This window comes from Lepidochelys olivacea, assembly GCF_965140295.1.
Source record: "Lepidochelys olivacea isolate rLepOli2 genome assembly, chromosome: 9".
NCBI lineage: Eukaryota > Metazoa > Chordata > Testudines > Cheloniidae > Lepidochelys > Lepidochelys olivacea.
The window spans coordinates 72,970,457-73,258,814 of NC_140419.1; the positions used below are offsets into that span (position 1 = coordinate 72,970,457).

The following is a 288,358-nucleotide window of genomic DNA, read 5'->3' on the forward strand; positions in this document are numbered from 1 at the left end:
GAAGAGTTTTCTTAAGCAGTACCTCTAGGAGTGATGACACCTGTGCCTTGTTGCCCCCCTGATCCAAACTGAAGGTATAAAAGGACAGGTCCATTCTGCCTACTCTTCAGTTCCTGCTTACCATCCCTGGTCAGCGATGGTCACTGACCAGGGATGGTCATATACTGTCAATTGTTCCTCTGTGAATGTGCAGTTAATGTTTTGCCTTGTTAGTGGTACTCGTTAGGGGGTTCTCAAACCCTCTTTTCTTTCTTTTCCTTCTTTTTTTCTTTCTTTACCTATTTCCTCCCACTGTTTATAAATTGGGTAACTCAAGGCTCTGCCTGGTATGCAGGGAGCCTGTGCCTACATCCCCTGGCTTCAAACCTTGCTCTAGAGAGGCTTGTGAGGAATGGTCTCACTCCCTGAAGTTCTTGAGTGAGGATCATGACAGGGACAGGTGTCTGATTTGCCAAGGCTTCAAGACAAGAAACAAGAAGGTGAGAGAAGAACCACTCAGATACATTGTTATAGAGGCCTCCCTTCACCTTGGCATTGTCTTGTTACCACCTCAGCCAATTACAGGGAGTTCCTCTCTGCCCAGAAGTGTTCCCCTGGCCTAACCAGAACAAAGAGCTCGGAGGAGATCCCCTTCACCGAGGCATTCTTCAAAGAGACATAATTGCTTAAAGCCCTCTCAGCCTCTAAAGCCAAAGAAAGGGACAGCTTCCATGTTGTCGAAATCTTTGGTGTGGGAATCCTCAGCTGCAGAGGCTAGCTATTTCAGTATCAAAGGAAGAGCATGCCCTTTAGCTTGGCGCTCTCCAGTACTGCTCCCTACTGGCTCAATCAAGCTATTGACTTTCTGATTCCTAAGTTGGTACCATCAAGGCTGGCTGTTTCCTCGGAGCCAGCACTGGAGCTGTTCCCATTGATCACAACAGGGCGACCATCCCAGAGGCCTATGCAGCAGCAAAAGATCTCCTGAGCCTCTCAGTACCCCCAGTGCTGATTAATCAGATCAACATTTTCTTCTCGGGGCTGTTGCATATGATGCATATGTTGCCTTCCATGTCAATGTCCATTATGACACCAGTCGCTTCAGGTCCAGTATCAAATTCATCTATCATGATGTCAGCTCCAATACCAACAGAAACTGCTCTGCCTCAGCATGCAGTACTGATAGCCAGGAAGTCCCTTATGTTGCCACTGGTACTGCAGTCCAGTCATAGATCTTGGTCCTGATCTCTGATGATGCCACCCAGTATCATACCTCCCTGGCCTGTGGCGTACTCATACTCCACCTCAGAGTCTGAAATGGGTTTCTCAGCCTCCAACTACAGGGAATCCAGGGCATCTTCTAGAGATGGTGACTGCTCTTGTAGGAGCCATCAAGACAAGAGCAGATAGAGAGATTGGAGGGTCTGGTCTAGACATAGCTGGCCTCAAGTACTATACCAGCTCCATCACTGGCCCTCCATTGCACTGCAGAAACCAACCCCCAAGAAGGGAAGTCTTGCCATCTGATACCAATAGACGGTTGGAAGTTGGTACCAGGCACCTGCTACACTACAGAAATATATCCCCTTGGAGCAAAGTGTCCCGGTGTAATAGTGATAGGCTGCTTTACCCTTCTTGTGCAGCACCCAGGATTGGGCCTGCCTATTGTTGGTTTCAGACAGGCCTTCTATGTCTGGAGTTTTCAACCAGCCCCAGGAGGGTTCTAACCTGCCTCCTGTGGGAGCAGGTTGTCACATTTCCTAAATGTGTGGCAGTCCATCACCGCCAACAAGTGGGTGCTAAGCACAGTGGAATCAGGATATATCCTCCTATTCTCGTATTCCCCTCCTTACTCCCCACCTTCCCACTCCCTTTTCAGGGACCCATCTCACAAATCAGTTCTGAGGGCAGGCATGTTCTTTAGGAGTCATAGAATGAGGGCCTTCTCAGTGTCTGGACAAGGGGTTCTAGTCCCTATACTTCCTAATACACAAAGCAAAAGGAGTCTTAGGCCCATTCTGGACCTTCAGAACCTAACAAATACATCAAGAAGTTATAATTCTCCATGATCTTCACTACAACTATTATCCCTTCATTAGATCCTGGAGACAGGTGTGCTGCCTTGACTTGAAGGATGTATATTTCCAAGTGCTATTCACCCTGGCCACAGAAAATGTTTAAGGTTCATAGTAGGAGGAGATGACTTACAGTTTACAGTTCCATGCTTTAGCCTATCATCTATACTGAAGGGTTTCAACAAATGCATGGCAGTGATGGAAGTATACCTCTATGGATCTGATGTCCAGGTATACCCCTACCTGGACAACTGGCTGCTGTGGGACTGCTCTTGTCAGTGAGAGGAGGAAAGTATCCATCAAATACTCCTCCTGTTTTGATGCATAGGCCTGGAAGTGAACAATGACAAATCAATGCTAGTACCCCTCCAGAGAACAGAATTTATCAAAGCAGTCCTTGATTTAACTGGAGTCAGGATGAGACATACTCACACCTAGTATAATTGGCATATGCATCACATCTTGAAGAACAACAGTTATAAAAATTGAGTAACCATTCTTTTCAGAATACAAGCCATACACTGCAACAGAAAGACCCTGACCCCAGCCTAAAGAATGCTCTGGAGTGGTGTGGATATTCCTGTAGGGTTTCTTATTTTTGTGTATATCTGTTTCTAATGCAATTAAGACAACAGTAATGGTTTTAGAATCCTGTGAAAAGTCTGTCTCTGTTATGCTCTTCTCATGTCCTTCGAGGAGCTAAACTATGGGCCCAGAACATCCACATGGCTGGAGGTCTCAGAAAGTGTGATTAAACTATAGAGGGAAACTGAGAGGTTGCCACTGGTTCCCAGCAGTGTGCAGTAGACCACGTGATTCCAAATCTGAGGATGGGGGTACTAAATAAATGATCTATACCCCAAGAGTGTGCTTAGAGTCCCCAGAATATGGCTCTGTTCAGGCTCCAGAATCCCTGGGTGTTTAGTCAAGGTCACATTAAAAGTACTGGCAGTCCTTGGTTAAGATGAGCACTCATCCATCCCATTCTGGACTGTCTAATCTGAGCTGTGATCTGTGCCATGTATTTTGTTTATCCACATTGTAACTATAGACTTTTCTTTTCTCTTGTCAGCCATAGTGTATACTTACAGCAAATTTTACCTGGTAGTGCTGTTAGGCGTAGTCTTCCAAGCTATTTTTCTTTGCATGGTAGCAGACGTTCAGTCTTGTGAAGACATGCTGTGCAATGGGTGTCAGTTTTGTTTTGTAAGGGGAGCCACAGGAGAGTTTACTCTCTTGAGTTAGTTTCTGATCAGATTCACAGAACTCCATGGCCACCTAGCATTCTGAGACTCTTGAAAGAAGGGAGTGCATGCTGTTTGTGACCACCTTTGTTCCAGGACTGGTGTATGGGTGTAAACTTAGTGTACACTTACAATATACTCAGTCATTCCTGGTTTGGGGAATATCATGAGTAACAATATGAAAGGTACTGGCGACCCTAATTTTATTTTATTTTTATATGTTTATTTTGCATTGTTACTGTTTTTAATAGGTTTTATTTAATGTTTACTAACCCTTGTATCAGAAAAAAAAACTATCATAAACTCTGAATTTCAACCTTAATATCTGTACTGTGACATTTTCCGATTACTTTCAAAGAAGCAACAGAGAACACATGAATATATGTCTTTCAACAATCTAACTACCAGTTTAGTAGAGATATTCTTTACATATTAAGAGGTTAATAGACTAATTTATGGTGGAATGTTAAGATGGACAAGGACCATGGTATCTCACTGTATCCTCTTAATCAGGTCACTGAGCTACAACAGCAGCTCTGTCATTTCTGCTTAGTAGCAATTCTGCTATATTTAACCCATATTTCTTCAATCTTTTCACAAAGCTTCAGCATTTCTATTAGTATTTCCTTTATGCCTGATCATAAGCCATCTGCAATAGTAATTCAATATATTTGAAGTGATCATAGCAGATTAAAAAGTACAGTAGTTGAATGTTGCTTAAGCATGCACTGCATGTATTCTAGTTTGTGAATTACAAACTACAGATTATTTTCTGCTAACTCAAGCACATTTCCAGACAGAGGTAAAGAGTGCCATGCTGGTATTAAAAAGTTAATAGTGGACACTTTCTGAACAGTCTTTCTTACCTAAAATGCCATCTGGAGGTGTGGAGCACACCTCAGGGCATAAATGGAATATTCATCACACAAATATTGTACACTATATTTTATTTGTGTTTATAGCTTCATATCATCATTCAAAATCTCAAGTCAAATCTCAAAGCATTTTACTAGTATGGTAAAAGTGAACTGATGTTCCTGGCCTTTTAGCATGGAACATCACCTCCATTTTACAGCAGTGTGCCACACACTTGCTTCTAATTAATTAGACCTAAATTTTGATATTTGTGTTCTAAAATGAAGGGTATAGGAATTCTGACGTGAGAAGATGGGTTACAAAAATTTAAGTTGGGATTTTCAAAGGAGCCAATGGAAGTTAAGCACTGAGGGCAAGATCCAAAAAGGTATTTAGGCACCTAGTTGCCTCTTTGCATCCACTGTTTAGGCACCACTGACTATCTCAAACTCACCATTCGCCTGCTGCCTAATCTTGTAGGCACCTAGGTTTCTGCCCATAGCTATGTGCAAATCTGCCTAAGCACGGTCACTGTCCCACTGTCCCACAGCTAAAAGTTGCTCTGAGCAGGCACTTGAAACTAGGTCTCATGAAAGTTTTTAGAGGGCTGGGCCCGCAAGCCCATTCCTCAAATCTACACTCTGGGGAAAACTGACTATTGGTTACAGCCAGAATACCATGATACAAGCCTTTCAGCACATCTGGTTCAAGCCAGAAACAGAAATTGGAAGATTGGGGGAAAAAGGATCAGAATTTTTCAGAACCTTATAGTTTAATTGGACTTAATTCTATACATGAAAAGGGACAGAGATAGTCTTTTTTGTTTCTCCAAATCAGTCTATACAACCCCAGCTTTAAGTGTACTGTAATAATAAGAGTTATGTAAAGATTTTTAGCAGGACTATGCAGAGATTGTAACACCATATCAGTTTTCTACCACTGCTCCAGGAAACTGCAAATATAAATGCCTTCATGTTAATAAATTGTAAGCTCTTTAGGCTGTGGACTGTCTTTTTTTTCTGAGTTTGTACAGTGCTGTTACAGGGTGACTTGCCGTTAAAGCGAAGATAGCCAGCCCCACTTGAACCACATTTAATTCACCTTCCAGCCTCTTGACATCACTGCATAACTGATCCCTTTCTTGCAGGCCTGCTGCCAGGCTGCTCCAACACAGCCAACTCCTTCTAACATTTATTGGTTACTGCGACCAGGCTGTATACTGATCCCCTTTATCTCAGTACTTGTGCCTACAGTTTTAACACACTCTCATTAGATATTGCAGTGTTTTGGTCACTCTTTCTTGCAGCCAGTTCCCTCTATTGTTTGGTGTCCTTTGCCCAAGCCTGCAACCGTTCTACTTTCCCTATGAACTCTTATGCTTTCTGGCTTTAAACTTCCAGGTTAACGACTCAAGAGAACTTGAGACAAGTTCTAGAACAAAGGAATATGGATAATACTTTCAGTTGCTTCGAAAGGCTTTCTTATTCAAAATTTGACCCATCTGTAAGATCAAATTCAAAAAACCCAAGCCATTAATTAGTATTTTAAAAATGTTGATAGCTCTTTAAACTATTGTACAGTATAGTATAGTATTCTACAAAACTATTGTAGAAAAGTAAGAGTAAAGCAGATGTTGTGAAGAGCCACATAGTTATTTATTATCCCCCAAATTCCTGTTTATCCATCAATATTAGGGTTGTATCTTTAAGAGATACAGTTGCAGCTTTCAAGAAATCCCATTACTGCCTGTCTGCACTTTTAAGTTGATATTTGACTTTGCGGGATACCTTGTTACCTGAATCTGTTGACAAGTAATTGGAAATTGGAGTTAGCAAGGCTGTGTGAATGAATGGTAGTGAATAAAATATGACTGAACTGAAACAGTTTCAGAAATTTGTAAAGGTCTGTTAATTTTTTTAAACTTGTTTATAGTTTTGCATATGTCTTTACTTCCTGATTCATCTAGGACAGGAAGCAGGAATATAAAATACTCTCTCCTTCTTGCATTATGGCTATTTTTCACAGTATTTCTAACTGTCTAAAAACAAGAAGCACTGGAAATCTCAGAGAAGGACTTTTCTCATGAGATTTCCACCCCAGTTACTAGACGAAAGAGTTTTTGTATAAGCTCTTCGGATACTTATGTTAACTGAATCACTCCTCTAAGCTTTTGCTAATTAACTGTCACTAGATAACATGTTGACAACTTCTAATAAAATTGTTTTGAAGACTAAAAGGTACATTATTTTTACAATATAATTGTCTTCTGTTTCCAGAAACTGCAATTTTGCAGGATTAAAAGGAAGGATCAGGCAGATGCAACTCACAAGGAAAGTACATGTTCCCTTTAACTGCAGGAGCAAACTAATAAGGGAACTACATAATTTGCAACCAGGCATAAATAATGATAAATTGGATATGTTTTTGAAAACTGAACCCGTTAATTAAATTTGGTTTTAAATAGGGGTAATTATTTCTTCTTCCTTCCCTATGCAGCTTTCCAGTAAACTAGCTGGAACTGTGCAGCTTGTTATAGTACCAGTGATTGAGCCACCAAAAATGTTAGAATTTTTAAGAAACAGGTACTGTAATTTATTTTCCAAGGGTAAAATCTGTTCATGTTCTCTCCGCTTGTGTACACTGACAATCGTCTCACCTAAGAAGTCTGCAGCAGATAAATCACTACTTCAGCAATTTAAATATGATGGATATGAAAGTGAAGATGAAAAAAATTGGCTCTGTCAAAAGTAGTGAAGAAATACTTGTTTGAATATTTTCTATAAAATGTAATCACTTAGTTGCTCTCATTTGTAAGATTTGTTACCCTCTTGATCTATTTGTCTCTCATTCAGCTCTACTTGATCTATTTTAGCTTTGTACACTTTGTACGTTCAGCATTTGAAAATCTGAATTCAGAAACCAAAGATGGTCATAACGTTTGACTCCAGCAGCTTAATTGCAGGGAGAATCAGGGACATCATAGATCAAGAAGTGCACCTTTGTCTACTGTTTGTAAAATATGCATGCAAATCAAGATGACTGTGCAATGAAAGCCAAACAATAAGTTCTAAAAAAAAAAAAGTCTCTAAAATAAATATATTTATTCATGTAGCAAAAAAATCATTTATGCATATAGCAAAAACCTGTGCTTTGTGCTTTACAGTCAGGTATGAAGATATGTTTGCTGCTCATAAAAGGTTTCCAATTCAAGCCTCATGTCTTAATCCTGACATTAAACTTGAGCAGAGCTCTGCAATCGAGATAACTATACTGATTCTCAAAGGGTTAGTTCTTCCCCTCCAGCCCACCCCCACCAATCCCCAGTGGTGCCACAAAGCTACTTACAGCTGCCCAGTCTGTGGGGGGAATCTTATGTAATCATAAACTGTATCATAAAACATATGCACAAGGGGACTGAGACCTTATTTTTGGACCTTTCTAACTCTATGGTTCTTTTTTTCATAAACATAATGTTTGTTTAACATAGTTGTCTTTTCTTTTAAAAAATAGGAAATTAAATTTAAAAACACACTGATAAAACAGAAATTCCATCATATGGATCCATGAAGATTTGATGCTTGGGTCATCGCAAAGTTTGGACCTTTAAATCCATAGTGTAGACTTTTACTGTTTGAACTGAGTAACTGGTAACAGTAAGCTGTTATTCTCTATGTGAACCAACCACTAGAGCGGGGGACGAGACACACACTTTGCTCTGGATTTCCCAGCTATCTGCTGACAGCAGAGGAATGTAGAGGTTCAGGGTTCCTGGCTTCAATTCCATGTCCTGGGGGGGTAGTGTTCTCTAGTGGTTATAGACTCTCCTGCCTCTGTGTCTCCAATTTGTCTCTGTCTCCTTTTGCTCCTATCCACCCCACCCTAGCTCCTGCCTTGTCCCTCTCTCTTCATTTTCCCCGTTCCCAAACGCTTGGCTCCTGTTCCCATTCCTCTTATCTTCTATATACCCCCATTCCAGTTCCTGCCCCTCTCCCCTTCTGGTCCCGTCGACCCCCACATTCCCTGGCTCTCTCAGGCTTCTCCTCACCCTCTGTCTTTTTGCTGCTATCCCCCATCTCCACTCATCATCTCTTTGCATTCTACTCAGGCCACCTTCTGCAGCTTAGCTGCCTGAGGTCCAACGGCAGGAATATTGAAAGCATTGGAGAGACAGTATCTCTGCTCTCTGTTCACATGTGCCATGCCATAGCAGCCTCTGGCAGCATAATGAAACAATTTCAGAGAAAGTTCTTCTCAGCTCCTGCAGCCCTGGGCTGGAGCATGCCTAGTACAGACAGTCTCTTCAGAGAACTTAGCTGCAAGTTCTAACAGGTCTTTACTGAACATGTGCAAACTGCAGTTTTTTTCTGAGGCTTGTAACTTAGCCAAAATTTGTTGAATTTTCATGATGAAGGCAACAGGCATGTCCCTGACACCGTGGTGCCACCCCTTGCCAAATTTCAAGTCCCCTCTCCAAAATATGGAGGTACATATATTTCTCTTCTCTTTACTCTTGGAAATGAATTTATTTATTTATTCCAAGATGGACAGTGTAGTAGTGTTCAAGTATATAATAATTATTTGAGCTTTCTAATCCAAGCTCTGCGTATGACTTGCTGTTTATCACTGAACAAGTTACTTTGAATTTTCTGTAACAATTGCTGTGTTGATTTCTTTTTTTTTTTACATTGCTTTAAAAATGTGTGAATCTCCATATAAGTGAAAAATATGATGACTATTTTATTAACAGTGCTTGAGTTTAGTGGTAGGTAATTAGGGCCATAAGAAAAAGAAGCAAATGGAACAGGAATTGTATTCTGCATGTTCTGAGATGTGGTATGTTTAGCTATAACTGCACCAGAGATGCTGTTCTACTCTTTGTCATTATTAAAATCTAAGTATCTTTTTTTTCTTACTACCATTTTAGCTAGGAACCTCGAGCCAAACTTTCAAAAGTCATTGGAAATGTAACACCCAGCAGCTCACATTAGAATTATGTCCTTTTCTGAGTGGGGGGGGGGGGAACTAATATAATAAGCCCTATAGAAATGACTATACATAAAATAAATTGGTAACATTCTGCGAATGCAAAAGGCCCTGGAACTAAAATATGATTATAGGTTTGCAATAACTTGTGGAAAGATATTTTCTTTTCTTCCTGCCCCACAGCTGTATGGCATATCTATTTCATTCTAACTTTGGCAAAGCTCTAAAATATGTATGTATACTACAGCTTTATAAATAATGGAGTAGTGAATCCATTTTGAATAACTTAGTACTCACCTGAGCCTTCTCCCCCCTCCACAAAATGATTTTTAGGTTTGGGAGTAGTTTGGTTAAGTTTTACTACCACTTCCTCCTCCTGCTATTTTAATGGTTGGATCAAGCAGATCCGTTACTGCTAATACTGCTTTGTGGCTTTCTCTGTTGTGATATCTCAGGCTATGTGTACACTACAGAGCCTATGCTGGCATAGCCATAGTGTGGGCACAGCATAGACCAGCAGAAGCAGTTTTCCAGCTGATCTAGGAACACCATCTCCCCAGAAGCCCTCTCCTTTCAGCATAGCTGCATCTACATTGGCATAGCTATGTTGGTCAGGGATGTTGGGGTATTTTTTTTAATAATACCCCTATAATATAATAGTTATGCCAGTATACATTTTAAGTGCAGACTAATTCTGATGGGAGCATCCACCCACCCAGGACTGGAAGGAGTGGAGGTGGCCAGGTAGGCCCATTAACTCCACAGGATGCACCTGGAAAGAGAACCAGAGAGCAGGGAATTAATTGCAAGCAGGTTCAGCTGGGCAGGAACAGGCTGGGCCTTTAAAGCCAAGAAGCTAGCAATAGATAGGGGTTGCTGCTGGGATATGGCAGACACTCCCTGGGAAGAGGGTGGAGGGTTTGGATCTGGTACACCCAGAGCAAGGAGGGGAACCAGAAGTTGAAGGAAGAAGTCCAGGGAAGGAGCAGTGAGGGCTTAGAGAGGAAAACCCAGAACTGCTGGGTACAGGGTCTTGGATTGGAACCTGCAGTATTGGGCAGGCCTGGGTTCCCCTACCAGCCACTGAAGAACTGGCACCTGAGGCAGCGAATAGAAAGACTGCCTGGGTCACTGTGGGAGTGGCGGAGAATTGAAGGACTGTACCCCAGAAGCGGGGAACACCGAGGGCTAGTCTTCACTACCAGAGAGATCGATTCTTCTGCAATCGATGCAGCGGGTGTCGATTTAGCGGGTCCAGCTCCCTGAGAAAAGTTAGGGAAGTCAACCGGAGAGCGTCTCCAGGTGAGACAATGCAGTAAAGACACTAAGTTGACCTAAGCTATGTTGATTTCAGATACGTTTTTCCTGTAGCTGGAGTAGCATAACTTAGGTTGACTTACTCGGTAGTGAAGACAAGCCCTCAGTGACCTAGCTGGAGGGCTGAGTCATGAAGAGGATGCTACAATTCCTGGGATGAGCAAGAAGATGCAGATTAGAGTGAGAGATTGGATGATAGTGTACAACCATGGAAAGGGGCATCGACCTTGAGTAGCTAATTCCCAGAGTGACCAGGAGAAGGTGCCAGACAAGTGGTGAGTGGAGCACCCTGTGACACTAAGCCTCAGAGTGCAATTGAGCAGCATTAAATTTTGTGCTAACTGAATTTTCATGGTACTCTGGGGACTTAATAAAGAGGAAATCCTGGTGAGACCAAATTTCACATTTGGCCTCAGCATTGCTAAGCACCACTACCTGCTGCTTGGGAGGCACACGTGGGTCTGGTTATGGGTGTCTTCAGAACCCCCCATCCCAAAGGGTCCTGACAGATGCTGGAAAAGACACTTCAGCCTGATCTAAAAGGTATCCATTAACCATATTGTTGAGAAAGCAAGCGTAGAGATTTGTCCCTGAAGATTCTTCATCTATTTAGGAGATTATGTTGGGTTTGGACATGGTGGAAGATAGGAAAAATAGGGAGGCTTCAGGTGGGTTGAATAAGCAAATTGAATCTTTGAGAGAAATCTGTTATTCATATTATAAGAGCAGAAAAGAGTTTTAAGAAGATTATAACTGGAATTGTTTAGTATTGCTCTTGAATTAGAAGATGTAGAGCAGGGTTTTTAATATAAACTTCCTCACAACAAAAGGGAAGTGAGTGACTCTTCCTGTTCCCAAGCCATGTTTTAAGCACTTTTCCAAAAGAAATGTTTGTACAGTTTCTGGAAATAGGTAATTAGCATTTTTTTAAATAAAGAAATCTTTCCTGTCCATTTGTAACAAAAATATTTTCAAGAAGCATTGTTTAATTCATTTTGGAACATGAATTTTCTCCGTCAGTTATTGATTGATATTTTCAAGAACAACAATGAGCACCTCTGTATACGGGTAGGGGTTGCTATTAGCAGTTGAAATACTTATGAAAAGATTCAAATTGCAACCGCACATGAATTTAAAACATATGACAGGACTAGAAGGTCTAAATCATGATGTACAGTTTATTTTGCAAACTTAATAAAAAAATCTGCTGTTTTCCATGCATATGTAAGCACAGTGACACATTTCTTCTGATATTTAGGGATGTAAAATGAGAATCTGGCAGCCAGTCTGGAAAAATAAGAAAGATTTCCAGAAAGCTGCAGGTTAATCAATTTAAAACTGCTGTCATATCATTACATGTTTTATATTGCCTTTCTCAATGTTGCTGATTATCAAAATATTTTAGAATAAACAGGAGCTTTTCCCTTTTTAAGGAACCTGTCTTTCTTTTCACGTCTTATTCGTCAAGTGATGCCAAAACTCAGGGTCTGTATTATCATTATTGACCCTGTGGTGCTGAATTTTGATATCAGAAACAATGGTCATGGTCTCAGTGAGTCAGGTAGGCAGAAGGAAGAGACTGGGAATGGAGGGGATAGTTTGATTTATAAACAAATATCTTGTTAAGAAACATAAGGAAAAAAGATAACCACATCACGTGTTAATACAGTGTAGTGGAGGCGAAGTAAATATGTCGTCTTAGGTTTCATGACTTTGCCTAAATGACAGTGGTTAAAGGTATAGTTAAATGGTGGAAAGGTATAGTTAAGTAATGATTGCTTATGATACCAATTGTAGTTCTGATTCAGTATCCTATTTTAAACTTCATTTTTCAGCTTTACATTTTTCTGCCCACATTTGTTTAAACCATGATAATAGGCTAATGCAAGTAATCTTTCCTGATTTCAGGTGTACAAATGTCACAGCTACAAAAATAAGGTTATCTAGATTTATTGTGGGTAATGCCAGACATCACTTGATTAAACCTGTTCACTTTCATCTTCTTAATACCTAATGTGATTTTCTTGATATTTCAAAGTGCTCCATTCCAGAAAAATATATACAAAGCCTTTTGTTATGAATGACGTTTCATTGCTTATTGATATAGAAGATCAAGTGTCATAATACAGCATTCAAAAAGTGGAAGGGGAAAAAAGACTTTACTAAGTTGCTACCAGAGGATTTGCTAAAAAGCAACAATAAATGTTAGATATGCCATTAAACAGTCACTGCAATTAAATTCACATATAGGAAGGAGACATGCCATTACTCACCTAAATTATACAGTAGACGTAACCTTGTTAAGTCTCCCCAACCTTTACCACCAAAACTATCACCCACAAATTACCTGTATAACTGCATATTGTAATAATGTTTCAAAAGATCCCTGGGAAAATAACTTTACTGGCACTAAATATATGCTGGTTCCAATTACATAGATGGAGCTGCAATATTCTAATATGCCCAGGGCTGATGCAGCAGGATGGAAGTCGCTTAGCAACACAATAGTTGCATGCAAGGAACTACTGCATTAAGTCCCTTGTAGCATCCATATTTCTGGTCCACATAACAATGTTAAATCAGTTACTTAAACTGACAAGTACTTTAAGTCCACAAAACAGTGTTCATCGTTTGGATTTCACACTCATGGGCCTATTGCCACTTCAGAAAGGGTGGTTAAATTCCAGTAGCTGTTCATAGTGACAAAGATTTTGGTCTCCAGAGCCAAGATTTTCCAAAATGACCTATGATTTTGGGTATCTAATCTGAGACATCTTGGAGACTGGTTTGCTACTGAGAGAAGAAGTTCAGCACTTTCTAATAATCATTAAGTTGTTTTGAGTTGGGTACCTAAAATTACTGGTCATGCTTGAAAATCCTTCTTCTCCATGCTTTTTTTCCCCTTAAAATTTCACACTTTTGCTACAACATTGCAAACTCCAACAGTGGTAGTGATCATGGAAGTGTGAGTGTAGACAGGCAGCCAGATTCAGAATCCACTGACTTAATTCACAGGTAAGCCAGGGAGCTGCAATACATTCCTATCTGTTGGAATAGTGACCATTATGTGTGTAGGGGGGAGTGTACATGGGATTCATGTAGGTGATCTCCCTTTCCTCATACTGGCCTAATCTAAGCCAAATGAGAGACCCCCTTGGACACATTCCTTTAGCCTCATACACACATGAGATTTAAGCAAAGAAGACTTGCACAGACCAGCTGCAAGTAGGTGAATCTGGCCCAATATGCAAGTATCCTACTCCTTGTGGTTAAGGAGATTTGCACTATCCTGATAAATAAGTGATCCGTTAAGCTTGATGCTTTGCTACTGTGTATAAAGGAGAGGATAAATGGGTGCATTTTGGCTTCATTATATTTAACAATCTACTGTCTTCTTAAAACTATTTCACTACATACAAGACTTAAATTTCTTCTTATCTCTTTGTTGTTCCTTTTTTTTGCACTGCTAGTTGAGATTTTCAGCCTGAACTTACTGACCCATTCCTGAGAGATTCAATGCCATGATTAGGAGTTGCTGTAGGGGCTCAACAGGTAGTGATCGACAGCTCAATGTCTAGTTGGTAGACAGTATCAAGCAGAGTGCCCCAGGGGTCGGTCCTGGGGCTGGTTTTGTTCAACATCTTCATTAATGATCTGGAGGATAGTATAGATTTCACCCTCAGCAAGTTTGCAGATGACACTAAGCTGTGGGGAGAGGTAGATATGCTGGAGGGTAGGGATAGGGTCCAGAGTGAACTAGACAAATTGGAGGATTGGGCCAAAAGAAATCTGGTGAGGTTCAACAAGGACAAGTGCAGATTCCTGCACTTGGGACGGAAGAATCCTATGCACCACTACAGGCTGGGGACCGATTGGCTAAGAGGCAGTTCTGAAGAAAAGAAGATGGAGATTACAGTGGATGGGAAACTGGATAAGAGTCAACAGTATGTCCTTCTTGCCAAGAAGGCTAATGGCATATTGGGCTGCATTAGTTTGAGCATTGCCAGCAGATCAAGGGAAGGGATTATTCCCCTCTATTCAGCACTGGTGAGGCCACATCTGGAGTATTGTGTCCAGTTTTGCTCCCACCCACCCACCATGTGGGCAAATTCGAGGGAGTCCAGTGGAGGGCAACAGAAATGATTAGGTGGCTGGGGCACATGACTTCTGAGGAGAGGCTGAGGGAACTGGGCTTATTTAGTCTGCTGAAAATAAGAGTGAGGGTGGATTTGATAGCAGCCTTCAACTACCTGAAGAGGAGTTCCAAAGATTTTGGAGCTAGGCTGTTCTCAGTGGTGGCAGATGACAGAACAAGAAGCAGTGGTCTCAAGTTGCAGTAGGGGAGGTTTAGTTTGGATATTAGGAATAACTATTTCACTAGGAGGGTGGTGAAGCACTAAAATGGGTTACCTAGGGAAGTGGTAGAATCTCCATCCTTAGGGGTTTTTAAGGCCCGGCTTGACAAAGCCCTGGCTGGGGTGATTTAGTTGGGGTGGGTCCTGCTTTGAGCAGGGGATTGGACTAGATGACCTCCTGAGGTCTCTTCCAGCCCTAATCTTCTATGATTCTATACTCCTCACGTCTCAGAATCAGACTTTTTATTTTATGACTTCACAAAAATCTTCCTTTTACTTAGGTGTAGTTCTTAATAATTAAGTAAAAGCTCTGCCCTATACTTTGTAGGGACATTAGTCTGAATTTAATTACTGTTACAGTTACCAATGTTTTTCCTCTACAATATTTTAATTGTATACTGTCAGATATTATCATTAAATTATTTTTTCCTGGCTATGAAATTGCTGGGGTTTATGTGGAAAGAAAATAATTTCTACAAGATATTTATGATCACCAAAGAGAAAAGCAGGCTGGAACATACAATATGTTTCAAGCTGGAACCAATGTTGTTAGCATGCTGCTTTATAAGAATAATCATTTTATTTTGGAAGCACCCTCTACAATATGTCAGAGTGCTGCACAACATATTGAAATGTAGTTAAATACAGTGAAAACTTTATTAAACTCATGCTCAAATAAAAGCCAGTGGGTTCCAATGCAAAATTGAGGGGGAATTAATTTGATATGGAGTCAATAATACAATAATAAAACCAGATTTCTAACAGGAAAGTGTTAAGTTGAGGAGAACAAATTTGTGATGGAAGAAGTTCTACATCCTACTGCCTACTATAAAAAAGGCATGTTCATGGGGCAATTTAGAATGTGATTTTGGGATAAAGGATATGTCTGCTCAGCTACTGATCAATAGGAGGCTTGAATATATATATCTGGCTTACAATATTTAGGGTTTTAAAATAAACTGGATCAAACTAGGCAATTTGCCACTTTACAGACAGTCAGTGTAAAGAACATAGATTAGGGCCAATGACTAAATATGCTGCTGTATTCTGAACAATCTGCAGGTAAAAGTGATGCCCTGGGCCACGTGGCAGTATGCAGGCACGTGGTCAGGCATGCCAGACTGAGACTCAGGACTCTGCAGGCGTGGCTTGCTCGGGTGCAACCCCCAGGCAGGGACCCCCTGGACTTGGTAGTGACAGCCCCAAGGGACGTGCTGGACTCCCTGCTGTGGTGGCAGTCCCATCCTGTGGTTTGTGAAGGCTTCCCCTTGGCTGCCCCACAACCGGACCTGACGCTGGTGACGGACACGTCAGAACACGGATGGGGGCTCACCTGGGGGACCTCATGATGCAGAGGTTGTGGTCCAGAACAGAGCAGTCACTCCATATCAATGTGAAGGAGCTCAGGGCGGTTCGTCTCGCCTGCCAGACCTTTCACACCACTCTGAGTGGTCACAGCATGACAGTTCTGACAGACCACACTACTGTCGTGTTTTATATAAACAAGCAGCTTGTTCCTTGCCACTCTGTCACGAGGCTCTCCACCTCTGGGACCTTTGCATAGCTCATGCAATTCACCTCGAGGTGTCCTATCTCCCAGGGGTACGAAACGAGCTGGCGGACTCCCTCAGCAAATCTCAATAATCAGACCTTGTAATCAGTCGTATGTAAGTTTTGCAGGTCATCATGTGATAAATTTGGGTGCAGCCTCACTAACCCATGACACGCAAAAATGTTTTGTACCATGCAGCTTTTTAAGGCAAATTCGATTGTGACATTAAGATCTTTACCTCAACTCCTTGTAAACAAGTCCATTCAATAAGATATTCTTATTTTCTTCATGTTCTATCTTCACAATGGCAACTAACACCATGCTGCAAGATCTGTTTTCCCATGGTGAGGATATGAAAGCTAAGACACATTAGTTAGCACTATTATCTAAATAACCCTCAGGAGAAAATTGCAATATTTATAGGACAAGATATATGGCATCTTGATAATACTCCATCATGTGTTTACAAACTACCTTGCCAAGAGGCCTCAGATGTTTTGCACGTAGTGGAAGATGGACAGATCCTTGAGATGCCACATACCAAACCCCCAGGTTGTGGTAGACAGATATCAATCAGTGATGGACTCTTACAATGTTTTCTACTTATAACATGAACCACCGGACAGCAGTTCAGTCATATTTCTTTGTCATCAAAACAGCACCCATGTTCTTTCGTATCAAGCATAACAGCTAACCAAAATGTCCTATTGACCTTCATTTAAAATCAGCAGAGCATTCTCAACTGCTAAGCAAAACCAGAACCCTACTAGTGTCTGACTGCACTTATAATCAAATAGCCACCACATTCTATATCACCTTCCCTAAATAGGGGCAAGACACTGAACAACTGGAGGACAATTCCAGAAACAGCAGCAATTTCCTTTGTCAGTGAAGCAACAACACCCTCATCAAGAGATGTCTTCTCAAAAAAACAAAACTTCTGTCCATTTGAGGATGGTTGGCATTCTCTTTTCTTGACATAGTTATTAATGTATGTTATAATGTGGCTATGATACTGTTACTTACTATAAGCAATCAAGGGGCAGAGTCTCAAGGAACTCAGAGAACCATAAAAATCATTGTCAGAAATCTAAGTTTAATTCAACTAGAGTACCACAGGTTTCAGAGTAGCAGCCGTGCTAGTCTGTATTCGCAAAAAAAAAAAGGAGTACTTGTGGCACCTTAGAGACTAAAATTTATTTAAGCATAAGCTTTCGTGAGCTATACCGGAAACCTACTGACTGCTATTCCTACCTACATGCCTCCAGCTTTCATCGAGACCACACCACATGATTCATTGACTACAGCCAAGCTCTATGATACAACCGCATTTGCTCCAACCCCTCAGACAGAGACAAACACCCACAAGATCTCTGTCAAGCATTCTTACAACTACAATACCCACCTGCTGAAGTGAAGAAACAGATTGACAGAGCCAGAAGAGTATCCAGAAGTCACCTACTACAGGACAGGCCCAACAAAGAAAATAACAGAACGCCACTAGCCATCACCTTCACCCCCAACTAAAACCTCTACAACCTATCCTGAAGGACGACCCATCACTCTCACAGATCTTGGGAGACAGGCCAGTCCTTGCTTACAGACAGCCCCCCAACCTGAAGCAAATACTCACCAGCAACCACACACCACACAACAGAACCACTAACCCAGGAACCTATCCTTGCAACAAAGCCCATTGCCAACTGTGTCCACATATCTATTCAGGGGACACCACCATAGGGCCTAATCACATCAGCCACACTATCAGAGGCTCATTCACCTGCACATCTACCAATGTGATATATGCCATCATGTGCCAGCAATGCCCCTCTGCCATGTACTTTGGTCAAACTGGACAGTCTCTATGTAAAAGAATAAATGGACACAAATCAGACATCAAGAATTATAACATTCAACCAGTCAGAGAACACTTCAGTCTCTTTGGTCACTCGATTACAGACCTAAAAGTGGCAATTCTTCAACAAAAAAACTTCAGAAACAGACTCCAACAAGAGACTGCTGAATTGGAATTAATTTGCAAACTGGATACTATTAACTTAGGCTTGAACAGAGACTGGGAGTGGATGGGTCATTACATAAGTAAAACTATTTCCCCATGTTTATTTCCCCCCCCCCCCCCACACACACACACACACTGTTCCTCAGAAGTTCTTGTCAACTGCTGGAAATGGCCCACCTCAATTTTCACTACAAAAGGTTTCTCCCCCCGCCCCCCAACCTCTCCCCCCACCCCCCCCCCCCCCACCCCCCGCTCTGCTGCTGGTAATAGCTCATCTTAAGTGATCGCTCTCATTACAGTGTGTATGGTAACACCAATTGTTTCATACTCTCTATGTATAAAAAATCTCTTCACTGTATTTTCCACTGAATGCATCCGATGAAGTGAGCTGTAGCTCACGAAAGCTTATGCTCAAATAAATTTGTTAGTCTCTAAGGTGCCACAAGTACTCCTTTTCTTTTTAGAATACCAGTGTATCAGAGCCAATGACGCTTTCAAGTCAGAAGCCAGAAAGACCAGTCTAGACCTAATCTGTGTTTATGGTTGAATAACATAACTTTATCACACTCAATGAACTTTGTGCTGAACAAAATGGTATCAGTGGCTCTGTCTCTACTTTGGCCAAAAAAGGGGACGTTGGTTTTCAATCAAGTTTCCTTAACTCAATTGAACCCATCCCTTAGGTTAACACCCACACAAACATGATTTAACACCTTAACGAACACAAACTGTCTTAATGTTGTAGCTTGGGTGGGATCCTAAGGTATCTTAAATCTCTCGAGAGGGGGAAAAACCCATATGCGCACACCATCTCTTTTACCAATAGGCAGACAGGGCTACTGAATACCAGACTTGAATCATTTTTGTCAAAATGAGCTGGATGGCATTGTTCAAGCAATCTCACTTTTATTTTCACTAGAACTACTTTATATTTTATAGCATATATTTCCTGCAAGATGCATGAAGTGCTTGAGAAACTAACATTATCTTTCTTTTTCTGAATGTAGGAAGTATCTCTTTATCCCTGTTAACCTGACAAGAATGGAAATGTGAAATCACCCAGTACTAAATGTGAATAAAGGTGAGTTTCCCTCTCAGATGAATTCATTGTTGATAAATCAGTTTTTGCTTTGGCAAGTATGTACTTAATGTGTTCTAAGAATTTCAAGTAATCCAGAACAAATTCACTGCCATCTCCCTTCAGTGATCTGTAATTATCTTTTCATAAAGCTCTCTTGTATGCACTGTTTTAAATAATTTAAGCCACCTCTTTCTATTACAAAAACCAGTGTGCAAATCACTAGTTTATAAACACAAGAATGCATCAAAGAATTAGTTTCTCATATATTGCAATAAGTTTGAATGCTAATTATCCTGCTGGGATCTGAATGTATTTTTCTTTCAATGCTGGAAATATAAAAAGTTATGGCTCTAATTCTGAAAACAAATATAGTGACCAGATAACTTCAACAGGAGATGAATGTCTGAGACGTAATTGTTGCAAATGGAATTTTTTAAAAGTGTGTTTCTGTCCAATTTTTGTTGAGTGATGACATTTTCCTTTTTGGTGGTTGTGATTTCAATCTACAAAAGCAGTTTTCAGGGAAGCAGATTGGAACATTTGCAAACATACCCACATTGGTTTCTTGTTAAATGTGTCAGCAGTTGAATTGCATTGCCCCTGCTTGAGATTGTTAGAGGAGCTGGGATACTTCTTCTTATTTCATTGCTATTCTGAATCAAAGGGGAAAACAATTCCCCCAAGGCTGAGATTTTGAGAACTTGGCATTGTTAGCCATGGGGAAATTCAAATCAACATACTCTGTTTACAGTTTTATTTTTAACCTAACATACACTGTGTCAGAATAAAATACATGGTATCAACTGTATCTTTACTGTTATTGGAACTGGTAAGTAATAAGATGGTCTGCTTAACTTTTAATTACGCTAACAAATCACATGCAGTTAGTATATGATAAATTATGCGTTGTTAGTACTGACAGTATATATTCTATAATAGATTTTGATTCATGAGAATGATAATCGATTGAGACATGCATTCTTATCTCCAAACTCTCCAGTATTGAGAGATGTGATTGTTTTTCAACAATTTCATTCAGTGTTCATTTGACTTGCTTTTTAACGTGTCTGCTAATTTAATTTTAAATATGACACTCCCTAAAGAATAAATAGGATGAGCCTGCTGAAAAGACAATTGTTATTTTCCATCCTAAGAAAAGCCATAACTCATTAATGTCTACCACAACAAAAATGTATTTTTAGAAAGACAGAAAAAATCATTCCTCATGCATGAGTTCTACATATTTCTAAGCATCTTCATTACACCTGCAGTGCAATTTAACCTAGCAGCTGGTACATTGAGTAGGCATTTCAGAAAATTATACAACAAAATTAAAAGCCATAATCCTTTACATTGCCCTAGGTAAATGCATTAGGTAAATGTATATCCTTTTATATCTTTCAGAAAATGTTTAGTTTTTTTTCTTTGATCCTTGGCTATGTGCTTTAACGTTCAACAATTTTTATCTATCAATAGCACTGATAATTTAAAGGTAACAAGGTGTGCTTCTTTTGCTGGTATATGATGATTCAATGATTTGGAAGAAAAATATAAAATCATTGCTGATAAAGTATGCAGATGGCAATTTGATGGAGCTGCATATAATGACAGGTCATTTCTATAGGGCAATCTGGATTTCATGGTAAAATGTGGCCATTTGAACAACATACCTTTTAATACAACCAAATGCAGGCTCATACATCTAGGAACAAAGAATGTAGGTCAGACTTCAAGGATGATGATTGTATTTTGCAAAGTGTAATAGGTGATTCTGTGAGGATTTAGGGTTCATGGTGGATAAGCAACCAAACATGAGCTTCTGGTGTAGCTAAAAGGGTTAATGTAATTCTTGGGTGGATAAGTAAGGGAATATTGATTAAGAGTAAGGGGGTAGCATTACTCTGTTCAGAGTAGAGGCAATGCTCTGTATAGAGCATTACTGAGACCATTTCTGGAATACTGTGTGCCATTCTGGTGCAAACACTTCAAAAGGATGTTGACCAATTGAAAAGGATTAAGAAAAATCCTGCAAGAATTTATATGAGGCCTAGAATAAAAATCTTACAATGAAAGATTTAGGAAGCTCCATCTGCTCATTTTATCCAGGAGAAGATTAAGAAGTGACTTGATAACAGTCCATAAGTACCTGCATAGGTAGAAGTTTTCTGATAGGAGGGAGCTCTTCAGTCTAGCATGAAGAAGCACAATATGATCCAATGGCTGGAAGCTGAACCAACACCTGGAATACTACAGGCTAGATATATGTATATGTTTAGCCATGAGAGTAATTAACCATTGGAACAACTTGCCTGGGAAGGTGCTGGATTCTCAGTCTCTTAAAATCCTTAATACAAGATTGAAGATTTAGGAAAAAAATGGCAAAGTCCTGTGGCACCTTATAGACTAACAGACGTATTGAAGCATAAGCTTTCGTGGGTGAATACCCACTTCATTGGATCAAAAAATGTAGGAAAAATGTTATTCTGTTAGAGAAGTTATGGTCCTGATGCAGGAATCACTGGATGAAATTCTTTTCCCTGTGTTTATACAGGAGATCAGAAAAGATAATTATAACGGTCCCTTCTGGCCTTAAAATCTATTGGTATCTTGGCTCTTGGAGGACAATGAAACCTGTATAGTGTACAAAGTTCCCCAAGAAAACATTCTGCTTTTATATGTTTTCTTCTCACCAGGACTGAGAGTCTCAGAAAGCTGCAGTCAAACCTTGATTTCAGCCTGCAAGAAAGCATCCTCCCAGTATAAATTGAATTGATAAATGAAATGCATAATTTTTCCCTTTTTTCAATTCTTTTATAAAATTACAGTTCTGACATTGCTATTGTCCATAGATAAATTGATACAGACATTAAAAATGAAACTGATGCTCAGTATCTTGGAGGAGAGCTAAGCATCTTGCAGAATCAAGCTCCAGTAAATATCCAGTTTGATGCTATGACACATAGATGCAATAATCTAAAATTGGCATGACTCCACTACCTATCTCATGCTCCAAATCATAAGACACTTTTTCAGTATAACCCATGAGAAGGGACTAAGGTCACGTCGACACTTCTGGCTAAATCAGCACTGTTGTGTTCGATGCAGTGCTATCAATTTAGTGGGTCTGGTGAAGACAAGCTAAGTCGATGGGAGAGCGCTCTCCCATTGAAGTCTGTACTCCACCTCCCGGAGAGGGGGAAGGTAAGTCAGCAGGAGAGTGACATAACACAACACAGCATGGTATATACACCACTGTAAGTTGACCTAAGCTACGTCGACTTACATAACAGAAGTAAAAAGAAAAGGAGTACTTGTGGCAGCTTCGAGACTAACAAATTTATTTGAGCATAAGCTTTCGTGAGCTACAGCTCACCTCACGAAAGCTTATGCTCAAATAAATTTGTTAGTCTCGAAGGTGCCACAAGTCCTCCTGTTCTTTTTGCGGATACAGACTAACACAGCTGCTACTCTGATAACTGAAGTAGCCTAACTTAGATCGATTTACAGCGTTACTGTAGACCAGCCCTAATTGTCTAAAGAATGTTGTGAGAAGGAGCTTTTTACCGCCAAATCAAACTGGGTTGGATTTTGACAGTTGACAGCGTGAGAGTGTCATTACTTGTGCATGGTAGTTCAGTGGACTAAATTAAATGAGTTAATTTCATTATAATTCCTACTGGAAACACCGCTATATAATTTAGCACTCTACTTTGCTTTAGCAGATTAAAAATCATAGAATCCTAGAATATCAGGGTTGGAAGGGACCCCAGGAGGTCATCTAGTCCAACCCCCTGCTCAAAGCAGAACCAATCCCCAACTAAATCATCCCAGCCAGGGCTTTGTCAAGCCTGATCTTAAAAACCTCTAAGGAAGGAAAATCCACCACTTCCCTAGGTAACCCATTCCAGTGCTTCACCACTCTCTGAGTGAAAAAGTTTTTCCTAATATTTAACCTAAACCTCCCTTACTGCAACTTGAGACATTACTCCTTGTTCTGTCATCTGGTACCACTGAAAAAGTCTAGATCCATCCTCTTTGGAACTCCCTTTCAGGTAGTTGAAAGCAGCTATCAAATTCCCCCTCATTCTTCTTTTCTGCAGACTAAATAATCCCAGTTCCCTCAGCCTCTCCTCATAAGTCATGTGCTCCAGCCTCATTTTTGTTGCCCTGCGCTGGACTCTTTCCAATTTTTCCACATCCATCTTGTAGTGTGGGGCCCAAAACTGGACACAGTACTCCAGATGAGGCCTCACCAGTGCCGAATAGAGGGGAATGATCACGTCCCTCAGTCTACTGGGAATGCTCCTACTTATACAGCCCAAAATGCCATTGGCCTTCTTGGCAACAGGGGCACACTGTTGACTCATATCCAGCTTCTCGTCCACTGTAACCCCTAGGTCCTTTTCTGCAGAACTGCTGCCTAGCCAAACGGTCCCTATTCTGTAGTGGTGCATGGGATTCTTCCGTCCTAAGTGCAAGACTCTGCACTTGTCCTTGTTGAACCTCCTCAGATTTCTTTTGGCCCAACCCTCTAATTTGTCTAGGTCCCTCTGTACCCTATCCCTACCCTCCAGCGTATCTACCACTCCTCCCAGTTTAGTGTCATCTGCAAACTTGCTGAGGGTGCAATCCACGCCATCCTCCAGATCATTAATGAAGATATTGAACAAAACTGGCCCCAGGACTGACCCTACACTACAAAGTGCCTGATCCTGTCGGACAGTGGTTTTCAACCTTTTTTCATTTGTGGACCCCTAAACATTTTCAAAGGGAGGTATGGACCCCTTTGGAAATCTTAGACATAATCTGCAGATGCAATGGGGTCTGCGGACCACAGGTTGAAAACCTCTGTTCTATGGTAATGAAAACTTTTTGAGAATCCCTTAGAAATAGTCTGCGGACTCACAGGGAAGTGCGGACCACAGATTGAAAACTACTGCTGTAGGGAGTTGAGTACCCTCAACTCTCAGTGACAGCACTGCAGATTGAGGCTACTCAATAGTTTGCAGGGAGAATTCAGTCCCTTTCAGGTTGGAGTCCAAATACAGTAACCAAGTTGTAAAAGCAACGATGTATTAGCACTGGCTCTGTGAAAAGCAGCTCTGGTTTTCCTTTGGCTGTGGATAATACATCACTTCTTATTGGTATGGAATGAGGAATTTAAAAGATAATTACTACATTGAGTACCAGGCAGGATTGCTTTTAGATGTAGTAGGTTAAAATTATTCCTTATTTGTAAGCAAGATAACCCCAATTAGATTGGTTAAGAATGTCTGCAGATGGCATTTCACATGCACAACCCTCAAATTCAGTTTTGTACTTCTATGTCAGAGTAATAATTTTTAAGTGACAGGGCAAGCATATGTTCTTATACCAGGGCTTCAGTGTGTTTGGACTGTAGCAGTTGGAAGCAGTGCCTTGGAAAAGAGGCAATGAGAGAAACAGTATGGCTGGAGATTTTGGGCACAAGCTGTATATTGTTGGAGAGAGAATATTTTGTATTTGTATTGTGACATGTTAGATTCCCCCATCCAGGATGCCACCTGATGTGCTGGGGTCCCATTGGTTCCACCCATTCCATCAGCCTGGGTTTCCTCACCCTGTCTTAGTTGTGCCAGGCCCTCAAGCCTTCTCTAGCATGCACACAGGTAAGGCCACACTGAGCTGCAGACACAGACTGAAATCAGCACTGTGTGGGAAGTATCAGTTCAGAAATTTACTAAGCACTCACATGCACACCCCCTTTGGGGAGTAAACCCAATATAATATTGTCTTGTGTTATGTAGAAAAATCTGCACAGCGTAAGCTCATAAAAATCACCCTCTCCCTCAATGTGGAGAGAGATATGCACAGCTTCTTGCCCCCCCTCACCCCCCCACCCCCAAGATATGAATTCCACATGCTGGGTTATGTTATGAACAAGAAATAAGTTTATTAACTACAAAAGGTAAATTTAAGTCATTATAAGGAATAACAAACAGAACAAAGCAGATTACTGAGCAAATAAAACTAACTAGACTTAATACACTCAATAAACAGGTTACAGAATGTAATTTCTCACTCTCAATGTTGTTTTAGGCAAGTTGCAGAGTTTCCGTAGCTTAGAGTTCCAGTTATTTCTCTTTATAGACTGGACCCCTGTCTTAGTCTGGACTCAACCCTGCCTTTCCCTCTAGTTGTTTTTAGCAGTCTTCCTTCCTGGCAGCAATGGAGAGAGAGATAAGATTAACCCCCTTCCCAGCCTTAAAAAAGGATTTACCTAAGGTGGGAATCCTTTGTTTGATCCCCGTCCCCGTACGTGGAAAAGTACCAGAAAGTTAAGATATTGTCCAGTACCAGGTGACATGGTCACCTGACCCTGCTGTGTTAATACAGCATCCCAATAAACTTCTCAGGAAGGAGTGAAATTAGCATTTTCAAAATTCTATTGTTCTCCTTAATGGCTCATCCAGGCTCTTTGCCTACTGTCTGGTGGGCGCTTCCCAGGTGAAAACATAGTTGTAATTGTTACATAGTTAATATTGCTAACTCCAGATACAGAAAAGATACATGCATACAAATTGGATAAACACATTCAGCAAATCATAACCTTTCCAATGATATCTCACATGACCCATCTTGCATAAAACATATCTTAATTATGCCATATTCATATCATAACAATATTTATATGAAGAACATGGAGAGTAACATCACAAGTATGTTTTAAGTTTTCTTCTTTTTTCATTTTACCATCACTGCTCAAAGCAACAGGAACAATGTGCATAATGGCAATAAAAACAAAATAGGAAACAATGCCTCACCAGTTTCTCTATCAACATGAATTAACCACTCCCTGATCTAAACCCTCTTTGACACCTCAGAAGCAGAACAATACATTTTAAAGGTGACCTGAAATAAGGTTTTCCTTCCAAGACATGAGTCCAGATATATTTTCCCCTGAAAGTATCAGTGAAAGCACAAATACCTAAACAATGCAGAAAGCTTATGCACTGCCTTAGTGTTAGCAATGTCACCAACAAAAGTGGTACATGGACAGTCAAATATTGCTCAACTACATCAGTGTAAACATCTACTTCATTGGCATTACTCCAGAACATGCCAGTGTAGCAGAGCAGAATTTGGTCCAGAGCCTTGAACTCAAGGCTTACCAAGTAAAGAAAAATTGCTCATCATTTGCTGTTTGGACAAAGCGAAGGACAATTTCTACCTGTGGTTTTTCAGTGTCCTGTGGCTCTCTGGTGAGGAAATTCAGAAAAGTCATTACTTTTTAAATAAAATTGAATTTTAACTTTTGATCAGATACATTAATCTTATGTTGTACAAAAGATAGTGCTGTCCATTTTCCATAATGCGACCATGATCTTTGAAAATACTTTTTTTTAAGTTGCAGAAGTTCCCAATTGAAACATAAAATTTGAGAGAAGAATATGACCAGAATTAATAGCTGCATTTTTATGCAGCTTCCATTTCTATGTATAATTGCACGCTAATAGTGTGGCTGGTAAGAAATCTTCAGTTCTTCTTCGAGTGCTGTTCCTGTGGGTGCTCCACTCCAGGTCATGGTGTGTCCCGGAGCCATTGATCGGAGATCTTCGGTAGCAGTGCCTAGTCAGGATGCTCGCGCTCAGCTGCTGTCTCGCGGTCTCGTTAGAGTCTGCCTGAGCATGCGCATCTCACGCCCCTCTCAATTCCTTCTCAACCGTCCTCTGCTGAAGACTGGGCACGGGGAAGAGCTGATCCTCTTCCCTGGTCTCTGAAGGAAACAATTACAAAGAATATAGAAATAGTTAGTTAGTAACATCCCAGTTGTTTCCCTTCCGTTAGAATAGTTACTTAGTTTAAAAAACAACAACCCATATTTTCCTCAAGCTTATCTCCCGCGGAGACACTCTCCCCTTACACTCCAAGTTCAATTATGCCAGGGGCTTCAAGATTTAAGAAATGTGCTTCCTGTCAGAACTCCATGCCAAGGTCCAATGGACACTCACGTTGTGTGAAGTGCCTTGGCCAGACACGTGTCCCTGCTAAGTGTGTCCATTGCACGAGCCTCAAAACCAGGGCTCGTTGTGAGAGGGACCTGAGGCTGAAAATGCTTCTCATGCAGAAATCTCTGCAGCCGCCTCTGGAGACGGGTACTGTCAAACCCTCTCCCTCATGCTCCCTGGCCAGGTCAGAACCAGTTGGGAGCATGGCTTCACCCTCTCAGGTAGAGAGGCAAGAAGTCCAACTGTCTCCAAGAAGAGACTTTCACAAGGGTAAATGGTCTCCTGCGAGATCCTTATCCTCAGTGCTGTCAGCGCTGAAGGCAGGCACCTCTGACTGTCCTGGTATCTCAGCCATGGCTCTTGCGGAGCACAGAGGCAGGGACCCGACTTCCCACGCAGGGAAAATGTCCTAGGCACCAGTCCCTTCAGCACCAAAAATAGACCCAGTGCCGACAGCGCGCTCTACCCTGGTGCCAACAAGAACGTCAGCGGACCTCCCGCAGGGCGCATAGCAGCAGCGGACCTCCCTGCAGGGCGCATACAAGAGACCTGTGGCTCTGGGAAAAGCGAAGAAAAAGTCTGTGCATGCCTCTGAACACAGATCGCGTGCAGCGGAGTCAGACACTAGGGAACAGCAACAACAGTTCCTCAGTCAGGACGACCTTTCAGTGGCACCTGAGCCTAACTCTCTACTCCTGGACACACAGTGCTCACTCTTTGACCAGCCGCTCTCCCCACCTGACCTGGCCACCTTTACTGACAGTGAGCCTGATATGCAGCAACAGCAGGAGTTCTCCCCACCTACCTCTCCTCCTCCACCAGAACCTTTTGCACCTCAGGTCACGGCTGACAACCACCAGCCTTGGTTTCCCTACTATGCCCCCCGTGGGCAACACCTAACTTCTCTTATCCCATGCCTTGGCTTCAGTGGTACCCTTGGCCAGCTCCTACTGCCACTCACCCTCATGTTTCTTCCACCAGACCTCCTTCTGTGCCTCCAGCTCTATCTACTTCTAGAGCACCTGAACCCCCCTCTGAAGAGGTGGGCTATGGACCATACCCTGATTCGCCGACTCCTAACTCTCCATCAGCTCCAGATGGGAGCCCTCATGCCTCCACCTCCACAGAGTGTGGACAATTTCAAACAATTCCAGGAACTTTTCAAGAGGATGGCACTCAGCCAAGACATCCCTTTAGAGGAGGTCCAGGAGATTGGTCATATTATTACACAATACAGACTCCTCAAAATCCTCCAACCCTCTGGGCCCTCAAATATTGCGCTTCCCATAAATGAAGCACTCCTAGAACCAGCTGACAGTCTCTGGCAGACCCCAGCCTCTATCTTAGCAACTTGCAAAAAGGCTGAACGCAAATATTATGTTCCTGCTAAGGATGTAGACTTCTTATTCTCTCATCCACAACCAAATTCTCTGGTAGTGGATGCAGTGACTCACAGGACCAAACAGCCACACTACCAGCGCACCCAGCAAGACAAGGACCTCAAATGTCTTGACACCTTGGGCTGCAAGGTTTATACCTCCTCCACTCTGCAATTCAGAATTGTAAACTATTCCACCCTACTTGAAGCTATGACTTTGTTAACTACAATAAACTCTTTGATTTTACCTCCCATATTCCAGAGGACAGGAGAGCAGATTTTAAGTCAGTCCTTGTCAAGGGCCAATTTGTTTCCAGAATGGCCCTACAAGCATCTCTGGACATGTTGGATACAGCTGCCTGCACTACTGCAATTGCTGTGGTTATGCATAGATCTTCCTGGCTGTCTGCATCAGGTATCCCCAAAGACTTACAGACCAAAGTGGAGGACCTCCCCTTTTGATAAAGACAAACTTTTTTCCAAGAAAACTGATGAAGTCCTTCACACCATGAAAGACTCTAGAGTGACCCTGCGCACCCTGGGCATTTACCCATCCCTTCCCAGGAGACAACGGTGTCAACCTTACCAGAGGCCACACACACAACAGTATCACCGACCTCAGAACAGACCATACGTTATGCCCAGGAATCATCCTAGACCTCCTAAGCGCAGACAAAACCAAATGCAAACAGCTATCTCCCAATTTTGAAGTGTTAGTCAAGAGTCTGCACGACCACTCCTTGACTCCACCGCCTACTTGCCCATTTGGCCACTGCCTCCAGGTTTTCCACCATGCCTAGCAGCAGATTACACAGGACTATTGGGTCCTAGAAATAGTTCAATCCAGTTACTCTATCCCTTTTATATCCTACACTCCCATCCTTCCTCCTTCCCCATCCCTCTTCAAGGACCCCTCTCATGAGCACCTACTTCACATAGAAGTGGATCATCTTCTATGGACAGGTACAGTGGAACCCGTTCTGACACAACATCAAGGAAAAGGATTCTATTCCCACTACTTTCTGACCCAGAAAAAGACCGGGGGATGGAGGCCTATACTAGACCTACACCGACTGAACAAATTGGTAAAAGTACAGAAATTCAAAATGGTCACCCTGGGCACAATAATACCTGCATGGGAACAAGGGGCCTGGTTCACAGCCCTTGACCTACAGGTCGCCTATTTTCATATATCCATTCATCCAGCCCACAGACGCTTCATACGGTTCACAATCGGACATGACCATTTCCAATACAGGGTACTCACTGTTGGACTCTCCACAGCACCGAGAGTATTCTCCAAGACCCTAGCCATAGTCATGGCCCACCTCCTCAGACACGGGATCATACTTTTCCCCTACCTAGACAATTGCCTCATCAAGGGCAACTCATACAACGAGACGCTACAAGCTACCCATTTCGCTATCTCCCTCTTCCACAGCTTGGGCCTGCAAATAAAATCCAAAAATCTACCTTGACGCTTACACAGCAGATAGAATTAATTGGAGCTCACCTGGACTCAATTCAAACCTCACTACCACACAACAGATTCCTCGCTATCATACACCTCATACGCACGCTCTGTTCGTCCCAAGATACAGGCAAGAATTTGCCTACAGCTCCTTGGCCACATGGCAGCCACCACCTTCATGGTTAAGTATGCCAGGCTGCACATGAGATGTCTTCAGGGTTGGCTCAACTCCAACTACAAACCCAGCATGCGGCTGACTCCTCTAGCAAATGTACTAGCTTCTCTGCAACGGTGGACAAGACCAGAGAACCTTTGCATTGGCATTCCCTTTCAACAACAACCCCCACGCTCATGCTCACCATGGACTCTTCCCTGATCAGTTGGGGAGCGCTTCTGGGGGGACACATGGCACAAGGCCGCTGGTCCATTCCAGAGACGCACCTACACATAAACCTCCTAGAGCTCAGAGCAGTGAGACAAGCCTGCCTTCACTTTCTTCCCCTCATAAAGAGCAAATCTATCTGGGTCCTAATGGAAAATATAGCATGTGTGTTTTACATCAACAGACAGGAGAGAGCACAATTGCACTCCCTATGCATGGAGGCCATCCGATTATGGAATTGGTGCATACAACACCACATACAAATTATTGCATTGTACCTACCCAGCTGTCACAATACTATCACCGATACACTCAGCAGACACTTCTCCAAAGAACATGAGTGGGAATTCCACCCCACGATACTACAACAGCTCTTCTCCCAGTGGAGCACCCCGTCAATAGATCTCTTTGCCACAACACAGAACCGCAAATGTCACCTATTTTGCTCCAGAGTGGGATTCGGGACGGTATCCCTAGGAGATGCATTCCTCATCCCATGGAACAACTCTCTCATGTATGCCTTTCCACGGATCCCTCTGATACACAGGGTCCTGCGCAAGATCAGAGACGACAAGGCCCATGTCATACTCATTGCCCAGCCTGGCCTAGACAGACGTGGTATTCTTACCTGCTCCACATGTCTTCCCATCCTCCACGGACTCTCCCCAACAGACCAGATCTGCTTTCTCAGGACAACGGACAAACTCTTCAGCCTCAGCTCCAGAAACTCCACCTGACAGTGTGGTTCCTTCATGGTTCCAGATCCACGAATTAGCCTGTTCTGAGCAAGTCCAATACGTCCTCCTGCATAGTAGAAAAGACTCCACTCATAAAACTTATGTGCAGAAGTGGAAGCGCTTTTCCCTGTGGTGCTCAAACAAACACTTATCACCCCATATCATGACCCTCCCTAACATCCTAGACTTCCTCCTGAAACTAAAACAGGACAGACTCGCTCAGCTCCATCAGGGTACACCCAGTGGCCCTTGCCACCTTCCATGATTCGTTAGGCGGCTATTCACTCTTTGCCCACCCCACCATAAAACGCTTCCTCATGGGCCTACAAAATTTCTACCCCAAGATTTATCCATCGGCAGCTGCATGGAATCTCAATGGTCTTATGAAACCTCCATTCAAGCCTTCAGCTACCTCACCTCTTCTTCATATGTCCATGAAGGTAGCTTTCTTGGTTGCTATAACAGCAGCAAGGAGGGTAGGGGAAATAAGCGCCCTGATGGCCTACCCTCCCTACACAACCTTCTCTAAAGACAAAGTTACCCTGCGACCACACCCTAAATTTCTCCCTAAGGTGGTGTCCACCTTCCACCTTAACCAACGAATATACTTACCTACATTCTATCCCAAACCTCATGAGACTCCACATGAGGTGCCTCTGCACACCCTCGACGTCAGATGAGCAATTGCCTTCTACTTAGACAGGACTAAACCATTTCGTAAGTCCTCATGATTATTTGTCTCCACTACAGAGAGATCAAAGGGTGCAGCCATTTCTAAACAACGACTTTCCAAGTGGATCTCTGACTGCATCAGATCCTATTACCACATTCAGAATGCTCAACCGCCCGAAGGCATCAGAACTCATTCTACTCGAGCCATGTCAACATCTGTTGCCTTCTTCCATAATGTACCCTTTCCTGATATCTATAAGGCCACCACGTGGTCATCCAAACACACATTTACTAAACACTATGCTATCACACAGGATACCACGGCAGACATCATAGTAGGCCATACAGTACTGTCTACAGTACACACTGCTGCAACTGCAAAGTCCCACCAGCCTTAGGGGTACTGCTTCACATTCACCTGGTGTGGAGCACCCACAGGGACAGCACTCGAAGAAGAAGAGAAAGTTACTCACCTTGCAGTAACTGAGGTTCTTAGAGATGTGTGTCCCTCGGGGTGCTCCACTCCTCACCCTCCTCCCCTCTGCTTTGGAGTACTATTCTGACTTCTCCACGGTAGAGAAGGAACTGGGAGGGGGGTGCAGAACACGCACGCTCAGGCAGACTCTAACGAGACCCACAGGGACACACATCTCGAAGAACCTCAGTTACTGTAAGGTAAGTAACTTTCTCTTCATGCAACACAAAACAGTGTTCATATCCAGTGTCTTTAAAAAGATAGAATCAGCCACAATTCAGCATGTCTGACAGTTTGTTTTCTAAACATGCTTTTTGCACTTCATCTAGAATATTTCTCTTATCTAACTTTAGAGGGAAGTGACTAAATCAGAGGTAAGGATAAGCTTAGCAAAACAAAAGAAAAAAAGTAAAAATTGGAAGCACAATAGCAGCATCAGCATCCTGTAGTTTAGAGGTAACTGAATTGTGAAATTAAAGTTTGTTCAAACAGTTTTCTTCTGCTCTTATAAACAGAGTTATTTCTGTATTAAATATTTGCACTTTTAACTTCTTTCATCTAACAATCTCAAAGCACTCTAACATATTCTGTCTTGTACCATCACTTTGAGGAAGTTAGTTACGTTTTTTTATACTCTCTTTACATATGGCTAAAATACCTCACTTAAGGTCAAAGTGGCTGTGCGAATGTTGGGAAGTGAAGTTAGACCTGACTCCCAGTTCCCTCCTCCAACCACTAGGCAACTGACTCTCCAGTTCTTTGGCAGGGCGGCAGCAGCAGCTATAACCAGCATATCCGGTCTGAAAGGACGAAACAGGAGGTGTCATTTAATAACTCTTTTTTTTAGGCAAGAATGCCACTGGCATACATTTGAGTGTGCTTCAGTTAGATGTTTTTGGTCCCCCAAAGTTATCATCATGGATTGACAAGAATATGACAGTTAGTATCTTGGTCTATAATAGAATGAGGAAAAACAATGTTTAAAAGCACTAAATACTAAAACAAAGTGCACAAGCAATGAAAAATCCTAGCTGAGTCTTCTCTGTCTCAGCCAAATAACCTCTTGTTCTACAAGTGGAGAGTATCAAAAGCATCATGAATCCTGGCAAGTGAGAAGGTGTGGAAGAGAATGCTGATTCCATGCTGTGCTTCCCTCTTTCTTCTGACCCCAGAGAAATAGCTTTATGAATGTTCTATGGGATCTTGTTCCCTGCTGCTTAGGGAAAAATCTTATTAGATAGAACATCAATATAACACTAATCCCCTCTAAATATTCTGAAGACACCTTCTATAAAAATCTAAACTAAATTATAAAATGTATTGCTAATTATAATCCTGCTACAAAACCTACAGATTAGTTTAAAATTTCTGCAGAAATTCTGCAGAAACTGTTTTCTACAAAATATTAGAGGATTTAGAAAAATTATAGAATTTAGAAAAATGTTTTCATAAGACGTATACTATGCTAATTTAAACAAGCTGCTGATCTGGCTCACGATTTTGTCTGTTTATTCAAATTTTGAATGTATAAGATATATATATATTATTGGATTATGTAATTAAAGAATTCAGTGGATATGGTCAAGCTAATGGCTCCTGTGGAGTGATACCAAATTTACCATCCAGCTGATAAAATACACTTGTTCACTACATATCTAAATAAGCCACAAGTATGTAAGTGGAACAGCCCACCCTCACTCACAATATTTGGAAAAAGTTCTAAAATATCATAGTAAATCTAAGGCTAGGACCTATGAATCTTCATTAGAGAGCTACTGCATAGTCCAATAAGACATCTTGTCTCCAAGCTCATTTACTGAATCTTTGAGTCTAAATTACTGCATCTGAAAAGTATGGTTAATATGGTTTTATACTTAATATCAACTATGTGTCTCAAAGCATTTTACAAATGTGAATAAGTATTATTAAAGACATTTTAAAGTCAACCTAATTTAAACCTATTTCACAGACTTTAGGACCAGAAGTTGGCCTGCTAAACCCAGGGTTGTGAGTTCAATCCTTGAGGGGGCCATTTAGGGATCTGGGGGGAAAAATTGGGGATTGGTCCTGCCTTGAGCAGGGGGTTGGACTAGATGATCTCCTGAGGTCCCTTCTGACTCTGATATTCTGTGATCATCTAGTGTGACCACCTGCGTAACACAGGCCATAGAATTTTACTCCCTGTATATAGCCCAGTATCTTGTTGCTGAGTCAGGACCTATGTTTTAGAAAGACATCTAATCTTGATCGGAAAGACTCCAGATGACTGAAATTTTATAACATCCCTTGGTAATCTGTTGCAATGGTTAATTACCATCACGGTTAAAAATCTGTACTTGTCTCCGGTTTAAACTTTGCTGACTTAAACTTTCAGCCATTAGATTCTAGATTAAAGAACCCACAAGTATCATATCTCTTTCCACTATAGGCTAACAATCTAAGATCAAATCACACCTTAGCCATCTCTTTGTTAAACTAAATAGATTGAGCTCCTTTAGTTCACTCATTGTAAAATCATGTTTTCAGCTCATGAATGATTCTTGTAACTCTTCTCTAAACCTTTCCCAATTTTTCAATATCTTTGTAAGATTGTGGACACCAGAACTGAATGTGGCTCTGTAGAAGAGGTACTAATGGAGAAAAGATGACTCTACCACATAAGATATGAGGTTGCACTCTAGTTTTCCACAAAGTTTCTGTGGAACCGTTGTAAAGTCTCTTCATTTTCTATTTCTCATTTGCCCTGTCTGTAAAATTGTCCAGTGCTCATTGCTCCAAGTCCAAGAGGTCACTTAGGTGATAATTTGAGGTGCAGTAATTTTACTAGATCCTAGAGTTTACTTTTACTTTTGCGCTGGGTTAGGATCAGTGTTAATGATGAAAGTGTTCTTCATTCCCATGTTCTTTTATGGGGAAAAATTATGCTCCTTAACTTACTAAAATGTTTTATTTTAACCAGTGTAGCACTTAGATAAATGCATAAAACTCAACAAAGCAACTTTTCTGACATTTGAAAAAGCTTTGACTGCTCTAGTTTTTTAATTTTTCACATACCTTGCATTTTCCTTGTTTGGGGGTACTGCCAGAAAAGCAGTACCTCCTACTAGACCAGACAAGTACTGGAAGTACTAGAAATATCCCAATTAGAGTTGTATAAACAGTTTGCATAGAACCCATCCAAGATGAGGGTATTCATGAGCATCAGTCCACATTCAGGATTACTCACAAATATAGTCTGATACTATTCAGATGGCCCTAACACCATTTGCCAGTGTTTCAACCCATTCCCCTCTCCCCCAAACACATGTTCTGATTTTATGTCTATGGGGGAGGATATGGTGGCTGCTCTCTCTATTTTGGCACCTATCTCTTGAGAGGGGATGCCAGGATGACCCTTTCAACAGGGTTTTCAAAATGCACCAATGCCATTCCGAAACTGAAAGATGAATTATCCTGGTCATGGGAGGCTCCTTCCCCCACTGCAATGCATGATAATTTGAACTCTCATACTCCCACTGCACCTGCTCTAATGAATTATGGAGCAGATGCTCTGTGATCCCTCCCATTATACCTGGGGATGCGTTAAGTCTCCCCATGAGTTTATTACAGCAGCTTTGGGAGTAGAAATGTTTTCCCAATTGTGGTGCCCTTCGAGTGCACTAAATTAATGGAGAAGAGTGAATAAATACAGTAGGTGGTTGAACTCTCTGAGTAAATGTTGCTCTTTTAAAGAATGAACAATATGTGATACATTACATTGTCTTGAGATATTAGAATTGTGTTTCCTGTTACTTTGCTCTGTAAGTGATATGACTTTCTCAAATGAAACTAACATTAGCAAGCTACTGCAGCATCAGAATGATGACAAAAATTATACAAAAGGCTGGTAATTTCATCAGATAAAATTACAGTAAAATAAGAGTCAGAGAAAGACGGGTATTTTTTGTTATTATATGTCACTAACTTACACTTCAGATAGTTGCATTTTCTTTACAGTGATTTTTCTTCTTGGCAATATTCAATGTAATGTCATTTCTCTACTTTTGAGACATTTGCTAAGACACGAAACTGAGGTTGGTCAAAAATTTTCTGACAAAACTGTTTTTCAGTGGGAATTTTTTTTTTTTGACTAAGCAATTTTCTTTCGAAGAAAATATCTGTTTGCCACAGAAAATGTTGACTTGCAGTCAAAAAAAATAAAGTTTTCATTTATTGGATGAAAATCAGAAAACTTTGTGTGGGAAAGGGGGGGAAAAAGCACTTTCTGACAAGTTGTATATGAAATAGTTGTAGCAAGTAGAGCAAGTCAGGAATTTTTCATTGGAATTATTTTCACATGCAAAATGCAGTTTCCATCTGAAAATTTTGATTTTGCTGAAGCTTCAGATGAGTCTGACCCAGATTGGTATTTTTCGGGTTGTTGAACTGAACCAAAACTTTTCATTTTGAGACAGTCCAACATTAAACGGTACATTACCTTCTGTGAGTTATAGTTTGGGCCCCCATTTTCGCCTATGGGCTGGGCTCTTTGATTGGATTTAGTCTCCCATGACACAATGCAGTCTTCCCTCTGATGGAGCAGTTGTCCCATGACTTCAGGTACATCATGGAAGACCTAGTTGGGCCAGGAATCCTGGTCAATATGAAAGAATGGGTTCATCAGGCAACTTGATCTACAACTCCCATGTGGCTATGTGCCACAGTATGATATTGTAGTTTAATGATGAAATGACTTAACACAAAACATTTCAAGTTAGTTCAACAAACTGAAATGAAACATTTTAAATATCTCTAAACGTTTTGTTTTTGGTTGGAAATGCCAAAGCAAAATGTTTTGGCATTTGAGTTTAAATGTTTTGATTCCACAGAAAATTTAGATATTTCAAATTTTTTGTTCTGGTTCAGGGCAAAAACAAATGTTGAAATAGCAGAATTTTGCATGGAACAGAAGTTTCAATTTTTGCTCAGTCCTAGAAGCAGCACTGCTGGGGTCCAGTCCTGCAAAGTGCTCTACACTTTTAACACCCATTATGTTCTTTGTGAGTTTATGGCACTCAGTGCCTCACAGGCGGAGCTCAACCTTTTGCAAAATTGTTACATTTATTCATTACCTTCCAGTCCTCCAGAATAGAAATTATTTTTAATGAGAGCTCACATATTTTTTGTTCAATAGTACACATGACTTCTGATATTTTATTGTGTTTTCTGAGTAGCATCCGTATCCCACAGACTGTACTTTCTTTACTTTTAACTTCAGAGCCTGTTTCAGTGGCCTCATAATTTTAGTCATTTTATTGAACTCTCTTTACTACCTTACATCCCCTTTGGATGTTGATCCTGTTGAAGTGAGTAGGCTTCTTGTCAGAGATGGTCAACATATCTAGCGTGATCAGACACTAAATGTTTTGCAATCATTCCATTGTCACTTCCAAAGACATCTTGTTATCTCAACATCTTGGATGACTTTTAAGGGTGAACAAACAAATGTAAACCATGAGTGGGTAGAAACAAGTGTCTGAGAGGTATGGTGATATTTTCATTATATTTTCACATTGATAAATTTCTGTCTATGTTTTATATGTACAGTAAGTTAATTTTATCTAGTTTCAGTGTTATTTCATGAAGAATATCTTTGATTAATGACCACGACAGTGAAAAGTCTCTCTTAAATCTTACTCAGGCTCATGTGAAGAGAGGTGAGGAATTCACATTAGTAGCAGGTGAGAGGTAAAAACCTACAGTAGGATCCATCTAGACAAACGGTTGAAGAAAAAGAGGTTACTTACCTTACAGTAACTGGAGTTCTTCAGGATGCCTTTATCCACATGGATTCCAATGATCTACCCTTTTTTCCCACTGGTGCAAAATCCTTTACCTGGATATCTGTATTAGCAAAGGAATTGATTGGCAGGTAGGTCTGTTCCACCCTTTGTGCCCTTGAAGGAGGGTGTGCAATGGTGTTCAGGGTGCATGCTCAGCCTCACTGGACACTGCTGACTAAATGATTCCAGGTTTATGTGAATAGGGTGCATAGTGGAGTCTGTGTGGAGAAAAGCATCTTGAAGAGCTCCAGTTACTGTGAGGTAAATAACCTTCCTATTGTATGTTTCTCAGTAAGATTGTAAGAAATACATTCTTCTGCACAGCACCACATGCACTGTTGTCATCCAACAACTAATTAATCCATACGTTTGTAATAAGTTTTTGACTGAAGTATGAACTGTCCAACCTTTTGGCAGCAAATAATTTGAGCAGAGGGATTCAAACATCCATGGATGGTTTGAATTTCCATGTGCAACATATCTGGAATTTTTCATTTATTCACTAGTGATAAAGAGTGCGTGAGGGACCGGGCATGCCTCTCGACACAGCTAGGCTTGGCACTCATCAGTATAGATTTCCATTAAATGACATCTCAGGGCCTTGACAGAATAAGGACTTATGCCTAAGGTCAATCTTTCATTCTCTGATAGTTCTCATGTTAATATTTCAGAGAGTAGCTTTTGTCCACTGTCACTTAAAACACAATGAACAACGTTTCTAATCTCCAAAGAGTATGCCCCTGAGGTGGTTGCATTTCAGTGACGGGTGAAATGAAATGATCCCTGGATTTGTACAGTTTTTCAATCAATAATGCACTTTTGAGACTTTTGAAAGGTGCTATATAAATCAATAATTAATAATAATGAAATATGTGGAAAAGCAGATAGCTCAAAGCTCCAGGGATAGCGGTAGCTGAGGTTCTGATATTGGTCATAACATACTTGCCTAAGAGTGAGAGTTTTGTATGGTTTGATGCCATGACCTGAGCCAGCCATTGATGAATTTCTTAAACTGGAATGTTTCTTCTTAATCGCCTGACTCAATGTCCCCTATGTATATTGAGTAGTACAGGGACACACAGACATGCACACCAGGGCAGGCAGGACAGAAAAAGCCAGGGACTTATGCCATCTGATTTCACTGCTAGAAGTAACCTAGGAATCTCTGTTAGACTCTACACTCATGCAGGCATGCAGCTTTAAACCAGGAGTAAAAGAAAGAAGTATGAGGCTGTGATGGTTGTTCTTTTTTATAGTGTGGCAGTAGATTAACCACAGCTTTTCCTATCAAGATCCCATCAGTGTTCCCATCCGATTACCCAAAGCATTATGGATTCTTATTCCTATACACTATCCTACAGGGAAAATAGTAACTTTTCAAAAAACGGTTGCAAACATCAAGCATTATAGTAAAAGTATGTGTGTGAAAGAATGTTTTAAACCACCAGCACAATACCCAAACTATGTAAAAGCACACTATGGACAAGCCTCAGTAATATTACATGTAAAAGCACAGCCTAAACCAGCTTTTGTATTGCTAAAACTCCATGTCAAATCACATTATTAACCAGCCCTCATTCAGTCAAACGCCATATCAATTTATTGCTGGGGGAAACTCCAAAAATTTCAGAGTTTAGAGGCTTACCTAAACGGAATCTGTGGGAGATCTATCACTTCAGACAGTCTGTCTCCATGGAGTCCCCTTTCAGCTCTACATTACTAGCACTGTCCCCTTCTGTGTGAGGACTAGTGTCCTTACACTACTGTTGGTGTATGGGCAGCTCTCCCGTCCATTGTCTTCAGGGGCTGCTAAGCAGTGTCATTGCCCTCCATCCACTCAGCATCTTGGGCAGTCACTGAAGAAAGTCACTGCCTTCCTTTGCCCACACTGCAACAGGGGGCAGTGCATTCTCAAGAATTCAGCTATCCATTACCTTCCACTCATCGAGGCATCACCAACAGAGACGTCTACTATCTACACTACTCTGAAAAGAAGTATCTCTATAGCTGAACAGCTTGAAATTAAGCAGGAAGTCTTGGTCATTGACCAAGCAATATGTGCTTTAACAACAACAAATCTGATGGAAAAACAAAGATGTGATGCTTCACAATGACAAGAAACACTTTGCAAGACTTATTGTATTCAGTCAAAGTAGGAAAATTGATCTCTGGGAAATCTTGTTGTATTCTTTGGGAGCAGTTTCCTGCCCTTTTGCTCGTACTCTGTCAAAAACCAACAAATCAGCTCTGCTTGATCTGTTTCAATCCAGAGGTGAAGACTGCTGTATTGACCATGTTCCAGCAAATGGTGCAATAATTTTTGTTGGAATGTCTGTCATCCAAGCACTACATGATGTTCCTTCAACATCTAGTGAGCTTGCAGACACCATTTTACTGTACATGATCAAGATAGCAGGAAAGTACAAGTGTACTCATTTGGATTTTGTCATAGATCGGTATTCTAATATGAGCATCAAAAATGTGAAATAGTCACACTGAGCATCTGGTTGCTCCCAAACTATACATAGCCACAGAAAGGACTAGACAACCCCCAGTTAGTAGAAGACGTTTTTTTTTTCTGATGACAACAATAAGAAAGCACTTCAGATATTCTTGTACACAGTGTGAAGAGATGCATATTTCCAAGGCTTGTCACTGCCTGGCTGTGCAGCAGGGTTCAGTGACAGCCACAGCTGTTCATGAAGTAAATGGTGACCATGAAAAATGTGACACATGTATGTTTCTTCACATGAAACATGCTGCCAAGGACTACCAGAATGTGATCATTAGGAGCCCAGATACCGATGATGTAGTCATAAACATCAGTCTTAAGTCACAACTGCTAGTTAATTTGCATTTCATCACTTGTGCTGGAAATCAAAGCCGCATTATTGATTTGGAGAAAGTCCCTTCAACTCTAGATCCAAAGGTCCTTTACCCGCCTTATGGGACTCCACACATTCACGTGTGCGTTCTATGGGGAGGGAAAGAGACATTTGCTGTGGCCTCTGAGCATGAAGATGCTCGATGCTCTCACAGACCTTGGAAAAGATTTCACACTTCAAGACTCAACATTCCTTGTGCTTGAGAAATTTGTGTTTATCTGTATGGCCAACCTTCACCGCAGGATGTCAAGGATGCCCGATATAAGATGTTCTGCCTAGCATCATTTTCACTGCCTGAACAGAGCCTGCCGCTAACATGTGATGCTCTATACCAACGCAGTAAGCAGGCAAATTATCAGGCTGCTATTATGAGGCACTCTCTCTTATCAAGTGGATGGATGCACCTTCGCCTGTTGGCCATGGATAGCATTTAGAAAACAAGGAACTTGCCATCAGCTGGATTCCAGGAAGTGTAGTACCAGACAGTATGTTGCAGGCAGTGCATTGGGAAATGTGTTCCTCTCTTGCTGCTCAGCTTTCTTGCACAGACTTGTGTAAGTATCAGAAGTGCAAGAATAGTGACGAGCTACTGAACCTGTCATTCACACTGACGACGTCTCAGACTGGGAAATAAAAATGTATTTTATTTGCGGAAGAAGTATCACAGTGCCAATAGCAGTATACGTAATTTGTAACGAACAGTGGATTTGAACAAGGAAATAAAATTTTGATTTATATCAGTAATTATGTCAATTCATAACAATCCAAATAAGCTGTTATTTATAAATATTTGAGAAATAAATGTCATATACAAGGGGATTCCAGTTAAAAGGTTTGTGTTTTACTTTTTTAGTGCTGTTGCTGAGGAAACTATGCTCAAATTGTCAAGGAAAATAATATTTACATAGAAAAATGTTTCAGATTTATTCAATTTTTCATGTCACGTAGTTAGACTGTTGTACAAACGTTTCTCTTGAGGGTAAATGGTAACAGAATCCAGTCTTACAGTGAAAGACTAGTATTGCCAATAAAAACAAATTATTGGGATGAGGTAATACCTTGACCTATACTTACTACCAAAAGATAAACACTTAGGAAGGAACAATCAGTTGCACATATATAAACTGGGAAACGTCTGCCTAGGAAGGAGTACTACAGAAAGGGATCTGGGGATCATAGTGGATTACAAGCTAAATATGAGCCAACAGTGTAACACTGTTGCCAAAAAAAGCAAACGTTATTCTGGGATGTATTAGCAGGAATGTTGTAAGCAAGACACAAGAAATAATTCTTCTGCTTTCTCCACGCTGATTAGGCCTCAGTTGGAGTATTGTCCAACTGAGGCACCACATTTGTGGTCCAGTTCTAGGCACCACATTTCAGGAAAGATGTGGAAAAATTGCAAAAAGTCCAGAGAAGAGCAACAAAACTGATTAAAGGTCTAGAAAACATGACCTACGCAGGAAGATTGAAAAAATTGGTTTTGTTTAGTCTGGAGAAAAGACTGAGAGGTGACATAACAGTTTCCAAGTACAGTAAATGCTATGTTATCCAGTCCTGTACCAACCTGAAAGGTCTATTAACTGGCATTTCTAATATTCATAGAAAGTCCAGTTTATAATCGGGTTGGCGCGGGGCTGGTAGGATCCCTACCTGGCTCTGCATGGCTGCCTGGAAGTGGCAACATGTCCCTGCTGCTCCTAGGAGGAGGAACAGCCACAAGGGGTTTGGAGTGTGAGAGGTCGTGTGGGACCCAGGCTCTAGGAGGGAGTTTAGTGGCAGCATGGCAGGCGGCTCTGTGTGCTGCCTCCACCCACAGGCACCGCCCCCACAGCTCCCATTGGCCATGGTGGCATGGGGGGTGGCAGCATGCAGAGCTCTCTGCCGCACCTCCATCTAGAAGCAGCAGGGACTGGCCGCCACTTACGGGGAGCCGCCCAAGGTGAGCACCTCCCCGGATCCAGCACCCCAAAACCCCTCCCAAACAACCCCCTGACCCAAGCCCCCTTCTGTACCCAAACCTCTCCCCCCCCAGATCCAGCACCCTGAGCCCCCTCCCACAGCCAAACTCCCTCCTTCTTAGTTAACGGGAATTTTTCACTTACCGGCACCCCACATTGCCCCAACATGCCGGATAAAAAAGTTTTTAATGTATATAAAAGGTTTTTACAAGGAGGAGGGAGAAAAATTGTTCTCCTTAACCTCTTTGGATAGGACAAGAAGCAATGGGCTTAAATTGCAGCAAGGGCAGTTTAGGTTGGATATTAGGAAAAACTTCCTAACTGTCAGAGTAGTTAAGCACTGGAACAAATTGGCTAGGGAGGTTGTGGAATCTCCATCATTAGAGATTTTTAAGAGCAGGTTAGACCAACACAAATTTCATGGACGGTCTAGATAATACGTAGTCCTGCCCTGAGTGCAACGGACTGGACTAGAGGATCGCTCAAGGTCCCTTCCAGTCCTATGATTCTAATTTGTTGCATATTATCTGTTAGACTTATGATTGTAGAAAATATTAATGCATAAAACACCCCAAGAGGGCAAGAACTTTTAGTTCTTTAGCACATTTTATTGTCCATAAATACTTTAAAAAAATAAAGAATTTTCAACAAAATTGACTATTGCAATATTTTTCTTGTGTATGACTTTTGACTTCATCATTCTACTCACTTGCCTTTAATATACCTCCATATGAATTTCAATCATTTTCAGCCAACTTGGGCCTTTAGGGGGGAAATAATAATGATGTTATGGGAAAAAATCCTTTATCAGTATGGTGTCAAAATTGGTAATTTCGTATGTGCTGTGACAGAACTGCAGGGTTTCTTGCAGAGAACTTTTATCATAAGGTGTCTCAAGTTAGTGGCTATCCACATCTGAAGAGAGTAAGTATGCCCCTGTTGCTGACATGAAACTCATTTTCTGAATACAACAGGTCTCACTGTACAGCCTACTGGAGATGGAACACTTTGGGATACTGGACGGGGTGGGCTAGTGCTCTGAGGTGGCACTAAGCATTCTCTCTTTCTCAACTGCTTGTCTGGCTGGTTTTTGCTCACAGGTTCAGGGTCAAACTGATCACAATATGTAAGGTCAGGAAGGAATTTTCCTCTAGGTCAGATATTTTGGGGTTTCACCTTCCTCTTCAGTGTGTGGTTGTGGAACACTTGTCAAAATTATCTGGGCATATTTTACCTAATCGTTATCCTGCCATGGGAGGGGCTTCAGGCGCTAGTGCACCTCCTATTCTCTCCCTGTTGCACATAATAGTCTAGTCTGACATGGGCCATAAGGCTTTGATCTAATTTTGGTTGTTGAGTTCAGTGTGCGGGTGGTGGGTGTTTTGGTGGCTGTGGTCAGGAAGTCAGATTAGATGATCTAGTGGTCCCTTCTGGTCTTACTGTCTATGATGATTTGGGAGCTTCAGTAACTCAGCTGGCAGTTATGAGTCTATTTCAGGATTGGTTGGTGAGGTTCTTTGGCCTGCAATGTGCAGGAGGTGAGATTAGCTCCGGTGGGAGCTCAAGGGCTGGATTAAAAGGTCCGACGGGACAGATGCAGCCCACAAGCCATAATTTGCCCATCCCTGGACTAGATGATCATGATGGTTGCTTCTGGCCTGACAGTCTGAAGTCTATGAGTAAGAGATGTCAGAGAAGATCAGGAATGTAAGGGAGAGGGAATACTAGTGATAGAAGAGCAGTCCAGTTTATAGTTGAAGTTTCCAATTAGATACCCACATTTTGAGATGCTTTAGGTATGCAGAAACTTTAGCTACTCAGGTTTTCACATTTAGATGCATGTCCAAAATCTTTGGAATTTTATCTATCTTTGCTTTCTGCCTGGTATTTACTTTGAACTGCTTGTATTGTCTGAGTATATAAGATATAGATTTAATTTCTCTACTCCACAGGCTTCTAATGAAACTTTGTCATAGCTTTTCACACATGTCCTTGATTTGTGTCCTCCTGTATGTCTGGTATGCCAGGGCAGACTCCCCTGCACTTCTCGGCTATTGATTCACATGTAATATGTAGAGCAAGCTATGTTTTAAACTTACAAAATTGTCACCAGGTCACTCTGGCTCTGCAATGCTTGTAACCTCAACAAAAGACCAATTAATCGGCATTAGGCTGCTGATAATTTCTTTGAAGCAATTGTGTTCAATATTACTCTTTGACAAAAGTCATTAAGTCAGTTCTGTGATCAGCCAACAGCAATGAGAATGAGACCCATGATAGAAACATATAGCCAGAATTAGAGTTCCTTCTTTCTCTTACATGAACTGAAGAGGCTAGATAAATTAGAAGACCTGGATTATTATGTTCCTTGTATCTGACTAATTCCACTTCACCTCTCGCATGGGTAGAGAAGGGTAGGAGAGTCTCTCCAAATTGGGGATGCGGGTCAGCCTGTGTGGAGGTGGAACAAAAAAGGACTTTGGACAGAGCTATGTCAAACCCTAAATATCTAGTCAAGTTTTCATTAGTGAAGAATTTTGGATGACAAAATAAATCTACAGTTAGAGCTTGTTGAAAAGTTCTGTGCCAACAATGCTCCCAATCCTGGTGTTAAACTGAGAAGGTGGCTTGAGGCAAGTGGGCATGGCTACATCACAATTATGTTCTGACTGTTATCAGCTACCAAATAGCCTTGAGGCTACTCTAGTTTACACTAGGTGGGGCAAACCCAGATTATAAAGAGGTGCCAAGGTGCAAACCTTTGCCCCTCCCAACACCATCATTTCTGTGTCAAAATGGAATAGATTATCAGGTTCAGGATATTTGGATTTTAGTAAAGTTGTTGGTATTGTTTCACAAAATATTATTCTCAGAATTAAAATGAATTTGGATATGGGTGTGGTCACTTAAACTGAGAACTGATGAACCTTCTGAAAAAATGCAAGATACTGAGTAGGGAGAAGAAGTATCTAGTGACACCAAAGAATCTGTTCTCGTTTAATGGCTTCATTAATTATCTTTTAAAAGGTAGTAAACAGCCCAGAAATTAAATTTACAGTTGATACCAAATTGCAAACACCATATGGATTGGGAAATAATACAAAGAGTTCTAGAAAGTTTAGAAGCATGGACAGATACAAGCATCTGAAGAAAAATAATCACCAAAAACCCAGATTCACAGCAAAAGGGAGAAATCTGGAATGCTGAAAGATATCTAGGGATCTAGCCAGCAAATTAAACATAAGAATGTAGCTTGAAAAGAGTTTTTTTTTAAAAAATCCAGTTTTGGGCTGCATACCCTGGAGACATCAAATCAGAGTAGAGAGGCAATAAGCCCTGGGTGAAATCTTGATCCCACTGAAGTCAATAGCAAAATTGTCACTGACTTTGATGGGGCCAAGATTTCATCCCCAGTGTATAACTGCATGGGAATATTGCATTAATTTCTAGTTATTACATTACCAGAAAGATCTTGACACATCATTAGGGAATTCAGAGAGGAATAACAAAATGATTTGGGTTGTAAGTATTGATTTACAAGGAAATATTCAAATAAGATGGATATCTATTGCTGGGGCAAGGGATGCCTAAAGGGGATAATTAAGAGACTTAAGTTTAAGTGTAAATAGCAAGGAGGCATGGGAATTTAGGATAGCAAAGGTATAACTAGAACGAAGTCTTATAAAAACTGAGTTCAGTGGATCCGGACAGATGTGCATATATTTTAGCCATGGTACTGCAAACACTTATTTGTGTTTTTAATTTTACTTATGTATGTAATCAGTCCCATTAAGGTCTATGAAAAGTGTACGCAAGAGCAGGGGCCTCTTGATGACTGGATGAACTAAGGTACCCATCCTGAAACATCATGCATATAGTTGGATCACCGCATTGGTTTCAGTGAGACTCCTCAGTGGTGCAGCATTCCACTGCGGGCTACCAGTTACAGAATTGGGGCCTTACAATTGCTGTAATCTTCATCCTGCCTTCTGCCAAATTGCTTATTAAACAGGCTCATGGGTCATGTCTAAAATTAGACCCTGATCAGAAATGAGGCTGTGCCTGAATGCATGAGGACTTCAACTAGTAGGTGTAATGGGAGGCCATAGTGTTTCGCCACTACGTGGCACTGTGTGTAACATAGCTTATTTGAGCATACAACAAATATGCGTGGCTACGCATTAAAGGATCTCATGGAAGACACGTCTCTAGTGTCTGTCTCTATGACTGAAGCTCTGTAGTCCATTCATATCTGGCCCAGGGGCCTGACCTGCTAGTAGCTACCGTGTGCAAGGTGTACATGACAATAGGAGCAGCTGCAGAAGCAGACATAGCAGAGACCACTGCACTGGAGGCAAGAGGTTAAACTGGGCCCAGCCAGGGCTATCCCTCCCGCTAACATGCCTCAGATCTAGAACTGTGCAGAGGGCACCTGCCATACTCTGGGGGCACTAGGACCCAGGTGGAGCTTTCCCTCCTACCCTATGGCCTTGGGGAAAAGCTGCAAGCTGGAACCTAGCCAGCCATAGGGTTCAGCCTGGTGGCTGCAGATACAGCCAAAACAGGTACTTTCAGACGTTCAGAGAACTTCCAACATTTTTGACTGGACTTAATCTGCCCTGTGCCAATTGGCTGTTTGTTCCAACTGTCTCCCTCCCCATCCCTCTGTCTCATTGCCTCAGCTTTACTACACACCTGCCCTAGGGTTGCCAACTTTCTATTTGCAGAAAACTGAACACCCTAGCCCCACTCCCTGCCCTGCCCCTTCTCTAAGGGCCCCCCCACTCACTCCACCCCCCCCATCACTTCCTCTCCCCCCTCTCTCTCACTCATTTTAACCAGGCTGGGGCAGGAGGTTGGGTTGCAAGAGGGGGTAAGGGGTCCGGCTGGTGGTGCGGACTCTGGGAGGGGGCAGGATATGAGGGATTTGGGGTGCAGGAGGGGGCTGGGGGTTGGGGCTGAGGGATTTGGAGTGTGGGAGAGGGTTCCAGGCTGGGGCAGGAGGTTGAGCCATGGGAGGGAGTGTGGGCTCTGGGCTGGTGTTGTGGGCACCGGAGTGAGGCCAGAAATGAGGGGTTCAGAGTGCAGTAGTGGGCTCTGGACTGGAGCAGGGGTTTGGGGCATGGGAGGGAGGAGGGCTCCAGCTGGGCGTGTGGGCTTTGGGGTGGGGCCAGGGTCGAGGGGTTCAGAGTGCAGGAGGCAGCTCAGGGCTGAGGCAGGGGTTTGGGGTAGGGGAGGTGCAGGGTATGGGCTCCAGGAGGGGGCTCAGTGCTGGGGCAAGGGGTTGGAGGAGGGGTGAGTAGTACAGGCTGTGGGTGGCGCTTACCTCAGGTGGCTCCCAGGACGCGACAACATGTGCCTCCAACTCTTAGGCGGAGGCACGACCAGGCAACCAGTTCCCAGCCAATGGGAGCTATGGAGACGACGCTCAGGTTTGGGGCAGGACATGGAGCCCCTGCGGCCGCCCCTATGCGTAGGAGCCAGAGGGACGTGCTGGTCGCGTCCTGGGAGCCGCGCAGGCACCCTGCCTGCCCATTGCAGGTGGCCAACCAGACTTTTAATGGCACAGTGAGCGGTGCTGACTGGAGCCGCCAGGGTCTCTTTTCAACCAGGCGTTCTGGTTGAAAACCGGACACCTGGCAACCCTAACCTGCCCCTTTTACCTTCTTCCCTGCCATGCACCCCTCTTTGTCCCCTTATCTTTCCATTTAATTTATCCCCTTCTAACAACCCCCTGCCACCCAAAAAATCAGAGCACTAACATGATGTTTGCCACCATCACATTGTTGACTCTACTTGTGTGTTATATCCCTTCCCCACCTTGTGTCTGTCTTGTCTAGTTAGACTGTAAGCTCCTCAGGGCAGCAACTATCTGCTACTGTGTGTTTCTACAGTGCATAACACAATGAGGGCCCAACTTTTGGTTGATCTTTAGACACTACCCTAATAAACATGATTAATAATATTGATGGGATCTAGTCTTTAAGCCCTGACTTCATTGTGGACAGGTGTATTGCTGTACCACTGACTTCAGGGGTGCTTTGCATGGATATAACCTTTAGAATGGCAGGTTCAGGGCCTCACAAAGCAAGGCCTTCTAGGTTTGAACTTATAGTTGTTTTTGAAACCCTTAGCACACTATTGGGAGTCTGAGTAATATGCATATGTATATTGAGAATTCAGTAATTCTAGGAATATGATTACATCCAGTAGTCCAGTGTTATTGCTGAAACTGACATACAAGTACTGTAGGAATAGATGATGTGTATAAGTGCCCATTAGTAATAGGGCGGAAATACCTTGCCAAGGAATTGGCAGAGAGAGAGTTAGTTTTCTTTCATTTTGAGTAAGGAAAATGCCACAGCTGCCTGCCATAACTGCAGTGATTGTCAGTGTACCAAAGCTGGACCAGCTGTGATAGATTAAGTCATTTCCCTAGTACACTAGCCCTAGTGCTTGAGGGAGCTGAGGCTGGTTGGCATTGAGAAGTAGAACCTCCTTGAAGTAAGTACACTACATTAGTTGCAAATGGTTTATTTCAGGGGGTGGCTATATGCACAGGGAGCTGCCCTTTGTTGATTAAATTCATTTGGAAACCAGGCTGAATTAAGCCTTCAGTTCTCAGTTTAAATCACTGACTGTAGAAAATATTTGACCATGCACTAAAATGCCTGGCTAAATCAGTCAACTGGACTTGTTGGTATTTGTCCCCTAGCTGACTATGCCTTTCTTGATTTATTGCACCCCATTCTTTTTGGGTACCTTGAACTTCTATAAGTAGGTGGGTATCCTCAACATCTCTAAGTAAGAGACTCGATTGACTTTAAAGAAGAAGTTCTTAAAATCTGCTTTCTTTGTGGTGGTGGGATTCATGGTGAGGAAAAGACCATCATTAAAATATTTTCTCCCCTATTATAAATGCAATAGGCAAATAACCTTTGAAGTTTAAAAAAACAAGTGTTTGCTTTGACCACTTTTAGCTGCTGTAGGTCATATGATATACCTTCAATCATTCATTTTAATTAAATGTTCTGTCCCAGGATTTTATTGTGTGTTTATGGAAAAGATATGGGGAAGCCAGTGCCTAATAAAAACTGCTGGACTTCACTTATCTTATAAGCCTTTTCTCACTGATTCCTCTGGGTATTTTTCCCCTCTGTAAAATTGCATTCTGTATGCTGGAGCACAGCTCATTGTTTTTTCTGTCTGACTCAATTTCATTAGGTTGGATTGTAGACCTTTTGCCCACATAATAAATAAGTGTGTGAATGTGGCAGAAAAGATTTTCCCATATTAATACAGTGTACACTTGGTATGGAAATTACCCTAGAAAATAAAGTTTTTGTTAAGAATGCAAAAAGTCTTACAAAGTTATGAATGAGATTCAATGTGATTCAAGAAAATCATGTTTGTGATTCAAATGATTCAAGAACCTTTTGAATCAATCTCTGTTGTGGAACTTGGTTGCCACAATGCAGAAATAATAAAAGGGTGAATTACACTTACGATACTTATACCAATATAACGGTTCTTTTCTTTTTACATTAGTCTCGCAAAATTGTGCTTGCTTGTTTACTGAGGGCAAGTAATTTTTTTGATTAGTAAGTGAATATTCTTAATTTTTCTAAACATTTGATGGAAGGGTGAGCAAATCTATTTTTTGCTCAGCTACTAAGAATAGTTTTCATAACTTTTTTTGCAAGTCTTCTGTACAGTGGCATAAAATAAATTAGTAGTACTATTTTAAAGAAGGACACAGCTTCTTCCTTGCTTTCTAAATCCCAATCTGTGCTAAGCAGCGTCAGACTAAGGCATGACAAAGAAAACTTTATAAAAAAATTATCTCGTGATAAGAACAGGAGTACTTGTGGCACCTTAAAGATTAACAAATTTATTTGAGCATAAGTTTTCGTGAAATACAGCCCACTTCATCGGATGCATAGAATGGAACATATAGTAAGAAGATAAATATATACATACAGAGATGGTGGAAGTTGCCATACAAACTGTGAGAGGCTAATTAATTAAGATGAGCTTATATATTTATCTTCTTACTATATGTTCCATTCTATGCATCCGATGAAGTGGGCTGTAGCCCACGAAAGCTTATGCTCAAATAAATTTGTTAGACTCTAAGGTGCCACAAGTACTCCTGGTCTTTTTGTGGATACAGACTAACACGGCTGCTACTCTAAACCTATCTGGTGATAGTTATCTTTATCAGATTGCATTTGTCTTGCATTTTAATTCTTTGACATGCTTAAATAGCGTTAAATTCATCACAATCTACAATCAATCATTCATCTTCTATATTAAAAATGATGGTTCGGCAACTACCTTAGTGTTTATTTGGCAACACTTTGCACTTCAATTCTGTTGATGTAAATTTGATTGATATATATATATATATATATATATATATATATATATATATATATCTGTGCAAATGGAGATAGCTCAGGGGTTGACAATGAGAAATTGAGCCTTTGGCTTACCAGTCAAATGTCTAAATTAATCTTATTTTGGAATTAGCTAACAGTTGTTGTTGTGACAAACTGCCACCAGTTAATGACCTTTTTCTCTTGGGCTTTAGACTTTCTTGGGGCTTACCCCTTACCTTTGCTAATAAAAGCCAATGTCCACAAGAAATCCTGATTCTTAAACTGGAACTTTAATTGTAAGGAATCAAAATATCGTGAACGTGATGGATTAATAATCACTTTTCAGAGGGTTAGTTCAAGTTGAATTTACACTCCATCAGACTCTGAGCTGTGACACCATTAAAATTGCCACTGTACCATTTTGACTTTAACCAATCCAGTAGCCTAGGATTTATTAGCATGCTTACTATTCTTGCCACTCTCACATCTGTAAAATTAAACTCCTTGCCCATCTCATTGGGCTGTTGTAAGTATTAAATGGTTAATATTTGAACAGCTCTTTGAAGATGAATAGTGCTTTAAGTGCTGTTTCATTCCTGCTTTATTTGAGCCACCATGTAATCTCCCCACCTCATCTAATTAGTTTTGATTTGATAACAAATCTTTCTTCTATTTCTGTCTGTATGCTCCTGCCTGAGCATAGAATGCCCTGCTGTTACTGATTTTAACTCTCCTAAATCTCTTGTGTGGGCTACATGTAAGTAGTACTTACTAATAAAACACAAAGAACTTTAAGGGCACCATAAAGAGAGGCATATTCTGTAAATGAATTATCTTGTGATATTACTGTAACGTCTGTCCTTCCTTACTCCATGCATCCACCCTGTCTCCTCATTGTTTTTTACATTCATTCAAGGTGCTGAATCTAAAACGAGATTGTAAGCTGTGGGTCTGACTGATCACCTGTTTTTAGGATCAGGAAGGATTTGTTTCCTTGTTTAGGCCAAATTGGCAGGGGTCCAGAGGTTTTTAGACTTGCAGTATTGTGGAGCCACAGTTTAGGTTAAAAGGAAGAAGAATAGGAATTTTAGTGTTGGGAAGTAGCATAGGAATGTCGAATTCATGGCAATTTGTGTCCAGCGTCCATTGCAGATAGAGGCCATAAAAGGCCAGGACCCAGAGGTAAACAAGACCTGGAGTTTCACTGATGGCCTTTTGCCAGTAAGGAGAAGGTGAGATCTGCAGTCTTCACAGACTGAAGTCCCCCTTGGTACCCTCTACTCTTACTTGTGGGAGGGAGGTTGAGAAGATTCAGCAGTGGGTTGAAGAGGGTCTGTAGTGGTTGTATGGTGGGAACCCTGTAGCCCCACCCTGGACCCTGTTAAATGCCTAGCATGTGACAGTCATACATATGATGCAAAGTCAATCATTTAGAAACAAAGAATGTAGATCACAGTTACAGGCTGGGATACTGTGTTTTGGACAGCAGTAACACAGTAAAGGGCTTCACATGAAATCCTAGTGAGGTCAGGTGGCTGAACTCTCTGGTGAAGTCTCTGATTTTATAAGCAGGCAACTATCAAGTAGAAATAAGATAATCACATGACCTCTATAGATGGCATTACTGGGACAATTACTAGATGTAGACAAATTGGAAAAAAATCAGAAAAGAGCTACAAAAATGACTTGCGGGTCCACCTTGAAGTGAGAAACTAAAACAGCTCAATGTATTTTGCTTATCCAAGAGAAGGTTAAGAGGTGACCTGATTACCTCTTTTGTAAAGCTCTTGTGCTTAGATATTTTCCAATAAAATTGCTGTCTGAGAGCTAGATATTATTATCCTGGGCAGCCAATACATTTATTTTAAGTATGCCAATGCAGGGTATTGATTTCACTAAATCTATTTTAAAAAATACTTTAGTTAAATAGGGGCCAGATTTGTTTATAGACAGCCACTATCTTTAGGATCCTTTTGTCACTACAAAAGATGAGCACCCACTGTTATCTTCTCTGCCTCTCACTGGTTGGATACCAACTCTTTTTGTGTTGCAAATGACTCATCCATTCTCTTAGAATTCTTCGTTTCTCTAGAAAGTAATGATTGTTTTCCTGGCATACTGATATGTAGTTTATTTTGAACAAAAAAAATCTATAAATGAGCAATTTTTTAAATGTACTATGATAAAACTCCCATTATGATGTGCATTAGCGGGCTACTGGTGGACTTCTCATATTCATGAAGGAAGGCACAATAGTTGTAATAGTACACTACTGGTGATCTTCTCATGTAGTTGAGGCACACAACTCGGAAATGAATAAAGTATCTAAAGATGTAAAATTGAGCTGACTTACAGTTAAAGGTGAGACATTTCCTTTTGTGTTCCTGTTGGAGTAGTTTTACAACTTACTATACAAGTATGAGACTCCAGTTCATCCTTTGGAGGCCCAATCCTCAGCTGCTGTAAAATCAGAACTATAATAATCTACTGAGGTTTTGGTCCTTAATGTTCATGCTGATGACACTGAAAGTGTCCAGTGATCTGCATTAGACTTGAATATTATTGGTAATAATTGGACACTGTACAGGTATGTTAAACTTGAGCCCTGCAGAATAATAATTACCATGAATTTTTGTTTTGTTAAGCATTTTAAATTGTTGGAAGAGAGAATCCTTAAAACTTATGACAGTCCATCAGAAAATATTAACTAAATAAAAAATATAACAGTGACTCGACATGTACAGTAAGATTCATTTTTGCCCACTGCTAAATGTTTGAGACCAAATGATAAACATAATCATGCTTAAAAAGAATGTGATGCCTTTTTCCCTTTCTATGTAGCATTTTAGAAAATCAATACAAATATTGACACTTAAAAGTTAGTTTTATTTTTGGTAAGATTTCTATATAAATAGAAACTTGATGACTCCAAAAATACTGTCCCAAGGACTTTCTGAGACTTGGGCAGGGGGATTGTTTGGAACCATTCCCAGACTTGGATTTTATGTCTACTCAGCTGAATTTTTAGTGCAATGTAGGATGTGATCACTCCTGGAAGCATACATACAAAACTGCTCATGCTGTGGAGTGATTCCTGGAAGACACACATTCTGGTATATCACATTCCCCAACACACGTGTATGGCAGTTGAACATATCCATTAAGGAAGGTGCACTAAGCAGGATAGTTGTAGGCTATCCTAGTGTACTGCCTGTGGTTGAGTAGTTCAGTTTTGGCCTCTCACTAATCAAAAACTGACTATTTTTCATTGCTTACTGCTACTGAGAATATGGCTGTAGAAGTACAGAATCAACAATAATCATCATTGCCCCTGTTAAGCCAGTTGCATCAAGAAATCTTCAGTCAGTCTGCCCTGAAGTTTTTCAAATAACCATTATTCATCTGTACTTACAAACTTTGGCATGTCTGTAACCTCAACATATAGCAATCCAATATGCAAACAGCCAGATGTTTTTAAACTGGGAGGGGGCTAATTAGGAAAATCTTGTTAGCATCATATTTCTCCTCTAAGGTATATTAACTACTTCCAATACTCTGATATATTTATTACAATACCAAGGAAGTCTCTTATGTGGCCTAACTAAATGAATTTCATGTCATTGAAGTGTGTTTCCTGATATAGATCGATCATGTGGTGTTTTAAAACAAAAGTTAGTAAACAAGAAAGTTTGGCATCACTAGATGTAAACTCATTTGGAAGTATGGAGTTTTCTGTGTGTTGTATTGTAGAGGCCACAATTGCAGTGTGAATGCTGACTCTCTGCTGTGCCAGGGGATTTTAGCATCACATGAAGGCGTACCTTGTGGATGCAGCAGTGGATTACTTGACCCCAACCCGGTGTGTGAGTATACAGTGGACTGTTATTGCACGATTGTCGTAGTAGCAGTGACCATGGCTATGGTTAGGATGTGCACATCCTTTCTGTCTTGCCTCCATTACCCACTTAAATTTAGATACAATATAACTCAGAACGATGACATTAGCAAAATCCCTGGTCTTTCCATTGATTGTTAGGAATGTAATGCCTTTACTAATTTGTAGGCCTCACTGAAATCCACTCCAAGAAGCAGGAACAGATAGAAAGATGCTTGAGCCACATCAAACCTGGTAACATAGTGGGTTTAGCAGGTGAGAGGCCTGAAGCCCAGCCACAGAGATGATATGGGTGTGGACAGTTGGGGCATTTAAGAAGGGCTTGGCCTGGCAGGAACTAGGGAGGAAGGGCAAGGATTAACTACTTTTATTGTGGAGAGATGAGCCACATAAAAAGATTTTGCCTTTTAAAGAGCTGGGCTTGCTGCAAGGGGAAAAGCAAGGGCCCGAAGGATAGGCCGGATGAAAAGGGGATTCTGGGCACAAATCCCTATGAGTTTGGGATAGGTGCTTGTCAAGGTTCCTCCCCCACTCTGAACTCTAGGATACAGATGTGGGGACCTGCATGAAAAGCCTCCTAAGCCTATCTTTACAAGCTTAGGTCAAAACTTCCCCAAGGTACAAAATATTCCACCCGTCGTCCTTGGACTGGCCGCTACCACCACCAAACTAATACTGGTTACTGGGGAAGAGCTGTTTGGACGCGTCTTTCCCCCCAAAATACTTCCCAAAACCTTGCACCCCACTTCCTGGACAAGGTTTGGTAAAAAGCCTCACCAATTTGCCTAGGTGACTACAGACCCAGACCCTTGGATCTTAAGAACAATGAACAATCCTCCCAAGACTTGCACCCCCCCTTTCCTGGGAAATGTTGGATAAAAAGCCTCACCAATTTGCATAGGTGACCACAGACCCAAACCCTTGGATCTGAGAACAATGAAAAAGCATTCAGTTTTCTTACAAGAAGACTTTTAATAAAAATAGAAGTAAATAGAAATAAAGAAATCCCCCCTGTAAAATCAGGATGGTAGATATCTTACAGGGTAATTAGATTCAAAAACATAGAGAACCCCTCTAGGCAAAACCTTAAGTTACAAAAAAGATACACAGACAGAAATAGTTATTCTATTCAGCACAGTTCTTTTCTCAGCCATTTAAAGAAATCATAATCTAACACGTACCTAGCTAGATTACTTACTAAAAGTTCTAAGACTCCATTCCTGGTCTATCCCCGGCAAAGACAGAATATAGACAGACCCACAGACCCTTTGTTTCTCTCCCTCCTCCCAGCTTTTGAAAGTATCTTGTCTCCTCATTGGTCATTTTGGTCAGGTGCCAGCGAGGTTACCTTTAGCTTCTTAACCCTTTACAGGTGAGAGGAGCTTTCCCCTGGCCAGGAGGGATTTCAAAGGGGTTTACCCTTCCCTTTATATTTATGACAGTGCTCCACAGCTGACAGGGGAACCAGGCAAGGGTGACTCTGGGCAGCAGGACAGTAGGGCTATTAAAAGTCCCCAAGAGACATTCAGCTCATGGCCAAAGCAAGGGAAGAAGTGTTATGTTTTGCCTGCCGGATGGAAGGGCCTTTAAAGAGAGATTGCTCTCTCAGGGAAAGGAGGGGCACCAAGGAAAAAGAAGGATATTCCAAGTTGAGGCAAGAATGAGATAGTCAAAAGAGAGACTGGGTGGGTTTCTCAGCCCTCATGCAGGAGAGACTAAGATGGCAGCCTAGGACTGGGAGGGTCCAGGACCAACGAGGTAAGGAGGCAGAGAGGCTGGAATAACAAAGGTGTCCAGAAAGATCCCCAAGTATGGAAGGATAGCTTAGGGACCCAGACAGAATCCCAGGAACAGCGGATACTGTTGGGACCTAGACAGATTTTTCAAGGTCAGCCAGTTATGGTGGGAATCCAGGCTGGATCTCTCAGTGAATAGGTTAGCATAGGGGCTCAGACAGAGGCACCCCAAAGGAACAGGGTAGAGTAGGCCAGTTCTACGAGTTCCCTCCAAAGTTTTGACGAGCTAACCAAATGGCTGGAGTGAACGGAAAGTGAAATGGAGAATCCTAAGTGCCGGAGGGAGCAGTTTGCTAAGGAGGAGAAAAAGCACCTGCTACACTTGGTATATGACCTCAAGATGGAAGTGGAGGCTTGGCAAAATGAAGCTTTGTGTAAATATGCTGTTTGTTCAAAGCTGGAGACACATCAGTGTCAACAAAGTTTTCATCTGGAAGGTTAGAGAAGGGTAGAGAGACCCAATGACACTCTCACTTAGGGCACTGACTTAGGAGGCCCAGGTTCATCTCCCTGCTCTGCCTGATTCAGAGCAAAGTTTTTCATCCCAGCCCACTCTTGGTCTCCCACATTGCAGGCCAGTACCACCACATTCATGCCTTCAGGTTTTGATGCAAGAATGAATATTATGACACAGCTTTGGTTTCACAAAAATGTTCAAAACGTTCTGGTTTCATTCCAATATGAAACAAAACTGACTTTAAATAGTTGCCAATCATGATTGGAATGGTAGTCCTCTGTTTAGCTCCAATGTCAACCTCCCTTTGGTCTTGTCTCTGTGCATCCTGTACTAAGAGGAAATGCCTGCACTGGTATCTCCTACAACAAACCCTTACTCTCTCTCTTTCTTGGTCAGGAGGAAGTTCCCTCTATATCAGTGGTTCCCAAACTTGTTCTGCCGCTTGTGCAGGGAAAGCCCCTGGCAGGCCGCGCCAGTTTGTTTACCTGCCGCGTCCGCAGGTTTAGCTGATCGCAGCTCCCAGTGGCCGCAGTTCGCTGCTCCAGGCCAATGGGAGCTGCTGGAAGCGACAGCCAGTATGTCCCTCGGCCCACACTGCTTCCAGCAGCTCCCATTGGCCTGGAGCAGAGAACCGCGGCCAGTGGGAGCCACGATTGGCCGAACCTGCAGACACGACAGGTAAACAAACAGGCGCGGCCCGCCAGAGGCTTTCCCTGCACAAGCGGCAGAACAAGTTTGGGAACCACTGCTGTATATAAAAATGACTACTGCTAAATGCCTTGTCAGGATACTGAATGCCCTACGCAGAAGTGAGACTGGTGGGGAGAGAGAACATAACACAGAGGAGGCCAGCCAGTAGAAGCATCTTTCAAAAATGTGAGGGGTGTGGGGGGAGACAAGGAATGTCAGATAGATCTCCTCAATTCCTTTGTGTTGACTATTTCCCATATCTGTGTTCAAAGACAATATTCACAAAAAGGCTTGGGCTTTAGATCTCAAGATTTGCAATACTTTTATTAAATTTTAAACTGATTTGGGGAAGAGGCAATTGATTTGTAAAGAGACTTTTTTAAAGAGATGAACCCTCAACTGAAGCAGCCCAGGGATTCCCAATGTGATGTCAGAATCCCTTTGTGATCTAGAACAACTAAATCCTTCAAATCCAGTGAGAGGAAGCATGCCCTGATTCCATGAACACTGTTAGAGGCATCTGGCCTGATGTGTGCATCGTAATCCCTGTAGAAACTGCCGAACATAGTTAAATCCATTGGCCCTGTTTGCTGTAGAGGAAGGATGGCTTAAAAATGAGCAATGGCTAGGAAAGCCCTTATAGAGTCCCAACTTTGGTTTGGGACAAGAATAGTTTCTGAGAAGAGTGTTTCCTTCTCAACTCCGTCACCAGTTCAGCTGGGTAGATTTTTAAGGGAACCACTGTAAACTCTGTTTGTGTGTGCAAAGAAGTTCTTTCCCTACCCTCTGCTAACAGAATTAGCTGTCAGTCCCACATAGCTCACACATAGTTGCATATGTAGATAGTTTTGAATGACTTGCAGGGAGAAGTTCATTTTTATGTTCACATTAAATAAGCGAATGCTCCCTTATGTTTGGGAATGAGATAGTTTGAGTTGGAGGGAGATTAATAACTGTGTAATCCATGGTGACCTAAATGTGCAAATTTAAAGTAATAAGAGGCTTGTATAAAAGTGTATCTAGAACTCATGTTCAGGCTTGTATTAATGGATTTGGTATGTATTATCGTTTGCCATGTCACTGTTACCCTTATGATGACAGAATTGTTAAAATCTAATGATGAATTAGAAATTATATACTTATTTTTGCTATTTGGATAGAAAATAGTTAGTGAGAAATCAGTCAACTACAAAGGAAACTCAGTGGGTATCTGCACACTCAGACAACTTCAGACAACTGAAGGGATTCTGCTGGGAGCTGCTCCAGCCAGTCTTGTATTTTTAATCCATTTTATGATTGCTTGCTTCTTGCAGAGAATTCTGATTTCCAGTAACACAGAAAGAAAAGGAGTACTTGTGGCACCTTAGAGACTAACAAATGTATTTGTGAACCACTATGTTTCACAAAACAACTGACTTTTAAAAAAGCAAGGCTTGCTGTGGCAAATACCAACAGCATCGGATTACTGTTTGCCATGTTAATAACTGAATTTGGAGCACCACCCTGTATCACTTTGTTGATAGTATCAACATAATGTTTGATAAAAGGGTGCATTTTATGATTTCTACAATAAAATATAGGAGACACTTTGACAGTATTGACTATTGCTGCATTGTGGTAAAAGGAAACCAAAAGTTAAGAGTCAAGGGCACTCTTATTTGGAACTTGCATCATTCAGTAAATTTGAAGAAACATTTTCTGTTTCTCCCTTGTTCGTATTTTTCTTAAAGGAGGGTTATGTTACTCTAAAAAGTTGGAAGTGAATTTCTCTCCCTGTTGGACTACTTTGTCTGTTGTTCCTTACCAATTCTATTATTATGAAGCCACTCTAGGTCAGATTGCTTGGTCTCTGGCTGACTTGCTTTCACAATACATTACCATCTAGACTCACTTTTTATCATGAGTTCGAGTTTGTCTTTTTATGTTACAGTAAATGTCTTCAGTTGACAAACTCTCTTGTCCTCCTCCATGCCTTAAGGGTTATGGGATGTTTCTAGAAATAACTAGTTGGTTAAAATGCTTTATGTCTGTGGTGTTATTGGAACAGTAAACCTTTCTGCATTCAGTAGTTTCCCATTAGAGGATCAATGCTATAATTAGCCTTCTCTGAAGTCCAACAGCTTTTTATCACTAAGAGCAGAACTGTGCTTTCGTGTATGTATAATATTTGGAGAAAAGAAAATATCTCACTTATAATTCTAATTATTAGCTGTTTCATTACAATAAAGCTATATGTCACACCTATCTACTCCACAAAATTGTGAATATATACAAACATTGGTTGAAAAATTAATTGATGGTTCGTGTCATAAGGGCTAGAACCTACATCCCCTCAACAAGGGAGGAATATATTATCTATAGGTGTGGAAATGGTGATATATAACCACTGTGGCCAACAAGTCATGCACTTAACATAGGTACCTAAAAGCATGCATCTTTTGTAATGAAAACATTTCTGAGAATAAGAATTCTAGGTAAAAAAACATTCTGTACTTCCTGAAATAAACAGCTAGTTTTGTTTGACAATTATAATGTTTTAATAGTTATAACTTTTAAATGCAAATGTAATATCCTTTCTGTACTGTGAACATCCTTTCAAATTATTGAATAGTATGGAATTTAAAACCTTGAAGTTTCTCTACATGTGATGCCAAACAGCATGAGACAAAAATTTGAAAATATATACTTCAGATTACCTTAGTGATTTATTTTCCCTATTATGGCTCTGATGTGGAGCATAGACCAGCCTTTAGATACAATGGTAATAGGTGTTGAGAATATATTACTCAGCCGGTAGGAAGGTATAGAACCTGGAGTAAAAATACTTCCTCCATTTAATTCACTTCATTTTCTATAGCTCCAGATCCATTGTTTTGACTGACACAAAAGGTGCTATAGCATCCTCCATCTGTCAGTCTTTCTTCAGCTTACTTGTTCTTTGTCATTGTTACTGATATAATCCTCTAACTTTCTGTAAGCAAATAAATTTCTGAAAGCCTGAAAGAAGAGTATAGCACCATTCAGTTTATCATAGTGTTTCATTTAGAATAGCTGCAATTAAACCTAAGAAATATGTATAAAGGTCTAGGATTATTCTTGCTGGCCTTTTACCCTCATTTTCTGTAAAACTAAAGTGGTTATACTTGCTTTCCAGGGTCTGTAGATTAATTCATGTTTGTACAGTCCTTTAGAGGCATAAAGAACTTTACAGTATAAGTACTAAATATTGTTTATACTAAATTAATCTGTCCCACCATTTAAACTTTCCTTTATACCCCCAGCTCTCTCATCTAATATCTATTTCTTCTTGGTATTTTTGATTGGAGTAATTTTAAAATTTAGTCCGAACAAAGCTCTTGAGATGTAGTGCCAGAACACTATGAACATGCAGTTACAGAAGTTAGACTAGATGACCTAATTGGTCATCATAATGATCTGTTTTTAATTGATATGATTCTTGAGTCTGAGAATGATATCATGACACTTTAAAATTCTATCTGTCCTATAAAGGATTTTTTTATCCTGAAGGATGAATTCCATTGAAACCTCCGAAGAAAAGGCCCATTTTTTTTCTATAGGACAAGGAGAATCTAAAGGCTTCAAGTCTGTGTGTGTATCTTTACTTCAGCATTCATTAATTCCCTCCTAGCTCAATAATCATTGCTATCTCCTTCCTCCGACATTTAAAATTACTCCATTCCAACAGCTTTCCTCTTATTTTCACTATGAACGTGGCCTCTTGCTTGGAATAAAATAGTTTTTGTTTAGTGTTCACCCACTAAATTCAGACTCTGTGGAATAAATTTTTTGGCACCTTTCCACATTCTTCTTTCAAAGTCTCCAAGTTTTGACCATTTTCCTCAGTTGATTTTTTTTTCTCTTCACTTGAATACTACTCTTAGCTATCCCAATTTTCCTGACAGTGCTATCCAAATCTCTAGCAGCTGTAATAATAATTTTGGGGTTTTTTTGCTAAATAAAATATATTTGACTAATGTAAAAACTGAAGAATTTTGATGTTATAATTGTTTTCTTAAACTGGTTATAATATGGCTTCATAGAGTAAAATAAAAATGTGAAATATTTTAATAAGGTAAAAGCAAAAGTCTAAACTAATTAGAGGGTCCCACACAGGTGTAGTGGGACCACATGGTTCTCTTTTCAGAATTGGGGCATAAATATTTTCTTTTTTGTCTTGTGTAGGAAATTGGCTGCTTCTGTTGCAGAGTTACTTTCACCAAGTATTAAACATCAGGTCAATTTTATCTAGTGAAGCTTTTTACATGTTTTCAGAGTATGCATAACAGGTTGTAAAATGTTAGCCACATAAAGGTGTTCTTCCTTTAATTAATGTAAGCCTCATATTTGAGGGGAATTTTGAATTATTTTAATAAAAAATGATACATTCTCTTTCACATGCCAGAACATGTGCATTAAGTTCACAACTCTATTAATTACCAAGTTGTTTAGTTTTGTTGAAGGTACAAAATATTGTGTTGCTCAATTTCTTCCTCATGCTGAACAATTTCATCTACGTTGTTTGTGTTGCCAAACACTGCTTATTTTAGGCCACTGTCAAAATATATGTATGATAGTACCCTGAAAAGCATGGCATTCCCAGGACACTCCTGAAATGTCTGTACTTACATTATGAAGTTTTACTAGAACAAGGTATAAGGCCCCAAACATGCAAAGACTTTGGCATGTACCCAACTTGGTGCACCGTGAGTAGTTCCATTAAGTTAAGCACACATGTGAGTCTTTTCAGGACTGAGAGCTAAATCGTGAACAAGATAAGGCCCATCCTTCAGTCATATCCAAATGGCTGGACTCTTGAGGCTGTGTGGAGCCTCTTTGAATTCAGCAAGGTGCAGGCGTCTGCCTGAAGAGATCTAATTGCAAGACCATGGCCTAAGCATGCTTACATGGGGAAAATTGTTGTATTTTTAGTTAACGAAAGCACAGTATTTGAGTTTTCTGCACAGGGGAATTATTGACCTACTCAATGGTCTCATGATATTACAGACTTTGTTCCATGTCAGTGTGTTTTGTAGAACATTATAAGCAGTAATTAACCACTTAGCACGTGTCATCATAGTCTGTATTTCTAAAGGAAGATGGGTCTGTGCCAGAAAAGCTGACAACATTTTGAAAAGACTGTTTTATCTGAGCTTGTACTCAGTTGTTAAAAATATTGTAAGTTAATCTTCCATAAGAATATCGAATAAAGAAATATCTTTGAATTCTCAGAAGTTATTTTAAGATGAATATTTGTGGCAATGGAGTTGAGCAATAAGAGAGATCTGTGAGAGAACCAAAAAGAAAAGGAGTATTTGTGGCACCTTAGAGACTAACAAATTTATTTGAGCATAAGCTTTGGTGAGCTAAAGCTCACTTCATCGGATGCATCCAATGAAGTGAGCTGTACCTCACGAAAGCTTATGCTCAAATAAATTGGTTAGTCTCTAAGGTGCGACAAGTACTCCTTTTCTTTTTGTGAATACAGACTAACACAGCTGCTACTCTGAAGCCTATGAGAGAACCGTTATTCCAGAGATTTTCTGATGACATTCCACATTTCAATTAGGTAGAGGGTCATATGGTGCTGTTGCGTAACTGCTTTGACTAGTAGAGATAGATTCGACACACACACTTTTTATTATTTTATGTAACTCCAACTGGATAATAGATGAAAATACAAGCCTGTCCATTCTGAAGGTATAAAAATGTCAGCAAATAGTGGAATTAGAGAGCTAAACTTCACAGTGCAATAACAAAGCTTACAAGCCCTGCTCCTGAATGTACTTATGCATGTGCTTAACTTTAAGCACATAAGTAGTCCTGTTGATATCAGTGGGACAATATACATGCTTAAAGTTCAGCATGTGGCTAAGCGGCTGCAGAATTAACTCTTAGATTGCTTAAAGTCAACCTTCCCATTTTGTATGGTAAAGTTACTCCTTTTTTTCCCTCAAATGAAAGTCACATTTTATTGCTAAGGCATTTATGAATATACATAGGGCCATTTGAAACAGATGGTATATTGGTGGTATATTTATTTTGAGATGAGTTTCCCTATCATATAAAAATGAAGAAAGATAGACCCGTTTTGTTTTAGATCCCTTCTCATTTTCTGCAAAAGGTCCTGACCCACTGAATTAAATGAAAATATGCCCATTAACCTCAGTGGTTATTGTGTCAGACCCTCAATGATTTATACTTTAAGTATTGCATAAATTGATTAATTTGCCATTACCTACCTTCTTAACAATGCCTTAAGAAATTCCTGACAAATTAAAATGGTTCATTATTTCACAGAATCCAGTCTATCATCGAATACTTCCCTCCTAAAATGTTATCAAAATACACTTTTAAAAATGTTCATGCTGTTGTGATTGTGTTGAATTTTGAATCTTATAAAAACATGGTCCATAGGGCGAACTGAAGTAAAACCTAAGAAGCCTGACTTAACAGTGTAGAATCTACAGTGGTGTATTTTATGTAAAGGGAAATAGAAAGTATGTTCTTCATTGTTGGGATGTTTCTCCCTAAATGAATCTTTTAGGATAAATTCAGTCCTGTATGGTTTATGAGTTGTGAGGTTTTTTATTTGCATGTGTGAGGGGCAGATCTGGCAAGGGCAGGAAGAGTCAGCTGATAATAATTTATTTTCTTTCCCATATTTTGAGAGGTGGGGGTGAAATTCTGCAAGAAAATATTTAAAATGCAGAAGTTACAGATCATCCATATCTAGTATGTATATAGTTGTTCAGATTTGTTTATCTATTTGTAACTAGGCTATTCTGCAAATAATTAATCTTAAAAGTTATTCTAGTGACTTAAACATTTTTAGCTATTGCAAAGCAAGCATTTTTGATTTCCTCGTTCATTTAATCTGAAAAATTCCATTTCTGCTTCCATATAACCTAAGGTCTTGTGATTGATTGATATAGTTGTAGCATCTACATAGTGCTTTACAGTTTATTAGCATTATACAAACTTGGTCTCTGATCCTGCAATCTGATCTATCTGAATAAACCTTTATGCATATGCAGAGTACCACTAAAGTCAAACAGAGCTTTTATTTTTTATAAACACACCTTGTAACTTTTTCTTTCTCTTGCTGTTGCAAAATTACACTTCCTGAGTCTGAAATGTTGAATTAACACTAACTTTTTGCTTAAAAATATTGATTTAGAAATTTCCCTTCTTATTTAATGTATCCACTGATAAATGTTATTTATTAAAAACTCTTGGAAGTTCTCTAATCTTCTCACTCCAAGTATCAGTAGAGTCCTATCCTCATCAGTATGTTTTCACTTTCTTACTGAATGGCCAACACCCAGTCAATCAGAACTACAGTTAGGAATCCTTGGCTATTCTTGTTCTGGTATCTGTTTCATTTAACTGTATTGGAAAACAAATTGTATTCTATTGTCTGTAGGAGCTAAAAGATACCATTTTGCACTTTCTGATTCTCTGTTAGAAGCTGTTGATAGTTCTCAGTAACTATCATTTGTTTTCTGTCCTTCACTGTTTGATTTCTTTACAAAAACAACTTATCTTGCATCTCTCCAGCTCATATTCTATCAAACTGGAAATTAAGCTTTCATTTTCTGGTATTCATAGAAGTTAGAGATGGAAAAGACCAGTGGGCCATCTAGTCCAGCTCGCAGTCAATGTTGGCTTGTTCACCTACATTATATTCTCAATTGTTTTCTCGAACAAAATTTTAAATAATTGAACAGCTTCCAATTTCCTGATGGAAGTCTTCCATATGCATCCCACTATTTGAAAATACAGTCTTGCAGATGCATCCCAATATTAGAAAATATTTCCTGAAATTCAGCTTAAATTTTCTTGAGCATAACTTCCTCCTAGTATTCCTGTGAAAGTTCTACTACTTCCATAGAGTTGATCAAATGCCTTCCTCTCTTTATTAAGACTTTTTAGCTCAAGGCAAAAATCAACTGTTGTGCTTTCTGTTTCTCTGTCCTTGACAGCTGATTTTCCACACTGCAATTGCAATGTCTCTACTACAGTAGGTCACCTATCATGCAGAACATAATGTATCTGTGGGTAGCACACACATTTCCTACCTTCAGTTTAGCTAAAGCAATGAAATTTGAACACAAATCAAACAGGTTAAGGCCAAATTCTATTTTTATTTATTTATTTATTTGGCTATACTTTATGGCTATAGAATCCATTGCTAACTTATTTATAAAATCTGTTCTTTCTGACACAAACATCTGAATTATTATTATTTTTTTTTGAGTAATTGTAAGTAACATACAAACTCTTTTTTAGTTTTTCCTTAGTCAGGAAATGATGCTGTCCACCAGTACAGTCATTATCCCTGGTCTATTCTTGTTCACTCTTGTTAGAAAGCTGTTGGTTTCAGCAGATATTTCCCAAGCCATAAATCTTTCCAGATTTCTATTATTTCATAATGACTTTTTATGGGATGCCTGTTTGCAGATATAGTACAGTGATTTACAGTTTCAGGTGAAGTTTTTGCTAGCAAGGTTATATAATGACAACCTAGTAAGTCTCAGTCATGCATTCTTGATTAGTTTAAGGTACAGTGCTCATTACTTATACAGTTCTAAGAAATTGTTTTATGTTGCTATGTACAAAAATGAGTTAACAAAGGCTTAGTTCAGTAAGCATAGTGTGTTGCTACATTTTTGCACATCATAAGAACACAGTAAATAGCGCAGTTTTTATTGATTCTCAGCAACATTATAACTGAACACTTTTTTTTTCTAATTACTGCTTCTCATTTGTAATGAGTATTGTATAGCTATAAAATCAAGGAAACTGAATGGACGCAAGACATCTGTCTAGCTACAGATGAGATTTGGTATGTTTTGTTCCTGTTTTAATAAAAAGGAGAAAGTCAGATGGATAGCCTAGCATTTCAGCATTGGCTCCTGCTGCCTATGGAAAGACCAATGGTAAATTTGAGGACAAATCTCCCATTCTCTGTACCAGCGGGGCTTAAAGAAATATTTAGACAACACCTTTATATCACTTCTGGCTGATCAAAATATGGCAACCTTGGACTAAGAGATAATGACAATAATAAAATATTTAAGAGTTCTCCAACATCTTCCATCTAAGGATCTTGGAGGTCTTTACAAACATGATTAAGCTTTATAGCACTCCTGTGATAAAAGTAAGGTGATAACGTCCCTGTTTTACAACTGTGGCAATACTGATACAAGGTTTATACATTTTTCTGACAGATACATAGGGTTCTTCATTAGTAGAACACAAATCTCGTGACTCCCAGTATTATGTTTCAACCACTGAGGCAATGCTGTATGTATGTGTACATGTAGGCTACACTGTATAACCATGATGTGAGGTCTGTACAAGGGTCTATTACCGTTTCTAATGAATTGTGTATGTTCATCTACTTCTGATGACTCCTAATCATTATTTAGTCAGCTGGCTACACAATACAGTGAAGTGAGTGCTGGAGAGGATGAGGGAGGGAAGAAAGAGATGGAGTTTCCAAACACTGTGGCCCTATCCTACCTTATCCTTTAGAGTATGGAACATATTAGGGAAGAGACCATCTGCTCAAGAAACTCCCTGAAAAAGCACAAGAACAAATCCGCACCGACACACCCCTAGAACCCTGACCAGGGGTATTCTATCTGCTACCCAAGATCCATAAACCTGGAAATCCTGGATGCCCAATCATCTCAAGCATTGGCACCCTGACAGCAAGATTATTTGGCTATGTGGACTCCTTCCTCAGGCCCTACGCTACCAGCACTCCCAGCTATCTTCGAGACACCACTGACTTCCTGAGGAAACTACAATCCCTTGGTGATCTTCCTGAAAACACCATCCTAGCCACTACGGATGTAGAAGCCCTCTACACCAACATTCCACACAAAGATGGACTACAAGCCATCAGGAACAGTACCCCCGATAATGTCACGGCTAACCTGGTGGCTGAACTTTGTGATTTTGTCCTCACCCATAACTATTTCACATTTGGGGACAATGTATACCTTCAAATCAGTGGCACTGCTATGGGTACCTGCATGGCCCCACAGTATGCCAACATTTTTATGGCTGACTTAGAACAACGCTTCTTCAGCTCTCGTCCCCTAATGCCTCTACTCTACTTGCGCTACATTGATGACATCTTCATCATCTGGACCCATGGAAAAGAAGCCCTTGAGGAATTCCACCATGATTTCAACAATTTCCATCCCAACATCAGCCTCAGCCTGGACCAGTCCACACGAGAGATCCATTTCCTGGACACTACAGTGTTAATAAGCAATGGTCACATAAACACCACCCTATACCGGAAAGCTACTGGACAGTCTCTACGTAAAAGAATAAATGAACACAAATCAGATGTGAAGAATTCTAACATTCAAAAACCAGTCAGAGAACACTTCAGTCTCTTTGGTCACTCAATTATAGACCTAAAAGTGGCAATTCTTCAACAAAAAAACTTCAAAAACAGACTCCAACGAGGACTGCTGAATTGGAATTAATTTGCAAACTGGACACCGTTAACTTAGGCTTGAACAAAGTCTGGGAGTGGATGTGTCATTACACAAAGTAAAACTATTTCCCTGTGTTTATTTCCCCCTTCCCCCCGCCCCGTACTGTTCCTCAGACATCCTTGTCAACTGCTGGAAATGGCCCACCTTGATTATCGCTACAAAAGGGGTTTTTTTCTCTCCTGCTGGTAAAAGCTCACCTTACCTGATCACTCTTGTTACAGTGTGTATGGTAATAGCTATTGTTTCATGTTCTCTGTGTATATAAAATCTCCCCACTGTATTTTCCACTGCATGCATCGGATGAAGTGAGCTGTAGCTCACGAAAGCTTATGCTCAAATAAATTTGTTAGTCTCTAAGGTGCCACAAGTACTCCTTTTCTTTTTGCAGATACAGACTAACACGGCTGCTACTCTGAAACATGTCTTTTTGTGATTCTACATTGATGACTGAGCCTCACTGGGTTAAGCAATTTTTGAATGATGATAAACAATAATGGTAAATTGTCATACTTTTTAACTATTACTTACAACATCTCTTCTAGTTTAGAAATAAACATCAGCAACATAAAACTATACCTACGCTGACAGTCCACATTTTAAAAAAATAGGCAATCTAGTGCCATGCTACAGGTTTCTTAGGTAACCAACATTCAACTACAGAAGGAGAATGCATAAAATAGAAGGAAATATTTGAAGGAAAGCTGCAGCATTTCTGCATGATCAGTACTGTTCAGTGACAGTAGGTCCAGAGGAGGATTTCAGGATGTGGTTTTTCTTGTTTAATACGCTGTAATCGGATGACTACATGAAGTATTAAGCTAGTCAAATTTGGCTCTTAGCAATATATATTCTTCTAGAATTATCTCTATGAAGGCAGTTTTTCATTTATTGTTATATCCATACATTAGAGAGGTGCATTGACCTAGAGTGAAATGTTAGGTCATTTTCAGAATACCCCTAAAAAAGGACATGCACATTAGGTCATTTTTGGATCAAATGGAAAATTTTCATATTTTGTCATGCTTTGACTGGTGGTAGATGCTAATAGGTAACTTTATTTCCTAAGAGCACTATAGGTAGCTGGCCTAAAGTCATATCTGATTGAGAGAGAAAAAAAATATCTAGTTATCCGTTCATCACATAACTAGGAAATATTCTGAATGGGGGGATAAGTAATTTTGGATTTATTCAAGACAATTTAGACAAATTGTTTTGAGTGGGCACCTGTAGTGAGGCGGTGTGGTACCCCACCACCTCGCCAAGGGAAGAACCCCCCCCCAGACACCAAAGTGGGCGGAGCCAGTGGATCCTGCACCCACCCCCCAGAGGTCAAGGCGCAGGACAGGAAGTAGAAAAGCCCAGTCCCGGAGCTCACGCCCGTGGCCTGGCTCCAGTTTGGGAGACCCCAGCAAGCCACGGATGACCCGAGGACTGGCCGGACCAGCCAATGCCTGACGCTGACTGATGCACAGAGTAGCTGCCAAGCCTACCCGTCGCCGGCGACCCAGAGGAACCCATGGTGCTGGAACTCTCCGAGGACACCACCCTGACCCAGGTACCCTATGAGAGGGAGTCTGGAAGTAGCCTAGGGGCAGCCGACCCTAGTCTGGCTGCAGCGCTGCCAGAGCCAATGTCAGTGTGTTGCGGCCAGGATCCCCACTGACACAGCAGCGGATCTTCGGACACTGCTCGGGCCCCGGGCTGGGACGCAGTGGAGTGGGTGGGCCTGCGTCCCACCTGCCACCCACCTTGTGGTTCGCAGTCTCCCCCTCCCCCGGTTGCTAAAGCTAGGAGACTGGGGTTTGCTGTGGAACTATTTTGCTCAGCCCCTGCCTGAGGGCCTGAGCTTCTGACTGTTTGCTACTGCGCCCTGACCCAGGGCCTGGGCTTACCTTGAACTCTTTGCTCAGTCCCTCTCTGAGGGCCTGAGCCACTGACTGTTTGTTTGCTGCCCGCCCTGACCCAGGGCCTGGGTTTATACTGAACTGCTTGCGGGGCCCAGCCTGAAGGTCTGGGCCATAGACTGGGTAATCCCCAGCCCAGCAGAGAGTGTAGTGAGGCGGTGTGGTACCCCACCACCCTGCCGAAAGACGAGCCCCAGCTGAGTTCCCTTACACCACCCCTATAATGGGATTCCCTGCCACTGGCTCCATGTAAGTTTTCATCCAGTGACCCCTAGCCTGCTAACATGTAAGCTGATGGAAAAACTGATTTCCCTCTACCTGTTTTGTTCAACAACAGCATTAATGATCTGGATGATGGGATGGATTGCACCCTCTGCAAGTTTGCACATGACACTAAGCTCCTGGGGGAGAGGTAGATATACTGGAGGGTAGGGATAGGGTATAGAGTAACCTAGAAAAATTGGTGGATTGGGCCAAAAGAAATCTGATGAGGTCCAACAAGGACAATGCAGAACTGGCTAAGCAGCAGTTCTGCAGAAAAGGACCTGGAGATTACAGCGGACAAGAAGCTGGATATGAGTCAACAGCGTGCCCTTGTTGCCAAGAACGCTAACGGCATATTGGGCTACATTAGTAGAAGCATTGCCAGCAGATCGAGGGGAGTGATTATTTCCCTCTATTCAGCACTGGTGAGGCCACATGTAGAGTACTGCATCCAGTTTTGGCCCCCCCGCTGCAGAAAGGATGTGGACAAATTGGAAAGAGTCCAGCAGAGGGCAACAAAAATGATTAGGGGGCTGGGGCACATGACTTATGAGGAGAAGCTGAGGCTGGGTTTATTTAGTCTGCAGAAGAGAAGAGTGAGGGGGGGATTTGATAGTAGCCTTCAACTACCTGAAGGGGGGGGTCCAAAGAGGATGGAGCTAGGCTGTTCTCAGTGGCGGCAGATGACAGAACAAGAAGCAATGGTGTCGAGTTGCAGTGGGGGAGGTCTGGGTTGGATATTAGGAAACTCTCTTTCACTAGGAGGGTGGTGAAGCACTGGAATGGGTTACCTAGGGAAGTGGTGAAACCTCCATCCTTAGAGGTTTTTAAGGCCCGGCTTGACAAAGCCCTGGCTAGGATGATTTAGTTGGGGTTGGTCCTGCTTTGAGTAGGGGGTTGGACGAGATGACCTCCTGAGGTCTCTTCCAACCCTAATCTTCTTTGATACATGGCTGCTCCTGTATCCCCAGCTATACCAGGATAGTACATGGATTTACAGCACAGGGGCTCTTGCACAAACCCTCTATTGTGCACATTACTCCTCTTCCTTATTGTGAAGGAGTCAACAGCATGGTGTAGCTTATTGCTCATGAATCTGTCTGTGACTGAAAGGCATTTTCTCATTGCAAGGTAATGTGGAATGTCAGATTTTCAATGTCATCTGTTTCCCCATGGCTATTTTCTACTTCGGCGCTGGCAGCACTGGCTCTGCTGACAGTAAATTGTAGAACTGACTGGTAGGGGATGTGCATAGATCTTGATATTAGGATGTGTTTCTGAAGCAGCCTGATTTTTATAAACTAAACAAAATGCTAGACCATTATAAGGCTACAGAGCTCTGTGGTGGTTAATTAACGTGATGTTCACCCCAGGATGTGGAAAATGTCAGTTTTCATTGACGGCAGCCGTGATGAGCCTGGGTATTAGGTCACAGGTGTGAGTAGGACACTAAACCATTATCATGGTGAGAAAAGAGGAGGAGAAAGAGGTTATAAAATCAAAGCTGCTGAGCTTACAATAGATAGTTATTTTGGAAGTACTTTGTTTTTACTTTTGGATGGTATATGCAAGCCCATGCTCATATGATTTGCCAGAATAGTTTGCAAATATTGGTGTTAGTGCATATGGGATTTAATTCACTGCCCCGTGCATCAAGCCTTGTTCATTAAGATTATTGGTGGAGTTTTTTTAATACTTAGTTTATCATGACATTCAACCAGATGATCTTACATGTGCTGCAGCGGTTGTGATGCCTGTAGTGAAAAATGATGTGTCCCTTACAGGATAGGTGCCAACTCCATGGGGCTGGTGCACCCACAGCAAAAAATATAGTGGTTGCTCAGCACCCACCGACCGCTCCGCAGATCAGCTCCTCCCGCTTCCTCCCAGCACTTCCTGCCTGCTGCAATCAGCTGTTCAGCACCATGCAGGAGGCTTTTGTGGGGGATGGGGAGGAGCAGGGGCAGGGGCAGGAAGAGTGAGGGGTCGGAAAGAGATGGGGTATGGGTAACCCCTTCGGGGAAGGGGTTAAGTGAGGGCAGGGCCTGGGGAGAAGCGGGGCTCCAGCACCCCTGGGAAAATCAGAGTTGGCACCTCTGTATTTCAGTGTCCCCATACATTTGTGTAACTGTTGTGCAAAATAATATTTACATCCAAGCCTGAGAAGCTTTGGGGCAGGGTGGCTTTCATCCCAGAAAGATAAAAGGAGCAGTTGTAGTCCTAGCTTAACCTAAATAATTAAATATGCCGGGGAGACAGAAATCGTGGAAGACAGAATTAGGGAAGTAAATAGATCAGCAGACTGAAAACAGAATGTGCTAACTAAGATAAGTAAATGAGTCAGCGAGCTAAGAAACAGAATGTCTGACCTAGCTAAGGGACGGGAATGCCCAGAGAACCATTTACAAAGAATAAGATACAATGGATAAGATAAGTTGGAAATGTAAAAATGAGGTAAAGAGTAGATCAAACATGATCAGTGCTTGGACAAAGCATGCTGTATGGCAATTGGGGATTCTACAAAGAAACGGAGACAATCTCAAAATATGTAATGCAATATTGTAGTAAATGCAATGAAATGTGTAAATGTATATGAAGGGGGAGAGGGTTTCTGTGTAATTTTAGATCTGTGATGTTTTCTGCATCCATCCCCTGTGTTTGGGTCTGATCAACTCAGTAGAGCATTGCTGTGTGTCAAATAAAGATACCTGGCTGATCAAGTCTGGAATTTCACTGAGTTCTTGGGAAGCCTAAGGGAAAGAGGTCTCGAAGGAAATCCCAAGAATAGTTTCATTCCTTGCGTTATGTTGCTATTCTGAATGGCCCAAAGCACACTGTGCACAGCCTGATTTGAAAAATATGCAGCAGTGATGTCACTGTTTTCTCATTTCCTCCTTTCTACCACAACCCCTGGCATTGCATTATCCTTTTTTACTTCAATCCTCTCGGTCACCTAAAAGCATCATCCAATATGTCAGTAGAGAGACATCTAGAATAATATGATTTTAAGCAATTTAGCTGAATTAGTTAGGGTTTTCAATTGTGTGTGTTAGGAGAAGACCCATTCTATGCACATTACATACTCCTCTCCTCTATATGTCTGTTTTAACAGATTGAAAGTGTTGGCTACCAGTTAAATTAAATCTCCTTGCACTCTACTTCTCTTCCTTCCACTTCCAAATGTTTCTGCCATATCTTGAATCAGTTTGGAAGCTGGAACTGGTGCTGAAGGTGGCTGCCTGCTTAGTAAGCAAGGCAACTTATAGAAAGCACATGACACCTGTGCTCCAGGATCTCGTGAGGTTCCACATAGATTTTAAGGTGTTGGTTTAGAGCTATGATTCGGGGGCCAATTTATCTGAGAGATCTTTTCTCTCCTCGGGAAGTTCTGATGCTCGATTTCCCCCCAGATATAAGACAAAGTGTCAAGGCATTCTCTATGTAACCTATTGGTTAAATCAGTGGTTTTCAAACTTTTTTTCTGGGGACCCAGTTGAAGAAAATTGTTGATGCCCCTGACCCAACAGAGCTGGGGATGAGGGGTTTGGGGTGTGGGAGGGGCTCAGGGCTGAGGCAGGGGATTGGGGCATGGGGTTGGGGCGTGGACTTACCTCCGGCAGCTCCTGGTCAGCAGTGCAGCCAGGGTGCAGAGGCAGGCTTCCTGCCTGTCCTGGCACCACGGACCACACTGCACCCTGGAAGCAGCCAGCAGCAGGTCTGGCTCCTAGGTGGAGGAGCACAAGCAGCTCCATGCGACTCTTGCCCACAGGCACTGCCCCCCCCCCCCAGCTCCCATTGGCCAGGAATGGAGCCAGTGCTCAGGGCAGGGACAGCACACGTAGCCCCATGGCCCCCCTGCCTCGAAGCCAGACCTGTTGATGGCCACTTCCGGGGCACAGCGCAGTGTCGAAAAATGTAGGCACTAGCCTGACTTAGCTGGGCAGCACCACGGACGGGACTTTTAACATCCCAGTTGATGGTGCTGACCAGAGCAAAGCGACCCGGCACCTTACATGCCGCAACCCAGTACTGACCCACGGTTTGAAAAACACTGGCTTAAATCACCGTCCGAACCAGATGATTGAAGGATATCTAAAGTAATACCGATTTATTTATTTATTTTTATGGTGCCAGAGGTGATCCTGGTAATTACAGGGTGACAAGCCTAATTACAGTATGAGGCAAATTGGTTGAAACTATAGTAAAGAACAGATTTATCGGACACCTAGATGAAGACAATATTTTAGGGAAGAGTCAACACAGCTTGTGTAAAGGGAAATTATGCCTCACCAATCTATTAAAATTCTTTGAGGGAGTCAACTAGCTTGTTGATGAGGCTGATCCAGTTGATATAGTGTATTTGGTCTTGCAGAGAGTCTTTGAGGTCCCACACTAAAGGCTCTTAAGCAAAGTATAAGCAATCATGGGATAAAAGGGAAAGTTCTTTCACAGATCAGTAACTGGATAAAGATAGGAAACAAAGGATAGGAATAAATCGTCAATTTTTACAATAGAGAGAGGTAAATAGCAGGGTCCCCCAAGGTTCTGTATTGGGAACTGTGGTGTTCAACATATTAATAAATCATCTGGAAAAACAGGTGAATAGTGTGGTGGCAAAATTTGCAAACAATACAATATCACTCAAGATAGTTCAGTTCAAAGCTGAACCAGAATATACATACCAGAATCAAAATGTTCTTGTAACCTCCTTGCCATTTGGAATTGAGGGTTTCATTGGTCACGCACCATGTACCACTTAGCTGATAAAATCTTGTAAAAACACCATGGGTCCAGTATTACTGAAGATAGTATATCTCTGCCAGGGGATAGGATGACCTCTTCACTTAAGGATACAAACAATTTTTAAGGTCATAATGATGAATCCAATAAGCTGGGGACAACAAATCACATCAGTTCCTCCCCCTCTGCACATCCTCTTCTTCCTGGCGAAGCAGGAACTTTGTTTCCCATCAGCCCTCTCCCTTCCTGTTGCTCTTCCCTTTCCTCTGGCCAGGTAAGGTGAAGGGTCCTGAACTGGGAAGTTCCTGGGTTCTGTGGGGAAGCAACAGCTGCATGGTATGGCAGGAACTGGAGAGAAGCTGGATGCAAAGAGGAACCCCCAGGAACTATATACAGAGCCACATATCAAACAAGCTATGACTGCTGGACATCACAGTTAAGTGCAGGTCTGTGTAGGACTTATAGGAGAGCAGCAGAGCAGTGTGTCAATGCAGAGGAGCCCCAATGAAAGATACAAACTGATCCTGGCTGGGAAACCTGCAAGTGCCTATTCACTTGAATAGAGACTGGACTGGAGAGAGGCTCTGGTTGGCACCGCCGACCAGGCGCCCAGGGCTAAGACAGTTTCCCTGCCTGCCCTAGCTCTGCGCAGCTCCGGGAAGCAGCTGCCAGGTCCCTGCAGACCCTAGGCACTGGGACAGCCAGGGAGTGGGAGGTGCCACACACTGCCCCAGTGCCTGCTCCGCAGCTCCCATTGGCTGGGAACCGCAATCAATGGGAGATGAGGGGTGTGGCACCTGCAGGCATGAAGCCAGCACACGCCACCAGAGCTGCCTGGCTGCCCATGTGCCTAGAGGCCACAGGGACCTGGCGGCTGCTTCCTCAGAGCCGCAGTAAGTGCCACCGGGACATCTTCCACCCCTGCACTCCAATCCTTGCCGTAGCCTGAAGTTCCCTCCCAAACCCCTCATCCCCCGCCTCACCCCCTGCACCCCAATGCCCTGCCCCAGCCCAGACTCCCGCACCCCCAAACCCCTCATCACTGGCCCCACCCCTGCCAGAGCCTTCATCACTGCACCCCAACCCCCAGCCTAGCCCAGAGCCCCCTCCCACACCCCAAACTTCTCATCCCTGGAGCCAGCCCAGAGCCCACACCCCTCCATGCTCCAGACCCACCTTCTGCACCCCCGAGCCTGCACCCCCAGCCCACATTCCATGCCCCCTCCCGCGCCCAATACCCTGCCCCAGCCTGTTGAAAAGTCAGTGAGGGTGGGGAAGAGTGAGTGATCCTCTGCTCCCCCAACTTTTGTTTCTGACTCATCTCTAGAGAAGGAAGGAGACAACATTTTCAAGCTGTAAATAATGCTAATAGCTATATGAGGCAAAGTGATTAATGGAATTCAGAGAATTCCTATTCTGCAGAATACTAATAATGTCTGTAATATAAAATCCATAATATCATATTCCATAGCATTAATTCCTGAAACATTATTTAGTCAGATATAGCGAGCTTGTGCTAAACACATTAGCTAACTTGTAACATCATCAAAAAGATAATGAGCCACCTGGTTTTTTTCCCCCATGAACAGGATACCATTTTGATCATTTGCACTAAATATCTAATTTGAAATTGCAAATGTATTAATATTATCTCAAATTTCCTTGAGATATCTGTATATCATTCTTTCTAGCCATTGAATCATTGATTGTTAAACAGTTGTTTGACATATTATGCAGAAGTAGTATTCTTTGGGTAGCACAGAAAATTCAGGCATCAAGTATTTAAGTAGTATTTAAGATCAAATTTTTCAATTTTCTTTCAAACCTGTCCATATATGTGCAAGTCTAAAATAGCTTGTCTGAGATTTGAATTGTGCATATAAATGATAATTGCATGTCAAAATCAGGTAACCATCGCGGTACTTGCTTTAAGTGAACAAATCTAAATTTTATGTTAATAGAAAATCAAATGCATTCTTCAGTTACACAAATTTAGAGGTCACTCTTTAAACTGTGACCCTTCTTGTCTAAGTAAGAATATTGGACTGCGTTGAAGTGGGAAGTTTATGCAGTTGATCCTTTTAGAACATTTGCCATGTACAGGCATTAACATCATTTAACTGACCACCTGAAAATACTTTACTTTATTATTTTAAACATCTGGTACACTTAAAAATTTCTTACTCTTTTGTCCATAATATGTACACTATAATGCACTCTGAATATATATTCAGGTTTAGAGATACTGTGGCTTTGCAAAGAGTCGAATAATGTGAGGAAACATTTTAGCAGTATTTTACACTGGTGACATTAGTATGAGGTAGTGTATATTGGAATAATTTTATCCTGAGGACTTCTGAGGTTGTGTATTAAAAAAAAACCCTTAGTTGGATTCCTGGTGACCTGGTTAATGGTTCCATGTCACTTTACACAAAAGCATTGGTTTCCTGCAGTGTCCCAAGTTGCCCCTCATAAGAGTCTGTTTGGGAAGCTACAAACCCACAGACAAATGTATAGCTCAGTTTCGTTTCACGTGGTGCACCAATTTAGAAATGTGAGCGTTTGGTAGGCGAACCACGCATTCTGAGCCAATTTACGAGCCCAGGGTGATACCAAGCTCAATGAAGGAAATAAAGATTGGACTAGGCTAGGAAAATATGTACAGTCTACAAGGCCAATGGAGCAGCAGAGATACAAAGACTGCTGTACACATCTGGTAAACAGTTTTGTTTTTTGCATGGAAATAACTACCACCATAGGAGCTCCCATGAGATTTGGGACAATTGCTGCTCTTCTTGGAACTCCAGGACATAAGCACCACAGCTGTGCAAATCGCATCCAGTCCCCCAGTATTAGATGCTATAGAGACCTTTACCAATCTTGATGTGGTTTTACTGTCTGAGCTTACCATATCAGGACTTATTGGTTTGACCCCAAATCTTGTATTTTTCTTAGGCCTGTCACTGTACGAGTTTTCATTTTGGGGTTTTTGTTGGGGGGGGGATGTGTTTTGTTTGTAACAAAGGGCATAATACTACAACAAAATACAAGATTTTATAACTATGCTACAGTGCTATTCTCCAATGCAGGCACAAATTTAGCATTCGGGTATATCATGAAGCAGCATACTTCGAGAAATTGTGAATCTCAGCTGTGAGATTGAAATTCTGGAATTTTATTGCCATAATACCATATAAATGGATGCAGTTTATTTTGTATTTGCTAATAGGACAAACAGTTTGAGAAATACCATAAGAACATCCCTGAGTGTTTCAGAACGGGTGAATTTAGAGCACATGGAGATCTTTTTCTATACAAACGTATCAGTGACTGAGTCACTATAGCTCTTCCTATTCCTCAGCTGATCTGTAATTTTCTTCCCTTATCCATAAATGAAAAGATGTAATTAGACAGGCAAAGGTAGCACTACTATATTATTCCATTTCTTTATGTGTAATACCTTCTGCAAGTCTGTCTTTGTGTGTTGACTTTATAACAGAAGGCTTTTGATAGCTTAATGCTCTGTTCAATAGTGGAGAAAAGAATGTGTGGCAACTGGATGACACTAAGGGTATGTCTACACTTACTGTGGATCAACGCTGTGGCGATCGATCCCCTGGGGGTTGATTTAGCGGGCGTAGGGAAGACCTGCTAAATCAACCGCAGATCGCACTCCCATTGACTCGAGTGCTCCACTGGAACAAGAAGCATAAGGTGAGTTTCTCCCATCGACCCAATGTGGAGTTGACGCCGCAATAAGTTGATCTAAGCTACATTGACTCCAGCTATCTGAGTTGCGTAACTTAGGTCAACTTAACCCCGTAGTGCAGAGCTGCCCTAAAGAGTAACTGTTTCATTATTTTTCCAAAACTGGCAAATACCAGTATTTCGCATTTTACACAGTGCTTAAATATGTACATGAATAAAGTGGTCTTGGCTTTATGTTGGACTATTCTTCCTGCTTTATCAAGGTCAATAAGTGTTTATATATCACAATAACTTTTGAAAAAAGAAAAGTAGTACTTGTGGCACCTTAGAGACTAACAAATTTATTTGAGCATAAGCTTTTGTGAGCTACAGCTCACTTCATCGGATGCATTCAGTGGAAAATACAATGGGGAGAACATGAAACAATAGGTGTTATCATACACACGGTAAGGAGAGTGATCACTTAAGATGAGCTAATACCAGCAGGAGAGCGGGGGGCGGGAGAAAACCTTTTGTAGTGATAATCAAGGTGGGCCATTTCCAGCAGTTGACAAGAACTTTTGAGTAACTCAGTTTAGGATCTGTGACACATTTTAGAAATCCGGTGGGGTCTGTCTTTGTCAGTACTGGTACTGTTCTTTTCAACCACCATACTGCTTACAGCAGGGGATCTTATGGGTTCTACTTGTGTATTTAGGTCCTCAATTCATCATTCCACTTTTTCCTCTATAAGGGCTTGACTTTGCATCTCATCTTCTGTAATCCCGTGCTAGTATGATGTACACATGCTTCATAGAAACATGACAAGACTACATGACTGTGTGCACCCACATTAAAGGGTAAGATTGTACTCTTTGAGGTTAACATGCTTATACTCTTCAAAATGCTAGTACAATTTTGAATTGGAATCTCCCTCACAACTTTGCCTTATTAATGCAATTCCCCTGTGCAGTTCTACAATGACTTAGGAACACAGATCTATAATTTTAAAACGTCTTGAGGACTGTTTTAAAGAACTGTTTGTTCTTGAACAGGAGTCTAAGGAAACAACTGGAAAGTTACTGGGATATTTAGGTTTGTTTATATTGACAGTTACATTGACTGCGGCCCACACCACTTCCCACAGCTCCCATTGGCCAGGAACGGCAAACCACGGCCACTGGAAGCTGCGAGCGGCCGTGCCTGTGGATGGTCAATGTAAACAAACTGTCTGGTGGCCTGCCAGCAGATTACCCTGACAGTCCACGTGTGGGCCACAGGTTACCCACCACTGCGCTATATCCATCACTTACTGGAATATATAAATGCAACTTGTTAAAATTCTCAAATCATATAAAATTATTTACTATAATACATGTGACTTATTTAATCAATATTGTGCTTTTGTATTTTCACTGTTTAAAATAAATTCCATAATCAGGGGGCTCCATTCATAAACATCGCTAAAGAATGACATACGATGCAAAAAATGTCATAGATGAACACAGGGGGCAAACGTTCTGTTGGTGTACATTGGTGTAGCTGCAGTAATTTACACTGATAGAGACTGTGTTTTAGAAGTTGCATGTGGGTTTTTTTTGTTTTTTTTTAAAGGGAGCACCAAATTGCTTATACTCTATCGTAGTAAGCCATGTATTAAGGAAAACTTTTTTTTTATCATAAGCTAGTCGATGTTATGACTTCTGTGAGGTGGATAACATTTGGGCAGCCACTTATGATTTATGCAACAAAAATAAATGGCAAAAGGATCCGTAAAGCAAAAATGGCAATTTTGCAACATTGCATTTGAAGGAATTGAGCTGTGACCTAGTGTCAAAAATAGATCAGTTGATGATTGCTTATATCAAAGGTTGCTGGGCGCATAACGTGCCGATACTGAATATGTTTCTTCTCCTGAGTTGGTTTAATAACCTTGTCTTATATACTGAATGAGGAATGGCTACAGATTATTAAAAATTAAATTTCAATGTGATAGCAAATATGTGTTAGACTTTTTGGAGTACAGCTCTTCCCAAATGTTTGGGATTTGGTGTTGACAATCCTCAAGAGTGCAGTAAATTTCTGTCTGAAATCCATAGTGGAATCTGAGCATGACTTAAGTATCATGAGCCAGATTTTCAACATACCCCATCACCCAGCAGCTCTTGGACACTGACCACCTTCGAACATCTGGCCTCTTCGCTTAGGTGCCTACTTGGGAGCTCAGCAATTTTGTAAATCTAGCACTTTCAGAATTGCTAGTGCTGACATCTCCTGTGATGCTTTGCATCCAAAGTCCTCAACACTTTACAGACAATGAATCAAGCTGGACAATATTCCTATGAGAGGTATTATTAGCCCTATTTTACAGATGATGAAAGAGAAGCACAGATGTTGAGTGGCTCAAAGTCAGACAGGAAGTTTGTGACAGAGCTGGGAATGGAACCCAGATCTAATCTAATTCCCAGTCCTGCTAACTTATGCCTTAATCACACAACTATCCTCTTTCTCTTTACATATAAAATAAATACATTTTGGTTTTGGAAAAAACATAAATATCAGAGGAGTGGTGCAATAGCTGGTTAAAATGCAGTGCACACATCTTTGGGTTCATGGACACAAAAGCAGTCACGAATTCTTAGTAACAGAGAAACCTAGCTTTGCACAGCAGGGGTAAAGGGACATTAAAGTTTCTTGTGGGATTTCTGGGAGGAAAAAGTAATGTTCTGCCTTTTGAGGCAATATAACTTTGTGAAGTTAAGATGGAGACCTTCCCCTTCCTTTGGGACTAGCATTTAAACTTCAGCTCCAAAGATTAGGAAAAAGCAGATGTGTTCCAAAGGTAGCACATGACATAACACCAGTATCAGTGAACTCCAGCTTATCCACAGTTCAGTGCTGATGGCAGCTTTAGATATTACATGTTCTTCCATAAAAGCAGTGGGATTGAGCATTCCCCCGAATAGGAACTAGGATTTGGAAGTGGGAATTAAAATTAATATTTTTAGCTTAATGCATTGGACCACATTGTAGCACTGCTATTATCTAAAGCTAACAAAAATGATATTAAATTACTTATAAAACAAGCATATACTTTTGTTCTCATAAAATATTGCCATATGTCTTTATCTTAAATTACTGTAATGTACAATTATGTACATATTTACTCAGATTAACATACAACTTTCCTGTGCATTGGGTGCTTCTCCCATAAATTAAAAAACACAACATAACCAAAGGGCTGCCCATACCTGTATGCATTTCAGCCCATAGCCTCCTGAACAGCCTCAGAGAGAGAGAAATATGAGCTTAGAAGCATGCCCTACAAGTTAAAAGATCTGGGCACAAGCAGATGAAGAGTGCCTCTGCTGAACATCTCTGCCCCTCAAGGCATACTGCCACAGGTGAGATCTCTTGCGTAACCAAGAATTAAATATTTAAAAATACCTTTTTACAACTCTCTATTGCAAATAGATACTGTAACTGCTTAGAACATTGCACCAAGTATTTAAGTAGTTTCAGCTCATTTAACCACGCCTCATGGTAAAAATACAAAATTTAAGTTCCCCATAGTACTTGGCTTATGTATCAAATCATTCCATTTGAGCTGAATAAAATGTTCAACACTCGATAATACCCTTATTTGAGCATCCAGAATGAGGGTCATTTGCAGAGCCTGCCCTTTCTCATTGCATCATTTCAGTACATTTCCTGAATGTAAACAAAGGATGATCAAGAAGCAAAAGTACATGAGTCTGCAAAGGACTTACTATTGCAGTATATCCAATCAAGTAGAAAAAGAAAATATTTGGTATCTTTCATCATAGTTCAAGATCTATTTCCAGATCATATCTGTCTTGTACTAACCAAACCTGAATGCATTTTAGGACATGACTCAACCCTGTTGTAAGTATAGATTTTTTTTTTAATGGCAATCAAATAACATTCTGAGCCCACATCTTCTAATAAAGTTGGCAATAAAACATCTTAAATATTCTTTCTTTCTTTTTAGGTTGATGTAATAATGACACATACTAATTAGGTTGAAATTATAAACATTTGTATGCTAATAGTATAAATTAGCACCAGCTGCGATCAGAAAGTATTTCCAGCATGGTATTAATTTGTACCCTTATTGGGAGTTAATAGGATTATTCCTTCTTCCAAAGCACCTACAATGAGCACTGTCAGAAACATAATGCTGGGCTAGCAGTCTATTCCAATATAGCATTTCCTATGTTCTTATGAATGATATAGACACTGACCATCTTAAAAGAAGAAAAAAAAAAGTTTTGAATAAGATCTTTGAGGCACTATACATGTGTAAATTATAACAGTATTAATATTTTCTCCAAACATTTTCTGTGTTTGGCCTTTATCCAAAACCTTCAGGTCTCTCTTCTGTGTGACTATTTTTATTCCTGCTCTAGAAATAGCCTCAATTATTTAAACATTCTTCTTGTGCACAGCTTTCCAACTGAAACAGTGGTTAGTCCAAAAGCCTCATTGCTGTGCATTTCTTATGTGTGATTTCAGTAGCTCTTGCATCCTAAGCCATTTCTCTGTGACAAGGACATTTTGAAATTTTTCCACCCTGCTTCGCTTGTCAGGCTAGAATATAAGCAGAAAATAAACCTCAACTAGAAATGAATGCCAAACAATGCAAAAATGACAGTTTCATCAGATTGATGATGACTAAAATGATTTCCCACAAGCATCAAAGCCCTCATTACAAGTAGCAGACATTGTAGGCTGGGAAAACAAAAATATTCTAGGTTGGATGTTTTCCCCCCTGACTATTAAGAACTGCAGAGCAGTTTATATTTACATAGATGAGTTAATTTGACATTTAATTTATATTCCAGTATAAATGATGTATGATGACCATGTTGATATCATCTGATGTCACAGCTCTCTCATTATTCTAGATTTTTCCTTGATTCAGCTAGAGTACAAGATTAAACAGAGTCTGTAGCTTTCTTATTTAAAATAAATGAGTTAAATGCATTATCAGTGAGGTCTTACTTTTTTTGCTATGACTTTTTCTACTATACAGTTAACACTGTTAAATGGCAGCTAATATTTAAAAGTATATATTTAAAAGTAATTTTGTTTGAGTTTTTGGTTATTCCCCCCCCCCCTTGAATTCACACTTGAATCTGCTACATGGTTATGCTACGAATGCTATAAATAGAGCTGTGATAAAATGTCAACAAAATCCCAAACCATGTGAATGTTAACTCCTTTTCAATTTAATGACCCTTTTATGTGAACCTGGGCAGACTCATGATTTTGTATTGTTACCCAATTTGTGCACACGATCTACTGAGACAAATAGAAAGCACACATAATTAATGATTTCACGTTCTTGACATGACACTTGTCAGTGTCAGCTGAGTTTGGCTTTCAATTTGTTTCCATTGCTTGAGACCTGAAATTCTCAGGGATGTGAATGTGCCTGGCCAAAAAAACCAAACTCTTTCCAGGAACTCATATGGGGCTGTGCAAAACTTGGTGATTCTGCTCTAACTATATATCCTATTGGAACTCATTTTGTGGAACCAAAAAAAATTTAAGTGAGGTATTTAATGTCTGATGGTTTAGAATTTGCTTATGACTGAAATATCTTGTTAAAATATGTCATGACAATATAACCAGCTAAATCTTCAGCTGTAGCAGAGCAGAGCTTGGCAAAAGGTGATGAAACCACCTTTCTTTCCCCAGGCACTGTTCCCTCTAAGCTGTGCATGTGTGCCTGTGCACACAGATCCTAAACCCCGCACACACAGCGAAACACCACGCGCACATTTGTCCCACGTCCTGATCGCACATCAGTCGGGACGCCCTTTGTCCCGATATTGGGAACCACTCACCATCACCGCTAATGTCCCAGGGCTGGCATGGCAGTGCTTCCTGGGGCAACTCCCAGCGGTGCGTCCGCCCGCCAGCAGGAGCCTGCAGTGCAGGCAGTTCCTAGGCACAGAGGCAAAGGGGATCTCAGTGTGCTGCACCAGCTCCCTCCTGCCCAATCAGAGCTGCGGGGTGGGGCTTGCAGGCACTGGCAGTGGGCAGAGAGCCCTTGGGCCCCCCCAACCCAACCCAACCCAACCCTAGGAGCCAGCGGGACCTGCTGGCTCTTAGGGTCTCTGCGCGTTGCTGGCGCCTGCAAGCCCCGCTCCACGGCTCTGGCAGCTCCCATTGGTGCTTTTCTCGGCCAATGGGAGCCATGGAGCTTGCACTTGTGGTGGGCACAGCACGTGGAGAGGCTGGAGACACCTCCCCCACCCCCCTTGCCATTCTGACCCTAGGAGCCAGAGACCTCTCAGCAGGGCTGGTGAGTACGGCCAGGGAAGGGGGCAGGGCATGATGGAGTGAGTGTCTGGGAGGTCTGTGGTGGGGTCCTGGGCTGTGAGGTGTGCAGGGCGCTGGGTAGTGGGAGGAGGTTTGTGTGTTTTGGGATGCTAGGCAGTGGGGGAGATCTGTCTGTGTCAGGACACTGGGCAGTGTGGGTCTGTGTGGGGCATTGTTTAGTTGTGGTGATGGGGCTGTGGGGAAGGGCACTGGGAGGGAGGGAGGAGAAATCTGTGTGTATTGGGAAACTAGCGAGTGGGGGGTTCTGTGTGAGGTGCTGGGCGGCTGTGGGAGCGCTGGGCAGGGGTGGTGGTGTGCATAGCACTGTGCATTTGTGGTGGAAAGTTGGGGGGCATTGTGGGGGGGCTCTGGACATAGTGGGTTGAGGGGGTGCAGGTCAGGGGAGCTATGTGGCTCTCTTCTCCCCCCACCCCGCTCGCCCAATGTGTCCTGATATTTCACACTTGCGATCTGGTCGCCCTATTTATGGGCGACTTTTGACATTGTTTGCCCACTATCTATCAACACAGCTAGATTCTACTAGCTGGCAAGTGGGGGAAAGGGAAAGGAGGGCAATGAATCGTACCCCTCCTCGCCAGCATTTTGAACATGGAACATTGATCACGTCGGGATGGTCAGGACCCACACATCTCCTTGCAGTCTGTTCATTTGGCTGTGTACAAACTCAAGTATGTGTGAATAAGTCAAAATGCCTGGCTGTAGTTGCTAAGGAACTGCAAAGATTTTCCAGAAATGAACAAAGGTAAGTGTTGTTTTCATGACTGAAATCTTTCAAAGGCATTGGACTTCATACATTTACTCATGATGTTTTACCATTTTCCCGCTTTTTTTTGCTGCAGATGCATGGACATGATCTGAGCTATACACAAACTTCCGGTATCCTGATCTGAATGAACTCCCGTTTGCCCTTTTGTCAAGTCACACTGTTAAGCACATTGAAATAGTAGCCATAAAATAAAAGTGGTTTATTTAAAATTAATAATCTGGTAAAAAATCAATCCCAAAATGTTACTCTAGTGGTCTAAAGCATAAAAGAACAGCAACTTCATTTAAATCTGAATGGCTGGATGAGACTATAGAGACGGTTACACCAAAGTCACATAGTGTAATGCTTGTTAAACTTCATACAATATTCATATATAATGAGGACAACGGAGTGGTTTGTGTATATTGTCGAGAAGCCAGAGCTTCGGGAGAATTTTCAACAGGAAGAATATGGAACAATGTATGGAAGTTGGATTTCTTAAAGCGTCATCTGTCAAGTCGCGTATAGATGGTGTAACAAGACTTAAAAACAAAAACCCTTCCTTAAGGAGCGGATTGCTTAGCATGATTCTTGAAAGTCCAGCTGAAAAGCTGAGGAGGCAAATTAATCTTGAACGCAAGCACTCTAACCCAGAAGAAATCAAGGCACTTATTACAGTGTGCTGTTGGCTATTAAAATGAACAGCTCAGTACTTTCTTTTCAGGATATTAATGACCATATGGAAAAGTATATGCGCATACCAGTGAGCTGGAAAAATAAAAATTATGCTTTTGAATTTCTTGAAATTATCAACTGCATTGTCCAAAATGACCTCATGCATGAAATAGCATTGGCAATGTTTCACACTCTAGCTGTTGATGAAAGCACTGATATATTCATTAAGAGACACTTGATACTCTACTTTAAATATAGATCCATAAATTCTGCAGACTATAAAACTTTGTTTGGTGGACTATTACGATTGCGAGAATGTGATGCTGTTTCAACAGTGTCTGCAATCAAAGAGTTTTATAAAAAACATCAATTTGATCTAATGAAAATGGTGATGTTCACATCTGATGGTGCCTCCGTGATGTTGGGCAAACTCAATGGCGTGGCAGATCAGCTGAAACGTGATATTCCACACTTAGTCAAGCAACATTGCGTTGCACGCCGGGAAGACTTGGGGACTTCCGATGCATGGAAAGAGGTCAAGCTGATAAGAGACATCGAAACCTTAATGAGAATTGACTACAAGGTGTTCTGTCGGTCATCCCGAAGAAAATGCAAATTTCAGGAAATAGTGGATGCTTCTGAATGTGAGTCAGTGGCTTTCAGGCCACTCAATGAAGTGTGCTGTTTATCTAGGCACTTTGCACTTCGAGCAATTATTCGCAACCATAATCCTCTTCTGGAATATTTTGAGTAAGACAAAGATACTGATCCAGTTTTTAAACACTGCCACAAAAAGCTGAATACTGTGGAATACCAAATAACATTAGAAGTTTTGAATGATGTTGTGTTGTAACTGGCTTCACTATCCAAACTGCTCCAGAAACAGGGCCTTACACCTCTTGAAACATTTCACCTTGCCCGAGGTAAACTGAACAAGATCAAAAGACAGTACCTTGGAGATTTGTCTTATGGAATGACAAAGTTAAGGGTATCTTAGATATGAGCTCTCAAGAAAATAATGAAATTGATACCAGTTCCATAATAACTTTCATAAACATCTTGTGTGCACATTTGGCAGACAGGTTTCCAGAGGATGAAGTCCAGGAGTGGTCCGCTTTTGATTGTGCAGCAATAGTTAAGTGTGACTTCAATTTTGGAATTCATCAGGTCAAATCCCTATGTTCAAAATACAAAGACTTTCTTGCTGAAAGAAAAGGAGTACCTGTGGCACCTTAGAGACTAACCAATTTATTTGAGCATAAGCTTTCGTGCGCTACAGCTCACTTCATCGGATGCATACTGTGGAAACTGCAGAAGACATTATATACACAGAGACCATGAAACAATACCTCCTCCCACCCCACTCTCCTGCTGGTAATAGCTTATCTAAAGTGATCACTCTCCTTACAGTGTGTATGATAATCAAGTTGGGCCATTTCCAGCACAAATCCAGGTTTTCTCACCCGCCCCCCCCCCCTTTTTTTCCAAAAGCCACACACACAAACTCACTCTCCTGCTGGTAATAGCTTATCCAAAGTGACCACTCTCCCTACAATGTGCATGATAATCAAGGTGCCCCCCCCCCCAGATGTTCTGGTTAAACTTGGATTTATGCTGGAAATGGCCCACCTTGATTATCATACACATTGTAGGGAGAGTGGTCACTTTGGATGAACTATTACCAGCAGGAGAGTGAGTTTGTGTGTGTATGGGGGTGGGGGGTGAGAAAACCTGGATTTGTGCTGGAAATGGCCCACCTTGATTATCATGCACATTGTAGGGAGAGTGGTCACTTTGGATGGGCTATTACCAGCAGGAGAGTGAGTTTGTGGGGGGGAGGGGGCAGGGCGGGGTGGGCGGAGGGTGAGAAAACCTGGATTTGTGCTGGAAATGGCCCAGCTTGATTATCATACACATTGTAAGGAGAGTGATCACTTTAGATAAGCTATTACCAGCTGGAGAGTGGGATGGGAGGAGGTATTGTTTTGTGGTCTCTGTGTATATGATGTCTTCTGCAGTTTCCACAGTATGCATCCGATGAAGTGAGTTGTAGCTCACGAAAGCTTATGCTCAAATAAATCGGTTAGTCTCTAAGGTGCCACAAGTACTCCTTTTCTTTTTGCGAATACAGACTAACACGGCTGTTACTCTGAAACCTTTCTTGCTGAAGAGATTGTTATAGTCAGTCAGTACGATGACTTCAAGTTTGCAGTAGCCGAAAGAATCAACAGCCAATTGGTTTTAAGTTTCCCAGATATGTTGATATTTGCACACCAGAATGAACTGTTTCAGGATCTTGCAAAGTTGATGGATATTGGAGGAACATTCCTAGCATCAAATGCAGATGGTGAGCATGGCTTTAGCTTAATGAACACTCTAAAAAACAAACTACGGAATCGTTTACAAGTAGATCATTTGCACATTCTGATGTGTATTAAGATTTACTAGCTGGATGGAGAACTGATAGATCTGGACAGAGTTTATATTGAATGGGCAAATGAAAAAGATCGCAGGGAAAAACAGTAAAGTTAGTTTAGCAGTCTTTGACGTTTCGACCAATAAGGAAATTTAAAATGCATTTGTAATTACATATCTTATTCTTGGCTGCTAATCATTTATTGATATTTTTTAGGAAAATTTTAAATTTAAAACACAAACTCTTGTTTTTCTTATGATGTCTCCATCTGAAAACCCTATAAATGGACACAAATTGAAAATTAAAACTTTTTAAATGTACAAGCATTTCACTCGCTTGGGCTCATTTGCCTCCTGGTGCACAGATTTGAACTCTGCTTCAAAAATGTGCACAGAAGAAATTTTTTGTGCACACGGCCTGTGACAAATTAAAGGGAACATTGCCCCCAGGGTACAGGTGCTGGCTGTAAACTAAACCAGCCCCAGGCATAAGTTAAAGCCGCATAGAAACTGCTTTAAATTCTATGGGTTTGTAATGGCCGCCAGGAGCCAATAAATTAGTGAAGACTGCCAGAATGTAGCTGCCCTTGGCCTGGGAAGAGGCCCTTATGCTGGACAGGAGGGGCCCAGAAGCAGGTGGCACAGAAATAGTGCAACCTGCTTTCTATAGGAATCAAGGAAATCTCCATCTGCCCTATTAAGGGAACTTTCTGGATGCTTGTGCATGGCAAAGCAATCAGGCAGGAGGCCAAGGATTGGCATATTATGAATGGCTATCACTACTACAGACTTCTGAATTTTGTTACAAATATAGGGATAGTTCTTCTGCTTGTTTAAACAGGAAATCTCCACTGACTTAATAGCTATCCCAACTTACACCAGCTGAGGAGCTGACCCATAATGATTTAGTTAATGAGAAAATGGGTGAAGTGCATCTTCATTATTCTAGTGTAAGGAGGTGAAAGGAATGAGAAAACAAAGGAGATGAGAAAACAAATTACCCACACTCCAAACGTGTCTTCTCTCCGCTTCCTCTAAACAGAGCTGCAACAGGCTAGGCGTTTTATATCTTTTCAATAACAATGTATCAATAGCATATAATGGAATAATAAATGGAATTGTTTTATTTCTGCTGATACCTTGCAATGTTTTGAAGGCTAAGGAACAGCAGTTTAATCTGTAATTTCTTTTTACGGACCCTATTTCACCATTGGTAGGTCAAGTGCTATAGAGTTGCATTGCACCAGTGGCAGTTGCTAGAGGCATTCTGCCTGGGGAGTGCTGAAGTATGTACTATGCCACCATTGGGCATCTGAGAATTCTGCTTCCACCTCCTTTTTTGCCCTCCCAAACAACACCCTCTGATTGACAGCTGGTGTACTCTGTACCTGGCAACTTCCCCTTTAGGGTGCGTAGGCTCAAAATCAGTGATGTGATTTCTTGTACCGTGTACTCACAGCACAGATGTGACAAGAGTGGCAGCTTCATCTGCAGGAGTGCAGGGATAAGAAAAGACTGGCTCTCTGTAGCTTATTTCTTCTTGCACTCAGTGATGGGGTGTTCGCCCCACATCAGCCCTGAAAGGATTAAGGTGTCTTGGAATTAACCTTATAGGCTGCACCTGGGGGAGAGTCAGACTTGACTGAAAATTGCTAATAGCTGATAAAGCCCAGCTGGGGGAGAAGCTGGGTATGGCATAAAGCCAGGAAGTTTGCAGCGGAAAGGGGCTTCAGGGACGTAGTCAGCAATCACTCTCTGGGCACTGAGAAGTGGGGAAGGGGAAAAATAGAAGCATGAACAATTACAAGTGCTGCTCATACTGCAGGGTCTGCATTCCTCCAAACCACAGCAAGCCCAGATTTTTTTAAAAAATCTACTGTCCCCCCTAAATATTTAACATGCATAAGAAGAAAAAAATAGACCAAAATGTCACATTTCTGCAGCATACACTTAGAGACTGATAATTTATGCAGTTCTTACAAACCTTCTCTTACTCAACTTTCAAAAAATTTCCTTACATCATGCTTGCATATTGTAATGTTGGGAGCTGTATAAGCACATAGATGGATGAATTGTTCATGTTACATAATGTGCACAATTTGTTACTTACAAGATCTCTGAAATGCAAGGAAAAAAATACCTCCCTGTTACCCTGTAATCTTCCTCCTTCATTTTTTTTCAAGGAAATATTTATTTTAAATAGACCCATTTTCTTTATTTTCAATACTGATTTAAAATGAGTTCTGCAGTTCCATTGTTAGTGTTGCTAGTCATTAAATATGTGCATCCAATTTTTCTCACTTTTTTTAATCATAAAACTAACAGTTTTCAAAAAGGGACAAAAGTTGAAGGAATGATCCTAATACTGCCAATGAGCAATTAAATGGCACTTTGTGCCTGTAGGTATCTCTCTCTCCTGTAAGGTAACATTTTATTATAATTTTTTGAAAGTAGGAAAAAAAGCTAAAATTGCCTTTGATTTGGTGCTTGTTTTCTGAACCAATGTTTTGTCTCATCTAAGGAAAACTAATATACATTAATATTTTAATGGAATGTTCTTTTATATCCAGAAACAGATATTTCCCCCCACACAGGTGTATATTGTCCAAGCTTTGATCATCTTGGGACCTGACTACTGTAATCTTCTCTCTGGCCTTAATGCCTTCATATTTGGCCCCCTCAAGTCCATTCAAAATGCTGCTGCCTCTAATTTCAAATTATAGACTCCCCTTCTTCTGTTTCAGACACAGACATCTTTTTTTAAAGCCCTCCACAATTTAGCCACTCCCTACTCATCTGACTTAGTATCTCATTACAAGGTCAGCTTCCGCCTTTGCTTTGTGAGTGATGCCAGCTTTGACTGCTTGATTCTCTACTTCTCCAACAAGTACTTACATGCTTTGTCCCATGCCATTTCTTCCAAGTGGGAAAAGCTTCCAGTTAAAATCTGTTAAGTCACAACCTTATCCGCCAAGTTCCCCCTCAAAATTTAGCTCTGCCTGAATGCGCATGTAACCAACTGGTGAGTGTGTGTTACAGGTCACTTTCTGTGCAGACCCACAGAAGATTGGACTTGTTACAGTTCCCAGCTCCCCTTGGCAACTAGCATAAGTTAGAGCAGCTCTACTTTCAGCTCTGGAGGTCCTCTGTTCAAGCCCCAGTGTGTTGGACAAGAGGACAGCCTTCACACATACAGCCACTGACTAGCTAAGACTTGCACACATCCTAGCAGGTTTGTTATCCTGTGTCTCATTTATTTGCCAAAACGTTTATGCAAACATATTGCATTCTATAAATTCTCAAACTTTTCACTTCTACAGTTTGCTTTGTGTCTTTTTACACTAGCAATTACATGGATTGCCTGTGTTCCTTGATTGCATGATTGAAACTTAAAAAAAACAAACATTAAACCCCACCCTATAAACTCACTAGCTGGCTGGTGACTATTTCTGATTTGGTAAATGTTAATTGACAGGTGACAGATCTTTACCATCACATTCATAACGGTTTACTTTAAATTGTAATGGGGAAATTCTTGGGCCCAGATCTGCCTGCTTTAGCAACTATGGTAGCACAGTGCTGGTACAAATTAGGTAGATCTGTCTTGATGGGGATTCACCTGGCATGGGGGAAATCCTCCAGTGCTCTAAAGCTGGTGTCGTCAGCTCTTTGACACCACAGTCCCCTGGATACATAAGTAGCTAGAGTAATCTGTTCTGACATTCTTCGGTTGCAGTAAGGGCCTACTGAGGACTCTTACCAGCCGGTACAATTCGGAGCTGTCTTGGGTGTGCCCCAAGTTGCACCTCAGGACTGGATTGATAGCTGGCAGAATCAGGATTGAGGAGGTATAATGATGGCTTAACTCCACCTTCATGCACTTCCCTCTAGGACTGCACCAGGTCCTGAGGATCTGGCCCTTTTTATTTTGTGTTATGAGCAACAGCATGGTAGGTAATCTGGGTTTGATGTGAATGGGAATGTTGGTTGTATTTGCAGTATATTTTAATATTTTGCCATTCGGGTCCAGTAAGTTGAGCCACTTGATTTTAGAGGCATTGGGTCATGTAATCATGATTTTTGCTGGGTTTTTAAAGGTGATATGAGTTGATTTTTTTTCTCCCATTTGGAAGACCAGAATTTGTTCTTACATCTTTTATTATTATGGTAACAATCCTTATTTATTCAAAATAGCTGATTTTGTGTGTGAAAGATCCACACAGCTTGTGGTTCGATAAATTCTTCTTTTAAGGAAAAAGTGTCTTGTGCATTTTAAGACAATATGTTACCACATATGTCTGAGGCTTCATTCTTTTATATTTATAGGATTCTTTTCAGTTCTTGATTTGGGTCTCCTTTAGAAAATTACAAGTGTTTCTATTCATTACCGCTTTTAATTTATTTCTCTCACTGACATTTTTTTTGTTTTATTACCTTGATACCAAAAAATAACCCCACATAAGATCTTAAGAGGTAAATGATTTTAAGTGTCAGGCAGGCATGCAATAAAAAAAGTCTGCCATGTGTTAAAAATATCTCTGTGCTGACACCACTCTACTGGAGGTGTCAGCTTACTGGGAGTATTAAGGACAATTTTCCATCAGCATTCTGCTCTCTCTTCCTTTGTACTTTTGAATAGTTATTCTTTCCTTTTAGTTTGAGGGAAATAGCGGGAGAGAGGGGAGAACAATCTTTTAAATTCTGTGAATCTCCGGTGTGGAGAAAGTGAATAAGGAAAAGTTATTTACTTGTTCCCATAATATAAGAACTAGCGGCCACCAAATGAAATTAATGGATAGCAGGTTTAAAACAAATAAAAGAAGTTTTTTCATTCAGCACACAGTCAACCAGTGGAACTCCTTGCTTGAGGAGGTTGTGAGGGCTAGGACTAAAACAGGGTTTAAAAGAGAACTGGATAAATTCATGGAGGTTGAGTCTATTAATGGCTATTAGCCAGGATGGGTAAGGAATGGTGTACCTAGCCTCTGTTTGTCAGAGGGTGTCCCTAGCCTATGGTGTCCCTAGCCTTTGTTTGTAAGAGGGTGGAGATGGATGGCAGGAGAGAGATCACTTGATCATTACCTGTTAGGTTCACTCCCTCTGGGGCACCTGGCATTGGCCACTGTCGGTAGACAGGATACTGGGCTGGATGGACCTTTGGTCTGACCCAATATGGCCATTCTTATGTTCTTATGAACACTCACTCACATGCCTAACTTAACTTAACTCCTGTGAAGCGTCCCAAAGTAAGGCACGTGCATAAATGTTTCAGTATCTAGTTCCTGTATTGAAAGCTCTTCGGGGCAGGGACTGTTTTTTATTTTTGGGCACAGTATCCTCAGACCACATAAAACTTGTGCTTCCTCATTATCCTGTGATTTATTTTTAATGTTGCTGTGTTTATATCAGCAATTAACCTCATTTTGAGGAGTATTTGGGAAAAGTTACTATTTATTTAATAATAACTTTAACCTGTATTTGCTCTAGCTGTAGAGCAGCTCTTCTGTTGTCTAATGGTTTCCCTTCATAATAGAAGAACTATGAAAAGATATTTTGTTTAGAATTAATTCAGCTGCTGTGTAACTTTTCTACCTCTCCACATTTATTTTATTAATATGGTAATTTGCTCTTCATTTCTTTAGCATTCACTAATTATTCCTGCTTCTTATTCCTTCCATGGTATGTTACACTTATTTGTACAGTTAAATTTTCTACCGTATAAGCATTTTATTAATCCCTTGATAATAACAGGGAAAGCTTCTCTCATTCACTATTCTTTGTGCTTCATTGTGGTACAACAGAGATTCCAATGGAGAAGTATTTCTCCACCCTTTCTTAGTCGTCTTTCTGCTTTTCAAAGTGCTGTTTGTTTGTATATAGTATACACTATACCTGGTCAGCTTCCTCTCCCTCAGAACGTCTTCCAGCTTCACCTGTTTTTTTCTTTCTCCCACCCAAAGACTCGGGTCTCTCCCAGGGCTCTAAACGCTGTGACATTACACCCCATATTCTTCATGGAAATATGGTTATGATATGAACATGGTATAACTAAGATATATACTTTATGCAAGAGGGCTCATGTAAGATATCATTGGAAAGGTTGATTTATGTAAATGTTTAACCAATTTGTATGCATGTATCATTTTTGTATCTGAAGTTGGGAATATTGACCATGTTTCGGTATTTCAAGTGTGCTACATTTTATGAAGCCAAACAATGTTTGTGGCTTATTGAAGAAATGCACACAAGCATAAGGATTACCCCAGGAACCATGTGCAATAGAAACCTCTCAGAGATAGCTCTACACAATGAGAACTGTTTGACCCAGGTCAAAGCAAAAAAGCTGTCCAGCAAGTGTGGGGAAGATATAAAAAAAGGGACAATGACAACATGAGGGGTCCTCACTCTCTCTACAACAACACACCTGAAAACACCTGAGGAACAAAGACTGAACTGCGAGAAGTGATGGTCCCAGACTAAGATCTGTGTAAGAAAACCTGGGAAAGCCAAGGCAACTTGTGCCTTAAGAATCTGCCAGCCTGTTTATCACACAGGGTGAGAATTTGTTAATTTGTATCCTCCCTATCTAGTGTGTCAAGCTCAGTCTGTGGCTTTTGTTTATTTACTACAGTAATCTGCTTTGTTCTGTTTTGCTATCCCTTTAACCACTTAAAATTCACTTTTTGTAGTTAATAAACTTATTTCTTGTTTATAATAAAACCCAGTTTATGTAATTTCTAACTGGGGTGGGCAAGAAGCCATACAGATCTCTCTTCACATTCAGAAAGAGGGCGGATTTTTATGAGCTTGCGCTGTGCAGATTTTTCTATACAGTGCAAGACAGTATTATTTTGGGTTTATCTCTCAAAAGGGGTGTGCATGTGAGTGCTGGGGGAGTCCTCTCACACAGAGCTGACTTCAATTTGTGACTGCAGTGTGGTGTGGCCCGCCTATGTGTGCTGCAAGAAGCCAGAGAGCCTAATTCAGCAAAGCAGGGAGAGAGAACCCTGGCTGGTTGAGCAAGAGAGACTCAGTAAAATCCCAGTACATCGGTGAAGGGGGGGCTAACTTGTTACAAACACATTGATCAATTTCCTCTTTATATTGGTTCGTCAAGCACACCATCAAGGGTCATGGCTTCAGAAGATTTTTTTTTCTTTGAAGTGTTTCCGCAAACCCAAAACAAATCTCATGTGTAAAGGATGAATAGAGGCCCGCATCTGAATTTAAGGTAGCCTTGAGGTTCTGAACTGCTAGTGTTCATACTTCCAGCAAACAGCTCTTAGAAGTTCTGTTTCAAATACTCAAGTTCCTTTTTCATCCTCAAATTATTTTTAACTATCATTCGTTATATGGAATAAACAATGTTCTTTGCAAATTTTTTTGAAAACACAATAATAAACAAAGCATTGTGAGGAATAGAAAACTAAATGTATCTTGCATAACCACACAAAAATACCCAGCCCCGAATCTGAAAGATTTTTTTTCTGTGTTATGACTCTACAAACACTACTGTAATCATGTAGATAATTTTATATTTAATCATCCAGAGTTTTATTGGGGAAAGAGAACATTTTATTAATTTTAAAAAATAAACTTATAGTGGATCAAGAATTTTGATAATCTTTTATCATTGTTTAGTGTAATTAAACTCTTTCTATCTTATATCGTATTTTCTCTGTTTTCTAGGTCTTGTGAGTTGTCATTCACAATCATATAAAGTGGTAACAAATACATTTATCCATTGTTAACAAAATTAAATTTTAGCCACCAAAGCTAGTCCAGTCAAACCCAGACTCATTGTTTTAGCTGAACTGATGTCTGGTGTTGAAATATTTTTAGAAAGAAGAGCCAGTATGAAACATACTAATCTTTAAACACAAACTAATCTTTGGTTTTTATGAACTCAATTTTTTGAACCTTGACACATTAGTTTCTAAATGAAAACAATAATAACAAAGAATATACTCCTGGGGAATTCAATCCAGAGCTTGGTAATTTAGCAGGTTTATGTATGCAAGGTTGCCATGGAGCTCTGTCAGGCACTTTGATTCAATGATCTTCCATATTGTGATAGTCTCCTTTATGCTATTGTGACATATACCACCAATGAAGTATATATATTTGATGACTGTCAGACTTTTAAATCTTAAGCATAGAAATTTGTGAAAAAACACTTGTACTTAAATTGTGCTGCAAGTAATGTTGGTGAGCTAGAAAAAATAGCTTCTCTCTTTATAAGTATATTTTCATTACTAGTTTATTCTGCTTTTCAGACTATGGGAGGGAGTGAAATGCTGAAGAAATTTCTTGATGCCAATTTCAGCTGTGATGTATGCTTATGCATAGACCCTTAGCCAATGGTAAAAGGGTTATACATAGGATTGCCAGCCCTCTACTTGAACAAAACCGAACACCCTTGCCCTGCCCCTCCTCTGAGGTCCTGCCCCTGCTCACTCCACCCCTCCACCCCCGTCGTTCGCGCTCCCCACCCTCACTCACTCGCTCATTTTCACCGGGCTGGCTCAGGAGGGTGTGTGGGGGAGGTGAGGACTCCAGCTGGGGGTGTGGACTCTGCAGTAGGGATTGGGATGAAGGGGCTGGGGTGCAGGAAGGTGCCCTGGGCTGGGACTTAAGGATTCAGAGGGCAGGAGGGGGATCAAGGCTGGGGCAGGGGGTTGGGGCCCAGGAGGAGTGCAGGGGTGCTGGCTCCGGGTGGCACTTACCTCAAGCAGCTCCCGGAGCCAAGGTCATGTCCCTCCTCCAGCTTCTATGCAGAGGTGTGGCCAGGCAGCTCTGCGTGCTGTCTCATCCTCAGGTGCCGCCCCTGCAGCTCCTATTGGCCACAGTTTCCGGCCAATGGGAACTGCAGAGCCAGTGCTTGGGGCAGGGGTGATGCACAGAGCCCCCTGTCTGCCCCTATGCCTAGGAGCCAGAGTGGGGAAATGCTGCTGCTTCCGGGAGCCACATGGAGCAACGGAAGGCAGGGAGCCTGCCTTAGCCCCACTGCACTGCCAACCGGACATTTTAACGGCCCAGTGAACGGTGCTGACCTGAGCCGCCAGGGTCCCTTTTTGAGGAGGCATTCCCATTGAAAACCTGACACCTGGCAACCCTAGTTATATAAGAGTCTAACCCACTCTAAATATCCTGTCCTCCAGAAAATATATATGGAATTCTGAAGTGAGGCTAGAGTGCAGCAGCCAGTTACAATAATTAGATTTGTGCAATTTTTTTTTTTGGTCTTGTTTCAACCCTTACAGAATCTTTCCTACTTCTGGAAGAATATTGAAAATAAGCTATTTGGATATAAATATGTGATCTTTAGCACTATAGTTGCTGTGCCATTGATTTGAGGCCACTTATTCCCACAGTATTCTTGCCAGTAAGTTAAAGTATGGGCTGGATGAATGTACTATAAGGTGGATAAAAAGCTGTCTAGATCGTCAGGCTCAATGGGTAGTGATCAATGGCTCCATGCCTAGTTGGCAGCTGGTATCAAGTGGAGTGCCCCAAGGGTTGGTTCTGGGGCCGGTTTTGTTCAATCTCTTCATTAATGATCTCGAAGATGGTGTGGATTGCACCTTCAGCAAGTTTGCAGATGACACTAAACTGGGAGGAGTGGTAGATACGCTGGAGAGTAGGGATAGGATACAGAGGGACCTAGACAAATTAGAGGATTGGGCCAAAAGAAATCTGATGAGGTTCAACAAGGACAAGTGCAGAGTCCTGCACTTAGGACAAAAGAATCCCATGCACTGCTGCAGACTAGGGACAGAGTGGCTACACAGCAGTTCTGCAGAAGAGGACCTGGGGTTACAGTGGATGAGAAGCTGGATATGAGTCAACAGTGTGCCCTTGTTGCCCTGAAGGCTAATGGCATTTTGGGCTGTATAAGTAGGAGCATTGCCAGCAGATCAAGGGACGTGATCATTCCCCTCTATTTGGCATTGGTGAGGCCTCATCTGGAGTAGTGTGTCCAGTTTTGGGCCCCACACTACAAGAAGGATGTGGAAAAATTGGAAAGAGTCCAGCGAAGGGTAATAAAAATGATTAGGGGGCTGGAGCACATGACTTATGAGGAGAGGGTGAGGGAATTGGGATTGTTTAGTCTGTAGAAGAGAAGAATGAGGAGGGATTTGATAGCTGCTTTCAACTACCTAAAGGGGGTTCCAAAGAGAATGGATCTAGACTGTTCAGTGGTAGCAGATGACAGAATGAGGAGTAATGGTCTCAAGTTGCAGTGGGGGCAGTTTAGGTTGGATATTAGGAAAAACTTTTTCACTAGTTGGGTGGTGAAGCACTAGAATGCGTTACCAAGGGAGGTGGTGGAATCTCCTTCCTTAGAGGTTTTTAAGATCAGGCTTGACAAAGCCCTGGCTGGGATGATTTAGTGGGGGATGGTCCTGTTTTGAGCAGGGGTTGGACTAGATGACCTTCTGAGGTCCCTTCTAACCCTGATATTCTATGATTCTATTTCGATAATACTTTTTGTTTTTTAATTGCTGTGCTTGGTGTCCATCTACATACACAAATGGATGTCAGGCTGGATAGCTAACTGCAGGAATGTAGCATAACATAGAAATCTAGTCCAAAATTACTTGATTAAATGAAAATATTTGTCAATTATCACCAGTAATAAAACACATCCTTTATTCAGGCCTGAGGGTTATAATCATTGTAAACTGATTAAACTGTTATTTATATTAATGTAGTACCTAGGAGCCCAAGTCATGGCCCTGGTTCCCCCATTGTGCTAGGTGCTGTGTAAACACAGAACAGAAAGACAGTCTTTGCTCCAAAGAATTTTTCATCTTAAAATGAGTACGTTCTAGCATATTCTACACACTGGAGAGCAGTGACGCACCTTTCCACTCTCTATATTAAAGAAGAATTCATCTCAGATTCAGTGCAGAGTATCTCTGGCCAAACGATGGCTTAGAGGCAAATAGTTCATTATATCATTGAATATGAATTTGCCAACACTCAAGTGATTCTTCAGAAGAAATGAAGACTATGACAGCATTTGATGCACTTTCCTTGGATTTGATAATTTCCTTGATGAAAATTTCTCTCTCATATAACTTGCTAATATCTAGGCCTTTAGAGTTCTGCTAAAGCATGTGTTCTAAACATGTGTTCCATCACAGGAGTCTTTGAGAAATCTCATTTGCTATGTCTGGGAAACAGTTACCCTTACAGTGAATGGTTTTACAAATATGAAGAAATTCATTGCTCTTTTTGTAGCATTGTGTGAATTCACAGTTATTTGGTAACCATCAGGGTACATACACCAACGCAGTGCTCATGCTAGTGTATTTCCCCAGTATGTGGAAAAAGAGGCAATCCTGTGCTTCTTATCTATAAGAAAACTAGCGTTGCTTATCCATTGACTCTGATATCAGTACTGGGGGGGAAAAGTCCAAAGGAAATAAAGCATTACTGCTTCTATGGATTTTAATTCATAAAGCTATGGAGATACTTTATTCATTCCTTTGTTTAATTTACAGTATTTGATACCAACTCATTTTCATTCCTAAGTTTTCTGAATTAATGTTGGTTCATGTATATCTTCGTTCTGGTGGAAACTCTGAATATGTTCACCTACTTGACCACTATAAATTTACAAGCTACTGCTTTTAATAGAATTAGTGTGTACTTGCATGTATCGTAGAAGCATGTCTCTTCATGTTTTACAGTTATGCTGTTAAAACCCAGCAGGGAAAGAAAACTGCATGCACTTATCACTAAATATGCTTGAATAAAATTGACTTAACCACAGATACCGTGGAGAGAGAATGCATCATAAGAAAGATTTTTCATGCACTGCCATGGATGCCATAACACAGCAACTCTTTTAAGCCAGCTTAGTGGTATGGGATATCTAGCGTGTTAGTCATAAGTGGTGTATATAGATAGAAATAATTTTCTATTCCATAGAGCCAGTTGTTTTTATTTCATTGTGGCATGTCCTAAAAAGACAAGCGGTGTCTATCAATACCGCTCTGGCTTACTACCTAGCCCTGAAATCTTGAAAAGGAAATGTAGACATCAGACCCTTTTCATCAGCTCAGTACTGGTGTTCTGAGGAAAAACTGCTACTGGTGTCTTAGGATTTTACACTGGAAAGTCAAGGATTCACATTTTGTTTCTGCAAAAAAGTCTGTTCTCTAACCCCAGGAAAGAACCTGAACAATTCCAAGGTAGAACATAAGGTGTTATTGTACATTTTCAGCTTAACTGAGGGTGAACAGGGAAATATGAACATTATAGAAACAAAACCAAAGAATTTTAAGCAAATATTTTTGTCCTGTGTGAGTCTTTGGTATCTGGATTTGGGTGAACAGAAAATAATTTTTAAACATTCATTGTGTTGGGACTATTTTTTAATGCACACAAATCATTGTCTGATTTTAGGACACCCCTCTCTACCCACATTGCTGTAGGTTCAGAACTGGAACTATTGCCAGAATCCTGGAGCCACATGCCCTCCTCATCCCCTGTTTTGTGATGAAAGGTAAAGAAACATCTTTTAAAGTAAGCTTCTAGCTCTTTTTCCTTTTGAAGGGCATCTTTGAAAACAAAACCCCATAAGTATGCTTGGAAATTCATATTATTCACTGTCCATAGCTGCCAAGGTCTGGCTATTGGGGTCCATGAAAATGAGTAGACATCCTTCTATTTTTAGGGGGACACTAAATTAATTCATGTCTTGGGGGCAGTACTGCCAAAGCCTTCATTTTTGGTAATAAGATCATTCCAAGGTCCGTCCCAGTTAGCTGTATGCAAACTGAGCTGGCTCCTCTGATGAGCAGCCAATGTAAACCATTCCCCCAAGAAGGCATCAGTCCAGGAGTATATGAGAGAACATAATCTTAAGGAATAAGCATGTATTATAATCAAGAGACTTTCCCTTTTTTTTATCCTTCAAAATATTTCCTTTTCCCAGAACAGCTCAAGTTTTCTCAAAGCTAAGGACACAGATGACACAGTGAGTAAGAAAAATATTTCTCATGCTTTTCTTTTGTGTATCTGCAGCTACAATGTGCCATTTGTTCAATCATTCTCATTTGTAACCCACGTGGTGCTGCAGCCTTCAATGACGAGCAATACGCACTGCAGCAAAGGGGTGTGGGGCTGGACCGAGTAAGCTTGAACAATGGTTGTGTTTGCACACTTTTGGAGAAATAAATGGTACAGAGTGTTTTAAATCTCTGGCATAGCTGAAATTTTGAGCATCAGGTAGGGAGATTAAAAGCTAAGGAGGCCCAACATAGTGGTATCCTAATGGTGCCCAGAACTGAGTTGTTCGATCCACCAGTACAGTTGTCTTGTAATGTGGCATGTAATACTTACTGGAAGAAATCCCCTTTACAGGTTGACTCTAAGTCAGTGGTTCAAGTTGGTCCTATGGCTACGTGTGTTTGTGGGAGAGGATCTCAGGTCTCTAACACTCCATCTGCCTCAGATTTCAGCAGATTGAATGAATTGACAAATTCCTGTATTCTGTATCAATCTTCTCTGTGTTGATTGACATTTGGAGTCTGCAATGTGCCATGATTCAGTGGTGGTCTCTCTGGCAAATATGGCCCCGCTCCTCATGGTAGTTGCAGTCCACGTGAACTCCCTAGAGATCTTATTATTGTCCCTAACATTCTTATAGTCTAGCTGGAGTGCCTATCCAGTTTTGTTTCACTGCTGCAGATCCCAGGAGCGTCCCCTCTCATGCATTTGTCCAGATAGTCACTAGTAGATCTATGCAATTTGATGCATTCAAGATTGGCCTGGACACAGTCCTCTCCCAAATGGGCAGTGAAATCCAGGACCTCAGCACAGGACCACAAAGAAGGACAAGGCACAGCTGTTGTATAACAATTCTTCGACTCCAAGTGTATGAACTTGCCATGAGCTGAAATCACAAAGGCCATACCTGACTCTGTGCCAACATTTAAACATTGAAATGACATCTGGCCAGGAGGACCGCAGAGTGGTGAGGGCACACAGATGAACTGACTAGCCGATCCAGCACAACCTTAAAGCAGTGTGGAATAACAGTTGGAGGACTGCCAGATGCACAACAGTTGTTTCAGAGTGGCAGTGCAGCCATATCTACTTTCTTGAGGGTATACTCATCCTGCAGCTCAGTAAACCTACTTCTAAAGTGAGTGTATTAGCAAAGGTTAAAGTGTCAGTGGATTCACAAACAAAAACTTGTTTGGTTGCAACATGCTTTATTGTGAAATAATTCAAGTTAACCTGTGTCAAGGTTCTTTCCCCACTCTGAACTCTAGGGTACAGATGTGGGGACCTGCATGAAAACCTCCTAAGCTTACTTTTACCAGCTTAGGTTAAAACTTCCCCAAGGTACAAAATTATTTTACCCTTGGATTTCCACTGCCACCACCAAACTTTATCTGGGTTTACTGGGAAACATGGTTTGGACACGTCTTTGCCCCCAAAATCCTCCCAACCCTTGCACCCCACTTCCTGGGGAAGGTTTGGTAAAAATCTTCACCAATTTGCATAGGTGACCACAGACCCAAACCCTTGGATCTTAGAACAATGAAAAAGCATTCAGTTTTCTTACAAGAAGACTTTTAATAGAAGTAAAGGAATCACCTCTGTAAAATCAGGATGGTAGATACCTTACAGGGTAATTAGATTCAAAACATAGAGAATCCCTCTAGGCAAAACTCTAAGTCACAAAAAAGACACACAGACAGGAATAGTCATTCTATTCAGCACAGTTCTTTTCTCAGCCATTTAAAGAAATCATAATCTAACACATACCGAGCTAGATTACTTACTAAAAGTTCTAAGACTCCATTCCTGTTCTGTCCCCAGCAAAAGCAGCATACAGACAGACACAGACCCTTTGTTTCTCTCTCTCCTCCCAGCTTTTGAAAGTATCTTGTCTCCTCATTGGTCATTTTGGTCAGGTGCCAGCGGGGTTACCTTTAACTTCTTAACCCTTTACAGGTGAGAGGAGTTTTCCTCAGGCCAGGAGGGATTTTAAAGGGGTTTACCCTTCCCTTTATATTTATGACACGCCCCCCAAATCTCAGCTAGGGTGAAACGCTGGCTGGAATTTCTTCCTGGAGCTCTAGGAAAAACAGAGTTAATAAGACACATGCATCTCTAAATATACTACCAAGTACATAAAGACTAACCATATTTTCCACATCTCAAGGACGATTTTAACCAGTTGATTCTGGGAAACTTTCACGGGAGAGTGCATCAGCCACTTTGTTAGAAGCTCCTGAGATGTGTTGGATGTCGAAATCAAAATCTTGGAGAGCAAAACTCCACCGAATAAGTTTTTTGTTATTTCCTATGGTGGTATGAAGCAACTGTAGCGCAGTATGGTCAGTTTGCAGGTGGAAACGCCGTCCCCAAACATATGGGCGTAGCTGTTCCAGGGCATAGACAATGGCGTAACATTCTTTTTCACTGACTGACCAGTTGCTTTCCCTCTTAGACAGTTTTTTGCTGAGAAACACTACAGGGTGGAATTCTTGATCAGGTCCTTTCTGCATTAAAACTGCTCCCACACCACGCTCGGACGCATCTGTGGTTACTAGGAACGGTTTGTCAAAGTCTGGGGCCCTTAGTACAGGGTCAGACATGAGTGTTGCTTTAAGCTGGTTAAAGGCCTTCTGACACTCTTCAGTCCACTGAATAGCATTTGGCTGTTTCTTTTTGGTTAGGTCTGTCAGTGGGGTGGTGATTTGGCTGTATTGTGGTACAAATCATCTGTAATAACCGGCCAAGCCTAAGAAGGATTGAACCTGTTTCTTTGACTTTGGGACAAGCCACTTTTGGATAGCATCCACTTTGGCCTGTAGGGGGCTGATAGTTCCTTGACCCACCTGGTGTCCAAGGTAAGTCACTCTGTTTAGGCCTATTTGACACTTCTTAGCCTTAACAGTTAGTCCTGCCTCCCGTATGCGCTCAAGGACTTTTTGTAGATGTTCCAGGTGTTCTACCCAGGAATCCGAAAATATGGCCACATCGTCAAGGTAGGCAACTGCATATTCTCCTAATCCCATTAGGAGACCATCTACAAGTCTTTGGAAGGTGGCGGGTGCATTTCGCAGCCCGAAAGGGAGTACATTAAATTCATACAGCCCGAGATGTGTGATGAAGGCTGACCTTTCCTTGGCAGATTCATCTAGCGGTACTTGCCAGTACCCCTTGGTTAAGTCCAAGGTAGAGATGAACTGGGCCCGTCCCAGTTTCTCTAATAGTTCATCTGTGCGTGGCATTGGATAGTTGTCAGGGCGAGTTACACCATTTAGCTTATGGTAGTCCATGCAAAAACGTATCTCCCCATCTGGTTTGGGAACTAGAACCACTGGAGATGCCCACGCACTTCCAGAGGGGCGGATTACACCCATCTGTAACATATCCTGGATCTCCCATTCTATAGCAGTTTTACCTTGAGGAGACACCCGATAAGGTTGGACTTTAATTGGGTGAGCATTACCTGTGTCAATGGAGTCGTATGCCCGTTCAGTCAGTCCTGGGGTGGCTGAGAACATTGGCGCGTAGCTAGTGCACAGCTCCTTGATCTGCTGTCGCTGCATTTGCCCAAGGGTCATGGAGAGGTTCACCTCTTCCACACCACCAGCACTTTTCCCTTCATAGTAGACACCTTCAGGCATCGTCTCCTCCCTGCCCTGTAAACTTACAAACTTTTAATTCTCTGGAATAAAAGGGCTTTAGAGAATTAATATAGTACACCTTAGGCTTTCGGTTGGAGGTGGGGAATGCTATGAGATAATTAACAGCTCCCAGGTGCTCCTGGACCGTGAATGGCCCTTCCCACGATGCTTCCATTTTATGGGCCTGGAGTGCCTTTAAGACCATGACCTGGTCTCCTACTTTGAAGGAACGTGCTCTGGCATATTTATCATACCAGGCTTTTTGCTCTTTTTGAGCATCCTGTAAGTTTTCTTTAGCAAGGGCTAAAGACGTTCGGAGGGTGTTTTGTAGGTTGGTTACAAAGTCCAGACTGTTAGTTCCTGGAGAAGGTGTAAATCCCTCCCATTGCTGCTTCACCAACTGTAATGGCCCCTTAACCTCACGGTCCTATACAAGTTCAAATGGGGAAAACCCTAAACTGGGATGTGGTACAGCTCTGTAGGCAAAGAGAAACTGCTGCAACACTAGGTCCCAATCATTGGAGTGCTCATTTACGAATTTACATATCATGGCCCCCAAAGTTCCATTAAACTTCTCCACCATGCCATTTGTTTGATGGTAGTAAGGAGTGGCAACCAAGTGATTTACCCCATGAGCTTCCCAAAGATTTTCCATAGTTCCTGCCAGGAAATTAGTCCCCGCATCTGTGAGGATGTCAGAGGGCCAACCTACCCTGGCAAAAATGTCTGCTAGTGCCTGGCACACACTTTTAGCCCTGGTGTTGCTTAGAGCTACTGCTTCCGGCCATCGGGTGGCAAAATCCATGAAAGTCAGTATGTACTGCTTTCCTCTGGGTGTCTTTTTCAGAAAAGGACCCAGAATATCCACAGCTACTCGCTGAAATGGGAACTTCAATGATGGGGAGTGGCTGGAGAGGGGCTTTGACCTGGTCTTGGGGTTTTCCCACTCTTTGGCACACCTCACAAGACTGGACATAGGTAGAAACATCCTTGCCCATTCCCTCCCAGTGGAATGACCCCCCCAAACGGGGTCCTGTTCACCCCAGCATGGCCACTAGGGTGATCGTGGGCTAAGCTCAAGAGCTTGGCCCGGTATTTAGTTGGAACTACCAACTGTCTCTGAGGATGCCAGTCTTCCTGGTGTCCACCAGAAAGAGTTTCCTTGTATAAAAGTCCTCTTTCTACAACAAACCTAGATCAATTAGAAGAGCTGAGAGGCGGTGGGTTGCTCCGTGCCACCGTCCAAGCTCTCTGGAGGCTTTCATCTGTTTCCTGTTCGGTCTGGAACTGTTCCCTTGAGGCTGGGGACATCAGTTCCTCATTGGATTGTGGACCTATGCTTGGTCCCTCTGGAAGCGAAGTAGGGGATGGGGCTGTTTCCGTTGACTGTGAAACGCTCTCCACTGGGACACTATGTTGGGGTTCAGGCTCCGGCTGAGCCTCTTGTGTAGGGTTATGGGCTGCTGCCGATTCAGGTTCGGTGGGGCCCTCTGGTGTTGAGGTTGCAAGTACTGGATTCAGTGCTGGCAATGGGTCTGGTGCTGGTTGTTCCGCTGGTTCCAGTTCTGGGACTGATTCCGTCTGGGTCTCTGGGACTGGATCCACTACTGCTGTTGCAGACATTAGCCTGGGGTCCGGGTCCATCACCTCTGACCGGGTCCTGATAGAAGTTTCTGGAACAGAGCTAGGCGTCACGGCTTGTTTAGCCTGGCTGCGGGTGACCATTCCCGCCCTCTTGGCCCGCTTCACATGATTGGCTAAGTCTTCCCCCAACAGCATGGGGATGGGATAATCATCATAGACTGCAAAAGTCCACATTCCTGACCAGCCCTGGTACTGGACAGGCAACTTGGCTGTAGGCAAATCGAAAGAGTTGGACTTGAAGGTTTGAATTGTCACTTGGATCTCTGGGTTGATTAAATTGGGGTCCACTAAGGAAGCATGGATAGCTGACACTTGTGGTCCGGTGTCCCTCCACGCGGTGACCTTCTTTCCGCCCACACTCACAGTTTCCCTCTGCTCCAAGGGTATCTGGGAGGTATCTGGGCCTGCGGATCTCTGGTGTGATTCCGGTGCAATGAACTGTAATCTGTTGGGGTTCTTGGGGCAGTTGACCTTTACATGCCCCAGCTTGTTACATTTAAAACATCATCCAGCTGACGGGTCACTGGGGCGAGGTGGGTTTCTGGAGAATGGGGTGGTGGGACGATAAGGTGTCTGGAGGGTTCTTTGGGACGTAGGTGGGGCCTTGGGCAGTCCCCGGTAATAGGGTGTGGTCTGGGGTTGTCCCTTCTGGTCTCCGCTCCAACTGTGACCATTTTTCTTATTCTCTGCCACCTCCACCCATCTGGCTGCAATCTCTCCTGTCTCGATTACAGTTTTGGGCTTCCCATCTAGGATGTATCTTTCTATTTCCTCAGGAACACCCTCTAAGAATTGTTCCATTTGCATTAGGAAGGGCAAATTTACTGGAGATTCAACACTTGCTCCTGATATCCAGGCATCCCAATGTTTCACAATGTGGTAGGCATGTCGGGTAAATGACACGTCTGGTTTCCAACTTAGGGCTCTGAACCTCCGACGAGACTGCTCGGGTGTTATCCCCATTCTGACTCTTGCCTTGGATTTAAAAACAGTTCATACTTGCTCATGTGTTCTTTAGGCATTTCAGCTGCTACCTCAGCTAAGGGTCCACTGAGCTGCGGCCTCAGCTCTACCATGTATTGGTCGATAGAGATGCTGTACCCAAGGCAGGCCCTTTCAAAGTTTTCTAAGAAGGCCTCAGTATCATCGCCTGCCTTGTAGGTGGGGAAATTTCTGGGATGGGAAGTGGTACCTGGAGAAGGATTGCTAGGGTTTGTTGGTATATTCTGCTGAGCCTTTATCTTCTCCATCTCCTCCACATGCTTCCTCTCTTTTTCCTTCTCCTCCAGTTCTTTGTCCCTTGCTTCCATAGCTCTCCTGTGAGCAGCCGCTTGGTGTTGTTCTGCCTCTTTCGCTGCCTCCCTTTCTTTGTCCTTTGCCTCCATCTCTTTGTCCTTTGCCTCCATTGCTCTCCTGTAAGCAGCTTCTAGAGCTTTTTCAGCTTCTTTCATTGTCTCCAGTTTGGCTAACTCCAATTTGTGTAGTGCCTTGGTGTCTGTCATCTTTACCTCTCTGTTTTTAACTAACTTTACACCCAAGGGTTAGAAATAAAACAAACAAAACTTGGCTTGTAAAATTTTGCTTTGCTGGAATAGGATACCTATTCTCTGATAGTGATTGTCAGCCTACAGAAAAAGACAATTCCCTTTGTCTCTGCTCTGGCCCCAAATCAAAGCAAAAAACCTCCACTACTTGGAAACCTCCTTTCCAGCAGCCCCAAAGGAAAAAAAAATTCCTTTTCAAATCTGTGCTCCTTCTTAAAAAAATCAAAATCCTAAAAAAAAAAACCCCTACCACTTTTGTCTCCAAGCAAATGGGTATAGAACACCCTCCTATTTACTTTTAGGGGGAAAAAAACATCAGGTTTATGAAGACTGTGAATTTCCCTGCAGGAGGTTAACTACTCTGCCTCCAGGCAAAGAAAACTTGCAATTCACAAAGATAATCCCCTTTTGTCTCTGCTCTGGCCCCAAAGCAGAGAAAAAACTAGCTGCTTTCAGTTGGACCTCCTTTCCAGCAGCCCCAAAGGAAAAAAAAATTCCTTTTTAAAATCTGTATTTCTGGTTCAAAAAATCTCAAATTGATCTCAAAATGATTTCAAGTTAATCCCACCACTCTGCCACCATGTCAAGGTTCCTTCCCCACTCTGAACTCTAGGGTACAGATGTGGGGACCTGCATGAAAACCTCCTAAGCTTACTTTTACCAGCTTAGGTTAAAACTTCCCCAAGGTACAAAATTATTTTACCCTTGGATTTCCACTGCCACCACCAAACTTTATCTGGGTTTACTGGGAAACATGGTTTGGACACGTCTTTGCCCCCAAAATCCTCCCAACCCTTGCACCCCACTTCCTGGGGAAGGTTTGGTAAAAATCCTCACCAATTTGCATAGGTGACCACAGACCCAAACCCTTGGATCTTAGAACAATGAAAAAGCATTAGTTTTCTTACAAGAAGACTTTTAATAGAAGTAAAGGAATCACCTCTGTAAAATCAGGATGGTAGATACCTTACAGGGTAATTAGATTCAAAACATAGAGAATCCCTCTAGGCAAAACCTTAAGTTACAAAAAAGACACACAGACAGGAATAGTCGTTCTATTCAGCACAGTTCTTTTCTCAGCCATTTAAAGAAATCATAATCTAACACATACCTAGCTAGATTACTTACTAAAAGTTCTAAGACTCCATTCCTGTTCTGTCCCCGGCAAAAGCAGCATACAGACAAACACAGACCCTTTGTTTTTCTCCCTCCGCCCAGCTTTTGAAAGTATCTTGTCTCCTCATTGGTCATTTTGGTCAGGTGCCAGCGAGGTTACCTTTAGCTTCTTAACCCTTTTACAGGTAAAAGGATTTTTCCTCTGGCCAGGAGAGATTTTAAAGGGTTTACCCTTCCCTTCATATTTATAACAACCCGCAACAACTTTCAAGTGTGGACAAGCCCTAACTAAATGTTTGCAAAGTGCTATGTAGTACCAAGTTAACTAAAAATTGCCTGCAATCCTCTAGTGGTAGGAGGCCTAGTGGTGCGCAGACTTCTGTCTCATTTCAACAATAGTCCTTAGCAAAATTTGTTAAAAAGTTGTCAGCTTTATGCAAAATCCAGCACAACCAGCTGGGTGGCTATTCAGTAGCAGAGTGCTGAGGAACCAAAAGGTTATTTTCTCCTCTTACCCGCACTCATTATTAATTGAAAAGGAGGTTGTCTGTGTTTGAAAATATACCCCCAAAGAATCCTCTTGCTTTCAGACCGGTGAATAGTAGTGTGACCATGATGGCCAGGAGCTAGTTAGGTTTGGGGAACAAAACATTGCTTCACAGGCCCACTCACAAATTGGTAAGGCTGGCTCTGATCAAATCAAATTTTCTAACAGATATCTAAAGAGGATTAAAAAAACCAATGCTCCACTGAGTAAAGAAGTGGGCTTGACGAGGTGTGTTCAGTCCAGCGGGACTTAGCTACAGATAGACTTTGTTGTTGTGGAGGTGTGATCAGGGCCTATTTAAGGCAGACATAGAATACACAACTTTGTTAGCAATCTTGTCGTCCTGCATGTTGAATTGACTTCATCAAACTATGTATTTTCCTTCCTTGTTCTGGGTGGTTGTTAAATGTGGCTTTGGTAAGCTAATAAATATTTAATAACTTTAATTTGTCTCTTGGGCTGTATTAACTCTCATTCCTACTCCATAAATGACTACAGCCTCCAACTATGAAAAACTGACTGATAGCCTGGCTCAAGTTATTTTATTAACTCTCCTGCTTCTATAGGATTGTGGTGCCCATGAGACACTGTTTGAAATGTAAGCTTTTTCTTCACAAGGCTTTAAGCAGTTTCTGTCACTTGACATTAGACATGTTGATATCTACATTTTGCTCATCCTAAAGGAACAGGATTTGTACCCTACTCTACAATTTTTCTAACTGGTTTTACCAATTCAAGAAAAACCTCCAATGTGTCACTGTAGAATTTTTATTTCTCAGGATGTAGTATATTTCATCAGTTCTTCGGATTTTTAGTCAGTCTTCATATGTTGTTAAGAACATAAGAATGGCCATACTGAGTAAGACCAAAGGTCCACTAGCCTAGTATCCTGTCTTCCAACAGTGGGCAATGCCAGGTGTGGGGAATGAACAGAACAGGTAATCATCAAGTGATCCATTCCCTGGCACTCATTCCCAGCTTCTGGCAAACCGAGGCTAGGGACACCATCCCTGCCCATCCTGGCTAATAGACATTGATAGACCTATCCTCCATGAATTTATCTAGTTCTTTTTTGAACCCTGTTATAGTCTTGGCCTTCACAACATCCTCTGGCAAAGAGTTCCACAGGTTGACTGTGCATTGTGTGAAGAAATACTTCCTTTTCTTTGGTTTCAGAGTAGCAGCCGTGTTAGTCTGTATCTGCAAAAAGAAAAGGAGGACTTGTGGCACCTTAGAGACTAACAAATTTATTTGAGCATAAACTTTCATGGGCTTATTGCATCCGATGAAGTGGGCTGTAGCCCACGAAAGCTTATGCTCAAATAAATTTGTTAGTCTCTAAGGTGCCACAAGTCCTCCTTTTCTTTTTCCTTTTGTTTGTTTTAAACCTGCTGCCTATTAATCCCCTGTTGTGGGAGAATGATACAGGAAAGCCAGAAAAAATGCCTGAAACAACCCTATATATGGAAATTTAATATCTGAAGTTTTGAGATTTCACAATTAGTCACCAACAAACTAAGAACAAGGGTAAAACTCTGAACAATAGGTGCATAGAAGTCAAAAGCCACAGTCAATGCTGAAATGTTTTACTTTGAAAGAGTGAGGGAGCTTTCCTTTGTTCCTTAGAACTGTGCTACAATACAAATGCCTTACTATAGTATCTCCTATATATATCTGCAGGCCAGCTAACTTACAAAGCTTAGGATTCCAGAAACCTGGACTGAATGTTGTGTGTCGCAGGTCTTTTTATGCCTAAAGAATGAGCTTTAGAGAGAGAGAGAGAAAACTTCATAGAAACATTTTGTGCTAATAAAAGAGTAATCTTTTGGGTATATGTGTAAGGTATCTTTGTGGGGATTATGCCTTCCTGAAGCATTGAATAGAAGTCATCTTTTAGAATCAAGTGGTCATATTCTGTAGTATTAATATGTGGTAATTATAAAGTGGCCAAGGAGGGATGGACATTGGAGTGAACGTTTATCTTCCGTGATGAATATCTTTACAGTGAAAATATCCCTGTCCCCTTAAAATATAGTACCTTATTTCCATATCCTCTCCTGTAGCTCTGTTTGAGGATACCTTATCTAGAAACAAGTAGACAGAGCTGATGAGTGATGAAAGAACTGGGCAGACTTCTGTGGTTTTTACTAACCCAAAACTGGTCCAGTGTTCCACATTATTGGGGTTCATGATGCATGTTTTACACAGTTCTAACCAAAACAGGTACAGCAAACTTTGTGTTAGTGACATTAAATATAATGATGAGTTAAAGCCAAATCTTTGGTGGTAATACTTACCAGTTTGAATAATAAAGATTTAGTCACAATTTTTGAAGCAAGTTAATATTGATGCTTTAGATTGTGATCTGTGTTTTGTAGAGCAGGTTGGTAAATTTACCTGCTCATCTCTTTCCAGTTCAGTTCAAATTTCAAGAATCAGTGTTTAGGAAGTACATTCTGATTTCAGTATGTCACTCAAAATCCCCTGCAAGTTAACCATGTAGTATTTTTCTGTATTCACATCAACTAGGTATAAAGAAAACCTACTTGAAAGCCTACTGTGCTCAAAAATCAGACTTCAGTTTTATTTTTGCAAGCCATGTAGAATAAATAGGTTCCATTTGCAGCACTAAATTTATATTCTGACAGACATATGCAGGCTACTCAATCAAAGGAGTTAATTATTGAAGATAAACGGTGGGTATTAACAGTAAGCATGTCCATTTCATATTAAATGTATTTTTCTGGCAGAAGAATATTTTCACTTCCAAATTATAGCTGAAGTAATTAAAATTCAAGGCATTAATTATACATACATTAATGAAAACCAAACCATATTTCATACTTCTGTTTTGGCAGCATATGGGAAAATTCTATCTCCACAACCACTAGTGTGTTGGTTCAATGACAAATTATATAATCTCTAAAGCCAAATAGAATTATTCCAGTGAATTAAGTTTGTCTATGAAGGAGCATATACAATGTGTGAGGAGTAGGGAAAAAAAGGAGAGCAGGAGTTTAAAGCATTTCACCCAAATGCCACAATTGTCAGAATTTATGAATAATGTTAATGAGCTTTTTTGTTCTTTCCTATGCAGCTTTCGGCAATCTTAAAAATCCATTGCTTTAACTAGAAGACAGCGGTGCTGGGAGGTGTTTAATTCTAAAAATGATTAGGGGGCTGAAGCACATGACTTATGAGGAGAGGCTGAAGGAACTGGGATTGTTTAGTCTGCAGAAGAGAAGAATGAGGAGGGATTTGATAGCTGCTTTCAACTACCTGAAAGGGAGTTCCAAAGGGGATGGATCTAGACTGCTATCAGTGGTAGCAGATGACAGAACAAGGAGTAATGGTCTCAAGTTGCAGTAGGGGAGGTTTAGATTGGATGTTAGGAAAAACTTTTTCACTGGGAGGTGGTGAAGCACTGGAATGCGTTACCTAGGGAGGTGATGGAATCTCCTTCCTTAGAAGTTTTCAAGGTCAATGGAAGAGTGAAACTACTGTTCAGAAAAAGACCTAGGCCCATTTTTGCTATTGCTATTTAACGCTCCTTTGAAATGAAAAAAAAAAGGCATTTCTTTTGCTGCATTTTTTTATGTTTTAATTTTAAAATAGAAGAATTTAAATCCAGAGGCATAGGTCTGTCAAATTTAGCATCTGCCTTCTTATGAGATTATCAGTAAAATGTAATTTTTGTATCATTCTGAGTATTCATTTGTTAAGGATTTTCCCCCTGAATTTAAAGAGCCATAAATTGCAGGGATTACTTATAAATTCAAAACCTTTTGGCTGGTCTTGGAGCGCTTCTGCTGGGCCCAACTCATGTTGCCTGCTCTGGGTTTACAGACCAGGCACCCTTAGTACTGTTAAGTCAGATGCCAGCACAAGGGAGATGAAAATAGTGTCAGGGATGCCCAGCAGACAGGCATTTACTGCTGCTATGACGCGCCCTGGTGTTGATTCCCAATTCCAGGTTCCAAAGATGACTTTAGCTGCCAGGATATGAAGTGACCATTGGCATGGATCTCCCTCCCAAAGGCTGTCAGTTCAAGTAAGCTGATCTTTGTAGTGATTGTGATAGCAAGGAGTTGTAATGTCCCTTTGTTTTAAGCAAAAGACAACAGATTATTCAAGCCTTTTAGTTATATCAAAGAAGAACTATGTCTCCTTGCCATGTCTCTTTTTGAGCCCATTTAATACAGGCAGAGGGAGATCACATGGATGTAGGCCACTTGAAAATCATACGCCCAGAGTGCAGCATTTAATGTCTGTTTTATATCAGGAGTGCAGGGTTCTGGCAGGTAACGACCCAGATCTTTGATTTGTTCTGTTAATTTTGAGGCCAGCAATTAATAAAGTTGCCACCATCTGTAGAGATGGTGTTGCATGCTTGCAGGAGACTTTGGATGACAATGTGGCTCAGATTTTCAAACATACACATGCAAAACTGTGTGCAAAATAACCAGTGTGTATGCAGCCGTGTCATAAATATAAAGGGAAGGGTAAACCCCTTTGAAATCCCTCCTGGCCAGGGGAAAGCTCCTCTCACCTGTAAAGGGTTAGGAAGCTAAAGATAACCTCGCTGGCACCTGACCAAAATGACCAATGAGGAGACAAGATACTTTCAAAAGCTGGGAGGAGGGAGAGAAACAAAGGGTCTGTGTGTCTGTCTATATGCTGGTTTCTGCCGGGGATAGACCAGGAATGGAGTCTTAGAACTTTTAGTAAGTAATCTAGCTAGGTACCTGTTAGATTATGATTTCTTTAAATGGCTGAGAAAAGAACTGTGCTGAATAGAATAACTATTTCTGTCTGTGTATCTTTTTTGTAACTTAAGGTTTTGCCTAGAAGGGTTCTCTATGTTTTTGAATCTAATTACCCTATAAGGTATCTACCATCCTGATTTTACAGGGGGGATTTCTTTATTTCTATTTACTTCTATTTTTATTAAAAGTCTTCTTGTAAGAAAACTGAATGCTTTTTCATTGTTCTCAGATCCAAGGGTTTGGATCTGTGGTCACCTATGCAAATTGGTGAGGCTTTTTATCCAACATTTCCCAGGAAAGTGGGGGTGCAAGTCTTGGGAGGATTGTTCATTGTTCTTAAGATCCAAGGGTCTGGGTCTGTAGTCACCTAGGCAAATTGGTGAGGCTTTTCACCAAACCTTGTCCAGGAAGTGGGGTGCAAGGTTTTGGGAAGTATTTTGGGGGGAAAGACGCATCCAAACAGCTCTTCCCCAGTAACCAGTATTTCTTTGGTGGTGGTAGCGGCCAATCCAAGGACAAAGGGTGGAATATTTTGTACCTTGGGGAAGTTTTGACCTAAGCTGGTAAAGATAAGCTTAGGAGGTTTTTCATGCAGGTCCCCACATCTGTACCCTAGAGTTCAGAGTGGGGGAGGGACCTTGACAAGCCGTGACTTGCGTATGTGCACTGGGCACTGGTCAAGTCATGCATGGACATGTTTGAAAACCTGGGACTTCAAATGATGTGGCCAAATTGTTTGCATTTGGCTTGTATCTCTAGCAGTTCTTAGAAGTCAGTTCTAGAATGTAGCTAAAGTGGAACTGATACAGCTGTACGCCTTACCTTTGGTCTGACGCTAAAGTTTCCAAGACCAATTTATTAACTTGAGTATCGATGCGGATTATGTCTTATGAGTTAGCTGAAGATCTCATGGCCAATATGACAACAATGGGATTGTCACATGGATTATTGGCTGTATTCAGACATCTGGCCACAGTACTATTCAACCTAGCCATAGTAGTTTATTCAACTAATGTAGCTTCCCTTTATTTAAAAATTATTTGCAAACAGCTTTGTTTTTATTACTGATTTTGTTTATTTGTCATAGCCTGAATTTTAGAATATATTGGAGATTTCAGAATATGCTGCATCTGTTGAGGGAGAGCCTGTGAGGAGGGTCTTGAAGTGGATGGAGGAAAGCAATAAGCTAAGTGTTGTGTTGTTCCATTATTGTTCAGCACACAGAGCTCTGATTCTGTCAGCTCCAGCAGGACCTAATATGTGCACCAACTTTAATGAAGTCTGGCCTATAGCCACTGGTGCACCAGAGAGAGAGTATGAATTTGAATTAGACCAGGAATCATAGTGCAGTTGAGCTTTTGGGATAAAGAATTTGTCACACTAGTATGGATTCTGGGAAAAGGATTATTGTGCTATTTGTCAGGGATTGCTAAATGCATTGTTCCCTGTTAAAATTTGCAGGTTGACTAGTCAAGCTGTGTTTTATTTATAATCCGTTGTGATGATCTGAAGAATCTGTCTATATACAGCTTAAGAATTCTGTTTCATATTGGGGAATCCTATATGTGTTTGTCACACAGAAAACTCCATTTGGAATGTGTGGGCCTTGTTGCTTTCTCTTGTCTTTTTACCTCTGTATTGAACTGAAATTCCAAGGGGTCCTGAGGAAAGGCTTACAATAGAGAGTCATTAACCTGAATGGTTCCCATTGAAATGGGAGCATGTGGGACAATGGGACAGCTAAAGGCTAGAGTAAACCAATGTTCTCAAACTTCCCTTCAGGGTCTGGGGTGTAAAGCAGTGGAATTTGGTACAGTCCTTTAAATCGCAAAGACTGTGAATCTGGGGTGGGGACTCACAGAAATTTTGAGAAGAAGAGAGAGAGAGATATGCTTTCATAGTAGGGGGTCTTTTTCAACTGTGGAACCAGCCAAAAAGAAGGAAATTGACTATACGAGAGAGATCCTTCATGATTCAAAGAAGCAACCGTATGCAGCAAGGGGATCCTATACTCCTTATCACTGAGAAGTATTCTCTGGACTAAGGGAAGTGTGTGTAAGGTTTTAATATTTGTCTGTATCTGTATCCAGCTGATCTCCTCCGAATTCCACCCCTGAGGAAACTTTTCCCCATTTGCTGCACAGATATTATGAAGCACACAGCAGGCAGCTATGAAATGCCATCTGATAGAGCTGATGGAGGAAAAGATCCGAGGATCGGAGATACAGGTGGAAAGTCTGGTTGAGTTTAGAAAGGAGTTTGAGCAGATTATGGAGCAAAGACATGAGGTAGCTGAAGAGAAAAGCTCAGACTTGCAGATGGAAGCAGGACTGAGAAATTCTGAGGGGAGACTGCTGAGTGAGGAAAGTGGACAGTGGAAGCATGTGACTAAAAGAACCAGACAGAGGAAAAGACGGGCCAGTGAAGGAGAAATAGAGCTCAAAAATAGGTTTGCAGACTTGGAAAATGAAGAAGGGGCTCAGCAGGTGGTCACTGAATGTGGAAGGGCAAGGAAAAAGAGAAGAGCAGCTAGTCTTATAGGAAAAGGGGAAGAGTCAGTGGAAACTACACCAAATATGAGTCCCAAGAGGATACAGGATGGGTTGAAGAGGATTACAAGGGAGAATAGGAATAGAAAGAACTTGCAGCCAGAAAGAACAGGGGATAGACTGGAGAATAGCACAGTCACTAGGAAAAGGCAGGTCTATGTGATCGGGGACTCTTACTGAGAAGGATAGACAGGCCTGTAACCAGAGCTGATCCAGAGAATAGAAGGATGTGCTGTCTTCCAGGTGCTAAGGTACAGGATGTAGACCTGAGGTTGAAACGGATGCTAAAGTGAATTGGAAAGAATCCCCTAATTATCCTTCATGTGGGAACAAATGATAATGGTAGATTCTTGCTGGAACATATCAAGGGAGACTATGCCAGGCTGGGGAAGACGCTTAAGGAAATTGAGGCTCAGGTGATCTTTAGTGGGATTCTGCCTGTTCCTAGAGAAGGGAAACAAAGGCGTGACAAGATTATGACTATCAACAGATGGCTTAGGCAGTGGTGCTATAAGGAGGGCTTTGGGATGTATGGCCACTGGGAGGCATTCATGGACAGAGGACAGGTCTCTTGGGATGGACTTCATCTGAGTAGGGAAGGAAATAGACTTCTAGGATGGAGGCTGGCACAACTGATTAAGAGAGCTTTAAACTAGGAATTTGGGGGAGATGGTTGGGAGATGTCCAGGTAATCTCCAAGCCAGATTTTAACATTGAGAGGGAAGAAACAAAATAAGAAAGGATACAGCCGTGGGTAATAGAATGGACATAAGGAGGAAGGGCAATGTGGATACCAGTCTAATAAGTCATACTGGCTGTAGAATGACCATGCCTAATCAGGTACAGAATGTGAGCGAGGCCAAACAGCAAAAATTAAGATGTTTGTACACCAATGCGAGGAGCCTGGGTAACAAAATGGAGGAACTAGAGCTACTGGTGCAGGAAGTGAAACCAGATATTATAGGGATAACAGAAATATGGTGGAATAGTAGTCATGACTCGACTACAGGTATTGAAGGGTATGTGCTGTTTAGGAAAGACCGAAATAAAGGTAAAGGTGGTGGAGTAGCATTGTATATCAATGATGAGGTAGAATGTGATGAAATGGATAAGACAGAGACTGTCTGGGCAAAAATCACATTGGGAAAGAGAACTAGTAGAGCCTCCCCTGTGATAGTGCTTGGGGTATGCTATAGATTGTTGGGATCTAATCTGGATATGGATAGAGCCCTCTTTAATGTTTTTAATGAAGTAAATATTAATGAAAACTGCATGATCATGGGAGACTTTAACTTCCCAGATATAGACTGGAGGACAAGTGCAAGTAATAATAATAGGGCTCAGATTTTCCTAGACGCGATAGCTGATGGATTCCTTCATCAAGTAGTTGCTGAACCAACTACAGGGGATTTTAGATTTGGTTTTGGTGAGTAGTGAGGACCTCATAGAAGAAATGATTGGTTCTTGTGATCATGAGCTAATTCAGTTCAAACTGAACGGAAGGATAAATAAAAATAAATCTGCGACTAGGGTTTTTTATTTCAAAAGGGCTGACTTTCAAAAATTAAGGAAATTAGTTAGGGAAGTGAATTGGACTGAAGAACTTGTGGATCTAAAGGCAGAGGAGGCCTGGGATTACTTTAAGTCAAAGCTGCAGAAGCTATCGGAAGCCTGCATCCCAAGAAAGGGGAAAAAAATCATAGGCAGGAGTTGTAGACCAAGCTGGATGAGCAAGCATCTCAGAGAGATGATTAAGAAAAAGCAGAAAGCATACAGGTAGTGGAAGATGGGAGGGATCAGCAAGGAAAGCTACCTTATTGAGGTCAGAACATGTAGGGATAAAGTGAGACAGGCTAAAAGTCAAGTAGAGTTGGACCTTGCAAAGGGAATTTAAACCAATAGTAAAAGGTTCTATAGCCATATAAATTAGAAGAAAACAAAGAAAGAAGAAGTGGAACCGTTAAACACTAAGGATGGAGTGGAGGTTAAGGATATTCTAGGCATGGCCCAATATCTAAACAAATACTTTACCTCAGCCTTTAATAAGGCTAATGAGGATGTTGGGGATAATGGTAACATGACAAATGGGAATGAGGATATGGAGGTAGATATTACCATATCTGAGGTAGAAACGAAACTCGAACAGCTTAATGGGACTAAATCGGGGGGCCAGATAATCTTCATCCAAGAATATTAAAGGAATTGGCACATGAAATTGCAAGCCCATTAGCAAGAATTTTTAATGAATCTGTAAACTCAGGGGTTGTACCGTATGATTTTTTTGAGAATTGCTCACATAGTTCCTATTTTTAAGAAAGGAAAAAAAAGTGATGCGGGTAACTACATGCCCATTAGTTTGACAAGTATAGTATGCAAGGTCTTGGAAAAAATTTTGAAGGAGAAAGTAGTTAAGGACATTGAGGTCAATGGTAAATGGGACAAAATACAACATGGTTTTACAAAAGGTAGGTCTTGCCAAACCAACCTGATTTCTTTCTTTGAGAAAGTAACAGATTTTTTAGACAAAGGAAACACAGTGGGTCTAATTTACCTAGATTTCAGTAAGTTGTTTGATACCATGCCAAATGGGAAATTATTAGTTAAATTGAAAAAGATGGGGATTAATATGAAAATTGAAAGGTGGATAAGGAATTGGTTAACAGGGAGACTACAGCAGGTCATAATGAAAGGTGAACTGTCAGGCTGGAGGGAGGTTACTAGTGGAGTTCCTCAGGGATCAGCTTTGGGACCAATCTTCTTTAATCTTTTTATTACTGACCTCAGCACAAAAAGTGGGAGTGTGCTAATAAAGTTTGCAGATGATACAAAGCTGGGAGGTATTGCCAATTTAGAGAGAGACCGGGATATCATAGAGGAAGATCTGGATGACCTTGTAAACTGGAGTAATAGTAATAGGATGAAATTTAATAGTGAGAAGTGTAAGGTCATGCATTTAGGGATTAATAAGAATTTTAGTTATAAGCTGGGGACGCATCAATTGGAAGTAACGGAGGAGGAGAAGTATTAGTTGATCACAGGATGACTATGAGCTGCCAGTGTGATATGGCCGTGAAAAAAGCTAATGAGGTCTTGACATGCATCAGGCAAGGTATTTCCAGTAGAGATAAGGAGGTTTTAGTACTGTTGTACAAGGCATTGGTGAGACCTCACCTGGAATACTGTGTACAGTTCTGGTCTCCCATGTTTAAGAAGGATGAATTCAAACTAGAACAGGTACAGAGAAGGGCTACTAGGATGATCCGAGGAATGGGAAACCTGTCTTCTGAAAGGAGACTGAAGGAGCTTGGCTTGTTTAGCCTAACCAAAAGAAGGTTGAGGGGAGATATGATTGCTCTCTATAAATATATCAGAGGGATAAATACCAGAGAGGGAGAGGAATTATTTAAGCTTAGTACCAATGTGGACACGAGAACAAATGGGTATAAACTGGTCATCGGGAAGTTTAGACAAACTCGATAAGTTTATGGAAGAGATGGTATGATGGGATAACATGATTTTGGCAATTAATTGATCTTTAAATATTCATGGTAAATAGGCCCAATGGCCTGTGATGAGATGTTAGATGGGGTGGGACCTGAGTTACTACAGAGAATTCTTTCCTGGGTATCTGGCTGGTGAATCTTGCCCATATGCTCAGGGTTCAGCTGATCGCCATATTTGGGGTCGGGAAGGAATTTTCCTCCAGGGCAGATTGGAAGAGGCCCTGGAGGTTTTTCGCCTTCCTCTGTAGCATGGGGCATGGGTCACTTGCTGGAGGATTCTTTGCTCCTTGAAGTCTTTAAACCATGATTTTAGGACTTCAGTAAGCTCAGACATAGGTGAGAGGTTGATTGCAAGAGTGGGTGGGTGAGATTCTGTGGCCTGCATTGTGCAGGAGGTCAGACTAGATGATCATAACGGTCCCTTCTGTCCTTAATATCTATGTGTCTATGTATGTATGTACCATGGGGATATTGTCCTCACTGAGGCCTAACATTCTGAATATACAGCACCAGCAGCCTTCAAAGGCGAAGGCACGTTCAACAATCATTCTGCACCTGCTGAGCCTGTTATTGAAGTGCTTCTTGATGCTGTTGAGGTGGCTGGTGTACGGCTTCATGAGCCAGGGGAGGAAGGGGTCGTCTGGGTCTCCCAGGGTCACTATTGGCATTTCCACATCCCCAGTGATAATCCTCAGGTCTGGAAAGAAAGTCTCTGCTTACAGCTTTCTGTACAGGCCTGTGTTCCTACAGGTGCATGCGTCTTGCACCTTCCCTGACTACCCCGCATTGATGTCTGTGAAACAACCCCAGTGATCCACCAGTAATAGCATAGAAAAGTAGCCCTTTCTGCTGATGTAATCCATCACAAGGTGGTCTGGGGCCAAAATAGGAATATGTGTGCCTGCTATTGCCCCACCGTAGTTCGGGAACCCCATTGCTGCAGAACCATCCACTATTTCCTGAACATTGCCCAGAGTCTCAGTCCTTCATAGCAGGACGTGACTAAGGACCCTGCACACTTGCATCACAGCAACTCCCATGGTGAATTTCCCAGCTCCAAACTGATTCCTGGCTGATCTGTAGAAATCTGGTGTTGCCAGCTTTCATACAGCAATCGCCACTCACTTCTTCATCATGAATACAGCTCTTTTTGGTGTTGCTGCACCAAAGGGCTGGGGCAACCTCCACACGCGGTTCCAAGAAGCTGGCCTTGCACATCCAAAAGTTCTGACACCACTGCTTGTCATCCCATACCTGCTTAATGATTCAGTCTCACCAGTCAGTGCTTGGTTCTCGTGTGCAGAACTAGACATCCACCACGTGCAGCTGCTCCACAAATGCCATGGCACACAGCAAGGCAGCCTCCAAGGCATCATCATCAGGCTCACAGCTCAGGAAATACTGCAGGATCAGGTACATTGTTTGTAATGCTCCGCGCAATATTGAAGAGCAGTGCAGGATCCAGGCTTTCTGACAGAGATGGTGGATGTGCAGATTACAGAGGGTTTTGAAAAGCAAAGTGAAACATCCTAGGATGCCCATGCAATGATGGGATGAAGAAAACTGTATCCGGGACACTGAACCTGCTCCCATGAGGCATTGCAAACCCTTCCTAAAACACCCTGGGCTAGATGGTGGCGAGTTGAACAGTGGGATAGCTACCGCTGATGCACTGCTCTCTGCATCGATGCAAGTACTGCTACTGTGGACATGCAACAGCAGCATAATTACAGTGATGGCTTGTACGTTCACACAACTTACATTGACTTAATTTTGTAGTGTAGACAAGTCCTGGGATAAAGGGATTGTTCCTAAATCCAGTTCTATCCCACAAAAATCTTTTAACTGAGACCTTGTTATAAAATACCCCACTATCATCACTGTCATGTATAACCACATTTGCTAAAATAGTACATTTTCTTTAACCTTCTGCCTTTGAAAATCAGATATCAGTAAAAAAAATTGTTCACATCACAGTGTGGGGGAGAGGTGGGAGAATACACATTTTCTAGCTGCTATTCCATTCTGCACTGGTTTAGAGTGCAGTCAGTGAACATTTCATGCTGTTAAAACTCTCTTCTGTGAGGCAAACTGTTCCTTGGAGGCTCTTATTGTTATCACAGATGAATTCTATGCCATTTAAATATTGCTTGGACTGCGAACCACATCCTATATGCAGATACTGTACTGCCTGAAAGATATTTCTAGGTGACAAACTTCTATTCCAATGCAATGGAAATATTGGCATAAGCTGCGACACACAAATGAGATGTTTACAAAAATTGAATAGTATGCCATATGTGAGGCCATTTAATTTATATATACAAATTCTTTTTTCTACCTCTTTTTACACACACAAATCAAGGGAAATGGATGTTGTAATAAATGAAAATATTAAAGGAAAAAACTACCCACCTGTCTTTATTTTGAAGCAATAAAAATTTACTTGTTAGGTTTTCATCTAATGGGCCAATCCAGTAAGGTCCAGTGTGGCCTCCGCTCCAATCAGTCAGTGGGAGTTGAGGTTGCTTGGCATCTCCTTTATTGCATGTTAAGTTTACTCAGACTATATTTTGATCTATCAGTTTTTTTATAGGCTAGTGTAAAACAAAATCCAGCTCACATGCAGAATACCTTCTTACACTACCACTCATATACCATTGAAGAGTGCCTCTTCCTTTACCTTTTTAATAGTATGATGTCTATTCTACATGTAAGCTGTAGTATTTATTACAAATCTATGACATATTTATTGTTTTTTGAGGTGGATAGCTAGTGGGGAGACCCAGTGGCACTAGGTGTTTTATTTTTTATTAATATTTTATTCTTTGAAAAGATAAAATAAAAATATGATTAAAATATGATTGAAAACTCTGCCTCAGTTTACCCATCTATAAACTGTCTGTAAAGTGAAGTGTTACATAAACTGCAGAAAGCCTGGAGATGCTGGATGAAACAACCCTTCTTTACATAAAGCCAAATTATGACTATAAATGATTTTCCCTTTAAAAATCAACTTGTGCAGCTGCCTGCCAGTATTCTCAGCTCTGTCTCAGAGCATTGAAGAGCTTTCTCTTTCTCATTTACCTTGATAAGGGCAGTATGTTCGTTTTGCTTCAGGTAATACTGTGAAAGTATTCCCAGACTAAGTATACAGTGGAATCTTTGAGTGAAAAGGCCAAATCTTCAACAAAAATTGTTTTAAAAAAATCTATACTTAAATATATCTCTGTTGTTCACTATTTGCAAATAAAGTATTCAGTCAAAACCCCACACTCTACTGAAAATTTAGTGGAAATAAATTTCAAATGGACAGGCTAGTAACAAAAAATGGTCTATTTGATTTCAAAAAGCTTTGGATCCATTAATAATAATAATAATAATGAGTTGTCACCAGAGCCTGCTACTAATAACATTCAAAACTTCCTAACATTTTGCTGTTTGCGTGTCTGTAACAATAGCAAGCCCTAAAAGTCTCATACCATAATTGTATCAACCAACACGTTATTTCACGACTATTCAAGTGAATTGACTAAAATAATCTATTTTCTCAAGTATTTTTTTTTAGCAGACAAAACAGAGGGAGAGAGAGACAAATTAGACAGCAAAGAGCAATGGAAAAACGAGACATTTGTAATTGAAAAGCCCAAACCACTGCTTTATAACAACTGAAAGTAATTAAACTGTTTTAAATAAAACAGTAATTTCCACTACATCCTCGTGCGAGATAGTGGTAAAACAGTAAGAGAGGAAAAGTAGGGAAGTTAATAAAACTATAACTACTACTGTAACTCAGGCAGAAAAAGAAAGATACGATGTTTCCTAATACTTATAATTTTCTGTGATGCCCAACCTATCTACTCACTTTTCATTATTGTTTCATGAAGACAGGGAAGGGGTGAAAGAGGCCTCTTAATGCTAACCCACTTAACCACTCCACTGATACTCCAGCACAAATCCTCCCAAAGTTCCATGCTGCTGTCAGTGATTCACTGTATTTGATTTTTCAAATGAATTCTAAACGCTACATTTGCATGATTAATTTGCTTCTGTCAGCTTTAGTCACTTGAAACTTAGTAAGTGATGAATATCTTATTTTACAGTATGTGCAGTATTTCTTTCCCTAAATAGTCAGGTATTTTCTACTATGATCCTCTGTTAAATGTAGATAATATAGCTCTTGACAAAAGTATCTTTTGCAGGTATTTTATATGCATAGAGAAAAAATATCCAAGCTGGATTCATTGTTAAAGAATACCATCCCAGTTTTTCTGTTTCCATCTGCGATACTAATGTGATGTGCTCAAATTATAATTTTTCATTCATCAAGCTGTTGGAACTATCTACAAAATATTGATATGTAAGCTTAAACAATTATTGCAAATAGCATTCAAGATAAATTGGACAGACCTTCTAGGTACTAAATCAGTCATTTCCTGAAGGCTTTTCTCTTCTATCTTACTACATATAAAAGTAGGAAGAAATGCCTATTATCTCAAAGTTTATGGAGAAGTGCCTATCCTCTTTATTCATTTTTGTCATTCCATTGTTTGAAATATATTAAATTCTTCCTTCCTTTTCGGTAATCCCACCTTTCCCTATGATCCCATTACAGCTTGAGAGGTCTATTTGGGATGCCTCAGTATAGGAAGAGGAGGCCTCCAAGTTAAAAGAAAGGTGTTTGTGGACCAATAGGTGACCTGATTCATAAGTCATATTGAACCAATTTTACTGCATAACAGTGGTATTAATGCTAAATTAGTTTACACTAATGTGCCTAGTGCTTTACAGTATACACAGTTTGTTCCCCCACCCTTTATCTGTGTTTTCTGTTTAGACTGAAAGCACTTCAGGAGAGGGACCAATCCCCAATTTTTGCCCTAGATTCCTAAATGGCCCCCTCAAGGATTGAACTCACAACACTGCCAATGCTCCAACCACCGAGCTATCCCTGTCTCCCCCCAAGAAATGTGATCTTTCAACAAATGAAATGTTCCAAGTTGATCTAGAAAGCTAAATAGAATGTTGACCTCTGAGGGTTGAGGGAGAATTTTTGGAAGGATCGCACTGAGACGAAGGAGGTGGTGAGAGAAAAGATAAATGGCTATTATACAGAGAAAGTATTTCTGATTCCACTTCTAAAGGTCGATTGTTTAAGAAATAAGTGTGTGCAAGAGAGAGCAAAAGTTCTTCACTTCCTGAGATGTAACTCAGAAAGCTGTTTCCCATTTAATTAAATTGGGAAATTGTGAAACAGTCATGGTATGTGCCTCAGAATAACGAGACAGGTCAGTGAATGGCATTGAATGCTATATCTACTGCACAATGAAAAGTGCAGCATAAAACATGAAATGGTTTCATTTAAGGTTATTTTAGATTACTGTTTCCTTTTTCATTTGCTAAAGTGTTTTTCCTGCTCAATGTTTTTTGATAGTCATTCTCTTCCTTCTGGAACTGGTTGATTCCAGTTACTTTATGGTCAAATATAAATTTGATTATGAAATAAAGCCTTTATTAATGTATCAAAATGTGTTTCACACACATTAGAGCTTAGTGAGAAAGAGAAATCCTTACACTTTACTCTCCCAGTGTCATCTTGGTGGAAAGCCTGGAGGTAGATTGTCTGTAGCTACTGTTCATTATGATACACCTTTAGGCTATTCAGTTTCAATAACAAATTGAGAAAGGAACTTTACAAGTTTAAAGGAATCAGGAAGGAAGGATAAAGCCCTTATGCAGGAGCCCACTTTAAATTAGAATGAAAAGGTTATAGATGAGGTTCATCTCCTTGAAGATAAGGTTTTGGTGGATATATTACAGGCATCTTTCTGTAAGATAGAGGAAGAATCCTAAGCTTCAGATAGCTGCGGAAAAAAGATCACTCTGAGTCACTGCCAAAGGTACTTCATTTACACTGTAATTGATATAATTTCTTTTGCACTTTTACTAAGGAATCCTCTGAAGTCTGATGCTGGTAATTCCTTATGTGATCAGACTATTGTTTTGTATTATTTCTACATGCCAGCACCCAGTCTGATATAACATTAGGAGTGACTGAGAAATATAACCAGCATGTACTGGCTGCAGCTACAAGAAACAGACTTTGTTGCTCAGTGGGAAGTGTCTTAGCAGAGAATAAAGCCAGACTTGTGACCATGAGCTTTTTGCTATAAGTAAAGGGATTAGAGCCCATCCAACTCCAATTAAAGTCAGAGAAAAGAGTAGCAGCCGTGTTAGTCTGTATTCACAAAAGAAAAATTGTTTCATGTTCTCTATGTATATAAATCTCCACACTGTATTTTCCACTAAATGCATCCGATGAAGTGAGCTATAGCTCACAAACGCTTATGCTCAAATAAATGTGTTAGTCTCTAAGGTGCCACAAGTACTCCTTTTCTTTAGAGAAAAGAGCTGATTCTTAGTTGGTATGGTTCTTAATTGCACAGTTGTCATGAGTCAATTGGAGCTGCAGCCATTCTGGCCAACTGCACCAATGTGAAATTATTTTTAAATGCATTTCAAGATGCATTAAACAGGCCACGTGGTCATCTTGGCATAAGCAACATTTTAGTAAATCAAAATGGCAGCAAAAGCATTAGTTAGAAGTGTGCATTTATTGCACATTAAATTGGCTCAAACATACACCAATTTTTAATCTGATAAAGTAATGTATCTGAAATGTACTGATGATAAAACAATGACACCCCAATAGCTGTGACACTTTCCTGCATAAGGTTTGCAAGGTTTATGGCCTGTGCCAGACAGTGCAATAAAATATGGAAATAATATTAATCAGAAGGAATATTTAATAGTGTTGATTTCTTTACAGCATGCTTTAGAATAGGCATTGCAGAATCTGTACAACTGCTACGAACTTGGCATAGAAATATGTCTGAATTTCTGGGTAATTCTTCCCATTAATAGCCTCATAAAATTAGAATGAGCTAAATCCTTGTAAGATACTGTAGCTCTTTTTCTTCTCCCTTTCCTTTTTCTTAAAAAATTAAAAAGGGGGGGAGGCGGTGGGAACAAGCCACAACCTTTCTGTTAACAACTGCAGTTTCTCAGTTGCTTTATATAGTTACCTCCAGGTTGTCCACTGTATCATTTTGCTAACTTCTGCAGCTCTTCACATTTTTTTATCCTTCTTATGATCGCTGTTCTCTTATTGACCTTACCCTCACACATGCACACACATTATTTATTTCAGCAATCACCTTCTACCACAATATGGTTAAATGTGGAGAATGCAAATGTATTAAGTTATAAACTAATGATGAACCACTCACTGAGCTACCGGGCAAGACCTTTCAATGGCAGAATTTAACTGGGCACCAATGGTTGTGGGTTCTACAAACCTGAGAATGAGTATGAAGACAATATCCCTTTCTACATTCATATGCCTTCCCAGGGACCCTGGCAGCAAGTCATAATCCCAAATCATTCCCCTCGTCTTCACCCAAGGTAGGAGAGAGGAGATAAGGGGAGCCCCTCAGGCCATAAGGCATCTCGTCCCTGTCTCATCATGCAAAGTTGTTTGCATCTCATAGCCAAGCAGCCCCTTTTTAACACACCCACCAGACTGGAATCTGCTGTCATCCCTTGTACTAATCAGCCTGGATGTCTATCTCTCCACCCCACCCCACAACCTTTCTGGGCACCTAGAAAGAAATCCACCCATTGGCTGAGGTCCTCCAAGAAAATATCTGACCCAAGGTCAGATAAATGTACTTCATCCATTCTAAACAGCTCTGGGAAGTATAAATAATTCTTGAACGGGAGAGTTCTGCACCCCCTAAGGTGATAATATACTTACTAATTTCCTGGTTCACTTCTTCTACACCTGGTTTATTTTTACTGGTTGGACAATTATTCACCAAAACCCATCTTGGAATCATCTCTGATCCCCAGACCAGGACACTGCCAGAGGGACAGCCCACCCACAAAGGAAGGGACTGGAGAGCCAGAGTTCTCCCACCCAAAGGGCGGGAAGGGGGTGGCACGTCTCCACTGCTCTCAGAACCGACAATTACATACCACAGTTAGGGAAGTGAAAAATTTATAAATATCTTTTCTTGGGGGATATTTTGGAAAGGTTTTTCAGAAAATGTGTATCTCAGAAGTATTTGAATGGAGAGAGGATAAAGATTATGTTCTTGGCATAACAAGCAGTATGGCCATTTAATTCAGCTATCCATTTTGCCTGTTTCATGTCTGTGCTTTGTCTTCCCTGGACTCCCAAGAACATTAACTTTCGCACACAAAAATTTGCTTACCTTTCTTTACCTTCTTTCTTTAGTAAAACAAACTTTCCGTATCTTTAATAAACACTTTAACATTAAAAACATCTTGTGCTCTGTAGAGGTGGTAAATTCTCCCCTTAAAACTCTTTTTTCAGAGTTAATGTGTGTGATACTGTATTTACAAATAGGATCTGGTCCTTCTGTAAACTACAATGTAAAAACTGTAGAAGGAGCAGGCTTATAAATATTTAAAATAATAAAGTAAAAACATAATGTCACAAAGCACTGTTTTAAATTATATTCCAGTAGCCTTACAAACTGAACCCCTGCTGCTAATTCCTTTTGTTAACATTCTAAGCTTTGATTAAGCATCCAGAATTCAGGTGCATCTCTGAACTGAATTAAATCCAGGCCTCCAACATAGTAACAGGCCAGGGGGCTGCTGTGAACCTCTGGGACTGCTGCTATAGCCTATGGAATGGAATACTATGTGTGTTAAAGTAGCACAAAGGATGGCATGGAGGGGATAAATTAAATAGGTACACTATCTACTTGAGACTGACACTTAGACACCTTCCATGACTCAAAGGACGCAGAAGCCTCCCTTTGTGTGGCCACTCTTTCTATGCTGCCACTTTGTAAGGCTTTCATGATGGAGGTGGCTTCCTGTGAGCCTTGTGCATCTGTGTGGTTTTTAACTAAGGAGGCAACTATTAGGTGGTAGATGAAGTAGGATAAATTTAAGGAACAGCAGCAGGCTATAATAGAGAGAGGGGGAGCAATAGGGGAAAATAGTGTGTGCTGATCTGGTGGATATGGAGGAGAAGGAATTTTTCTAAGAGCTCATAGCACAGTCTTACATTTTTAGTATGATTTTTTAAATTAAATATACTGTTTTTGGCTACTGTGAGGAGGTGTTAAGAAAATTAGAGAGATCATTTGGGTCAGAGGTTGTGGATATTTTTAGTAGGCAACTGTTGTGTTTTGTTTCCTCATTTATGTCAAAAAGTGACCCCAAATATTTTTTCTTATTTTTTGTACTAGAAAATAGCTTATGGCGTTTACTGGTAAAACAGCTGTGTGAAAAAACAAAACAGGAAAACGTGTATAGGAGTTTCCAAGATGAATGTTAGCATTGTTTTCCTGTCACTGATAACACACTGTTTCTAGTTCATACAGACCTATAGCAGTATCAACCATTACAATGTACATATTAAAATAAGATGGTTCTTCTGAAATTCACCAAAAAGTGAAAGAATATGAACCTTAGAATTTATTAGATTAGTTTAAGTTTTGACTGACTTTATTGCAAAACGTTTCCAAACCAGTATGAAAAATATACAATGTGAGAAAATAGATGGAAAGGAAAACTGTTGGGTGGCAGGGGTGAATGTTTCATGTAGATTGCTCCACAGTAAAATGTTAACATTCCGTAAAATCTTTGTGAAATTATAAATGGGTCATTCCAGTGTGAAAATGGTGACTGTTTTTTGCAAAAAGGGATAATTTTACTTTATAGAAATAATTAACATTCATGCTTTTTCCCAGAAGACAAAATGAAGTTTTCACCTAAAATAGTCTTTCTTGATGAAAATGGTGACATTTTCATGCAAACAAAACTCACAAATTGTGAAAATAACACTTTAAACAAATTTGAGATGAAAAAATTAGTGGTTTCATACAGCTTTCGCTTATCTTCATGCTGGGCTAATTTCAGAGAACTGCTCACTAGAGCTATATAAATAACAGCTTTTTTCATTTAATTGGTAATTCTGGAAAATTGGGGGAAATTTTGCTTTGAGTTAACCTGAAAATGATTTTTTTTTTTTACCTTTTCAGTTAATCAAAAAGTAAAAAAATGCATTTAATTAAATAAGATTTGACAGATTACAATATAAAAAATAAATATTGCAGACTGATTGTTTTGGGCAGCAGTAGAAGAAAGTAGGTGGAAAAAGCAGAAGTGTGAGTGTACTTTTTAAAATGTGTGATTTTAGCTTTTATGAAAAGTGAGTGAGACCTTAACTGAATTCAGGTCTGGAGGTACAAAGACATTAAACAGTTGTAAAATTTGGCTCTCTAGGAATTTTGGAAACACTAGTATCTCTGGCACAGTACTGTATGACACAGTTTTCTTCATAGTTGGTTACTGCTTATACTGATAGAAAACTTTATATCAGAATAGTTTTTTGATTAAATTTACAGTTTGGTGAAGTTTTAAAACTGAAAGAAATCCTACAGGAGATTTCCTACCCTGCAGGCTGAATCACATTGAATCCCTATTTAAACATAAAAAGCTATACCCCCCCACCCCCACTTCCTGTGGTGAAGTAGAATTATACGGCTAGAAAACTGCAAAAGCATTTACAGGCAATAGAATGAATTTTCCTTAGGAATCACTATGGTGTAACACCATAATTGTAAGCTCAACATTATAGTTGTAAATACAAAAGTATTGGGGAGGAGGGAAAATGTAATCTTAAACAAAACAAGGGGGAAAAGAAGGTTCTAAACTGGTACTATAAGGCTAGTATGTAATGCTATATACAAATATTGATCCATAGGATACACACAGGCTGGTATATGCAACAATATAAGACCAGTGAATAATGTTGGAGAGACACAAATTTGAATAAGCAATTCTTGCTCAGAAGATATATCTGCATATATAGATATGTATATCTAGTATCGGTTGAGGATACTAGATATTCATTTAGAATAAAACACTAAAAATAACAGGAGTACAAATTTATTAGAGCATAAGCTTTCGTGGGCTACAGCCCACTTCATCGGATGCATGGAATGGAACATATAGTAAGAAGATATATATATACACACACACATACAGAGAAGTTGGAAGTTGCCATACAAACTGTGAGGGGCTAATTAGTTAAGATGAGCTATTATCAGCAGGAGAAAACTTTTGTAGTGATAATCAAGATGTTCCATTTAGTCAGCTGACAAGAAGGTGTGAGGATACTTAACCTAGGGAAATAGATTCAATATGTGTAATGACCCAGCCACTCCCAGTCTCTATTCAAACCCAAGTAAATGGTATCTAGTTTGCATATTAATTCAAGCTAAGCAGTTTCTCCTTGGAGTCTGTTTTTGTAGCTTTTCTGTTGCAAAATTGCCAACCTTAAATCTTTTACTGAGTGGCCAGAGAGGTTGAAGTGTTCTCCTACCAGTTTTTGAATGTTAGGATTCCTGATGTCAGATTTGTGTCCATTTATTCTTTTGCGTAGAGACTGTCCGGTTTGGCCAATGTACATGGCAGGGGGGCATTGCTGGCACATGATGGCATATATCACATTGGTAGATGTGCAGGTGAACGAGCCCCTGATGGCGTGGCTAATGTGATTAGGTCCTATGATGGTGTCACTTGAATAAATATGTGGACAGAGTTGGCATTGGGCTTTGTTGCTAGGATAGGTTCGTGGGTTAGTGTTTTTGTTGTGTGGTGTGTGGTTGCTGGGGAGGATTTGCTTCAGGTTGGGGGCCTGTCTGTAAGCGAGGACTGGTCTGTCTCCCAAGATCTGTGAGAGTGAGGGATCATTTTTCAGAATAGGTTGTAAATCTGTGATGATGCACTGGAGAGGTTTTAGTTGGGGGCTAAAGGTGACAGCTAGTGGCATTCTGTTGTTTTCTTTGTTGGGCCTGTCCTGTAGTAGGTGACTTCTGGGTACTCTTCTGGCTCTGTCAGTCTGTTTTTTCACTTCAGCAGGTGGGTATTGTAGTTTTAAGAATGCTTGATAGAGATCTTGTAGGTGTTTGTCTCTGTTTGTCTCTGTCTGAGGGATTGGAGCAAATGCGGTTGTATCTTAGAGCTTGGCTGTAGACAACGGATCATGTGGTGTGTCCTGGATGGAAGCTGGAGGCATGTAGGTAAGTATAGCGGTCAGTAGGTTTCTGGTATAGGGTGGTGGTTATGTGAGGATTGCTTATTAGCACAGTAGTGTCCAGGAAATGGACCGCTTGTGTGGATTGGTCTAGGCTGAGGTTGATGGTGGGATGGAAATTGTTGAAATCTCTAACAATAGTAACTGCTTGATTATAAAAAGCATTACATTTCCCTCCACCCCTTAAAACAATTACTTCGTGTTGGATCAATGGTCTAAATAAAACAATTCATTAAGCTAAAGCAATTGTGATTTTTTTTTTGTAATTTTATTTAAAGAATTTCATTTGTTTTATTGACACACAAACATTTTAAGAGTGTGGGGTTTTTTTTAATTGCTCTTGTGCTGAGACTAAGGCTGTATCAAGTTGCATGTTTTAAACCTGTGAAAATGTTGATGCAGCCATAATTCAAGTACAAGTGTATTGTACACATGTACACATATTGCTAACTACGTTGCTTAAAATGGTCTTTTAATGACCACCAATTTTGAATACAAACAAGTCATATTAAAGGTGCTGCTTTGGCTTGGTTAATTAGGCTTGATTAGTTAATAATGAGGACTTTAAAGTGATTTCACATCCCAGAAATATTTATTGAAAACCAAAATAAGAGATTGTGTATAGATTAGAAATTGAGGGTTCTTTGTGGACTAAAGCACACAAGGGAATATAAAGCAAAAGTTAAAACTCAGAAAATTGAGAAATATATATGGCAGGAATATAAAATACAAGATTTGGATAAGTTATGTTCTCTCAGTATACCATTTTCCTGCTAATTTTTTAATTCTTTGCTATACTTAAGAATATAGTGAATATAATGTTAACTATCCCTCCAGGTCACTTAATAGTGTTACGCCAAGATGTAGTCTTAGGAAAAACTTCCTTCAGAGTAGCAGCCGTGTTCGTCTGTATCTGTAAAAAGAAAAGGAGTACTTGTGGCACCTTAGAGACTGACAAATTTATTAGAGCATAAGCTTTCATGAGCTACAGCTCACTTCATTGGATGCATACAGTGGAAAATATAGTGGGGAGATTTTATATACACAGAGAACATGAAACAATGGGTGTTACTATACAGACTGTAACAAGAGTGACCAGGAAAGGTGAGCTCATTCACCTGCACATCTACCAATGTGATTTATGCCATCATGTGCCAGCAATGCCCCTCTGCCATGTACATTGGCTAAACTGGACAGTTTCTACGTAAAAGAATAAATGGACACAAATCAGACATCAAGAATTGTAACATTCAAAAACCAGTCGGAGAACACTTCAGTCTCTTTGGTCACTTGATTACAGACCTAAAAGTGGCAATTCTTCAACAAAAAAACTTCAAAAACAGACTCCAACGAGAGACTGCTGAATTGGAATTAATTTGCAAACTGGATACAATTAACTTAGGCTTGAAAAAAGACTGGGAGTGGATGTGTCATTACACAAAGTAAAACTATTTCCCTTTGTTTATTTCCCCTTCTACTGTTCTTGTAAAGTGCTGGAAATGGCCTACCTTGATTATCACTACAAAAGGTAAATAATAAATTTCTTAGTCTCTAAGGTGCCACAAGTACTCCTTTTCTTTTTACGAAAAATTTCCTGACACTGAGATCTAGTAGACTGGAGAATTTATCCACCAGTTTCCCTTGCAAGTTGGGTTAGTGGGGATACCATCGTTCAGAATTTTCCCTCCCTTATAAATTACTGGGGAAATTTAGGAAGACAGGTCTGCCTTGATTTAGGAAAAGAGAAGTGGCTCAACTGGTTGTCTCTGAAGAAGGGAGGACTGAAATGTTACTGGGCCTTACCTCCCATGAGCCATTTGCAAGTGAGTGGAGGATTTGAATGAGGTGCTTGTGTTTGTTGGGGCGGGATATAGATGGGGAGAAGCATTCCCAAGTTGTTGTTGAGTAGGGAGACAGAGGCAGATATTAAGATTTTGATGATTGTCAAATCTATTCCAACTACCTAAAAAGTAGGTCATGCAAATACTCAAATTGAGATCATGTTTGTATCTGTCTCAATAAGCACAGCCATTTCATAGAATCATAGAATATCAGGGTAGGAAGGGACCTTAGGAGATCATCTAGTCCAACCCCCTGCTCAAAGAAGAACCAATCCCCAATTTTTTGCCCACGATCCCTAAATGGCCCCCTCAAGGATTGAACTCTCAACCCTGGGTTTAGCAGGCCAATGCTCAAACCACTGAACTATCCCTCTCCCCCGCCCCCAACTTGTTTCTTCCTACTGATAGATGATGACTAATTTACGGTATTTACTGTATGTTTCAGTATAATAACTTGCAGATGCTTCCTATTAACTCAGTAATTACTGTATTGTTACCTATAAATTCCTCTCCCTGAGTAGGTTTCAGTAGCAGCCATGTTAGTCTGTATCCGTAAAAAGAAAAGGAATACTTGTGGCAGTCTCTAAGGTGCCACAAGTACTCCTTTTCTTCTCCCTGAGTAGTTAACATAAAAATCAAGTGTTATATTACTACCTATTAATGTTTGTAAAAATATTACTAATATAATTCCTTCTAGAATCAAAAACAGAAAAAAAACAATTGGCTTCTGTTAGAGACATAACTATCTAAAACATATATTAATGGATATGTACTGTAGTTGATAAAACAAATTCAATTTTTTGTTCTAAGTTATCTTTATTGTGGTTACTGTAAGAAGACTAATAGCCTATGATGCCAAAAGTCACACAAAGTCGTTTCTAACACATTTACATTGATCATTTTGGATTAAAAACCAGTTCAGAATACACAGATGAAAAAGTGTTGCTCAGAATTTGATTTCAAGTGTATTTTGGAAAAATAAACATGTCCTAACAGAAAACAGATTACTTCAATACATTTTGATGAGAATATATACCCTAATGAACTTATTTTTTTAGTTTAACAATAGCCGTATAGAGTATGTATGAGTAGAAGGATAATGGGAATGTGTTGGCTATGGTAGAATCTCATGAAGAGTTGCCATGACTTAAGCACAATACGTATAGCTAGGGTCTGAGAAGAAAAAACAGATGAAGTGGAAAAGTGGAAAACAAGCTGGCAGGAAACACAGTTTTACAGCCTTCTAGGGACTGTCTGTTTATATGACATTGAAAATAGGTATTAGCTCAAAGTTCCATGGAGGCAAGCAACTAGGCTGCTGTTTGTCTTTGAAGATACTGCAAGGTGGAAGAGGTGCAGAAATACTGACAAGTTAGGGAAATCTAACATTGCACATTTTAGGGAAACATTCTTCTGGGACTGGAATACAATTTAAGTATTATTGTTGTAATGATGGTTAACATCCTTCCTCAAAACACAGACTTAAGATGCAATGTATACAAAGTGACAAAAGCAAATTAACTGAATGCTTATAATGCACACTCAGATGGGAGTCAATTGAACTCCAGTGATATGCAAGGTAACATAGGACATGGATTTGTAGGGTCCTAGGGTCCTGTAGGGTATGCTATTGTTTCAGATGTGTATGAAAAGTCTGACATAGTTAATTTCAAAACTTTCAGTCATTGGTTCTTAGTTATATTTTTCTCAGTTTCTAAACCAATCAAATCTAATTAGATTCAATCTGAGTGTCTGCTGCAAAAATTTACTAAATTGCATTTTAACTGGTGAATCAATTGACATCCAAACTCTCTTTGAAGGAGCTGCTAATGTCTCTTAGAAAATGTTGGAATTAACAATTGAGCAACAGGCCTACTCTGTTGATTCAGTTTTCATCTTTGTTGTTAAGGTATTTGAATGGGAGGGCGGGGGGAAATCCTGTTTCTCAGACATTCGTCTGTTCCTACTGTTTTAGCTACCCTTGAAGTCATAAATCCTATTTTTGTAACATTTTAAGTCTTTTCGGAGCAGCAAGTGTATCATCACAAAGAGACAATTATGATTTCAGGTGAGGAATGAGCTGCAGGAGCTGATGAGCACTTAAACAAAGAATCCTGTTTTCATTAAATATCCTTAATAGAGAACAAAAAGAAAAATACAGATAATATTTAATATGTCAGCAGAACTGTACTGGGCAAAATCAGGCCCGCCCAGAGCGAGGAGCAAGTGGGGCAATTTGCCTGAGGCCCTGGTCCCCGCAGGGGCCCCCACAAGAGTTTTTAGGAGCCCCCACGAGAGTTTTCGGTGGGATTTCAGCAGCAGGGGGTCCTTCGGTGCCACTGAACACACCAGGAGCGCAGGACCTGCCGCTGCTTCTTCTGCTTCAGGTCTTTGGCGGCAATTTGGCAACGGGGGTCCTTCCGCTCCATGTCTTCGGCGAAGTGCCCTGAAGACCCGGAGCGGGAGGACCCCCGACGCCGAAGACCCCAGGCCCCCTGAATCCTCTGGGCAGCCCTGGGCAAAATAGATTTGAATGAGATATCTTAGGGCCCTGTATGAGCTCCCCCAGGAACTAAGGACAAATCACACACCTCACCACCTTCTGCTCCAAGTGCAAGGAGCATTTCTTTCAGCTGACCTTCTCTAACATAAATTTACAGCAATATGTATAATAAAGAACAAAAAGCACCGTACCAACACAAGACACTCCACTGCATTCACTTCACTCCCTCGGGAGAGGATGATAGTCATGTCACTTAATGAACTACTGGAAGGCACTCAGATACTACAGTGATGGGTGCCATATAAGAACCTACAAGGAATAGAATAAAATGTATGTGAAAAGGTTTATAGTACCCAAAATAACTGTCTTTGGATTTCTAATCAGTGGGGCAGGAGTAAGGGCTCCAACTGCTTAACTTCCCTTGGAGGTGAATTCTTTTTCTGCAACTCAAAAATGTAGACACCACCACTTCAGAGCTTAAAACCAGGGTTCACTCTTTCTCGGGTTTAAGCTATAGGCTCCTCCACCTCGAGGAACTGCATCTCTCGGAGCCTGCGGCATGCCCATCTCTTACTAATCCCCCTTCATTTTACTGCTCCCCAGTCACTTACTGCAGGGTGCTTTGTCCACGGGGTGCAGTTTATCCCACCACTGACACCAGTTGTGACAGAGTCAACAAGGGGATGCTCTGGAACTACTCCCTACAAAGCCAGTCAGGACTCTGGGGAAGCATGTCTCTTCTCTCTGAGCATACTGTCATCAGGGCAAGAAGTTTACTCAGCTTTCACCTTCCTTGGTCTGAGCTTGCAGCATTCAGCATCCCCTTCCACAGTGTGCGCTTCCCGCAGCAAGTCCACCCAGGCGGGGCCCTGCACCTTCAACTCCACAGTCAGTTGTAACTCTCAGCCAGCTGGTAAAACAGAAGGTTTATTAGCTGACAGGAACACTGTGTAGGGCAGAACTTGTAAGCACAGAAATCAGTGACTTTCAGCCAAGTCCATCTTGGGGGAGGGGAGCCCTGTCCATTGCCTCTCTTCCGGCCTTTGTCTCACTTCCCGGGCCAGAGTCACCTGGTCACACTCCCCTCCTGGATCTCAATTTAGGAAGGGGTCGCCATAGCATCCATGCAGGCATCTGGAGCAGCCTCTGCAAAAGTCACACACAGCATCCATGCAAAACAGTAAGACTCACATACAACATAACAAGGGAAAATCCCCACTTTGTCACAGGGGCCCCCTGACTCGCTTCTTCCCTCTGAGGCCCCACTCCTGCTCTGCCTCTTCCCCCAAGGCCCACCCCCTACTTTCTCCTCTCCTCTCCTCTCCCTCCTTCGTCACTCGATCTTCTCTACCTCCCTCCTGCCTACCTGGACTCCCTTTGCTCCAGGACTAGGATGGGACCTGCAGCCTGATGCAAAGCCTGCTGCCTGCCTGCCCACAAGATGCAGGTTGGCGGCAGCCCTGGTTGAGCAGGGGCTGGCGCAAGTTGATGACCTGGAACCTCCCCACCCATGGTAACTGGTCTTTTGGTGTCCAGTCAGTACATCTGACCAGACACAATCAGGTCCCCTTTTTGACTGGACTTTCCAGTTGAAAACCAGACACTTGGCAACCCTAAAACCAGCCCTTAAACTCAGACTCCTCCTCCCATAGCTGTGACTGCTTTTTACTCAATACTGCAGATGAGAGTCAGTACATAGAGGGAACAGAGCTATTAAATGAAAAGGTGCCATTTTTACACTGTTACTATTTGGAAGAATAGCATTAAAACGAGTGCTCTGGTTAAGCATATAATGCACCACAGTAATCTCCATGTTGCTAAACTAATCTAAGTGGTGTGGAAGCAGTCTTACAATGAAATCAAGTAGCCAAGAAGCAATAATAATTGTTCAGAACTTGCTATTAAAGCATTAAATATCTTTAACAGATCACATTATGGCATTTCTTATGTATTAGATGTTACTTATTGCAGAATAATTTATGGGATGAGGAATAAAAATGAGGACACTAAATAATTTGATTGTTACAGTATTCAGTTCCACAGTAATTTTTTGGTGCAAGTCTTGAAAAGCGTATGTGGCCACTTAAATGAGCTCTTAAAACCATGTTACAGCTTTTAAAGGATTTTTGTTCTTTGGCAGTACTATAATTGCAGAGTTCAAAAGGTTAATTACCTAATGTGGGTGCACTTTCTAACACAAATGTCCATTGCTCTGTCATCAATATTTTATTAGTTTTTATTGCTTTAGATCTTTTCTGGTTAAGGTAAATAATTAATATTTGCAATGCATTAGGATTTAAGCAAACTCAGAATTTAAGCTTTTATTATACCCCATGCTGAGTATATGTGTACATATGCTCAAGTCAGACTTTGAAACAAGATCGCTAAACTAGTATATTTGAGCTTTGATCTGTTAAGACATCCTTCTTGGCTACAATGCTAACAAGGTTTTGCGTTTACTTCCCTATATACATTGTATATAGAATTAGGACTGGACTTTTGAGAGCAATCACAGTTCTGGTATGGAAATATCATTGTTTTCCACAGAGAAATGTGATGCACTTATTTATAAAATAATGCTTTTTTTGTGGACAGGATCTTCATTGAACACACAGTTAGCAAATCATATGGTAAGTTCACACATATTTTCTTACATCAACTAAGAAGTTCAAAGGTAAAAAAGAAGACAGTGCTCAAAATGGAGAAATGAAGAAGAAACCAAACAAAAATATATAAATGAGTTAAGGGTTGTAGAAGGTGAGTATATACACCAGCAGTTTTCAAACATTTTTTCTGGGGACCCACTTGAAGAAAATTGTTGATGCTCGCAACCCAACGGAGCTGGGGATGGGGGCTTTGTGGTGTGTGAGGGGCTCAGGGCTGGGGCAGAGGGTTGGGATGTGGAGGTGAGGGCTGTGGGGTGGGGCCAAGAATGATAGGCTTAGGGTGTGGGAGGGAGCTCTGGGCTGGGGCAGGGGGTTGGGCTGAAGGAGGGAGGTCAGGGCTCTGGGCTGGGGGTGCAGGCTCTGGCATGGGGATGAGGGGTTTGTGGTGCAGGAAGGGATTCTGGGTTTGGGGAGGCTCACGGCTGCGGCGGGGGGTTGGGGTGTGGGAGGGGTCAGGGCTCTGGGCTGCGGGTTCAGGCTCTGGGGTGGGGCCAGGGATGAGGGGTTTGGGGAGCAGGAAGGGGTTCTAGGTTTGGGGGGGGCTCAGGGCTGGGGTAAGGGATTGGGGCACGGGGTTGGGGTGTGGACTTACCTCCTGGGGCTCCCAGTCAGCAGTGCAGCCAGGATGCAGAGGCAGGCTTCGTGCCTGTCCTGGCACCGCAGACCACGCTGCACATCAGAATTGGCCAGTAGCAGGTCCGGCTCCTAGGCAGAGGCTCATGACTCTCACCCACAGGCAGCACCCCCCTCCCATTGGAACCAGCCAATAGGAGTGCGGAGCCAGTGCTCAGGGCGGGGGCAGTGTGCAGAGCCTCATGGCCCCCCCCACCTAGAAGCCAGATCCGCTGCTGGCCGCTTCTGGGGTGCAGCACGGTGTCAGAACAGGTAGGCACTAGCCTGTCTTAGCTGGGCAGCACCGCCGATGGGACTTTTAACATCCCGGTCAGCGGTGCTGGCCAGAGCAACCCAGTGCCTGACATGCTGTGCCCCAGTACTGAACTTTGAAAAACGCTAATATGCTCCAACCAACTGGAAAACTCCTAGATTTCAGGAGAAATCCAAGCCTTCTGTTTGTATTTACAGAGTAACTCTAATCTTTTCCTGGTTTTTGTAAGTCCACTTCCATTTCCTACCTCTCCTCTGCTGTTGCAGCTATTTATTCTACCATACAGTCACCCCCTTTCCTTTTCTCAATCAGAGCAGAATCAACATGGTTGCCAATAGTTTATACAGATGCGAAATGGAGATAAGACTATGGGTACTGGCTCCTCTGGGGGCTACTTCTCATATCCTTAGTTTCTCATTCCATTTCAAGCCACTTAATCTCACTGGAGAGAGAATGAGTAGAAAGGAAGAAGCAAGCAATGGGAATGAGACTAAAGCTGGGTGAGAGATGATTTTTCTCATAAATATGTTCCAGAAATGTTGAACAATTTTCCCATCCAAAAGTGGGGCAAAGAAGTCAAAATCTCAAAAATGTTCATGAGCTGAAAACCCCACAAAAAGTTTTGTTTCGACCAATTGAATCATTTTGTTTCAATAGTTTTGAAACATTTCATTTTGGTTTTGACCTTTTATTCTTTAGTCTAAATGTACTAAAATTTTGAAAGTCATTTTGATTAAAAAAGCACAATCTTTTCATTTCAAAAATGTCAAAATGGGACATCTAGATTTCAAAACTTTTTTTCTAATAATTTTTCAATTGGGCAATTAGTCAAAATTGGCACTGTTTTATGAATACTTTGGTTTTGACAAATTGTTCTTTGGAAAAAATATGATTTGAAAAATTCCTGATCAGATCTAAATTAAGGCTTGGGGCAATTGACAATATTGGTACAGAGGAGGTGAGGCAAAGGTAAGTGTGAGCTGAGGGATACCTATTAAGGCTGTAAAGCCAGAAATCTGGAGAGTAGTGCTTGTCTAACTTTTTGGAATGAAGAGGGGGGTTTTTTAATGAAAATTGCTTCTTTTTTAATTTTTTTTTGTTTATGAAAAATTCATGCTTTTTTCTAGTATTTCTGTTTTTATTGCAAATGTTACCAAAATGGTTACAGAAACTATTTTCCATAAAAATTTGAAGACATGTATTAAAATAATTTTAAATAATTCTGTCATTGTTTCATTTGCATAAATTCCTTTCCCAAATAATTTTCTCTCCTCCTCTGTCTCTACCCCCAAGGTTACGCTATACAATTCTCTCTCTTTTTCCTTCTGTTTCCTTTCTCTTTGTCTAGTTTTCCTCACCCTCCCTGTCTCTGGCTGCCCTCTTCCCTTCTTCAGCTTCTCTGATTTCTCTTTTCTGTGGCACCCATCTCTCTCACACATTTGATCCTAGCCTTCCACAAGGTGATTCCTGATCATAAAACCAATTCTGGCTCATGAGGGAAAAGAGATGTAGATGATAGGTGGGGAGATAAAAGAGGGGCCAGGAAGCACAGTAAGAGAAAGGAGAGAAGGCAGAAGCATGACCTTGTCCGAACAAAGGCTGGGAAGAGAAGGACCACAGAATGTAAAGACAAGAGGAGAGGAGAAGAAATAAAGTTGGGAAATGAGCAATTAGCTTGATGGAAACAGGACAAAAATGACAGCACAAGGACGGGGTCTAGGGGAAAGGAGTGATGCGGATGCTGAGGAGTAAATATTTTCTTCTTACCATCCCCTACTATAGCATATCCTGGCTTTTCATGCTGAATGTAAAGAGGATGGTGGAGAAAGGCTGTCTGAGCAATGGAAGGTATCATTTTTTCTGTAGATGCCAAAATTCTCATGTGCATTGTCCTGAACCTTTCCAAAACCATCCCCTTTCTCCTCATAATATGATTCTTGTTTCTATGTCAAGGTTCCTCCCCAACTCTGAACGCTAGGGTACAGATGTGGGGACCTGCATGAAAACCTCCTAAGCTTATCTTTACCAGCTTAGGTCAAAAAGTTCCCCAAGGTACAAAATATTCCATCCTTTGTCCTTGGATTGGCCGCTACCACCACCAAAGAAATACTGGTTACTGGGGAAGAGCTGTTTGGAAACGTCTTTCCCCCCCAAATACTTCCCAAAACCTTGCACCCCACTTCCTGGACAAGGTTTGGTAAAAAGCCTCACCAATTTGCCTAGGTGACTACAGACCCAGACCCTTGGATCTTAAGAACAATAAACAATCCTCCCAACACTTGCACCCCCCCCTTTCCTGGGAAATGTTGGATAAAAAACCTCACCAATTTGCATAGGTGACCATAGACCCAAACCCTTGGATCTGAGAACAATGAAAAAGCATTCAGTTTTCTTACAAGAAGACTTTTAATAGAAATAGGAGTAAATAGAAGTAAAGAAATCCCCTCTGTAAAATCAGGATAGTAGATACCTTACAGGGTAATTAGATTCAAAACATAGAGAATCCCTCTAGGCAAAAACTTAAGTTACAAAAAAGATACATAGACAGAAATAGTTATTCTATTCAGCACAATTCTTTTCTCAGCCATTTAAAGAAATCATAATCTAACACATACCTAGCTAGATTACTCACTAAAAGTTCTAAGACTCCATTCCTGGTCTATCCCCGGCAAAGGCAGCATAAAGACAGACCCACAGACCCTTTGTTTCTCTCCTTCCTCCCAGCTTTTGAAAGTATCTTGTCTCCTCATTGGTCATTTTGGTCAGGTGCCAGCGAGGTTACCTTTAGCTTCTTAACCCTTTACAGGTGAGAGGAGTTTTCCTCTGGCCAGGAGGGATTTTAAAGGGGTTTACCCTTCCCTTTATATTTATGACAGGAAATGAGCAATTAGCTTGATGGAAACAGGACAAAAATGACAGCACAAGGACGGGGTCTAGGGGAAAGGAGTGATGCGGATGCTGAGGAATAAATATTTTCTTCTTACCATCCCCTACTATAGCATATCCTGGCTTTTCATGCTGAATGTAAAGAGGATGGTGGAGAAAGGCTGTCTGAGCAATGTAGGGTATCCTTTTTTCCGTAGATGCCAAAATTCTCATGTGCATTGTCCTGAACCTTTCCAAAATCATCCCCTTTCTCCTCATAATATGATTCTTATTTCTTACCCCAAAAATATTTCCCTGCCTAGACTTGCAGGGAAAAGATAACAGGGCTGGTTCTGATCTCATCCATAAGTTTTTGCAGATATGAGTGGGGTGAAATAAACAAAGGTGACAAAATACTTCTATTTATAGTTGAAGATGGAGACTACAAAAGATTCTAAAATGGATGATGATGCTGAACAGTATTTTCCAATTCAGTCTTTCACAAAAAACAGCCACACAAGGTATATTGACAGTTAGAAATCAATGAGCATACCATGGAGCTTGACTGAAAAGCATACAACAGAAACTTGGAAAATGTGACAATGGCGATGAGCTCACCCAAATAAAATAGATGAGGAGAAGGATGCTTAATGACCAAGATGCAAGCAGTTGCATCACCATTACCCCACCACTGTTCTTTTAATTGAATCAGATTCTTCTGATTAAAAGATAGAGCTATGGTGGATAATGCTTGTGAGAATTCAGAACCCAGTCCAACAAAGCATATAACCATTTGTTTAAACTGAAATCAATAGGACTGCCTGAATGCCTACAGTTCAGAGCATGCTTATGTGCTTTGCTAGATTAAATCTGCATTCAAAAACTGAATGTTGGCATTTTGTTCATTTTGACGAGGCGTAAAATCTAAATATGCCTAAGAAGTTGGGTGTGATTTAAAATGGAGCAAAGTTACCACTTGTGCTAAAAATTCTTTGACTGAATTACATTTGGAGGACATCCTAAGGTACGGTGTAAGCAGAGCATAGAACTAATTTGTTCATTCAAAAGCTGACAAAAATTTATAAGTTTTGGCTCTGCAAAATAAGCTACAAGCATTTACTCAGAAAACCTCAGCTGAGCTAGCTACAAAAAAGTCCTTATAGGTATTCTCCAAATTATAGATAGGACTTTTTCAGCCTGCAAAACCACTTGAGCTATTTTATTTGTTGCTACCAGTGCACAACATGCTAGTTTTTGTGGTGTGACCATGAAATAATGAAGAGTGCCGTGTGTGTGTGTAGTATAATGTAGTTCTTTTAATCATTATCTTTATATGCTTACATCCAAACTTGTAAAGCTAGCAATCACTTGATGCCATTATGGCTGCCAGGAATTATTAACCAATTTTCAATTCTTGTCATCAAGCTGTGTTGGTGAGATGAAGTGGGTGAGCCAGTAGTCTTGTTCAAATGAGCTCCAACAAAATGTATGCTGTCTTCATCAGAACAGATGATGTTGCCCACCTGCAATAGTAAGGTGACAGCATTTTGTCCTTTTAGTACTAGCTATTGGGAATAGCATGGAGTCCATCTGTAGTCCTGAATTATCTGAATGAGGTCTGAATAGCACTGATATTTATTTTACGTGGTTTCAGAAGCAAGAGAAATTGCTCCAGAAATGTCCAGTTATCAGAGGTCATATATCGATGTTCTCTTTCTGCATGCTACAAAACACATAAACACACTGTTTGCCCCTTTCAATCTTTCTACTTTATGAAAGGTAAAGTTCCGTTTGTGTGCTGCATCTTGTGCTAGGAGAGCAGCTTCAGTGTTAATCTTTTAATTCTCGAGAGTTGGTCAGTTATAGTATACTGGTTGTTTGAAGTGTGAAGGATTGCCATAGGTGTGGAGAAGTTACATATTTCTCTCAGTCTTAATTCATTGCAGTATAGTGCATTACAAACTATTGGAAGTTGTCATCTAACATGGTCTTTTACACAATAGTTTTATCTTAAAGCTTCTGCACTGATCTTGCTACTATCAAAGTCTAGCAAACAAAGATTGACAATCGTATGGGTTATGAGACTTGTACAGGCTTGTCCCCTGGGCCCATGTATGTAGCAAGACCATTCCCAAAATAAAAAAAAAAAGCAAGAATGTTATAGTAAAGCATTGTAAAAGCATAAGAGTACAATATGGAAGTTTCACTATTTGTTTGATTGCATAAAGTTTTTCCTGAAGTACACTACAGTTGAATTTTGTTAAGAAATTTCTATTCAAACTCTTTAGTTAAGAATTTTCTATTTAAACTCTTTAGTTATCAAAGTTTGCGCTTTTTAACTTAGAGTGTGATTTCTGTTATTTAAAACCTCTTGATTTAAAGCCACATTCTGTAGTGAAGCTGTACAAATTAAGTGATTCCAGATTCTCTCATAATCGGTGACTATTTCACCCTCTCACACAGATGACCTGAGATAACACAAAGCACAGTGAGAACATTTCACTGCACTGTGGAAAATGTCATGGTACTGTTCTGTTTCCATTGTCAACAAATCCCATCAATTGCTATTGTTTCTTCTTATAATGCTTTGTTATTTCAGGGAGATGACAATCAAAGCATTATTCCTAAGCATATATCCTATGTCAGTAAAGATTTGTTTAAAGTTCCTCCTACAGTTTTGACATGTTTTACATTTTGCCCAGTAAATCCTTGTTTATTTAAGAATCTACTATTGGTGGTGACTTTTGCATTGAAAACATATTATTAAAGTTGCTGATTCTTTCCCCCTTTTTGACATGCTTTCTGGTATCATTAACAGTCCAAGAGGAAAGATTCCATGATTCAACCCTGGAAAATACCTAAAAACTTTGTTAATTGAACCATACTACTGGAAATCACCAAACTGTTGAAAATGAATAAGGATATTTGTAGTTAATATAAAATATTTCATTTCAAAATGTTCCATTACAGTGTATGAGCTACAAAAGCATAAAAGTAAAATTGGCATGAATAAAGATAAAGGTGGAATCCTCTGTTCAATGCAGGTGCAAAAATGTACCTCCATTCTAGGCCAGTAGGAGGGATTATAAATCTTAATTTCTGCAATGGTTTGCCTAAACTCGTGCAAATGAAAATAATGCAACCTAGCTGTTCCATGTAAGATGGAATTATGGTCAACTGACACTAGTGGTTTATTGTAAGAAATGTGATTCGCTTAGTGGTGGGCGAGTAGTATCTGGCTTTTGAGAGAATTACTGAAAACTGAGAGTGATGTGTTAATTTGATAAGAAGGGGGTTGTTTTGTTTCTCTTTCTAATTGAGAGGTGGGTCCATGCACTCTGGGGTCTGCACATTGTTTACTTACAGTAATGGTTGGTAAAAATCATGTAGAGCTTTGTCAGGGAGAGTGTATCTGTGATCCCTATTACAATGGGAGTTTGGAGTGGGGAATTGAGTGGTATTAAATGGGGGGAAGAAAGGGGACTCTAGGTCTGAAATGTGGGTAAAGTGTGATCTCGTCTTTAGCTTGGTCTTTTATCCAGTTTCTAGTGGGGGGGGGGGGGTTGGTGTTAGCAAAAGACTCCTGAAATCTCTGCCAGATGTGTCAGTGAAGCTTCTAACCCACATTTAGTGCAGCATTTCACAGGGAAACATAAGAAGTTATTTTGCAAAGTTGAGCTCATCAGAGCTTCCTCTGATGGCAGTGCTACAGAACCCACCCTTTGCTATGGAATTGTGCTCTGGAATGAATCTAAGCTCTTGTTTGTTTCTAGATCTAGTGGTTGTGAGGATAAAGTTGAAAATATGATGTGCTTATAATAACCACTCTGGTGTTGTCTGCCTATCAGCAGGGAGCCTGAAATGATAGTACTGAAAGAGATGAGAGGTAGCTCTGTACTATACTAAGAAGGAAAAATTAAATGCACAACTATAAAATGAGGAATAACTGTCTAGGCAGCAGTTCTACAGTAAATGATCTGGGGGTTATAGAGGATCACACCAGTAGTGTGCTGCTGTTGCGAAAGAGGCAAATATCATTCTGGGATGTGCTAACAGGTGTGTCATATTAAAAAACACAGGAGATAATTGTTCTTCTCTACTCAGCACTGGTGAGGCCTCAGCTGGAGTACTGTGTCAAGTTTTAGTGCCACACTTTCAGAAAGATATGGACAAATTGGAGATAGCCCAGAGGAGAGCAACAACAATTATAAAAGGTTTAGAAACCCTGGCATATAAAGAAAAGTTTTTTTAAAAATGGACATGTTTAGTCTTGAGAAAAGACGACTGAGGAGGGAGCTGACAACGAGTCTTCAAATGTGATAAGGGCTGTTATAAAGAGGACAGGGATCAATTCTTCATGTCCAGTGAAGATTGGACAAAACGTAATCAACTTAATCTGCAAGGGAAATTCAGGTTAGATATTACATAAACTAATTATAAAGATACTGGAATAGGTTACCCAGCAAACTTGTGGAATCCCCATGACTGGAGGTTTTTAAGAACAGGTTAGAAACATACATGTCAGGGAAGGTCTAGGTATACTTGGTCCTGCCTCAGTGCAGGGAGCTGGACTAGATGATTTCTCAGGGTCTCTTCCAACCCTATGTTTCTATGAATAGGTTCTGTAAGTGCAAAATTCAACTTATCGCCATAGTATGATGATAATAAACATGACTGCCTCAACATTTGAAATCCTAGCTCTGTCAAATGTCCTAATTCCAGTCTTCCTAATTTCTCCCTTCCCCCTTGAGATTTTTTCCAGCATGTTTGTAACAACCAAAACTCAGATCTTACTTAAAACTAGGTGAGTTCTCAGGGGTTTTTTTTTTTATTATTTTAGATTTCAGTTAAATGGTAACTTGTCAGAGAAGGAACCAGTAAACATGGTTGTGATATAATTGTGAGGGTACATTTTGGTTTAAGTGTCTTCTACATTTTTCTCACCATGAATATATTTGAACCACACCATTTAAAACAACTTGGTTGTATCTATTGTGTTTCACTTTGATACGGGGCTGGCTATGCTGTTCCTTAAAATAATTTCTTTTAAAGAAATTAAATATGAAAAATAAATTGGCATAATCTAAAAGCTGTGAAACAAATGAAAAAAGCTAGGAGACTGAAAGCTAAGATTCATGTTCCAAGTTTCTTGGTGCCTCACCTAATCGAGAATGTATGTGTTTGTTGCATTCGTTGGTTTTCTCCATATTCTTAAAATGTATATTCAACACAATATTCAGTTTTCTGTACAAAACAAATATACTATTCTAAAATAAAAACTTCAAGACTTACTACACAGAAATAATAGCTTTAAAAATATGAAATGTTTGACAAAATTAGAGGAAAGGGTAAATTTTTATATCAGAGGTAATGCGTATACTGAGATTCTACATTTGCTTGCTTGGATTCAGAAGAAAAGCAGGAACTTTATTATGGCCTCAGTAGTGACCTATAATTAAGGCCACACTGAGTTTTGAACATAGAGATTTTAATCCTGCTTTATTTAACAGTTTGAGCTCTACATTTAGTCACAAGTTTTCCATGGTTAATTTTCAGTGCATTGAGAGAGTATCTTAAAACCAGCTTTATCCCCCATATGTCCAGAGTTGTACTGCAGGTTTTTTGTCCACACTACAGCTAAGTATCAGAACTTCATCTTTAGTTATGCTAACTTTAGTAAAAATAATTGCAAGAGGTATTAAAGCTCATACTTCAGTGACTGTATGATGTGGTATAATAATATACATAGGCTTGGCAGATGTCAATTTTTATTTTTTTATCATTTTGAAGGCTAATATCAATGTTTATTTTAAAGCTTTTTTCTATTTTTATTGTTTAATTTTTAACAGTTGTGCAACATTATGGATTTCAAGCACTTTTACTGTCTTTATTGATTTAAATGTTCACAGTTGATCAGGACATTATGGTGAGGTCAGATAATTATTTAATGACAATACACGAGAGCCGTCCCTAGGGGACGGCGAATCGGGGTGACCTCTCCCTGCCTCACACTTTGGGGGTCCCCACGGTCCAGTGTGATTGGCCAGCGCCACATGGGCGGTGGTCAAACCACTGGCTTGGGGAGGAAACTCGCAGGGCCGCCCCTTCCACCTGAGGGAGAGTGTGCACCAAGGAGCTGCATGAGGAAGAGCGCATGGCAGCGCCGCAGCCTCCCCAGCCCTGGGAAGGTGGGCAGTGTAGTCCCAGTCCCCTGGAGCCCAGCGGCACTACCAAAGGAGGGCCCTGGTAGGGCGGAGTGTAGGTGGGGCCACACCTGGCTGTTTGGGGAGGCACTGCCTCCCCTGCACGCCCCCGGCGTGGTCAGTCCCAGAAATGACATCATTTCTACCCCAGGCCCGCACCCCCTAGGGATGGCTCTGACAATACATCTGAGATTCAAAAAGTTTAAGTTTTATAACAGTTAAAACACAAATTGTCAACATCATAGGTAAAAACATACAAACTAAAATGTCCTTAAATCAAACTCTAATACATTCTCAAGCAGCATTTTTCTTATTTTGCCTATCATTACATTTTGATTATTGATGAGTATATTTGTCAGTTTGTGTGTACATGGTGAAATAAAAGTTTACCAATGTTAACTGTTAAATGTTTACCCTTTTCCCTAGGTAAAATAACAGGGACTATTCCAGAACACTCAGGAACTTTCTGGAACTAATTAAGGCAGGCAGGCTAATTAGGACACCTGTAGCCAATTGGGAAGCTGCTAGAATTAATTAAGGCTAATCAGGACACGTGGTTAATAAAAAGGCCCTCACTTCAGTTAGTGAGGTGTGCGCATAAGGAGCTGGGAGTGAGAGGACGTGCTGCTGGAGGACTGAGGAGTACAAGCGTTAACAGGCATCAGGAGGAAGGTCCTGTGGTGAGGACAAAGAAGGTGTTGGGAGGAGGCCATGGGGAAGTAGCCCAGGGAGTTGTAGCTGTCGCAAAGCTGTTCCAGAAGGCACTCTAGACAGCTGCAGTCCACAGGGCCCTGGACTAGAACCCAGGGTAGAGGGCGGGCCCGGGTTCCCCCTCAAATCTCCCAACTCCGGACCAAACAGAGGAGGTTCCACCAGAGGGGAAGGTCTCTGAGCTGTTCCCCAACTCACATGGTGGATCAGCAGAAACTGCAGGGATTGTTCTTACTCTTTTGTCCCCACGCTGGCCAGTGATGAGGTTATCTGAGTGAACGGCAGATTTGAGCCACAAAAGTGGCCAAACCGAGGGCTACTGTGAATCTCTGAGGTGAGCAAAATCCGCCAATAAGCGCAGGACCCATCAAGGTAAAGGAGGAACTTTATCACAATACATAAACAGAGGTACATCTCAGACGAGAATATAATTGAATTTTGTCTGTTTAAACTTCAGAAATAACCATTATTTTCACTACTTTTCTTAAAAAATAAAAAATGTATAACTATTAAAGTATTAAAACATTGCTCATTTAAAATCTGGCATTTAGGTGACTTTCTGTTGTCTAATAATCTTTTAACTAGTTCTTTCCCCTCAGATTTCACGTTTCTTTTTTCATGAAAACCTGATTCTCTCTAGCTATTAAATGCTTATGTATGTAATTGTAAAAATCAATTAACTCCATTGTGAGTGTTCAAGGTAGTCTATGAGAACAGGTCCTGGGGGATTGCTAACTCCCATTACTGTTACTGGGAGTTATCCACGTAATTCCCTTCGCAATGATTTGCAAATCTACCCCTCATTTAATGCTTTGAATATTATTTTTGTTCAGTGATAAAACTGGAAAAGATCCTGGTAAAAAGCCATGTTTTATCTGCTCATTTCATTTGCATTGCTTCAGGAACTGAATAGTTTCAAATGACAAGCCATTGATTCTAAAGGTATAGAATTAGGAATAACTCATTGTTCAGTTGAAATACCAATTGGTATGTTTAAGTGCTCTCAGACAGTCATCAAAACTAAGTAAACTTCTCCCCTGAGATATTGGATTATTACCTTGCTTACTTCAATGTTTATTTTATCATATTTCTTGATAAACATAAATTAATTTGCAGTGCACTCCAAAATCATTAAGAAAATATGTTAAGTGGTGTCAGTACAACACACATGGCATAACTATGTCAAAACTGAGATATTATTAGCCAGATTGCCATCTAATGTAAATTGGCACAGTTGGCATAAACTGAAGTCAATGGAGCTATGATGATGTACACTAAATGAGGATTTGACCCTGTTTCAAAGAAGAGGTGACTCATTGTTTATCATTAATTCAAGATTGGAAGAAATGTGGATACGGATAAAAGGAAGACTGATATGTTTTGTGGTGATAGTCCTTCATTTTCAGGACATCAGTGGTGCACACCAGGATTTAAAAATTTCAAAACCTCAGGAGCCTAAGTCTCATTGAAAGGCAATGGGACTTCAGCTCCTGTCACTTAGTTGCTTTTGAAATTTTAACCCTAAATACATATCTGTAACCAAACCCAATCCCAACCCACCCCTTGGCAAGCAAATGATATGTGAAAGGTTCTTCAAATGAAAAGAGAAGCAGCTGGATGTTTGAGAGGGACATTTTGTGAAATGTTGTAAGATTCTGAATGGATATGAGTGGAAGACATCGTTTGTCAAGGACAGAAAAAAGGATGTGTTGTAATCAAAGCCTGGAGTTTAGCTCTGTGACTTGATCCCATGCTACCTTAAACTTAATAACACATCAAACATCTGTCAGAACAGACCTAATATTGCTTTCTGTACTGTACAGTATTGCGGACATGTTGTATTATCAATTTAAATAAACTTTAAATCGTTATTCTTGTGGAGGGGAGACCGCTAATTGCACAAAAGTTATGGCCATTTTGTCTTATTTAGTGAAATTTTTTCTACTGGAGAATATATTGACATAAATACAAACATGTTATCAAAACAGTAATATGTGGTTGCAGTAATTGCCACTTAAAATGTAATAACTCATTTTCTGCTATGGTTTATATTATGTCCTAATGATCTTGATAATAAAATAACTTTTTTTTTTTTTACTATAAAGATAGATGAGTGACTAAAGTCAATATGTTATGATTAAAATCTGGTCTAGTGAAATTATTTAGACAAATTAAAATAAGTAAGTACCCCCATTTCTAAATTACAGGATTGGATTACAGTAAAATAGCTTATCAATTCTTGGTCTCTCCTTCATTATCTTATACAATATAAAAACTAACAATTTATTCAATTTGTAAAGGGATTTCACGTCTAACTAAAAGTGCCAAATTGATACTACTATGATTGAGATCTGAATCCCATGATTATCCATACAAAGATATAGCAATGGAATTGCAAACTTCATCACTCCTTTGATATTCCTCAAACCTGACTCTAAGGGACCACTTCTATTGCTGTAAGAAAATTCAGTCTTTATACCATCAGGTTATGGCCCTTCTAGTAAGAGTGCCATTATGGTTTTTTTGTTATTATGTAAATAGCTGTCCAAGAGAAACACATCAAAGTTCCTCATCTTGTTTCATATAGACCCATGAACAGTTATCAAATTCTAATATGTTTGTCACTGCCAGCATAGATTGGGTTTCAGTCAGTGACCATTTATAAAGTTATCTAACTATATATGGACTTGGAGGTAACTGTATATAATCTGATGGATTATTATTGTTTTCTTAATGTAGGTAGCATTCTTTAAAGGCCTATTAGAACCAAATCCAAACCTGTTTCATTAATAAGTTCAATTTAGTTTATATGTTTTAAATTATTAGAATTTTAATGAGACCTCACTCTGACTGACAGCAAAATCTGGGAGGGACTTGTCTCATGTATTATTGGTAAAAATGGAGATCCGGCCATGCAAGTCATTCTATATCTATATTTTATATTTGGTTCCCTCCCACCCCACACGCGCACACTGTATGTTCCCAACTGCCCCCAACCTACTTTAAAATATATATATTATTTCAACAGCTTAGTTCATGACCCCCTCTCAATATAAGCCCTCTTCCTCCTGCCATTCATTGGCTTAGGAGACCACTGGAACTCCAAAGGTTATCCCGCTGCTATCCAGGAGGTAGAATTGGAACCCTGCTGGTGTCATATATAAAAAGTCAAAGTCCACTGCTAATCTTCGCTGGTTTGGTCTCCCTGACCCCCATGTGTCATAGAATCATAGAATATCAGGGTTGGAAGGGACCTCAGGAGGTCATCTAGTCCAACCCCCTGCTCAAAGCAGGACCAATCCCCAATTAAATCATCCCAGCCAGGGCTTTGTCAAGCCTGACCTTAAAAACTTCTAAGGAAGGAGATTCCACCACCTCCCTAGGTAACGCATTCCAGTGTTTCACCACCCTCCTAATGAAAAAGTTTTTCCTAATATCCAACCTAAACCTCCCCCACTGCAACTTGAGACCATTACTCCTTGTCCTGTCCTCTTCTACCACTGAGAATAGTCTAGAACCATCCTCTCTGGAACCACCTCTCAGGTAGTTGAAAGCAGCTATCAAATACCCCCTCATTCTTCTCTTCTGCAGACTAAACAATCCCAGTTCCCTCAGCCTCTCCTCATAAGTCATGTGTTCCAGACCCCTAATCATTTTTGTTGCCCTTCGCTGGACTCTCTCCAGTTTATCCACATCCTTCTTGTAGTGCGGGGCCCAAAACTGGACACATTACTCGAGATGAGGCCTCACCAATGTCGAATAGAGGGGGACGATCACGTCCCTCGATCTGCTCGCTATGCCCCTACTTATACGTCCCAAAATGCCATTGGCCTTCTTGGCAACAAGGGCACACTGCTGACTCATATCCAGCTTCTCGTCCACTGTCACCCCAGGTCCTTTTCTGCAGAACTGCTGCCTAGCCATTCGGTCCCTAGTCTGTAGCTGTGCATTGGGTTCTTCCATCCTAAGTGCAGGACTCTGCACTTATCCTTATTGAACCTCATCAGATTTCTTTTGGCCCAATCCTCCAATTTGTCTGGGTCCCTCTGTATCCTATCCCTGCCCTCCAGTGTATCTACCACTCCTCCCAGTTTAGTATCATCCGCAAATTTGCTGAGGGTGTAATCCACACCATCCTCCAGATCATTTATGAAGATATTGAACAAAACCGTCCCCAGGACCGACTCCTGGGGCACTCCACTGCCAACACCGGCTGCCAACTAGACATGGAGCCATTGATCACTACCCGTTGAGCCCGACAATCTAGCCAACTTTCTACCCACCTTATAGTCCATTCATCCAGCCCGTACTTCTTTAACTTGCTGACAAGAATACTGTGGGAGACGGTGTCAAAAGCTTTGCTAAAGTCAAGAAACAATACATCCACTGCTTTCCCTTCATCCACAGAACCAGTAATCTCATCATAGAAGGCGATTAGATTAGTCAGGCATGACCTTCCCTTGGTGAATCCATGCTGACTGTTCCTGATCACTTTCCTCTCATGTAAGTGCTTCAGGATTGATTCTTTGAGGACCTGCTCCATGATATTTCCAGGGACTGAGGTGAGGCTGACTGGCCTGTAGTTCCCAGGATCCTCCTTCTTCCCTTTTTTAAAGATTGGCACTACATTAGCCTTTTTCCAGTCATCCAGGACTTCCCCCGTTCGCCACGAGTTTTCAAAGATAATGGCCAATGCCTCTGCAATCACAGCCGCCAATTCCTTTAGCACTCTCGGATGCAACTCGTCCGACCCCATGGACTTGTGCACGAGTCCGGCCCCATGGACTTGTGCACTTGTGTCCTGTCAAGTCCATTCAAAATGCAGTCACTAAGACAATCTTCCTTTCCTGTTGATCTGATCACATCACTCACACTGGGGCCCCTACATTTGCACTACATCAATTTCAAATTTATCATCTTCAGGGCTCTACATAGCTATGCCCTTCTCTCTTATTGGGTCACCTTCTCTCTCCTGGTGATGTCAGCCTTGATGCCCCATTTATATGCTTCACCCATGACCATCTAGAACTGTTTTGCACATCACACCATGTATGGGAGATGCCTTTGTGAGCTAGTCTCCTAAGCCAATACCCTCTCTTCATTTAAGACACCTCCTGAAGAACCATTTTTGCTGCTACTCCTACAGAAAATTAGGGCCCAATTCAGCAACCTCTTTATGACACCTGTCTAACTTAAAGCACCTGAGTAGTCCCAGTACCTTGCTGAACTGAGGCCAAGTTGATTAAGTCATCTACTTATCCAATTTCACTTATTCAGCTCATATATGCAATGTTCATCTGTATTATGGATGAAGGAACTAGAGAGGGAGAGACATGAAAATACTGGAATTTAATACTGGATACAAAACAGACATCAGGAATGGTAACACTTCAATCTTCCTGGACATTCTATAACAGATTTAAAAGTAGCCATACTTGAACAAAAAACCTTCAGAGGTTCGGTCTAGTCTTACTGGAGAGCACCCACATCTGCAGCTAACATCATCAAAAGAATGCCTCCCACCTGAATGCGGTGTGAAGCTGCCATTACAATTTTTCCTCCATGCAAGTAGACCCCTAGATTTTGGCTGAATCAGTCAGAGTTCTTGTGGCAGCACAGTCTCTTTGCTCCCTGCAACAGACTTTTACCTGCCAAAATTATAATTTTAACTTCAGAAATCTTTATCTCTATACCATAATAGTCCTCGACTAAGTGCATGGTAGCACAAATAATGTGCTGTATTTTGCCACTTTACCTTAAACAAAAAAGTCTATAAAATGCTGTAAAATCAACGGTTTTAATGCTGACAAGATCCTCGATTTTCTTGATAGGATTTTGTTTTTCCTATGAGTTGTCCAAACATCATCAATAATCAACATACTGGTGTTTTTTTCAAAATAGCAATAAAATTAATGTTTTGTCCAACCTCTGAATTTGGCATGGAAGCAGAAAATATTAAGTGATAGCACAATGCTGCAAAAAGTCTTGAGTTGTGGTCCAATTTAAAATAATAAGTGTTTTCTCACTGTTCAGTGAGATATGATTTCAAAGAACTCTGTAACCCACTTCCTATTTCTTTTGCCCTCGGTCTGCTGACTAATATTTGCATTTTTCCTAAAACAACATATCTTCCTCCCTGGATGGAAATTCCTGATAAATGCTTTCCGTTGAACTTCCTTCAGCATTTACATTAAACAACACTGATGCCAGAGACCATTTCCTGAGGTCTTTGCTTTCTACTTTCTGAACAACATGCAGTATCCTCAAGAGTCCATCATGACTGCCTGCTACCAGTATTTTTGTTGTTCAGTCTTAGGAAGATTTCCAGACTTAATTATAATTATTTCAGGAATTGCTCCAGAAATGGTCTCCTGATTATTCTTTTGGGAACTTCTGACTATGAGTTAAAGGAAAATAAAATAAAATGACTAAATCTGAATAAGCTACTACCCTTAATCAGTGATTCATGCATTAAGCCAATTCTAGGGATAACCTTAAGAATCATTCTACTTTGGTTCGGAGTATAGTTCTGAAATATTTGCAGAAACATTTTGAAAATCAAATTAAACTTATTGTTTTGGGGTTTCATTTAAAAGCTTGTATCTGAGACAATAGTCATGGAAGGTTTTGCTTAGGTTTCAAGTTTTGAAAGATTTTTTTTAAACAATCTAAGTCAGACTGAGTACTTATAACTGAGCTTTGTTTTGTGTTTCAGGTTCAGATGAACCCAAAATACAAAGTGAAACTGGAGTGGTACCAACCAAAACAAACTGAAATCAAAGGAAGTGTTCATAAAACCCCAGATCATGTGAGTTCAAAGTTTCACACAGGATTGTTACTGTAAATTTAGCAGTTATCATATACATTTTGTTCTCTCAAATAATAGCTCCCAGAAAAACAACCATAAAAGGTAAAACTCCAGAAAATAGTAAAGCTGCAAATAAATTGGACTGAAATTTGTTAGAGGGAAGGGGTTGAGCATGATTCCACCTAACACACAGAGGGTTTGGGGCTCCATCAGTAGGATGTGGTTTGGTTGCTTTGAAAGGCAGGGAGGTGAAAGGGGTAGCAGCTCTACATAGCATGATTTCTCTTCAGACCTGTTGGAAAGAATCTGTGAAGATAATGCTAACCCCTTTAGCATTATCTTTCATACAGTCCCTATGTGCAATGTCAAAAAAGTTGGGGGATGAGATGAAAATATTTGCATTCCAGTAGCACCTATGGCAGTGGTCTCCAACCTTGTTATGCACAAGATCACTTTTTGAATTATAACCAACCCAGGATCTGCCGCACCCCTTCCCCAGAGCCCGCCCCACTCACTCCATCACTCACTCCATCCCTCCATCACTCACTCTCCCGCACCCTCACTCACTTTCACCGGGCTGGGGCAGGGGGTGGGGGTGCAGGTGCAGGCTCTGGGGTGGGGCTGAGGGGTTCAGTGTGTGGGAGGGGCCCCCAGGCTGAGCCTGGGGCAGAGGGTTGGGGTGCAGGAGTGAGGGGTGCAAGCTCTGGTAGGGAGTTTGGGTGCAGGGATCATATGGTCTCAGAATCCACTGGACATTTCATTAATTTTATTTGTATTCATGTCATTTGTGGTTTATAAATCCAAAATCCTTCAGGGGTTGTCACAAATCAGTGTAACATTCTCAACTGTGAGGCATACATTGGCTGAGCCTGGGGTAGGGGCTGGAATGCAGAAGTGTGGGGTGCAAGCTGTGGAAGGGAGTTTGGGTGCAGGAGGGGGCTCTGGGCTGGTGCAGAGTGTTGGGGTGCAGGAGAGGGTGAGGGGTATGGACCCACGGAGGGAGTTTGGTGCAGGAGGAGTCTCTGTGCTGGTTGAGGGGATTGGGGTGAAGAAGTGGGTGAGGGATGTTGGCCTTGGGAGGGAGTTTGGTGCAGGAAGGGGCTCTGGGCTGGTCCAGAGTGTTGGGGTGCAGGAGAGGATGAGGGGTCTGGGAGGGAGTTTGGGTGCAAGAGGGGGCTCCAGGCTGGGGCATGGGAGGGGGTGCGAGGTGCAGGCTCCGTCCGGAAGGCGCTAACCACAGGTGGCTCCCGATTAGTGGTGAGGGGGCTCAGGCATGCTGCCTGCCCGCCTTGGGCTGCTCCCAAAAGCAGCTGGCTGTTGGCACATCTCTGCAGCCCCGTGGGGTGGGGGAAGCAGATCTCCGTCTGCTGCCTGCGCCCTCAAGTGCTGCCTCCAGAGCTCCCATTGGCTGGTTCCCTTGCTCGGGGAGGAGACAGCATGCAGAGCTGCCTTACCCCCACCCCTGCTACCCGGGGTTGCAGAGATGTGCCACAGCCAGACACTTCCGGGAGCGGCATGGAGCCACAGTAGGCAGACAGCCTGCCTGAGCCCTGCTGCGCTGCCAGACTTTTAGCGGCCCAGAGGTCATGATCAAGTGGCAGAAGCTCCAGGATTGACCAATCGATCACGATTGACAGGTTGGTGACCACTGACCTACAGGGATACAGTCATAGACCAGGATCCCACTGTGCTAGGCACTGTACATACACATAACAAAAAGAGAGAAATAGGCAAAGGTCCCCGTCAGTGCAGTTCCCGAGAAGGTAGAGGGGGGATCAGGGCATGAGGGGTAATCCAACAAATCTGGCTACACTGGATTGTTTGGTGTCCACAGAAGCATTCCTGTTTGTCCTGGACCATTTTATTAGGTGGGGAAAAGAGAAACTCAGCAACCCCAAAGTGAGATAAGCATGAAACAAAATATGGCTCCTTCAGTGTTTCTTCAACCAGCTTTAGTCCCCCGGACACTGAGATTTCAGTGGCATATAATTTAAACATTACATGACTAAACCCCTATGTATCAGTGGTGAAATCTGTACACATCAAGATGTGACGTTACCCTTAGTATGCATCCAAACTGCAGGTTTTGATAGTAGTATGCTGTCACAAGCACAACTGAATGTTTCTTATAAAAATTTTCAAGGGAACAAAGCAGAATATGGTATGTGCCTCTCTCTCTTTTCCCAAACAGGATTTTCATGACTATTCTCCTCGCATGATATGGCCAGGGAAAAAGGGTTAGAAGCAGCTCCTACTTCATTCATCCTCCCTAAGAAACAAAAAAAGCATCTAGTGGCAGGTGAACCTGAGAAGGTTTGGCACTTCAGTTTAGATAAGTACATGAGCTTTTGATGTTTATCAGAAACTTATTGGAATTTATCTAAGTCGTTTTATCTGGAAATAGAGTTGGAACTCGAAGGAGAACAGGCTGTCTGGTGATGTTCTGACCAGGTAGAAATACCACAGACAGATTTTTTTCCTCAGTATTTTATGCAATCTGTTTCTGATTATTTCATGGACCCTTTCTGAGCTAAAGTAAGCAGAGGAGAATTAAGATAGGCTCCACAAAACTGAGCCCTGCACTGTTGTGGGGGCACATTGATCCATGAAGTTGAATTGAAATATTTTAATTTGTGTTTGTGTGTGAGAGAGACACAGAGAGAGATCCATCAGAGAACACTGGAGTCCGCGGGAATCGGGGAGTAGGGAGGGAACCTTGGCATTTGGGTTCTGCCTTCCACAATTGCAAATCTGCTTCTTGCCTCTGCCCCACCTCTTTGTTTCTTCTCTCAACAGGCAAATTGCAGGTTCCCTCTTACGAGTGCTGCAGGTACACTAAATCGTGTACCTGCACCACATCCTCCACCACCCTGACTAGCCCAGCAAACTGTCTTCTATTGGCCAGGGCTGGTCTAAAGGTTGGTGTGCACCTCAGGTCACTTGAGAATAATTTGTGAGCCAGATAGCCTGAGGGAGGAGGAGAGGTACAATAATGGGCAGCTAACAAGATTTGTGTGCCGGTGGCAAAATGTTCTGGAGCTGGTTTATGTGCCTGCTTTTGCCTTCACTCTGTTACTATGAAACACCTCAGTGAACCATCCAAATGATGCTGTGGGCCACCACCAAACCAGAGCAGCAAAAAAAGCATAAATCTGTTAAGTGCAGGAGAGGTTACAATCAGAGAGGAAAGGAAGAATAAGAAAGACAAGGGACCTTGGGACTCATTGGGGGTAAGAACAAAAGAGAAGGGAGTTCTATGAAAGAGATAATGGGGGGAAGAGGAGAAGAAAGAGCTTTTAGGGCTGATGGGGAGGAATGCAAATGGAAGAGAAGAAAGGCCTTAGTACTCCTAGGTGTAGGGCATTGAAGCAAGGAGAATAAAAGGGGCCTTTTGGGGCTTGGTGTGAGAGGCAGTGTAGGAACATAAGAACATAAGAATGGCCATACTGGGTCAGACCAAAGGTTCATAGAGCCCAGTATCCTGTCTACCAACAGTGGCCAATGCCAAGTGCCCCAGAGGGAGTGAACCTAACAGGTAATGATCAAGTGATCTCTCTCCTGCCATCCATCTCCACCCTCTGACAAACAGAGCCTAGGGACACCATTCCTTACCCATCCTGGCTAATAGCCATTAATGGACTTAACCTCCATGAATTTATCCAGTTCTCTTTTAAATGCTGTTATAGTCCTAGCCTTCACAACCTCCTCAGGCAAGGAGTTCCATAGGTTGACTGTGCGCTGAGTGAAGAAGAACTTCCTTTAAATTGTTTTAAACCTGCTATCCATTAATTTCATTTCGTGGCCCCAAGTTCTTATATTATGGGAACAAGTAAATAACTTTTCCTTATTCACTTTCTCCACACCACTCATGATTTTATATACCTCTATTATATCCCCCCTTAGTCTCCTCTTTTCCAATGTGAAAAGCCCTAGCCTCTTTAATCTCTCCTCATATGGGACCCGTTCCAAACCGCTAATCATTTTAGTTGCCCTTTTCTGAACCTTTTCTAATGCCAGTATATCTTTTTTTTTAGATGAGTACACAGTATTCAAGATGTGGGCGTACCATGGATTTATATAAGGGCAATAAGATATTCTCTGTCTTATTCTCTATCCCTTTTTTAATGATTCCTAACATTCCATTTGCTTTTTTGACCGCCGCTGCACACTGTGTGGACATCTTCAGAGAACTATCCACAATGACTCCAAGATCTTTCTCCTGATTAGTTGTAGTTAAATTAGCCCCCATCATATTGTATGTATAGTTGGGGTTATTTTTTCCAATGTGCATTACTTTACATTTATCCACAATAAATTTCATTTGCCATTTTGTTGCCCAATCACTTAGTTTTGTGAGATCTTTTTGAAGTTCTTCGCAGTCTGCTTTGGTCTTAACTATCTTGAGCAGTTTAGTATCCTTTGCAAACTTTGCCACCTCACTGTTTACTCCTTTCTCCAGATTATTTATGAATAAGTTCAATAGGATTGGTCCTAGGACTGACCCTTGGGGAATACCACTAGTTACCCCTCTCCATTCTGAAAATTTACCATTTATTCCTACCCTTTGTTCCTTGTCTTTTAACCAGTTTTCAATCCTTGAAAGGATCTTCCCTCTTATCCCATGACAACTTAATTTACGTAAGAGCCTTTGATGAGGGACCTTGTCAAAGGCTTTCTGGAAATCTAAATGCACTATGTCCACTGGATCCCCCTTGTCCACATGTTTGTTGACCCCCTCAAAGAACTCTAATAGATTAGTAAGACACGATCTCCCTTTACAGAAACCATGTTAACTTTTGTGCAACACTTTATGTTCTTCTATGTGTCTGACAATTTTATTCTTTACTATTGTCTCAACTAATTTGCCCGGTACTGACATTAGACTTACCGGTCTGTAATTGCCAGGATCACCTCTAGAGTCCTTCTTAAATATTGGCATTACATTAGCTATCTTCCAGTCCTTGGGTACAGAAGCTGATTTCAAGGATGGGTTACAAACCATAGTTAATAGTTCCACAATTTCACATTTGAGTTCTTTCAGAACTCTTGGGTGAATACCATCTGGTCCCAGTGACGTGTTACTGTTAAGTTTCTCAATTAATTCCAAAATCTTCTCTAGTGACACTTCAATATGTGACAATTCCTCAGATCTGTCACCTGCAAAAGACGGCTCAGGTTTGGAAATCTCCCTAACACCCTCAGCTGTGAAGACTGAGGCAAAGAATTCATTTAGTTTCTCCGCAATGACTTTATCGTCTTTAAGTGCTCCTTTTGTATCTCGATCGTCATGGGGCCCCACTGGTTGTTTAGCAGGCTTCCTGCTTCTGATGTACTTAAAAAACATTTCGTTATTACCTTTTGAGTTTTTGGCTAGCTGTTCTTCAAACTCCTTTTTGGCTTTTCTTATTACATTTTTACATTTAATTTGGCAGTGTTTATGCGCCTTTCTATTTACCTCACTAGGATTTGACTTACGTTTTGTAAAAGATGCCTTTTTATCTCTCACTGCTTCTTTAACTTATTTGTTAATCCATGAAAAGAAAGCACTTTGCTTATTTAGCTCATAGCTCCTTACTTCAAGGGAAAGCCAGATTCTAATGGTTAGAATGATTGTTACCCCCAAAAAATGCTGAAAGAAGAAATTTTAACACCACTTGCCTCCATGGTTTGCTCTGCAATCCTACTGTGGGCTCTTATGATTGTTAGCCAAGAGGATGATCAGAATGAACCAGAATTCAAAGGCTTAAAAAAAAATCCCTAGGAAAAAACTCCAGTAGAAAAGAAATCTTAAGGTTACAATGGAGTTGAGTGGGGAAAAAAACCTTTCCGATAGCTTCTTGAACAGATAACAATTTTTTTTTTAATGTGTGAATGTCCTCTGTGAATTATTCTTTGACAATGCACAGGTACAAATAATCTTGTGAAAATTTGCAAGTCAGAATTTGTTACATATTTTTATTGGTTTTTTTTTTATTGTTACTGTTCTCTGGTTGAATGACTTACATCATTAGCTAGTGCAAAATGGAAATTTTGAACTAGAAAATAGAAGTCTTAATTAGAGAGGGATTTTCAAAAATGATCAGGCTTGGCTCTCCTTCATCAAGATCAGTGGGAGTTTTACTTTAGTAGGAAAAGAGTTAAGCCAACGGGGGCATTATTTTTTTAAATTTTAACCAAAGTAAATATTCTTATGCAGTCTTAAAATTTGTTTTTTCTGAATTTGAGCACTTCGGGAGAAGCAAACCCCAAAGACAACACATACAGTTGAAATGGAAGTTGCTATGCCTAATGGCTAGTTGCATATAATATTTTCTACTATTAATTAAGCTTTAATCATAAATTTAGCTTAAATACAAGAATCTCTTGGTTGGGTTGTACCTGTATCAAGGCCCCATTTCTTAAAAACTAGATAGGAGATTGAGATCAATGTTAGAGAAGCAGTAGCACATTGTACTACATTATATAAGATGTAGTTTTTCAAATATACTCAGCAGTCCTTCTTCCTGAGTTGAGGGAGATGAAGTATGTCAAAGAAGTGACATGCTTGATTTATGAGATAGAGAGGAAGGCTGCTAACCTTGCTCCTCTCTAGTACCATGCTGTCTGATTAATGGAGTGTCACTAGTGCCAGTCTTCAGAACAACATGTCACACCTTCCAAACTAACAAAAGGTAGTTAGCAGAACTAGATTGGAGTGGGGAGGGAGGTGACTAGAGATAAAAGGAACCTGATTTTAGAATTCACATAGTAATTAATGCCAAAGTTATGCCATCCTTTGCTCACAGCGAATAGTAATTTACACTGTGAGTAGGTGCCTTAAAATAAATTAATCTAATTCTAAAATAACTTTCTCTGCAGTTTGAGTAAGGGTGACAGGACCTGATCTCCATTGTTTGTTCATTTAAATGTTGCCATAGAATCAATAATTAGTCTAGTAATTTCTTTCTAGTATCTAAAGCCGCCTTGAACTGGTGCAAACCCTTCTTATAGGATACTATCAAACTGAAGGGTTTCAGAGTAGCGGCCATGTTAGTCTGTATCTGCAAAAAGAAAAGGAGTACTTGTGGCACCTTAGAGACTAATAAATTTATTTGAGCATAAGCTTTTGTGAGCTACAGCTCACTTCATCGGATGCAGCTTTTAATAAATTTTTTGAATATTTGCTATCATTTTGTCAGTTTATAGTGTTGTTTCTTGCAATGTATTCACTCCATTATTTGACAATTTTCTTGATTAAAAAAATAATAAAATATTCATTATTCATCAAAATAACATTTTTCCCATTGTTTGGCCTGCTCTACTGTACCCTGCTTAGGCTCAATGACTTCAGTAACGTACACATTTAAATGCCTTATTGAATTGGCATCTTGATGATCACAAGCTATTGCTATGAAAGAAAAGTGTGTATGCACATTGATAACTGCAATTTTCTTTACAGTTATATTTAATGTTTTTTGTACACCCATCCTAATGATATTTAAGTGCCTCTTAGGCGTAACAATTTGAAGTTTAATTTTGAAAGCAAGTTAGTATGTGCGTCATCTGCATGCTCAGAACTACAGTAAGCTTTATATTAAAACAAAAGCTATTAAGGTAATCCTTGCAACGTAGTATGTAAAAATAGTTTGTTACTCTAAATGTTATAGAAGAGCTGGGAAAAAATATAGCAAAAGATATTGCATCTAAGGGAGATTTTTAAGAAATAAAGCTTACTGTATTTAACCCCATTACAGTAAACCTTGAAGTGTGTGTCAAAATACTCACCTGAGGCTACCTTTAAAATTGCTTAAATTTATTTTTTGGGACAAACACATTTTTTCCTAGCACACCTCTGTCCTACTGATGATGATGTTTGACATGGTTCTGCAATTTCAGACATGAGTTCTGTTAAATGGGATGGTTTTTGAGACAAAAGTGGAGGTATGCTGTGAATACAGTAGGTATGAAAAGTTACTATTTATGTAGCTTGTCATAGCACTTCTATTACTTCCCCTACAGAAAGATTCTGAAACATATTCCCCTTTAAATGCGGCCCATGTACGTTTTGTATTGAAGGAGTTACAATAATAGAATTGCCAAATGTCTCGGGTTACATAGCATGACTATTTTAGTTCATGTACTGAAGCACATTTACACTAAAGCTGCTGTGGCAATCGATACAGAATTGCAGCACTAGAACACCAAGAACTATTTTTAAATCTTAGCAATTTATCCTAAAGGACTGCTTGGTCAATATTAAATAGCAATGTAGGACTGCTGCTTTACACCCTTATTTTATCATAATGTAGGAAGATAAAGTATTGATTTGTATTTGTTTTTATATCCTCCAGTATAATGCAAGAATGTAAATTTTAAACACTAAGATTGTATGCCTGTTTTCTTATTGGTTATAAATTAAATTATAGGTATGTAAGGTAATAGTTGAAATTTAGTTTGAGGCAAAATAAGTGCTGCCAAAAATAAACTAAAGTAGTAATATTTTAAGAAAATAATCTACAACTAGTGCATCCATTAAACTGAGCTTTTACTATTTGTATTTGTAGTATTGCTGTCTTTAATGTACAATGCACAGGCTTTGATTTATGGATGAGTGCACACAGTTACTTCTAGAAAAGTTGTACAATACTCCATGATGTCAGTTTGTTGGGAGTTCACTTAATTATAGTCACCCTTGGCTTGAATCTGTTTGTACCCCTGAGTTTCACTTTGAGTTCTGGGTTTGAATGAAATCAAAGACATACAGCCATCTGGGGGTAGTTTTGCTTTATCTGGAAAAAAAAACAAAACAAAACACCAAGTTTCCCCCTGAAATAAGCCAGATCTGGCTTAGTAACAGTTCAGCTAAGGTTCTCTGAAAGTTTTGTTAAATTTGGCAAAACATTCTGGGAAAACAGGATATGTCTAATTGTTTTTTATCTTCTGTGCTGTCAAGTAGGCACCAGTATTTTGTCACCATCTTCAAAGCATAATCCCCTTCTCCCGCAATGTTTTATTTCTCTCCTACCAAGATATAACATTATTTGATCCCATTCCTTAGCTAACAGTCAGAGTATATGCAGGTCTGCTAAACAAAATTACGGATAATGAGAGAAAATAGTTGTTTCTTTGGAAATCCAAGAAAGAGTAAAAAGGAAATGGGGAATACAGGAGACCGAACAAGATGGAAGATGCAAGCTGGAGCTCTGTACAGTAGTGTTGGTGAGCACTGCTGTTTCTTTACTTCATGTTTTGCAATTTAAAATAAAATTCCTAGCAACCACCAGTGATGCAGTCCCAATCAATAAAAGACTTAATATGCACAGACAAGAGCCTGTATCTATTATGGGCTTGTAATTGGATTGTAATGGAAATACAAGTAGCCAGAGCTCAAACCAACACACACACACAAAAAAAAAAGAGAAAAAGAAAAAGAAACCACCACCACAATACCCCATCCATGTATGGCTGACAAAATGACTATACCTCCTCTTCTTGGATTTTGACATAGTTGCAGGGATGTACATATTTGCAGTCTCCAGGTTTGCATGTAGCTGTTCTTTATCTCCCAGAGTAGTATTTCCCTATTTTCTTCATGGATAATTTTTTATTTCTAAAAAGCATTTATAAACTTTCAGTTTTAAGATCAGTACTACTTAGTGCAACTGAAATAAATAACCACAAGTGTTACATCCAGTGAACATACATTAGCACTTTGGCACCACATTTGCTTGAATTCACTATTCTTCCTTCCAATTGTGTGTACTTTTGAATTCTTAACCCTCTGGGGATGCACTGACATTTCCATTAGTCACAAAATGTGAGAGTGTATTGGACATCTATATGCTCATCTTGATAACCTTTAGAAATGCTTATTTATCAGCTAAAGATTCCTTACCAAAAAATCTCCTCCCCTTCACTGTATTGATAGGCTCAAACCAAAACCCTATAGGTAAGCATCCCCAAACTTGTAGGTGTGGTAAAAGGGAGTTGGGAATCTGTATTTTGCAGCTGGCCTTAACTCTGTAAGATTGCAAATACTTATCACTGTTTTCTAAGAATGAGAATTTATTGCAGTTTTTTTTCATTTTTATTTTTTTTACATTTCAGCCTAAAGAGCCTATTCTGTGTTCAGTTAGACATCTTTAATTGAGAGTATTAAATTAAGAGAGTGATGTTGATGTTGAAATGGACAGTTGGTCCATAAATAAAATCAATCTCCTGTTCAGAACTGTCTGGCCCAAAAGGTTATTTAAATTTTTCTGTTAGTAAATGCCAGCATGAGACTTTAGACGTGCTTTACATGTAAATGAGTGGAGGAATGGCACCGCAATCTTTCTGTCTAGATGTGTGATTAGCCACATATTTATATATGCAAATGTTGGTTTTAGACTGGCTTTAGTAATGTAAGACACCTTAAAAATATATGTAATTGTATTTAATTTGTTAATTAAGAATATACAATGCTTCTGAATATGTAGCTGTGTCTATCTATCTATCTAGATACTTATGCCCTTCATTACCATATTAATTATTGTGAGGCACTGACATAGCACTGTGATGAAAGCCATAAGTCTGAGCAAGGTACAATCATAACTGCAGCAAGGAGGGCCACATAAGGTACCGTGCAGGATCAAGCTCTTAAACTTTGAACTTTTGAAAAATAAGCAAATCTCTGCTTAGAGATTGAAAGTGCCTGTGTGCACATTGACAATATATACAATTTTTTATTTTGCAGGTGTATGCAGAAAGCAAATCTACACTGAAGTGCATTTTTAAAGTAAATTTATTACAGCTATTTTGGAGGAAGCCCACTTTGTATTGTAGCCTTTACAAACCACGGTTTTTATTTTGGAATCATCATTTAGTGTAATGCAATACAGGTCTTCCCTCAACCCCGCTCTGCTCCAGGGATGAGATTTGGCATTTGTTGCCTATGGGGCAACCTCAAGTGTTCAAAAATCAGCCTCTCCCTCTCCTCCCCCCCCCCATAAGATTTGCTTAAAATAATTAGATTTTTTTTTAAATAATACATTTGGGGTACTTTTAATTTGCCTTCTGGTTTCTAAACCTGTGGAGTTTGTTTCATGCTTTTCTCCATAACCATGAGGTCTAGAAACTTACTACTTTAAATGAAAGCTGAGATATTTCTGTAATTCCATGACTAAAGAAGCTGGGGCTTTAAGAAAAACTACAAATATAATAATGCAAGAGTTGCCATTATTATTTGAGTGTGCCCTGGCTCTTTGAAGTGCAATTTTAATTCTGAATTTCTGGACAGCTAATATATTTTGTGTTTAGCAGATAAAGTTTTTGAAAAGTAATCCAAGTACAAAAGATTTACATGTGCCTCTTACCTAAATTTACATTAACAAAGGATTTTGTGTAAGAATTTTGTTTTTAAAGATACTAAGATCCACTGGAAAGGGAACTTTTTTCTGAAGACTCTAGGAGCATGTCAAAGAAATGACTGCTCTAACCCATCAGATCTTAATGGATTTGATGGGGAAATACCTCCTTAGTTTGTTGGTCAGAATCTTTTGTTGATCAGTTTGCATCCACCATCCCAAGAGAGGGAGTCCGGATATTGCGCACCATTTAGTCTCTGTAGAAATTCTAACTCCTCATATTTGGGGTCCTTGCATGCAGATCATAGGCTAGGTGGTGTGACCAAGTATGGCTTTCCCGTCAACTTCCTAAAAGAGCTGTTTTTATAAAACTCTGAATTTCTCTATAGCAAATAAAATTCAGTGATTGACCCTGAAACAGACTCTTGAAAAATCTTTCTTATAAATTATTTTAAAGCATTTTTGTAGTTGATCATCTACTGAAAATATTATAATACCTGCCATCAGTGTCTTCACTAGGCTATCATGAACTGCCATTTGTCATGTCTTTTAGATTTACCTGTCTATTCCTTTATCAGAGTATAAGCTGCACTAGATGTTAGTGTTTGTGAGGCTAGTTTTCATTTTCTTCTGTTAAGGCCCAGGGAAAGGACAATCCTGGAGGTAAGAGGAATATGAGAATTAGTGTATGTGTCAGCAGAGAGATGCATTTTATCTTAAATGAGTTCACATGTTGAAAACAAAATAAAATATCTGCCATCACAAAAAATGAGATAAAACTACCCCTAAAGTAAAATAATGTTTTAAGAATTCTTCTCTGCACAATTATTTTCCTACTATTTCCCTGTGTTACCACACTACTAGGTTTGTAAACTTGGCAATCAACTGGAAAGAGTTAAATAAAAAATCCTTTTCCTCATCTTAGACTCAGAATATTTTTTATTTGTTCACCAGAACTGATCAAAAAATAAAAAGAGCACCAACGATTTCCTTATGTAGGCTCAGTTCAGCTAAGAGCTTCTGCAGATGATTGTCTATAACCTAATCATCAAAATAGTTAAGAATGTGTTTAAGTGTAAAATGCTTTGTTGAAACAGGACCATATTGGATATGTGGATAACCTGATATATGAAACGCTGGCAGTGGCCACAAAACAAAACTTTTTCCCCCCTAAGCAGTTTTGTTGCCTCTATCCATCTTTGACATTTATCAGTACATGTTATAGAAACAAGATAATGCTGCTCTCATTTATGTTAAGTGAAAATTAGTTTAATCCTTAGAGCTTTGGTGTAATATTCTAACACTATTGAGGATAAATGTCATAAGGTACAGCACTGTACATAGTACACCTCCTAAAATATCCTGGAGTATTGAATAACTAGCATGGTTACAAGTTGTTGTTTAGATTTTTGTATCTGATAATCTCCTACTACTGTGTTAGGGGAATTTCATTGCTGATAAACGTGCTGAAGTAAGTTTTCCTTGAAGCACAGGTTGCTCCAGATATTGCAGCCTACATAAATATTGGTCACAGTTTTGCTGCACATGAGTAGATAAAAATGATAACTGAAAGCTAAAAACTAGTTGGGAATCCACAGTGTATTCAGGCTGAGAATAAGAAATTTGAGCCCCTGAAATGTGAGATTTATTTTAACCCCTCCACCCCTAAAAAAAAAGACCTATTTGAGCTGCCATAGCAACTGTTACAAAAGAGATCTTCCCAATAAAAAGACAGCCCAAATGATTATAATTGAGTGCTCATACCAAAACATATTTAATGATCTAGATTGCGGAAGTATTTGTCAACAAACAGCTTTCTTTAATTATTATCCAATTGTTTCCCAGCCAGAGCACAGCACTACAAAACAAAGTTGTAAGGCTGAATTCTGGATTCAAATGTCCCTTTTGCTTTTCCTATAACTTCAGCAGGAGTCAAATCTGTCCCATATGCTTACATTTAGATTGCTATTCTACATGTTTTTAACTGAAGAAAATGTTTGTTTGAGGTACAGAGGTTTGTTTCCTACTTCTGACAACACACTATGATGAGTTAGGAGTTCTGGCCTTTCTGTTCCTGATTCTGTCATTGTTTGACCTCGGGCAACTCGCATAAAGCTCTCTACTTCAATTTTCTTATCTGTAAAATCTGTAATATTAGTTTTCAGCATTGCAAAGGTATGTAAAGCTTTAGTATTATTTGTGAAATGCTTTTGGGTTGCAAGGCTTTTGAGATGGGGCACATGCCCCACACTGGCAAATAAAGGGTTAAGGGAAGTCCCAGGGCCTAAATTAGCCTAAAAGGATACACCTGGGGTTGGAAGCTGAGGGAGGGAGTCAGGACTAATTTTGTATCAGGGTCAGCTGAGGAAGTGGAGATGGTTCCATGAAGACAGGCCTGAAGTAAAGTAGGGCAAAGACTCTGGAGGAGGCTCATAGAGAGGCTTAGAGTGCCTTCAGGAAGCTCCTCAGTAACATGCTGGGGAAGAAACCATAGGAGAAAACAGAACTACAGAGAGGAGGTCTCAGCCCTGAGAAAAAGACTGATAAACTGGCAAGAGGTAGGAGCAGCCCAGCAAAGCTGTGAGGGATAGTAAGGAACAGTCCTTAGCTGCCTAACACAGGATCCCTGTGCTGGAATCAAGAATACAGATGGTGGTATGGGCCTGGGTTCCCCTCCCCCAACAAGAGAAAAAGTCCAAGCCTTGGGACTAAAAGGGGTCAAGAATGATGAGTCCCTGATGGGGACTGAAAGTCTGGCATAAAGGCCAGTAGACTTGGGGTCATTTCTGTCTGGTCTTTTCTGTCACCCCAAAAGGGGACTGAACTGAAAGGTGACCTGACTGGAGGGCCAGGCTACAGAAGCTTCAAAGGGCTACAACACCAGATTGACAGACAAGGGTTGCTACTAGAACAGAAGCACCCCATGACACCAGAACCCATCACAAAGGGGCATTCTTGTGGGGATGCCATGGCAGTGTTATAATGCAAAGCAGCATTATTTGTTAAATATTTATTATACAACTGGAATATATAAGAAAACAAAAGAAGATTTAACAATTACCATTCACGTCTTTGTTTCATGTGTCAGACTTAGGAACAACCTTTATTCATAGGTGATCTGTTCTTACAAAGAGCCTAAGGTTCTGTACTTAAATGAAGTCCCTTCTGACCTTTCAAGCAAGGAATGCAGTTTTATTCCAGATATTAATTCCTGACATTCAATCATTTACTGTTTTTAATTTTTAACTCAAGGTGTCCCTCTGCTGGCTTACTTGATAACTGATGAGACAAAACAGTGCTTGGGGGTTTTTCTGATTGTTTTTTAAATACAAATTTGGTATCAATTTAGATAGCTTTTCTGTGACAGAAATATAACACTGAAGCAAATAAGTAGTTTACACAGTTGCCTTCAGGTTGCTGTAGCAATCAAGGACACGAAGGCACATGCAAGGATATAATACTGATTCCTTTTTCCCTAATACTACAATATCTCTTGTTAAAATTTAAATATAACATCTTCACTGACCAATACGATGCTCTTTATCATTCATGCCCATCTTCTCTTCAAGTTTCTATCCTCTTGTTCTGTTTCTGCATTGGAAACAGGACAGCTGAGAATCAAGGGTTTTCCTAGCGAGAAAATTTATCCTTGATTTCATTTTTCAGGAACTAAATTGCCAGTGAAACTTTAAGGGGGGAAGGGGGAATGCAATTTTGGCCAGCTAACCAAAAGGGATGCATGTATTTCTACCTTCATCTTAGCTCTTATATTTTCTATGTGAAAACAATAGTATTGCTGCCCCCCAAAGGGATTTTTTCTAAACAATAATTAATTCCTTTATATTGCTCTTTTGTTCAGAAACAATGTGTAGGGAGAGTGTTAATATTTAATGATAAATATTTCTTTTGAGACAAATTGTTCAGTTGATAAATATTGAGTCTTGGACTTCAGAGTTTTGAGTTAATAGTGTAAGTTGATTCAGGGGGAAGGATGGTCTTGTGACTAAAGCATTGGGCTGGACGTTCAGTTCCTGACTTACATAAGCTTGTTCTATGGCAGAGGTTCTCAAACTGTGGTCTGCAAGCTCCAAACAGGTGGTCTGTGGATAGTTCCCCCTAAGGTGCGCACTTGGGTGCCCGCACACAAGAGAATGAAGGGCCACCCACCTAATTAGTGGAGCCGCAGAGGCCTGCCTCCACTAATTCGGTACCTGACCCCTGAGAAGATGCACATGTAAGGTGAGGTGGTGGCCTGAGGGGGAATAGGTGGTATGTGGGAGGGGGCAGTGGGGTGAGAAAAGTGGGTGGGATGAATTTGGGATGTGCAGGGCTGTAGTGGCCAGAGAAAAGGGATTTTTCCCCAGCTCCAGGGCTGTGGCTGCTGGGGAGAGACCCCACCCTTCCCACCTCAGGGGAGAGAGGGCACATCCATCGCATTAGAAAGATAAGACTATGATATTAAAATATGAGTTGTGTGCTTTTATTTGTAGAACAAAAAACATTTATTATTATTAAGGGGGGGGGGGTTATATAGAGCTTTTATCCAAAAGCGCTTTATAATAGTTAGCTAACCATACAAACAACATATGGAAAAATCATTAAGTGGTCCACCAAGACCCTCAGCAATTTTCAAGTGGTCTGCCAAAAAACCCACTGTTCTATGAATGTGGTCAAATCACTTATTGCATCTCCTTTCCCCATCTGAAACTTAGGGATGACAATATCATACTGGGGTGTTGTGAAGATTACTCCTGGGGGCACTCTGCATCAACAAAATTAAAAATTCTGCGCACAATATTTTAAAAATCAGCAAAATTCTGCAAATGTTATTTGTCAAAATAGCACCAATAATCATGTCAGTTTCAGTTATTTTGGTAATTTATTTCAAAATACCTGTCAGCAAGTATATCTGTAACAATAGATGCACAAAAAATGTCCCCCTGAGTAGAGAGTTAAAGAAACCCCTACAACAACCCAGTTCCTGTTTCTCTGCCTCCTCCCCCCACAGAGCCCAGCCCGGGGGGGAGGGGACACTCACCCCCAGAGGCCAGCTGTGGGGCCCCTCTGGCCCAGAAACTCATACCCTTCTCCTCCCCAGAGCCCAACCATGACCACCCCCAGCCCAGACACTCGCATCCATTCTCTCCTCCCCACCCCCCAGAGGCCAGCTGCAGGGCCTCCCTGGCCCAGACACTCACACCCTCAACCCCTTTCCCCCCCCCGAGCCAAGCTGTGCCCCCCTGGCACAGAGACTCACATCCCCTCCTCCCAGAGTCCAGTTGCAGGGTGTTCCCCCCCCCAGCCCAGACACACTCAGACCCTATTCCTTCCCCGAGCCAGGGATCCAGAGGGAGAAACAGCCTGATGCTGAGTCCTGGGCTTGCATGGAGTTTCCTGCCTGCCACCTCATTTCTTCAGGGCATGCTGGGAACTGCAGCTGCTGGGAACCCTCTGTTTCCCTTCCCCCACCCCCCAGCCTTGTCTTCTATTTGTGAGCTGGGCTCTGCTAGGTCCAGCAACCCCATAGTAGTGGCCAACGTCTCTGCAACCCATTTCTGTGAGGGGGAAAAAGGAAATTCTGCGCACCCAACATTAATTTCTGCAAAATTCTGCATTGCACAGTGGTGCAGAATTCCCCCAGGAGTAGAGGATGCATTAACTATATTGTTGGAGAGATGCTCTGATACTATGGTTATGGGTAAGAGCCAAGATATATAAGTGTTCATGTAAAGACTTCAAAAGGGGTACTTTAAAATTTGATCAATTGCATTATATAACTGAGGTTGCTATTTAACTAACTTCAGTGTAAACAGTGTTCAAGGTAGAGCTGGCTGAAATTTGGATTTCTGATTTTCAGGAAATTTCTACAGTTAACAGTTTGGTTTCAATCTTATTCAGACGGAAATCAAATTTTTCTAAATAGATTTTGAACCAGGATACCATAAGCTTTCATTTTGGAAATTTATAATAGCAGCCAGAAGCTCCGCCCCCTCCCTGCCCCTATTGGTCTCCTTCCCCAAATCCCCACCCCGACCCCGCCTCCTCTCCTGAGTGCACCACGTTCCTCCCCCTCTTCCCCCCAACCCCGCGAACCTGTTTTGTGCACAAGCTCTGGCAGGGAGCGGGGAGAAGCAGGACCCGGACCTGGCGGCGTACTCTGGGGAGCAGGCAGAGGCAGAGCAGAGGTGAGCTGGGGTGGGGAGGCATGGGGAGCTGTTGGGGGGGCAATTATTTCAGGGCCTAGGGGCGGCAAAATCATTAATCCGCCAGTGGAGAGGGTGGAGGAGGTGATGGTGGTGCCACCACCACGCACCTTATAAATTTTACCCCAGTGGTTAAAGCGCTGATCTGAGATGTGGAAGACCCAGTTTCAGTATTCATCCCTCCCCCCACCCCCACCCCTACTAAACTGATGAGCAGAAAGGATGTGAACAGGGGTATCCCAACTCTCAGAAGAGCATTCTAACCACTGAGCTATGGGATATTCTGATGTGAAACTGCTCCATCTCTCCAGTTAAAGCTGTTCCACTATGGATAAAGAACTATTTTAAGTGACTAAGTATTTTTCCACAGTGTAACATCTTAAATAGCAGAGATTGAGGGAGCTCCCCATCAGAATATAATGCCTTGGTAAGAACACTCTCCTGAGATGTGGGAGCTACCTTTTGTGCTTCGATTTGGTTAGGCAGGTTCTCCTTGGCAGTAGAAAGCCCTCCACTCATGCCATTTATCTGGTCAAGTGGAAAAGGTTCTCTATTTGGTCCCCACAGAAGGGCATTCCTCTGCTGCAGTCTTCAATCCCCTTTTATACTAGATTATTTACTCTACTTAAAGCAGCAAGGACTGGCAGTCTCATCAATCAAGGTGCACCTATCTAGTATTTCCATTTTCCACCTGGGTGTAGCGGGGTGGTTAGTATTTGCTAACCCCATGTTTGGATGCTTCCTTAAGGGACTAGACAGGCTGTACCTCCAGGTGCGGCAACCAGTCCCTCCATGGGATCTTAACCTGGTTCTCTCAAGGCTCGTGGGAGGGGGGAGCCCTTCAAACCTCTAGCAACTTGTTCTCTGCTTTACCTCTCTTGGAAGGTGGTGTTCCTCATGGCTGTAACTTCAGCCAGAAGAGTTTCTGAGCTCCAAAGCTTTAACATCTGAGCCCCCTTATACAGTATTTTATAAGGACAAGGTGCAGTTGCAGCTGCACCCGGCTTTTCTTCCTAAAGTAGTTTCACAGTTTCATGAGAATCAGGACATCTCTCTACCAGTGTTCTTCCCGAAGCTGCATGCTAATGATAGGGAGCACATGCTAGATGTTAGTCAGATGTTAGTCAGGCCCTAGATGTTAGTCAGGCCCTGGCTTTTTACACTGAGCAGACAAGCCGTTTAGGAAGTTGATGCAACTCTTCATTGCCATTGGTGAAAGGATGAGAGGACTTCCAGTCCCATCCCAACAAATCTCTTCTTGGATCACAGCCTTCATCAGGACATGCTATGACCGGTCAAAGATACCAGCCCCAGCGTTGATGGTGCGCTCAATGAAAGAGCAAGCTTCATGTGCAGCATTCCTAGCTCAGATCCCCATCAGGATATCTGCAGGGCGGCGACATGGTCATCTATTCAAACCTTTACATCACACTATGCCATCACAGAGCAGACTAGAGGCAATTCTACATTTGGTAGAGCAGAGCTTCAGTCTGCAATTCGGTGAACTCTGACCCCTCTTCTGGAGGACTGCTTGGGAGTCACCTACTTGGAATTGACATGAGCAATCACTCGAAGAAGAAAAAATGGTTACCTACCATTCATAACTGTTGTGCTTCGAGATGTGTTGCTCCTGTCCATTCCAAGATCCACCTGCCTCCACTCTGTCGGAGTTTCCAGCAAAAAGGAACTGAAGGGGCAGTGAGTTGGCAAGAACCTATATACACTACCATGAAGGTGCCACTTCAGGGGTCTCCAAAGCTGACCTAATGGGTACTGCTAGGGGAAAATCTTCTGATGATTGTGCATGTGGCATGTGCAAACCTACTTAGAATGGACATGAGCAACACATCTCAAAGAACAACAGTTACAAAACGTAGGTAACCGTTTTTTCTGGATTATTTGTAATTATCTAGAGGCCTAATCAATGTCTACTGTGCCTCAGCAACATACAGCACAATTCTCAGAGAGCAGATGGTCAGAATTTTTTAGCCATTTTCCCTTCGGAAATGGGAACAATTTCACTTTGAAAAATGACTTTGTAAAAATAGCTTTTCGGAGTTCTGGTTTGTTTCAATTATTCTGTGTTACATATGTTCAGCCTACAGGTAAAAAGAGGATTTTTTTTCCTTCTGGCAGCCCTACAATTCATCCTGGGCTTGCTCTTTCCTGCCTATCTTTCCCAGTAATAAAGACACAGCAGGCTAAAGTATGCCCTCAGTGATACCTGCGTAACCCCATTATCTTTAATGGCTTTGCACGTTTTACAAAAACTGAGTAAACAATGCTGTTGGTAGTGCACAAGAAGGAAAAACATCAAATGCTCTTAACTCTTTTTCAGCTTTGCAGAGCTAATGGGAGTAAAAAGGCAATGTAAATTTACATTAGTTACTACCAACTTAATTTTCTATTGGGTGAAAACTGTACACACTCAGGTCTGAGACACACTGGTTTATTAATTCAAACCTTTAGTGTAACCCAAAGTATTCCTTGTAATTACAATTACTATTAAAGTAAAAAAAACAGACATATAGTAAAAAGCAAGGGCTTCTCCTGGGACATAGGCAGGTCATGGTGGATTTCCCCTACGGTGCTCCGACTGTCCTTACAGTCTTTCACATATGTATACACATCCAAATTAGTTTTCTTTCATTCATCATGAACTATCATATTGTGACATTCCCCATGGTACAATCTGGACTGTTGAGCCGCTGTGTCCCCTTAAATTCTCTTGTCTGGAGTGCCTTTTACACTGCTTTGCTGTCAGGACAGCCACTGCTGGCCAGCTCATCCAGCCTTCAGCATGCAAATTCACTCCAAGCTACATACATTAGTGCTCTGACCAGTCATTCATGAATTCTGTACAGGGCAACACCCAAAGGCTCTCTAGTCCCAGCCTTGTTTCCCCGGAAATGTGGGTCTTGTACTGTCCGGCATACTACTGAACAATACGAGCTCAAAGAAAGTCTGTCCTTTCATCAAAGGAAAATGATATATGCACCAGCTTTGTTATCCCAAATGGAGGTTCACACACACTTTTATCTTAACCAGTGCTTTTGGATTAAACAGTCAGATAAGTTTAGTAACCACAGAGGTAGATTTTAAGTGATTACAAGTGATGCATAAAAGTCAAGAGTAGCTACAAAAGAAAATAAGAATACACAAGCTAATACCTAATTTAACAAGCTAAGTGAACTTAAAGGCAAAGATTTTGTCTCATCATACGCTGTTGTAAATTTCACAGGCTGGGTCTCCTTTCAGCCTGAGACCACTCCCCCTTTGTTCAGTTCTTTGAGAGTCCTTGATGTCATGAACAGAGATGGCAGGAGAAGAGGTGAAATGGAGTTCACTGTGTCTCTCTTTCTTATGCCACCCTCCCCTCTTTGAAGATTACCCCTAACTGGGGTGCAGGCAAAAGGTAGTCTGTTGTGGACATGAGGGTTGAACCATCCCTGTGATGAAATGTAAATTTCTCATTTACACCTTCCCATTGCTGGAGAACGACTACTTAAGTAAGGGATAGTACACTTGATTTTCTTGATACCTGTCTGGGGGTGCCAATGTTACAAGAGGTCTGCCTCCTGCCGGGGTATTAGTGCCTTTTCTGCCTCAGAGAGACCAACATGATGATTCAATGTATGGTTTTGCTGTGCCTTCACTCAGAACACCACAAGGGAAAGACACTTGAGGCTCTGTATCTGGTTTCTCAATACCTACACCCTGATACCCTGACAGGGGTACTGAGATCACATCCTGTCCTGAGGTCCTCATATACATGATCTAAGATGCGTTCTACCACTCCAGCCTCGGTGCGCTCTTCTGTCTTGGGCTCCAGATTGGAATTTTCTGAGCCCTGTACTGGGAGTACATCTCTCACCTGGTGTTAGTTAAATCCAAAACAGTAACAGTAATGAAGATCAAACTGATTGGCTCTTATGGTCTCAGTAGTGTTGGTGCTGATGTAGAAACCATTTATCTCAGCACCTACTCCTCACCCAACACTGCCCTCAGCACTGACTCTGGATCTGTCCTTGGGCACGGACATCTCTGCCTCAACATCTCTTGTCCAAGCAGATGCTTCTTGGAGAAGAAGAAAAGAGGAGAAAGCACATCTACCAATGGAGGAATGTAAACAGAAGACTTGGAAGATATGCATTTTCCTCCTCCTCCGGACCCACAAGTGCTTTGTAGACCCTCAAACAGCACTGCTGTCTCTTCTCCACAATTCTCCGGCGTTGGACATCCCAGCACCAACAAAGTTGGACTTATTAGGATTTGAACTGGTGAGAATACCTCTGATCTCCCAGAATTGAAGTGGAGATCCCCCCATCAAGGCTATTATCCACTCCCCTGAATGCTTTTCTGCTACCTGACTGTACCAGTACCTATTCTTCTGGTTCCAATCCACAGTTGCCTCGGAATACATTCAACCCCACTGGAGATTAACTTGGAGGGTCCCCTAGATTTGATCTTGGGGCAGCAGACCTCTTCCCTTCCATCAAATCCAGATATCAGGGAAGGGTATCATGCAGGTTCAGCTGTTCATGTGACCCTATATGCAGGATTCCATGAAGGCCCTTTTGGAAGCTGTGAGACCAGCTCTTGCAGCAACCTCAATGTCAATACCAATATGCTTGCCTCTTAGCTCTGACCTTCTTGACTTAGCCAAACATATTTGGCTATCTCTTCTTTCAACCATATCTGTGTCTAAATGAACAGATAGGACATATCCTATACAAGCCGATGGACAGCAGTTTCTGCTATGTTATTCTCCACCCAACTCTGTTATGGTTTCTACAGCACAGGAGTGAATTAGGGGAACAAAACATCTCATTTTACCCATTCTGACAGACAGGGACACAAGATGGATACATTTGTGGGAAAGCCAACTTCTCTGGGACATCCGTGTTAGAGCAAAGGCCACAGGAGTGGTTCTCAGGAGCTACTCCTGACTTAGATTCTCTGGTCTCTCACCAGAGTAGTAGAACATCAAAAGTCTCCCATTGATCTTTGTAAGTGACGTGACTGAGTAGGTCTTAGAGAAGATCAAGGCAGCTAAGGCCACTTCCCAATTTCTGGGACAAACTCAGTCTTCTTCCTCTGCTGAGAGGATGTTCTCCTACCCAGCATTACTCTTGAGAGGCAGATTCTATCGCAACAGCAAGGGATGCAGTCCCAGAGGCACTATGGACTATCTCTGAAACCAACTGCCGGCAAATGACCTCAGCAGTACAGGAACAAGATTCCTCATTGCACATCCTCTCACTCCTGAGGATAAAAGAGATAAAGTGGGGGCCTAACCTATGCCATCCCAAGACACCTGAGGCTTAACTTTGGGGGAAGGCCATCATTCTGGGGGCACTTGAATCAATTTGATGTCTCCCTCCTTTCTCCACCTATGTGGTTTTGGGGAAAGAAACTATAGAGGTGCCAAACTAGAGACTCCAGCCAGTAAGAGCAGTTGCAGAGGCAGCTAGAGCAGAGATTTCTGCACTGGGAGAGGTGGGGGAGGGTTAAAATGGGGTTGAGCCAGCACCTTTTGAACCCAGAACTTTGCAGGGGAGACTGCTCTCTGGGGGCACTTGCATCCTTCCCTCACCCATGTTATTCTGGGTAAAGAAACTGCAGGGGGAAGTGTTGAGTGTCCTTCCTTGCTTCAGAAAACCTGTAAATAAGATTGTAAGTAGTTTATCTTTTAGCTTCGTTCAGTTAATTTCTACTATAGTTAGTGTAGTTTGTTTCCCCGGCTCTGGGACTTCCTCCCTGTGGTCGGGTACTATGCCCAGAGTTGTGAGCTTCAAAAACTGAATCTCCTGCCTGAAATCCTTCATCATCGGTGACAAATACCAAATTGTCTGGGTGAGAGACACCTTTCAGAAAAGTGCAGCCTTTGTCTTATTTTCATCAAGAACTCATGAAGCCCATGAGCTTCACCTTAGACAATACTTAATGGAGAAAGCTATGAGGTCCCTCTCTGATCTGAGCCAGGGGGACCCCCTGTACATCAGCCTACCAAATTAGCAGCGCCCTTCCGAGCACATGCTTAGGAGCAGAGCCCTTGGTTTCTAAGCCCAAAAAGTCTTCCTCCAGGGCTTCCCATGAGAGCATGACACTGGGGGTATCTTCCTCCCTTATCCAGTCTCCCCTCTTCTCTGGCCCAGCCCTCCTGAGGACATTACTACACCGGAAGATGATAGTACTTTGATTCCCTGGAACTGTCTCACTTACAACCCTCAAGCACTATTACCACAGTATTGATAGCCCTGCCATTCCAACAGGAGCAATTTTGAGATTTGGATGAATCTGATGAGCCGGTCCCTCCTTCATTCCCCACGACAAAGCCAAGCCGAGACAGGTGATCCAGGAATTAGGGGTACTACCCTTATAAACTCAACCTCCAATGGTTCACCTTTAAAGTGTTGACCCCTCTTTCTGGCCCTATTGGGTACTGTGGGATCCCTATAGCAGACATCCAGAACCCACCCAGTAGTCTTTCTGCTCCTCTCCCTTGTGTCAACAACCAGTTCCACTGGTGTATGAGGATGAACCAGAACTGCAAGTACTGACAGGTCCAACAAGAATCTCCTTCTCTTCTCTCCCCAGATAAGGGAGTCTCTCCTTCCCTATCCCCATCAAATGACCATAGGCAATACCAGGACTTTCTACAAATAGTGGGTAATAATGGTGCTCTGTCTATACCCACCCAACTATGACATGGTTCATGAAGGGTTTCATCAAGACTTCCTATCTGTTGTTAAACCAACACCGCCCTGGGTTCTTAACCTCATGTTTGTAAAATCTTACTCCGTTTGAACCCTTAGCAACATGTTCCATGTCCCACTATCCGTGAAGGTGGCATTTCTAATGGCCATCACTTCAACCAGGAATGTCAGCAAACTGGGAGTTCTCATGGTGCGCACACACCTGTTTACGATGTTTCAGAAGGACAAAGTATCCTTTTGCCATCAGAAAGTCTTCAAAATGTTTCATCGTGATAGCCAAGAGATCCCATGGTCAAGCTATATCTTCTCAGAGGATTTCCAAGTGGGTTTCTCGCTGCATTATCAAATGCTATAAACTAGCTTGCTTCCCGCCACCCAGCGATATAACGGTCCACTCCATGAGAGCACAGTCTGCCATGGTAGCATCCCTGCAGGAGGTCCTAATGCAGGACACATGCAGAGCAGCCACCTGGAGCTCCACACACATGTTTGCTAGGCATTATGCACTAGTCCAGACCTCTGCTGCAGGTGAAGCAGTTGGATCTGCATGTATCTTTGTTGCCGGCTTCCTTGCACCTACCTCCAGTCTGAGTATTGCTTGTCAGTCATTCACATGTGGAGTACACATAGGGACCAGCACTTGAAGAAATCGAGATTACTTACTGTTAACTGGAAGTTCTTCAAGATTTGTGGTCTCTGTCTGTGTTCTTCTACCTGTCCTCCATTCCCTCTGCTTTGGATCTGGTCGGATTCACAGTAAGAAGAGGAACTGAGGGGGCATCGGCTCATGCTGCCTCTTATACACTTGATCCGGAGCATGATTAGATCTACTGCATGTGTGCAATCCAACAGACACTGCTCATTAAAATATCCAGACTCAGGTGCATTGTGTGCATGTATATCCCATGTGTGGAATATAGACAGGGACCATGTGTCTCAAAGAACTTCATTACAATAAGTAACCTCCATTTCTGCATTCCAGTCCAAAGGCACTCCACATATGGAGAATAACCTGCTGAATGACTGTGGGTCATTTCTGTTCTGAGTGTTCAACCAATCTTTCTATAGTCCAGGAAGACTTACCCCTGAAATTGTTCATTGTATTTAATAGCATAATTATAAAGGGATCAGGGCAGAACATAATTACGACCAACTATTAAGCAAAATTATGACCAGGAATGAGAGAGCACTTTTTTCCCCCTGAAATCTATTATTGTAAAACTAAGCTTCTGAAATAAATAGTCACTTAGGGGAAAAAACCACTAGTTACTGTATAGGCTATGATTTTTTTCTTGGTATAAAGAGGCTTATTTTTGGAAATATACTGAAATGAATGCACACTTTGCCTCTGATATTTCCCTAGGAAAGTGCTGATCTTTCTTTGTTAATTTCTTTGTAAATATTCAGCTCCTGCTGTCTGAGGTGTGAGTATGCTAACTATCAGCATCACATTTTGTTTATACCTGACTTTGCTGGGGAAGCAGGAGCATATTGGGTGGAAGCTGCAATTAATTGCACAGCAGAAGCTGATTTGACATTCTGGTAAATCTCCTCTGAGTTTACATACTGAGTTGGATCATGGATACTACCTTAAACTGTATGAATTGTTCCTCTGAGACATTTTGCAAGACTGCTTATTTAGACAAATTCTACAACACTGCTCAGTTATGCTAAGTAGTGCTGTCCTTTTGGGGAAAAGAAGTGGATAACCTGAAAATATTAATAGATCTACATAGGCTGGATTGACAACATAAGTTTTGCTGCACACCATACTTTCTCAAATGTAGATTTTTTTTGTTGTTATTATTTTTACCCTCTATATAGCATATTTAGCTATGAAAGGACTGAAGGATAGTTTTAATATTCCCACTTAGAAGCAATATGGTCAGTTTTTAAACAATAGCTAGCTACGTATCTGAGGCTATATGTAATGGGAAAATAAGATATTCCAATACAGTACACATAATTAGAGACCTAGATAGTCCACTTTATTAGCTGCCCAGAACAAGGAATAGTACATAGCTGCACTGCTCCAGGAGCAGCTCACAATGCAGAATGTAATTCAGTCACGTTTTGTGTCCTCGTCCACGTTCTGCTCCAGGTAGAAAGTAAACTAATCTAAGCCTCGACCTGGTACAGTGTGTGCCATCCAACTTGCTGGAGCAAATACACTGGCTGGTATACTGGCAGTGCAGCAAGGCTCCACCTGGTCCCTTCTCTCTCCTGCGTACCTTTCCTGGAGTGTCTGCTTCTCCTTCCATGCTGCAATCCATGGTACAGATAGCCTGCCTTAAGGGGTTGCTTTATTCAATCCCTCAGTTGAGCATGTAGGACTAGTGGCAATCTAGCCCAATGTAGAGTAAATCCCTAAAAGAAATTGAGTCTTTAAATTAATTTTAAAAAAAATCAAATTGACATCTTTAGTTTTATGGTTCAGATTAGACAATGGAAAATACAGCACACCATTGTGCATGGAAAATATAGATTTTCCTAACTGTTATAAGAAAAATTTGATCACTTTTGCATTCAAATATTATTTATTCCTTAAAAAACTAATTAATGTTGAAAAGTAAAACTCTTAGAAAATATTAGCAGTTACAATTGCCCACATAACCTTATCTTTACTCCACTGTCCTGTGGAACAAATAGTCTACAGTTATGTTTATACACAAGAGGAAGAGTTAAAGTTGTGTGTGGACAACATTAACTTTGACATTCCTAGGCTTTGAGTGCTTTGTGTTCTTGTAACATGTCACTCCATATGTGGAATTCCTAGGCTTTTAAAAAAGACATCTAAATTATATCATGTGAATCTATCTATATAGCAATAATGCTACCACTGTGGAATGAGGGAGGGCTGATTTAGTTCTAATTCAACAAAGCACTTAAACATGTTGTAACAAAGAGGCCTTTGGCGGGACACTACTGAGAGTATCAGTTCAGGACAAATTGCTTAGAGCAGTGCAGTCACAGCCCAAAGCTGGGGTTTCTTTGCTACTAAGGCACACCAAACCAGCCAAACAGAGAGGACTTCGGTTTTATCCCACTGGCTAACCAGAAGTCATACAAGCAATTCCCTCTGGTACTCCAGTTCCCTTGTATTACCACCAGCACCGCTCCTTCTGGGGATGAATGGTTATGAAAACCAATACCTCAGTAAAAGAAAAAAGGTTCTCCCGATCCCAAAGGACCAAGCCCCAGACCCAGGTCACTATACCAGTAAGATCTTACCCACAAAACATGCTGTTGCCAATCCTTTAGAATCTAAAATCTAAAGGCTTATTCATAAAAAGAAAGAAATATAGATGAGAGTTAAAATTGGTTAAATTGAATTAATTACATACAGTAATGGCAAAGTTCTTGGTTCAGGCTTGTAGCAGTGATGGAATAAACTGCTGGCTTAAGTTAAGTCTCTGGAGTACATCTACAGCTTGGATGGGTTATTCAGAGCTTCAGTTTGTAGCAAAGTTCTTCCAGAGGTAAGAAGCAGGATTGAAAACAAGATGGAGAAGATGCAGCGGCCTTTTATAGTCTCTTGCCATGTGGCCTGTGCTTCCTTTGTTTCAAACACAAGCTGCCCAGCACATGGCTTGAAAGCCTTGGAGTTCTCTCCATAGGCATATCCCTGCATGCTTTGCTGAGTCGTAAGGTGTAGCTGCCTTCTCTCAGTGGGTCAGTTGTATAGCTGATGGTCTTCAGTGGGCCATCAAGCAGGCTACGCACCCAGAAGCGTAGCACAAGTATAGAGCAAATACTTATAACTTTAAATACAAAAATGTTACATGCAAACAGATAGCATAATCATAACCAGCAAATCATAACTTTTTCATAGACCTCCTTTGTAAAAGATTTGGTGCACCTATAGGACCTTGGTCCCAACAATGATCTATACGGTCATAGTTCATGTCAATAACATCACACATGTGCTTAACTGTAAGCATATGCATAGGCCCCACTGACTTGAAGATAAGTATGTGCTAAACTGCTTTTCTCAACTATCACTTCAAAGCCTGTCTCATTGCATACATTGCACAGATTGTATGGTAGGAGAAATGAAGAGGAATGTTCTAGACGATATTGGTGCACGGACTGTTGATCTTTCCCTGTTACCCGGGATTCTTTCAACCCAAAGCTCTTGGTAACTTTTACTCTGTGTGAGGTGGTGTCAGGAAATAAATCAGGGGAGACACGGCTGTCTGACCGATAGATGGCTGGCACAAACAGGACAACACAAGAGTGCTTTCACTTAAAGCTAGACTTTACTTAGTCTCAAGCACTAACAGTTGGATCATATTAAAGGAGTTCAGTATTAAAATCACAAATGAATTTGATTCCCCATAGTTTAAATTCCAGGGTATTACTAATTAAGAGGTCTCTTTGTTTTTGGTATAGTTTCTCTCTGTCTATGTGTGAAACTTCCAAGGTGCTAATTGCGTTAGTACATTCTAAGACAGAGTCTGTTCTCAAAGCAATTCACACAGAGAGAAACTCAAAGCAATACTCTGTAACAACAGAAACAGCACCCAGAGACTCCCCGCCCTTTTGTTGTATTAACAATTGTGATTAAAATAGAGATAGAGGACGTATGTGGATGGATGCTTGGTGTGGATAATAACTGAATGATCAGGGAGGTGCCAGCTGAAGAAGGCGTCAAGTGGAAATAACCAGAGGACCCCCTGGAGGGCAGACTGGAATCCACCCAACAGCCTCAAGAATGGGAAAACCAAAGAACAAGATAACATCTAGCAGTACGGAGCCATCAAAGGAATGTGCCATCTGCTGATTGATTCAGCAACAGCATGATGAAGCAATTCCCATAGACTGGCATAGGAAGAAATTCCTATAAAAATGGACTCTGGAAAGTGAGAACTTTGGGGTCTGATTCTGCAAACCAACTTCCAGGAACATATCGATGAGCATCTGACAAGGCCCTGCTCCCTCCTCATGTCCAGGCTACCTGGCCAGTGGCTTGGCATGAGCAACTCTAAGGCTGGTAACTATGATAACAACCTTGCAGAACCTGTGTGTGTGTGTTTGTATGAATGAATGTGTGAATAAATATGAGATTGAATGGAACGTTATAGCTATAACTAACTGCTTACTATGATTCTTTCTGTATTCAAAATAAATGTGGTATTTTGCCTTTTTCCCTTTTAATAAGATCCTGCTGGTTTTTAATTTATTGGTATAACAACACACGTCCGCAAAAGGTTAGTTAAAATACCCCCAACCCTTGATAATTACCAAAGCTGAGTGTGGCTCTCGAGTGGCACAGCAGCAGGCTTCTGGTGGTCAAATCTTCCGTCTGCCGTGGGGACTGCAACATGTATCCAGAGGGAGAGTCCAAAAAGAGTCCAACTACCTCAAACTTTTCCCCCTTATTTATACATTAGCAATAGAATGACATGTCCCTTAAAGAAAACTTGTTAAGTAAGCCGTTTCAATAGTCAAGCAAGAGGTTCCTTCTGATTATCAATTAACCAGATGTGGGTTTTTCCAGAGTTTGCAGCCTTGAGGCCCCAGTAGACATTCCTGGGACACATCCTGCTCTTCAGAAATGCGTGTATCAGCCACTTCAACACAATTCTTATCAGGAAGGACGCGGGGTCAAGCTGCCCTTTCTGTGGCACTCAAAAACCCCCTCCCCTCCTGCCTTGGTTAAGCTAAGCCTGCTGACTTGGCTGCTTTTAGCAATAAGCCATAGTGGTTTCAGGCTCTTTACTGGTTTGCCAAAGTCTCCCCATACATCCCAAGGTGCTCGTTTCTGTGTCTCACAGGGGAAGAAGTTGTTCAGAACTAGGGTAGCTCTTGCCAGTTTCATACTTGAAGCACAAGATCCTACAAAAGGGATTAAAAATAAATTTTCTAGAAAAACAAATTACAAGTAAACTCTTATCCCTGTTTCACAGATGGGAAAATTGGTCAAGCACAAGAGGGTCTGCTGATTTGCCCAAGGTTCAAAAAGTTCAAGTCTGTGTCAGAATCAGAATTAGAAACTGCATCTCTTGAAGCTACTGGGACACCATGCCCCTTACGCAAGTCACTTACCTTCTCTGAGTTTCAGTTTCCTCATCTGTGAAATCAGGATAACACTACTTATCCCAGTGCGAGTCTCAAAATTAAGTCATGAATGTTTGTAAAGTGCCTCTCACTTAAGGCACTATAATAGTGCAATATGTTGGCTTTTTTTACTTTTTTAAGATTAATCCCATCAAGACACTGTCATCCCTCAATAGTGCCAGACACTCTGAGTAAACTCCCACACGTGATCCTTGGACCCCATTTTGCCATTAGCAGATTATGCTGGCTGGCATACTGGGGGTAGGAGGAGTAGGTGACCAGATGTCAACGCAGATGCAGGTAAGCAACCATTTTCATGTTCTCTCCACAGGTACTAATGTGGACAGTGGACTAGATGATACATCTGAGGGAAGGGAACAGAAGGAGACTCCACCGATTGGAAGGCATGAGATGCACTGTCGTAGGGATGGGGGTTCCATGACCACCGCTCCCAAGAGAAGGAGGTGGGTGGTAGTGGTCGGGGACTCTCTCCTTAGGGGGACTGAGTCATCTATCTGCCACCCCGACCGGGAAAACCAAGAAGTCTGCTGCTTGCCAGGAGCTAGGATTCACAATGTGACTGAGAGACTGCCGAGACTCATCAAGCCCTTGGATTGCTACCCCTTCCTGCTTCTCCACGTGGGCACCAATGATACTGCCAAGAATGACCTTGAGCAGATCGCTGCAGACTACGTGGCTCTGGGAAGAAGGAGAAAGGAGTTTGGGGCGCAGGTGGTGTTCTTGTCCATCCTCCCCGTGGAAGGAAAAGGCCTGGGTAGAGACCGTCGAATCGTGGAAGTCAACGAATTGCTACGCAGGTGGTGTTGGAGAGAAGGCTTTAGATTCTCTGACCATGGGATGGTGTTCCAAGAAGGAGGAGTGCTAGGCAGAGACGGGCTCCACCTAATGAAGAGAGGGAAGAGCATCTTCGCAAGCAGGCTGGCTAATCTAGTGAGGAGGGCTTTAAACTAGGTTCACCGGGGGAAGGAGACCAAAGCCCTGAGATAAGTGGGCACGTGGGATACTGGGAGGAAGCACGAGCAGGAGAGCGTGAGAGGGGAGGGCTCCTGCCTCATACTGAGAAAGAAGGACAATCAGCAAGTTATGTCAAGTGCCTATACACAAATGCAAGAAGCCTGGGAAACAAGCAGGGAGAACTGGAAGTCCTGGCACAGTCAAGGAATTATGATGTGATTGGAATGACAGAGACTTGGTGGGATAACTCACATGAGTGGAGTATTGTCATGGATGGATATAAACTATTCAGGAAGGACAAGCAGGGCAGAAAAGGTGGGGGAGTTGCATTGTATGTAAGAGAGCAGTATGACTGCTCAGAGCTCCGGTATGAAACTGCAGAAAAACCTGACAGTCTCTGGATTAAGTTTAGAAGTGTGAGCAATAAGGGTGATGTCGTGGTGGAAGTCTTCTATAGACCACCGGACGAGGGGGATGAGGTGGACGAGGCTTTCTCCCGGCAACTAATGGAAATTACTAGATCGCAGGCCCTGGTTCTCATGGAAGACTTCAATCACACTGATATGTGTCAGGAGAGCAATACAGCAGTGAACAGACAATCCAGGAAGTTTTTGGAAAGTGTAGGGGACGATTTCCTGGTGCAAGTGCTGGAGGAACCAACTAGGGGCAGAGCTCTTCTTGACCTGCTGCTCACAAACCGGGAAGAATTAGTAGGGGAAGCAAAAGTGGATGGGAACCTGGGAGGCAGTGACCATGAGATGGTCGAGTTCAGGATCCTGACACAAGGAAGAAAGGAGAGCAGCAGAATACGGACTCTGGACTTCAGAAAAGCAGACTTTGACTCCCTCAGGGAACTGATGGGTAGGATCCTCTGGAAGTAGAACATGAGGGGGAAAGGAGTCCAGGAGAGCTGGCTGTATTTTAAAGAATCCTTATTGAGGTTACAGGGACAAACCATCCCGATGTGTAGAAAGAATATGGCAAGTAAATATGGCAGACGACCAGCTTGGCTTAACAGTGAAATCCTTGCTGATCTTGAACACAAAAAAGAAGCTTATAAGTAGTGGAAGATTGAGCAAATGACCAGGGAAGAGTATAAAAATATTGCTCGGGCATGCAGGAGTGAAATCAGGAAGGCCAAATCACACCTGGAGTTGCAGCTAGCAAGAGATGTTAAGAGTAACAAGAAGGGTTTCTTCAGGTATGTTAGCAACAAGAAGAAAGTCAAGGAAAGTGTGGGCCCCTTACTGAATGAGGGAGGCAACCTAATGACAGAGGATGTGGAAAAAGCTAATGTACTCAATGTTTGGGTTTTTTTTGCCTCTGTCCTCATGAACAAGGTTAGCTCCCAGACTAGTGCACTGGGCAGTACAGCATGGGGAGGAGGTGACCAGCCCTCTGTGGAGAAAGAAGTGGTTCGGGACTATTTAGAAAAGCTGGACGAGCACAAGTCCATGAGGCCGGATGCGCTGCATATGAGAGTGCTAAAGGAGTTGGCGGATGTGATTGCAGAGCCACTGGCCATTATCTTTGAAAACTCATGGCGATTGGAGGAGGTCCCGGACGACTGGAAAAAGGCTAATATAGTGCCCATCTTTAAAAAAGAGAAGAAGGAAGATCCTGGGAACTACAGGCCAGTCAGCCTCACCTCAGACCCTGGAAAAATCATGGAGCAGGTCCTCAAAAAATCAATTCTGAAGCACTTAGAGAAGAGGAAAGTGATCAGGAACAGTCAGCATGGATTCACCAAGGGCAAGTCATGCCTGACTCATCTAACTGTCTTCTATGATGAGATAAGTGGCTCTGTGGATGAGGGGAAAACAGTGGACATGTTGTTCCTTGACTTTAGCAAAGCTTTTGACACGGTCTCCCACAGTGTTCTTGCCAGCATGTTAAAGAAATATAGGCGGGATGAATGGACAATAAGGTGGATAGAAATCTGGCTAGATTGTCGGTCTCAACGGGTAGTGATCAATGGCTCCATGTCTAGTTGGCAGCCGGTATCGAGAGAAGTTCCCCGAGGGTCGGTCCTCGGGCCGGTTTTGTTCAATCTCTTCATTAATGATCTGGAGGATGGTGTGGATTGCACCCTCAGCAAGTTTGCAGATGACACTAAACTGGGAGGAGAGGTAAATACGCTGGAGGGTAGGGATAGGATACAGAGGGACCTAGACAAATTAGAGGATTGGGCCAAAAAAAATCTGATGAGGTTCAACAAGGACAAGTGCAGGGTCCTGCACTTAGGACGGAAGAATCCCATGCACCGCTACAGACTGGGGACTGAATGGCTCGGCAGCCGTTCTGCAGAAAAGGACCTAGGGGTTACAGTGGACGAGAAGCTGGATATGAGTCAACAGTGTGCCCTTGTTGCCAAGAAGGCCAATGGCATTTTGGGATGTATACATAGGGGCATTGCCAGCAGATCGAGGGACGTGATCATTCCCCTCTATTCGACATTGGTGAGGCCTCATCTGGAGTACTGTGTCCAGTTTTGGGCCCCACACTACAAGGAGGATGTGAAAAAATTGGAAAGAGTCCAGCGGAGGGCAACAAAAATGATTAGGGGACTGGAACACATGACTTATGAGGAGAAGCTGAGGGAACTGGGATTGTTTAGTCTTCAGAAGAGAAGAATGAGGGGGGATTTGATAGCTGCTTTCAACTACCTGAAAGGGGGTTCCAAAGAGGATGGATCTAGACTGTTTTCAGTGGTAGCAGATGACAGAATGAGGAGTAATGGTCTCAAGTTGCAGTGGGGGCAGTTTAGGTTGGATATTAGGAAAAACTTTTTCACTAGGAGTGTGGTGAAACACTGGAATGCATTACCTAGGGAGGTGGTGGAATCTCCTTCCTTAGAAGTTTTTCAGGTCAGGCTTGACAAAGCCCAGGCTGGGATGATTTAGTTGGGGATTGGTCCTGCTTTGAGCAGGGGGTTGGACTAGATGACCTCCTGAGGTCGCTTCCAACACTGATATTCTATCATTCCATGTCCAGGTTTTATAGGGACTGTCCCGATATTCGGGGCTTTTTTTTTTTTAATATGGGCTCCTATTACCCCCCAATCCCATCCCGATTTTTCCCACTTGCTATCTGGTCACCCTAAGGAGGAGAGAGGGCAGTGAAAGGGTCCACCTGGTCCCTTCTCTCTCCTGCCTACTTGCACAGGTTTGATAGGGTGAAATACCACTCCTGTGGTGTCCGCTTCCCCACCCATGCTGCAATCTGTGGTATAGTAGTATGCACAAGGCATTAAGGGGTTGCCTTATTCAGTCCCTTGGTAAGTGGGTAAGGTAATATCTCTTTTATTGGACCATTTTCTCTTGGCACGAGAGAATCTTTTGAGCCACACAGAGGTCATCTTCTACAACTCAAGGTAGAGAGGCTCATTAACACTAAACATCATGGACCGAACAAAGACTAGATTTATGGATTATTATAGGGGTGGCTAAATTTACTGGCCCTACAAGCTGCATAGAACAATCTTCAAAAGTTTGAGAGCCAGGGCGCACCAGTGAAGGCTGGGGCTCAGGACTTCAGCTCCATGGGAGGCACCTGAAAGGGCTCAGGCTTCAGCACTGCTCCTGCTGAAACCCCAAGCCCCAGCAAGTGTGCCCCACAGGCTGAAGCCCCGAGACCCCCCCCCACTCCCTACCTCACCACCCCGCTGCAAGGCATAGATCCCGAGCTCCCCTACCAGTCTGGTAGATGGAGAATGGGGGTGGGGGGACTCCACGAGCCACACTTTAACAGTAAAAGAGCCACATGTGACTTCTGAGCCACAGTTTGGCTGCCCCTGGATTATTACAACAATCTATAGCCCACTAAACGACCCATTTTGTGCTGTGACTGCAGAGGTGTTAACGGGCCATTCTACCTTGAATAGTCCCTTACAATATATGCTAATCACTTATGCTAAACAATCTGTTCCACCTTGCATCTTTCTGTGATGCCCAGAGGTGAAGAAGAGCTCTGTGTAGCTTGAAAGATTGTGTGTCTCACCAACAAATTTGGTCCAATAAAAGATATTACCTGACTCACCTTGTCTTTCTAAATATAATATTGGCATTTAGATTTAGAGAGTATTTCATAGCAAATTTAGACCTGAGTTTTAAACAATCTATAATGACCTGAAAGTTTATCTTTTGCTATTGTAATTGAAGATAGTAACATTTTAGTTTTCAACAAACATTGATGTTAACCATGAAATTAATAGTTCACTTTCACAAAGGCAAACTGATCAAGTAGATAAATTTGTGATAAAGCTATAATTGTCATAAAGACTCCAGATATTTTAGAAAATATCAACAGGCATAAAATTTAATTCTGTGCAGATAACTAAGCACCCAATATAATATATGACAGATGAAGAAGTTCTAAGTGAAAGGGGAAATAACACTTCTTTCTTCAAGTTCTCCACAAGGTTCATGATTTTATAGGCCTCTGTCCTCCATCAGTCAACTCTTTTCCAAGCTAAGCAGTTGCAGTATTTTTAATCTTTCCTGTAATCTCTTCCATACCCCTAATCATTTTCATTGTCGCGTGTGTGTGTGTGTGTGTGTGTGTGTGTGTATTGTACCCTGTAACTTTTCCTAAAAATCATTATAAATTGTTAATAAAGTACCTTTATAAATTATATTTTAAAGATTTAGTCTTAAATGGTTTATTTCCTGTTCTTGTATAATTCACTTTATGCCACTAGAGGGTACCAAAACATTTTCTTAAAAAACATTTTGTTTTCCAAGTTGCTGCTGTGATAACTGTTTGGCAGTGGAGGTATACAGTTGAGTTAATATTAATAGGTCTCTTAGCAAATAAATATGCACTGATTTGTGGTGAAATCTTAAATTGTTCTTTGGCCTGTATCCTCTATTTTAGGATGTTTGCACTTTTGTAAATATATATTATTTTTCCTTCTTTTGACTACATTAGAAGGAGTGTGTGTGTGTGTATATAATTTTTTTTCTTTTCAAAAATGGCTAGTGATTTTGGATGTCTTAATTTTTGGGTGCCCAGCTGATTTTGGGTGATCCTGTAAGGTTGCCTTTACCTTTCTTTGTTGTTGAGCGTGAAGTAGGTGAAGGTATTGAACAATTCTGAAAATCACACATCTTTTAGATCACCTACCCATTGAAAATCAAGCTGTTTGCAGATGTCTCAAGTTGGGCTCCCAAAATCACATCCCTTAGTTGCTTTTGAAAATCTTGGATGGGTGCCGAAAGTTAGGCTCCTAAATACATAGTGAGTCATCAAAATATAAGTGGCCTGACTCCCATTGAAATCAATGAAAACTGCAGGGGCTTTTCACCTTTGAAAGTCAGGCCTTATTTAAGTCACTACATATCGTCTTAAGAATCTAACTTTAGCCAGATATGCTTGAAATTTGGGCCAGTAGTACAGTAGTAGTAGTATTTTGAAACCCCCAAAGGCCCTAATCAGGACTGGAGTGCCGCTGTGTTAGGTGCTGTACAAACACACAAGAAGAGAGTTCCTGCAGAGTTTACATTCTAATCTGAGACAAGACAAAGTGAAGGTAACAAACAATAAGAAGGAAGAGGGAGAAAATATTGTTAATATACATATGTAAACCTGCTATAACTTTATTTATATTTCTTGGATTTTAATTTACTAATATATTGGCAATACCTAAATAAATAATAAATTATTGCACCACTCTGATAATACTGATACAGGCTACAAAATGTATGAGTCTATATATAACTAATATCCAATCTTTTCAGAATATTGCCATTTGTACAGTTTACATGTATTTAAAGGTTCCATTTATATTACTTATTTCATTATTTGTATTGTTTTTGGCTAGATCCCTTTACTCTCACTGAGTGATACCTTACTGAACAAGTAATCCCAGTGGCTTCAGTAAATCTGTTTATGGATTAAGACATTTTCAACCCTAGTAAGGAGATCACAATTCATGGGTGATGTGGTCTGTTGACAATATCTTGAATATTTTGCTGTTGCATGTTACAAGAATGTGTTTTTCCCACATTCTGTAGCTGTCTTTGTTTAAACAAATGCAAGGGCTGCCTTCTCTCTTTCTGCCTTGTTGCCTCTGTTGTTAGGTGCCTGCTTTTCATGACTGCTGTATTAAGGCAAAATTCACCCTGTGAAGAGGGCCAAAAAAAGGCCTATCTGTGTACCATTTAAATTCCACTTAAGTCTTATTTTGAGGATTTAAGTGGTTCATATGCATGGGGTATATTTTACCCTCAGTGAACAGCTTGTTTTAATTATCCTCTGAAAGCAGATAAGCACAATGCTCATACCATGTCAATCACTTTATCATATCCTTCCTCTGGTTCTTCATGCTTGTGATTTAAACAGTATCTTAGGGCCTGGTCCTGTGAAGTGTTGCACTCCCCTTTCTTCCATTAGCATCAGTAGGAGATGAAGATCTTAATCTCTAGAGCTGGGCAAAATTTTTCAGATGGATAATGTACTTGTCTAACAGTTTAATTAGTTTTTAAAGTCACCTAACTTTGCTCAAACTTTTGGTGTTTGTTTACAAAACAGTTGGAGGAGGAGCAAGGATTTGAAGAAAACATTTCATTCAACCTGAATTATCACTTTTGTTGTCTTTGTTGATTTGCTGATATTTTTCAGAGTTTTCTAATTTGGCTCAGGTCAAACTGGCTTTTTATTTTTCAGAAATGCCAGTGAACTGCAGAATCTGATTCATCCATCTCTATTCGAGGCACACTGTTTTACAAAATTAAACCTTTTATTTTGTATATTTGGCATCATGGCATGAAATGATCCCAGTTTGGATTTATAATCTTGAAGATAACTAACATAATCTGAAGGTTTAAATTACACTTTTGTTCTATCTCCACTGCAGAATTTGACCAAATCTACATAATAGTTTGTCACTAATGATGCATAAAAGGTTAATTGTCAACTACTGCAATGAGCCAACTAGTTTTCTCAGTTGTGCTGGTGTGACTCCATTGACGTCAATAGGGAACTTGGTCGAATCTGAGTACGTTTCTCCTGACTTATGCTTCCATCAATTTTATAGTTAATTGGGAGCTTTAGAAAGAAATAATGTTCTTTGGATAGTCAAGGTGCAAATAAAATTAGAGCAATTGATTATCTTTGTGTCATGTTATGCCATGCCCTCCTTGCCATCTTGTGTTCTGTTGTATGTAGCATATTTGTTTGAATTACATTTAAGCTGATTGAGATCTTTACTTCTAAATAAGTGCTCAGCTAGTACAATGATGGAGGCCATATACATACCTAGATAAGTAGTCTGTATGCCACCAAGTACACCTACAGCTCCATAAGAATGATAGTCGTATCAGTGATGAAAAGAAGAAGAAAAAGAAAGGGAAAAACCAGAAGTATTGAAATATTAGGCTGTGTGAGAAATCTCATTTAACATTGTACACATGAAATTCAGTGAAGGAAAATCAAGCATATTAAATGTTTACTGTATTTCTAACCTTTAGTAAAGACGGTAATGGCAGCATTCCATTCTGGTAGTCATTTTTTAGACAGCTACTTCAGTCTTTTGTTTAATACATTTTTGATAATTCAGGAAGTAAAATATAATATAATAATGTAATTAGAAGTATAGATTCAAAATATTGTGAAACAACCAATACTCCACTTACTCTCCCACTGAAAAATTCCTCTAGAAATATGGGATATGAGCCAATTTTAGTTCAGGTAATTGCAAGCTCTGAGGTACAATTAACATCATTCTTCTATTTTTTCATTCTTCTTAAGTCTTCTCTATCTATTTGTGTTCAGTACCAGTTATTCTAATTCTAAATATGTGAAATTCTTAAATTGTGCATAGGTTATATGCTGTTATAAAATATTTTGCATATTGTAATATGCTTACACTAAAACAATTTCAGCTTACGAAAATGTTAAATGTGAGAAAGGGCATGTCTCATACATAATGAAAAAAATTCTTAAAAACAGATAGTTACAGTTAGACTCTAGAAGAAAATATTTGGTTCTTTGATATGGGTCTCAGTTGCTATGTGTCTTTGATTAAATAAGAACAGAAATCAAATGTGATACTATTGTTAAAGAATTTACCTTATTTAACCTTCACCTCTCAGATTCAGTTATTTGGCTTTGCTCCTTTGTTTGGTGTTTGAGCAAATTCTCATTTAAGTCATAGACTGTTTGATTCTTTTGAATTATTTTGCAAAGCTTTTTTGACTGCTTTATCTCCCATTTCATTTCCTTTAATACCTACACAAGCTGGGATCCATACAAAAATGACATTGTTGCTGTGACATATTACCATATTATAGACATCAATAATTTCCAAAGCCGTACCTCCTCTGGTGATTGAAATTTCTAGGGTGATATCAATGGCACTTAAAAGATCTGGAAAAGTGACAGATTGTAAAGGTTGCACTTCAGCAATCTAATTCAGTGCTATCAGGACATCAAATAACTCAACAGTATAACCAGATAGGTAATCTAACTGACTTCTTCAACCCAAATTCACACATGCTAGGTTGATGAATCCTTCCTTTTCCTCCCTCCACCCCAAAGAAAAACAAAAAACCCAAAACAACAACAACCCAGGAAGACTAATTTGAGAATATTAAAATAGAGAAATAAAGGTCTAAAATTAAGTCACATTTACAATTCGGATTATTTTAATTGAATTGCCATCCAATTAAAGACCTTGCACAATGCAAAAAAACACTGAAGGAAGATTTCTAACTAGTGCAAGGCTATACTCTAAAAGATTTAGAGAAGTGGTTCAGCTTCAGTTGATTCTTTATCTCAAACATCTTAGCCTACGGAGTTCAGAAACTGAACTGCATGAGATTTTCAATACTGTTGGTTTTATCTGGGTAAAAAATACTGCAAGAATAATCTGCTTTACGTTAGCTGTTCCAGTTCTGTTCCTGGACTAAACCAGAAAGTGCAGCTTTGAGTGCAATGAAATGATTCACCAAATTTTATTGAACTTTACAAAAGAGTCATTCCAGTAAAGGACAAAGGTTCAAGCAATTAATTATTTTACCCAAACATGGTGCAAATTATCTTTGACTCATTCATGTTTTCTCTTTTGTTCTATACCATTGGGCTGAGTTCTTACTTCTTCTTCCCCCATAATAATTCTAAATCAAATTTTCTTTTTCTTACATACTGCTCAAATTGTCATAATTCCCCACGTTGTTAACTGCAACATCTTCCCTTTTGGCCTCCCCAATAATGAAACACTTCCTTCTGATGCATACAAAATGCAGCTGTTAAGATCATATTCTATGCCCAACACTCTGACAATAGTATCCATCTCCTTGAATCTTTTCACTGGCTACCCATCTTCAACTATATAAAGTTAAAGCTTCTCCTACTCCGCTTTAAGATTGTTCATAATTTGGCCCCTCCTTCTGTACCACACTGTCTTTTATCTATCAATCCAGCTTCCTCCAGTCTGTCAATGATGCTAGCTTTGCCTGCTTCTCCCACAAATGTCTTTACACCTCCAGTCTCACCTTTTGGGAAGGTCCTCTCGGAAATTGCCAACACCTACTCTTCTCCAAATGTTAATGAGGATAATAACATATGCCCTTTTTGTTATCAGTTTGTAACTTTTCATGATGATACTGTTTTGTCTCCATGATTCCTTCCAATTATATTTATATAAATTAATACTTTAATTATAATAGCTCTTCTTTAGTATATGACATGCAGTGAGGAAATTATCATATAACTACATGGTCAAAATTAAATGTAGCTTTTAAAAATCAGCTTGCAGAATTAAATTTTTGACACTTATAATCAAATAATTTTAATCTGAAGTTTAGGTAATAAAAGAGAATGTCTTATCCATTTCCTATATCACTGTCTCATTGTTCAATTACAAAACTGAATTTGATGACCCCAGGATAAGTAATTATTCAGTCATACTTCTAAATATTTAAATTCTGCAGTAAATGTCATTTTTTCCTTATTATTGGAGATATGGAGGTAATGAATTATCGGTGGCTTGAAAGAATTCATATATAATTTAAATTGCCCACCTTTGACTACCTGAACTGCAAATTACCTACCCCATTCTTATGCTGAAGTTGGACTGAGTATTGTAGGAAAGATGACAATATTGCGTGTTCTTCAGTTTTGACATTTCATTATGTTGTCACATTGTGATGTGTACTTGGAAGAGTAAGCAGTTTTAAAGCAAAACTTACCAGTATAGATATAGAATATTTTACCATTTTAACCCTTTACCATACCATTTTAACCCTTCTCAATTTGTTCTTTAAAAGTAGTAATATCTTTCTTATATAAACTCATAGGTTTATGGTACAGTCTCAAAAGTATATAAAACATATACATAGGAGAACCTTTTATATCAAATTTTAACACCGGCATATTCTTAGTCTACTATAGAAATGTTCATTGCTAAAATAAATCAATTAAGGTAATTTACATGACTATTACATTATCCATACAGTTTGCACCTTCAGTTAACAACCATTAGCCTTCCTAGATCCTCTAGTTTCTTGATGTACCATCTCCTAACAAACTGTAGGTCTCTCTCATACCCTAAATGCTCTATAATTTTAAGTTATACCAATGTAAGCCTTTTAAATTTTATTTTCAAAGAATATCACAGGTAAAACAATCCTTTCTTAAACAGCCTATTATAGTTTTTCACTGTCTATAAATACAACACATAAAAACTCCTTATTACAGAATGCTTTATTAACATCAGAAGACAGTCTTATGACCTGATCTATGGTTGATTGATTTGCCTGAAAGACACTTTAATACTGAGGAAGAAGATTATTCATCTCCAGAAAGAATGACAGCCAACAATAAATCATTTCCTCCATCATCTTACATAGAGATGAAGGTAAGGCTATCAGATAAGAACCTAAATCAGAACATGATCCTTTTTTAAAAAAAAATAGGAAATGTAAAAGATTGCTTTCCCATTTTTGCACTTTCCAAAAGTACAAACATAATCAGTATAAAAACGATGAGCTATGTGAAAATAATTTAAAACATGGCTGACAATCAGTCATTCCATTGCTTTGTATTTGAGTCTGTTTCAGATTTGATGATGACGATTCCATTTGACTTTTTTAAAGTATCCTAAACAAGGAAAAAAATTTGTTGTTACACTAGTGTATACTGTATCTCATCAAATTAATAAACAGATTAATGCCTCAAGAGAAATGGTTCTTTTATGGTTTATTGTGTCATTGCATTTAAGTGACATTCATGATTCAGTAAGTCCATATAGAAATAACACTTATTTCATGTGTATCTAAATTCCTTCTGAAGTTTCAATTTGATAAGGTATTCTTCACTTTCTACACTAAAAAACTGAGTAGTTTATTAAAGACCTGTCGTCTCTCACTGAAGTGCTAAGCCATCTGAGCAATATTAGCCAGATGTTTTCTATAAGCATCACAGCTTGGGAAAATCAGCAAAGTCAGGGGATTTTCCTACATCTAAGTGTCCTCAGGAACTCCCTAGAAAAAGGGAGTGTCGTTTGCTGCTTGTCACAGATCTTGAGTGTACAAAAGTGAGGTTGTCGTCATGTATACCGCATACAATGTGAAACTTTGTGCCAAACTTTTTGTGGGATGAACTGCCAGAGAACCACCTAGAAACCTTCATTCATTTGATTTTTTTCCATGCCATATTGATTTTAACTTTCAGGGTTCATATTTTTAGGGGAAATTCTCAATAAAATTGAAACTCATAAAATTCAGTTTCTGGTGCAATCATAAGTTCAAGTAAATTTCTATTCTAAAAATGGCTATCTTCCAACTTGGTAAGTGTAATCCTTCCTTGTATTCAGAATCCTGTCTATGAATGTAAGGGGCTGTCTGTAATTGCTTTTTGCTCCTGTAAATACTACATAGCTGCAAGAAAGATGTTTGAGTTCCAATTGGTTACTCCTGAGTAACCCTATAAAAAACAATTGGATTGATAAGTTTCATTGGAAGCATAATTTAAAGACAAGGGGGCTTCAGAAGTGTAACTGGACTTTTATTTCTGTGATTAGTAACAGTCAGGCTAAGTTTGTAGCACTGGCAATTGGGGGCAAAACATCTTTATCTGTTAACTGAGTACATTTTAGTGGAAATTTGTGAGACAATAAACCTGGAACCCAAGAATGTCACTTTTACAAAGTCTCTTTGCAGTGGAAGTGCATTTTTATATAGCTCATTCAAAATGAGAAGATTATTACAATTGAAGAAAACCTAAACATTCAATAGGATGGAAATGACAAATTAAGATAATGGAATATGCATGTGAATTACCATGACAGTTAATATATTTGGTATGTAAAACAGAGAAAATGAGGCTCATAGAAGTTAAGGCCCAGATTTTGAAAAGAGCTCAGCCCTCTAAGCTGACTTTAAGCACATAAATAAGTGACTGGATTTCAAAAAAAGAAAAGGAGTACTTGTGGCACCTTAGAGACTAACCAGTTTATTTGAGCATGAGCTTTCGTGAGCTACACGAAAGCTCATGCTCAAATAAATTGGTTAGTCTCTAAGGTGCCACAAGTACTCCTTTTCTTTTTGCGAATACAGACTAACACGGCTGTTACTCTGAAACCTGGATTTCAAAAGGATTTAGCTCCCATTTAGGTAACTACACAAAGTAACCAGATTTTTAAACATTCTCAAAAGGAACTGCTGCGTTTGGACCTTTTTAAAAAAAAATCTGGCTAGAAGTAACTATCCAAGTCCATACAGAAAGACAGTCTCAGACTGAGCTTAGAATCCAAGCTTACTTAATGCTAGATGATGTCTAATACACTAGTTTAGTCACTAGATCAAAAGGGTTCCCTAGGGAGGTCACTAAAGTTGTTTTGTTTTTTTCATTTTGTAATGCTGTGCACCTATAACACACAGTCATCTTTATTTCTCAAAATGCATGATAAAGGTAGTTTCCTATTACCAACCCCCTTTCTTAGAACAACTGAAATGCAGACTGCCTGAGGGATATAGTGGTCTAGTTGCTTGAACATAGGCATAGGAGGTTGTAGACCTGAGTTTTTGAACTTGCTTCTGATGCTGACTTGCTGTGTGACTTTGTACAAATAGTTTTACCTCTCAGTGCATTTGATTATTGAATGCTTTATCTGTGCATCCCTAACATTACACTAATAGTGTTTTGTATATAACTTATGAGTTATTTAAAGAACAAGACTTTTTAAAAAATTAGAAATGGAGCCGAACAGGCAACTGTTGGATGAGACAAACTGCTGCGTATTACCTTCATTAACCAACAGGAAACCTGCAGACTTAATAGGCACCAGACAGCCGAAGGACAATTAATGTCAGTTATGAATAACTCAGCATACATTTCTGTAACAGTACATGAATGCACAGTATTTCACAGGAGGAGGAGGATAGACTTGTGTTTAAGCCAGGACTCAAGACCCATCTTATCTTCTTGGCTCTCCCACCAACTTCCTATATAACCTTGAGCAAATTTCTTAATTGCTGCTAATGCCTAAGTTTACCCATCTAAAATGGCAATGATAATTCTCCACCCACAGTAGTTTGTGAAGATAATGATTTAATGTAATAATTTTCATAATTTTTAATTTAAAAACTGCTAAGAGAGCAACATAAAAAATTTAGAAATAATATTAAAAATAGCCAGTGTTTATCCAAACCTCGTTTATCTGAAACAGGGAATTGCTCTTATAGGTTTCAAATAAGGATATCACATAAAGGAAGGTGCAGAAGTCTTTACCTGCTGAGAGACCTCACCACCCAGACTCCTTATAGCAATGTATACATTTATGAAAGAAAATAAACCAAAAACAATCTCTCCCAAATAAACAAGCCCTACCAAAGCAAAACACTCCACTGCACCTGATTCTCCCCTAGGGGAGGGTGAGAGAACAAAAACCACATGACAGATGTTAGTCACATTGTTTAGCGAAAGCTTATGCTCAGATAAATTTGTTAGTCTCTAAGATGCCACAAGTACTTCTTTTCTTATTGTTTAATTCACTACTCAGATACTGTTGTGATGAATGCTGTATAAAAATCTATATAGAATAGAATAGTTCTTGTGAACTGAACTGAACCTTGGCCTGGGGTGAGGGAGGAGGCGGCAGAGAGATTGGAGAAGGAGCCAGTAGGAGGAACTGGGACTGACCGGGCAAGAACACTCACTACAAGAAGTTTAATAGATTTCACAATGTAAGGCCAGAAGGGACCATTAGATCATCCGGTCTGATCTCCTGTATATCACAGTCCATTAAACTTCACCGAAAGTACCCCATATTGATCCCAAATACTTTACTTAGACTAAACCATTTCACTTCCCAGGAGACAAAACTGTTGTATGCCAAAGGCAGAAAACAGGAGAGACCAAATACTTCCGGTCATTTGTGCATTGGAGGAAAAAGACTACTTCCTGACCCTAGCAGTCGAAGAGCTGAAGTCCTGAAATATGAGATTTGACTATAGTTGTTGTCTTAATGCAGAGATACAAGTGTTATGAGCATGTTGAGGCCAGTGACGGCAATCCACTTCTCCTTGTGGAGGAAGGGGATGACTAGTGGGATTCATAGATTCACAGATTCCAAGGACAGAAGGGACCACTCTGACCACCCAGCCTGACACACACACAGGCCAGAGATTTTTTTTTTTTTGAAGATGGATTAAAGCATATCTTTTAAAGATAATTAATCTTGTTTTGGAAGACTCCCAGGGATAGTGAATCCACCACCTCCCCCAGTATTTAAATACCCACAGTGCTTGGATATTGCATCTTATTTCAAGGCTGAAGCTGTCTAACTTCAATCCTGAATTTGTCTAACTTCGACTTCCAATCCTTGGATCTTATGTCTTTGCTAGCAAGGTTGAATGTGTCCATGTGTAAGTATCTACACACAACAATTATATCACCTCTCAGACCTCTCTTCAATAAGCTGAATATATCAAGATCCTTAAGCCTCATGTCATAAGGCTTGTTTTCCAGCCCATGGATCACTTTTGTGGTCCTCTTTTGAACTCTCTAGTACTTCCACATTGTTCTTGAAGTGTGGCTATCAGACATGGACACAGTGTTCTAGTAGAGGTCTTAGAATGCTGTGTATAGATGTAAGATAATTTCCTTATTTATACTTGATGTTCCCCTTTTTATATATCGAAGGATCACATTTTCCCTTTTTGCCACAGCATTTCAATGAGCACTCGTGTTGAGGTGATTTATCCACAGTGACCTCTAAGGCAGTGGTTCTCAAACGAGGTTGTTCAGGGAAAGCCCCTGGCGGGCCAAACTGGTTTGTTTAGCTGCTGCATCCGCAGGTTAGGCCGATCGCGACTCCCATTGGCCGCGGTTCGCCATTGCAGGCCAATGGGGGCTATGGGAAGCGGCACAGGCCGAGGGATGTGTGGGCCTCCCTTCCTGCAGCCCCCATTGGCCTGAAGCGGCGAACCGTGGCCAGTGGGAGCCACGATCGGCCAAACCTGTGGAAGTGGCAGGTCAACAAACCGGCCTGGCCCACCAGGGGGTTTCCCTGAACAAGTGGCAGCCCTAGTTTGAGAACCACTGCTCTAAGGGTATGTCCACACTGCAATTAGACACCCAAAACTGGCCTATGCCAGCTGACTTGGCCTCGTGGGACTGTTTAATTGCTGTGTAGATGTTCAGGTTTGGGCCACAGCCTGGGCTTTGGAACGTTCCCACTTCTCTGGGTCTGAGAGCCTGGGCACTAGCAATTAAACAGCCCATTAGCTCAAGCCCAGGTCAGCTGGCATGGGCCAGTTGCAGGTTTTTAATTGCAGTATAGAGATGCCCTACATCTTTTTCTGAGTCACCGCTTTAAGACTGTCTCCCATAGAATCATAGACGTGGAAGGGACCTCGAGAGGTCACCTAGTCCAGTCCCTTGCACTCATGGCAGGACTAAGAATTATCTGGACCATCCCTGACAGGTGTTTGTCTAACCCGTTCTTAAAAATCCCCAATGATGGAGATTACACAACCTCCCTAGGCAATTTATTCCAGTGCTTAACCACTCTGACAGGAAGTTTTTCCTAATGTCCAACCTAAACTGTCCTTGCTGCAATTTAATCCCATTGCTTCTTGTCCTATCCTAAGAGGTTAAGAAGAACAATTTTTCTCACTCCTCCTTGTAACAACCTTTTATGTACTTGAAAATTATGTCCCCTGTCTATTCTCTTCTCCAGACTAAACAAATGCAATTTTTTCAATCTTCCCTCATAGGTCATGTTTTCTTGACCTTTAATAATTTTTATTGCTCTTCTTTGGATTTTCTCCAATTTGTCCACATCTTTCCTGAAATGCGGCACCCAGAACTGGACACAATACTCCAGCTGAGGCCTAAGCAGCGCAGAGTAGAGCAGAAGAGGTAGTTCTTGTGTCTTGCTTACAATACTCCTGCTAATACATCCAAGAATGTTGTTTGCTTTTTTTCAGCAGCATTACACTGTTGACTCATATTTAGCTTGTGATTCACTATGATCCCCAGATCCCTTTCCGCAGTACTCCTTCCTAGGCAGTCATTTCCCATTTTGTGTGTGTGCAACTGATTGTTCCTTCCTAAGTGGAGTACTGTGCATATGACTTTATTGAATTTCATCCTATTTATGTCAGACCATTTCTCCACTTTGTCCAGATCATTTTGAATTTTAATCCTATCTTCCAAAGCACTTGCAACCCCTCCTAGTTTGGTATCATCCACAAACTTTATAAGTGTACTCTCTATGCCATTATCTAAATCATTGATGAAGATATTGAACAGAACCAGATCCAGAACTGATCCCTGCGGGACCCCACTCGTTATGCCCTTCCACCATGACTGTGAACCATTGATAGCTACTCTCTGGGAATGATTTTGCAACCAGCTATCTTATAGTAGCTCCATCTAGGTTGTATTTCCCTAATTTGTTTATGAGAAGGTCATGCCAGACAGTATCAAAAGTCTTATTGAAGTCAAGATATGCCACATCTACCGCTTCTGTCTCCCCCCCCACCACGCACCTACCCACCATCTACAAGGCTTGTTACCCTGTCAAAGAAAGCTATCAAGTTGGTTTGACACAATTTGTTCTTGACAAATCCATGCTGACTGTTACTTATCACCTTGTTATCTTCTAGGCGTTTGCAAATTGATTGCTTAATTATTTGCTCCTTTATCTTTCCAGGTACAGAAGTTAAGCTGACTGTCCTGTAATTCCCCGGGTTGTCCTTATTTCCCTTTTTATGGATGGGCACTATATTTTCCCTTTTCCAGTCTTCTGGAATGTCTCCAGTCTTCCATGACTTTTCAAAGATAATTGCTGATGGCTCAGATGTCTTCTCAGTCAGCTCCTTTGAGTATTCTAGGATGCATTTAATCAGGCCCTGGTGATTTGAAGATATCTAACTTGTCTAAGTAACTTTTGACTTGTTCTTTCCCTATTTTAGACTCTGATCCTACCTCATTTTCACTGGCATTCACTATGTTAGATGTCCAATCATCACCAACCTTCTTGGTGTAAACCGAAACAAAGAAGTCATTAATCACCTCTGCCATTTCCACGTTTTCTGTTATTCACTTCCCACCTCATTGAATAATGGGCCTACTCTGTTGTTGGTCTTCCTCTTGCTTGTAATGCATTTGTAGAATGTTTTCTTGTTTCCTTTTATGTCCCTAACTAGTTTGATCTTATTTTGTGCCTTGGCTTTTCTAATATTGTCCCTAAATACTTGTGCTATTTGTTTATATTTATTCTTTGTAATTTGACCGAGTTTCCACTTTTTGTAGGACCCTTTTTTGAGTTTTAGATCATTGAAGATCTCCTGGTTAAGCCAGAGTGCTCTCTTGCCATACTTCCTATCTTTCCTACGCAGTGGGATAGTTTGCTCTTGTGCCCTTAATCTCTTTGAAAAACTGCCAACTGCCTTCAATTGTTTTTCCCCTTAGACTTGTCCCCCATGGGATTTTACCTACCAACTCCCTGAGTTTGCTAAAATCTGCCACATTGAAATCCATTCTCTTTATTGTGCTGTTCTCCCTTCTACCATTCCTTAGAATCATGAACTCTACCGTTTCATGATCACTTTCACCCAAGTTGCCTTCCACTTTCATCCAGTTCCTCCCTATTTGTCAAAATCAAATCTAGAATAGCCTCCTCCCTAGTAGTTTTCTCTACCTTCTGAAAAAAAATTGTCTCCAATACATTCCAAGAGCTTATTGGATAATCTGTGCCCTGCTGTGTTATTTTCCCAACAGATGTCTGGGTAGTTGAAGTCCCCTATCATCACCAAGTCCTGTGATTTGGATGATTTTGTTAGTTTAAAAAAGCCTCATCCACCTCTTCTTTCTGGTTTGGTGGTCTGTAGTAGACCCTCTACCATGACATCATCCTTGTTTTTTACCCTTTTATCCTTACCCAGAAACTTTCAACAAGTCTCTCTTATTTCTATCTCAACCTCAGTCCAAGTGTATACATTTTTAATATAAAAGGTAACATCTCCTCCCTTTTTTCCGCTGCCTGTCCTTCCTGAGTGAGCTGTATTCTTCTATACCAATATTCCAGTCATATGTATTATCCCACCAAGTCTCTGTGATGCCAGCTATGTCATAGTTGTTTATTTACTAGCATTTCGAGTTCTTCCTGCTTATTCCCCATACTTCTCGCATTAGTATACAGACATCTAAGATACCGATTTGATTTTCTCCCCCCTCCCCCCAGTTCTGTCTTGTCTCTCCTGTATTTCTGCTATAACAGCCCATGCTCCCCTCAGATTCCAACCCTTCTCCCAGGTCTCCTTGTTTTTGACTTACCTGTGGGCTTTGGTCACCTGCGCCCATTGAACCTAGTTTAAAGCCCTCCTCACTAGGTTAGCCAGTCTGTAGCCAAATAAGCTCTTCCTCTTCCTTGATAGGTAGATTTCATCTCTGTTTAGCTGTCCTCCTTCCTGGAACAGCATCCCATGGTCAAGGAAGCTGAAGCTCTCCTGGCGTCACTATCCTCGCAGCCAGGCATTCACCTCCAGGATGCATCTGTCTCTGGCGAGGCCCCTACCCTTGACTAGAAGGACTGAAAAGAACACCACCTGCACTCCCAACTCCCTCACCCTTACTCCCAGAGCCCTATAGTCACTTGTGATCTGCTGAGGGTCATACCTTATCATCCTGTACATATACCCTGCATTCTTTATTCCCAGATGTATTACCTTCGCATTTGGCTGTATTATGCATTTTGTTGGAGTGTGCTCATTTAACTGGATGATTCAGCTCAATCGATAACACTAACCTGTCCTCCTATTTACTATCCCATTAAGCTTTGTGTCATCTGCAAATGTTACTAGCAAAGATTTTATATAATCATCAGACTTGTTGATAAAAATATTAAATAGCATTAGGTAGGAGATGCAGAACTGAGACTAGCTGGGCAAGAAGAGTAGGACTGAGTATTAGAAGTGGGAGGGACTGGAAATTATTGAAAGGCTTCACTTCAGTAAAGTCAAAACATTTCATTTCAGCTTTATTGTTTCAACTTTTTATATTATAAAAGTCAAAAGGGTAAAACTGAAACAATATTTCAACCTAAACAAAACGTTCTGATATTCATTTTGTTTTTGAAATGAAGTATTTAAGAAATTTTGTGTTTTGGTAAATTTTTACTTTTTGTTCTGGTTTGGAATGAAAGCAAATTTTGAAATAGAAATTCCATTTTCCAACCTAATCTAAAGGATGTCAATATAGTGCTGTGTGATGCAATTTTTTTTTTCCAGATTAGGTGCTTTGTTTTTAAACATAGGGAATCTCTCTCTGTCTCGCTCACTCACTCACACACACACACACATATATTAAAAGAACATTATTACTTTTGCTATGTCAAGGACTCAAAAGTTAGGAAATGCCAGAAATAAGGTTGCTTGTACAACTTTAATTTGGCCATATTTTGCATATTCATTATGATATAGTCTTTAAGGAATCACATACTACTTTTTCCACAAGACCCCAGCCTCATTCAGTGCACAGGATATACCTTATCTGGGGATGAATCAGATTTTTGTGCAAAGTTGTCTAAAGCACCCCTACCTCATTTGATGAAGAATCTGGAAAGTGTGTAGTGAATGAGGCGGGGGCTTGCAGGCAGAGAAAGGATGGTCTCATGCTTCAGGCATTTGTGTGCTGCCCTGGAGAATTGGATTATATCCCTGCCTCTGCCACAACATTCTTGTGTGATGCTAAGCAAGCTACTTAAATCAAAGTTATCACAAATGGTCACTAATTGTGTCTTTCTAATTTTCTGGGTGCTCAACTTGAGACCATGGGGCCAGGTTTGCAGAAGTGCTGAACACTTGCAACTGCAGCTCAAGTGAATAGGAGCTGTGCTTGGTTATACAGAGTGCTATATAATGCACAGTATTCTGCAACATCAAGTCTAGTTTTCTCAAATTGGGCACCTAAAACTTGTGGTATTTTTTTTTTACCTTAATAACTTTGTATCTCAGCTCCCCACCTGTAAAATGGGGATAATACCTCTTTTACCTCAGCAGGGATTTTGTGAATGTAAAATGATTGTTTGTGAAGCACACAGATACTAAAGTGATGCGCACCATTGAAAAGTCCTTGAGGAAATTAATTAATCTTCAGAGCAGGGTTTCAATAATGTGCTCTATTTAAAACCCAGGACCACATATTGAACAATAAGGATAAAACAAAATATGGAATAAATACTCATTAATTAAACACTGTTCATCCAATGCACTGAACAAGGCAGGCCGCCTGTGGAAAAAATAGTATGTGAAAGCATAATTAAAGACTGTATCATAGAATCATAGAATATCAGGGTTGGAAGGGACCCCAGAAGGTCATCTAGTCCAACCCCCTGCTCAAAGCAGGACCAATTCCCAGTTAAATCATCCCAGCCAGGGCTTTGTCAAGCCTGACCTTAAAAACCTCTAAGGAAGGAGATTCTACCACCTCCCTAGGTAACGCATTCCAGTGTTTCACCACCCTCTTAGTGAAAAAGTTTTTCCTAATATCCAATCTAAACCTCCCCCACTGCAACTTGAGACCATTACTCCTCGTTCTGTCATCTGCTACCATTGAGAACAGTCTAGAGCCATCCTCTTTGGAACCCCCTTTCAGGTAGTTGAAAGCAGCTATCAAATCCCCCCTCATTCTTCTCTTCTGCAGGCTAAACAATCCCAGCTCCCTCAGCCTCTCCTCATAACTCATGTGTTCCAGTCCCCTAATCATTTTTGTTGCCCTTCGCTGGACTCTCTCCAATTTATCCACATCCTTCTTGAAGTGTGGGGCCCAAAACTGGACACAGTACTCCAGATGAGGCCTCACCAATGTCGAATAGAGGGGAACGATCACGTCCCTCGATCTGCTCGCTATGCCCCTACTTATACATCCCAAAATGCCATTGGCCTTCTTGGCAACAAGGGCACACTGCTGACTCATATCCAGCTTCTCGTCCACTGTCACCCCTAGGTCCTTTTCCGCAGAACTGCTGCCTAGCCATTCGGTCCCTAGTCTGTAGCTGTGCATTGGGTTCTTCCGTCCTAAGTGCAGGACCCTGCACTTATCCTTATTGAACCTCATCAGATTCCTTTTGGCCCAATCTTCCAATTGGTCTAGGTCCTTCTGTATCCTATCCCTCCCCTCCAGCGTATCTACCACTCCTCCCAGTTTAGTATCATCCGCAAATTTGCAAATTTGTATCATAATACATATGAACAAGAGGGGCAAATTAGGTAACCTTATTGCACAGGCAACCTTAATTCTAACATTTCCTAACTTTTGAGTGCTTGACTTTACTAAGATTGCAATGTTCTTTTAATGGAGATTTTCGGGGGTGTAATTGTAACTGCTTTAAGAAAGTCTAGATATAAATTTATCCTGTTCTTCATCTGCAAATGCAACCTCAGGATCCTTTATATTGAGCTAGGTCCTTAGGTAGTTTTCCAAAAAAAATGCAGGAGGGGTGAGGGGAGCAGAGAATAAATAGACCAAAAGTAATCAAGATATATATTAGACTTCATTATTAGCAAGGGTCTTTAGTTTTTGCCCTTTTATACATCTTGAGGTTTTCATTTTCAATTTCTTAAATGTTTTTATAAAAAATATGATGGACATCTAGCCTGAATAGTAAATGGCCTCAATAATAGTTAAATACCATGCTGAGAACAGAAATATAATTTCCCAAACCATTTTCTGCATCTCCCTTAATTTCATTTTCAAATGTCGCTGAGGTTTTCATGATTTTCCTAATGCAGTAGATTTTTCCACATCAGGAAAGAAAAGATCACTCAACCTTGTAACATGAAACACATTTTGCTTTGGATATGGGTGCTGTGACAGAAAAAATTAAATATTCATATAAGATGCCAGATGGTCATTGTCAGAGACTTCAGCTGTCTATTCAGACCCAGAGCATGTGTAACGTTGGCACCAGTTGTGCAAATCTCCCCCATCTCCCAAACCACAATTGACATAACTCAGCTCTGATGTGTAAGGACCACGATTAGAAAGCAGGCAGCAATTCTCCATATCAAGTTCTAACATTAAACCTTTCTGAAGAGTGCCAACAAGGATAACCAATTGGTATCAGCTCTGGTGGTGGTATATGTGAAAAATACATCTGGCCACTGGGATATGGAGTGAGACCAGCAAATATACAATTTGCTTTGATTCTTCCTCATTTTAGAAATTAAAATAACACAAGACATTGTTCTGATGAGAATATTGCCCCTTCACTTTCTATTTCTGATCTTTGTCTGAGTCTCTACTCTTACTTTGAAGTTTAGATAATCAACTAAATCAGGGATTTCTTGGTAATTTTTTATGGGTTTTTATCCATACTGAATTTATCACCTTAAAATCTTTATTGAGGTTTTGATTTTTCTTATTTGAATGCAATAAACCAATTTAGCATTGCCTTATCAAGTGCAACTAATTAACATCAAAGATATTGTTATTCATTATCATTCTATGATTGGTTATGTGTACTATAAATGCTGAATTTGCTTTTTTGAATCTCATTCAATACGCTAGCTTTAAGTTCCATATAGATTGCCTTCTTCATTTGCACAGTACTATACAAGTTAATAATGCATATGCATTTAACTGGAAAATTACCTCTTCCTGAAGAACCATCAGACCTTTCATCATTTTATAGAAATTAAAAGTACAACTATTTCTGTGCTAAAGGACAAAATATTCCATCCCCACATATATCTTTGTGATGTTATGGTCCATTCATATGCTATTTGATATATAATCAATGTATACTAAATAGATTTATATTGTAGGAATATAGAAGTATAAGACTGATAAGTATTTAGGAGTGATGAGTACATTAAGTAAAGCATGGCTGAAACACATGGCCTACAGTGGGTGACCTGTCCATGACTTTTATTAAAATTACCCGTGACTGAATCGTAGCCTTACTTATAACGCTTGCATGGCTTTTTGTAGGATTTCTATATGCATGAGTAATTGTACCTTTTATTTATTGCTTTGATAAAACTTGTAATATGGACTAGACTTTGTCCTTGTGATTGTATCTGTGGTCACTATCCTTGGACTTTGTCTCCAAATTTAAGAAAAGCACCAGAGGCAATTTTCACTCTGAAACTGTATCAACTGGAGCCAAACCCATGGTGGTGTAATACATCACTAAATTCACTTGAAACAAAATTAAAGGCTACAAGGGGCAGTTAGAATATAACTCTTTAGTGCATGCTGCACTTCATTCCCCTTTCATCTGTGTTTTCTGGGGCAGTATAAACAAGCCCTTAACTTGCCTTGGAGATGTTCTGGAGGTGACAAGTTCGTATTTTGAGAACAGAACTGTTGACACAGTTTACAAATCGTCACTCAACTGGTATTTAATATTTGACTTCAACTGCTCTATGCAGGCAAATCCCTTACCTTTTTGCAGAGCTCCATTAAAGTCAATGTGGATCTGCTTAAGTCTGCCTGCATGGAGCAGCTTGGTTTGTAAAACATAGGTGAAGTTGTTTCTTAACTTGCCAGTGGCTTTTATATCTTCCCGTTGGAGGGTAGAAATCATCAGTGTGGGTTTTCTATAGACATGTCTTCTGAAATAACAGATAAGAAATTACCTGAGGCATATATCTATCCATCTAATGGACATATCAGAAGGATAAATTCACTGAACAGTGTTGTTTCTTTGTTACTTGACATTTTTTGCTTCATTTTTGTTAGTGTCTATCAAACTAAGTAGTACGTACCTATATTTCTTGTTATTTCTCGCAGTTATATTTATGTACATTAGAGTTTGGAGGAGTTTGAAAATCCTGGCATTTGTTTAAAAAACTCTGGATTTTGGCAGGGGGGCATTACATGTTTTTCTCTTAAACCATAATTTTTAATGAAAAAATATTTTTTAAAAAATTCTCATCACAACTATTGCTAACTAAATGGAAGCCTAAATACCTTCCCAGCCCCCAAAAGGTGACTAGTGTGATGTCTACTGCAATGCCCAAAGACCTGGTCCTACTCTAATCCCAGGATGGTATTGTGGTATCTGTTGCTCCTCGACACAGAATGGTGCCCCGGCAGAAATCATGTAAGCAGGCTGATTTTCTCCACTACAAATTCTTTTTCTACTTCAGGTCTACCATCTTCCTTACTAAACAACTTTACTTTTCAAACTTATTTGAATATCACATCGGCAATCCCAGCCACTTTTTTCACTATCTTTGGCTGCTCGTCAAATTCTCTCCCACCTTCACTTGTCTCTCTGCACAAGGTTCTGCAATTTCTTCCAAGAAAAAATGGACAACATGATGTGACCTTCCATTGCCCTTCTCACCCCCAACTCGCTCCTCCTTCTCTCCTGTCATAGATGCAGGAGTTTTTTCTCTCTTGTCATCCTTTCACCCCTTCACTTGCCCCAGTGACCCCAACACATGCCATCTCATCATTTCCCTGACACACAGTCTTATTCTCTCCCTTACTTTTCTCCTTAAACTCACACTCCTCTGATTGTTTCCCCTCACAATACAAACATACTTTAGGCTTTTCCATCTTAAAAACCAAACTGACAAAAACAAACAAAAACAAACCTTGACCCTCAACCCCTCTTGACTCTCCAATTACCACCATCTTTTCCTCGTCTCATACATCACTGAGTTTATTGAATTAACTGTTTAAAATTGTTGGCTAGAGTCTTTCTCCAATTCAATCCTAGACCCTCTCCAAATCAACTTCATCCTTGCACTCAAATGAAACTGCTCTTGCCAAAGTCTCTTGTTCCTAGCTAAATCTCAGAACCAGTATTCCTTCCTCGTCCTCCTTAACCAGTTGATCACCTTTGACACAGTTGAGTCATGATCTACTTCTTGAAATCTTGTCCTCACTCAGTCCTCTCCTAATTCATTCTCTCTGGGTGTCCTTGAGAGGATCTTCTTCATCCTCTCTCCAACTTTCTATGGGGGTTCCTTAGGGCTCTGTCCTTGATCCTCTTTTCTTCTCCGTCAACATTTTATCTCTCTGTTATCTCATCTGCCAACACAAATTCAACTATGTCCATCAGGATGACTCACAAGTCTACGTTTCTCCTCCAGACTTGTTTCCTTTCTGTCCAAACTAAAATCTTGGCCTGTGTATCAGATCTCCTCATGGATGTGTAGCAAACAGCTAGACTAAAACAGAGTTCTTAATCTTCCCCCTCCCCCAAAACCATCCCTGCCGGCTCCTTTCTCAATCCCTGTGAACACCACCGTCCTCCTGCCTATCATTCAGGCCCATAAACTGGATGTTATGTTAGATTCTCGCCTCTCTTGAGATGCTCACATCCAAGCTATGTTTCAGTCTTGCTGAATCTTTCTGCATAACATGTCTAAGATAGCTTTTTGGATGAATAAAGAAGATTAAAACTTTCATCCAGGCTCTCATAATCTCATGTTGCACTTACCGCAAGATCATTTTCTCTGCCCTTGACAAATGCAACCTTGCCCCACTCATATTCATTACAATGCTGCTGCAAAGATCATTTGCCTTGCCTGTCACTTTGTCCATGTCACACTCTGTTCCATCTCCTCACTGGCTCCTTGTTCTCTATCACATCAAATATAAGCTACTTGTCCTCATTATCAAGGCCCTTCATGGCCTATCCCCATCCTATCTATCATTCTCTATTGAGAGATTAACTCTTCCCTCCAATCAACCCATGATGTCTGTCATGCTGTCTGGAGCAATTCACAACTCTGAGGGCAGACTGTCAAAAAGCAGGGCAGACACCCTAAACTTGGGGGTATGTTCTATAATTCGATGTGAACTTCTGAAGCTCTAAACAGTTTTACCATAGATTCACAGTCAATCCTCTTGGGCACTTGTCATAAATATAAAAGGAAGGGTAAACCCCTTTGAAATCCCTCCTGGGGAAAGCTCCTCTCACCTGTAAAGGGTTAAGAAGCTAAAGGTAACCTCACTGGCACCTGACCAAAATGACCAATGAGGAGACAAGATACTTTCAAAAGCTGGGAGGAGGGAGAAAAACAAAGGGTCTGTGTCTGTCTATGTGATGCTTTTGCCAGAGACAGAACAGGAACGGAGTCTTAGAACTTAGTAAGTAATCTAGCTAGGTATGTGTTAGATTATGATTTCTTTAAATGGCTGAGAAAATAGCTGTGCTGAATGGAATGTATATTCCTGTTTTTGTGTCTTTTTGTAACTTAAGGTTTTGCCTAGAGGGATTCTCTGTTTTGAATCTAATTACCCTGTAAGGTATTCACCATCCTGATTTTACAGAGGTGATTCTTTTCCTTTTTACTTCTATTAAAAGTCTTCTTGTAAGGAAACTGAATGCTTTTTCATTGTTCTGAGATCCAAGGGTTTGGGTCTGTGGTCACCTATGCAAATTGGTGAGGATTTTTACCAAACTTTCTCCAGGAAGTGGGGTGCAAGAGTTGGGAGGATTTTGCGGGGAAAGACGTGTCCAAACTCTGTTTTTTCAGGAAGCCAGATAAAGTTTGGTGGTGGCAGTGGAAATCCAAGGGCAAAGGGTAAAATTAATTTGTACCTTGGGGAAGTTTTAGCCTAAGCTGGTAAAAGTAAGCTTTGGAGGTTTTCATGCAGGTCCCCACATCTGTACCCTAGAGTTCAGAGTGGGGAAAGAATCTTGACAGCACTCCAGTCTATTTTGCCACCAAGACAAGCTGGACTTAGTGATTAAATGGCACTTACACCAAAAATCACAAAATATCCAGGTTGCTCCCCGTCCCAAGAGACCAGTAATTTACCCCAGCTCAATTTGTACCTCAGATCTCACACCAAAGACAACAATTGTAGCCAATCCTATAATAAACTATCTAAAGATTTATTAACTAGGAAAAAGAAATGTGGTATTTACAAATTAAAGCAGGCAATATATACTCAAATGGGTTAGTCTGTGAGTCCAAAAAGTGACGGAGTTTTAGTAATCTATCAGCAGTGAATGTCTTTTAGCGCTAACCCAGGTTGACCCTGGGAATCTATGCTTTTGTTTTCTAGCTGCAGCCTTCTGACAGTCCAAAACAGCAAAATGGTGAAGAATTTTCATGTTGGCTATCTTTATTTCCTTCTTCCAAAATTCAAGCTGATGGGACAAGCTTTCTCACACATAGCATCTTCATAGGTGTAAGAGGACTTAGTCTTTTTTCATCATGATGTTTCAAGATGGCCCATTTAGTTTTGATAGTCCTTGATGGGCGGGGGAGTGGGCGCCACTCATCTTGCCTGGGTTCAGAGCAGACATTTTTACAGTTATAAAGCAAAACTTACATATTACCTTTATAGTATGGGATACAGACATTACCAGTAAATTAATTCATGCAGAAACTTAGAAGCATTTTAGAGAGTCTAAACACAAAACACCTTCTTACATGTCTAACATCCATCTTGAATAATAGATGAGCTGGTCTGTTTTCCAGTTATGAATTTCAGTGCTCAGCTGATGCCTACAACTTGGCAAGAGCTGGCACCTGGTCTACCAGACTCACAATGCCAGCCTCCATTGCTGATTTGTAAACTTTGTAGCAAGCACCTTTGTGCTTTCTCACACTTGGGAAGAACTCCCCATAAACTTCTGTAAAACTTTATTGCTCTCTTCCTCCTTAAAACTCTCCTTTGCTGTGATGCCTAAAAAAAACTTGACCATGGTTAGGCTGCTGGTGTGCCAAGACCACTCCCTAACATGTAGACCATGTCACGTTGTCTCCTTATACTTGCCAGCCTGTCTGTCTCCATCTATTGTCTCTTGTCTTACACCCTAATTGTAAGCTCTTTGGGGTAGGTACTATTTTTGTGTGGTGTTTGTACAGCACCTAGCACAGTGACTGGTCCATAACTAGGACTTCTAGATGCTGGTGATAATACAAGTAATAAGTTGTCATTATCATCATTGGTCTGCCCTATCTACATTATGAGCTGGGCTTAAAAAGCCAAACCTGCTGCAGTATTTTCACTCTGCTGCAGAATTTCTATACTTAAAATATAGGTTATGGCTGTCCTTTTCTTACATCTATATGTGGATTCTATATGAACCTGATCAATCCCAAGGAGGATCAGGCTTGTTTAAAAGGAATGCAGAATCCTTCAGTACCTACGGTGCTGCTGAAGGAAGTGGAGAGTTCTTTCAGCTCCACATCTTCCTTGCTTCAGGCTCCTCAGAGATTATTGCAGCTCTAGGACTGTGCATATTTTTGGCTGTCAATTTTCCAAGAAGAGCCCATTCCCCAGCACAATATGTATTTAGAGAGAGAAATGTCTCTCTTCCTAAGCCATAAGAGATTCTGAATGTGAATTCTATGGATGTGGGATGTAATCACACCTCAAAGACTTGATATAATTCCACCTTGAAAATAGTTCTCTCTCTCCTATCATAATATAATATATGTACATTACATGTTTTTAACACTCACAGCTGCTAACTGCCATCATGGAAATAAGCCCAGTTTTTAATTGGACATTATGTTCCAATTATTTATACCTTTCCTTTGGATTTCCAACATCTACATACATTTAGCCGGTTGTAGTCTTCTCTGGCTCTTTACACCAAATATAACACTCATGGCCCATCTCCCCAGTTTGTCCTGTGGTATTTTCATCTGGAAATGTTTTCCACGGTTTATTTTAAGTGTCTGTGTTCTGTATACATACACATAGTTGTATGGGACTTAGCCAGATAGCTCCAAACATCTCCAGTGGGAGATATGAGGCAAAATGCTATGCAGCTTCTAAAACTTAGTATGTACTTTTCTTACATTTTATGAAGACGTTACAGTTGGATACGTTTATGGATCCTGAATGAAAATTGAGATGTTATAAGGCATGTGACGGGGTAAGGCCAGATGGCTATAGTAAAGTAATGGGAGACAGATCTATTAGCCACAGGCTAAACAAATCCTTGTTACCAGAATAAGCAAATGGCAGCTGCTCCAGGTCAATTAAGACACCTGGAGCCAATTAAGATCTTTCAAGAAGGCAGGGAGGATAGCTAGGTTGATTGGGACACCTGAAGCCAATCAGGGGCTAGCTGAAACTAATTAAAAGCCTCCCAGTTAGTCAGGTGGGTACACATGTCAGGAGCTGTAGGAGGAAGTTGTGCTGTTGGAGAGACTGAGCAGTACACACCATATCAGGCACAAGGAAGGAGGCCCTGAGGTAAGGGTGAAGTGGATCTTGAGGAAGTGGGGGCTGCTGTGGGGAAGTAGCCCAGGGAGTTGTACACATCCTGTTTCTAAAAAGTCAGCTACCATAGCTGATACTATTAGGGTCCTTGGGCTGGAGCCCAGAGTAGAAGGTGGGCCTGGGCTCCCCTTTTTGCCCCCCCCCCCGACTAATCACTGAGACTGGGAGACAACAGAGACTATGCAAGAGAGGATCGCTTCTCCTCACCTCCCTCTCTGGCTTATGATGAAAATTGCTCAGTAGGCTGTGACCCTTGACCCCCTGTGACTCTTATGACTCTCTCTTGAGAGAGAAGGGCTACATGGAGGGTCACAGGGAGCCTCTGAGGTTAGCGAAATCCACCAGGAAACACAGGACCCACAGACACAAGGACAGAGCTTTGTCACAGGCAGAAGAGAATAATTGTGGTTCTGTGTCAAATAAGTATTTTGAGAAGGAGTAAGTGAGGCGTAGTATCAGAAAATGCCCCTATGTAGATTTGATTTCATTACTGCCACATGAGAGTACCCACCTATTGGGTATTGCTGCCTCTGTAATGGAAAGACCTGCAGTGCCTGCAGAAGAGCAACAACAGGGGATTAAAGGTCTAGAAAACATGACTTATGAGGGAAGATTGAAAAAATTGGGCTTGTTTAGTCTGGAAAAGAGAAGATGGGCGGGGGGGGCATGATAACAGTTTTCAAGTATGTAAAAGGTTGTTACAAGGAGGAGGGAGAAGAATTGCTCCTAACCTCTGAGGATAGGACAAGAAGCAATGGTCTTAAATTGCAGCAAGGAGGGGTTAGGTTGGACATTAGGAAAAACTTAACTGACAGAGTGGTTAACCACTGGAATAAATTGCTTAGGGAGGTTGTAGAATCACCATTTTTGAAGATTTTTAAGATCAGGTTACACAAACACCTGTCAGGAATGGTCTAGATAATAATTAGTCCTGACATGAGTACAGGGGACTGGACTAGGTGACCTCTCAACGTCCCTTCCAGTCCTATGATTCTATGATTCTAAGACATCTCTGAAGATGTAAGAGTAGTGCAAAAACAGACGGTCATTACTTTTTAAAAATTCCTATAGATTTAGAATGGGAAAAATAAACAAGTGCAGTCGGACTAGTAATCTTCACAATATGAAACAGACTACAGAAAAAAATAGATTTTTTTACAGATTATTTCAAAAGGTTTGGTGTGTGCTTAGTACACATTTGAATGTCAAGTTTCATGCACAGTTGCTGCAGCTAGAGTCACCAGCTGGGTGTATATATGTTCAAGTGACTAGTTTAGATACATAACTGGCAATTTGGATGTGCAAATATCAGATTGATATGTTCTGGTAATTCTGCAAGCAAATTGGAATCTCTGACTCTTCTTGGTTGCCCAATTCTAGAGTGAGTATTTGAGTGTAGGTGTGTATTAGGCTCTAACTGTTTGCCTGCTCACAAGTTATATTTGCTACTCACACCACTGCTAATTCTCGTCTCCTTGGTTTTGTGGTAAGCTGAAACTGCCTGAGAATGTAGATCTCTCTTCATGCTCCTTGACTGAGACTGTGGGTAGAGGTTATGAGTTCTGTTCTCCTTGGGGAACCTCTACATGCAATTACTTTCACAAAATAGAACTTAACAATGTTTATTAAAAACCAAATAAAAAATAATTAAGGGAAAAGAAAGTTTATTTAACACTTCTTGTAAGCTAAACTAAATAAGGCATTTTCAGCTAGTTATGGGTGAAATAAAAGTGATATAATTTGCATCCCTTGAAAACAATCCTCTCTGTCTTGACCCTCTTTGTTCAGCCTGTTAGTATTATTTGCTGTCTAGAAACCACACAGCTATGCTGTGTCCAGAATAGTTCCTGTGACTAGGTAAATGTTCAGATGTTTAGCTGATTAAATAATCAAGCAAATATTTTTCCTCTTTGCAATTTTAGGCACATACATTACAAAGAGTACCTATCCATACATTCTAGGCACTCTTGATGTATCTTAAAAATACCCACATCCAAAGTAAGACTTATGTCTGATGCACTGGAGGCATCTCCCTTACAGAAGTTCATTCCTTTACCCTGGTATTTGTTGCTCTAGTATGTAATGTCAGACCAGCAAGTCTGTATATTGTATATTATACAGTTTTTAATATCTAACCTGTGACTGACGTAAACCAATGGTGTGTCTAAACAAAACCAAACAGAGGGCATCTCTTATGATAGCATTCAATGGTCTCTGGGAATGTAGCTTCAGCTAAGTGCAGACTCCATGCAAGTCATGACTGGTGTGGTTAAATTTGTGCTCTAAATTAGCTTACTGGAACTGCCTCTAGAGAGCTTGTGATGTATGAGAGCATAGTCACACACAACTCTGAAAGAGCTGATAACTAGATACTCCCACTTGTGCAATACAGCTCTAGAAGACAATAAATTATAGCTGCCTCCTACATGGGTGTTCCTCTCCCCATTCCAGCATGCTCATAAGCTGATCTATAATGCCATGTACAGGCACGCAAAAGGGAAGAGGAACAGAAATTTCCATTTTAAAATCAGACTTTTGCTGTTTTAAACAATACAGAGGTTGGATGATTATTTGTTTTCAAATGGGTGAAGTTATTTAAAAGTCCTTTACTCTTGGTCACTTTTTTCTGAGACTATTACATTTTATGGCATCTTTCTAGCTCTTCAAAAAATGTCCAACCATAAAACTAGAGTATCTGAGACATTTTAATGTTTTGCACCAATTCTGGATCATTATACTCTGAAATGTTCCCTCTTCAAGGAACACACATAGGTCAGGATGTAAAATAGATCCAGTTCCCGAAAGAGTATTGAGGGCCAGTCTGGTATTAGGAAGGCTTTGAGAGAGAGAGAGCATGAGTTCCCAGTTGAACATTTACCAGTAGTTACAGTTATACTGAACTCTTTGTGTCACTTTAGATGATAGAAATGAATGGATTGCATGCTTACTTGACAGTTTGTGGGAAGAGCTAAAAAGATAATACAGATTTGCATTCATTGAGGAATCGAATCAAACCTTGCTGCCCAAATCTCAAAATACAGTTGTATTAGGCTTTTGGCAGTAAAATACTAGGGATGGATTTTCAAAAGAACTCAGTAGTGAGCAGCTCCCATTTATACACCTAAATCAAGCAGCCAGGTTTTCAAGAGCGCTCAGCATCCCGTAGCTGTCATTGAAAACCTTTGCTTTAGATACAAGACCATCCTTCCTCTTCTAATAAGCATTCTCTTTTGGTTGAGGGTGTTTTATAGGGGACAACTTTAATTTTAAATATATCTATTTCCTATAACTGGAACAAGGCATAATTTGAAAATTACATTTCCTCTAACATAGCAATTTCAGAATGAACTGGAGGAGTAAGGCCTAAGAGGGAATGCATAGATAAGCAATTTATTAGTGTGGGGAACTGTGCTTAAGCCCTTTTCAGACCTGCCCCAACTTTGCCATATCTCACCCCTTTTGAAAGCTTGAGACTTCTTAACTTCTCAATGCAAAAGGCTAGCAGTTAAAGGTAAATGGTCAACTTGTAAATTACACTTTTGTCTGATAACTGTTTACCTTCTTTAGATGCAAGTAAATCCTAAGGCTACTACAATTGAAATGAGTTGGCAAATATAGTCTCTTCAGCTAGTTCACTTTGTGCATTTGACAGCCCTTGGTGTATAGTCATTTTTACTGTTTCCTTATACAGTCTGTCTTTTCTGTCCCACAATTATCCTTACAAATAGCAACAGGGAGCAGAAAACAAACCAACAAAAACCTTGTATAAAAGCAATTTTTAAAAATAACTCAGATCACTCTTTAACTAATGTGGCTAATTGGAAACTGGATTTTATTTTTAATCAGTCAATTTACAAATAAAAGGTGACTATCAACTACTTCTGTGTAGTCTCCATTTGCACTTCTGCACCCTAATACACACCACACAAGGACATGCAGGATAAAGACCAAAATGAAAATGTTACCATTAAAATGGCTTTTGTCTCAGTCCCATAGTCTAGTTTCGTCTTTGAATAGATGGAGCTGTGTATTCTACGTAGGAATGTGCACGTTCAGCGTGCCGGAGCTAGAGATCTTTGCCTTGCGGGTACCTGGCGGGGTGGCGCTCATGCCTTGTGACCCTAGCCCCTTTCCTGGACATATAAGGGCACTGCCACCCCGACCCCCGTCAGTTCCTTCTCACTGTTGTGGCTAAATACAGAGTTCACTGTGGTGTTTTCCACCTCATGCTTTCAGTCTCAGTCTCTGAGAAGTGCGTGTGTGTAGTACAGTATAGTAGTTAGCTAGTAGTACTTTAAGTTAAGTTAGGGTTAGTATTAGAATAGTTGGTTGCCCTTTGATACCCTCACCAGGATTCAAGCATTTTCCGTCATGTATGGTGGGGAATCCTCAACAGTGGTCCCCACACGACGTGCTTGTTGCGTCTTAGCAAAGGACATGTTAAAGAAAAGTGCTCCATCTGCAAGTCAATCACAGAGAGGATTTGGGTGGTGAGAGACTTGCAGCTGAAGCAGCACCTGCTGGAATAAACCATGAGGACTGCTTTGACACTGAAGCTGTCCTAGACTCTCCGCTGGTTCAAGAGTTCGCTGGTGCCGTGGCTTCTACGATCTCATCTCCCTTTGTGCCCTTAGCACCTTCTGGCCACATCACAGAGTTGCCAGGCTCGTCAGCACCACAGCTCGCACCATCTAGGCCTCAGACTGTGGAGTTGAGGCAGATGCTGGGCCCAGTACAAAGGGTCCCTCGACATTGGTGTGTCCTTTGGCACCATCATTGTCTTGGCGTTGAGTTCAGTACTGCCCTTTATACCAGCACCTCTCCTGGTACCAGTTGGGAGTGTCTCTCTTTCGGTACCACTAGTACCAATCCCCCATTCCTCTTTGGCACTGATGCCATCTCTGTATTGGACTTCAATGAATGTGACAGTTTGTTTGTTTGCCCTGTCAGGGCTGGCTCCCACGTTGTCATCAGAGAACCTCCAAGACTCCTCAAGATCCAGGTTGGGGTCTTCCTCTCCCTTGTCAGATAGGTGCCAGAGATCATCCTGGGGTCACCATCAGTACCTTGATCAGAATCTGTCAGGACAGGGGCTCCTGGCCTGGTGCCTACTGTAACCAGTAGCTTATCCATAAGTCCAGTTGTTACATGGAGTTTTCAGATCCCAAAACAGTGGTAACTTAACTGGTTCAGTCCAGGCAGTGTCAGGAATAAATCAATGGGAACACAGAAATTCAGTCTGATAAATGATTAATACAAGTAAGAGTGCTCTTAGCTAAAACTGGTTTCAGAGTAGCAGCCATGTTAGTCTGTATTTGCAAAAAGAAAAGGAGAACTTGTGGCACCTTAGAGACTAACAAATTTATTTGAGCATAAGCTTTTGTGAGCTACAGCTCACTTCATCGGATGCATTCAGTGGAAAACCACTGAATGCATCACTGCATGCATCCGATGAAGTGAGCTGTAGCTCACGAAAGCTTATGCTCAGATAAATTTGTTAGTTTCTAAGGTGCAACAAGTACTCCTTTTCTTGTAGCTAAAACTATGATTTATTAGATATTAAGCACACACAGACATAAGCAATAGGTTTAGGACATCCCAGATATAGTTACCAACAGTCTGAGGTGATTTTGAGTGGTCACCAACCAGACTTCCAGGGGCCCTCTTTCTGTCCAGCTAATGGATTTTAGATGTCAGCCACTTTCCCAAAGAAAAGCTCCCTCAGACTGCTCTGAGGTATTTACTTTTACCTAATCTTCTATAGCTAACTCTAACAAACACACAACCTATGTGACTCCTAGTGGGTCACCATAATAACCTGTATCAGTGGGGTAGCCATGTTAGTCTGAATCTGTAAAAGCGGCATAAGCTTTCGTGGGTGAATGCATCTGATGAAGTGGGTATTCACCCACGAAAGCTTATGCTCCAATACGTCTGTTAGTCTATAAGGTGCCACAGGACTCTTTGCCATAATAACCTGTATTTGGTCAGTAATTCTCCTAATTTCAACAAACTACTCATTGTCTCAAAACATTTCTAGTATTTCTAGCCATAACAACCATATGTCTGGGGCACCTAAAACAAGGTTGTTATTCTCTCACTTTCCTCCATAACTTTCTATCCCATCCTCCTATTCTGATTAACAAACTGCAATATGCAGCTATCTGACCTTTTCTCACAAAGGCCTCAGATTATTCCTAGGTATGTGATATTTGGTTTTCAGCCATCAGTGGCTGAACATACAAAATGGCTGAATGTAGTACTGTCAAGTTCTGGGGTACACGCAGTAATTTCAAATTCTGGGGCAACAAATTCTGGGGCCTCCCTGGAATCCTTGGAATACTACGCAGTCCCGGAGTTCCCACTTCTCAACCCGTGACAGAGCGAGATCACTGGTCCTAGTGGTAGCTCCCACTCCCAAAACATCTCAGATGCAATCGAGTGCTGAGCCTGCTCTTCCTGGACCCACAGGGCTATTCTGACTGGATCCCATGGTGCAAGAATAGGAGCTGTCATTGGCACAGCAAACCACTTCCCCAGATGACTCTACTGTGTTGGAACCATCTTCCTCAGTCCCCAAAGACTTTTAAAGCATATCATGAACCACCTCAGGAATATGGCCATTACCTTGGGTATCCAGCTGGAATTCCTGCAGGAGAATAAACATAAACTGCTGGATATTCTCCAATCATCACCTCCTGAGAGAGTAGCCCTCCTGATAAATGAGACTCTTTTGGAGACTCCAAAGGCCATCTGGCTTCATTTTCCCCCAGCATAATGCATTTGGAAAAGCAGAACTTCATTCCCATGTGGGATCTGGGGGTTTCCACTCCCACCCAGCTCCTAACTCTCTAGTGGTAACTGAAGCAAATGACAAGGTATGGCAGGGAAGGTATAGGTTCTTCCTTCCTCCCGCCCGTAAGGACAAAGAATCCAAGCAGGTGGATTTAATGGGAATTAAGATTTATAACTCCTCTTCCCTACAAACCAGCAGGCATTGCTTTCTAAATATGACTGTTAGTTGGATGGCCATCTCTAAATTTGCAGACAAGTTGCCAGAACCCTCCAGGAAAAAGGTTATGACATTCATTGTGGAAGGTAGGATAGTGGTCAAGACCTCATTGCAGTCAGCTCTGGATGCAGCAGATGCGATAGCCAGAATTATGGCATTGGCTGTGACCATGAGGAAGGCCTCATGGCTGCAGAATTTGGGCATTTCACCCAATGTTCAGCAGAACACTGAGGACTTACTGTTTGATGGCTGGGTTTTGTTTGCAGAAAAAAAAGATGAAATCCTGCATTCTTTTAAAGAGTCCCGAGTTCTTTGGGAATATATGCTCCAGTAGTGAAGAGATGCCACTGTAGGGGTCAACAGCAATCCAACCTGCAGCATTTTTTCAGACAGTCTACCCTTCCTGTAAGGCAGTGGAACTATTCCCAGAACGGCCACAAATCCTAGAGGAAAAGGTCCTCTGGTCCTGGATTTAACCAGCCAGCTCATTCCCACCCCCACCCCCAGTATCCAGCAAGTGTCCATTTTGACTCATGTGTCTAGGACAGTGATCCAGTAGTAACCTTCTTTCTCCATCCCCCCTGTTTAGGGAAAGGATGATGGCTTGTGGGGTTTTTTGTTTTTTGTTTTTTGTTTGTTTTTTTTTTGGTGGTTGGGATTCAGTTACCATGGGCAACTGGGTTCTAAGATTTAATCCATAGTGGTTTCCCAGTTTCACTTGAACCAAGCTATTATATTTAGCAGTGTTCTGTGCTAAACTGCATTCAACCCCATAGGAACAATTTCTTCAGACATTGGATATCAGGCAACATTCAGCTTTTTATCTGGATAGGACCAAACCTTTCTGCTTCTCATCTTATTTGTATGCAGACTGAATAAAGGGTCAAGTGGTCTCTTCACAGGTGGAAAGCTTCCTGTATCATGACAGCATATGAAATAGCTCTGCCTATGCTTTTTCAAAGGGTGCGAGCTCATTCTACAAAAGTCCAGGCAACATCAATGGCATTTCTAAGTGACATTCCTGTATTTTCAGGGCTGCCACATGGTACTTTTACAAACCACTATGCCATTGCTGCTGCATCCAGATCAGATTTAAACTTTGGGATTGCAGTCCTGCAGTTCTCGTTTAATTAGACTCTGAGCCTTACTTCCTATGAGTATTGCTTGTGAGTCACCTCAGTACCATAAACAGCTGCATCTACTTGAAGAAGCAAAAATGGTTACCTACCTGTAACTGTTGTTCAAGATGCGATGGGGTGTGTATTCTACAATCTGTTCTGCATCACCTCTTCACCAGAGTCAGTACTTCTAATGTTTGGTGTGAAGGAACTGAAGAGGTTGGGGCAGCACTGCTCTTATATGGCTGGGGGAATGGCTAGGGCTACAGAGCACGAGTACCACCCCTACAGGCATTGCTAAGCAAAGTTCTCAGGTTCCAGTGTGCTGGGCGTGCACCCCCCTAAGCATCATAACTTGAAGAACAACAGTTAAAGGTAGGTAACCATTTCTTATCAGCATTTTCACTGTAAATACAGTATTATGAAATACAAATCCATTTGCATGAACCACCAAAATAGATAAAGTCCAATTACTATTACAGCCCTTTACACTGAGGCACCTGCTCTCTGAACGTCACCTTTCCATCACCATGTTCATGAGGAATGTTGATTTAGAATATGAATATGCATCTAGTGATCAAATAAATCAGTTTTCTATAAGATTTTAGGCACTAGGAAATCAGTGTATTAAATATGGTGTCCTGTTGAGTTTTTCATTGTTATTGCTATAAGTTTGGAGTAAGTCATTGCATTTTGCAATAACTGAAAAATATAATTTGACACTTTTAATATTAAACCATCATGGTATTAAAGATGAACTTGAGCTCTGCTAATTCTATTAAACTCTTGGCTGCCAATGAGTTATAAAATCTAATTAATCATTTTGTCAGCTTTGCCTTCTGAAGCGAGTCAATAAAATTTGAATAAATAGAAAGCTGTTGACCCACAAACCTTTGAATATTCTAAATAAAGATGTGCCAGTTGTAAAATACTGTAGCTGCCCCCTGTGTTGACTATAGGTAGTAAAAACACATACATTTATTGGGTATTACACAACTCAGCCTACAGACACTCAGAATAATCTGCATCTAAATTGTTTAATTGTGGAGGAGAAAGATGGATAAAGTAAGCTAGGGTCTGTAGTAATATATATATAATTTTTTAAAAACAACATATTAAAGCATCAGGCTAAAATATAAAGGTTTTGAGGATGACTAAAAATATTCTTAAAGTTTGTAGCTGACATTGCAGCGTGACCTGTCATTTCAGGTTTCATCACTAGAGCTGTATTATGTAAAAGTAATGAAATGTGACTGATGGAACCCAAGCTACTGTAACATACTGTAACTTATTGTGTCAGCATTTTTTAATAGAGCCTTTCAGGAATGCTTTTTGGTAAGATACAGTATCTGTTAGATATCTTTTAAAAAAATCAGAGTTAAAGATGGACATATATAAAAATCTGCTATATGTTTCCATCCACACATGCTAACTAAAAAAAGAACAGGCACCTTGTGGCGCCTTAGAGACTAACAAATTTATTTGAGCATAAGCTTTCGTGGGCTACAGCCCACTTTATCTGATGCATAGAATGGAACATAGAGTAAGAAGATATATATATGTATACACACACACATACAGAGAACAAGAAAAGGTGGAGTAAGAGACTAATTAAGATGAGCAATTATCAGCAGGAGAAAAAAACTTTTGTAGTGATAATCAAGATGGCCCATGTAGACAGTTGACAAGAAGGTGTGAGGATACTTAACATGGGGAAATAGATTCAAATAGCCCACAAAAGCTTATGCTCAAATAAATTTGTTAGTCTCTAAGGTGCCATAAGTACTCCTGTTCTTTTTGCGGATACAGACTAACACGGCTGCTACTCTGAAACACGCTAACTAATTATCCAGTAAGAGGTTTTGGGGTTTTTTTTTGGGGGGGGGTTACCCACCTCCCACTTATACTGATGTAAATTGTCACAGAATGGTTGAACTAAAATTGTTCCATCATAAATACAATAAGAAACAAACTGAGGTTCTAAATAGGATATTTAAGTGCTGAGCATTGGAAGCAAAATTTGATCAGGAGTTGACACAGGGACATTGTAGATTTACCCAGTCTATGTCTGAAAAGATGTACACTGAAAGTAAAAAATTGTTCTAACCTCAAAGTCCTTTGTAGACTATGCCCTATTAGAAGGTGTGGGGTTTACTTCTAACATGCTGACGCTAAATCCTAAATCTTAATTTCCTTAAATGAAATGGGAGAAAGAGAAGGAAAATATAGTTTATACAAACGCATCTTCAACACAAAATAGCACCTAACATCTGTGTTCTCATTTTAGTTACAACTGAAATAAGTCAATTTCCCATATCAAATGTACATACTTTACACATTAATAAATCACAACTGAAATGAACATGTATGCATTATCACAGAAAACTCTGATCATATGTTATGTCACACCCCCAACGGCTTTATTAGCTTTTATTATGTTAAGTATTCAGTCTATCAAAACTCTTATTTCTATAACATGTTCTAATCAGCTAGTAAGATTCATTTTTCTAAAACATGGAAAACAAAAACATTAATTTTTAGAGTGGTTGAATTCCATCTATTTCTTTAATACCTTACAAAGCTTTTGAACCAGAAAGCAGAATAGCATTGCGTGAAAGATGTGACATATAAAACACCATAGCCACTGACATCCTTCTTCTGAGGATGAAAGACAGTAAACTGTTTGTCTTCAGCAGATTAACAGGGAAGGTTGTTTTTGTTTGTCTGACTGGTCAAGGACAATTTACAGTTCAGTTACTCTGAAGGAAAGACTTGTTGATCTGAGCACACTCCTATTATAGCTCCAGGTAGAGGATGATAGATTTAGCCGTCATTGTGATAAACTGCAGCCAAGATGCCTGCAATACACAAAATAAATACAACACTAGTAGATCTGTTTGGTTCAGATACTTAACAACAAGCAGTGGCATGCAGGGGGAGACTTCTTTAGAGAAGTGCTGAAGATTTAAGCCCCTTGGGTCCAAACGTTTCTCCTCCTTTCTGTGAACAGTCAATATTTATTCAAATTAGTTTTTTCTGTTTAAAAATAAATGTATTCTGAATCCTGTTAGATCACAGGAAATGTTGTATTATATTCCATCGTAAACATTGCTACCCTCATTTAAACTTTTTGTTTGCTTCTCTTTCTTTCACACTTTGATGGAATTTCAGAATCAAAAAGACCTTATATATCATCTGGTTCACCCTTGGCCTATGCAAGATTGTTGCCTGTGGAATATTAATCCTGAGTGCTTTTATATTTGCTCTGTATAACTGCTGAAGATTCTCCTGATTTCCTTGGAGTGCCATAATTTAATTGATAACCAGGTAGTTGGAAATTTTTGTTTCCTGACAGCCAATAGTATTTCATTAGAGCACTCTTCTCCATTTTCAAATCACATAGAACTACTTTTAGAATACTTTTCACATATAGAACCTCTTCTCAATCTCTCTCCCTTATTTATCCTGATGGTATCTGTGAAGGGGTCTCCTGGCCCCACACTGAATCAGGACTAAGAGTAGAGCAGTATTGGGTGGGGGAGTTCGCACCTCTCAGCAGGTACAGGGCATGTTTCCAGTGGAGGAACAGTTAGTTTAAAAGGATACTGGTAACTCAGGGAAAGGGGCTGCATGCTGCACCAGGAAGCAAAGCTGATGCTGAGGACTGTGTCAGGAGAAGCTGCAGGTTGCTCCAGCAGCAGGAATTTGGATCTCCCCTCTCGTAGTGAAAAGCCCTAAAAGAAATCACTTGAACAGGATAGTAAGAGACTGAGGAGAGTCTTGTAAACCAACAACCAGTCCCTACTCTATATTCCCTAGCTAAATCTTCCCTTTTGTTTCCCTTGCTCTACTGGTCACCTTCCCTCCTTTCCCACAACTCCATGTTTCATTTACTCCTTATATGTATACAGATATACTTTAATGCTATTTAATTCTGTTAGTTTCTTTTCACCTTATCTCATGGGCCATCCATAATTTCTTCTTTAGAATCCATATAGCTTTACATGTTTATTGAAGTTAAGAGAGCACCATTTGTTTAAAACCTAGCAACAGTTGAACCCAGAAAGTTAGCTGCTATTTGTTTTAGTGGAGACTATCAATTCAGCCTTCTTTCATTAAATAAGGCACTGAAGGTTTCCTTGAATCCAGAACCCTTTTCACTGTACTTTATCATTGCTTCCAGTGCTTGGAATCACTTTTGTCCTCTTTTCATTCACATTGGCCTGAGCAGAGACAGAAATTAAAACCTTTTTCTATGAGACATTGTGATTTTTTTTTTTTAAGGAGATGATGCCTGTCTCTCCCAATTCAAAAATCAAGACTATTTCCAAATCTGCCAATGGCTTCCTATGTAACTTTTGGAAAATTATTGATTGCTTTGTTACCTCAGGAAAATGGGCCTGACAGCATTTTGTTGGGCTATAGCAAAAGCATGTGTTTTCAGATTCCTGGAGTTTCCTTTCACTTTTAAAAAGTTATTGAAGGTTGATGAGGATAATATTCTCTCACCACGTTTCTTTTCTCTGTCAGCTTCATTGACAGAGAATCATGGTTAGTTTTCAAATGGCAGTATTTTAAAACGTTTCTATTTCTACCCTTGAAAACTGCTTCATGTAGAAGCCAGCTAAAACTGACCTATATTTCATATGTAATGTGATTTTCCACACAACAGCCAGTCACCAGAAGACATGTTCTTGCTCACACATTGCCCAATCTTTTCTTACTGAAATCAATGGTAAACAAACACCCATTGACATTAGTGGGAGCCCAGGATATGGACTCTGAAGTAGCCCTGCCATGCAGACTTCCCTAGGAGACCCAGCTCTAGCTGGGTCTTGGTTCCTGGCTCTGCATCAGATAGAGAGGAAGCCCTGAGAATCCCAACTCAAACTACAGAGTTTGGAAATGCTGGGGGCTCTCAGGACTTCCAGGTTCCCTAGGACAGACTGAAATTCTTGAAACAAAAGCATTGCAATTATTTCTAAACATTTTTTCAGACTTCCGTTCCATGGGAAATTTTGACATTCATTCTGTCATTCCAAACTGGAACAACTTTTTTTTCCAGAATTTCCCATGGCATGGAATTTCAAATTTTCAACGAGCTCTACTTTGGAAGCTTTAAAACAGGCAAGTTTCACCTGGCTTTGGCTTTGGCTTTTGTTATAAGTGTTCTTCAGAGCTTTATTCTTTACTTTGTATTAGTTGAATTTTCATTTCATAGCTAACCAGCCTAGTTCAAATAGACAGCCAGATACTCAGTGTGCCTTGTAATCAGCAGAGACCAAAAAACTAAAGTCAAAATAAGGGTAAATTAGTATAATGAATAAATTGGAGCTAATTGTGCTTACAGACATTCCACAAGAAGAAAAAGATTAAAATTCCTTGAGTAAAATGTTCCTTGTGAATTATTCACTGTGCTTTATTTAATGGAGTATTTATAATTTTTTAAAACGTAGCCTAGATATACAGTTTTCTTATACTTTAGGAAAATATCCAAAAGTGAAAATGAGTAATTAAGTAATGCATTAGTGTGGTTGGGTGCATAGGTGCTTGAACTAGGTGTGTGGAGGTGCTACCACACTCCGTAGCTTGAAGTGGTTTCCATTATATAAAGGCTCTCAGCACTCCCACGATAAAAATTGTTCCAGCACCCCTGGTTGGGTGGCAATCTAAGAGGGATCTTCCCAACATAGTTGAAGTTTCAGAGAGCTGCATTCTAAAAGGCCCTGCCATAAATATAAGGGGAAGAGTAACCAGCTTTCTGTATTCAGTGCTATAAAATCCCTCCTGGCCAGAGGCAAAATCCTTTCACCTGTAAAGGGTTAAGAAGCTACGGTAACCTTGCTGGCACCTGACCCAAAATGACTAATGAGGGAACAAGATACTTTCAAATCTGGAAGGGGGAAAAAGTTTTTGGCTGTCTGTGTGATACCTTTGCCGGGAACAGATCAAGGATGCAAGCCTTCCAACTCCTGTAAGGTTAGTAAGTAATCTAGCTAGAAAATGCGTTAGGTTGTCTTTTGTTTAATGGCTTGTAAAATAAGCTGTACTGGAGGGAATGGATATTCCTGTTTGTGTGTTTTTTTGTAATTTAAGGTTTTGCCTCGAGGGATTCTCTATGTTTTGAATCTGATTACCCTGTATTTACCATCCTGATTTTACAGAGGTGATTCTTTTACCTTTTCTTTAAATAAAATTCTTCTTCTAAGAACCTGATTGATTTTTCATTGTTCTTAAGATCCAAGGGTTTGGGTCTGTGTTCACCTGTACCAATTGGTGAGGATATTATTATCAAGCCTTCCCCAGGAAAGGGGGTGTAGGGCTTGGGGGGATATTTTGGGGAAAGACATCTCCAAGTGGTCTCTTTCCCTGTTCTTTGTTTAAATCGCTTGGTGGTGGCAGCATACTGTTCAAGGACAAGGCAAAGTTTGTACCTTGGGGATGTTTTTAACCTAAGCTGGTAAAAGTAGGCTTGGGGGGGGGTCTTTCATGCAGGTCCCCACATCTGTACCCTAAAGTTCAGAGTGGGGAAGGAACCTTGACAGGGCCCTGAAGCATTTTGGCTTCTACTCCAGAAGCAACTTAAAATAAAAATCTCAATGAATGATTTGACTTCAGAATAAGATGATCTGCCAACAATGAGGTTTCTTTAGTAATGAGTTAACTAAAAATGCAAACAGTACCATTCGCAGAATCTTATTGTAAATGTCTCAGTAGCACAGGCGACTGTATAATTTATTGCCTTTTTCTCTATGATTAGAGGAAGCAAACAAGGTAATTAGGAAATCAATTTCATGGAAGGGGCAGTAACAAACAAACAGAAAATCTCTAACCCCAACACATGAATATTCACGTTTACAAAGTTCTGCAGACCAAGCAAAGTTTCTTCTTTTGCACTGTGATTTTTTTCATTCCACAGTACAGATTCTTAGAATTATTAGATGTCTGAATTTTAAAGGGTGATGTCATGAACTATATCCATACATCATGAGCCAAATTTTACCTGTTGATATACAAGTGTCATTCACTTTGATTTCAGTATGTATTTGAGGGCAAGTATTTGGCTCTGTTGTGTTTTAATGTAGAAGATGATACATCCATTAGAATTCTAAATGTTTAGAAAAGAATGTTAGTTAATGTACCGCAGCAAAATGTCTTCAAAATAATCCATATATATTGTTTTATGAAATAGAAGGAAGGAAAGTTTTATTGAAATTTAAATATTTTAAAACACACCTGATGTAAAATTAGTTGCTAAATTTCAGTAACCCCAGATTATACTATTTAGCTGGATTTTTATATATTTTACTTCACTCACTTGAATCATTTTGAACATGCACATTGTAGTCCTATATGATTACTCATACGCATACAGCTTCTCACATGCGTAATTATTTGCTACAAGATTGGGACTGAAAACTGCCTTTTTATTTCATGGCTTTAGTTTCATCAGTAGTGTAATTACAATTTTAGAATTGGGTATACAGTTCAACACCATGTATTCAACTCCCATTTTCCTGAAGCGCCTTCAGATCCACAATTTTGTCCAACATTAGTCACTTTCCTAGTCTCAAAACAATCAGGGTTGTACTATCAGGTGCAATATATTCGATCTTTTTCAGCATCACAAGATCCTAGACCTCTCATGCAATCAGGTAGTGGACTCCAAGCATGAAATGTGGGGAAAGTACATCTGTTTAGGACAGTAAAGACTGTAAAACTCATTTTAAAATAAATCAGAGCTTATCCTTTTCACAACAGAAAAAACCTTGTTTCTTTCACAGATTGTATTTCAATACCCCCAATGACCCTATTTAAAGCCTAAGTTACCAAACACTGGTGTCTGTTTTTGCAAATAATTATAGACATAAATGTTTACCGAGAACTTTTGCACCAACAATTTAGATGACAGATTTCCAGATACTGTCCGTGGTTTAGATGTCCAAATGACCTAAACTGTTGGTGCAAATAATTATATGTGCATAATTATGGCCAGGTATACTTTATGCTTGAAGTTTTGCTCCTTCAAAAATAGAGGGCTAGATAATTGTGGACTAAATATTTAGCCTTTAATAACTAAGTTTTCAGTATTCACTGGCACAGTTTTACATTTATGAATAACTAGTCTTTTAGCAGGGCTTGTTTGCTTTGTTGCTTTGTGTTCTTTTTCCCTTCCATCTTGAAATTATGCTTTATTTCCACTAGGGAGCAGCAAACAACATAGAAAAAAGAGACATTTTTACTGCTTTTCTCACTAATCCATTAGAAAGTAACCACACAAGTTGGTTGGTTTCAGAGTAGCAGCCATGTTAGTCTGTATCCGCAAAAAGAAAAGGAGTACTTGTGGCACCTTAGAGACTAACAAATTTATTTTAGTATAAGCTTTTGTGAGCACAAGTTGGGTAAAGGTTATTTTAATTAAACTGGCAGGATTTTCTTCCCCCTTCAGTTTCAAAATGTTTTAAAATAGTTATAATTTTACAAATCGTCGCAGTAGTCTGTTTTTTTTTCTCTTTTTAGCTAAATCATCTTTATTTCTTCCTTATAGACAGTGACATGCAATAGGTTTTCCTTGTTCAAGCAAGCTGTCCAAAATATCAAGCTATGAGTTAATGAAGAGCTAGGATCTTTGTGGGGACTTTTAACATTACCACTAGCTAGCAGATGTGATGAAAATAACAGAAGAGCCATCTTGCTTATAAAAACACTTAATTTTGGTTAAATACAAACAACCAAATCCTAATTTTCTGCTTATTTCTCATAACCTTATAGGCTTCGGTGCAGAATGGAACAGGGAACATAAAAAAACATGACTGTCAACTATTTTATCTTTAATCTGTGCAGGTATTTTATAGTTTTCTCCTTTATCCTGCTAATTACTCCCACCTCACCAAAGCCAAAATAAAGATCTAGCAGATATTGGACGACAAATATTGAATACTTGCACATGAAATAGCTGTATGTGCCTGCCCCAGCTAAAAATTAAATATGTATAGATGGTATGTGAAGAGTATAAACACTAACAAGAGAGACCAAGCATTTAGGATGGTACAGGGTACTTTAACCAGGTCTATTGGGATGAAATTAAGAAAATAAACTAGTTTAAAATGCATACCTTATAATGGTGAGAGCAATTAGACTGTGGAATAATCTTCCAAGGAAAGGAATGGAAGCTCTCCTGCTTGAGTAATTTAAACTGGACTACGTAAAGCTGCAGACAATATATTGAAAGAAAAAATCCTCCACTAATGGAGAGATGGATGTGATCACCATCTCTTACTTTTTATGTCAGTTTTTTTAGCTAGAGTATGTTAAAAATAGATACATTAATGAGAGAGAGCCGAAGACCTGTCCAGTGTTGCAAGGGGCATAGAGAGACACTTTTTACCCCCAGAGCTTATCTTCACAGCAGCAGGGCAGGATTCCGCATTAGCACTTGCAGGTACTTGGAAGGGAGCCTTGCTGCTGAAGTCGCTGGCATACCACCATTCCAAGGATCTTGTTCAGGCCCCCAGATATGCAGCATAAGCTAATAAGGGGCTGATGGTGCTCGTCTTTGGAGTAGTAATATCAATTTATCACTTGTTCCTGCACTGAGCTCAGTACCAGCAGGGTCACTGCAGTCGGTGTAGCATCTCCTCTTTCCCTGCCACACAGCTTTCAAGGGCAGGATTTTGCCCAGAGAAGAGACAACATTATTTAGAAGCTTTTCAAAAATGTTCCATAACACTTGGATTATAGCCGTACTGATGTGTTCTGGAGACTGCTTGGTCCAAACTGTCAGACAGTTTGAAGTAATGAATTCAAGTGGCAAACGTGATCTGAGTATTTGTGAGTATCTTTCGGGTCAGGATACCCAGCAGAACAAGGTCTTTTATGGACGTGAATGTATAATATATAGGGCCAAATTCTGCCATTGTTTAGTTCCATATATGTGTATCTCACTCTAATGGAGCTGTGCACACACAGTTTCAGGGTGGGTGGAGTTTTGATGCATAATTATTAGAAAGTTAACTGGTTGACCTCTCTTTCTGTACTTGTGGAAAGCTTTCTTACAGCACATGTTTACTGTGCTGCGCCAGCTCATGAATCTGTGGAGTACAGTTAAAGTTACTGGGAAAATTTAAAATAGAATAGGAAAAGAACAGTAGAAAAGGTCTGACAGAAACTAGGGAATGAGAGGAAGTGCACTCGAACAGCAAAGAGACAATCGTGTTCTTGTGCGATAGCCCTTTTCCCTAACAGAGCCACCTCACAATTTTAAGTAACGTAGTCATTGTGGGGGTGCTCCGAAGCCGAGAATGTTTGGGACACAGGTGTTTGGTTTAATGTCAGTTTCTGAAAAGTTTATGTGAATATTTGGAATCCCTGCAGCAGGTTGTGAATGATATTTAAAATGAAATTTCCAGCCTAATATAGAAATGATATAGACACAGCTATGCTGTCACTACTATGTTCTTCTTTTTGATACGTTTGTACTGAATGGTGCTGGATCTAGTAATAAGATATATCTCTGGAAACAAAAAATGAAACAGCATTAAATTGTATTTTAAATTGTTGTCCTTTGAGAAAAATTGGGTGCCTAAATCCATATAGAGATGCCTAACCTTAGGCACCCAAGTATGAAAATGGCCTAAATCTCTCTCCTCTCTAGCTCATCATGGATATAAAAAGAAAGCATTAACCTCTTTCCTATTGGTTCCTCGTAAAGGCTTTGTGGGCTGGAAAAATATTGTGGCAGGTATGTTTCGAACATCATCATTTCAAAGGTGAAGTACCAGGACCACGAGACAGCTCTAGTGGTATGTTTTGCCCTCTGTCCTAGTACATTAGGCAGCTGAACAGCCCATTAATGCGTGGTCTACTTTGCTCTTTACCTCTGCCTCTCCACTTTCAATGTCTGTCTGTCTGTACATGAGAAATACAAAGCACTTAAATAATTTCTTTCCAAACTCATTCTAAACTTGCCCCATTTCTTCCAACTTCCTCCCAGTTTATATGTTAAACTCACTCTCTATCACTTTTTTAAAAAATTGTATAATTGTTAAATCCAAGCAAAGGGCCCATCCCATCCATGACATTGCCTTCCCTTCGCAGTATAAAACCTTTTAGAACAGTGCTGCTATTGGATCCAATTCCTGCACCCACACAAATCCCTTCTATAGGCAAGGGGTTGCAGGCATTGCATCCAAGTACTCCCTTGGAAATTTTTAGGGGGGAGGGATAGCTCAGTGGTTTGAGCATTGGCCTGCTAAACCCAGGGTTCTGAGTTCAATCCTTGAGGGGGCCATTTAGGATCTGGGGCAAAAATTGGGGATTGGTCCTGCTTTGAGCAGGGGGTTGGACTAGATGACCTCCTGAGGTCCCTTCCAACCCTGATATTCTATGATTCCCTGCAGTACATGGAGAGCTAAGTGAGGGGTAGCAGGAAGGCATCCATGAAGTTCCTAGAGAGCATGCTGCAGAGTGCACCTATTTCTCAGTTCTAAGCACTGGACAATGTACCCATGCTCAAATTGCAGAGACCTGATTCTCCCAAGGGAACCATTCAAGGGAGCACATGCTACAGAAGTACTGCTTTCCATATTGGGGTCCATTTTTCTCACCTTCATGCTGCGTAGTAGAAGGAAGCATGTAGAAAGCGACTAGTTAACAATGTGAGCGTTATTAGTAGAGAAATAAACACAAGGGAAGATGTGTTTAAACTATTTCATCTATTTGTTCCTCTGCCAACATAATCTCTCATGCACATTGAATAAAAAATAGTCTTCATGTATTATGCATGATAATTATTAGGATAATTTCTATTCACACATCTGTTGTTCATGTTTTTCACACTAAATTCAGCATTTATAAACTATGTTCTGTATCTCAAAGCTACAGCAGAGAGTTTGATAAATGCTCAGGGTGCAACAATTTTTGGGTGCAGGTATAATTGAATAACAGGATAAAGGTATAAAAAACACAAAAATTGTTAGCATGTACCAATTGGCTGTTGACTTTGAGGTGGTGATTTTAGGGAATCTAAACTCTAGAATCACATCGGAGGATTTGTATTGCCCTATGTCATAGGATTCATGTCACTCTGTTGGCTGTTTCATAAGTTGGAAATCTAACCCCAGGTTCAAGCTGCATGCAAACTAAAAATAAATTAAATAAGATCGTGTGGCTGAGTATAAATATGCTGAACTCCTCAAGTGTGAAAATTATGACTTCAACTTCTCTGTTGACTCATAGGCTTGAAGATGTTGGAATTTTGTACAGGTTCAGTAGTACAAATTTTGGCAAACATTTTATGCTTCATTTTCATTGCAAGTCTAAGACATGATCAGCAGTAATCTTATGAATTCGGAGAACCTGTTATAGCAGAGTCTAGAGTTTTGACAAATAGGTGGGTTTTTTTCTGGCAGTGCTGCCAGTTCTGAAATGCTTTCGGCAAGATTCTGATCTCATTTACATCGGCATAATCCATAGTAACTGCAATCAGCAAAATTAAGACCAGAATCTGGCCCAGTTTTTCCAGTATTTAAACATTTTGGTTTTGTTTCAGGATTTCTTTACATGTAGGAAATGGCTGGCAGAAAGTTTTGCTGATGCATACAGCTAGCCTTGAGAGTTCAAAAGGATTTATGTTCATCATTCTTAAGTAGTAATCAGTTTTCTTACAACTGTTCTCTGGGTTTTTCAAGATTTAGTGTCAGCAGCCTTCCATTCTCTTGATTTGCTTTCCTTAGTAAAACTTCTAGTAGAAATAAATTACCTTATAACTAATACAGCTTGCATATTTTATCAGCATTCTTTCTGTCATTTGTTTTCTTTGAATTTATTTTAATCTTTCCTGTTTAGAAGCTCATGCAATACAGTGAGTTACCAGTCCATCTATCATAAGGTTTCATTGTTGCCTTTGAAAAGGGAGTTCTACCTGCGTAGGGGAAGCAGGATCAAGCCCCTTTAATGGAGGAGCTGCTTTCTAGAGCATGGTTTAATCTGGAAGTCCCACACTTTATCCAAGGGAATTGTTTTGTTAGAGAATCATTTTAAAACAAAGACAATACTTGCATGTACAAAAGTTCACTTCTTTGTTTACATCGTGATATATGTAATATATAGTATGTGATACAATTTGAAATAGTTTTGTTGTGGTTTTTAAAAAATTGCAAACTGTAATTTTATACAGCTTTCATTCAGACACCACAATGACATGCACTCAGTAGGGTATGATCATGCTGTGAATGAATACTTGTATGAACTCAATATTTTCGTACACATAATGAACATCTGGTGACAAGGCGCTTAGAGCAGCAGCAACAACAACAAAAAAGACTAGGAGGAAAAGAAAAAAGGTAGTAAACTCTTTTGCTACTGCTACTTTTATGGCTTAAAAATAATTTTCCCCCAATCAGTGCATCCAGGGAAACTTTTTTTCTAAATCAATTTTAACAAGGAAAACAATCTGAACTCATAAATATTGTATCTATTAATTGTGAAGCTTAATGGAACATTTTATGTTTCTGAACAACTCGTTTACATAATTAAAATCTCCTTTGATCTGTGAGTAAATGATTTAATCATAATGCTCATTAGGCTAAATGGGTCTTCCATTCAATTGTATCAAGATGGTATGGAAAATTCTCAGACCTTTAGAAAATATTTGTTTAGTTGTTAAGTAAACATAGAAACCTACTTGTGAACAGATATATTTTCTTTTATCTTTATGAATGTAATTGATTCAAAAATTATTCAGATTAAAGCATTTTTTTTCTTTTATCTGATTTTGTTTGTTTCAGGAACAATTCAGTGGAATAAGTGAATTTTTGGTCAATTTATGTTCATTAACCACTTCACTATAAAAATAATTCATTATAAACCAATCTGTCTTGTGCTATTTGTGAGAGCTGTCGGAAGTATTTTCACTGTAAAAGAAATATAACCTTAATACATTTTAAATCTTTAACAATAAAAACTAAGGCATTAAATGAACAAAAGTAACTTCAAAAATTAGACCCGTTGCTTAAGACCCAGATTTTTTAAAGGATTTGGTGTTTCTATGCTCAGCATGTCAATACCTAACTAATTTAGGAGACTAAATCCCATTTTCCATTGACAGTCAATGGGATTTAGGTTCCTAAGTGCCCAAATCCCTTTTGAAAATGTGATTTAGACTCTTAAATCAGTTATGCGTTGCATCACTGAGCACAGCAATGCTGAAATACGTTTGAAAATCTGAGCCAAAGTAACTTCCTTTCTGTGGGTTCGCCCCCGCCCCTGTAATGTTCATACAAGATCCATATTCTGGTTTAAATTTAATTTACTTTTTAAAAATGACAGTCCAGTATTATAATCTATGGAGAGAATATAACATCTCTGATATTTATTAGTAAGGGAAGTGGTGTGGATCCAATTATCTATATGAAAGTATGTAGCATTCTTCTAACTCTGAAGGTTTATTTTTTATGGCTAAGGTTGATAGTGTAAAGAGGTAACTATTTGAATCATGGCAATGGCATGGCATTTGTGGCACATTCTATGGTATTCTGCATTTGAGTACATATTAAGCATAAGGATGTTATGAATACAATGAGACAATTGGTTTTTTAAACTTTCCATGTCAAGCACTGTCTCTAAATGATTCTTGGTATAAATATATGTGCATTTAGTTAGAGTTGCTGACTTGAAAGTTATTAATGACATGCTTGAAACTGGTTTTGCTGTAACTTAGTTATTTTTGGAGAGATATCAATAACTATGTCCTGAACATTCAGGTAGAGAGATATTTGAAATAGCCTGTGAGTGTGGAGATCAAGGAGGTACAGAAGTCAAGGTTACAAGTTCCCAGCTGATACCACTATCAGAGCAGATTCATCATTAGACCGGCCAGCTTTGTACATTCTGACTGGGAATCCATTGTTCTTAATGTAATAAAATAAATAAAAGAGCATAGATGCACATCCAAATTAAATATAAATTTGTGCAACTATGGAGGCCTTAGTCAAATGAATATCTTCATTATGGATCTCAGTAATTAAACTCTTATGATATAATCGCCAGATATAAATCTTAGAAATAAAGGGCCAGATTTAGATCTCAAATACACTGCTGTAAATCCTAACTAACACTGTTGACTCCAAGGACTTAATGACTAAGATAGTCAAGGTTATAGGATCCATAAAGGGTCAAAGTGGTCAGGATTGTTCCTAAAACATGGTATTATAATGAGAAAACTGTAATAATTTCAGTGCAAAATATTAAAGAAAGGAACAACCTGTTACCTATTGTCCTGGGCATACAGGAAGAAAGACAAGATGTGAGGGAGGTGGTTATGGTTTAATTAGGACACAGCTATATTAACCTAACTCATGTGGGAATTATCTTGAAATCAGTCATACAATGCATGTCATGATTCCTTTCTCATTCAGTTCCATCGATTTGAGGAAGTCTGCTATCAGCCCCTCTGAACTTAGTTCCTTTGCTGTCCTGGGACCCATCACCCTCTCATCATTATATATAGTTTAAGAGGCTGGGGAAAGTGGATTGTCTTCTCTCTGAACCAAACTTTAGTAGCCCCCACCCCATTACCTGCTTCTTTAGGCATCCCTTCCTCAAAGTCCATTACCAATTCAATTTATCAGGGAACTGGATCCCATATGGAAGTATCTGCACTGGACACCTTTCCCTAGGCAGTGCCAACAATTAGAACCAAGTGTGAGAACCAAGGCTCTGTCGAGCTGGACATGGCATGTATCCCCTCACTCTGGTGCTCAAGGAGCCAATGACTCACCTGAGCCCCTCTGGCCAGCCCCCAGTTCAGGTGATGCCTGTCTCCCTGATCCTCTTGGAACACAAAGAAAGAGGGAAACCTATAAAGGAGCCACATCCCCTTTCTTCCCACTTGACCAGGCACAGCCCTCCCACCTTTGAGATTGCAGGGGTTCCATTGTGAGATGCCCAGAAGTGCAGGGCCAGTGCAAAATATAAAATTAGACAAGCTCTTCAGCCAGCAGTTAAACAACTGTCCTATCCCTTTTGGGACTAAGCCAAAAAAGTGTTCCCATTGGTGGCTGATACAAGAATGTAAAAAAGAGGTAGTCTTACTTTAGCCTTCCTAGGGTATGTCTACACTACGGAATAAGGTCGAATTTATAGAAGTCGGTTTTTTAGAAATCGGTTTTATATATTCGAGTGTGTGTGTCCCCACAGAAAATGCTCTAAGTGCATTAAGTGCATTCACTCGGCGGAGCGCTTCCACAGTACCGAGGCTAGAGTCGACTTCCAGAGCGTTGCACTGTGGGTAGCTATCCCACAGTTCCCGCAGTCTCCGCTGCCCATTGGAATTCTGGGTTGAGATCCCAATGCCTGATGGGGCTAAAACATTGTCGCGGGTGGTTCTGGGTACATATCGTCAGGCCCCCGTTCCCTCCCTCCCTCCGTGAAAGCAAGGGCAGACAATCGTTTCGCGCCTTTTTTCCTGAGTTACCTGTGCAGACGCCATACCACGGCAAGCATGGAGCCCGCTCAGGTAACCATCACCCTATGTCTCCTGGGTGCTGGCAGATGCGGTACGGCATTGCTACACAGTAGCAGCAACCCATTGCCTTCTGGCAGCAGACGGTGCAATACGACTGGTAGTCATCCTCGTCGTGTCCGAGGTGCTCCTGGCCACGTCGGCTGGGAGCGCCTGGGCAGACATGGGCGCAGGGACTAAATTTGGAGTGACTTGACCAGGTCATTCTCTTTAGTCCTGCAGTCAGTCCTATTTAACCGTCTTATGGTGAGCGGGCAGGCGATACGGACTGCTAGCAGTCATACTGTACCATCTTCTGCCAGGCAGGCAAGAGATGAGGATTGCTAGTAGTCGTATTGTACCATCTTCTGCCAGGCAGGCAAGAGATGAGGATGGCTAGCAGTCATACTGTACCATCTTCTGCCGAGCAGCCATGAGATGTGGATGGCATGCAGTCCTTCTGCACCGTCTGCTGCCAGCCAAAGATGTAAAAGATAGATGGAGTGGGTCAAAACAAGAAATAGACCAGATTTGTTTTGTACTCATTTGCCTCCTCCCCTGTCTAGGGGACTCATTCCTCTAGGTCACACTGCAGTCACTCACAGAGAAGGTGCAGCGAGGTAAATCTAGCCATGTATCAATCAGAGGCCAGGCTAACCTTCTTGTTCCAATAAGGACAATAACTTAGGTGCACCATTTCTTATTGGAACCCTCCGTGAAGTCCTGCCTGAAATACTCCTTGATGTAAAGCCACCCCCTTTGTTGATTTTAGCTCCCTGAAGCCAACCCTGTAAGCCGTGTCGTCAGTCGCCCCTCCCGCCATCAGAGCAACGGCAGACAATCGTTCCGCGCCTTTTTTCTGTGCGGACGCCATACCAAGGCAAGCATGGAGGCCGCTCAGCTCACTTTGGCAATTAGGAGCACATTAAACACCACACGCATTATCCAGCAGTATATGCAGCACCAGAACCTGGCAAAGTGATACCGGGCAAGGAGGCGATGTCAGCGCGGTCATGTGAGTGATCAGGACATGGACACAGATTTCTCTGAAAGCATGGGCCCTGCCAATGCATGCATCATGGTGCTAATGGGGCAGGTTCATGCTGTGGAACGCCGATTCTGGGCTCGGGAAACAAGCACAGACTGGTGGCATCGCATAGTGTTGCAGGTCTGGGACGATTCCCAGTGGCTGCAAAACTTTCGCGTGCGTAAGGGCACTTTCATGGAACTTTGTGACTTGCTTTCCCCTGCCCTGAGGCGCATGAATACCAAGATGAGAGCAGCCCTCACAGTTGAGAAGCGAGTGGCGATAGCCCTGTGGAAGCTTGCAACGCCAGACAGCTACCGGTCAGTTGGGAATCAATTTGGAGTGGGCAAATCTACTGTGGGGGCTGCTGTGATGCAAGTAGCCCACGCAATCAAAGATCTGCTGATATCAAGGGTAGTGACCCTGGGAAATGTGCAGGTCATAGTGGATGGCTTTGCTGCAAAGGGATTCCCTAACTGTGGTGGGGCTATAGACGGAACCCATATCCCTATCTTGGCACCGGAGCACCAAGCTGCCGAGTACATACACCGCAAGGGGTACTTTTCGATAGTGCTGCAAGCTCTGGTGGATCACAAGGGACGTTTCACCAACATCAACGTGGGATGGCCGGGAAAGGTGCATGATGCTCGCATCTTCAGGAACTCTGGTCTGTTTCAAAAGCTGCAGGAAGGGACTTTATTCCCAGACCAGAAAATAACTGTTGGGGATGTTGAAATGCCTATATGTATCCTTGGGGACCCAGCCTACCCCTTAATGCCATGGCTCATGAAGCCGTACACAGGCAGCCTGGACAGTAGTCAGGAGCTGTTCAACTACAGGCTGAGCAAGTGCAGAATGGTGGTAGAATGTGCATTTGGATGTTTAAAGGCACGCTGGCGCAGTTTACTGACTCGCTTAGACCTCAGCGAAACCAATACTCCCGCTGTTATTACTGCTTGCTGTGTGCTCCACAATATCTGTGAGAGTAAGGGGGAGACGTTTATGGCGGGGTGGGAGGTTGAGGCAAATCGCCTCGCTGCTGGTTACGCACAGCCAGACACCAGGGCGGTTAGAAGAGCACAGGAGGGCGCGGTACGCATCAGAGAAGCTTTGAAAACCAGTTTCATGACTGGCCAGGCTACGGTGTGAAAGTTCTGTTTGTTTCTCCTTGATGAAACCCCCCGCCCCTTGGTTCACTCTACTTCCCTGTAAGCTAACCACCCGCCCCTCCTCCCTTCAATCACCGCTTGCAGAGGCAATAAAGTCATTGTTGCTTCACATTCATGAATTCTTTATTCATTCATCACACAAATAGGGGGATGACTACCAAGGTAGCCCAGGAGGGGTGGTGGAGGAGGGAAGGAAAATGCCACACAGCACTTTAAGCACAGCACTTTAAAAGTTTACAACTTTAAAATTTATTGAATGACAGCCTTCTTTTTTTTGGGCAATCCTCTGTGGTGGAGTGGCTGGTTGGCCGGAGGCCCCCCCACCGCGTTCTTGGGCGTCTGGGTGTGGAGGCTATGGAACTTGGGGAGGAGGGCGGTTGGTTACAGAGGGGCTGCAGTGGCAGTCTGTGCTCCAGCTGCCTTTGCTGCAGCTCAACCATACACTGGAGCATACTGGTTTGGTCCTGCAGCAGCCTCAGCATTGAATCCTGCCTCCTCTCATCACGCTGCCGCCACATTTGAGCTTCAGCCCTGTCTTCAGCCCGCCACTTACTCTCTTCAGCCCGCCACCTCTCCTCCCGGTCATTTTGTGCTTTCCTGCACTCTGACATTATTTGCCTCCACACATTCATCTGTGCTCTGTCAGTGTGGGAGGACAGCATGAGCTCGGAGAACATTTCATCGCGAGTGCGTTTTTTTTTCTTTCTAACCTTCACTAGCCTCTGGGAAGGAGAAGATCCTGTGATCATTGAAACACATGCAGCTGGTGGAGGGAAAAAAAAGGGACAGCGGTATTTAAAAAGACACATTTTATAAAACAGTGGCTACACTCTTTCAGGGTAAACCTTGCTGTTAACATTACATACATAGCACATGTGCTTTCGTTACAAGGTCGCATTTTGCCTCCTCCCACCGCGTGACTACCCCCTCAACCTTCCCCCCGCCCTGTGGCTAACAGCGGGGAACATTTCTGTTTAGCCACAGGCAAACAGCCCAGCAGGAATGGGCTCCTCTGAGTGTCCCCTGAAGAAAAGCACTCTATTTCAACCAGGTGACCATGAATTATATCTCACTCTCCTGAGGATAACACAGAGAGAGAAAGAACGGATGTTGTTTGAATGCCAGCAAACATACACTGCAATGCTTTGTTCTACAATGATTCCCGAGTACGTGTTACTGGCTTGGAGTGGTAAAGTGTCCTACCATGAAGGACGCAATAAGGCTGCCCTCCCCAGAAACCTTTTGCAAAGGCTTTAGGTCTACATCTAGGAGAACCACAAATGCCAGGGCAAAGTAATCCTTTCACATGCTTGCTTTTAAACCATGTATAGTATTTTAAAAGGTACACTCACCAGAGGTCCCTTCTCCGCCTGCTGGGTCCAGGAGGCAGCCTTGGGTGGGTTCGGGGGGTACTGGCTCCAGGTCTAGGGTGAGAAACAGTTCCTGGCTGTCGGGAAAACCGGTTTCTCCGCTTGCTTGCTGTGAGCTATCTACAACCTCCTCATCATCATCATCTTCTTCATCCCCAAAACCTGCTTCCGTATTGCCTCCATCTCCATTGAAGGAGTCAAACAACACGGCTGGGGTAGTGGTGGCTGAACCCCCTAAAATGGCATGCAGCTCATCATAGAAGTGGCATGTTTGGGGCTCTGACCCAGAGCTGCTGTTCTCCTCTCTGGTTTTCTGGTAGGCTTGCCTCAGCTCCTTCAGTTTCACACGGCACTGCTTCGGGTCCCTGTTATGGCCTCTGTCCTTCATGCCCTGGGAGATTTTCACAAAGGTTTTGGCATTTCGAAAACTGGAACGGAGTTCTGATAGCACGGATTCCTCTCCCCAAACAGCGATCAGATCCCGTACCTCCCGTTCGGTCCATGCTGGAGCTCTTTTGCGATTCTGGGACTCCATCATGGTCACCTGTGCTGATGAGCTCTGTATGGTCACCTGCAGCTTGCCACGCTGGCCAAACAGGAAATGAGATTCAAAAGTTTGCGGTTCTTTTCCTGTCTACCTGGCCAGTGCATCTGAGTTGAGAGTGCTGTCCAGAGCGGTCAGAATGGAGCACTCTGGGATAGCTCCCGGAGGCCAATACCATCGAATTGTGTCCACAGTACCCCAAATTCGAGCTGGGAACGTCGATTTAAGTGCTAATCCACTTGTCAGGGGTGGAGTAAGGAAATCGATTTTAAGAGCCCTTTAAGTCGAAATAAAGGGCTTCACTGTGTGGACGGGTGCAGGTTTAAATCGATTTAACGTTGCTAAATTCGACCTAAAGTCCTAGTGTAGACCAGGGCTTACAGTGCAAGGACTTGCTCTGTTCTCCGGATCCCTGCCCAGGAGTGTCTTTCACTTCCTCTTGAGCTCATTTCTCTGCTCCCTTTTGAGGGAAACTGGAAGGATTCATGAATCTTCTGACAATACTCTCTCCCTGCATTAAGAGCAGACAGCTGTAGAAGAATAGGGTGTTTACAATCCATTCCACCTAAAAATAACAAATATATCACTGTGTTACATATAAGCCAATATATCCTTGATTAGAATTTTAAATTACTGTAGTAGACACACGATATAAGAAATGCAGCCTAAAGTGTATTAGAACACATACAGAAACTGGTGGTGTAACCAGACCAAGTACACCTTTTATCCAGTGTGCATTCTTATTTAGACATTCAAAATGTGTGTGTGGTTCCTCTATACAACTTGTTTATTGCATGTTCCTGCAATATGTCTTTGAATTGCTTTTCATTTATATACATCCTGAATTTATTTCAAAAGCTCTGATATTAGAAAGATCAATTCAGAAGTTGGGGGCGGGGTTTTGGCATGTGCGGGGAGGGGTGGTTGGAGTTTTTGTTTTTGCTTGTTTGTTTACAGTTTTATAGCAGTACATCATAGCTGCTTGGTTTCAGCAGCTAAATCAGGCTTCACAGTTCGCTGTTGTTTGGCAGTGTACTTCTTGCACTGTAGAATGAAGCCAATGTCTACTCTTAGTTGATTTCAATAGCATTATACCAATTTAACTGAAAGGGGAATTGAGCCAGAGATTTTTTTCAGACACTTTCCCTTTAGTATACAGTATTTGATTTATCATTTTAACAAATAAAATTTTCAGCATCACTTTGCTATTTTGTTCCGAAGGCTGCCCTATTAATTGCCACTCATTCTTTACTCAAGCAGAATTCTTATTGATGCTATCTGGCAGTTTCCCCGTGCAATAACTGATGGCTCAGGTCCCTTATTATTAATATTATCATGATTCGTCCGGTTAAGTCTAATCCTGATCCCACTAATATCAATTTGCGTTTCGTCATGGACCTCAAAGGGAGAAGGATTTTGGTACTTACCGCTCTCTGAGTTAGTACAGCAGTGTACATACATACAAGAAAGCACAGCTCTTTCCCCAGGAGAGTATAATCTGTTGCACACACAAATAGTTTAGAAAATGTAGTTCAATAGGTGCTGAAACAGTTTCAAGTTGGTAGTGCCGGGGTTCTCAACCTTTTTTTCTTTCTGAACACTCCCCCCGCCCCCGTCCCACACACACACATGCGCGCTATAAAAATTCTGCGGTCCACCTGTGCCACAGCAACTGTTTTCCTGCATATAAAAACCAGGGCCGGCATTGGGGGGTAGCACGCAGGGCAATTGCCAGGGGCCCCATGCCACCTGGGCCCCCACAAAGCTAAGTTCCTCAGTCTTCGGCTTCAGCCCCAGGTGGCGGGGTTTGGGGTGGCAGGGCTTTGTCTCTCTGCCCTGGGCCCCAGTGAGTTTAATGTCGGTCCTGCTTGGTGTACCCCCTGAAATCCGCTTGTGACACCCCCCCCCTCCCAGGGGGACTGAAACCCTGCATTGAAAACTGCTGATGTAGTGGAAAATTTTCAAAAGCACATACATAACTTAATATGTGGAACTTAGTCTACTATCAGTGGAATTTAGGCATTTAAACCACTTTGGCACTTTTGAAAATTCAACCCATAATACGTAAAGGTCAATGCCAACACACTTTTGAGGTTATCTAATGCATAAGATATTAGCTACTAGTGATATTAGCTACTAGTTATATTCTACAATTCTTAAGACTGTGAAGAGTTAAAACTTAAAACAGTCAAGTTAATGATTTTCATATGGAAAATAAATCCTAAAGGAGTTCTGTGTTGAGTATTAGCACCATTTTTTCAGTTTTTGCCATCTTGTAATGTAACTTGGATAAATATTTTTTTCAGTTCATGTCACCGAAAGGTGGTGATGTGGTAGTGAGACACAAAGAGCTAAGAAAACAGCCACCAATAGAAAGAACCTCTGCTATAACTTTGAGGACACCTTGGGGTATATTTCAAGTTTCAACAATAATATCAAAACAATTAAAACTGAGATTAAAATAGGGGAATTTAGGCTAAATATAGTACATGTATCCAAACATGCAGGACACCTTATTAAGGCAAGCCTTTATTTATGTGAGACTAAAGGAAATACAAAAGTTGTATGGAATTAATATCTTTACAGTCAGTCAATTTCAGGATAAAAAATTAAATCCAAACAGATTAATCATGGGAAAATGCTATGTATGTGTTGAAACTAATAGCACATTAAAAATTGATTCCACAAAGTATTTATACTTTAATACTGTTACCAAATTTAATTATGCTTGAGTAAGATTTTAACCCTACTCACATCATAATTTAGAAGGAAGCAAAATGGATTCCAGTAATACTGTGTTAACAGAGCATCGCATAAAGCTGTGCAATTTTATCACCTGCTTTTTCAGATCATGCCATTCCTTTCCATTTAGCATCAGTTGCAAAGTTGCCCATGACCTTAAGTGAAAGGCATTCTTTTCAAAGTTTTTGAGTAAGGTTCCATAGAAGAAACCTGCCTATTTATAATTCCTATGTCATATTATGATGAAAGGTGTTTCACTCATGTTCATGTAAATTTTCAACGTAAGATCTGTACACTGAAATAAAATTGGTACTATACAGCAACTACAATTGGTGACATGTTTTAATAGCACTTTAAATTATTCAGGTAAAAAAATTCAAAAAATCACTCTCACTAGTATTTATATGATAGGTAAAATCTTGACTCCATTGCCACTGATTTCAATGAGACCAGGATTTTACCCAAGGTCTCAATTTGCCATACATGTGGGTGTAGGTATTATGAATAAGTCACAACAAGGTATTCTAAGATTGCCTACCTAACCCCTTCGTTTTTTCTTTCTGGCCCTTTTTGCATCTCGATGTAGATCCAGGAATACATCTTATAAAGTAAAGCCATTCCTGTGAAGTCCCGTGGTAGTCATGGAACTTGATAGATGTTGGTCAGACTAGAAGCTTCTTAAATTAGAGATCGTATCAGAGATGTGTGTACATGTTATTTCTGTACATGAGGTTTTTGGATTTAATTCCTTAACTAACCATTGTACAAATCATGGGAATGACCAGAAACATTTTTATTCTGATCCACAATCTTTCATTGACCAAGCTTATCTTTGAAAGTCTAGATCACTGTTCACATTAAAACAGGGGAGCTACTGAATCCTTGTCTTAGGATTTTTTTTTAATTTTTTTTTTTTAAGAATCGGTTCGACAAATGTCTGTTAGGGATGATCTAGGTCCTGTCAGTGCAGGGGGCTGGACAATATGACCTCTTGAGGTCCCTTCCAGCCCTACACTTCTATGATATAACTAGTGGTAGTCCCAACAGCAATAATAATAATAAATAATCAACCAGTCTACATATACACAAAGCTAGAGAATATTGAGACACACACAAAGAGCAAGAGAAAATAAAAAGGGAGGATAAAATGGTCAAAAATGAACTGACGCAAATAAAAAGACCATGTAACATTAAACAACTGAGGCATTCTGATGGACATACTCAAAGAATGAGAGTGCATACATCAGGCTCAGTATTTAAAAGGTCCTTTCCCAAACCAGAGGAACCATTGCTGTGCACGAAATTGCACAACAAAACTCTACTTCTGATTGATTTTGGGGTAAATCATGTGTTCGGTTTTCTACATAATACTAATAATTATTCTTAAAAAAACCCCTTTCATTAAAGTTGAGAGTATAGATCAATAACTTAAGGGAAGAGATCCTTACAAGAACAAATATTAAAAAGCCATCTGATTCAGAATTAGTTATATTTATAAGAAACCCAAACTTTTGAAAGTAAGGAAATTAATATTTTAGTCAGTCATACAATCTTAAAATTGACCCTTTTAACAATACCAGGACAGAATCAGAAACTCACACTCCTGGGTTTATGGGGTTAGTTTTGAGTCCCTTGATAAGCATACTAACGCTTATGGGAAGTGTGAAAGGAAAACTGGAGTTGACTTCAGTGGACCTAAAAAGACTTGCAGGGTCCTAAGACCTCCCAATTAGTATATGTGAGAACTGGAATGCCCCCTGTTCTGCTGTACCCCATGCTTCCCTGTTCTTTCTCTAACCACTCAGCCATCCACTTCTGTCAGACCATGTTTAGAGGCTAAACTCTGCAGAGAAAAGGGCTAGGAATATTTTAAATACTATTTAATTCTGCCAGGCCTGATGTGCTATTCTCACATTAGTACTTAAAATATTAACTTTTAAAAGTAGCTTGATTGACCAGTCTGTATACTGTATTTGAACCCAGCTGTGCCAGTGCAGTAAGCTAAGTACAATATTAGACAGCTTTCCGGACTCTGGCAAATAGCTCCATAATTATAATATCATAGTCAATAACTGGCTCCATACTTAACCTGCAAAATTTGAGACTGATATTCCTTTGTTTATGGAATTTGGTTGGGTTGAAGGACAAAATCAAGCTTGTAATGGAAATGTAGCTGCCACCTTAACTATGGAGTCACAGGCAGTGGATGAAAATGACTTGCAGACTCAACTTTAGAGAATTCAAGAAGTCTTGTCTCCCTGTCCCATGCTCCAACAACAAATGGCCTCTCATAACACTCCATTTATTTTATTTTTCTAAATATTTGGTTTTTGAGTTTCAGGGACTGGGAAGGGAGGCTGGTGATGAATTTATCGTCTTTCATCATAAAATCTTTTTAAAACAAAGCTATTTGAAGTAACTTGAAGTGCAGAAAATAATCTTAAAATAACTGAACTATTCTCTATTGGGACTCCTCCATTTCTTAAGTGATCAAATGTTTATTAAAAGTTTCCATTTAATATCTTCCATGCCACATTTCAACTCAGAGCTAGTATTATCATCAGTTATATCCCTCTTATAAAAGTGGATGTTATAATCTAAAATGTCTGCACTTTCATGCTAGTGTTTTGTGTAGCAAAATACAGCTTGTTCTTCTGCTCCACCCTGCACCCCCTGACCCCCAAAATCAGTCTATTAGACGTTTCAAAATCTTTTTTCTTTTAAAATACCACCAGGCATGTTAGTCCACATAAAACTGAAAGTAACATTTAAAATTAAGGCTAGTATTTATCTAAAGGGTAGGAAACTACTAAAGAGACTTGCTAGTTTTGATATAATAATGCAATATGACTTATTGTTATGCTATGTATATCACCTGGGATGACAGCTGATGCACTGAGTTTCAGATAACTTTTGAGCATAGAATTATTTTTAAACTACAAAAACAGGGATTATGACGGGTATGTTGAAAGAGTACAGGCTATCACAAGTTACTACCATTTACTGTTTCAATAGTTCATGCTCGAGCAAATGACATCTCTGATAGCATGCACTCACGCACACACAAAGAAAAGTGTTCTGTCTATGTATTCCTACCATTAGATTCAGCCAACATGGTTCACTTTTCACCAGAAGATGGGATCAAGTCACACTCAGATTTAGATCACAATGTACTAGTATGCTGTGAATGTTTTACCAGTGCAAAGATAGTGTGAAACTAACTATGAATAACCTTAGTTTTTGCATATTAAGATTCACAGAGCGAAGAATTTTGTGAAAACTTGCAAATTAGGTCAGTAGTGAAAAATCATCATTCATTAGTGAAAATATTAATTTTGCTATGAAAATATTAATAATGTCAAAGAACAAATAGTGAAACCTCGCAAATGCACTCCAAAGGAAAATTTAAAGATTCTTACATCGAGGTTTTGCAAAGTTTGCAGCAAAACTTTTTTTTTTAAATGGTTCAGCCTAATCCTGCCATTTGGAGGGAAAAAAGTGCTAGCTCTGAAGTTTAATCCCGAAGTTTTGATTTTATGAAAGTGCTTAAAAATGTAATTATCTATTTTATTTTATTGTGGTCCAAATTTTTTTCAAACAACTTTCCTGCTAAACTGGTAAGAGTTCCTGGTCTTGCGTCTGAGACCAATGAGATATTTAGAATGTACAAGATGCTAGATAATCCAAATTTTGTCCTATCGTAGTGGTCAAAAGGTAGTGCTTATGTTGGAATTAGAAGAGGAAAAATACCCCCTCCTCCCCAGTATGGAATTCCTACTACTTTGATCCAATCAGTGCTTGCTATAGAGCGCACTTTGTGTAACACAGCTGTCAGCAGCGGTAGACAGATGAATCACCTTGACACTTCCACTTTAATACAGCACCTAAATCAAATGCATCTGTAAGTGTGGGCTATAAACTATACGTCACCTGTTCAGGGGAGATGGAGAGTGAGTGATGCAGATGACAGTGACATTTTCTTCATAAGAAAAAGTAACCTAGCTGGATAATGTTTAAATCCAGCATGACTCTAGTGACGTTTCATTGTGGACTGACTCCAAGGATTCTTGATTGCTAAGCAGTTAAACTGCTTCAGGGTAGCTACAGTGAAAACAAAGGCAATTTTCTTTATTTTTGTCGTCTTTAAACTTTGAATTAGTGCTTTGTCAAAACAGTTACTCTTTGAATGTGTTCATTCCAACACCACCTATGTTAGCCACGCCTTCTACTATAACTGTATCACACCAGAGGAAAGGGCAACGGGGAAGAGTGTATATAATTGTATTGTAACAAGGCAAGAGCATGCAAAAAATGTGTGAACTAGTAGCCAAAAAATAGACAAATCCTGGTAGAGTATTTCTAGTTGTTTAATGTCCTCCTTCATAATATATGACTTAAGTGATAGGCTAAATACATGCTCCGAAAAGAAAACCTGTCGTTATTAAGGTTCTCCAAGAAGACAATGTAAATAGGGATCTGAGCCACACCAATTAAATGAACAGACCTCTGTTCAACCAAGGTCTATGTAGAGTCCCAAACTATGGCTCTGTGCTTCAAGACTTAAGCTCTTACTCCTTTGCATAGAGTAAATGCATACTCAGGGATCCTGCCCCAAATTCCTCCTCCTTCATGCATATGAAAATACCGGTATAAGTAACAATTCCTTCCTGTATCCACTATGGGGATCAGTGCAGTTTACATGACACTCATTTTGACGGTAAAGTACTTACCTTTATTAGGTTTGGTGTGGGATAATACTTTCTAGCTATAGATGCTTCCTGTCAAATATGTGTAAATATTTAACAGATCTTTAAAGAATTAGTTTTAAAACTGTGTCGTAGTAGTAAAAGTCATATTCTATAATTTGAGTAGAGGAAAAGACTTATCAAGTGGAACTCTACCATTTGGATTATAAAATGTATCTTCTGGAACCAAAGCTGACTATTACTTTCATTTTCACTCATACTATGCTGGACAGTGTGTTTTTTACATTTGTCATACAGCTTTACCAGAATCCATTACAACTTTATTACATTCACATTCTCCTAATTTTGTAGGCTGATTCTCTGTTTCCATGATCAAGGGTCTCTAATGTAATCATAGGAAGTTAATTACAAGGGATAATGAGTTGAAGAATTGGCACAGTAAGCAAAAATATTGGACAACTTTATATAAATGTTTGCTTGCTGTAAAAGTACTAACCTCTCAGTAAGTCTCTATGTAGAGAGGGGGTACTGTTGATTTTTACAGTAGTTTATCTCAGTATAGTATAAATTAAAAGAAAGTGGGACTTTTACTTTCAACCTGCTTAGAGGTAGAGTATACACTAATTTAAAGGTTTTGCACTTGCCACTAAAGGTTGTTATTGAGACATGTCTAATGATCATTCTGTGTTAGTGTATTCCTGATAGTTGCAGCATAGGTTTATAGATTCAGTTCTGTACTTCAGAACTAACCAGTATAAAAAAGTAGCATGTAGCCAGAGTAAGAGGAACAGTAGATGAGTTTTTTCTTAAAGTCCTAATTTAGCTCCACATAATGAAAATCTCTTCATCAAAGCTATTGACCTATGGGGTAAGGTACAGCCTTTCTTAGTCCTTTGGGGTCACAAGAAGAAAAAACCCATTTCAGCATCACAGGTGCATCTTATTAGACACACAAAGCACTTGTTAACAGAAAATATGGGATAGCTCACATTTATCAAAATTATCCTTGACATTTCCTTTTGCTCTGCTTTGAAAACAGTATCTAAGCTCCCAAAGTTACATGTTACTAGCTAGAGAGAAACACTTTTTTTTTTAAGAGGACATCCATATGAATATCTAGTGAATAAGCGTTCTTAACTGCAGTTATTTTAATTGCCTGATTAGCAATATTTATGCCTATATTATAGGATTTTTTAATTCTGGAGACTTCTAACTATACAGCATCTCCAAGTATTTCCATAAGTGCAGCTAAATAGTTATAGCTTGTTCTCTTTAAAAAGAGGATGCTTATAAACACCATACAAGGTGTTGGACACCCCTGAAAACTAACACCCTCTATTCACAGAGCAGTTAATGTATATCACAGGCAGGAGAGATGCAAGCTTTGCAATTATTCCCCATCCGGCTGCCTCTGCCTGTCCAGAAGGAGATCACATTTAGGAGCAATTCGGTCTTCATACACATTCAGTTGATGGCCCCTCTGTAGTGACAACAAAGGAGCATGCTAGTGAAAGCTGTGGTAATGCTTTCTGTAATGTGTTAATAACTTTGAAAAGCTAGCCTGCATGAAGCTTGTCTTTTTTTCTTCCAGACTGTCACTTAGACAGTTAATTGTGTTAACTGAATGTTGGCATTGCAAAGTTTAACATAACTTATTGTTGAAATTATTATATGTATCAATGAACAACAACAAAATAATCTCTTTCTGGAGAGAGGGAAAACAAGGGTTAAGACGGGAACCGTGTGTGATTGTGAACTGCATTATTATTAAGACTGACAAATCTGATTTAGTTGTCATGGCTGCTTTAAATATTTTTATCAACTTTTGATGAAGGCAAATATGATTATTTCTTAGTGTTAGGGTGCCATTTTTAAATGGTAGTTACAAAGGATTTTTTTTTATGAAATGTGCCTCTTGTTTGTTTTCACACATTTCTGTAGCCGCTGAAGGTACACAGGTAAGAGGATCTTGCAAAATCCAAATTACTTAACTCCAGCAAAGTTCTTCCTAGATGTTGTAACTGGCTTCCAGCTATAAGGAAAATGAGTTGTTAATGTGACAGGTTGTGTCTGTTGATATAGAGAATTCAATCAAACAATTAAGAAAATCATCAGTTCAGACTGCTAATCTAGCAAAGTTTACCACCTGTAGGCTGAGGAAAGCATTAAACAACCTCCACATTCCCAGCAACCTAGTTCCATGTTATCAAAAGAAAACCTTTCCATATGATGCACACACACCTTATTATGCTAGTCTAGTTTACTACATTCCTTCATCAATGATGTAGCTCCTTTTCAAAACTAATCCCTTCCACATACTCTCTGCCCCCCTCTCTTTGTCAAGAGATGTTGACAATAGAGAAGCTTAAGATTTAAGTATACTTGAACATGAAGTGAATGTTCTGCCTTTAAGAACGTAATCATTTGTGTATTGTCAATTGATTCAAAACAGGTTTCAAATAATTTAAACACCTCTGTGCTTGTGATTCTCCTTTATCCTGGCTGTTTGTAGCTCATGTTTCTTTTGCTAAATGGACTCATTCTTCTCCTGCTGTTCCTCCTCCTCCTCCTCCTCCTCTACCTCACTTTACATCTTAATGGTGTACATCTGTTAGCGGACAGCTTGCACAGGATGAACATAAGGCGCTCTTTTCCAGGGTCAACTAAATTGCCAAGCTAGGTCCATTTAGCCTATTGAAATGTATCTTCAAAATTCCAGAAATTCTGCTAATGACAGATATTTTGGAATATTGTGCTACATAATAAACATAGTTTTGCAGGCCTTTGTGAGGTCTGTAAAATCCACTGTCTAATCACAAATATATATTTGTGTGTGTGTGTGTGTGTAATATATAATTGTACTAAAGTGTGTTCCCTATGTTTCAAATAATGCAGTCATAGTCTGATTTGGGTTGCATTCAGGATTTAGGAATATGAATGAAGCTCAGGAAGTTATATAACATATAAGTTAATGTTTTGATAGATTTCTCTCTATACAGTGGTCACCTTTAAAATGCCAACAGATATACAGTTGCCACACATGGGGGAAAAACAGGTATCTGTTGGCAAATGCTACCTTTTTTGATAATCACACTGTTTTTTCTGGAGATTGTTATAGAATAACTCTGCTGTCATATATGGGTATGTTAACAATAGACACTAGTTTTCTTAATTCTGCATATTATAGGCTATTTAAGAGCTGGATAAACAACTCTCGAAGCACTCGATAACAAAGAAATAGCATATAAGTCAGTAGATTACACTAATATTGTCTATCAGCAAACACTTCAATGTTAGGTTTCAGAGTAACAGCCGTGTTAGTCTGTATTCGCAAAAAGAAAAGGAGTACTTGTGGCACCTTAGAGACTAACCAATTTATTTGAGCATGAGCTTTCGTGAGCTACAGCTCACTTCAAGTGAGCTGTAGCTCACGAAAGCTCATGCTCAAATAAATTGGTTAGTCTCTAAGGTGCCACAAGTACTCCTTTTCTTTTCACTTCAATGTTGTAATTGAAGGGCCTCTCTATATATGCTTACCTCAGATAGGAATGAAACAATTGTAGTAATTTTTGTGGGTGCTAGACTTTTCTGCATGGTTTGATATGTTCAAAGGTAGCACTGATATCTTAATAGTGTATTATACATTGTAACTAAACCACCATTTACAGTGTAGATTTTTATCATTATTGTTGTAGAAAAGTCTGCCCATCTTTAAATATAAAAAAATCATAAAGTTACAGGCTACTATATTGATCAATAATAAAAATAGTTAACTCACCCTGTATCTGTATTTTTAAAAATGTACTCAGGAAGAGCAAATATTTTTTTAATATGTAAAAAATGACTCGTTGCCCTCTCCATTTGAGAAAAAAGGGTCCTTGATCTGCTGAAAATATATATATGGATCCTATAAATAATTCTGTAATAGGTCTTACTTAGTTCAATGAAAGTTTGACACCGGTGCTACTAGAGAGTTGGGGCCTCAACTATATTTGCTAAAAGTGGATATGAAGCTTACCTTGCACTATCCCAAGCAAGAACCAAACTGTGTATCTGGGAGGTATAGGTTGAAAGAGTGAGATGAATGAGCTAGAGAAAATTAGGGCTTGCCTATCCCAGAAAGGAAGTAAATCCATTGAGGGAAAGAGAGGCCTCTGGTTATGAAATATAGCTCAAAAGGGAGCTGATGGGAGAAAAAAAAAAGATTGTGTTTATTTTTGCCCAGCGATTTATATAATCACCAACAGGAATTTATAGTAGAATATTTTCATTACAGTAGCATGGCTGTTACTTGTCTTATCATCATTCATGCACACACTGTCACAGCCAGACATTTAGATCAACCCTTCATTGGCTTGTCTTCATCTAAAAAGGAGCAAACAGGGAAGACAAAGATTGATAGAGGAAGAAATAAAGACTAAAAAATCAGCTATAGATATTAAAAAAGGAAAGGGTAGAGAAACATAGAAGAGAGTTGATTTATACCAATTAGCTGCAGTTATCAGATTTGTCTCTGTGTATAGTCTAACTTCTTTTGTCCTGCTGAGAAATCTGAGTAAATATTGAGGGTGTGATTAGCTGTGTAGCTAATATATCCATGCTTTTTTGTTTTCTGAGTTACAGGCAGGGAATTTGAAAAGTAGTACCATATGGAGTGATGTTGTATTTGTCATTCTAAAAGTTAGCAATGCACTTTTCTGTAAGTACTAGTTGTGTCAAGGATTTGTCAAGTAAAGTGGTGGTATTAAGTCCATTTTATTATACCACGCTGAGTCCATCTGTAGAAGTAAATCATACTGCTAAGTTTTTGAATCTCCAAGGAATGCTTACATTTTTACAGTCTCAGGTAGTGTATCTTTAAATTCATAGTTTAAAATATAAATTTTTGTTTGGTAAATATGTAATAAATGTCCCACATACTGTATATATCCTGACAGTTTTCAGAGTAGCAGCCATGTTAGTCTGTATTCGCAAAAAGAAAAGGAGTACTTGTGGCACTTTAGAGACTAACCAATTTATTTGAGCATAAGCTTTCGTGAGCTACAGCTCACTTCATCGGATGCATTCAGTGGAAAAAAAAATGAATGCATCCGATGAAGTGAGCTGTAGCTCACGAAAGCTTATGCTCAAATAAATTCGTTAGCCTCTAAGGTGCCACAAGTACTCCTTTTCTTTTTGTATATATCCTGTTATAGACCAATAAGTCCAATCACACACACACAATAGCTTCCATTAACCCATGGGGTTGAATATGTTTTGAGAAGATAATATATATGTATATGTTACAGAATTATATGTAGAGGAGACAATAGTAAAAAACAACAGCAAAAGGTCTGAACTTCTCTTGCTCTTTTTATTAACAGATAAGGAACTTAAAGACCTACTTGTGTTTATCTTACCACTTGTATTAGAGTTAATCAAATGCCCATATTTACTGACCAAGTAACTGATACAAGTTAGGGGATTCAGTTCCAATAACACTATTGATTTTCCAGTGAGAATACCCCTCCAAAGTTTAGTTTAAATTTGGAAATGTGTAAGTAGGAGTCCTCAGCTTCCTATCATGCAAAACAAAGAAAGATAAATCCCATTCTTGGGAGACTCTGTTCTTGATTTCAAAATGGTCCCTGGGAAAACCCAGATATCGGTTATACTTTCTCTTAGCAAATCATTCTTAAAGTTAAGGGTGAATGAATAAATGCAAATTGATCCTATTAATGTCTGGTGGTCGGTAAAATGGTAAGGTGGTTTGGGTAATGGGCTAAATTTCCATATTTGTTTCCACAATGAATTGTCTCTGTACTTTTGTAGACTCAAAATGAAGCCCAGCTTCTCAAAATCTGTGAAAAAAAGTCATCTATTGGATTGTCTGTTAACTTCCTGATGCTTGTAGTAATGGACTCTTGAAGATAATAAGAACCATTTTTGTTCAGACAGAACCCACTGCCCCACTGACTGTAACATAGTGAAACAATAAGATTCAGTGCCTGCCTCTATTGCTGCCTTACCAGGATTATGCTTCTAGTAACTTCCATGGCTTCTGCTAGAAGTACAGTAAAGGCTGGACACAGTGGAGCATGTGCTGCACACTGGTAATCCAAGAGGTGCTGTTGTCTGCTGTGGTATATGGTTGTGCCTTGTGATGTGCTTTTATTAAAAGGATATTGTCAAATAACCTTTTATCTATCTCTCTCTCTCTCTCTTTCTCTCTCTCTCAAATACCATTTTAGAAGCTTTAACATGCTCCCTACCAATTTTGTCCATTTTCCATTTGATGAACATTGATTTGTTGTCTTGTTTCTAATGGAGCTTGAAATTAACACAACTCTCTTTATTTACGTCCTTGTTTGTGCAACCACTATCACTGGTAATATAACAGTGCAAGAAATACATTATATACCCCCACACACACACTCACTCACTTTCCTCCATAAACAACAAATCTGGGAACAGTGCTAATTAGTTTATTGCTACTAACAGAGCCAGAAAGAGAAGACATGGGTATGCAGAAGTCTTACATAAATCAGGTTTTTCTTGTTAATGGTGTAATAGATTAAAATAGATACTTACGCAGTCCATCCTAATGATTAAATAATGTAGCACAGTGGTTCTCAAACTAGGTCGCCACTCATTCAGGGAAAGCCCCTGGCGGGCCGGGCCAGTTTGTTTACCTGCCGCGTCCACAGGTTCGGCTGATCATGGCCTCCCCTGGCCGCGGTTCGCTGCTCCAGGCCAATGGGGGCTGCGGGAAGCGGCACAGGTCGAGGGGGGCTTCCCGCAGCCCCCATTGGCCTGGAGCGGTGAACCGTGGCCAGTGGGAGCCACGATCGGCTGAACCTACGGACGCAGCAGGTAAACAAACTGGCCCGGCCTGCCAGGGGCTTTCCCTGAACAAGCGGTGGCCCTAGTTTGAGAACCACTGATGTAGCATACATTTTGAGCCCCAAAGGGTTAATATCTTTAGGTATACTTTTTTGTAAATTAAATTTAACAGAAATATTATAAAGGAGCATTAAGAACAACAGTTAACAAGCTATTAAGTTCAACTGATGGCTATTAATGGAATGGTAAAAAAGACGAACTGCAAATAAAACTGATCTAACAAGGAGACAACCTCTATAATATCAAATATCATTTAATATCTTCCATTTTTAGCTAATATCCTGCTGTAACTAATTGGTCAAATCAGTCCCAAGTAATAACGTATTGTCAGCACCCCAGAAGAATATATTTAAAAAATTAGCATTTCCACTCAACTGGGCTAAACCTAGACATGCTGTACATTTTTATAGCTTACTTGAGGTCACTTGAGACATGACCTCTTACATCAGGTCTAAATTTGCCCTGTTAAGTCTACTTTTCATCCTCTAAATCAGGGGTGGGCAATCTGCTTCCTGTGGGCTGCATGTGGCCCGTCAGGGTAATCTGCTGACAGGCTGCCAAACAGTTTTTTTACATTTGCATGGCTACCTGCAGCTCCCAGTGGCCACAGTTTGCTGTTCCCAGCCAATGGGAGCTGAAGGAAGCAGCGTGGGCCACAGGGACATGCTGGCCGCCGCTTCCTGCAGCTCCCATTGGCTGGGAAGGGTGAACCGTGGCCACTGGGAGCTGCAGATGGCTGTGCAAATGTAAACAAACTGTCCGGCAGCCCACCAGGGGATTACGCTGAGGGGTAGCAGTCCTCTTCCTTGGTCAGGTAATACCACCAGTTGATGACTGAGTCCCTGTGGGCCCCTCAGGACCACAACCCTTTTTGGTGGGGTTGTATCTCAGTGCTAGTGAGGAAGCACTAAGGAGTGCAGTGATATGATTTGTGGGTGGCCCAGCCACAATCTGGCTTGAGCTAAATAGTCTTCTCTGTTCAAGTGTAAATTCTGTTGACACGTAGAGGATTTATTCTCCTCATAAAAGGAGAGAGATATACCTATCCCATTGTTACCTTACCTGGACCCTCATAAAGAGCACCACTAATTCATTTCCCCCTCCTTTTCTGCCCTTGGGTAATCACATGCCACACAACTTTAAGTTGGTATTCGGAACTTTGCTCATTTGTCCCTTCCAGGGCTTCACCACAGTTCCTTAGCAAGGCCTCCCAGAATCTCCTGAACCCTTGGCCACTCCCACTCCACAGGCAGCTGTCCTTCTGCCAGTATCTGTGGAGAAGGCTTACTTGCACCAGCCCTTTTCCAGACCCTGGTGGCTCCTTGGCAGAGTAACAGACCCTGTCTCTTATTTCCTACCTTGCTCATATGATCAGTCATATGACCCAAGGATTACATGTTGCAAAAAAAAAAAGTGTTCATTTGGTTTTAATTAACGAGAATAAGCAAACTGGCTATGTGGTATGATTTTTGCAATAGGAAATCTTTAGAAAGTTCTTTAGAATTTTTTTTTAAAAAAACTCTTTTACTTTGTATATGAGAATCCTGGGGATTTCTTTGAAGGGATGGATGAGCAATTTTGATAAAAGAAGCACTAGCTCAAACCTTATCAGTACCTCTAATCACATCATACCATTCTTGGTGTCAACAAACTGTTCATTAAAATTTTCTCCACTTTTTGTTTACATTTGGAATTGCCTAATTTTAGCCATGACTAGAGCAGAAATATTAAAATATTGCGTGAAGAGAAACTCTTCTCATGGCATATCTGACCCAAGCACACATATGAAGTACCAGAAATGTCATAACAACCTAGTCTCATAAGATCTCTAACATCTAAAATTCTGGATGCTTATTCAGATCGACTGAATCTCTGAAAATTTAGAGGTTTACCCCATTGCAATCTTTATTTCAGAAAGTACCTAGGGTTCAGTCCTGCAAACACCCATTATCATAAGTCATTTTACCCCAAGAAGTGTCATTAAATTCAGTGGGAATTTTGTTAATAGGATTACTCACTTGAATTTCCAGGACTGGGCACTAAGTGGTTCTATAAACCATTTCACTGTGGTCCGAATCCTGCAATCTTTCCTCAGGCTAAACTTCCAGCTGACTTCACTGGGAGTCAGGGCTGCAAGACATGGCAAAAATATAGAATAATAAAATGAATGCACATTCAAGAGAGAAATGCTAAAGTAGTTCAGGTTGGTGCAGTCTTCATTATGTGGTAATAGATTATAAGGGTGCAAATTATTATAAATAAAAAGGTAGCAGGCAGAGAACTCTGTGTGTGTGTGTGTAGGATTGGTATTCTCTGCTCATTGTAGAAGCCAGCCATTGGGATCGGTTGCTGCCACTATTATTAATCTTTATCTTGTGTTGGCACTTGGCTATCAGAACACTGCTGAAGTTTGATGGGGCCTGGAACAAATTATTTTGTTGTAATAGAATTTTTATGTCTCTGACTAGTCAAGGAAAGAAGGAAAGACTTTTGTGACACAGGGTAAATTTTCAGCAGAACTTTTATTTTTCTTTAAGCTTTATTTTGTTTCGTATCTGATAGACATCAATAGCACAGAGAAAGTACAGCTCTGTCAATATTCTTTGCTCCCTATTAGGAATATTTATTTTCATTCATGATTCACCATTATTGCAGGAATTCAATAAAGCATTCCGATACAATCTTAGTCCCATACTATATCAAGTAATTAATAAATAAGGCACAAGAGCATGTGTGCCTTGTTGGGATTGTCGTGCCTCAAGTGAGCTGTTAGATTGGAGGTCTAAAAAATTTTGATCTACTATGTATATATAATCTCACCTGAGAAATCCAAAGATTGGGCAGAGGTTGACACAACCTTCTAAAAATCTGGCCTTGTGTAAACAAGTAAAAAATGCAATCAGATATAAGGACTGTTCTATATCCATTATACCGGGTTGGCCAACCTGTGGCTCTTCAGAAGTTAATATGTGGCTCCTTGTATAGGCACCGACTCCGGGGCTGGAGCTACAGACACCAACTTTCCAATGTGCCGGGGGCTGCTCAACCCCTGGCTCTGCTCAGGCCCTGCCGCCACTCCACCCCTTCCCTAAGCCTGCCATGCCCTCCCTCCTCCCCACTCCTGCCCAGATCCTCCTGCACTCCACAAAACAGCTGATCGGGAGGTGTGGGGAAGGAGGGGGAGGCGCTGATAGGCAGGGCTGCTGATGGGTGGGAGGCACTGGGAGCGGCGGCAGGGGGACTGATGGGGGCTGCTGTCATATTACTGTGGCTCTTTGGCAATGTACTTTGGTAAATTCTGGCTCCTTCTCAGGCTCAGGTTGGCCACCCCTGCATTATACATTCATCGTCATCTACTCCAACCACAGAAAAAACCCTGGGTGGGGTTTGAGGGACTGTTCACTAGCCAGAGCCCTAGCGGGAGTTAGGGTGATCACTGGTAAGCTTCTTAGGAGGCGTCCAGGTTTTTACTGTTTTTAATACATTTTCTCTGTAATGCTTTTACTGTATGAACAAATTTACTTGCTTAGGAAGAGCTGTGTAGTAACTTAACTATGGCAATCACAGTATTTACTGTTTCTAAGGAGAAAAGTAAGGCAGGCCTGCTTAGACAGTCTCACTGTGCAGCTTGGAAATGCTGTGGTCAGAAGGGAGAGAGATGCCTGTCTCTGCCCAAGGCGATGACAGCTAGAGAGTTAGAAGCCTAAGAGTTGGTGCCCTTGCTGGATCATAGAGTGGCAATTCAGGTGTGGTTTCCCTGAATTGAGACAGATACAATTTTCCTGGTCTTTAGGAACTCTTTTAGAGTAGAACTCTTATAGAGCAGCACACAAAAGACTAATCTGCAAGGTCTGTAATTGTGGTTGAGGTACATGTTTAGACAAACTACCTTCTAAGATATAAGAGAGTATTTATTAGTGGGTTGTGGTTTGGAAAGGAGGGAAGTGTTTAATGGAGTGCCACAAGGATAAGTATTGGGACCAATTTTGTTCATTTTGTAAACCAATGGTCTGGAAAAAAAGAACATGCAATCAGATGATATAATATTCTTCAGTTTCATTGTTACGAGGGAGTGGCAGTCAATGAAAAGTAGGAGGCTACACAACCAATTCAAAAAGATTTGCACAGATTAGGAATATGGACAGATAAGCAGTTTTCACAATTATATGTACTATAGAGCAGTGGCTTTCAAACTATTTTTCTGGCAACCCAGTTAAAGAAAATTGTTGATGCCCGCAACCCAACAGAACTGGGGATGAGGAGTTTGGGGTGTGGGAGGGCCTCAGGGTTGGGGCAGAGATCAGGGGTGCAGGGTGTGGGGTGGGGCCGGGAATGAGGGGTTCAGAGTGTATGAGAGGGCTCTGGGCTGGGGCAGGGGGTTGGGGTGAGGGAGGGGGTCAGGGCACAGGGCTGGAGGTGCAGGCTCTGGGCTGGGGCTGGGGATGAGGGGTTTGGGGTGCAGGAAGGGGCTCCAGGTTGGGGCAGAAGGTTGGGGTGCGGGAGGGGGTCATGGCTCTGGGACGGGGGTACAGGCTCTGTGGTGGGGCTGGGATGAGGGCTTTGGGGTGCAGGAAGGGGCTTTGGTATGGGGGGGGCTCAGGTCTGGGATGCAGGCTTACCATGGGCAGCAGCTCCCTGTCAGCGGTGTAGCAGGGGGTGTTAAGGCAGGCTTTCTGCCTGTCCCGGCACCGCGGACTGCACAGCACCAGCAGCAGGTCTGGCTCCTAGGTAGAGGTGCGTAAGCGGCTCCGTGTGGCTCTCGTCCACAAGCATTGCCCCCTCACACAGGCATTGTTCCCAGCCAGTGAGAGTGTGGAGCTGGTGCTCGGGGTGTGGGCAGCACATGGAACCCCATTTCCCCCCAACCTAAGAGACGGACCTGCTGCTGGCCGCTTCTGCGGTGCCGTGTGGTGTCAGAACAGGTAGGGACTAGCCTGCCTTAGCCGGGCAGCACGGCCGATGGGCCACTGCAACCCAATGCCTTACATTCCGTGACCTAGTACTGAGTCACGACCCGCAGTTTGAAAACCACTGCTGTAGAAGAATATCAAGTAATGCGGCTAGCGACTAACTAAAATCAAGAACTAAAAATATATGTAAAACCTACAAAAGTCTGGTGGATAACTACAAAATAAAATGGAAGTTAAGGAATATATTTCTAGCATATTCTATTTCAGTTTGTATAAAATCAGCTATCTAAAGCTTTAGGGGCACATACAGTCTGGTTTTTAAAGCATAAGTACAAAAATTAAGTGTTTGAAAAAATATCACCATTGATGTCCTCTCAAAACACATGAACTGCAACTTCTTTTCAAATTTAATTCCACAAAATGACACTGAAAAAATAGATAGGTCTTCAATCTATGTTGACAAATTCAGGCTCTGTTGAGCCAAATTCTTGTAATATTATTGGGAGTCCCCAGATGGCATTTTTCTAGGTAGTCCTCCAAGTTCTGATGGACTGACTATATAAGCAATTAGGTCTTGTTTACACGCTGGCTGTTAGTTGTAGTACAGTTCTTTTTAGAAACTATCCAGAGACCAGTAAAACTGATTCCCTGACTGAATCTGACGACAATAATTTCTTAGGTGCTCAGCTGCTTTCTACATTTATATCCATGCAAATAAACAAAAATGGTTTGCTGGAGTCTGGTGGCACAGCATGAACTGGGAAAGTATGAACCTTTCTGACTAGAAACAATTCAAGCACCACATATAGCTCATTTTCAAGAGGCCTCAAATCCCGAAGATGAGGAAGAAAAATGATGTTTCATGCTGATGTGTGAAATATGGCAAATAAGTCAACTAAATAGAAAAAAATAGAGTAGAGGTCATATTACAGCAGGTTTATGAATATGTCACCCTCAAAAGGTAACCAAATGTTTACAAGCTAGAAATTTCATTACAAAGTACAAGGCCCAAGAAATCCCACAGTAAATGTTGTTTATTATTACATTTATTTATGGCAATGCCCATTATGGCCTAGGCACTCTCCAAACACTCAAGAAGGATTGTCTCTGATGCAAGATGTTCACAATATAAGGACAAAAGAATTAAGTTTGCAGCATGGATAATAGTTGCTGATTAAGGACTGTACACGTCCTAATACACACACACACAATTATTTGTGACAGGAGAACGTTCAAGACAGTTTTATCAAAAGTACATGAAAAGCTGATAGTTGAGGGAGCTAAGCTTGAATAAAGAAAGAAGTAGATGTTGCTAGTATTCATGAAATGGCAGAAGCCCAGCTAAAATCCCTGTCTAAAGACGAGGAATAGTGGAGTCTTGCTTTCCCTACAGTCAACAAAAATATTACATGGTATCAGAACCATAAATTCCAAACTCAAGGACTTGTCACTATAAACACCTTGTCTCAACTCACTTCTTTTTAAATCAGGGGGCTAGTAGCTTGTGCACTCCTGGTCATTGCTGCTGTCATAGTATCATAGTCTTTTATCTGAGAACTACCTAATTCCAGTCACCATTTCAGAAAATAATATTGTAAAATTCTACTTGGCATATCAGAAGGAAATCAGAACAGACTGAGTGAATAAAGTATCATTTATTTAAAAGGTTAAATAAACGATATGTACTTCCTTGGAAAATAATTCCGAAGAAAGTATTACGAGATTATATAAACTATTGGCCACACACTAAGCACTAGTTTAAATTGTGAAAAAGACAGGAAATAAAGCATTTATTTCTAAAGTCCTTTACATAGCACTTAGTTTATACCTCTACTATTGTACTGGAATAACTAGAATAAATAGTTTTAAAGAATGAGAAAATTATCTAGAGGTTAAATATATTTTCAAGTGTAACTATTAAACTATACAGAGTCATTCCTATCTTAACGGATCACATTCATCCCTGGTGTATTCTTCAGTAGAGTTACACTAGGGATTAATTTGGTTCAATACACGAATATTAATACAGTCTATTTCATTGGCTGCTGATATGACATTAAGTGAATATTCAAGCATAATAAAAAAGTAGAAATAAAACAAAAATGAGAGAGAGATGTAATGACCGTAGTATCTGCTATGAGTTCTATCTAGTTCCTTTCCAGAGGTTCTGAATCTAAACTAAAGTCCATCTAGAGGATTTTATCTGAACTTCTATAACTGCTAAACTCCCTGTCTCTTGGCAACTATCTACTAAAATCACAAAGCACTGTAGTTCTTCTATTCAGCATGCATGAAGTTCTTGGAAAGGTAGTCTTCTTGGACAGTGAGTTTTCTTTCACTCCACCACTGAAACTGTGCTACAGGCCTCGTAGCAGAAAACATGTTGGACACACCACAGCTCTCATTTGTAGCAGGAGTCACAGAATCAGCCAAAGAAAGACCAGAAGTGATTGGGTCTGATAGGAAGGACCACAGCCAAGTGTTCAGTGCCTACACCAGTCTCCTGCACGAATGTTTGTCCTTTCTTGCACCCTGGGGTACAAATTGTCCCCACCCCAGCCACGTTAGTGGGATGAGTAATACACTTGTTCCAAATGATATCACACATGTATCAGAGTTATATCCTATTTTATGAATAGGAAAAAAAACTTGTGCTGTTAGAGATACCACTTTATAATAACTGTAACTAATGCTAGTTTTTAATGGAAGACACTACACATTTATTTATTTTTTTCTAACATTGCTGCTTGTTGTTTGTTCTTTCAAAATCTTATTAAGGGAATAGTTCTTGAAGTTAGTGAGAATTTTACCCGTTTAAAGACTTTATCCTCAAGCTTTATGACCTCAAAATTGTCCTTGCTACAGTAGATCCCTTCAATCCCCAAAGGTTTTTTCAGTTGTTTTAAGATGATGATAACTTATTCAGCCTATTTCCCTGCGTACTGAGTCCGGCGATATGACCAATAAAATCATCCAATACATTTTAAAATACTCAATGCTGTTTTTAATTTTTGCCGAAAAAGTGAAGCTGTGTGTGTTATAGCTACAGTGGCTTAACTTTTAAATATGGGCTAAGGTTTGTTCATTCTCTTTCTATCGATAGAGAATCCCTATGAGCAAGGGGGATGTGTGTGTGCGTACATGCACACACATCATAGTGGACTTGTCCATGTGCACTTCATAAAATATTTGAACAGAATAAATAAACTAAAATATAAAGCATGCTTTGAAAACTAATTCAATTTATTATTAATTTTTGAGATTGTAGCATTTGGTTTACAAAAAGGCTTAAGTAGATTCTAATGCCTAAAGTATGTTTATTTTTTAGTATAATGTTAGTAAAAAAAAAAAAAAAAAGCAACTGCCAAAAGAGGAAAATCTCTCTACAGTACTCATTACAATTAATTAAAGAGCTATTTATTAGAGAAACCTTAAACTTATAACAGTTGTTCACTGCAATAATATCATCTTCAGCTTCAAGCTACTGGTGAGTATCAGCATGTGTAATATTTTTATTCAACCTGTGTATGAATTTTTAACAACCAACATGTCATTTCAAATATAAGTCCTGAACCAGACAACTTAATATGATACGGTAGAATCGTTTGAGAGGATAAAATGAAACCTATACTAGGAATAAAAACAAGCTACATGGAAAGCCCTGGCTAATAACTAGGTTTTTTCAGGCACTTGGCCTGTAATATTCTAGCACTTTTTTTAAACCTTCTTTTCCATTATTTTTATTTCTGCTTTTTTAAAAGAAAACCATAAGGTTAAGCTCAGTAACACTTTTGTTTTGTCATCTTAAATCAACTTTTTTCTGATAAATAATTGAAGATGGTCCACTTACTATATTTGAGCAACTGTTTAGTGGCACAAAGTTATTGTCTCCAATTTCACCCTATTTTTGATTTTTGATATTATGCATTATTTGTGCTACTCATAAAGATCTTTGATATAATCATTGTAATTCTTGTGCATTTTTTTTATTAAGTACTGTCTTGAAGTAGCATGTGTTTCTCTTTTGTTGACTAGTGAGATTTTGAAGTGGTGTTTGTAATGAGTCTCAAACCTGATATGAAGGCTAAACTCACGTGAAAATATTTGATAATTTGCATGAAGGCTAGAACAATGCATTTCATCATGTTGAAGACTACAGTACAGTGACTGATGGGTCTAGTCCTACTTCTGTTGAAGTCAGTTGGGGGGGAAGAACTGGGTCCTTTATCCCTAGTATAGTTAAGATTGTTACCAGATTTGTGAGTGGGCAGCACAGAGTAACTTTCTTTGTACTGAATAGATTGCCGCAAATTAGGTATATGAATGTACTCTAAAAGGGCTATGGCCTTTCAAACTCCGGCCTGTGCTCAAGGGTTATTTCTACAGTAATTTGGAAAACTGCTGTACATTAGTTACTTCTGTTAACCAGTGTTGTTATGTCGAATGTGAAGTACTGAAGTATACTCCCTCTTCCTTCGGCATATAATATTATTACGGTTTCTTTTATATTTGCAGAAGTAATGTTATCTTTTGTTTTGGGCAGAGTTGGATTTGTAAGAATAATAAATATCTATAACAGAATATTCTTGAACAAAAACATTTAAATCTGCTTTCCTGTTCTTCTGTTGGACTCTAGGGATGTTGTCCACAGGAGCCTACAGTAATTTCCTTTCTGTTATAAATATGTAGTTGACCTATTTACATAATGTTAGGAAGAGAGAATGATAAAAACAAACATATTTTTCTTTCTGGAAGGGTTGTGTGTGAAAATCTTATTTATTTCACTCTCCTTTACATTTCCTATTCACTTTTAAAAACTGCAGATTGAGGCAAGCTTGCTTCAGCAGGGGATGGCTGTTTAAGACTCACCCTAGAAGCCTTGATTGCTGATCCTCGATCAGTGGGACAGATGAGTCAAATGCAGTTATATGAGGCAGCTCTTCCACCTACCACTAGGGATAGAGTACATTGCCTGAGCTGAACTCTCAGAATGTGTAGGCCTGAGAAGTTAGAGAATGCAGTCCAGTCTTTCTCCACTGGCATCAATAGGGGATTTACTATTGATTTCAATAGGCACAGATTCAGGCTTTGGATAAGGAAACTGAACACTGGAGTGTATAGCACTTTAGAAATAATAACATTTTAAAAGAGACAGTTCCCAGCCCTGAAGAGGTTACAGTCTGACCCCCGGTTCTAGAAAGACTTCTGGATGATAAGCTCACTCACACCAGAAGTACTTTGGAGGTGTGAAACACAACACAGGTAAGGAGTTTAAATGCACAATGGGGGGAAGAAACAAAGAATAAATGTCTTTGATTTTCACCCAGTCTTATGTCTCTATTATTATTATTTATTATGTTTATTACAGTAGTTCCTGTGGCCCAGACAAGATCAGGGCCCCATTGTGCTAGGCACTGTACAAACATAGAGTAATAGACAGTCCCTACATTGAACAGCTTACAATCTAAACAGAAAAGACAGACAAATGGTAGGGGAAAGGAATATAGCATACATAAATAGAATGATGGTTTGTTGGTTTAGACCAGGGTTTCTCAATCTGTGGGTCAGGACCCAAAATTGGGTCTTCAGAATGTTTGAAAGGGTTGCATGGCAGCTCCTGTCCCACAGGGCTGACTGGGCTTGTCTCCCTGCTCCAGGCACTGCAACATCTGGGGTCCGAGCCATCTGGTCTGGTCCAGCAGTCATGATGACGGGAGCCGAGCAGTCCAAATTTGAGTGAGCAGTACTGCAATCCCATGAGCCAGGTCACACTACATTCACACAAATTTGGTTCAGTCGGGGGGATGAGGCCAAACCTGAGTGGTGCTACAATCCTAAAGATTGCAATGCCTGAGTCGGAGAGCCAAGCCCAGCCAGCCCCACAGCACTGAGGCTGCAGGAGCCACCACTGTGGGGTGAGTGCCAGGCATGACCCAACATCCCCCAAGGGACAGGATCTGGCAAAAACCACCCTAGGGCAGGGCCATAACCACAGCAGGGTGAGCAGGGCAGTTACCTCCATTCCCTGACTCACCTCAGTGCACCACCAACCTGTCTGGGTTGGAGGGCACAACTTAAAAAGGTTGGGGGAAGCATGTGAACTCGTATGCCCCCCACAAATTAAATGGATTAAAAACTAGCTGACTGATATTTCACAAAATGGAACTGTAAATGAGTAATCATCTTTGATCGGGTGTGTTTTTAAGTGGGGTCCCACCGGGATTGGTGGTTGGCACCATGCTATTTAACATTTTTATCAGTGATAAAGTTAGCAGATGACACAAAGAAAGTTAGGGGTAAATAAGGAAAAGGACAGGTTACTTGTACACATCAATCTGAAGTAACCTGACTGGTCCAGAAAAGGACAGAAGTTGCTCTGTTTGGCTTCTTTGGCCAGTTTTCAACAGTTTAAGATGAAGGAAGCTGCTCCAGGAGCTGGATGGGGCACCTCTCTGAACATAGATGGTGCCCCAGGTGTTCCCAAAGGAAGGGTAAGCTAGAGAGGGAAAAAGTATGCAGAGTTTATTACTTTTGTATAGATCTATGTATTACTCATGTGATTAAATAAAGATCAACAGTGTTGTAGAACCCTGTGTGAAGTGTCCAGATGTGTTATGTGCTATACCTACCATGTGCTCCCTGAGAGTTAAACTGTAATCCAGAAGGCTCACAACTTTGGTGGAATTCTGGAAGATGATGTGTTTAAGATACGGGGCAATATGATGAGTCAGCACTAGTTCTAGGGGCTAGGCAGCTGGGGTGCATAGTCACAGCTCTCAGAAGGGGATGCTAAATATTGTGTCTTCACTGTGAGTGTGTCTAGGGACCCTAAGACTTGGGCAGTCCAGAGACTTAAAACATCTGGGGATCCAGAGGCTGGATTCTCCTCACAGCAATCTGGCAAGCTACCAATAGAAGGAGTCTGACCCAATCTGGGACACTTGTTACAGAGGTCAGAACAGATGATCACAATGGTTTGTTCTGCCCTATAATATATGGAACTGCGCATTCTGCTCAGCATTGGATGGGGCTGGTCATAGACCCCTGATTCTGAAGGCCCTATCCAACATAGTCAACACAATCCAGATCACCCCTAAAACCCTGGTCAAGACCTGTCTTCAGCTGCTGTCTTCAGCTATGGCAGCTGATACTTTCATTATAGACCATGTAAGACTGTGAATGTGATGCCTTCAAGGGTGGATCAGGACAGTTTATTCACTGAACAGACACAGTCTAACTACACTAATTTCCATATCCACCTTCATGAAGAAATCTCTCAATTGGTGGAAATACCTTCACAACATTTATGCAGGACTCCCTTTCACCTGCCCTCACCCAGCAATTACCCTAACAACAGATGTATCCCTGTTGGGGTGGGAGGTGAATGGCCCGGGATAGGTGGACACCTCAGAAAACCACTCTACACATCAACCTCCTTTAAGTCGGAACAGTCAGCTATGCCTGTCTCCATTTTCTACCACTAATCAGGGGCAAACATATGAAGGTCATGATAGTAAGGTGCATGTTCTTTATCAACTGGCAATGAGGGGCAAGCTGTCAAACATTGAAATTTGGTGCATATACAATCAGATCATCATGACAGTAGCTTACATCCCAGGAGTTCCGAAGGTCACTGCAGATACACTCAGCAAGTACTTCTCTCAAGACCACGAGTGGGAGATAGATTCCATCATACTTCAGCACATATTCTGGCACTGGGGCACCCCTCAAATAGACCTGTTCACCACCGTGGTAAACAAGAAATGCGCCTAATTCTGCTCCAGAGGCAAGCTGAGTAATTGATCCTTGGGGGATGCATTTCACCTTCAATGGTCATTGGGTCTAATATACACATTCCCCCTAACTCCTCTAATATCCAAAGTTCTACTCAAAATAAGAAAGGACAAAGACAGAGTTATTTTAATAGTCCCAACCTGGTCTAGACAAACATTGCTTCCTTACCTGATACAGCTGGTTGTTCATTCACTGATCACTCTCCAGGTAGCTCCTCATCTTCTCTCCCAGAAATGCAGGAAGTTCCTTCACCCCAATCTTGGGATTCTTTGCCTCAAAACGTGGCTGGTCAGTGGTTAACAGGATTAGAAACAATCTGTTCAGAGGAAGGAAAAAGAGAAACCATCTACACTTACTTACAAAAATGGACAAGATTTGCTTGCCAGTGTGACCTCAAACACATTCTACTGACAACTTCATCGCTGTAAGACATATTGGACTACATTATAGAACTAAAAAACTGAGTGCTGTTTCTGAGTTCCTTTAGAGACCACCTGGCAGCAGCCATGGCTTTCCATTCTTCAATAGAAGGTTATTCTATATTTGCCCATCCAATGGCAGTGAGGTTCCTCAGGAGGCTTGGAAAGCTGTTTCTAGCAGTTAAATGTCCTCCTCCAGTTTGGGTCCTCAATCTGGTTCTTAAATGTCTTTATAAGATCTCTGTTCGAACTGATGTCTCCCAGCTCACTCCTCCATTTGTTGTTGAAAACAGCATTTCTGGTATCCATCATGTCAGCTCAACGAATTGGGGAGATGGGAGCACTTATGGCATACCCCCCTTTCACAATATTTTCAAAGACAAGGTCACATTACAATCACACCCCAAATTTATACCAAAAATATCCTCCGGTTTGATATTAACCAACCCATTCACCTCCCTATCTTCCACCCTAAACCTCACCTGGACAAAGAGGAGGCATCATTACACACATTTTGTCAGGAGAGCCCAGGCCTTGTATCTTGACAGGACTAAACTATTCAAAAAGATTCCCATTTTTTTTGTCTTGATCACTGACAGATCAAAAGGGTCTGTAATCTCTAAACAAAAACTCTCCAAGTGGATACCTGACAGCATTATCTGTTGCTACCAATCTTGTAATCTCCAAGCACCCTTGTACATATGAACTCATTCTATCAGATCTATTTCCACTTCTACAGCCTTTCTCAAAAATGTTCCCATCATTGAAATATGTAAAACCGCAACTTGGGCCTCTGTACATACCTTCCTTGAGGACTATACAGTAACTCACAATTCAGCTTCCAATGCTGCATTTGGCTCAGATATACTTTCTTCAACATTGGACTTGACTCCAAAGCCCCCTCCTCCTTAAAGGGAACTGCTCAGTAGTCACCTAGAGTGAAGCATCCATTGGGACACTACTCAGAGAAGAAGAAATGGTTACTCACCCTGTGCAGCAACTGTGGTCCTTTGAGATGTCTCCCCCTATAGGTGCTCCACTACCCGCCCTTCTTCTCTGCTTCCAAGTTCTCTGCTATAGAGCTTCACAGTAGAGAAGGAACTGAAGATGGTTCACCTGTGCAGTGCTATATAACAGCAGCACGGAGCACAAGACTGAGTAACACACATGCATGAGCCAAACGGATACTGCTACAGGAAATCTCCAATCAAAAGTTCAGGGGGCACAAGTACACCTAGAGTGGAGCAACCATAGGGGGACACATCTCAAAGAGCCACAGTTACTGCACAGCATAAGTAACCATTTCTTTCTTGCACTGCGATTCTTTTGGAATTAGATGTGTTTCTATATAGACCCCAGAGTTGCAAACACTTATGTATACAAGTAATTTTACACATGTGAGCAGGCCCTTGAGTTACTCACATGTGCAAATGTCTTCAGGAGCAGGGCTTTAATAATATGTTTGTATGTGATATTTTACCAAGTTTAGTTTTACTGATTTTTTTATTTGTAATTTACCTAGTTTTCTTTTGTGATTGTCGGTAACTCCACAGAAATGTTTCTCTATGATTGATTGTTGATCTCTTTCTAGAGGGAAAGGATGTTCTTATCGCTAAAAAGCATAAGGGGACTCAAGGATAACTGTGTTCTATGTTGGCTCTTTCGCAGACTTGCTGTGTGCCCTTGGGCAAGATACGCAGGTCCACTAATGTGGGGTGGGTCTGTTTTTGAGTATTCAACTTTGAAACATGATGTAAGGCTATATTTTTGGATGTGCTCCACATCTGCAGCCATTGAATCTGCAGTCAGTTAAAATAGTAAACAGACCTTGGTGTTTCAAGTTGTGTATGCCAAATTAGTGGATACTTTTTGAAAATGTAGGCCTTGGTGTCTTAGTGCTTCCTTTTTTCCCATTTGTAAAATGAAGATGATAATTTGTGAGTTGTGAGGCTTAATTCAGTACAATTTCTAGGCACCTTAATTTAAATATAAAATGCCATAGAAGTTCAAAATTTGATGTTTGTTTTTCCATGTGTAAAAAGTGAAGGCATCTGGCCCTCTGCATTCATGTCTCCCATTGACTAAAAGATCTACCTGCCCAGAAGAGCTGCAGCATAAAGCCCTTGCAAAACAATAATAAAAACCATGGAAAATGTAAATTGTTTATTAAAGAGAGGGAATTCTATTCTTCATAATGTCATGTGGGGCTATAAGATCTTCTGATTGTGTTGAAGAGTTAAGCAGATTCTAAAAATGGATTGCATTAAGAACTGAAAATGTGAAAACATACAATCTATTCCAAGAACCCACAGCACTGGGGTAAATTAATAGATGAATTTGTACAGTACATGGTTGAATCGGTGAGGGATATAGTGTGATGTTGTATATTTGCCTAACAACTTGTTCTGAGAGCAAAAAACAAAGTACCAGAGTATGTTTGCTTCTTATCGAATGGAAAGAATAACAGTCTCAATTCTTGAAATGTAAACCCCCACATTCATTTTATTTTTTGATATGTCATTGTAATTCAAGAGATGTTTTTAATCTCAGGATTGCTAGGGCACAATAAACCATTTTAAAAGTATTTGGCAAGGATCCCTGTGCTTAGCAACCGTTCCTTTCATTTTAAACTGTTTTTTGAACCCAGCCATTCAAAGCTTTGTTCCACTTATTAAAATAAAGTATCATACTTCAAACAACTGTTTCAGAGTATAAAATCAAGGGGCTAGAGTTAGAATACAATGCACAGAAAATATAAAAGTGAAAAATACAACTACTTTATATACATCATGTTTTTCATTAAAAGGGATTATAAAAATACAGAATATTGCTTACTTTTATGTGGCTTTATCAGGATGTCCAGTACTCCCCATTCTTTTTATAATGTCTTGAAATTCATTATGAGATTTAATTAAATGGACCTTTTATTTTAAATGAGAGATTTTGATAGATGAGAGACTGCTTTATTTTGGTGTATTTTCCACTCAGATTTGATGTAAAACACAAAAGAGAAACTTCAACACAAAATATAGTATAGATTCCACGTCTTTTGCTGTTTAAGATTCCACGTCTTTTGCTGTTTGCTAATTAAGAGAACTGCACAGTTAATATGTTTGTATATTTTGATATGAATCTTTCAAATGCACTCACGCTCTGTACATACTGTTCAACCTCATTTTTATTTTGTAGGCTAATTTATACTTCATTTCACATTTTTGTGAATGTGTTTTCATTTTGTTTTCACTCTGTCATAATTATTGTTTGTTTTTTTCTCTGGAAACACTAAGCACTAAGATAACACTGACTTCAGGAACAGAATGTAAATGCTCCGTTTGCTTGCCTAAATAACCCCATGTGATTCATTCTTCACTCTGTCCTATTTCACATGCATACCTTAGAAAGTAAAGGATGATGTGTAATGCCACACAAAAATCCTATTCAAACTATTTAGTAAAAGAGTTGCACTTTGTTTAGTTTGAATTTACTAAAAATTATCCCTAATTACTGCCTTACAGTCAAAAGCTTCTTGGGAATGGTGTCTGAATAAGGATAAGGGCCTGATCTTGTGAGGTGCTGATTGACTCGGAGAGAGTGCTGAGTGCTCTCAACTCCCAGTGAAGTGAAGAGAAAATTGACCTAAGGGATGTCAGAACTAGAGTTGTGCAGAGAAAGGTAATTATATTTCACTAAGGATATTAATATTTCAAAATTTGGTTATGTTCAGATGAACAAAACACCAACATTTTGAAATTCTTTTTGAAAGGGAAAGCCTTGGGGTCTGCAATACCAGGGCAGTCTGCCTGGCTGTCTGTCCCAGAGCTACAGAACCTGGAAGGCCTGGGTCCCCAGGCAATCTGCCTAGAACTCTGCTGAATTCAAAAAGGCTCTGTGGAATGTTTTAATTTAGGTAAATTGATAAATTCAGATGAAAAACTATTTCATCAGGTTTCAGAGTAGCAACAATGTTAGTCTGTATTCTCAAAAAGAAAAGGAGGACTTGTGGCACCTTAGAGACTAACAAATGTATTTGAGCATAAGCTTTCGTGAGCTACAGCTCACTTCATCTGATACATTCAGTGGAAAATACAGTGGGGAGATTTATATACATAGAGAACATGAAACAACGGGTCTTACCATACACACTGTAACAAGAGAGTGACCACTTAAGGTGAGCTATTACCACCAGGAGAGCTGGGGGTTGGGGGGCGGAACCTTTTGTAGTGATAATCAAGGTGGGCCATTTCCAGCAGTTGACAAGAACGTCTGAGGAACAGTGGGGGGGTTGAGGGGGGGAATAAATATGTGGAAATAGTTTTACTTTGTGTAATGATCCATCCACTCCCAGTCTCTGTTCAAGCCTAAGTTAATTGTATCCAGTTTGCAAATTAATTCCAATTCAGCAGTCTCTCGTTGGAGTCTCTTTTTGAAGTTTTTTTGTTGAAGAATTGCAACTTTTAGGTCTGTAATAGAGTGACCAAAGGGATTGAAGTGTTCTCCAACTGGTTTTTGAATGTTATAATTCTTGAGGTCTGATTTGTGTCCATTTATTCTTTTACGTAGAGACTGTCCAGTTTGACCAATATACATGGCAGAGGGGCATTGCTGGCACATGATGGCATATATCACATTGGTAGATGCGCAGGTGAACGAGCCTCTGATAGTGTGGCTGATGTGATTAGGCCCTATGATAGTGTCCCCTGAATAGATATATGGACACAGTTGGCAGTGGGCTTTGTTGCAAGGATAGGTTCCTGAGTTAGTGGTTCTGTTGTGTGGTTGCTGGTGAGTATTTGCTTCAGGTTGGGGGGCTGTCCTCCACCCCCACTGTTTCTCAGAAGTTCTTGTCAACTGCTGGAAATGGCCCACCTTGATTATCACTACAAAAGGTCTCTCCCCCCCCCCCCACTCCCCTGCTCTCCTGCTGGTAATAGCTCACCTTAAGTGATCACTCTCTTGTTACAGTGTGTATGGTAACACCCATTGTTTCACGTTCTCTATGTATATAAATCTCCTCACTGTATTTTCCACTGAATGCATCCGAAGAAGTGAGCTGTAGCTCACGAAAGCTTATGCTCAAATAAATGTGTTAGTCTCTAAGGTGCCACAAGTACTCCTTTTCTTGTTTCATCAGAATTTCTCTGACCAGCTCAAGTCAGAATCTTTCAGGGGACAGTGAACTACCTCACAGAGTAGTGCCCTGAATAAAGTCTGAAGAATGTGTTGCTCCAGAATGTAAACATCTGATTTGATTCATCTTAAAGTTGCATATATGAATCAAAAATGATTTTTCAAATATGGCTTTTGTTCATTCTTCAAGAAAATCCTCTGTTGTCAGAGAGTTTGGCTGTGAACATGGTGCTGATAAACCATAATTTCCAGATAGAACATGCTTTGGAATCGGGTAGAGTGGGTTAATGTACTGTTCCGTTACCTCTAGGAAAACTCTATTGATCCTGTCCTAAATGACAAATGAAAGTTGAGTTTGTTTTAATCTTTATCCCCCATGTAATTATAATCACCCCTGAGAACCACTTCAGATTGGAACTCTCCCCTCAAGAGAACTCCATCCCAGTATTGTGATAATGTGCTCCTTGGAACAGGGTCTATCTTTTTGTGTCTTTACAGTACCTAACACAATGGGATACTGATCTGTGATAGAGATCCCTAGGCCCTACCAGAATTCAAATAACGAATAATAAGTTTTCATCAGATCAAGTGACAAATTTATAGTGGGAATATTTGTACAGCTTGATATTAGCCACTGCTGTTAGTTCTTCACTCAGCAGCACAGAATCACTCCATTTACTAGAAAAAAATAATTTAGGTTTCTCCACATACTAAGAGTAGGAGTATCATAAACATCTTAACAGTAAGACTGGGGGAAATATTTAAAACTAGCCTCTGCAGTGCTGCCAGTTTGTCATTCACAAATGGGCATTCAAACATGGAAACCAAGGAGTTAAATGTCTGTCTATCCCATTTGTGTGCACAAAAGTAGGTTTTAGCACAAAACTTACAGGTGCACATTGAGGCAAGGTGAAAATTTGTCCCATATGTTTGTAGGACAATAGCCTCTTTTTTTCCCTAAAGATATTCTTTACCCAAAACTAGTGCAGAGGGATGACCCTCAGGCATACTGGCAAGAGAGGATAGAATACAGGGACAGCTTTGCAATAATCCTGCAGATACACAGTGCTCACTGCAGACCTGCAGGATAATTCAGTGACTCACTGTTAATTTTTAAAAGAACAGGAGTACTTGTGGCACCTTAGAGACACAGACTAACATGGCTGTTACTCTGAAAACTGTTAATTTTAGTTTCTCTGGGATTTTTTTCTGCAGCACCGAAAGATTTTTCAGCTCCTCTCATTGACTTCAATGGAGCTATGACAATTGACATCAACTGAGGATATGCCCCTCCAGTCCTATGTTGGAATATTATAGACAAGGAAACACAGCTATATCATTTTGATTGTTCTGATCCCTTACATTCCATTTCATGTTAATGCCTGTACTCTTTTTATTTTCCAATGGCCTTGTTCCCAAGACTTCTAAACGACCCTATTCAAGATCCAGAGCTTTCTCTTTGCCTTTTCTTTTGGCTCCCTAAGCACACCAGAGAATGTCATGTAGATTATTAAGTGTATTTCTTATTAATTTTGACAACTTTGCCTCTGACAATTGATTAGAATCCCAGTTAGCACATGTAGATTTGTGAATAGATTCATTAAAAAGAGTTTAACATAATTTAAAGCCCACATGAAAAGTTTTCTCTGTGTTAGTACTTACTATTCCATGCATTTCTAGTGGTGCCCATCACTGTAGTTTCTGGATGCATTTTAATCTCTGGTTTTGTGGGCACCTTGTGGAGAAAAATGTTATTTCCAGGATGTTAAAATGCTAAGTATATTCTGATATGTTTTTGTATCTTGCATAAATGCAGCTTTTTTTTTTTAATTTTACAAACCAAATTGGTAGCCTTGACATTTATTGGGCCCCCATATTCTTCATTTATATTCTCCCTTGTCTTCGCCATCTGTTATGATGGTAAATACATTTTAAGTGGGCTATATCTTCCTCAGTTACTTTTTCTGCAAAGCTTTTTTTTTAAAGTTGCAGTTGGATACCATATCGGAAGTCACAGCTTGTCTTCAAATATTTAGTAGAGTATTCCTGTGCCAAGGGATATCAATCTGCCATTTGCATTACTTACACTATAATTAAAGATTCTCCATTCCTTTCTTTCATATGTGTATGTAGAGGTTTTTAATTACTATTATTAAGGAATGAAGATCATCCCCCAGCACTTTTCCAGTTTGCAGGGTGTTAAAGTGGTTGCCTGTTGTAGATGACCTATAATTCTCACTTTTGATGCAAATTGTTCAGTTGTGTGGCAAGTAGGTATCTTTTTTTTTAAGAGATTTTATCTTCGTGTACATTCCCCCTAAGAAATTTGTAGGTAACTTCCCTAAGCAACATGATACATTTTGTCATATTTACTATCTATAGTTACTTCTTATCGTAAGTGTATGCCTCTGGAGACTGCAACATATTGTACCAGAGGAGAGCTCTGGCTCAGAAGTTAACATTACTCAGGAATGTCACTTTAATTTCATTTCTTTACAGAGGAAACTTTCTATATAGCCTGGTCTGCTAGTTTCCTTTATTACAACCTTTTCTGTGGATATTTGTGACACAGAGACTTTCTCTTAGTCCTTTGAGGGTAACAAAGTAAAATGGCAGATGGTTTTGCTTCCTTGCCTAGTAATACAATGAATGCTTCTCTGAAACTACAACTGGGTTAAAAAAAGAATTAGATAAGTTCATGGAGGATAGGTCCATCACTGGCTATTAGCCAAGATGGTCAGGGACACAACCCTATGTTCCGGGAATTTCTAAACAACTGCCTGCCAGAAGCATGGAATGGACAACAGGAGATGTATCACTCGATGATTGCCTATTCTGATCATTCCCTCTGAAGCACCTAACACTGGCCACTGTTGGAAGACAAGATACTGGGCTAGATGGACCATTGGTCTGACTCAGTATGGCCAATCTTCTGGTCTTAATTTTTTCATGAGCTATCTACTTTTGATAAGGAAAATGCATAAAGCTCAAAGTACCACTAGAGAGCGCACTGCAGATTTTTCTTTGGCATATATATGTATATTTTTTTTACATTCTCATAAATTGTTCAACTATTATGTGTTTGCCAAAGAAAAAGTAATTCTAGCCCATTAGTTTCCCAAAGCTGTCAGCAGACATGCTACAATAAATTGGTAATCATAGTTGCTCCTTCTCCCTCCTGCCCCAGCCTCTTAACCCCTAATGTTCTTTGCTTTTGTCATAAATATAAAGGGAAGGGTAAACCCCTTTGAAATCCCTCCTGGCCAGGGGAAAGCTCCTCTCACCTGTAAAGGGTTAAGAAGCTAAAGGTAACCTCGCTGGCACCTGACCAAAATGACCAATGAGGAGACAAGATACTTTCAAAAGCTGGGAGGAGGGAGAGAAACAAAGGGTCTGGGTCTGTCTGTAGTCGTCTTGGCCGGGGACAGAACAGGAATGGAGTCTTAGAACTTTTAGTAAGTAATCTAGCTAGGTATGTGTTAGATTATGATTTCTTTAAATGGCTGAGAAAAGAATTGTGCTGAATAGAATAACTATTTCTGTCTGTGTATCTTTTTTGTAACTTAAGGTTTTGCCTAGAGGGGTTCTCTATGTTTTTGAATCTAATTACCCTGTAAGATATCTACCATCCTGATTTTACAGGGGGGATTTCTTTATTTCTATTTACTTCTATTTTTTATTAAAAGTCTTCTTGTAAAACACTGAATGCTTTTTCATTGTTCTCAGATCCAAGGGTTTGGGTCTGTGGTCACCTATGCAAATTGGTGAGGCTTTTTATCCAACATTTCCCAGGAAAGGGGGGGTGCAAGTGTTGGGAGGATTGTTCATTGTTCTTAAGATCCAAGGATCTGGGTCTGTAGTCACCTAGGCAAATTGGTGAGGCTTTTTACCAAACCTTGTCCAGGAAGTGGGGTGCAAGGTTTTGGGAAGTATTTTGGGGGGAAGGACGCGTCCAAACAGCTCTTCCCCAGTAACCAGTATTAGTTTGGTGGTGGTAGCGGCCAGTCCAAGGATAACGGGGGTAATATTTTGTACCTTGGGGAAGTTTTGACCTAAGCTGGTAAAGATAAGCTTAGGAGGTTTTTCATGCAGGTCCCCACATCTGTACCCTAGAGTTCAGAGTGGGGGAGGAACCGTGACAGCTTTCGTGGCCTTTTACCCTGAAGTCCAGTTTATAACAATATCCATGTCCTAACATGTCTTGTCAGCTTCCTTTCATTGATACTTGTGTGGCATATGGTGTCAATGGTTCCATGTATATTTGATAAATTTTGAAATCTGTTGCATTCATCAGTTGCCTCATCATGTGGTAGCAATGGATTCTTTGTGAAAATGATTCCTAAAAGAAAAATATTAGATGAGCTTTAGCTTTGCAAGGCTCAGAGGTATTGGTGTTTGCATTCTGACTTATATGTAACGTCCCATGTACATAAGACCTACACTATGCAGAAAGGCATTCTGAATAGAGAAAGAGGTTCTCTATCATTAAAATAAAGAATGTGTGCAGCATTGTTTTAAGCAAAAAGAAAACTGATGAACAATTAAGATTAACCCTTTTGTTTGTAAAGGAGTCTCACTATCAATTTGGTATTTATTAGCTTTCTGCTATAGTAGTAAAGCTTTTTTATTATTTTTATTAATGCAATCACCATTTTTTCCTTTTTCTACCTGTAAATGGAGTAATTGCACTTTTTTTATGCTTTTCCAGTGAAATATTAGACTAATTTCATAGCAAATTCTGAAAGTTCATTCTCTTTCAGTATCAATCTTTGTTTTCCTTTCATTGCAGAATTATACTTACAAATAACATCATATCAGAACAGTAACATAAAAATATAGCTAATGCAATATCATATCATAGTTACAGGTTTATTGAGTAAACATTTTATTTGAAGGAATATTCTACTAGCTTAGCTACTATAATATAAAAGTGGCAAGGTCAGGGTTAGTGGCTTAGCTATTCACACCTGGAGAAATGTAAGTGTATTCACTAGTGATCAGTTTGAGACCACAAAACTCACTTCTATTGTAAAAAGAAAAGGAGTACTTGTGACACCTTAGAAACTAACCAATTTCTTTGAGCATAAGCTTTCGTGAGCTACAGCTCCGATGAAGTGAGCTGTAGCTCACGAAAGCTTATGCTCAAATAAATTGGTTAGTCTCTAAGGTGCCACAAGTACTCCTTTTCTTTTTGCGAATACAGACTAACACGGCTGTTACTCTGATTTCTATTGTAGTTTTTGTTACTACAGTAACTTGTAAAAAGTGTATAAAGGAAGTTGTTTATCTTTTTTTAAAGCAGGGTCTTGGATGCGTTATTGTTCTTACGATAAGAACTTACTGTAGGATATACTTTAACAAAACCAAATGTTGTTCCACAGAAGTCAGTATTTAGCAGCTCACGTTCGTCTGCTACTTCAGAAGAATGCTCCAATATGCCTACTCCCATATCCTAAGGGGTTATATTCTTTCCTGGATAAAACTGTGTGACCTTTTGTAGTAAGAACTCACCAGGTTTCAGTGTTCATGGACTGAAGTCTGCCCAGATTCAACTGATATTCATGACACTTGGGGCTAATCACTTGAGTCCAAGCCCACTCAATCCCCAGGTCCAAGCTCAGGTGGCTAGCCCAAGCTATACCGATGCTTCAGCATCCACACTGCTACTTTTAGCTTGCTAGCAAGCGCAGAGCTAGCACAAGTATGTCTATTTGCACTAGGGCGCTCACTTCCCAGCTGTGGTGTAGACATATCCTTGTAGGCTAAATTTCAAATTAATCTGAGCCAGTGCCAGGTTTACAGTGGCTCCATGGAGCTGGGCCCATGCTCAGAAGGGGTCCCGGCCTGCTCCACTTGTACTGCATCCCAAGACTCCACTGGCTCCCCCCACCCACCATTTGCTCCTCTCAGCGCTGAGGGCTCCTCTCCGCCCCACCCCCTGCTCATCTCAGCCCCCTGGCTGGACCCCAGTGCACCTCCGGCTCTGGGCAGTCTCTGCTTCCCACCACCAGTGGCACCCCACCTGTCTCCCCGGAGGTGAGCCATCTGGGACTGGTGCAGTGCAGAAGCCTACCCAGTCTCAGCCAGGTGTGCGGGGGGAGAACAGTGTGGAGGGTTTGGCTGGGCCCCTCCAGGCAAGTGCATCTTTAGGGACCCCGGCCAGGGCAGGTCCTGGCCTAGCTGATCACGTCACGCCCGAGGGGCCGGAGCAATTCCTGGCCCTGGGACCAGCCCAGGCTGCGCTGCCAGCTCAGCCTAGCAGACACAGTGGCCTCCTAGCAGGGCCAGTGAGTGCGGCCGGGAGGCAGGGCTTGGGGGAGTGGGTCAGTGGGGAGTATGGGGGGGTGCTGGGCTGTGAAGGGACGGGGAGGATCTGTGTGTGTTGGGGCACTTGGGAGTCGGTATTCTGTGGGGGGTGCTGGGCAGTTGTGGTGGGGCTGTGGGCGGGGTGGTGTTGTGCAGGGCACTGTGCATTTGTGGGTGGGTCTGGGGGGGCGCTGGGCATAGTGGGTCTGGGGGGCCTCTGGCCATAGGGAGTCGGGGGTGGTGTTGGGCGGGGGAGCCTGTGTGGTGTGGTATGGGCCTGCACCCGAGGGGAAGGGGCATGCTGGCAGCACAGGGCCAGGTGGGCCACTGTGCATCTGGCAGCTGCTGGTTTGTAAATAGTGCCCTTGCACTAGGCTGGGCTGAGCAGGGCTGTCCCTGCCATGCCGTGCCATGCCCCATGGCCTCTGGCTGGCCCCTCACTCTGAGGATTGACCTCCTTGCGCTATGCTCCATTGCCTCCATGGGGGCCCACAAATATGATTGGCACTGGGCCCACAAAAGGTTAATCTGAGCCCAGGTTTGCCAAACGTGAGCCAGGACATTTTTTAGTACGCCTACGTTTTCTGGAGTGAATCTGGAGGAGGTAAGGGATGCAGCCCCAAGTAGCCTGTTTAGCAGTAGAATTTAGATTCCTTCTGCCACAAACAAGGGGAGTACTGGCAAGCAGCCCATTCAGCTGATGAGGATTTCTATAGCCTGTGGGGACTGGAATTAACTCTCTTTCCCCTCCTGTCTTTAGAGATCAGTCAACTGCTTTCCAAACATAGACAGACGATAGATAAAATATTATTGTAGCATCTAGGAGCCCCAGTCTTGGATGAGGATGCTGTTATGCTGAGACTTTAAAAAGTGACTAGTGATTTTGGGTGCCCAACTTGAGACCGCATAAATGGGCCTGATTTTCAGGGGGTAGATGCTCACGTATGGGGTTTTGCAGATCATTGTCCACACTCTGCCCTAGAAGACAGCAGAATTTCCTGTGGTATCCATCTCAAACCTGGCAAAAATATAGA

The 288,358-nt window shown here is 40.8% G+C and overlaps 1 long non-coding RNA gene across 1 annotated transcript; it reads left to right on the plus strand.

Moving 5' to 3' along the window:
• The first annotated feature begins 19,385 nt into the window (after positions 1 to 19,385).
• LOC311525821 lies at positions 19,386 to 162,818 on the plus strand. Its single transcript, XR_014712866.1, has 6 exons — positions 19,386 to 19,461; positions 102,212 to 102,311; positions 102,744 to 102,785; positions 158,660 to 158,752; positions 160,944 to 161,051; positions 162,787 to 162,818. It is a non-coding gene; the product is annotated as an uncharacterized lncRNA (long non-coding RNA).
• Positions 162,819 to 288,358: the final 125,540 nt, after the last annotated feature.